General features: G+C 40.1%; 5 protein-coding genes, 1 long non-coding RNA gene, 2 other non-coding genes and 2 pseudogenes across 30 annotated transcripts in view; 6 read left to right on the top strand and 4 right to left on the bottom strand.

Moving 5' to 3' along the window:
* Positions 1–7,564: 7,564 nt before the first annotated feature.
* On the top strand, positions 7,565–7,671 carry LOC119871695. Its single transcript, XR_005358765.1, has one exon. It is a non-coding gene; the product is annotated as a U6 spliceosomal RNA (small nuclear RNA).
* Positions 7,672–23,068: 15,397 nt separating this feature from the next.
* Positions 23,069–117,345, bottom strand: NNT (nicotinamide nucleotide transhydrogenase). Of its 4 annotated transcripts, none has more exons than XM_038535151.1 (22): positions 117,157–117,345; positions 112,565–112,768; positions 107,830–108,059; positions 104,559–104,776; positions 100,906–100,993; positions 95,560–95,648; positions 89,627–89,814; positions 71,949–72,082; positions 71,466–71,657; positions 70,438–70,591; positions 67,029–67,190; positions 65,718–65,828; positions 64,585–64,730; positions 63,180–63,375; positions 60,247–60,480; positions 58,669–58,829; positions 56,153–56,332; positions 48,789–48,948; positions 46,321–46,402; positions 27,573–27,691; positions 26,164–26,279; positions 23,069–24,470 (listed from the first exon to the last, which is right to left on the bottom strand). In XM_038535151.1, the coding sequence occupies exons 2-22, from the start codon at positions 112,719–112,721 to the stop codon at positions 24,321–24,323; spliced, it is 3,267 nt and encodes a 1,088-aa protein (XP_038391079.1). In that variant the 5' UTR covers positions 112,722–112,768; positions 117,157–117,345; the 3' UTR covers positions 23,069–24,320. The 4 variants fall into 4 exon arrangements, with proteins under 4 accessions (XP_038391079.1, XP_038391077.1, XP_038391078.1 ...); XM_038535149.1 differs by lacking the exon at positions 117,157–117,345 and adding an exon at positions 116,752–116,845 and having other exon boundaries at positions 24,321–24,470; XM_038535150.1 differs by lacking the exon at positions 117,157–117,345 and adding an exon at positions 116,524–116,544 and having other exon boundaries at positions 24,321–24,470.
* Positions 105,616–105,745, bottom strand: LOC119871705. The gene has a single exon (XR_005358774.1). It is a non-coding gene; the product is annotated as a small nucleolar RNA SNORA33 (small nucleolar RNA).
* A 743-nt stretch (positions 117,346–118,088) lies between the features above and the next one.
* LOC119876200 lies at positions 118,089–119,306 on the top strand (annotated as a pseudogene).
* Positions 119,307–135,824: 16,518 nt separating this feature from the next.
* On the top strand, positions 135,825–165,614 carry PAIP1 (poly(A) binding protein interacting protein 1). 7 transcript variants are annotated; one of them, XR_005358499.1, is made up of 13 exons: positions 136,497–136,738; positions 137,586–137,755; positions 146,591–146,776; positions 150,103–150,215; positions 152,633–152,744; positions 153,374–153,490; positions 154,515–154,640; positions 156,075–156,181; positions 156,706–156,823; positions 157,795–157,849; positions 161,206–161,387; positions 162,146–162,239; positions 164,458–164,478. XR_005358499.1 is itself a non-coding variant. In XM_038535157.1 (12 exons), exons 2-12 carry the CDS (start codon positions 137,657–137,659, stop codon positions 164,549–164,551), a joined length of 1,221 nt encoding a protein of 406 aa, XP_038391085.1. In that variant the 5' UTR covers positions 135,825–135,952; positions 137,586–137,656; the 3' UTR covers positions 164,552–165,614. The 7 variants fall into 7 exon arrangements, 6 of the variants coding, with proteins under 6 accessions (XP_038391085.1, XP_038391084.1, XP_038391082.1 ...); XM_038535157.1 differs by lacking the exons at positions 136,497–136,738; positions 161,206–161,387 and adding an exon at positions 135,825–135,952 and having other exon boundaries at positions 164,458–165,614; XM_038535156.1 differs by lacking the exons at positions 136,497–136,738; positions 161,206–161,387 and adding an exon at positions 136,141–136,301 and having other exon boundaries at positions 164,458–165,614.
* A 5,343-nt stretch (positions 165,615–170,957) lies between these two features.
* On the top strand, positions 170,958–204,664 carry C4H5orf34 (chromosome 4 C5orf34 homolog). 9 transcript variants are annotated; one of them, XR_005358500.1, is made up of 14 exons: positions 170,958–171,315; positions 175,682–175,900; positions 176,063–176,152; positions 178,723–179,369; positions 182,545–182,643; positions 183,950–184,073; positions 189,431–189,522; positions 190,437–190,506; positions 191,305–191,475; positions 191,875–191,969; positions 193,713–193,811; positions 198,366–198,406; positions 202,446–202,693; positions 204,148–204,664. XR_005358500.1 is itself a non-coding variant. In XM_038535159.1 (13 exons), the coding sequence occupies exons 2-13, from the start codon at positions 175,706–175,708 to the stop codon at positions 202,637–202,639; spliced, it is 1,917 nt and encodes a 638-aa protein (XP_038391087.1). In that variant the 5' UTR covers positions 170,958–171,315; positions 175,682–175,705; the 3' UTR covers positions 202,640–202,831. The 9 variants fall into 9 exon arrangements, 8 of the variants coding, with proteins under 8 accessions (XP_038391087.1, XP_038391088.1, XP_038391089.1 ...); XM_038535159.1 differs by lacking the exon at positions 204,148–204,664 and having other exon boundaries at positions 202,446–202,831; XM_038535160.1 differs by lacking the exon at positions 204,148–204,664 and having other exon boundaries at positions 175,698–175,900; positions 202,446–202,831.
* Positions 204,665–205,080: 416 nt separating this feature from the next.
* On the top strand, positions 205,081–225,417 carry TMEM267 (transmembrane protein 267). Of its 6 annotated transcripts, none has more exons than XM_038535168.1 (4): positions 205,081–205,214; positions 207,530–207,648; positions 219,513–219,900; positions 222,957–225,417. In XM_038535168.1, the coding sequence occupies exons 3-4, from the start codon at positions 219,589–219,591 to the stop codon at positions 223,290–223,292; spliced, it is 648 nt and encodes a 215-aa protein (XP_038391096.1). In that variant the 5' UTR covers positions 205,081–205,214; positions 207,530–207,648; positions 219,513–219,588; the 3' UTR covers positions 223,293–225,417. The 6 variants fall into 6 exon arrangements, 4 of the variants coding, with proteins under 4 accessions (XP_038391096.1, XP_038391095.1, XP_038391097.1 ...); XM_038535167.1 differs by lacking the exon at positions 205,081–205,214 and adding an exon at positions 205,405–205,525; XR_005358503.1 differs by lacking the exons at positions 205,081–205,214; positions 219,513–219,900 and adding an exon at positions 205,405–205,525 and having other exon boundaries at positions 222,957–223,085.
* Positions 225,418–242,024: 16,607 nt separating this feature from the next.
* On the top strand, positions 242,025–272,770 carry CCL28 (C-C motif chemokine ligand 28). Its single transcript, NM_001005257.1, has 3 exons — positions 242,025–242,094; positions 266,235–266,361; positions 272,581–272,770. The coding sequence occupies exons 1-3, from the start codon at positions 242,025–242,027 to the stop codon at positions 272,768–272,770; spliced, it is 387 nt and encodes a 128-aa protein (NP_001005257.1).
* Positions 246,625–247,780, bottom strand: LOC119871544 (annotated as a pseudogene).
* A 7,238-nt stretch (positions 272,771–280,008) lies between the features above and the next one.
* LOC119871545 overlaps positions 280,009–288,358 on the bottom strand; it is a 14,711-nt gene continuing 6,361 nt past the window's right edge. The window contains exons 2-3 of the long non-coding RNA XR_005358504.1: positions 284,154–284,233; positions 280,009–281,271 (exon numbers count right to left, since the gene is read on the bottom strand). This is a non-coding gene — a long non-coding RNA (uncharacterized LOC119871545). The remainder of the gene's footprint in view (positions 281,272–284,153; positions 284,234–288,358) is intronic.

Raw genomic sequence — 288,358 nt, forward strand, 5'->3', positions numbered from 1 at the left:
CTGGAGTACTAAGCCCTCTTCAGTACTCTATCTTTAGTCATCCCTAGGCTAGCTCAAGTGTATAAATTCCATATATGCCTTCATGACCCTCAACCCCAGTCTCTCCCTGCATTCTTGTCTCTTATACATAATATTTCCACTTGGATGATTAAAGGTGTCTCAAATTTAATATATCCAAAGCTGAACTCTTGATTTCTAATCCTAAAATCTACTCCTCTCCAAATAATCCCCATTCCAATGAATTGAAATTCCATCTTTCTTCTTGGTCAGGATAAAAACCTTGGAGCAACCCTTGATTCTTTTCAACCCATAACTATCCATTCTAATAGCAAATCCTGTTGGCACTATCTCAACAATAAATACAGAATGTGATGACTGCTCACCTCCACTTGCTCACATACTAACTAGAACAACTGACATTTTACTTAGAGATTATTAACTTCCCAACTGGTATCCCTGCCTCAACCCTCAACCCTCAACTCAATCTTAATCTGTTCTCAACAGAACAGCAGAGTGACTTTTTAGAAACGTAAGTCATCTTTTCCTCTTTCCTTCCCTTTTCTTTTCATTCCTTACCATTCCTTCTCTAAAAACTGGGTTCTACCACCATTAGGAGAAGCCAAACAAGGCAAGCATCCTCCTGATGGGGGAGTGGTGGTGGCCCAGAGTAGGGCATCATAGCCTTGGGTGGAGTAAGTAGAGTGTCCCCACAGGAGGACTTCCTGTCATAAGGAGTTAGAGCCTGGGGGGGGGGGTGGAGGTAGTAGGGTGAGGAGAGCATCCTTAGAGAACAGTGGCCCAGGATAGGGAGTCACAGCTCAGAGTACAGAGAGGACCAGCACAAAGAGTCCAGCAAGCTATGTCATAGCCCAAACAGGGTAATAAGGAAATCTGTGCAATAGGGTGGTCTGATGTAGGGTGTCCAATGGAGGGGTGTCCTGTGAAAGATGAAGGAGTATACATGGGTATATGGAACCAACAGGTATAAGGCTCAAGAGTTCAAACAGAATGAAGAGGACCTTCACAAGGGAGCATGGCCAGAGAGTATCAGAATCCAAGTGAGGTAAGAAGTATATCCATACTACTAATACTGTCTGGACCCTGGAGTGTGTCTATATGGGTAAAGGGCCAGGTTGCAGAAGTCAAGACCTAAGCAAGATGCAGAAGATGTCCATGTATGGAGGCACCCCAGCAAGGACAAATAAGAATCTGAGAAGAGGTTTCCATACAGAAAGGCAGCTGGATGCGGGTGTCAAAGCCCAAGCAGAACAAGGATCTACACAAGAGGGTCAATGGACATGACATATTGGAGCTCCAGGGTAGTAACAAGAGCATCTACCAGAGAGGGTGCAACAGTAGCATTAGAAATCTGGATACCTCAACAGGGGGGTTGGCCAAATAAGTAAATATATTTAGGGTAATGGGAGCAAATTTTTTTGCTTTTGAGTTATAAATAAAGAAAGAGAAAAAACAGAATCAGAATGGAATTAATAAATATTGGTATGAACTTATGGCTTTCAATATAGATAGAGAAATAAATATAATTATAAATAGATATGTGTGTGGTTGTGTGTATATGTATGTGGGTGTGTAGCTGGATTTTTTAAAAGTTAAATTCGACAATAAACTATTTACAAAGAACAGATCAAAAACATAAGGGTACAGAAAAGCTGAAAGTAAAACTATCAAAAAAGATATGCCATACAAAACTAAACTAACAAAGAAATCAAGAGCCAAATTTCGAAGAACTTTATATGACATACCAAGGACTCCAAATCTAACCACCATCATGGGTTGGGTAATAGATATAATCTGGTTCACAAGCAAGACAGGTTTGTGTGTGAGAAATTCAGTACCAGTGGCAACTGGGTCACCCAAAGAGTGCTAAAATTGAAGTAACTGTAACACTTTAATGAAAGGCAGTATAGGTCATCCAACTGTGAGTTTTGAGTGTGTTTTTTGTCTGAAGGGTCTGAAGGAGGCCAGTAGACTGTTTGTGCAATCTAGCACAAGGTGACATTCACTTGGTAAATGCACCAGACCCAGAATCTGTTTCTCAGAAACATTATTATAACAGTATCCTAGAGTTTATCAGACTCAGGAAAAATTACTCTGACAAAGCTCACAAAAGCACGGTTTATAAAACCAGCATGCTGATTCACTAACATTTAATGAAAAAAAAAAAAAAAAAACACTTATAGGTCACTTATAGGTCAGGCTGGCCAGCCTAGTGTCTTCCTGTATTACAAGCCATACCAGAAGATGATCACATCAGCTTGGAATTTTATGTGGTTTTCCTCTGCTCCTTTCTCTCCATCTTCCTTTTCTGCCCTTCTTTGCCTTGTACCGTGTGCAGAGAGGCTAGCCCCAGTGATCCGCATGTACACCCCTACCCTCCTTGCCAGAGGCTTCAGTTGGGTTCAGCTCCTGAGAGGCACCTGCAGGAAATTAGAGAGTGAGAAAAGAGAAAAGTTGGGATGCTTCTTCCTTAGTCTTTCCTTGCTTGGTTCCACTTCTCTTGGAAGAACCCTCATCCCTCAAGAGCACTGGGAACCTCATCATTTATGCTCCGGCTCCACTGACTGGGCCCTGAGCCTGGAAACACAACCTCTTCCCCTTTGTATCTTCAGCCTCCACATAGGTAACAGTTTCCAGTTGTTGCTAGTCTCTATGGACCACCTCAGGGTCCTCAGTTCATTCCCTCAACCTGTGCACACCCCTATACGTCTCTTCATTAGAATAATCTGGGCTGACTTGCATTTCCTGCAATTTGAATGAGTAATATAGTATTTGTGAAAAACCAAACATTTTCATATTCTACTTTGGGTGACCAACCATCTCAACTTGCACAGGACCGAGGTGGGATTCAGGACTTGCTGTTTTCCTGTTAGGATGAGTTGATAACCCTAATTGGATAGTCAGGTCCACCTGACTTGTACATATCTTCTTACCATACCTATCTGGCTACTTCTTTAATTTTTTCTTGAAATTAGTTCATTGTATTACTTATTATTTTTATTTTTTCAAGATTTTATTTATTTATTCATCAGAGACACCAGAGAGAGGCAGAGACCTAGGCAGAGGGAGAAGCATGCTCCCTGTGGGGACCCTGAGTGTAACTCAATCCCAGGACCCCAGGATCATGCCCTGATCCAAAGGCAGATGCTCAGCCACTGAGCCCTCAAGCATCCCATTACTTTACTTTTAAAAGGAATTTTAGGGCAGCCCCAGTGGCCCAGTGGTTTAGCACCACCTTCAGTCCAGGGTGTGATCCTGGAGACCCGGGATCAAGTCCCACATCGGGCTCCCTGCGTGGAGCCTGCTTCTCCCTCTGCCTATGTCTCTGCCTCTCTCTCTCTCTCTCTCTCTCTCTCTCTCTGTGTGTGTCTCATGAATAAATAAAATATTTAAAAAATGAATTTTAAATCACTACTTATTTTTTTAAGATTTTATTTATTGGGGATCCCTGGGTGGTTCAGTGGTTTAGCACTTGCCTTCCGCCCAGGGCGCGATCCTGGAGTCCTGGGATCGAGTCCCGCGTTGCGCTCCTGCATGGAGCCTGCTTCTGCCTCCTCCTGTGTCTCTGCCTCTGTCTCTCTCTCTCTCTGGGTGTCTATCATGAATAAATAAATAAATCTTTAAAAACAAAACTATCTTCTTTAAAAAAGATTTTATTTATTTATTCATGAAAGACAGAGAGACAAAGGCAGAGACACGGACAGAGGTAGAAGCAGGCTCCATGCAGGAAGCCCGATGTGGAACTCTTGTTTCTTTTGCCTTCGTGGATGTATCTTGCAAGAAGTTACTATGGCCGAGTTCAAAAAGGGTGTTGCCTGTGTTCTTCTCTAGGATTTTGATGGAATCTTGTCTCACATTTAGATCTTTCATCCATTTTGAGTTTATCTTTGTGTATGGTGAAAGAGAGTGGTCTAGTTTCATTCTTCTGCATGTGGATGTCCAATTTTCCCAGCACTCGATCCCAGGATTCTGAGATCACACCCTGAGCCAAAGGCAGACACACTCAACCACTTGAGCCACCCAGGAGTCCCTAAATCACTACTTTAAATAGAAAACTAATATAACTTGCCTTTGATTGATTGAACAGAACATACTATAGAAACCAGAATAAATGGAAATTAAGTAATAATATTAAATTTAACCAGAAATTATTATTTGCTAAGGGACCTGAGCATGAGTCCTGATCTCTCTATGTTTAAAAGGGAGATTGGTATTAAAGACATACTGGTCCCAAAATTTAACTTTTTTGCTTAACATATTAGAATGTCTGTAGAAAATTTTAAGTGGATCACATTTTCACCATATGAGTCTATGTTATTTAAGGACATGCATGTATTACCTACATCATCTTGTCTCTACCCTGTGGTATGTGCTCCATCCTCAGGGAAACATGGGGTAGGAGATGGTCAAACACCTAAGGTCAAAATCAGACTCTACCACTCTGCTGTCCCAATATCCACAGTCAATGTAATCAGCAGACTGACTGGGTGCTTACATTGGCCTAACAGAGCATACTTTCCCCCCCGGACAGTGCTGGGATGGGCAGCATCACCAGATGCTTCTGACTTTATTTCTATGAGTCCAAGTCCTATTCTAATGGGCAAACCATTTCCTTTGGATACAGCAATCCTTTTACCAGGAAATAGCCAAAGTCTTTAAACCAGGGACAGTTGGTCTCGTTAGAATAATCTTGTAAAATCTCTAATCTGATAGAATATGTGTTTATTACACATTTTAAAGCAAAGAATACAACCTTATTTCTTTCCATTTTGTGTTTTTAGAAGGTCACTTAATATTACATCTGTGTTCTACCTGTAAATACAAAATACTCTTGGCAACTTGTTGGAGTAGGTGTGGGTAGGTATACGTGCAGTGACCAGATCTAGTGTCATAGAAGAGATGACATTAGAGCTCAGGCTACAAAGACTAATTTGCTTTCTTTAGATGGAGAGAGAACAAAGTTAATTTAGGCAGAAGGAGCAGCATGTGCAAAGGCACAGAATAATGAGAAAATAAAATATATGCAGGGATTGAAAGTAGTTAAATATGGTCTGAGACACCTAATTCTGGGAAATGAACAAGGGGTAGTGGAAGGGGAGGTGGATGGGGGGTTAGGGTGACTGGGTGATGAGCACTGAGAGGGGCACTTGGTGGGATGAGCACTGGGTGTTATGCTATATGTTGGCAAATCGAACTCCAATTAAAAATTTTTTTTAAAATATGGTCTGGGAATGGATTATCAGAGGATGTAGTTCCTGAATAAATAAAAGAACCCAACATTTATATAATAGTAATTACTATGGCATATAGGTAAAAGACATTAGGATTTAAAGTCAGATTTTTGCTATCATCTCAGCTTCAGAAATTACTTTTTGCATTAACTTCAGCAAATTCTTAACATTATAAGCCTCATTTCCTCACCTGTAAAATAGGAAATAATAATTCTACCTGTTTCATAGAATTATTATGAGGATTAAATTTAATAAAATCCTTAGACCAAATGTTCTCAACTAGGGGCAATTTCATCCCCCTAGACACGTTTAGTAATTTCTGGAAGATATTTTTTATTTACCACACCTAGGAGAAGATGAGAGGCTGCTACTGTCAAGTAGTAGATAAAGATCAGAGATGCTGCTTAATATCCTACAATACACAGGACAGCTCCCCAACAACAAAGGCTTTTTTGGACTAATGTATTAAAGATGCTGAGGTTGAGAAACCCTGGCTTAACCTAATACCTAGCTTGCAGTATGCAGTCAATAAATACGGTACAGAAACAAGAGGAGGAAGAGAAGAAGGGACGATATTGTACAAAGGAGATGAGTTCACTGCGGCTGCCTTCTTGTTAGATAAATGTCAAACTATCATGAGCAGCTGTCATCAAGTATATCCCTAGTCCCAGTCACCAGCTGTCTTTTTTCATGGACAATTGGTAGTAGGATGACTAGATAAGAATTATCGACTGGTGGGCCCTGGTCAATCACCTGACCACAATGAAGTTTTATAAAACAGAGAGTGACCAAACCTCCCTATAAATGAGCCACATGGCCACCATCTCCCGTCCAATGAGCAAGTATCTCAGGCCTGAGAACAACAAATGGCAAGACCTAGTAACCAAGGTCGGCAGTTCATTCTGTCCACTAGCCTTGAAATAGCAAATTATCACAACTCAGTTCTGATGGACCACACATGTATTTAAAAGGGACCTCAGTACACTATTTAAACAGGCCTTGCATATAGAACCTGCGAAGCCAAAAGACTTCTGATGATCCTTCAATCCAGACGATGGAGTGGCAAAGCTAAGAGTGGCTGGGGACCGGAACAGAAGATGCCCTGATGAGTACATAGTCTCAGTGATAGTGAAGCCTTTTTCAAACTGAGCTTCAGCTAACCACACTTTGGCAGAACAAAATACAGAAGCAAGGCTCTGCCAACAGAGTCTCGAGCCACAAACCAGAGAGCAATCTTCATGTATACATGATGTGGAAAGAACTGCTTGTCAGATGTTGGTTTTTCTCAGCCACAGCACACATGCGGTGGTATCATCTTCAAATTAGGAAGGACAATTTGATTCTTTGACTACCCAGGCATGCGGGGAACTAATGAAGGATAATGCCCTATGTTGACAAGTTAATGTCTCAGCAGGGAAGGCCAATTAGGAAATGTGTCAGTTAGGGTGCTGCCTATACTTCCAGAATCAATTCAAACAATGTCTTTGTTTGAACTGACATCTCAGGATAATGGATAAAATACTGAGGCTCCGGAGTTAGATGGAATTGGGTTTGAATACAAACTCTGCCATTCACTGACTATGCAATCTAGGAAAAGCTATTGAACGTCTCCAGATACCCATTTCCTTAATAGTAATAATGGCACTAATGGGGATGGGGGATGATAATACTGGCAACTTTGTGGAGTCGTAGTGAGCCTTAAATGTGACACTTCAGGTGTAATTTCTACCATCACCCCTAGCAGAGTAACTCTTTGGTAAATACCGGCTGTCTTGTGGCCATCGTGATCCATCAAAGAAATCACTTACCTTTTCTTCACATCTCCTGAAATATTTCCTATATTTCAGCAAAAGAACACAGGTCCTGTCAATCATATTACATGATGATAACTGTAAGTTGGGAGACAGGGGTCCACGTACACCACATAGAGAAGCATAAACCAAAACTGTGACCTGTGAATTTGTTCATGATTCTTCCTAGACGTGGACATGGCCTTTCTTCAGTTTTGATGTATCTATTCAAATGTATATCCTTTTCTTTTTCACATTCATATTGCCACCATTTGGGGAAGAATACATACTTCCTTTGAATAATTTCTTCCTCACACTCTTTTCTTTCTTTGCTGTGACCCTTGCCAACCATTGTAGAAACCTTCAGGTACTGGCAGCAACAGAAGTTCCTCTGGGAGAAGTTTGCTGTCACTCACTGCAATCATTCAATCTCAGGAACTCTACTGCGAAAACAAAACCATCTTTTTCTGAAATTCAGAAGAAGCTAAGCTATCTAATCATCACACATTAGAACATAAGTGCCTCGTACTCGCTTTGGCAGCATAAATACTAAAATCGGAATGATACAGAGAAGACTAGCATGGCCCCTGAGTGAGAACATAAGTGCCTCAACTGAACTTTAAAAGACAGTCTTCCCCCTAAACAAATACTTGGTAAATATAAGTAAGTTTCATAGATAAAGGCAGAGTTAGTAATAAGTTAGAATACTGGAATGGAATGAGGGAAAAAAAAGGAAAGAAATCCAAACTTAATTAAATTGACATTTTCCATGATTGTTTTGTGACTTGGGATATATCAATCTTCACTGGTAAGTGAAATGTGATGAGAAATGTCAAGAATGCTAATATTTTTTTGAGGGCTTACTATTTGCAAGGCACCATTTTAATCTTTTATATATATTGTCCCAACAGTCCAATAAGGTGGAAATTATGGCACCCTCATTTTCTAAGATGAGGGAAAGGAAGTTTAGAGAGGTGAAGTCCCAAGATTACACAGCGAAGAAGGGGCAGATCTGGGGTAAACTCAAGCAGTAAGAATCTAGAGGCTTCTCTTTCAACTCCTACTCTTCAATGGCTCTAAATGAAAGAAAAAGAATATTGCCTATCAAACCACTTAAAATCTAGGCAATAACCCATTTCATGAAGTAACACCATGAAATGATTACTCTCATCATGTAACAATTTAAATGGTTTTGCTTCCAACCAAAGATCAATGCTGTATTTTAAGGAGAGGAAAGAGAGTTTTTTAATTCAGTAGGTTTGGACAGTTAGCCCACAAAACATTCAGAATTTGGTGATTATTCTTAATGAGTATTTTTTTTCTTTCAAGAGCTTAATATTTTTACCAAAAAGGAAGATGAAATTTTCTCCAAGTACTCTAACAACTATAAAGGGCTGTCTTAAATTTTTCTAATTTTTCATAGCCTTATTCTATTTAATTCACAAATTTCCCCCTTGCTTTCCCTTCAGTGAATAAACCATGAACCCAATCTTTTCCTAATTGGCTCACAAGCACCATCTAGTGAAGAAGCAGAATAATTACAGAACAGTTCCTGCTGATGATCACGATTTAATCTGTACTAATTAAGCCTAAATGAGCACCATTTTACCACTGTTCTAAAACAGAATGAGATTTGTTAAGTGTAAACATAATAGCTAAGGTTAAAAATAAGCATTTCAAATTTTGTTGTTTTGAATTTTTAGAAATTGAGAATTAGCTTTCTTTCTTTTTTTTTTTTAAGATTTTATTTATTCATGAGAGACTGAGAGACAGAGAGAGACAGAGAGGCAGACAAGGCAGAGAAGCAGGCTCCATGCAGGGAGCCCAATGTGGGACTCTATCAGGGGTTCCCAGGATGAGGCCCTGGGCCAAAGGTGGCGTTAAACCACTGAGCCACTGGGCTGCCCCTTGCTTTCTATTTTCAATTCCCATTAGCCTTCCTACTACCAAAGACTATAGGTCTTCAGCCAGCATTTCACTGTACTGATATCCCAGGAGGTGGTTTTGATATTTCATTTTCTATATTCATGCACTACTTTTTTCCTCCCTGTTTTCATTTATCACACTAAAATGACTTTTTTTTTTTTTTTAATTCATGAGAGACACACAGAGAGGCATAGACATAGGCAGAGGGAGAAGCAGGATCCTCACAGGAAGCCTAATGTGGAACTTGATCCCAGGACCTCAGGATCACAACCTGAGCAAAAGGCAGACACTCAACCACTGAGCTACCCAGAGGCCCCTAAAATGCCTTTTTAAAATATATTCACCTAACCATTATCAAGAACAACCCCTGCCCTCAAGAAGCTTACCATCCAGCAAACAGACTTTAGGGAAATAAGGTATTACAGATGTTATGATAGAGTCTATGAGCACATAGACTATGTTAATTAGGACAGCGGTCTCCTAGAGAAGAGGCATTTTCCATAGTGGCTGGTCAATGGTATCAATTATTACAGAGATGTCCAAGAAAATGAGTTCTGAGATTTACATTGGGTAATCAGGAGATTGCTATTGACTTTTAAGAGAGTGACTTTAGCTAAATAATTAGGGTAGGAGCCAACAACAAAAGTTTCTGAGGAGTGAAGAGGGTGTGGGCACAAGTAAATCACCCATTTGAGAGCTTGGATTGGTAAAGAAAATAGCTTTTAAGTAGAGAAGATAAACGAATGTCATATCAATGTCTTCTTGTTTCATTTTTCTTTTCTTAGTTCTCTTGTTTTAGAAAACCTTGATAACGTTCCACGATTTAGAGCAGATAAACAAAACTATAATTAAAACCCAAGAGCATATTGGTTAGTCTCCTTAGACTATTATAGAGCTTCAGTTATGCTCTGCCTCTAATAATCAATACATTTTTATATTTAATTTTAATTTTACATTTATTATATAAACAAGTATAGAAAGACAAGTTTATGGGTAACATAGAGGAAGTAGAATGTGGTTTAGCAGAATTATTAGGCTAGTAAAAAGAAGAAAGGAGTCTAAACTATGAGAAACTGCAGAATGAAAGACAACTTTCTGCAAAAACTCAATAAGCTCTGCTATAAAGAAGCAACCACTGTAGGGAACATGGACCATCAGAAGACAAGGAAGATCTCAGACAATAGCAAAGAGAGGACCAGAAATAGAGGCAGGATGGAGATTGTGTGTGGATATGAATAGCCACACCATTAAAAAAGAAGAAAGGAAGAAAAAGAAAACTCAGGAGCAGTCCTGCCCTTAAAAGCAAGTAGGCCATGTCCTAGGAGTGAAGCATAGGGTCCTTCTCACGGGACCACACCAAAACAACAGATTCTGTATTTCCAAAAGGTGAAGAAGCTTTCCAGAAAAATCAGAAGGCTAAACACATGCGTGACGTACATTAAACTGTATTTCTTTGCTTCTTTGTTTAGCAGCCCAAGAGTTCACAAATTACCAGTAGTTCCCAAATTATCAAAGTGTTGTTATCTAAAAGCTAGTTGGCAAATCAGTTCTATGACAACATAGTATTGTGGTTCAGAGTAGAGCCAGACTGCCCAGGTCCAAATTCTGACCCTGTCACCTACTTAATTCATTGGACTCTGAGATTCTACATCTGTAAAATGGGGCACCTACTCAAAGGATTGTTCTCTTTTTTTAAGATTTTATTCATTTATTCATGAGAGATGCACAGAGAGAGGCAGAGACACAGGCAGAGGAAGGAGCAGGCTCCCTGCTGGGAGCCTGATGCAGAACTCCATCCGAGGACCCTGGGATGGCAACCTGAACCAAAGGCAGATGCTCAACCACCGAGCCACCCAGGTGCCCCAAGGATTGTCCTGCTGTGATTAATGAATTATCACATTGATAGTTTTTACAGTCATGCCTGGCACATAGTGAGTATTCAACAAAGATTAGTTATTATTATAATTAGCATGCTGATAGGAATAGGAGATAGTAAGTAGTTCCTAAAATAGGAGGATCATAGAGCTGTGATTCTGGAAGAGGCCAGGAGAGAAATATATCACCAGGCATTTGGTAAATATATAGGCATACCTTTCTAAATACTTTAGAGAAGACTTTCCTCTAGGGGTTTAACAGAGCACATTTAAATTCCAAAGAGCACAAGAAGCTAAATAAATAAATAAATAAATAAATGCTGAATTACATTTTTAAATTCAGTGACCAGATAACAGTAGGAAATGCTATATATTACATCCTTTCTTCTTGGAGCTTTACAATGAATGTTGTCAGTCCCTGTAATTAGAAAAATACCATTGAATTCTGTTTAATCCATCACTTTTGTGACCTTTGAAACCATTTTTCTTTTACCTGTCATTAGCACCACATTTTGAGAAATGTTTCTCCAGGTCAATTACTTCCCAGATATTCTAAATTGAAGAATAAGCAGCAATTATCCCTGAGGAAATAAAAGTAGAAGCTTTTGATTTCACAACCCTCAGAGGATTATAAAAACGCTATTCATAAATTGAATATTGGCTAAATCATGATTGCCATTCTTGCTCAACCCATTCAGAGTCAGAATAGCAATGTTAAAATAAAACATAAAGCTCCAACACTTCCTTTTTTCTGCTCATGTTCGTAAACCCACTACAAATGATTTTCTGTTTAAGTTAATTATTACATATTTTAATGAAGATAAATGTGAGAACTGCAAAGCTTATTAAAGCATTATAGTTCTGACTTAACTATGGTGATCATTTTGCTGTGTATACAAATATTAAATCCCTCTGCTGTACACCTGAAAATAATATAATGTTGTATGTCAGTTGTACCTCAATTAAAATAAAGTGTTACAGTTCTTTCTTAATAAAGAAGCTTTTAACTATTATTGCATGGAAAAACAGAAATAATATTTATGACAGGAGCCCAGTGATGTTTTTACAATGCATGCTAGTACTCATGGGAACTCTTATTAGTTTTCTTGCTTCTGAAAAGGTCTTTATCCAGGGGTAAGAATTTAAATGGATGAGGCATTGTGAGGGAGACCACATGCCCTAGTAAGTCTTAGCTTAGCTTCAGCATAGCACTTTTTTTCAAGATTTTATTTATTTATCCATGAGAGACACAGAGAGAGAGGCAGAGACATGGGCAGAGGGAGAAGCAGGCTCCCTGCAAGGAGCCCGATGTGGGACACTATCCCAGTACCCCGGGATCACGACCTGACCCAAAGGCAGACGCTCAACCTCTGATCCACCCAGGCATCCCCAGCATAGCACTTTTAACTTTGATTTCCCCTTTTGAAACATCTCATAGAGCTTTTAGAATGCCATTGGCCTACTTTCTTGCCTGCAATACTAGTAAAACACCCAGTCCAGGGCAAAAATGACTAAAGTAAGAAGGTAAAAGAGAAGGTCACTTGTTCAGAATCCCAGTTCATCCATCCATTCATTCATTTCTTTAACAAAAATGTATTGAACACATTCCACGCACCAGAGTATATTTTGTATAAGTATTGAGAGTATTGAGAGTGCTACTGTGGGCAAAAATAAACAGGATCTCTATCTCCTTGGAGCTAAAATCCCAGGTGATACAAATATAATTACATGGAAAAAAAGTTGAGTTGAAATTGCTCTGAAGAGGGTATTGGGTTCTATGAGCACCTTTCCTAAAATAGACTTACTCAGGGGGTTCCAGGACACTTCCCTAAGAAAGTATTAATGGAGTTGAGAACTGAAGGAAGAGAAGTAGTTAATTGGATGACAAAAGAAGAGGAAAGACTTGCAGACAGATGTGAATGTGTGGGCAAGGCCCTCTGGCAAGCCAGGGCCAGTTCCTCTCAGCCGCTTCCTAGGAGAGCAACTAACAAACTAACCCTGGCTTCATGGTGAATGACGGAGAGTAGTGTCATGTGTCCAGGGACAGTTGCACATTCGCCCTTGGAGACGGAAATTCCTAGCTTAGAAGAAAAAAAATCGTTATTTAAATAATGTTGAAGTTTCAAGTACCAGGACAGACTGAGAAGAAAGACATCCTGGGGTAAACAGGGTTTCTGTCTGCCAACTCACGCCACCTAGAAGAATGACCACCCGTACTTGCACAAGGGGAATAGAAACAATGAAAAGTAAGAAGAAGGAATTTAAGGAAAAGCGGAAAGGAGACATTGTCAGAACTAAGTCAATGCATATTTTTCCTTAAAAAAATAATAATAAAAGAAGAAGAAGGAACAAAGTCTGTTATTAATGCTTTGTCATAGCTGTTTCAATCTTCCATTGCTGTATAACAAACCACCCCCTAACTACAAGCTGTTATTCCACAGAATTCTGTTTATTAGGAATCCTGGCAGGGTTCAGCTGGTGATTCTCCTGTTACATGGATATGGCTCATGCAGCTGCCTTCAGCTGCTAAATTCAAGACAACCCCTAATCCTCCAAGACTCTCTCCAGATTGCCTCTCATGATTCAGCCCAAGTTTCCTTAACACATGACCACAAGTTCCCAAAAAGGAACTTCCCACAAGGCCCAGCCACAATGCACAAGCACTTGTCAAGCCTCTGTCTACATGCCACTTGTTAATGCCCATTGGTCAAAGCAAAGCACATGCAGCGAGAGTCAAAGAAGGATTGATTCACAAGTGCAAAAACAAGAGCTCTTGGAATTTCTAAAAATGGTGTCAATCTTTCTCTGTACATGTGCATATTCTATAACCAAAAAAATCATTAAAATTTGTAGCCTGCTCCTTTTATCACACCTGCACACATTCTCTCCACACACCTCCACCCTATGCCAAAAAAGATGATGGGTTTTCCAAGTGCTTTAATCCCCCATGGCACTAAACTGTGCTCTTTGGAAAAAGCATTAATCTATATGAAAGAATCATTTACCGAATTCATCATTCAAATCATTTGCAAAGTTGGTGAAAAGTGAGTCAACTAATTTTGATATTTGTTGGGAGAAATGGTTGAAATAATTAAATGAGATTTTTAAAAGATTTTATTTATTTATTTATTCATGAGAGACACAGAGAGAGGCAGAGACTTATAGGCAGAGGGAGAAGCAGGCAGTTACATTAGCATCATGACGTGTCATGAGGGAGCTGTATCAGTTAGGTTTTAGTCAGGGAAGCAGAAACACTATGAGTGATAGGAAAGAAGTTTACTACGAATGCACCTTGACACAATTGTGGATGCTGGAGAAAAAGTGAAAGCCTACGAAAGGCCATTGGCTCTGCTTCTGTTCGTGGGCTGAAGTGATCATCAGTGAGCAGGGTTGACAGCCCAACATGAAGTGGGAGAGAGGGAGGACAAACTGGAACCCTACCTGTCTCACACTTAATAACACAGGTGTCTTGCAGAAGCTGGTACTCTTGCCTCAGTCCAAGCACATGGGCTTTGCCCAGAAAGCTAAGAAATTGAAGAAAGGGATACAACAAGAGTGAGAGGAGCTGAGGTCCCAGCTGGTATGCCAAGTCGACAAACAGGCCTAGAATCAGTCACACAGGGTTGCAGCAATACCTGGGAGCCCTGAACAAGCCTCCAGAGTGATATGGCTACTGCTTTGCCTCATCTCCCAAATTTCATGAAATTAATCTTGGGGCCAACCTAGAATCAGACAAGGAAAGAAATTCTAGGAACCGTACTTCCACATTAGCTAAGCTGACACAAAACCACACTGACTGTGGTCACCACCCATCAGAAACAGGCTTGCTTCTTGCCTCATAGACTGACCTTCTGAGATCAACCCAGAAGGCAAAGAAAGCCCCAGACCTTGGAAAAAGATCGAGAAACTAGTACTACTGTGTTACCACTGCCCAGTTTCAAATGATTTCACTATTTTTTTGGAAACGGAGCCTTCCATAATGCAAAGAACAGAGTCCCTCCTTCACTCATGCTCTGACAAAGATGGGTTAAGGAACAGATTGTGAAAAATACTGGCAATGTTATTTTCTTAGTTTACTTTTGAGAGCAGCGTGAGGAAAGCAAGACTCGTCAGTACAAAAATTGACAAATGACTATTGAAAGGCTGTAGAAAAATTTAAAAAATAATAATGATTGTTCTAAGAATCATGACCCCAAGCCTCCTCCCCACAATAACCTGGAAAATGACAGTCCTTTAGCACCAGACTTTTCTCTAGAACATTAATAACTATGAATTAAAAATCTGTGTTGTGTTACATATTTGCGGAGAATTACTTCCTTTGAAATGTCTTATTCAGTTAATTTTCACATGCTATCTCCTCCATTCAAAATGCTGGTTCCTATGTGTCTAATCATATCTTATTTCTCTTCCAAAACACTACTCTGCAAAAGCTCCCCAGAACTCCCTTCTCGTACCAGGCAACAATAATCATTCTCTTCTATAAGCTACCTCCAGAACTTGCAAATCATTTAATTTTTGCACTTCCACCAAAATATAATTTTGCACTCCATACTTCACTGCAAGGGAACATGCCACATGTATCTATCTGCTCGCTAGCACAGCACATGGCGCACAATAAATAATAGTTAGGCTTGTCATTGCCACTTGATCATATATTTTATAGATAGGAAACCCAATCGAGTCAGTGGTGGGGGAACAGAATTCAAAACATTTCAAACATAAGCAATTTCTTATATCACCTTGTAATCTAGAAAATGACATCCGTGCTACCACTAACTTTCTATGGCATCTTCCAGTTTATTTTTTTTAATATTTTATTTGTTTATTCATGAGAGACACAGAGAGAGAGGCAGAGACAAAGGCAGAGGGAGAAGCAGGTTCCCTTCAGGGAACCCCATGGAATCAGGCCCCTGGAATCAGGCCCCAAGCAGAAGGCAGATGTTCAACCACTGAGCCACCCAGGCATCCCAGCATCTTCCATTTTAAATCACAACTCCTTACTCCACACTTCCCTTTCAAAAATCTCAAGCCAATGATCTCTGGTTCTTTCTTTTTACATCCCCTTCCTCCATACTTGGAATCTAAAAGAACTAGCATAGTTTGGGTTTCACTCATCTCATGAATGTTCCCTTGGTCTCTCCTCTCGGGATTTTCTTCCCCATCTTCCCCAGGCTGAGCAGTGGCCATTTCACCCCTCTCACCCTCTGTTCCATCTGGACAAGCCAGACTCTGGTACATTGGGAACACCTAGTATGCTGAGCTCTACCTGAATGCCCCACGTTGTCCCTTACAGTCTATTCTGATTTCATTCTCAAGTGGTGGCATGAAAATATTAAATCATGGCACTTTTGAACATAGTTATTACCTTCTTTGTTCAGTGTTGCTCAACTTCCTTCATTTCTGGCAGGGTGAGAAAAAATTATTCCAGAGGAGCAAAAGGCTTATGCATAAAATGGGATTCATGGTATTTATTGAAATGACCAAGCACTTGTAATTTAAGAAGAAAAATAGTTAATTGGCAGAAGATATAGTTCTTGTTGTTCCATCTGCCACAGGGTAATTAGAGGAACACTGTGATGTTTTGTGCTCCAATTTCCCCAGTGAAAATACAATTAATAACATACACAGAAATCACTATTTTTCAAAAATATTTCATCAGTACAAAAAAAATTAGACAGGCTATAAATGCTAACTTGTGTTCTCAACAAGACAATAATTATCAAAAGGGCTGTTTGTTGACCTTTCTTTGTTTTAGATGTGCTCCAACTCTGAATGAATGATTTAACTTTTTTGGCTATAGGTTTAATAACAAAGTACCACTGATAAACTGATAGATTAGATGACAGAGCACTTTACATTCCTCACAGGGCAGAGGCCCAAATGAAAAACCTTCCCCAGGGGTGCCTAGGTGGTTGAGCTCAGGTCATGATCCCCAGGTCCTGGGATCTAGTCCTGCATCGTACTCCCACAGGGAGCCTCCTCCTCCTTCTGCCTATGTCTCTGCCTCTCTGTTTATCTCATTAATAAAAAAAATAAAATCTTTTTTAAAAAGCTTCTCCAAAACAACTCAATATCTAAATTTTTAAAAATAAAGGTCTCTGAAGCTCATATTCACTTGGTCTCAGGAGAAATAATTAAGTGGCTCTTCAGAACTTCTTTGCTTGAAGCATTTTAATCAATTCGTTGTAAATTATTTAAATACAGCATTTACTACTTTCTTTGTAGAAATAACATTAATATTCTGTTCTCGGGATCCCTGGGTGGCTCAGGGGTATAGCGCCTGCCTTCGGCCCAGGGCGTGATCCTGGAGTCCCGGGATGAAGTCCCACATGGGGCTCCCTGCATGGGGCCTGCTTCTCCCTCTGCCTGTGTCTCTGTCTCTCTCTCTCTCTCTCTTTCATGAATAAATAAATAAAATCTTTTAAAAAAATATTCTCTTCTCATACAAAGGGCTTTAAAAGTTTCACCTCACATATAAATCATGAGAAATTTGCCAAAAATACGTTGAGATTATCATATCCTCCATCTTGTGTATTTCTTCCTTCCCATTGCTATATTGCTTTAAACAATCTTGTAACTTCTTTTATTTCATTTAGGCCAAAGAGATAATCAGAGAATGTCAGTGTACAAAGATATTAGTAACCAAGACTAAGTAAGAGGAATAATACTTCAGAGGATACCAGACTGGACAGATGAAGACCAGGGACCCGACCCACTCCACCCAAACTTTGCTCACTGCTCTCCACCCCAATTTGCCCCTGAATAAAGATGTGCCCCCATGAGTAGGAGACAGAAATATCCTGAATTAAGGTCCAGTTTCCATCAACAGGAAAAATGGGAGCTCAGGAAAGGAATTCAGTTCAGTTATAAAGATTTTATTTATTTGAGAGAGAGAGAGAGTGAGTGCATGAGTGGGGGGGGGGGGGGGCAGCAGAGGGAGAGGAAGAAACAGGACGTTTCCCCTGAGCAGGGAACCCAATGTGGGGCTTGATCCCAGGACCCTGAAATCCTGACCTGAGCAGAAGGCAGATGCTTAACCGACTGAGCCACCGAGGTGCCCCTTTAGTTCAGTTATAAAAAATAAAGTCATATTTTGGTACATCTGAGTTTGTGGCTTGGGAGGTGAAAATTCACAGCAAAAAGCTTTGGCCTGACTAGCTATCAGGTAGAAGCTGTGAGAGGTCAAACAGGCATGGAGATGCAGTAAGTAGAATTCTGGAAAGCAAAACCCACAAAGCGTTTTTGGAAATTTTGCTCCAAAGGATCCTTGATGCTGCTCCTAAGTAAGAAGCAACCCCAGGATTTAAGCTTTCATGTATGAGGCAAATGGCAGCAGCTGCTTGGAGACAGAATGGGTAGAGGGACAAATCATGACCAGATAAGCAGCAACTTTTGTCTCACTGTGTAAAAACGGTTGTCACTTTTTTCTTCTAAGAAATTCACATTTCTTCATGTCATTTTGTAAGTGGTTGGCATCTTCTCGCTGAAATTTCAACTGGGTTTTTAAAAAATATATTTAAATGGTTTAGTATGACATGCTTCCTCCCTTTCATAAGTACCATCCTTCCTTTAGCTATTTGTGCTTGACAAACATCCACAGAGCAGTTAAGTGGACCCCCACTGCCAGCCAGGCCTAGGGTGCCATTTGCTATTGTAGGAGGCATTTAAAACTCACAGGATGTGGACAGGGTGGTGCCTAACACAAAATGAGTACTCATTAACTAGGAGCTACTATTACTATTACTCATTGAGCTACTAAAATGAGTAAGAGCAGAGTCTTTCTATTTGGAATTAAAAAAAAAAAAAAAAAGATTAAGATAAACTTCCAGGCAATGAGTCCTAAAGACGTACACGTGGAACACACACAAAAATGCACTTTCCTCTCTCCCTCCCTTCACACTGCATGGTAATATACTTATTAAAATGCCTTTAGGTTTAATTTAGCAAAAGGTGAAATGCTCCAGAAATGTAAGCATCACCAAAAGTGATTCATTATGTAGAAAACAGTAACGCTTTTCATAGTGATGCCATCATCCACCTACTTGTCCTATATTCATCATTAAAATCCACCCATTCAGGATGCTTATGCAGACAGCATTCTGCATGAGATGCATTACAGCAAGGACCAAAGCAGTCCAAGTACCCTAAAATTCTTACGTGTAGAATAAGATTTTCATAAGATTTTCTGTTATAGCCTTTGAATGTTCTATTTGTTTCATTTGCAGTGATGATTCTAATCTTTATATGCCCATGTTTCCAAGTTACTATAATTATACCCAACACTAATGAAGCAGTTATCCCCAATCAGACACAAGGGTGTGGACCTAAAGTATGTCTAAGCTTTCATGCTTATATATACCCCAATGGGACAAAACCACAGAGTCTGCTATAATTTGCAAGAACAAAATTTTCCATGAATCAGTAAAGCCCTGAAAGCTTTAAAAGGCCTTTTCTAGGGATGCCTGGGTGGCTCAGTGGTTGAGCATCTGCTCTTGGCTCAGGGCATGATCCCAGGGTACTGGGATCAAGTCCTGCATCAGGCTCCCACAGGGAGCCTGCTTCACCTTCTGCCTATGTTTCTGCCTGTCTCTCTGTGTCTCTCATGAATAAATAAATGTTTTAAATCTTAAAAAAAAAAAAAAAAAAAAAACTTTAAAAAAAGCTTTCTAGAAGGAGTGATTTCTGAAGCAGTGTTCCAGGAAACTCAGAGAAGAGTGACAAAACATTCTAAGATAAAGCCATGACACTGTTTCATCCCTCTGCAGAAGTTATCTCCTTCCTGCCATAATATAAGACAGTCAGACTTTCTCTGATTTCTCTAGAGGTTTAGAGGTGCCCTTTCAGTTCAAACCCAGTTGTGTGTGTATAGTAGAAGACTGGAATCACAAGGCCTGGATAGAATTAACCAGGCACAGACCCTGCTACATCACTTTACCTCATGGAAGGTGCACGCCCTAACTGGGAGAAAGGGCAAAAAGCCAGGCTGGCTGTTGATGGCAGTTCACTGGCTTTTGGAAAATCAGGTCCATGGGGCACCTGGGTGGCTCATGGCTCAGTGGCTGAGTGTCTGCCTTCGGCTAGTGCGTGCTCCCAGAGCCAGGATCGAGTCCCACATCAGGTTCCCCACAGGGAACCTGCTTCTCCCTCTGCCTGTGTCTCTGCCTCTCTCTCTCTCTCTGTATCTCTCATGAATAAATAAATAAAATCTTGAAAGAGAAAAAAGAAAAAAAAAGAAAATCAGGTCCTGAAAAGGGCTAATTTAGATAAAAGTTCACTGGCTAAATCTAGTTCTACACCTTACCGGAGAAGTTTCCAAGTTTTGTTTTCCCTGTAGTAAGCCAAATCCAAAGTAGGGTGTTATACTATGTGTTGGCAAATCGAACTTCAATGAAAACAAATTTTAAAAATAAAAAAAAATAAAACCACCTTCAAAAACAAAACAAAAAAAAAAACCAAAGTAGTGGATGGGGGGAAAAATGGCCTCATTGCAATTTCTGAACGGTCCATTTCATGGGTTTTTACTATTCCCTATATATCAACTCACATGGCTGCTGCGTTTTTCATCTTCCCAAAAGCAACAGGAAGGAGGAGGAGAAGGTTCTTAGATCTTCCTATTCTGTCTTTACAATAGAGGAAAAAGGAACCCCTCCAACCCCTTACCCGAAGTTCTCACTTCTTTTTTCACATCTCTCCATTGTTGGGGAAAGGAATTATCCACCATCATCCCATGTGCCACCTGCATACCCCAAATCCACACCATCTCGATTATTCTCAGTCTGTAACCACTTCTACGACCTGCCATTCTATGGCTTCAACACATACTCCCCCCAAACTCACGGTCCCTAGGTGAACTGGATCCCTCTTCCCCCTCTCCATTCCAGTACCTTTGTGTCACTGTTATCCTCAAGGACCCACACAACGCAGCCCAAGCACCCAAATCTCTGAAGGTCTGATTTGGTCTCAGAGTGAAATTTGAAATATCCAGGGGCAAAGTGGACCCTATATCCTTTAGGCTATCTTTTCATTCATATTATTCTTCAGAAATAGGCTTTTGGAAATAATTGGAAAGCAGAGTTCAAAGTTGTGATCTTTGGCCAGAATATGAAGTACAAATATTGTATATAGAATGAGGTAGTCCTATGCTTTCACAATCCACATGACAGAGATGTAGTATCACCCCACTACTTACAGTTCAAGCTTTTAAAGTTCTCCATAATCATAAGCTGCCCTTTCTCTACCTAGCCAATATGGTTTTTCACTCTTCCCCAAAAAAACTATCTAAGACCCAAATATCTTTTTCTACCAGTATCTTAATCATTATACATCAGAGTTTCAAATATTCAACATTCTAATTACTGTCTCATCATCTATATTGCTATTTTATCCAAAAGATTTCCAACCAGAATTACAGTATAACAGGTAAATGTCCATATAACCATGTAAATGGTAAACAGTTTAATTCCTTAGCCCAATATGTAACTACTAAAAGTTTAAGAACAGCAATCTTAAGTGCTTCAAAAATTCAACTGTTAACCATTTCTGCTCCTTTACTAAACTAACCCTTTAAAATTTTCACTTAAAGTTTTTTTTTTTCCTCCTTGTTAATTAAATTAATTCTTCTTTCCTTTGAGAATCTAAAGAGCAGCAGGAATATACAAGTTGCTGACACTGGAGTATAGAGTTTTCGTTGTTTTTTTTCTCTTACCATTCTGACCCAATATTATTTGTTGGCAAACACTCTCAAAAACTGGCAAAAGCTATAAATTAGACATTTGAACTATTCTCCCCTAGCTATCCAAAAGACCTGTCCAACTTTCCAGTACTAAAATGCTTTAATTCACAAGACTTAGGCCTTCAGGGACTTGAAAATTTGCCTCTCAGTCAGATGAACACATGAGTTAAGAGTTATTAATTATACATAATAAGGCTCTGGGATAGGATAAATTGAACTAAACCCTAAAGCTGACTGATACATAAGATATCCCATATTTACGTTGGATGACAAAAGAGCAAAATCTAAAAAGTTAGGGCCATGACTTGGATGGAATCAAAAAAGCCAAGACCCATTATCCAGATTCATTACCAGATACCTAATGGTTACTCTCTGAGTCCATAAATGCCTGAAACGCTCACTGCAGAAAAAGATCAGTCCTCTCTACTCCAATCCCTAGAAAAAATGTAGAGTGAATGATAAAAAGATTTATATGCCAGAAAACTGTCCACAGTTAGACAGAAACATATAATGTACTAAAATCTACACATTTACTTATATACATTTTTTACTTAGATACAGAACTTAAACACAAACTTAAGACAAACTTAAGACAAACAAGAGAAAATAAAGGATTATTGAAAAGGACTAAAAGAGACATCAACATTAGTATTTCACTATCCCCCTGTAATTTTTTTTGGTAACAGCCTGTGGGGTACAATGGATTTTTTTCATTACTTCTATTTTAATAGCAATATATATACTGTGAGCAATACAAGAATACAAAGAAGTCATATCTTCCAGTTTAGCAGAGAAAAAGGCATCTATAAAATGGATAGATGCTTATTTTTGTTGCTATTAGACTCCACTGTAAATAATCCAAGGCCACCAACCTTTAAGAGTATTAGGAAATTATGTATCAAAAAATCAGTTAATATTCTAACCAATAAAGTAAAGTAAAACCAACTGGACCATAAATTTTCAATTCAGTTCTTACAACTGGATGACAAAGGATTAGTGAGCAGCAAAGAATGAGGTCCTAACTTCTGAAAATACAGAAAAATACTATGAATAACAATAAATTCAAGTGTAATTATTTTTAGTTTAAGCTGAATGCAGGAATTATCTCAAAAAAAATCAAATCGCTGCTTTCCAGATATATCTACAACTACTTTGAGAAATGGAAAAGGACATAAATGAATATACTATTTACTTTTTTCTAATAGAGCTTTCATAATATAATTCAGATGAAGTTACTAATACCGGAGATCCATTAGCAAACTGCATTTATCACTTAAAAATTAAAAAGAAGTGTTTTCTGCTTTAAAACACCTGTACACAAAAAAAAAATAAAAAATAAAAAAATAAAACACCTGTACACACACACACACACACACACACACACCCCTTAATCTCAGGCACAGCAAAACCGAAGCTGGTCAACAAACCAATAGGTACTCTGAGTTGTAAACTGAGTAAACATAAGCACTACAGTAAAAAAAAATTTCACACCAGTTATTTCTTTTTCTGATTCAGAGATAGTTTTTATGTGTTTATAATGATTTCAAGAAACTTAGTACCAAATTAGTTATATAGAGAGACAGATATCCCAAGTATCCATCATACATTCACCCGTGTAGAACTTTTGGCACAGTAGCAAAGTCACAAAGAAAATCTACACTTTTATTGCAAAAAGACATGATCTTTACTGGTGCATAAACAAAGAGGTAGCTAAAAAAAAAAAATGCCACCATTTTTCTCAAATGTTATCAATTACAGAAGACCTCAAAACACATTCTGATTTGGAAAAAAAAAAAATTCTTGCCAACAGTTAAGAGATGGACTAATTTCATCGCTTTCATAGTAGCAAGTCTTCCCCAGATATTAGTTAACAAGCAGAACTATTCCCTTTATCCTTTTGTTACCAGAGATAATTGCTACATCTCTATGCAAACATGATGAACTCATTTTATTAGTCAAATAGTTGAATTACATTCAAGTGCACTTAATACAGTAATACACATTATAAATTGATTAAAATCCAAAAAAGATCTCTGATTGGAAATGGGATTTTCAAAAATACAATACTGATTTCAAATTACACGTTTCATTGGTGTCCTGATGAAACATACAAAGCAAATGATTTGTTTCCAGCATCTCTGAAAGATTATCTAGTCTTTTAATGTATTAAAATAGAAGGCAGAAAATATATCCCTGAAACCTAGAATTGAAAGTACAGTTTGAAAAGCTGAAGCCAATTTGATATGGTTAATTCAGACTATGGTTAAATGGTAAGAGGATAGCTCAGGAGTTGACAAAAGTTTCAAATCAGTAACATCTGTTGAAAAAACATAAATGAAGGTAGCTGTAATGTTTACAGGGTCAGATTTTTCAGATCCACATATAGAATTTAAGTCCTAAGATCCTAAAGACTTGATTTCTTAAAACCCAGCTGACTATTGAGGAAGAATTTTTAAAAATCCAAATGGAACATAACTAAAATGAGGCTGTTCTTTCTCCTTTTATAAAATACTTTTAGAATTCATTACACAACAACTATGCACAGAGGGACATGTAGAATTTTCCATCTTTTTTCAAAATTGAGGCATCAATTCTCCTGAAAAATCCCCGTTTGCTTTTTCTTCAGTCTTCCTTTTCTTCCAAGAACTTTGCTACAGATGTCTATCAGCTGTATCTAATGATCCTTTATTTGCCTGTTCCCACAATGGAAAGAGGTGGCTTTGTCAGACCACAGCTTGGTCTTTAAATTTTACTTCTGGTAGGATTCTCTCACTTTCGCCTGCAGTGCGTCACATGTCTTCTTGGCATCACCTAGAAGCATGGCCGTGTTAGGTTTGTAGAAGATTGGATTGTCCACTGCAGCATAGCCAACACCCAAGGACCTCTTCATAACGATGACCTAAGGAGCAAAGATGAAGGGAGTGAGGGTATTTCACAGACCTGACTAGGACATGACAGACATGCCAACACTGCCTTGCCCTAACTTTGAATAAAGCATGTACTACTACTAAGTCCTGAACACAGAGACTTCTAAAATACACGAGGAGTAGTTTTTAAATGTATGTTTACACTATATTAGCTTTAATTTTTTAAATGTGCCCATACTTATATCCACGACAGAAAAATCATGTTAAAAATACTTTATTGGGATCCCTGGGTGGCTCAGCGGTTGAGTGCCAGCCTTCGGCCCAGGGCGTGATCCTGGAGCCCCAGGATCGAGTCCCACGTCGGGCTTCCTGCATGGAGCCTGCTTCTCCCTCTGCCTGTGTGTCTCTGCTTCTCTCTATCTTTCATGAATAAATAAATAAAATCTTAAAAAAAATATTTTATTTATGAATGATTAAGATTCTGAGTGATTTTCTTCATGCTTTTCTCTATAAAGATTGTGTAACATTTTCTAGTCAGAAAAATAAGCATCTCTCTCTGAATGGGCTTAAGAGAACAAACTGCGTGCATAAGCTTCTGCTACAAATCCTAAGATAAATGTAACTGAGTGGGGAAAATGGTATGATTCTTATTCCATCACTTTAAAGTGTATCAGAAGGTTCCAAGACCAAAGCGCAAAGAGCAATCGAGCCCATCACAAGATAGTACTAATAACTGATATTATGCTCCTACAAAGTAAAATGGAAGAATTAAGCCCATCTCACACACCGGTGTATTATACTCACTTGCAATTACATGAATTATGGATGGTGCTAATCAGTTAAATATCAAGTCAGTTCTCAAGGCAATGAAATACCTTTCTATGGTAGTCTAGGACATGCAATCTATCCAAAAATGGAAGCAGTTTAAATTTACTCACACTTCACACAGCCTTAGTACAGTAATACATTCTATAAACTCTCAAATATTGATGACCAATGCAATAGTTTTTCATCTACACATGAACAAGTGCACATCACCCACAACAAATGTCAAGCTCACATATTTATAATAAAAAGAAACAAAATTAAAGGGAAATGTACATAATCATGACTATTAAAATGCAGATCTGACCTGAGAGCAGTAAAGAGACCTGCCCTCTGCTGAGGCAGTGGATGTGTACAAGCCTGAGTTCTCTATAACCCAGCAGTTAACTTCCACAGAGGTGATGTGCATGAGCAGGCCTTGCTTCCTTATGCCATGTTATAGTTTGGATTTCCAAATCACCTTTCTTCTAGACACTCCATAACAACAACAAATTCCCTTTCAAAAAAATTAAATGAAAAAAATGTGCTCCTCTCCATATATGAAGGCGATGATACTGACTCACTGTCCCAGAGGGAAGCCATCTGCTTCACTGGACTCTATCTGGAAGCCAGCCAGACTCATTCCAAAAACTCACAGCTCTTTTTTCAGCTGTGGTTACAGATTTTGTTAATCCACCCAGATAATATCATCTAGTTCTAATGGTGAGCAGGGCATTCTCTTGGGTTCTCTGATGATCACCAAATAGACAGAAGCTGGATAGCGAGAGCACTACCCCTGCTCTAGCTCCTAGTACTCCTAAGAGGCATCAGCATTTCTCACCAAGTGAACCAGGACAATTCTGTGTGCATGTTTTAAGAGATACTTGATTGTTAGAATGAAACACAAGTCTGAAACTTTACCTGCTTTGATTTCCAGACCTCGAGGACTGGCATGCCTGCAATAATAGAGTTGGGGTCTTCCTGAGCTGCTGAATTCACTGTGTCATTAGCTCCAATCACAAGGACCAAATCAGTGTCTACACCATAAAGGAAAAAAAAGAGAGAGAAAATATAAAACTCAAATGGGTCATTTTCATTTTTTCCAGGCAAATTATAGTGATCTGGACTTCTGGACTCTGAAGTAACAGTAACAGAAGCCAATATTTATAGGACACACACTTATGCCAGGCACTGTACAAAGAGCTTGATTATCAGAGAGGCTCAGTAACTTAGCATGCCACACAGCTAAAAAGCAGTAGGTCCTGCATCTGAACCTGAGCACCCTGACTACAGCTTGCATTATTATACTTCCCCTCCCCTGCATCTGAACCTGAGCACCCTGACTACAGCTTGCATTATTATACTTCCCCTCCCCTCAATGGATCTGCCTAATCTAACTTTACAGTTTTTTATTATCTCAAAATGATCTTGCCAGTTATAAGATTTGCATCCCATTTTCATCTTTTAAAATAACCACATAGGATGCTATTTGATGTCTAAAAGAAAATGGTCTAAGCGTCTGTACTGTATTAAAGCTGTGTCCATAATTCCTGGAACTGGCAGGTTTCATACATAATTTAGCAACAGTGAAATCTGAAAGGGGGCATAAAATTAAAATGGCCCAAATTCCCTCTTTAAGGACTACAATATAAATTACCTTAGAACTTTGCCAAAAATGCCATGTGAATGTAGATATACATACAACTTCATTATTTTCCTCTAATAAACAGTATTTTTTTAAGTTTACAGTGGATACTTGCCAGAGGGAACTGGTTTAATTTTAACAAATTGATCTTGAGCCAAATGTCATTAACATTCAACATCTACCCAATGACAGCCAGAACGCACAGCACCTTAACCAGTGAAATCCTAGTACTTTAAGAGAAAACTACTTTATTGATAAGGAATTGGTACAACTGGAAACCAGTAAAATCTCAGATGTCAACAAGAATTAGGCATTAAATTGTCAACAGAAGCAATTTTACAAATGTGGAAACTGAGACTGAGTATCTAGCTCCAAAAGTGAGAGTCAGAACTCAGGTCCCAGGCCAGGTCTCTTCAGAGTCATCCACAACAAGCTCCACTGCCTCCCAAGATTTTTACCACCCTCCCGATCTCCTCATAGGCACAAAACTACCCATGCCGCTTACAAACCAGTTGTACCTTATTCCATTGTCTGTCATTTATTTAACCTCAACTGCACACCTACTAGGAGCAGGTTACTCTTCATCTGACTAGGAGGTCTTCAGTAATCCCACAATCTATGTTCTAAGACTGGCCTCACTTTATTCAGACTAAGAATAAACTTCGCCATCGCCCCCACAACTTACCTGGGAAATCATGGTTGATCTCGTCCATCTCCAACACAATATCATATGGCACCCCAGCCTCCGCCAGCAGCACATTAAGCTGACCAGGCATCCGGCCTGCAACTGGGTGAATTCCAAACCTAGACATGAAACAAATGAACAGCTGTCCTTACATGATGGGCCAAAATGTACAGAGACCCCAACATCACCTCCAAATCTGCACACTTTGTTCTTGGCGCCTCTGCTTTTCCTGGTACTATCTGATCTCTACATGCAGGGCTCAAACTAGTCCGGATATATGATCAATCTACAAATATTGAAGTTGGAGGTTTAATCTCTCAGTATACACAAATGATAACTCCTCTCAAAAAGTAAGTGTAACCTTAGAACCTGACTCTTCATAAGTTTTAAGTACAGTGAATTTCCAACAACATTAATAAATAATATCACCTTACATTTAATAAGCATTATGTTCTCTCATGATACTTTCTGATAAATCTTGCATCTTTAAAAACTTATGTAAGACAGCCTGGAATTAAACACTTGCCATGAAAAATCAACATTATTCCATCAAAAGCTGACTCCACATTCAACTTTAACCTCTACATTCAAAACTGGAGTAAAATATTATCGTGTACAGGAGTTAAAGGCCTGCAATCTTGCAGAGGATGATATGAAGCATTACTCCACTCCCAGGAGAAATGTGATAGCAACATGCTAAAGAGAGAGTAATACACAAATCAGAGTTCCACATTTTTATTAAGGCAAAATAAATCAAAGCATTAAGCAATTTCTTTCAACCACCACCATAATGAGATCTTTGGAGTCATTTCATCCAGGCTCTTGCCCCCCGTATTGATCTGTTTCCTCAGACTAGGCACAGTGCTTGATACATAAGAAAGGCTCAATAGAGAGAGAGAGAGAGAGAGAGAGAGAGAGAGAGAGAGAGAGAGAGAATCCAGCAAAGAAACGCATGTTATAGTGGTTCTTGGCAGGGATCCATCCAACCTCAGCTTAAATACTTTCCATAACCAGAAACTTATTCCTTCCTGAGGTCTATTCCTTTACTAGACAATCCCAATAATTACATAAAACACACACACACACACACACACACACACACACACACTCATATTCAGCCAAAGGGAACCCCATCTTATTGCTTTCCAAGGTCTATAGATTTGCCATCTGGAGCCTTAATGAGTCTATTCCCTCTTTTATATGTGGACTCCTTTGAGCTAGCCTAGGATGCCTACTAAGCAATCATCCTCAATTCTTTCAACTTTTCAATGCTGACAGGGCCTACTGCTGTTCTAGTTGCCTGTTTCTACATTGTCAACATCCAACTCAAACCTCAGTCCTCCAAAGTGAACACAATACACTGGATGTGATCTAGATCCATAAGGCACAGCAAGAAAATCATATCCAGAGATCTTTCGTTGACAATCCCTAAGGCTGCATTAGCATTTACAGCCACCACAACAGATTGCTGGCTCATATAAAAGTTATGGTCCTTTAAGATGCCCTGTTATTTTTCACAGTAACTGCTGCCAAACCAGGCCTCCTCGATTTTAACACAGGTCCTGCTAGAAAGAGATTAAAGCAACACAGGGATTGACCCCTCCCAAAAAGCAGACCTGAAAAGAGCTTTAAAGGGGCCACTTAGGGACACCTGGGTGGCTCAGTGGTTGAGCATCTGCTTTTGGCTCAGGTTGTGATCCCGGGGTCCTGGGATCAAGTCCTGCATCAGGCTCCCTGCAGGAAATCTGCTTCTCCCTCTGTCTCTCTCTCTCTCTCTCTCTCTCTCTCTATATATATATATATATATATATATATATATATATATATATATATATATATAATGAATAAATAAATAAAATATTTTTTTAAAAATGGCCATTTATATTGCCCAAATAGCTAATAAGTGATTTTCTACATCTTTAAAAGTGATAATGAAGAGCCTAAATTAGTGGGGGTCTTACAATTAGAGGAAAAAAGACATCAAGTGACAAATATTGTCTTTTACCAAATTCACTTTTATATCATCTTCCTTCTGGGATCACTGAATGTTCCTAAACAACAATTTATGTTTAAAAAAAATAAAAAACAGAAATCTCATGTTAAAAGGAAACAAAACAGTTACTTCTAAGCAGTTATACAACAGATAATCATTTTATTTCTCCCCTTTTTAAAATATATTTTCCCAATTTTCTAAGAGAATGTATACTTTTGTAGGGGGAATCAAACCATGTCATCAAACTTCCAAGGGATAGGAGGACAATCAGATCAATGTCCTTGGCCCAGCAGGATCCTCCCAGCTTCAAAGGCACCAAAGGGAATAGAATGTACATTTTTTATGGTGGAAAAAAATTAACTTCATTTAAAATGAGTTAACACTTCATGCTGTTATATGGTTTTACATTCTACAAATGGATTTTCATATATTATTTCATTCTACCTTTAATCATCTTTAAAAATCTCCATCAAGGAGGGGACGCCTGGGTGGCTCAGCGGTTAAGCACCTGCCTTCAGCCCAGGGCGTGATCCTGAAGTCCCAGGATCGAGTCCCACATCAGGTTCCCTGCATGGAGCCTGCTTCTCTCCCTGCCTATGTCTCTGCCTCTCTCTGTGTCTCTCATGATTAAAAAAATAAAATCTTTTTTAAAAAAATCTCCATCAAGAATAGAATGTAGACCAAATGACACAAGCCCAGTCCTCAGTTAAATAAACAAGGCTATAGAGCTGTATTCCTGTATCTAACAAAAAGAAGCAAGAATGTAGATAAGAGGGGACTGGCATATATTTCGGCACAATGGCTAATGCTGGCTCTTCATGATATGCTAATGTAGTTTGTCCAACGTTTTTAGCACATAGTTAAGCTGGGATTCAAACTCAGAGGTCTTTCTGCCTCAAGAGTCTGAATTTTTAGCTATTACATAATATAGTAGTAGAGTCAAGCAATTGAGAGGTATTTTTGATTAGTTAACAGCTCTGGTTTACTAGTTATGTCGATGTTGGGCCAACTCTCTCTGTCTCAGTTTTCCCACAGAATAGTAACCCATTATTCCTATAAGCCCACATCCTGCCAAAGGCTAGAGAAAATTCTGCATAGAAGAGGCTTGAGAAATATTTGTTTATCTCTGCTTGAATGAGTGAAATAAAGAGTTTCGAAAATCCAATTCACAGTGTTCTTTGAGAATAATTAAGAGCCCAGAAAGTTTCAACAATGCTATGAGCTATAAAACAAAAAATAAACATTTGCGTGAATAGACATAAAGAGAAAAATAAGTCTCAGTATGCAAAGTATCGACCACAGTGTAACACCCAGTACCTGCTGAATGCTTGGGAAGTTGATTCTGAAAAATTACTAAGGGTGGGAATTAGAGATTACCTGGACAGAATGAACTATTTCATCTCTTTCAACTACTTCATCATCTTTCCCCTCAGTAGGCTAGCTGTAGTTTTATTCTAGTGAAAATAAAATTAAGGGCAGTCATTAGTTCATTCCAGACCATTGTCACCCAAACTCACCACCTTATAAAGGTTTTCAGTCTTCTTTTGTTTCATTTAAGATTTTATTTATTTATCTACTTATGACAGAGAAAGAGAGAATACGCGCGTGTGCACGAAGGGGGAGGTAGGGGTAGAGGGAGAAGCAGACTCCCTGCTGAGCCGGGAGCCCCGTACAGGTCTCCATCCCAGGACCCTGGGACCATGCTGTGAGCCAAAGGCAGACACTAACCAACTGAACCACCCGAGCATCCCAGGGTTTTCAGCCCTTCAACCAAAAACTCTTTCATCATTTTGGAGACTATAACAATTTGACACTTGAGTAAAATTTCAAAATGTTCTCTGAAAACAAGCTTTCTTTTTAAACGAGATATTGTTATCTTAATATCATATTCTATACCAAACCAGGGTTTTCAATCAATCTGAAAAACAAAAGTAATGCAAAATACTGACAACTTATGTTCCCCCTCTCCCTGTGGTAATGCAAGCTGTATTCAGTACTGTGTCTCTTTTCAAATGGCCTCGGAACAAGCATTTCTGCAATGTCAAATGGACTCTTTGGTTGAGGTACCTATTCTAAAATTTTAGTGTTTTTTATATGATTTATATATAAAAAATTCAAAAAAATTCTCCAGGAACCAAAGTATATGCTCAATAAATGGGGCTTGTTATTACTGAACCTCAAATATGAATATAAATATCATTTTACTACTTCAATAATAATATAGTATTTTAGGGTGCCTGGCTGGCTCAGTCAGAAGAGTATGCAACTCTTGATCTTGGGAAATGAGCTCGAGCCCCATGATGGATGTGAAGAGACAGAGAGAGAAGGAAAGAATAATAATATAGTACTTTCAGCATGACTATAAAAAACAGACCTAGAAAGCACATTATATTGAAATAACTAAAATATACTCCTAAGTCTGCTGCTTGCATGACTTCAGAAAAAGACAAGTGGAAGTTTCAAAGGTACTTGATTTTGTGAACAAGCACCAGAGTTTTCGAATCAGGACTTTCAACTTTTTCTTCTATGGTGAGGATGGCTGAATCATCCCTTAGGTTCATGTGTAATAACAGAAGCAGTAAAGAAAAGATAAAGCAGACTTAGAGAAGGTAAATCTCACTTAAGTGTAATAAACCATTCAAATTAAAAAAAAAAAAAGGGAAAGACTGAATTTGTGTAATTGCAAAAAGTAAAAAAAAGGACAGAGCACAAAGCAAGGATATGTGGCTTTTAAGGGACACATGACAGTAAAGTATGTAAGAATAATTCAAACATCAAAATAAATAAGGACAGTAATAAAAATTTTAAAAACAATTTTAAAAATATGGATGGTAATAGATTATAACTCACTGGAGAAAATGGGAATTCATAAGTCAAGACTGATGACAGATTCATAAATTGAAAGGGAGGCGGGGAGGGTAGACAGTCCACTGATAAATGTGGTGGGATTAAAACCACCATTTTGTAACCACCATACTAAAGACTGGCTCAGATAAAAATCATCAGCACATGTTCAAACTAGGGAGTAAAGCCTGATGAGGAACAGGATATTTGCAAGATCTTAGAGAGCTCAAACTAGTTTGCCCTGTTCCCATACCACAACAGGGATACTAAAAAAAAAAATAAAAAAATAAAATATTGGGGGTACCCAGGTGGCTCAGTCAGTTAAGCATCTGCCTTTGGCTTAGGTCATGCTCTCAGGGTCCTGGGATGGAGTCCCACATTGGGCTTTCTGCTCAGTAGGGAGTCTTCAAATGTCTCTGCCCCCTCCCCTCTGTTCATGTTTTCTCTCTCTCTCAAATAAATAAAATCTTTAAAAAAATATTTTTAATTAAAAAAATAAAGACTTCCAAAGAGAAAAAAAAAAAAAAAAAAGACTTTCAGAGAGCTCCTTTACTGAAACCAGCCAATAAGAAGAATGAGTAGTTAGAAATAATTACAGTAGTTAGAAAAATAAGTACATTTTCATCAAGGAGCATTTGATTAAATGGACAGAGTCCATGTTTCTCTTTTCCCAGCTAATAGTTCCTTATAAATACCTAATAAAATGGATTACCAAGATTTACCAAATCTCAGCCAGGAAGAATTTAAATGGAAACCATTATTATGTATTTTAATGCACTGTTTGGTATACACAGGTACTGACGGAGTATTTTAACTCCATGTTCTAAATATGGTATGGAAGACCTAAAGGAGTATGTGCCTCAATAAGGACAGAGATTCCGTAATTAAATTGTGGAGCTGGGATGTGTCATTGTTTAGTAATGACAGAAGAAAATAATTTCAAAAAAAAAAAAAAAAAAACCTTGTCTTGAAATAAAAAATTTTAGTCTGAAAAAGCCATTTTCCTTTACAAAGACTCTTAGTAATATATCTAACATATCAAATTATATTATCAATCACAATTTTCAATCAAAGTGAATACCAATTTATATTCCAATAATGTCAATTTCAAGCCAATGGCAAGATGGTTCTCTCACATTCATGAAAAAGTACTCTTACTTCTATCACTGACTAGACTCTAAGCAACTAGATTTAGTTCTGGCTTAAAAGGATCAGAAGGTAGTCAGCTAAGCTTCAAGAGAAACACAAAATACCTAATGACTTAGTAAATAACATACTCTTAAGTGCAAAAAGATCAACTGGCTTGAAAAAAGGCAAAAGGTAAAATAAAACGGAAGTTGACCAAATGGTCCTCATTTTCATAAAGCAAAAGAAATGGTCTTCAAATGCACAGAAAAGGATTGGAATTTAAAAAAAAAAAAAAAAAAAAAAGGATTTTCTGTTAACTATTTAAAAACAAATGCCCCAGCTGGAGAAAGTTTCTGTCTTCTTTTCTGTGGTCAGAGAGAAGCTCATTAATGTGAGCTGATGGACCAACCACCAGTTCAGTACAAAAAGGATTCAAGAGTATCTCCCATACGAACACAAAGAATGGCTGGCTGGCTGGCAGTGGACATCATCAAGATAGCTACGGCAGCTGAGATAGCCCTTCATTTAGGGCAGGATCTGGGTGGATTGATTAAAAGCAATGGTCTTAACCACTAGTAAGAGAAAGCAATGAAACTCAGGATTTCCAAAACAACTACAAGAACTCTCTACCTCAATCCAGTGGTACTAACTGCCACAAGTTACTCATTTGTGCTCCCCTGAAACGTTAATAACAAATCTTAAATACCAAAAATTTCTCCTTTCTCCCAATCTTACTGATCACCAATGTTTCCTCCTTCCCCCAGGTCCCAACCTCTCCCCAAAACCGGATTCATAAGACTTAAGAAAGACTTAGAGTCACTGCACTACATGATTTTTAAGATCTGTATTAGCTTCCTATTGCTGCTATAACAAATTACCACATATTTAGTAACTTAAAACAACACAAATTGATTATGTTATTGTTCTGGAGATCAGAGCAGAACATCAGTTTTGCTGCACTAAAGTCAAGGTGTTGGCGAGGCTGCACGTCTTCTGGAGGCTCATTCCTTGTCTTTTCCAGCTTTTGGAGGCGGCCCCCTTTCCTCAACTCGTGGCTGCACCCTCTGACTTCTGCTCCATTGTCATTATTGTCTTCCTCCGATTCTTTCTTATGACCTCTTCCAGGACTCCGACTCCTTCCTCTCTCTTCTGAGGACCCTAGTGATTACACAGACCAACCCAAATAATCCAAGATAGTCTCCCCACCTCAAAATCCTCACCTTAGATCTACAAAGCCTTTTGCCATGTGAAGTAACATGTTCACAGGTTTGTAGGATAATAGGTAGAGTGTTCAGTGCCATTATTCAGCCTACCACAAGCTTCCTTTCTAGTCCTAAAATTTCATGAACCAGGGTTTCTATTTTAGCTGAATAAACAATATATACTGTGTAAATTACTTTTGGATTTCAATTCTGTATGCCTCCCTATTCCAATAATTTTTTTTTAATTTTTAAATTCATTTGTTTGTTTTTAACACTGCCCTCACTTATCTTTAATTGATCCATCTGGCTATCATCTTTATGCTTTAACTGACGTGTCTTGAGCCAAATTTGAAATCAAAGACTTCTAAATGTATTTGTTGTTATTGTAATATTTGATTAGCTACAGACTGCATAAAGACATTATTTCTGTTGAGCTAGTTGTGAAGGCTAAATAATCACAAAGCTAACCAATATGGTATGCCAAATATCCCAAAGGACAGATCATTTTATATCTGTTAGCATAATAATTTATTACACTAAACGTTAAGACTCTAAGATTGGAGAAAAACACATGCAAGGCTCTTACAAGAAAATGCCAGTGTTTTGAGAGAAATAACAGAACACATTGAATTTGTAGAAATATGTATGTGCACATTGATAAGTCATTGTGAGTTTAGAACTATTCTGGCCCATCTAACTGGCTAATCTCCAAAGTATGTATTAAAGTTAATTACAGCAGACATTGGTTTGGCCATGACCAACAATTTCCAGGAACTAATGGCCAAAGCTCATCAATGATCCAACATCATATGAAGAATATCCAGAATTTCAAAATGCAAAGCCTACTAGCCTTTTAGTTCTTCCCTTTGAGCCAGGAAAATTATCTTTATTGTACACATGCTTAACAAAGCAGAATCTGCTGTCCCTGTCCATAAGAAGGTTCTACAGAAGGAAAATAAATACTAAAATGAGATTACACAAAGACTTTCCATGCTCCCAGAACCCTTTCTTGCTGTACCTCCTCCTTATGATGCATGGAACTTGTTTACATGACTGTGCTCGCCAAACTGGGAGCAACACTGAGTACAGAAACCATGTCTCCTTTATCAGTTCCTACAGCAACTGGCACTCCTTATGAGGACTCAAAGGGAAGGACGGAAGAAACGTGTTTTAAGGAACACAGTGTGCCCAGTAAGGTATACTCATAAACCTTCTACATCTCTTTTTAGAGGAAGAATTTAAGGAAGTAGTAAAGAATAGCAGTGAAAGCTCTCGAGTGCTACTGACCATATTCAGAGCATTTGGACAGTTGGCTTCTTATGCCTCCCTTTACTCTGTGCCCAATGGGATAGAAAATAAACTTCTTCAAAGGATTATTGTGAGATTTTAGTGAGATACTTCATAGAAAGAGTTTTTTATACAAAATACTTTAGACCAATGCCAAGCGCAATACAACTTTAAAAAGTTAACCTGCAACGGTAATATTCTATTCAAGGACATTTGTGTAATATAAATGCGTGTGTATATTTTTGCAAATAAAGATACATTTTAATGATCATTTACATAAAAATAAATATACATTTTTACATTTAAACAAATGGTTTGATGTCACTGTTTTCTCAGTTGGTTTTCTAATTTTTAACCCTGAAATTCCAGTAAATATCAATGTAGTCCAATAAAAGCCAAAAGTTCTTTGCATTCACAACTACATCAAAAGACTAAATAAATTATATAGTCAGGGACACCCAGGTGGCTCAGTGATTGAGCATCTCCCTTCAGCTCAGGTTGTGATCCTGAAGTCTTGGGATCGAGTCCCACATCAGGCTTCCTGCATGGAGTCTGCTTCTCTCTCTGCCTATGTCCCTGCCTCTCTCTGTGTGTGTGTGTCTCTCATGAATAAATAAATAAAATCTTAAAAAAAAGAAATTATATAGTCAATATAGACTGAGGCCAGCAATTGTGAATACTGGACTCACTGGGAACTTAGTCAGAACTAATATTCAGATATACACTTACTTGATAAAGTCAAATTTCCAAAACCATATTTAACCCTTCCACAGATACTGTTACGCAAAAAAAGTATTGTTTTCTCACCTAACAGATACAACAAAGGTCATCATTAAGATAATCTCTTTGCTTTAGAGCAAGAAAAATTTCAACACTTTTTTTTTTGCTATTTTCCTCTCTCAAATAAGAAAAAGACAGTCTTTTGTGAAACTCTAAAAAACTTTTAGTAATAAAAACTAAGGCCTCAGTGTCTGATTAGAAAATAGACCCAGGCACAGTTCAAAAAAAAGTGGAATAATCTACTCAAATAAAAACAACCCAACCTTCAGAGCCTCTTAAATTAACCAAGAAAGAATAAAAACAAATGAGAGTGTATACACAAGCTGTGTGTAAATATTGTGTGAATTGGATAAAACTCGGTAAAGAAGCAATTCAAAAAAAAACCATACTTTTTAAGCTTCTTTTATAACACAAGGATATAAACCCCACTCTTACACTTTTTCGCAACTTCACATTTCAGACACCACATGTTCTAAAGGGGACACAACAATGTGAATTCCCATGACCGTGGGCCATGGAGACAACATGTCCTAACCAGGGTGCGTTACAGCAGTTGTTCTAGGACATGTGGGACTAGTAAAGAGTATAAAACATTCGCCACATGGATCCTACCACAACTGTTCACATAAACTACATTTTTCTTCTTGCATTATGGAAATATCCAGATTTGGTTCAGCAATAAAACATGAAGAAGAGCCAAGTAACCCAATTCAGCAATAAGCAAAGAAACTGCAGAGTCAACTGGGCCCTTTTCTAGTATTTAGAGTGTTTTCTCCATTTTCCAGCCTCTCACTATTAATAAATACTGCAGAGGATCTGCACATTAAAAAAAAACACAAAATCTTTTTATAACCTTCAACTATTTGGTCCTATGTTTTGCTAGTCACTAAGCAAAATGTGTTTTTATACTCAAGATGTTCAAAGGGTTAATTTCCTTTCTTGTATTGTGTTTTATATTTTCAAATATACATTGACTGCATTTGGGAACTCTGCCTTCCCAATACCATCTTCTCAAAGTTTTCCTAAATATGTTGTTCTAAGCTCCTACGAAGCTGACAAATTAATGAGGAAAAAGACCTAACAAAGGGAAATTTTTTTTAAAGTTTCACTTGTTGAAAGCCTATTTTTTCTTCCCATTTTTAACCATAAACATTTATAAATCAATAAAATCTTAAGAGTCAAAACAGAGGGCTGGGGCATGGGCATGGATGGCTGGCAGCTGCTAGTCAGCCCAAGAACCAGGCGGAGGGATGGCTCTGGGCCTCACTCTGCTGTCCTGGAGCTGCTGCTCCCTCTTGCAGTTACAGACAAGGCACGGTCAAGCTTCTAGACTCAGAACGGGTTTCTGGGAGTCACTTCATTTTTCTCCTTATTCCTCTACTTTAGGATTTCTCAGATTTCTGTCACTTACCAGCCAAAGATCTCCAGTAAAAGAATTTTTTCAAGAGTGATAATAATGATGACATTTCTCAGGGAGAAAGCCATTCAAGTCCTTGAACAGGAATGTCTTAGTCTGTTTGGGCTATAATAGAATATAACAGAATATCATAAACTGGGTGGCTGAACAACAGACATGTCCAGCTCACAGTTCTGGAGGCTGGGAAATCCAAGATCAAGGCCTTAAGAGATTTCTGCCGTGGTCTGGAACTCAATCTGTAATATCTCCAAGCAAGGGAAGCCAGAAGGCAGTGGAATAAAATCTTCAAAGATTGTTAAGAGAATAATTGTCACCATGGAATTGTAAGGTATATAAAAGAGAACCTTTCACTATAGAACTTTTAAAAGATATGGTATTTTTCTCAGACTTATTTCACTTAGCGTAGTATCCTTTAGATCCACCCATGTCATTACAAATGGCAAGATCTAATTCTTTTTGATGGCTGAGTAATATTCCATTGTGCATATACACAAATACACCACATCTTTTTTTTTTTTTTTTTAACACCACATCATCTTTATCCATTCATCAGTCGGTGAATGAGGGCTGCTTTCATAATTTGGCTATTGTTGATAATGCTGCTATGAACATCAGGCTGCACGTATTCCTTTGACTTCGTATTTTTGTGTTCTTTGGGTAACTGCTTAGTGGTGCAATTGTTGGATCGCAGGGTAGTTCTATTTTTAACTCTTTGAGGAGCCTCCATTATGTTCTCCAGAGTAGCTGCACAAGTTTGCAATCCCACCAAAAGTGCAAGAGGGTTCCCCATCCTTTGCATCCTAGCCAACACCTGTTATTCCTTGCATTGTTGATTTTAGGCATTCTGACAGGTATGGGGTGATACCTCATTGTAGTTTTGATTTGCATTTCCCTGACAAACAGTGCTGTTGAGAAGCTTTTCATGTGTCTGTTGGCCATCTGTATGTTTTCTTTGGAAAAGTGTCTATTCACATCTTCTGCCCATTTCTTAACTGGATTGTTTTTTGGGTGTTGAGTTTTAGAAGTTCTTCATGTATTTTAGATACTAACTGAAACAGATTCTTACTTATAGAGAATTGGCGGTTACCAGAGGGGAAGTGGGTGGGAGATGGGTAAAACAGATGATGGGGATTAAGGAGTGCACTTGCTGTGACAAGCACTAGGTGCTGTATGGAAGTGTTGACTTGGGACACCTGAAACTAATATTACACTGTATGTTATCTAACTGGAATTAAAATAAAAACCTAAAAAATTAAAATAATAAAAATTAAAATTAAAAAAGACTTGAAATAGATCCTAAAGATTCTCCAATCCAACTATTTCCTAAGGCAGGACTCTTCTATTTAGAATTACACCAACTATGTGTGCACTGTATCCTGTCACAAAACAGGCAGGGAGCTCCACAGCAGACATGATGAAGAGTCACTCATTTAGGCTACATACACCATAAGAACTCTTGGATTCTATGTTTGCACATGGCAATGCTCCATTCTGAGGAGGGTCCATGAAGGTAATAAAAAGATGTTACTATATTCAATTATTTTTGTAATCTTACCGTCCATATCACCTGTGAAAAATATGGTGGGCTCTAAAAAGGCAGGTTTCTGTGGTTATCACATTCTCATCAGAACTTCTGATTAACAGCTACAAGTCACTAATTAAAAGCACAAGTTTTGTTTTGTTTTTAAGAAATAACTGTAGTAAATGCAGTTTAGAATAAAACCTTATAAAACATGAAACAGAGCAAATGTTACACAAATTATCCTTACTGGCAAAAAGGCTGGGACCAGCTGGGTAAGGTTAGCTTATTCATCTGAAGAGAAACAGTGGGGGAAAAAATCCTCCTGACCAGACAATTGCTGTCCACCAAAACTAATTAATGAGAAACACTGTAGAATTAACTTTCTGGTGAGGCTTCTTGGGCAAAAGGATAGACACCCACCTCTTTGAAATTGTGAAAGTTCTTAGAAGTGGTGGTTCAGAAGAACTCACTTATACAATTCTGAATAAGAAAAAAAAAGTTCATTTAATTTCCTAGAACTTTCCAACAGCCAGAATTAGAGAAACTTTATGTATCTTTCTTTCTTTTTTTGAAGGCAAATAAGGACTGAACTGCTACTCTGATCTGAAATCTGGTGCTCACATCTATGGCCTTCCCTTCTTCAGGAAAAAAATTATGAATGTTAAAGAGCTTACAAAAATGTCTCAGGGGCACAATTTTTCTAATATAGAATAATGGAAATCTGCTCTATGACTGTGAATGAGAAAATGTTTGACAGAGGGCTAGCATCACATTTTCCATTATATGCATGTAGCCTGTGACACTGAGGTCACCCAAAGAATGAGAAGTCATCTAAGGAGGATCAGGTCAGACAGAAGTGCAAACATCAATGCAGCCCTCTGCAGAACCACATTACAACACTACCCAGTCCCCTCTGAGGATGTTTTTATAGATTGTGCCCAACTTTGGTCTTTTTCCATCACTGAACCAAATCCAGCAAACAAGCCCAGAATAGAAGGTGCATGACAACTGACGTGCTTTTTATTTCAAAATAACCAACAAGACTATGAAGAATGATATCACAGGAACAACTTAAATGCTATTTGCCACTCATGTTCTAAAATACTATATTGTGGCATATTACAGAGAAATGGTAAAAATCATACATAATTTCATCTTCCCGTCTGAATAAGCCTAATGACGTTGCTGAATGGCTGCTGAAAGGCAATGGCTGGTGAACACCATAAGATGGAAATTGCATGCAAGATACTGAAGAACTGGAACACAAAATGAGCAAAGGACTTTTATTTATTTATACTCTGCCACACGTACGTGAACCTCATTGAAGAATCTCAGCTCAAAAAAAAAAATTTAAAAATTAAAAAAATTTAAAAATTTAAAAAAAAAGAATCTCAGCTCAGAGTTTATTATACCAGAACAAGAAGCCAAAAAATACGCTGATGGTCAGAGGTGCCAGTTTCATCAGAAGCAAGCCTTGCTCCCTCAGACCACCAGAATGCCTGTGACAAGACAGTGAAAGAAATGAGTCCTGGAATGAATGGTACATCAGAGGCTGTACAAAGCACCTACATCACTCGCTTTCTTTCCACCACACCGATATGCTGTGAGCAGTATACACAGAAAGCCAAAGGTAGTCTGGCCAACAGTCTGAATCTGGGAGGAAGAGGGTTGTTTTCAAAGAGCACAACAGACACCTCTGATCTGAGAAATTACTGGCAATTCTATACAATAGGCTGAACACAGATGTGAGTGGATGTGCATACTTTCTTTTGTTTTCCTCTCTTCCACCAAAAGTTTCATTCATACAACTAATTCCACAAATAACTCCCATTGTAATCACCTTCCTCACACTATGTTTTTCAAAAAGACAGGCTCAGAACAAAGTGCAAAGAAATACATCATATTGTTTCAGAAAACCTGAAGCACTGGCTAATTCATCACCTAATAGTACCAGTGGTAACTCTGAAACTCTGATGCAATAATCTATGCTACAGTTGTCTGTCGTCATTTCAACTAGCATCTGAGCTGGAAACACAATGGGGCTCTAAGTATCTCTGAATCAGAATATCTTAAAGCCTATTAAATAACCTCCCAGGGAAAGTACACTTCACAGGGTCAGGAATTTTCATCTGTGTATTCACAGATGTATTCTCAGGACCTAGAACACTGTCTGGCACAAAACACTGCATAATTATTTGTCCAGTGAATGGTCGTTAACATGAAGAGTCATGTTTAAAAAGAAGGTATCGCAAAGCTGTCATGAAAATGCTTAATAATGTCTTATTTCTTTACTCAAATATGAAATCTTTCATCGGACCAGTATCTACTCTCTTCAGAAGCACATGTGCCTTTATTACTTTAAAAATTTGAATATTCTATCTCTTCCTGAACCCCAATATATAACAAATCTATGAAGGCTAAATTCTGCTTACTTGAATTTAAATTTAATCCATGAACAAAGAAAATCCAGTTAGACTGACAAAATCTATCTTGAAATATCTTCAAGGAATGGATTCCTTAGCAAAACTAATGTATATTTAAACCTGTAGCCATGTCACATGAGACTGAAAAACACTATTAGACCACAAATACCATTGGCAGCTAGATGTATTTAGACAGAAAATGAAAAAAAAAAAGATTAAATGTTTTTAAAAATCTGCCAAAGAAAAAAAAAATGAGTAGCATAAACAGGTTAAAATGTCCCCTGGACAATTAACTGCTCCTCTCCTTTGCATTCTGACCCTCCTTCTACTCTACTTTTCCTAGCACACTATCACATTAAATAGAATGCATTCACGGATTCATTTGTTGATAGGTTTGTTTTCTTGGAAACCACAAACTTTTGAGAGTGGGACTGGGCTTACGCATCCTTTTATCTCAATACCTAGCAATAAATTTCTATCAACAAATTATTAATAGAAAGATATAGTTGAACATTAACAGGAAAGCAATGTGTAACATCAATTAGTCAAATCACAGAAATTGAAAGGTGGTTTCATAAATTCAAAAGACTTGCAATTAATCACTGCTTGATGCTTCAGAAAGGATTCTGAAAAGAAAATCAAGCAGTGATTAATTGCAAAAAGAAAAAAATTTACACATCTTTCCAAGAATTACTCACTGGGAACACCATCTCTGCTTTATAATAAAAAGCACATCCTATCAATCCAACTATTGGGAAATAAAGAGAAAAAAATGCCTGCAATCTTATAGCATAAGATTTTTGTAATAAAATGCTTTTAGAGATCAAGCATAAGTTAGGGAAGTTATAGAGGTGTTCTGGGCCACTGGGAAGCAACAATATACTGGCCACTAAAGAAAGTCTAAGTCCGTGAGCACTCATGAGCCCCTGTCATGAAATGTCATGTGCTTCATTATGTAATCTCAGCTCCCGGTGAGCATGTTATGACTATAGCCAAAGTAAAGGAAAACAAGAGTGTCTCTAAATCAATCATGGGCCATGAAGCCAGACAGACTGTATGACAGATGCAATTTTTCTTGGCACCACTTGGGCATAACTAATTGATGACAATCGTATGTCCACACTGGCACATTTCCATGGGGGATGTGTGCGAATATGTCACCACATCTGGATGCTAGGCATGCTGGGTCCTGAGGCACAAAGATCTACTAGAACCAGAGGCCCAGCAGCTGCGCTCAATGAACACCATGGGAGCTCCACAGGGTGATGAAAGGACTAAATTACTGCAAACTGTAAATACAGATTTATTTCATTAAAACACGAGGTAATGCTGCAGCGATCTCTTGTGCAAACAGACATTCATCTCAAAAAAAAAAAAAGTTAGCATCTATGGATAAACATATTCCTAACTTCATCAAGGAAATCTGCATTTCTCCTAGGAAAAGATAACAATGCACATCAGACAAAAATCAAGAGTTTCTATCACTCCCTTTAAATAAAAAGTCTCCACTCAGAAACTAGAAAGGGAAAATAGAATAATCTACTGTCACTGTGTTAGCAAGAACACTTCTGGAATCTTCCACTTAATACAAACGTGAAATCTGCATAACTTGTTACAAAGCCCATGTTGAAAATGCAACAGATCACAGTAAAAAAACAGTGATATGTTAATATATAATTTCATCTTTATTATGAAATTGATCAATGTCAGCTAACTTTTCCTAACTCACAAATAGAGAAATTAGACTGAACAATTTTACTCTGATCCTACATAATAAATTAATAAGGTTATTACTAAAAAATTATTTGAACTATGACAATTATGTGAAATGACGAACACTCATATAATGTCTCATGTTCTGTGCGCAAAATTACTTCAATAAAACACAAATTATAATTGAGATACTATTCATATATGTTTCATTAATACCTCCCATACAGCTTAAGTAATTATTTTTTCCCACACAAGGTGACAGAAATCATCCTAAAATAGCAATTTATGTTATTATGTCCTCATGATCAAAATGAAATCTTAATCAGGTCAGAAACTGCAATTTCATTTGTCTCATCCCTTTTCCTTTCAGGTCATTTTTGCCATCCCTCTTATTCCTTTCCCCTCACATCCTGCTTCCATCAAGCTACCCCACAGTCATGGTGCTCCCCAACATTGCATCCACCTCACCCTGATCTGATTTTCCAAAATGTTGGGTTAACATGGGCTCATCAGTGGGTAATAAGAGAAGTATGTTAGATTAATCATCCCCTTCTCAAAGGATAACTAGGACAGGAAAGGCATCTTTCTCTACTTCATTAAGATTGCCACTCATGTCCTAAATATTTGTGATAATAGAAGGCATTACTAATACATTAGACTTCTCACATGTGGACTGAATAAAGAAAAACAATTTCTTTTTAGGAAAATCATAAAAGATTATTTAACACATTCTTGTGTAGGTCTGCAAATGCTTCAAGTGGCAAGTGTGTGGTTAAAAGGGCAGGCCCATTTAACACTGGATAAGAAAACAGGAACTAGGGACCGAAATGAGACCTTGTATGTGAAAATCAAAAACCGAAGTTGGTGATTTTTCTCATCTTCTATCTTCAATTTTCTAAGATTACACTAAACATAGAAACACAGAAAAGCTGGTCCTACCACAAAATAGTATTTTGACTCTGTCTTTGAAATGCACTAAGGATAGCAGGAAGGCAGAGTGGGGAAGGAGGGAGAGAAGAAAGGACGGAAGAGAAAAAATGCAGCTGCTACTAAAATAAAATGTTAGACCCACTTGAGGCACGCAGGGTGGGGGTAGGGGGGCATAGTCAGCTAAGCACCAGACTCTTGGTTTTAGTTCAGGTCGTGATCTCAGGGCCCTGACCTCAGCTTCATGAGATCAAGGCTCATCAAGGCTCTGCACTCAGCATGAAGTCAGCTTGAGATTCTCTCTCCCTCTCTCTCTCTGTCCCTTCCATTCGTGTGCTCACTCTCTCTCAAATAAATAAATAAATCTTTAAAATAAAAAAGTAAGATGTTAGAAGCACTTATTTCATCATCGAAGTCTCTTCACCACTCTTAATAGCTGGGACACGCAGGATTCTGCACCCAGTCTTGCACAGACACTCTAATTCTGGGCACATGGTTGAGCTTATTTTCTTATTATCTGCCCCAGAAAAAATGCAAGATAGGTGTCAAAAAGGAATTTTCATTAACAGACACTAACACTTCTGTCAGCATACATTAACATTCTGGTGAACAAACGAATTTTATTTAATAATAGAGTTAGCACGTCTCTCTGACTTGTGGTACCATGTCAACGAAAGTGCTAAAGAACCAGCTTCTCTAGCAAAGAAGCAGCAGGTATCCTCCCAGGGAATAACTCCAGACAGTCCCTTCACTGACTGTGCACAGGTCAGATGCAAAGTACTACAACGGTCTGTCACCACTGACCCCATCTTTACATTCCTCAAATCCTTCATCCAAAGTCATGGGGAATAATCTGGAAATGCAGAGTCCTCAACTTCTCCCCTGAGCTCAAGATCCTCCCAAGAGCACAGTTCTGTGCCCAAATGCCAGGCAGCAGGCACGGCGACTGCCCTAATTCTTATTTCAAAAAGTGTATGGTGTTAGGAAAAGAACATCTGCAACAGTTTTTTTCATGGAAGAATAGGAAAGTGAACCCAGTCAGACACTCACCAGCACACAGGATCACCACTGGGTCTCACTCACCCTTCAAAAGACCTCTCATTTGAGATATTTTTCTTCAATCCGAATGAACACAAGAAACCAAAAAGATATATCTTGATGTGGTTTCTAATGCTTTATTTGACCTCCTCCCCCAAATCCAACCAGAAACAGGACTTTTGTTTGTTCCCATTAGTAAAAATCCTGAGACCCAGTATAATAAAGTTTCTCTTTCTGAGATGAGCCTGTATTTAGGTTCTGTGGTCTGAGAGACAGCAAAACTAGGTCACAGGATTGAAGGTAGAATAGGGTTTTTATGACTCGGTTTACTTGTGATTCCATATGTAAAACTCCATCGTAAGAACGTCATCTAAACGCAAGTCCTCAATTTTCCTTTTCTTAAACACACACACACACACACACACACACACACACACACACACACACTGCAAGCCTCACACCCCCAGCACTGACCTGACTTTCTTGCCCTGTTCGGAGAGCATCTTCACCAAGTCGGCGATGGGGTACTGCGCTTTGGCTGCACAGAGACCATAGCCTGCAAAGAATATTAAGGACACAGAACAATGTGATTCTTTTATTTTGAAATCTTAGGAACAATAATTTCTGCCTTGATCAAAACATCTTTTTATGCCCAAAAAAAGGCAATCTGTTAACAGGACCAGAAATGAAAGCAAACTTCTGAACTTAAAATATTGGCCTAAATTTCATATTCAAATTCATCTTCTAATGGTCCCTTCTCAATCTTCTGCATGGTCTGTTACTGCTCGGCAGCCCCTCCCCACACACACCATACCACACACACAATTGTGTCTGCACACACACTCGGAGTGGGGGGGGGTGGTTGTGGCTCACGTAAATGTTTTCAAACTATCTTCATACTTGGTTTTGATAACACTACAGCTCCCTGGTTCCCCTCCTACCTTTGTTACTATTCTTCTTTCACATCCTTGAATCCATCTCCTTCTGTTTGCCTTAAACAACAAAACTCCCCAGGGCCTTGGTTTTGCCCCTCACACTCTCCTTGGAAAATCTCAGCCAGTCCCCCGGCTTCAACAAGCATCTGATGACTCCCAATCTGTGTCCAATATCAGCCTGTTGTCTGAGCTCCAGGATGGCATGTCCACTCTCCCATTTCCACCTCAAACTTCATGTCTCCAAAAAAAAGAACTTAAAAATCTCCCCCTCTGCCAAAAGAACTAGAAGCACTCCCTATTTCTGCTGTTATTACAGGTATGACCACAAACTTCAGTCCCCTTCCTTCTCCCTTAAACCCTACTTTCCATCCATCCCCCCTGTACAATCAGTCACACCTTCCCCTGCTGTTCTGCCCCCTGCTTTCTAAATGCCAAGTCTCTGCCCAAGCTGTTCCCCCCGCCTTCCTTCACCCCCAACACCATCTATCCTCCAGGCCCAAAACAAACCCTCACTTCCTGACAACCCTTCTTCACTTCCTCATGATTAAAAACAAAGTGTGTCTACACAGTCCAATTTAGCCCTGATCATAACCCACCTTGCATTGTTTATTGATCTGACTTCTTCCCTAGATAGAAAATGCCTAAAGGGAAAAGAGTATATCCTTTACATCTGTCTACCCCTATACTCCAGCCGTGTTTCTCTAAACCACCTCACATGGGGACAGGTTCATGATGCAGGACTATCCCAGGCAATATAACATATTTGGTTTGTCTGCTCCCACACACTAGTGGACACCAGCATGTCTGCCTGTGAGACAAAAACCCAAAACCACATGCTTCAAATGTCTCTAGAAAAAGATACTGCCCCAGTTGAGGAAGCTTGCACTTGAACATTCAATTCCATGGGTGTCAGCTATTTACATCTCAGCATACAGCAACCAGCAAACCACTCACATGTCAAATCAATAGATTTCCTTTATAGAAAACTCCTATGTAGCATGAGAGAGTTAGGATCTTAAACTGAATGCAACGTATTACCTGTAATATCAGAGCATTCTGTGGTATGATTAAAGGAAAACTGATGGCGGGATGAGCACTGGGTGATATGCTATATGTTAGCAAATTGAACTCAAATTAAAAAAATTTTTTTTAATTTGAAAGATAGAGGAAAAAATTAAAAAATAAAGGAAAACTGAGTTAACCCTCAGAGAATCAGGGAATCGAGGCTGGGAGAGTCAATGACTTGGTCACTGTCACGTCAATTGTTAAGAGGCAAAATTCAGAACAAAACTGAGGTGTTGTCACTCCCAGGCCAAATCCTTTCTACTAGGCAGGTTACCTCATCGTATTGGAAACCACATGGCTCTCAATGATTTTTTAAATATTTACTTTTGAAAAGAAACAGATTAAATTTACTATTTACTGAGTGAGTCTAATGAGTGAACTAGATACTTTCATACACTATATCTAATTTAATATTGACAATAATTCCAAAAACTATCAAGGAGAAAAAAAAAGCAAGACTCAAACATGACAAAAACATACATACAGAATCACAGGAAGACATGGCTTGAGCTGGACTACCTTGATTTGTAAGATCTCTATGTAAGTCCCGAAAATATTAACCTAGGCCAAAGATGTTCAACATTTTTTAGTTGGTAATCACAGGGTTGCTTCGATGTTTCCATTATATTTCCAAAACTGAGTAAGCTCCAATTCAACTTTTTCCCTATGATAAAAAACTGTATTAACATAACCAATTCCAGGCAGCCCCAGTGGCTTAGTGGTTTAGCGCCACCTTCAGCCCAGGGTGTGATCCTGGAGACCTGGGATCGAGTCCCACGTCAGGCTCCCTGCATGGAGCCTGCTTCTCCCTCTGCCTGTGTCTCTGCCTCTCTTTCTCTCTCTCTCTGTGTCTCTAATAAATTAATTTAAAAAAAAATAACCAATTCCAACAGCTATTACAGGTTATTTGCTTTTCTTGTTTTTTGTTTTTTTTTTTTTTACCTGGAGTAATAATAATGCTATTAGCTTCTCGAATCATGTCAATTGCATTGTCAAGGTTGATTTCTGTATGTGTGCCAGAAATTTCCATGGGTTTTCCACCAGCTGTTGAAGTGGTGCCATAGCCTCCAAGAATCACATTAGCCAGGGAGCGATTCATTGCCTAGAAAGCAAAATTATTAGCTGTGAGAGTATCCATATAACTTTTTGAAAGTGGTATGAATCCTGTGTATATAAAATTCATAATCATTTTATGAGGTTTACCTGATTATCTAAAAAAAACAAATCACATGGATCACATCTATAAAGTCAACTGTACATGGATATATTTTCAGTAAAAGTTAATTTTTAAAAAAACTTTAAAAAATAATTTAATGGAAAATGACCAATAACATTAAGAAATGAATGAAAAATTCCAATCCATTACTACTGTCTGTGTACTGATTAAGCAAGTTCTACCTCCATAATTACATGTATTTCACCAGAGTAAAAGAGAATGGTATCTATGAGAAATTTTATAAGGTGACTACAGATCCCTCAGGTGAATCTTGCTACCGGCTACAAGCTGTCAAGAGGCAAAGAGAAGGAATTAGAGAGCGATCCACAGCAGAAGTCTGCTGCCCTCTGTCGTCAAGAAAAAGAGAAATGTGAAGTTGATAAGGTCTTATTTTCCAAATCAACTACATACAGCTCCCAGAAGCTGTAACAGAAGCAACTGAGTTCATTATCAGGCTCCTAAAATATTTACTTCCAAAAGGGCAGATGAGTAAGTTGAGACACTGTTTCATTAAAATTCATACCCGTCCTTTTAACTGGAAAAACAATTGGGGGAAAAAAATAAGAATAAGGCATGCTCATTTACAATCATCCAACAATGTGCCACACAAATGCAACAATTGAAAAATGTGACAATAGCCGCACTGGTGTCTAGAACAGTTCATCTGTAGACCTCTGGAGCTGTGGTGGTAAAAGACAAGACAAGAAGCTAGATGGGGGCAGCCCCGGTGGCGCAGCAGTTTAGTGTCGCCTGCAGCCTGGGGCGTGACCCTGGAGACCCTGGATCGAGTCCCACGTCGGGCTCTCTGCATGGAGCCTGCTTCTCCCTCTGCCTGTGTCTCTGCCTCTCATTCTCTCTCTGTGTCTCTATGAATAAATAAAATCTTTAAAAAAAAAAAAAAAGAAGATAGATGGTTTGAGCAATCAAGTGCTTTTAAGAATTCAAATCACTGTACCTAAACAAAGCAGACATTTTTACATGATAATTGGATTTCTCATTTCAGAAAAAAATTTCAAAAAATTATTAAATCCTCTTTTAAGAGCTATAATAAACATATCATTGATCCATTGTTTATACCATGGAAAAGATATGTGTCAATCTATTACTTTAAAAAAAAAAAGACACTGCTTTATTATTAAAGAACAAAAGCACCTGGAGATTTTCAATGATAAGTAACATGTTGGGAGGAAAAAAACTCATGACCATTCATCCAAAGACGGCCAGCCTGCTACCATTATGGAGACATGGACACACACTTGCTGAAGTGGACAGAGGTAGAGGCAGGGAGGAAAAAGAAGCAGAGAAGATGAACGAAGAGCCATACTTGATTAAAGGTAACGTATCAATAACTTAAAGATGATGGATCAAAATGCTGTCAGAATTTTTTAAATTGTTCTTTTGACTTAAACTTATTTCTGACATAGCATTCATATTTTACAGAACCTAAACGCTAGTAAACTTGTCTAAGATTATTACATACAAAATAAGTATCTTTTTTTTTAAGATTTTATTTATTTTTATTCATGAGAGACACAGAGAGAGAGAGAGAGAGAGAGAGAGAGGCAGAGACACAGGCAGAGGGAGAAGCAGGCTCCATGCAGGGAGCCCGACATGGGACTTGATTCCGGGTCTCCAGGATCAGGCCCTGGGCTGAAGGCGGTGCTAAACTGCTGAGCCACCCGGGCTGCCCCAAAATAAGTATCTTTAGAATACCTTTACACATTTATGAACAGATAAGAGGATCAGAGAAAAACAAATAATGCTTTTAATTAGGTACACAGTCCCAATCTGACATGAAGACTTAAATTCTTTTTTTAAAAAAGATTTTATTTATTCATGAGAGACACAGAGAGAGAGAGAGAGAGAGAGAGGCAGAGACACAGGCAGAGGGAGAAGCAGGCTCCATGCAGGGAGCCCGACATGAGACTGGATCCCAGGTCTCCAGGATCAGGCCCTGGGCTGAAGGCAGCACTAAACCACTGAGCCACCCGGGCTGCCCAAGATTTAAATTCTTAACCCAATGTCCTATACTTAAAACCCAAGTCTTACAGAAAATCCAAAGAGCCATACCTGAGACTTCCAAACACTCAATATTTGTTGATTTTGACAAATCCTTTTAGTTTTGAATTAGAGGATTCTGAAATTAAATTACTAGAAATATGTTCTACCAAATGTTTGCCTTAAAAACTAATTAAAAGGACTATTTCAGACAGTGACATATTTCTGTCATAGATAACTTCTTTTAAAAAAGTCAAACAAAGCGGCTACATCACACAGTCCTGCAAAAGGATAGATGACAGAGCAACATGATGTAGAGGGGCAGATATACAAAGATATGACCACTTTATTCCAACTTGGCTTAAAAGGAACCATGCTACACAAAACTAGAGATTCAAAGGGGCACTGGCCCCCTCCAATGTTATAGCAGCATTATTCATAATAGCCAAACTATGGAAAGTGCCCAAATGTTCATCAACAGATGAATGGATAAAGTTATGGTACATATACATAATGGAATACTACTTAACCATCAAAAAGAATGAAATCTTGCCATTTGCAACAACATAGATGGAGCTGGAAAGTATAGTGCTAAAGGAAGTAAGTCAGAGAAAGACAAATACCATATGATTTCACTCATATATGGAATTTAAGAAACAAAACATGAACATAGGGGAAGGGAAGAAAAAAAGAGAACGAGGTGCACACCATAACAGACTCATAACTGTAAAGAACAAACAGGTTTCATGGAGGGAGATGGGCAGGGGATGGACTAGATGGGCGACGGGGATTAAGGAGGGCACTTACAATGAGCACTGGGTTTTGTATATAAGTGATGAATCACTAAACTCTACTCCTGAAACCAATATTACACTGTATGTTAACTAACCAGAATTTAAATAAAAACTTTTAAATAAATAAATAAAAATAAAAGGAACCATTCTTCTCTCCCTGTAAAACTGAATGGAGAAGAAAAGAATTTTTGAGAACATTTAATTAATGTTTACCCACTATCTAATGGCATTTTTGGGAGAAAAAAAGGGAACCACACAGTAGTTTAACAATCAAAGTCAACTTGTTGAACACATATCCACAATTATATCACCATTAAGCTGATTCCATGTGGTCTCTTAAAAATGAAATTATTTTTCATCTCTGAATTTACCATTGCAACATCATATTTTCAACAAATGTTTAGGGTTTATTTAGATCTTTGTTCTGTTCTTCTTCTTCTTCTTTTTTTTTTTTTTTTTTTTTGCTTGCTTAAGTGATTAATGAGACTATCCTGTGACCACTGATCCACAGATTGAGGAGTTCCCAGCTTCTAAGACAAAGTATTCACAACACTGTCCAAGACTGTTCCTTTTAAGTTATTAAGCCCAATAATGAAAATTGTATGCTACATTAAAGAGAGCCTTAATTCATATAATTCCTAGCAAACTCTAAGAAAAAAAATCTGAAAACAAAGGAAAGCTCATAAAATAGACAAAACCAAAGCAATAATAATATATACTCCATTTACTATCATCTCTCATTTCAATGCTTTGTGGGTGCTGAAAAATTGACTGCAAAGCAAAAAAAAATTATTTTTGGTTTGGCTTTGATCCACTTCATTCTGTTCTATTTTCATTTGGAAACAAGTAACAAACTGCAAAAATTTGGTCTGAAAATGCTGTTCCATTTTTGCAAGGCCTCTATTTCCCAGGCAATTTGGACACTATCTCAAGTAAATGGACTGTAAAATCACGAAGAGGTTAATGCCTGTAAGACATGTGGACATAAAGTGAATCATTCATTTGAGTTGGTTGCCTGGACACTATCGACATTTTTTGGTTTAATATTGAATATTGTATAACCAAACATGTGGCTCAGAAGACACCCAAAAGAATTCTTTGTCAGAACAAAAATTCAATTTTAGGGATTACCAATTAGCCACTCAGGGAGCATTCCACTGCCTCTCACATAATAAAACCACTCTGTTCTGGTTTGGATTTGCATGTTTCCTCAATAAGTAATAAAATAACAAAGCTAAACACACTAGTAATAATAACAAGATATTGATATATGGTAGTACATTTGTTACCATAACCCATCCAGAGAGGATTCCAAAATATGAAATGAGCAACCAACAAAATATTCATCTAATGTTCACTTAGCAATTATTATATTCATATGAGTGGGCTAGGTGCTCGGTCAGCCTCCATAAACACAAAGGCAAGTAATCAACGGGATCTTAAAGTATCTTCCTTGACAAATTGAATTTAAGTGAAAAAATAAAAATAAATAAAAACATAACAGAAAAAATACATACCTTCCTGTAAAATGAGAATATTTCCTACTCCCAGAATTAGTGTGGGGTTAAATGAACTAATATTTGTAAAGCGCTGAGCGTTAATGCCTACAGTATGTTCATGCCTACTACTATGCCCAATTACAAGCAGCTGTTTTATTTCTACTATTATTATGAACCACTCTGAGCTGCTAAAACACCAGCCCTGAAGAAACAATTTCTTGTAATAAACAAGCACAAGCCAAGAATCAATGAAGATTAATGTGAAAAGTCAGAAATCAGGACAATTTAGAAGGAAAGAAAATTTCTATCTTCAAAATTGAAAAATACAGTAATCTTGTTTTTGTTGTTCCTTTTTTGTTCTGTAATAAGATGTAGGAACAGAAAATATACAGTAAAACAAGCATCCCACACACCACTGGTGAGAGCCTAGCCTGGAGAGTCCTTTGCAGAATTCAGTTCATCGATACGGACAGCCAACAAAAAGCTCTTAGTCCCTTTGGCCAAGTAATTGTACTTATAAAAATGTTACCTAAAGAAATAATCAAAATGCAAAAGGAGGCACGCTGAAGAAAAAAAAAGTACCAGTGAGATAATTAAGCAACGCAGAATGTATCTGAACATATTCTTATGAAAAAGACCAGAATCAGAATATTAAATTTTAAAAGTTAAGTGGTAATGGCATTACAAATGATTTATCCTTTTCTACTTTGTTCCAAATTTCCCCACATTAAACATCTTTTCTTTTGGTAATTGAATTTTTTTTTTTTGAAAATTAAAGTTTCAACTGTCTTTGAATCTAAATTAATACAGGTTGCTATTATAAACAGAGTGTCTGAACCAGAGTGACCCTTATGGTCACAGGCAGCTATAAAAAGATATTATAGACTATAGGAATACAAAGTATCTGTGGTATGCTGCCAGGAAATGGCATGCCTGAGGTGATGGAAACAGAAAGAAAAAAAATACAGAAAACATATATAAGAAATATGAAAGAAAAAATATGAGAAAGATGATATAGTTACAGAGGTGCACAGAGAAAAAAGTATCTTCAACAAGTGCCTCTTACTACCTTATTCTAATTTCTGTCACAGAACTGCTACTGTAAGTTTCTGTAGTTGCTATAACCAATAATAAAAGAAATAAGATGAAGAAAGGGAGGGAAAGGAAATAAAAAACCCACAAATCTGGAATATACTGCTGACACATTTAAGAACCTAAGTAAAACCATTTAGGAAAAAAACAAAGACAAGAAGGCACCATGATGACACTCTGAGAACTAGACACAGGTCCTCCTCACCTCTCCCCCATATCAGAATGCCACTGGCTTTGGTAAAATTCAAATCCTCCCATTTAATTTTAAAATCCAAGTTCTGACCAACCACAAGTTTAAGTAATAATGAAAATTTGCTGCCCCCTGCTGGTCATTCAAATTCACCATATGAAGCAAAGCCAAACTAAGGGTTAACGGTTCATTTTTAGATGCTAAGTGAAGTCAGTCAGTCAGAAAAAGAGAAATACCGTATGATTCCATTCACATGTGGAATTTAAGTACCAAAACAAACAAAGGAAAAAAAGATGACACAAACCAAGAAAAAGACCCTTAATTACAGAGAACCAACTGATGGTTACCTGAGGGGGAGGTGGGCAAGGAGGTGGGGGAAATAGGTGATGGGCACTTATGATGAGCACTAAGTAATGTACAGAATTTTTGAATCACTATATTATACACCCCAAATAAGTAGAATACTGTATGTCAACCATACTGTAATGAAAACAAAAAAATTGGGACGCCTGGGTGGCTCAGCGATTGAGTGCCTGCTTTTGGCTCAGGGCGTGATCCCAGGGTCTGGGATCAAGTCCCACATCAGCCTTCCTGCAAGGAGCCTGCTTCTCCCTCTGCCTATGTTTCTGCCTCTCTCTGTGTCTCTCATGAATAAATAAATAAAATCTTAAAAAAAAAAAAAAAGAAAAGAAAAAAAGTGGTATCTACCATTTGAAAAAGTTTCCTAGTCAAACCTTTAATTATTTGCAAGATATCTTCTTGCCATCCAGAAGAGAATTAGAAACAAAAAGAAAGCTAGGAAATATTTGTTTTCTTAATTTTCTTTTCTTTTTTAAAAAAGAGCATGCTGACCACAAAACTTCAAGAGAGGGACCCTCACAGATGACCAGTGGGAGTGTAAATTGGAGCAAGTTCTCCGGAAACAACACGGTAATAAGTAGAAAGAGCTGATAAAAATGAGCATACTTCTTTCACTTCAAGGAATCGATCCAAAGACAAAAATCAGAAGTGCCAAAGATGTACTTATGTACAAAGAAAAATTAAAAATTCAAACATCATAAAAAGTATCACATTAGAGAAATATTAAGTACATTTTATATATCCATATGATGGATTCATATGAAGTCCCTTAAAATAGTATTTAAAAAGCATTTTGAACAAGAAAATGACAAGAATATAGTAAGATTAAAAGAATAAAATGTAAAACAATATATAGTATAATCAGACAAGTAAATACACAGATGTGTAATACAGAAAGAAACAGAAAGAAAGAAACCAAAATCTGTAGTGCCTATCTCCAGACGGAGGGAGGCAGGTTTTTTATCCTTGTATTTAACTTTCCTGATTATCTACATTTGGGTACTTAAAAAGCCATCTTGAAAATGTATTCAAATGAAACACTGAGATTTCTACTGAAGAAAAAGTAAGAACTGACATAGTCGTTTTTACTGCAAATAAAATAAACATCCTTCTTTTCAGAACACCATTTCCTCTTTGTTCCAACACCTGTTTCTTACCACACACATGATGTAGGACAGGATGGCACCCGAGGAGCCTATGAGCGCCCCAACGATGGTCAGCAGGTTGTTGTTAAGCAGGAAGCCCTCGGCACACAGAGCCCAGCCTGAGTAACTGTTCAGCACAGTGATGACCACGGGCATGTCGGCACCCCCGATGGCAGCTGTTAAAGTCACACCCTAGGATGAAATCCAAAGCAGAAATCAAAATTAATAAATTAAAAATAAAACTTCTGAAACTAGACATCTTGGATCTTAACCATTCTGGTTTTCCAATTAATATATTTACCTTGAAGCTCCACTGCTGGTAATGATGAAGTGCCTCCTAGCTGATCAAGTCTCCCACAGATATAACAGGTGTAAACACTGAACCACTCCCCCTGCCACCCTCAGAAATGGCCCTAAATCCCTAAGAGGCAGTGATGAAAAGCAGACAGAAACTAGAGAGGGGTCTGTGCTCGAAAAAAAGTAACAGCACTGAGCAAATCTCCCAGTTTTTACAGCGTTAACCTAAGGCAGGCCCCTGGTGCTGCCAAAAGAAACAGCTAAAATAGAAATATAAGTCCATAGCTTTGCTATTTGAAGATCCAAGGGTAGGATTTAGGATTACTACCGCAGTTGGAAAGTGAGAAGAGAAACTGCCGAGGAGCAGGCTATGGAGAAGGAGCCCCAAAATCTATGTATGAATTCTGCCCAAATTTCTGGCTCTTTAACTATGCATATGTGGGCAGACTCCGAGCAATCTTCTTAAGGATAAATAATAGATTTCAGCTGCCCCCACCATAAGGGCACCAGATTTAAAATCTGAATGCAGCCAAGTTAGCTGCCTACAAAAAAAAATAAATAAAAAATAATGTTCAAAATTCTTTGGAGGAATACAACAGAATCGAAAGTCTCTCTAGTGCAACCCCAAATCAATAAACATGGTGCAACCCTAAACACAAACATAGAATGATGGGGAGAAAGACTTTTGCTTTTTATTCCACATACATATTTTGAGTTTAAGATGTGAATGTATTCATGTGCCTCTTAAGTCAAAAGCAGTTAAAATAATCCACAATGTATTTTATCTTACTCATTCTCATATAAGCATAAAGTACCTTTAAATATCAAATTCACCTCTTCTCAAAAATAGTAATTCTTAAAGTTTTACGTTCCTATGCTGTTGGTTTTGAGACTTTTTTTTTAATCTCTTCTGCTTTACTGGATAAAAAAATGCCAAAATCATTTTTTTTTCATTTAAAATAAAAATCAGTGCAATACAAGTCAGAAAAACATTGTACTGTCAGTATTCATAAAAAGAATTTTAAGTTACTTTTCAGACTTCTCTTTTGTTTAAGTAGGCTCCATGCTCAGGATGGAGCCCAACACGAGGCTTGAACTTACAACCCTGAGATCAAGACCTAAGCTGAGATCAAGAATCAGATACTTACCTGACTGAGCCACCCAGGCACCCCTACTTCTCAGTTTTTTAAAGTTTCTCTGTCAAAATCAGGCCTCTCAGGATTACATAAAAATAAGTATTATGTTTAACACTGTAAATCTTGAATCAAGCAGCCATCATGTGTTTGATAAGCAATTACTGTATGTCTAATTTTGTGCTAAGCACTATAAATTATTTTAAAAACCTAAAACATAAACCTTGTCTACAATGTAGACTCCAGACTAGACAAACATGAAGGCATCAGTGAATAACAGAGTTGTTCTGCAAAGGAATAATACACTGATATGATAAAATGCTCCATTGTAGCATATAGACAACTGAGAATACTGTATGTATCAAATTACTAAATGTAAAAATTAGAGAGGGAGAAGAGGACCAAACCTATCATGAAGGGCTTTGCTGAACTCCCCCACTGAATTTTCAGGGTTTATTAACTGCATCTCATTTTATGTAATTCTTTAACTTGGTAACATAGCTTCCAATAAATGTGAGCACAGCTAATGGGCAGGGAGTATCTTACGCTTATTGCATAAAACCCAAAGTACTATTTTGTGGGCCTTGTCACAATAGGTAGGCACCTAGGGACACCTGGGTATCTCAGCGGTTGAGCGTCTGCCTTCAGCTCAGGTTGTGATCCCGGAGTCCTGGGATCAAGTCCCACATCGGGCTCCCTTTGTGGAGCCTGCTTCTCCCTCTGCCTGTTTCTGCCTCTCTCTCTCTCTCTCTGTCTCTCACTAATAAATAAAATCTTTAAAATAAATAAATAAATAGGCACCTAATGAACAGAACTGAAACACTTGGCTTTTTAAAATTCCTATTCACCAACACCAGTGAAAAGACCCAGAGCAAAAAGATGTCACACAACAACTTTGAAAGGAACCATTAAATGGAGAGAAACAGTGATTTTCCTCTTACCCTTTTCTGTATTTTCCAGATCCTAAAAAGAACATGTAACATCATTTCAAAACATGTTTATTTCATCAAGGGTCTTGAAGAGAGAGAAATAAGATTAGACCATAATCTAACAAAATACTGCCAGTGCCTGAGTGCTTTCCACTCCTAACTTTCTTACCATGACAGCAGAGAGAGCTGACACAGAGCCCAGACAGGTAATGCCGGTGGTAAAGCTAGGGTCCATCATGAATGGGATTATTCCACCCACACTAGCAGCCAGCAGGCCTGCATTAAGTGCGTGCCTTCCAGGAAGCAGAAGCGGGGCGGATTTCAGGATACCTAGGACCGTGCACAAGTCAGTCAGAACCTAGCACATGTCATTAAACCATTCTCCCTCCCCCGTTCACATACACATACACATACACACACACACACACACACACACACACACACACTCTTAAGTGCATGTCATTTAATCCTAAAATACCAAACTTTAATATAAGAATTTTTTAAAAAGGTCCTGAAACATAAAAGCAAAGTAGGGCTCTTACATATAACAAATATTAAAAGTAGGAAAAGAATGGCTCAGCTTAACTGTTCTTTACTTTGATCCCACAACAATTTCTTTACTCTTTGTCACAGAATCTTTAAAAATTGTTTTTTTCCTGTATGACCAACACAGAAGTTAAGTGTGGTTTCATTTAAAACTTCAAAAGAGAGTCCTAGTCCATTAGCATTTCTGATTCTATCAACTGAGCCCAAGGGAGAAGAGCCCTGGTTTGCTAGTTGTTCTTAAAAACAAAGCATGAGACAAGAGCATTGTAAGCTTTCAAGCATTGTAAGCTTGAAGTTCTTTGGTGATCCTTAAGTTTCATGGAAGTTCTCTATTTAATCTTAATGGCTTGATTACTGAGAGGCAGGACCAGATTTTTTAATATCACAAGCCAGTTTCTCTACAGACTCACTTACTCATGAAAACACAAGAAATGGCCTCTGTGAGGTCAGGGGTTTTTTTCCCTACTTTTATTTTCATGGCTGACCTTGGCAGTAGCAAGTTTGCCATACTAGAGCCATAAAATGATTATGTTTTCAAACTAAGTACCACAGAGCGATCTCACAAACTGACCCAACAAGCTTCTCTGTATTCTGGAAAACATATAAAGTTCATTTCTGCGAACTCCACACAGGCATCTCTAAGGATTATGAAGACGTAGTTTTGCTCATATGTTACCAAATGTCAACTAGTCCCTCTACATGAATTTCTGTGCACTTATTTCCTCCACTAGCTGCCTGCAGAAGAAATGGCTTCACAGCTCTGTGAGATTCTTAAGCACCAATAAAGGGAAGCAATCTTGACGTGGAGGAGTTATGTATTCCTGAGTGCTACACAAATTCTTCACGTAACAGGTTCTGGAGTGAAGAATTTTTTTTCATCAATGCAAATCTCTGTGAATGTTTCACTCATCTTGAATCTGTTTTACAATAATGAAGCCATAAAGTTTGAATGATGAATGATGCAAAACATTCATTATGAACTATAACTTCTCTATTAAAAGGAAAGCTGGGAGAATGAGAAGCAGGCAATCAGTTGAGGCTCAAAAGGTCTTATTTTATTTGCTTTGCAGTTTTTGCTGTTGCTTTCAAAGAGCACTCAGCACATGTAAGACAGCACAGAAGCCATCTTCTGACATTGAAATGGGCCCGGAAGCCCCCTACACAACAGCTATTTACCTCTCTGTCACGCTGAATCACTTACCCTGCAGCTTTCCATAGGCAACAAGAGAGCCACTGAATGTGACACCACCGATGTAAGTACCGAGGTAGGCCACGATCTTGGTGAGATTTGCTGCTGAGTCCACAGCAAAATGTGGATATTCTACAATGTACTCAGCAATGCAAGTAAGCACAGCTGCCAAGCCCACTAAACTGTGGAAAGCAGCAACTAATTGAGGTAAATCAGAAATCTGGATCCGTTTGGCAATTGTCAATCCTGTTGGGAAATGAAGGTCAAAGAGAAATTAAAACTCAACAGATCTTTGAGAAGCAACTACAATAAAGACTACACCTGAATAGTATATTCATTAATAAAAAAGACGGAAATCTTGCCATTTGTAACAATACTAATGAACCTTAAGGTAACACTAGGTGAAAAAGAGAGAAATACCGTATGATCTCACTTATAGGTGAAATCTAAAAATTAAAAAAAAAAAAAGAAAACGGGGCATGTGGATGGCTCAGGTGATCCTGAGCCAAATCATCAGGTTTCAGCTCAGATCATGATCTTGGGATTGTGGGGGGAAAAAAAAAAAAAAAATATCGATGCTCAGCGGGGAGTCTGCTTCTCCCTTTCCTTCTGCTCCTCCCCCTGCTCACTGGCTTGCTCTAATAAATAAAATCTTTAAAAAAAAAGCTCATAGATACAAAAACCAGACTGGTGGTGGCCAGAAACAGGGGATGGGAGGTGGGCAAAATAGGTGAAGCTCTCAGTTACAAAAGAAGCCATAGGGATATAATGTACAGTAGAGTGACTATAATTAGTAATACTGTATTGCCTATTTAAAGTTGCTAAGAGTCGATCCTAAAAGTTCTCATCATAAGAAAAAAAATTCTACAACTATGTATGGTGACAGATGTTTACTAGGCTTACTGTGATCCTTTTGCAATATATACAAATACAGAATCATTATTTCGTACATCTGAAACTAATATGATATTATGCCAATTATACTTCAATTTTAGTTGTTTATTTTTAGAGAGAGAGAACCCAAGTTTGCGGGAAGGGGAAAAGTGGGGGAGAGAGAATCCCAAGCCAGCTTCACGCTCAGCTCCAACTCAGGGCCTGATCATGACCTGTGCTGAAATCAAGAGCCAGACGCTTAACCAACTGAGCCACCCAGGGACCTCAATTATATCTCAATTAAACAAAAAAAAAAAAAAAAAAAAAAAAAAGACCACGTTTAAGGGTTTCCATCCTTGTCACTAGAAATTATCTGCTTCCTACTATGGGCTAAGTATTCTCTTACAGGGACTACACAGAAGTTTAAGGACACTGGCTATGCATACCCTTTCAAAACAGCAGGTTTTTTTCAACACACCTAAACACGGTCCAACTCCAAAGGTCAAACACTAGCAGATGTTTCTTCTATCACAACCTGCAAATATTCCCCTGACACTTCTTCAGATTACTTGAGGCTCCAATCAAACCCTTACATTCTCCCCACTGTATGAATAACCCAAGCTCTCTTCTCCACAAGCCACCACCTGTTCCCTGAGCACATAAGAAACAGCTGGAATATGAAGAAGGCCTGGGTTTTCAGGTGGGTGGGTGGAAGCCAAGTCCCAAGGCAAAGAAATGCAAATGCCTGGGTAGTAAATGTCCAAATGAGGAGACTGTGAAAGAGCTGCATGGCTCTAAGTAGGTGATATAGGAGGAGTGCGCCTCAGAATATTTCCTAAGATCCTGTCTAAAGGTTTTCCTGCCATGAACCTACAGTACAAACACTCCCCTTCCAGTTTCTGTCCAGGGACTATCAAGAAAGGGCACAAAGCTTCCCTGGGGAAGTATAAAATGAGGCCTAAAGATACTGTCATACTGGTGAATATACAACCACCAGCTCCTCGGGATAAAAACATATGCATAGGGATCCCTGGGTGGCGCAGCGGTTTGGCGCCTGCCTTTGGCCCAGGGCGCGATCCTGGAGACCGGGGATCGAATCCCACATCAGGCTCCCAGTGCATGGAGCCGCCTTCTCCCTCTGCCTATGTCTCTGCCTCTCTCTCTCTCTCTGTGTCCATCATAAATAAATAAAAAATTAACAAAAAAATTAACAAAAACATATGCATGTATAAATATGTATATGAGTTTTTAATGATACAAAGTAGCACATAATTTTCAAATAATAAAATATATGATACTCTTTATTATAAACTCCATGTTGCCAATTGACTTTCACAGAACCGTACTTGTTGACTTTTGCCAAACTCTTGTATCTGTCACGAACCCAGTGTTTGCAACTGATGAAATGAGTGTAGTTCCTACGGGAATGCTGGCTGACATTTTTGCTTGCATTAACAAGACAAAAGTGAAACAAGATAGATGTGAGAACTTCACTCATTGTCAACAATGTGAGCAACAGCTTGAATCTGATAATAGTTTTCAAATATTGGAAGAATATCTGCTCAATATTTTGTAATAGTCACAATGTAATGGCTCCAGACACAGCACACTTTTAAGTTTAAGCTGCATTATTAATATTTTCTCCATCACTTTCTTAGGTCTGGACAATCAACAAAACAAGAAATGAAACCCAGATTTGTAGCATTTGTTGATTTCCATGGTAAAAATGCAACTACCATGGTCAACTTCAAGCTACCAATGTTACGTCATTAAATACAGAGTTGGGAAGACATAGACATAAGCTCACCTTTACACAGTATTTCTAAAAACATAATGTAGGTAATCTCAAAAGCATAGAAAATAGAATCTAACAAATTAAAAAGTTATGAATAATATCATTAGCTGTGTCTAGCATAATTATTTTGGTGAAGAATCAGAGTTGGTAGAGTCCTCATTAAAATACACCCATTTTGAAACATTTAACACTGAGTAACCGTACCAACCATGTCAAAAGAGTGAGCTAAAAAATGGGTATGCGTTCACATGAGAGCAGAATCCCACCAAGTGCTTACCAATGGTCCCGCCCAAAGCCATTGCTCCAGACATCTGAGCTAACAATTCTGGGGATGGTTTTAGGCCTCCAAGGGTGGCTGCCAGGCCTCCAGCCACCCCAATCATGCCCAACGCATTGCCAAGACGAGCTGTTCCCTGGGTGGAAAGGCCGGCCAGGGCACCAACACAGCACAGGCCTGAGCCCAGATACATGATCTTTTTAAATGAAAGAGAAGAGAAAAGAGAGAGAAAGACTATCAAAACTTTTAGTCTATTAGTGAACGGAGGACTTCTCTTGAGAAAACATGATTTCCTAAGAACAATTTTAAATTCGGACTATAATAGAGGGACCAGTATGACTTCTTTGAAAACTTCAATATATTTTCCTATCCATTAGGACTATTAACAAATCAAATATCTTAAATTTGCACTTGCAATTTATGTATATTGGTTTCTTCCAGCTTTGATAGCATGCATAAATGCATATAAAAGCACCTATATTTAAACAGAGTTATCATGGGATCTAGAGCTGACCAAACACTGTAAAGGAGCCACCCCTGATGCTGTAAATGTCAGGGACTGTGCCATATACTTCACTGATGTTATAAGTCAGTCCCAAGAGACCCACAGAGGTTGAAAGAATCATCATGCTCATTTTACAAAAGAGAAAACCAAAGTTTAAAAAGGTTACATAATTCTTCCAAGGCCAAAGATCAGAGAATAGCCAACATGGGATTCAGACATGGGTCTCTATCATCTACCTCTCCAACTCTTCTCAAAAAAGATCTTTAAAAGATTTTTTTCAAAAAAAAAAAAAAGATTTTTTTCATGCAACAAGTAAGAAATGTTGGAAACAGCAGAAACCAGGGGAGACAGGATTCTTCTGCCGTCAGAGCAGTTGCATTCTCGTGATAGTCACTGAAAAGTTCAACTTGATTATTTCCACTTTTCTATATAATATTCATTTTTGCACTGTCTTTTTTAAATGAACTGACACAGTATCTGATTACAAGAGATGATGTACTGAATGTGTGGGGGAAGAAAGTAATAAGTAAGTAGGAAAAGGACTAATAGTATTTAGCAGAAAAATTTCAAATTTTGTTACTGATTATTTCACTGCATGCCTACAACAATCCAGCCAGGTACATAAAGAGGATAGTAATAACCTTCTTGCCCTTTTTACATGTTGAAAAATTGAGAAACCAACAGGTAAACCCATGCTAGCACATTCAGTTAGCAAACAAATGTTTCTAGAATCCAGGGTCCTGATTCTTAGAGGACAGGCATGCTCTATTTGACCAAGACGTTTCTAGAATTATTATTTTATTTGCTTGATAGAGCCTGAATTTTGGTAATGATCATGTTAAATCTAGTTGGAAAGAAAACACAGTGACAAAAATTTAAATTCTCAAAACAGCCTCTTACTTGTTCAATGTTATAACCACTGTAGAGGGCAGCTAAATATCCTCCAACAAAGGTACTAGCAGGGAGCAGATACAGGTAATTGTATTCTGGGGGATCCGTGGGACGCTTGAACATATCCAGCATTCTCTGGGTCACCAGAAAGCCACCTTATCAAAGTAAATATAAAACAGAAAAGAGGTATTTTGATCAGCATGATTCTTAAACAGGTATATTCTATTTTAAGCATATCTTTATCACCTAGGGATAAATATATTAAGTAACAGTTTAGGACCTCAAAATTAAAACTTATTCTATTACTCAAGCCAGTTTCATCGAATGTGAGAACCCTTTATTCAGGAATAAAACTTGCAATCAGAGTCCAAAACCAACGATTTCTGCATGACAAGTAAATCGGCATTCAAACAGCTTGGGAATGCAAAAAATCAAAGGCTAGTATTTTTTTCTAATAGGTTATTCCATTTGTTAAACCTACAGTAAGTGATAAAAGGGAAAAAATGCCGTATCAACAGGCACCAGATTTCTTGGACACATTAAGTAATTTTTAGCTACAAAATAGCATTGACGGAGTTTACATAAGTGATGTGCTAGGCTTTCAGTTTTCAGAAACATGGACTAGGATAAGGCAAAAAGCTAAAATTTTATCTAAAAGCATACTCATTTACAGATGTTATGGTGATAACTACAAGTTAACTTAATTCAAAACTATGCATTCAATAACTTTCCAGTTAACTTGTAGCAAGACAATCATTTTGCTTGTTTATTTTGGGGCATTAGGAAAGAAGGTGTTCTTTTATCAAATAGTTTCTATAAATTACAAATGGGCAAAATAATTTTTCTTCACAGAGAGCATTTATGGTCCAGGTGAAACAATTTTTAAAGGCATGATAAAATTCTCAAAATCCAAATGTCTAAAAAAGTCCGTATGTCTATTCTATATGAACTTATATTTGCTTCTCATGTCTTCATTAAAAATAGCACTCTGGGGGCACCTAACAAGCTCAGTAGGATGGGCATGTGAATTTTGATCTCAGGGTCGTGAATTCGAGCCCTACACTGGGTATAGAGCTTACTTAAATAAATATTTTTTTTTAAAAATAGTACTCTGGGTTCTTTTACCACCATTGCCAGTGTACCTGCAATGTTGACTGAGGAAATAAATGTAGCAAGAGCAGCAAGGCCCTGAGAAGTTGTGGAAGGATACAAATGTCCTCCCATCAGCGCCAGTCCACCAACTGCAGTCAGCCCTAGGAAGAAAGAATCAAGGTGGTGAATAATAGAGATGAGGCCACATTAAATGTCACAGCTATAGGGATCCCTGGGTGGCGCAGCGGTTTGGCGCCTGCCTTTGGCCCAGGGCGTGATCCTGGAGACCCGGGATCGAATCCCACGTCGGGCTCCCGGTGCATGGAGCCTGCTTCTCCCTCTGCCTGTGTCTCTGCCTCTCTCTCTCTCACTGTGTGCCTATCATAAATAAATTTAAAAAAAAAAAAAATGTCACAGCTATAGGATCTCACGTGTATAGACACAAAGGAGAAAGTTCTCAAGCGCTATTGTCACTGAAGTACTATTGTGGTCAAAGAGTTAACAAAATCTTTTCCCCTTTTGCATAAAAATTTGGCCTTCTGCTAACTTTCTAGCCCTGTTTTCCCTGATAAAGATATAAATCAATTATGTTATTAGAGAAGAATTAAAAGGGGACTGCTGGTGGATAAACTGCTTCTGCACTCAAAGGAACTACGCATGAACTCTAAGTATATGATGGTGAAGCCATAACTTGGAGCTTTCCCAAGTACAGTGCCATTGGAATTAGCCATGGTCCCCTCAGAGACCCTGGAAGCTGTGCGAGTGAGGCTTCCAAGCTAGGGCAGGTCCCACACCTGCCTGGTGTGAGTCTCCTGCCTCAGATCTGAGCATTCCTGGGGGCCTAAGAGACTAGCTCCCGAGCAGCTGTGGGGACCGTTGCATGGACCACTATGAAGACTCACGCCAAAAAGAAACACCTGACGCTATGCTACCCTGGCTGTCCAGCTGCGTTTTCCATTCCAAAGGCTTCACAGTGAATCTGATGACAGGTATGGCCTCCTGCAGACTTGCTAGGCTGAATGTTTAGATGAATCTAAGAAGAGCCCCTAAAGGATGCTGCACTTATGATTCTGTGGTATCAGAGGAATCCTTTCTCTAAAGTTAATTACAATTGAAAGAAATAACAATGGCTCGGCACTGCTTGAAATAAGAGCAGCCCAACGGCCTGCCACATGGCTCAGCCCCTCACTTCTAGCCTCACCCCTGCCTCCTCTGGGACCCCAAATCACCACAACCACCACCTCAGATGCCAAGCCATACAACTTGTAAACAAACACTTTTAGAAACCCCATTGAAAGTAGTTGGAAAGCTGAATAAGCCCACGAAAACCTAAGGTGAGGGAAAAAAAGCGAGGAACAAACCTGAGATTGCGTTAGTCACAGACATCAGTGGTGAGTGGAGGGCAGGGGTCACTCCCCAGACAGTGTGGTAGCCCACGATGCCGGCCAAGCCAAACGTGGTCACCATCTGGGAAAAGGCTAAATTGGGCGCCACAAGGCCCAAACCCAGTATCCCAGTGAGACCTACAGAGAGAGAAGAGTGTGAGCTGACATCCAATTATCTCAAGATTAAAAGCACACACACCCACACCACAAACAAACATGTGAAATAGTCAATGCTTTTAAATTCTACACCCAATAATGAGATTTTTTACACATTTCACAATTGGGTTCCAGGCGAAGGTGGGGAGGTTGAAGGTATTACGAACAAAACTCAACTTCCTGACCACGACCTCCCAAAACAAAATGAGCTGTAAGGATCTAGTAAAATTTATGAGTCACCTTAGTAACAATTTCCCCATTGTCCTCTTCCCTGTTTTAACTTTCACTGACAATGCCACATGTGTTTATACAAGTGTTTTCGTTCCAGAATTATAGACCTATACAGGATCTACGAAAGCATTTTCTACTTGGGCAAGACACGACCTTTACAAGACAGGACTTTTTTGAAGCCAATTTCACGTCACTCAGCTTTGGCTGAGGAAGAGGGATTTTAAAAAGAGTAGGAAGGATTTCATTCACTCCAGCACCTCCCCAAAACATATGGCTTCCACCCACCCGGGACAGAAGTTTTGCAATTGCTCCTGAATCTGGACTGGATTGCTGGCCAGGGCAGTCAGCTCCAGCCTCAACACCAAGTCAGCAAACAGGGTTTTACAAAGAAAAGGAAAAAAAATACAAATTAAATTAAGAATGTGCAGAATACAAACAGTCAGCTCCGAACATACATCTTTAATTATTGCCTTTCCTAATAGCAAACATGTGGATGGCTGTTCTGCAACAGAAGGAAGGGTTACCTAGTGGTCAGTAAAAACAGAATGCTAATGGGGGACCAGGGAGATGGAATTCAACTTTCTTAAATAATGTACTTTTTTCCCTTGATGTAAAGTATTTATAAATGGCACACTAGGGGCACCCAGGTGGCTCAGTGCCTGAGCATCTGCCTTTGGCTCAGGTCATGATCCCAGGGTCCTGGGATCGAGTCCCGCATCGGGTTCCCCACAGGAGCCTGCTTCTCCCTCTGCCTGTGTCTCTGCCTCTATGTGTCTCATGAATAAATAAATAAAATCTTAAAAAAAAAAAAAAAGGAATATGTTTTCATAAGCCAGACTGCCTCACTCAAATCGTGGGCCTACTGCTTGCCAGCTATGTGATCTCAGGCAAGTTACTTAACTTCTCTGTGCTATAGGATCATCATCTGTAAAACTATTAACCCTCTCTGTCCTCATCTGGAAAAAGAAAATAATAATATGCCCACCTCACTGAGGTCTTGTAAGGAGTAAACAGGTTAAGGCATATGAAGTCTTTAGCACAATGCCTGGCATTCATGAAATGACCATGTTAATCCAGAAGCACTAAATTATCATAATCTGGAGTCCATTTTTTGTTGGGCATCTAAGAAATCACATATCTGAAGGCTTTTTATCAACTCTTTAATAAACTAATATCTTTTCTATAGCATGTTTAATAATGTCTAATATGCTATTTCTACAGTCTTTATAACAAAGGAAAGAGATAACAGGGTCATCTCCCCACCATCTCTTGTGTGCTCAAACCATGCCTGAACAGTAGACACAGATAGAAAGATTCCAGCCATTTCCTTAAAGGCATGTGTGCTGGCTTCCTATAAGCCACCGTGGAGCCCATTTGTTTTACAATCTTGTCTTCTAAACACACACATACATATTCATGATCTGTATCCTGTGAGCTCAATAATTCATGGCTTACTGACTTAGGTTGATGGATGGAAGTTTTTTTGGGGACTGGAGAAGATGGAAATTTTGAGATGCCGGGAGCAGCCACGTTTGTGAGTCACCCTTTCACTGTGACTCTGTCTGTGGGCTAGGTGGGCTGGGACCCTCTAGGGCCCAGTTGGGCTCCCACTAGCTAGGGATGTTTTTTACTTTTATGCTCAGTAAAACTTGTGACTAAAGGTTAAAAAAAAAAAAAAAGGTAGAGAAAAAAAGGGAAAAGAAAGCAAATCATATTCTTTGAAGAATGCTATTCAAATAGATTCCTAACACACACATAAAAGAAAAATACTGGTTTTTATTATAAAGAAGGAAGTTTAAATATAAGGCCATTCCTTATTCACTAAAATATGCTAATGTCCTATCTATTAAAAAGCAATAAACCTTGACTTAACAAACAAGGGAAAAATCTAGGAGGAAAAAAAACCATCAGATGTGCCTCACTGTATATCCTTACCAAGAGCAAAGAGAAATGGAAATTTACAGTCCTTTCAAGAATCCTCGGCAGGTATAATATAATTATCTGGTTTCTTTTTTTTTTTTTTTTAACAAGTTAAGTGCAAGTAGGGACACTGCCCCATTTATTCACCATGTTCGCAACTAGAGGCTTTTCAGTCATTTTGCTGAGACTTGCTCTTTATTCAGGAGAGTTACATATTTCTTGTTCAAACATCTGGGCTCGCATGGGAATTTGGAGAATGCTGAGGCTACAAGAATTGTGTGCCTGGTGCTGGTCCTTAATGCTTTATAGTTTGCTTTTGTTTTGTGTTTGCTTTGGCTCTAAGTAGATCTAAATACTTTTAATTCATTCTATGAGGAGAAGCCAATTTAAAACCAAATGTCCATATTTCACTCTAACAATTCATAACCAAAATGAATATTTATCACTATTTTACAATGACTGTGTAATGTGTTCATACAGATGAACTAAAAAGCAAAGAATCTGTGTTAAATTGTGAAGAAAGAAATGAAAACTTAAAAACTGAATTTTTTTACCAGGTGAAGAACTTAGGATGTTAGACCATCAGTCAGGGCTATTCCTGTCTCATACCGTTTACTCTTCAATGCAAACATGTGGCCCCCAGTCTTACCCATGTGCAGATGATCACAACTGATTTTTATAACTCGTAAAGATAAATAAATAACCACATTTATAGGCACTTAAACACAATCTGGCACACACTCGATGTATTTGATGTAAGGTAAAACTATTAACAGCCATATTTGAAATGTTTTCTATGAAAGAAAAGCATTAACAGCCTGTATATGCTTTTACACATTCACTCTAGTAACCAGCAAGTGCCAAGTGCCTGTATCTCTGGGGTCAACCATCAATGCAGTCTCCAAAGCTGTGGAGGACAGACTAATAACACATTAACAAAAACTTGTTTCCACCAGGCCCACTTCCTAATGGAATCCAAAGGAGAACAACAGGATTTCATTCACCAATTTTGCCAATTAATGCATTTCTTACAAAATCCAAATAATCAGGACTCAACCCTCATGAATGTGGTCCTCACCTGCTGTATATCCAGAAGCCGTAGACATCGTCTTCCTAAAGGGGGTGACGGTAGCTGCTTTCTCAGCTTCCAGCTCAGCTACCGTCTTCGGTTTTACTGGGGCACCTTGAGGAATATTTTTGGGGGTGGGAGCGGGGAAAATCACTTCACCATCCTAATAGAAATTAGAAAAACAGAATTTTTTCAACAGTCAACCCAGCATTTCAAAAACACAGAAGATAGTGACAGTCCTGGGGGGGGGGGTGTTGCTCTTTTTAAATATAATTTTTTTAGGGTCAGCCCTGGTGGCTCAGCAGTTTAGCACTGCCTTCAGCCCAGGCGTGATCATGGAGACCCGGGATCGAGTCCCATGTTGGGCTCCCTATATGGAGCCCGCTTCTCCCTCTGCCTGTGTCTCTGCCTCTCTCCCTCTCTCTGTGTCTCTCATGAATAAATAAATAAATAAAATCTTTTAAAAATAATTAATTAATTAATTAATTATTTTTTTTAAGATTTATTGTTAAGCAATCTCTATACCCAACATGGGGGTTGAACTTACAACCCCAAGATCAAGAGTCATACGCTCTACTGTCTGAGCCAGCCAGGTGCCCCTTAAATATAATCTTAAATAAATTCATGACATTTATAACTTACTTTATAAAAATACATATGTATATATAAATATTTGTTTGTTGCATGCATAGATATACAATTTCTATGTGCACAGAACATATATGGAAAAATATAGATCAATCCCCTAAAAGATAATAGGTAGCAGAGGGAAAGTTTAATTTTTACTTTATTAAGTTCTGTTTGTTTCTGTTTTTCAAAAGCAGCGCATATTTTCGATCAGCTCATGTGTATCTAAGCCTCTGTGATATTCTTACTGATTTTCTCTGTGAAATTGTTCTGCATTTCTAAACAATTTTCACTGGCATAAACCCAACAAATGAACACATTACTAGATGATACCTCAATTCCAAAATAGGATCCTTTCATAAATAGAAGTCCTAAAACTCAGGAAGGAACAGGTCTCTTTACTTACTTACCTTCATCACTACAGTTCCTCTAATGACATGACCCATTGTACCAAAGTCAAAGTCGTCTTTCACTTCAAAATAAAAATTATCTTTGTCAGGGCTGATGGCCTTCAGGAGCTTGGTGATGTTGTTGGAATACAGGGTACTGGCCTGAGTGGCCATTCGGCTGGGAAGGTCTGTGTAGCCTATGTGAGTAACTCCCTACATGAACAAAAATACAGTCAGAAAGGTCTAGTTCTATCAGTTCACATTCCTTCTAGGATACTTCTCAGTCATAGTCAAGGCTAAATTGTGAAATTATAGATCTTTATAAACATATACACATCTCACAAGTACAGATTTCAAAAAGAGCTTTCTTTAAATATGCCTATTTTTAATTTTAAAAATTTTCAGGCCTCAGTTTCTCTGAATCCTTAAACGAATAAACACTCTCTTACAAAGCACTAAAGACATGGGAGTTACTTTATAGATAGAAGAAGCTGTTTGCTGTACCTTATGAACATAAAGTTCTCCTGGCTTAGTAGTTTCAAAGTTTCCGCCAGCCTCAGCAGCCAAATCCACAACAACTGAACCTTCCTTCATTGACTCAATCATTTCTTTACTAAATAAAACTGGAGCTTTTTTACCTAATAAAATCAAAGAAAACAGTACAAATTATACTATACTTCTTAAAACTCTCCTAATTATTACTGTAGTCTCTGGATACTCAAAAATTTAACATCTGAAATTTTAACTCTTTCAAGATACCCCAAAAGTTCATCACAGAGGTGAAATCGGTCATCCTCCTAGGAGGAACTACAGTAAGTATGAACTCCAAAGTCAATATGCAGGAGGGAGCCATCTAGCCAGCAAGCCAGCCTTGCCGTTTACTTACTCAGCATGGAAATCCCAGCGCTCTTCTTCCATACTGGTTTATATCCAGGACCACTCATGAAGACAAACATTTTGTCTATTGTTTTTTTTTAAATGCATAACAGTAAGCTATTAAAGAAGCTATGCGCACCTAAATTGGACAATTCATAAAGCTCACAGATGTCAAGGGAATATTCAATAGTAATTTATGAATTACAAAATGGAATATTTCCAAATATCATAACAAACTTCACCATATTTTCCTACATGTTATATTAATCTTCATTTAACACAGGATACAGTCAAGGAGAGACAGGGAAATGCCATAAAATGAAGACAACAGGAAATCCCAATTTGGGATTGGGATTGGAAAACACTCATATACTTTTTTTCCCCCTTAACACTATTTATTCGGCTTCTGAGGAGTCAAGCCCTGGTGCTCAGAATATACTGGCAGGTAAACAGAAAAGATCCCTGTTCTTACGGAACAATCTAGTCATGAGATAGTTCACTTTTTAAATTTATTCACTAATTCTTATATAGAAGATAAAGCACCAGGCAGCCTGGGTGGCTCAGTGGTTTAGCGCCACCTTTAGCCCAGGGCGTGATTCTGAAGACCCGAGATTGAGTCCCACATCGGGCTCCCTGCATGGAGCCTGCTTCTCCCTCTGCCTGTGTCTCTGCCTCTCACTCTCTCTCTGTCTCTCATGAATAAATAAAATCTTAAAAAAAAAAAAAAGAAGATGATGATAAAGCACCAAACACAAGGATTTTTTAAGCTAAAGTATATTAGTTATGTTCAACGTGGCCCACACTGTCAGTATATTACCATGTTCATTTCACAGAACGATACATACATCAGCCAAAAGACAAAGGAAATAAACTTGAGACTGACAGTAGGAAAGCAGATAGTTAAGAGCCAAAGTATCTTATCTCCTCTTTTAGAAAGTTTTCAACTCTGTGTTTACAGGATTTTAGTGAAAACATCACCAATTTTATAAATGAAAATTAACATACGATAAAATTTGCACTATAATAATCTGCTTTTCAATCTACTTGTTTGGAATACATGCAATTCAAAAAAGAAAAATAAAGATTTGTAGCACATGTGGGAAAAAACGTTGTAAAGGCACAAATGGGTATTTATATAGTATCTCTCTCTATCTCGATGCAAACTTCATAATTACAAGTTAAAGTCCAAATCCCAAGCCTCCTATTACTGAAGGCCTTCCTCCCTGAGTATAAGCATTCTTTCTCACATTCTCTCTCATTACTACCCCACTGGACCTTCTGCTCCAGCCACAAGGAGCTAGCTGCCACATGGTTTTTTGGATAATCTTTTGGATCACCATGAAATTTCAAGAATGAGAAGATATTTTCCCCAAAGACAACACTCTGAAGTCCTAGTGGTTTCATCACTTCTCAAAATTCTCTGGAACTATTCCTTTCCTCTACTCTCCACACTACAATCCAACAAAGCCATCTTGAACATTTAAATTTCACTCAAACATGAGAATTTGGGGATGCAAACAACATACGTCTGAGGACTCTTCCCCTCTCACCCCTAAAAAGGGCAGGCTGCTTAGCTCCACAACAGTTTAAAGCTAGGACCAATTGGTTGCATCCAGAGAAACTGGCAAATTTAAAGTGCCAATGTGTACTTTCTAGATGTTTACAATCATCTACCTTCCCCTTCTGCAGTCCACAGCCTCTTCTCCATTAACCACCCTCTTGTTTGCTACAGCATCTCCTCACATCTAATTTTTTCCCTCCGGTCTTAGGCTGATATGATTTAAAGCATATTAACCTGTGATTTAGGTCCAGGTCCACCCCCCTTGACTTCTAACTGCACCAACTTTACAGCCATCAACTTTGCAAATCTGTTTTGGCATCTAATCCTCCTGTTCTAAAAATTCTGGATTCCTTCTTCTTTTCTGCCCACCTATAGCTAAGGATCAGTTCCTGGACTGTAATCCTACTGACTTCACAAGACCTCAAGTGCCCAAAACCATTCAGGCTCCCTAGAAAACATTTGATATACTACTTACTTGTCTTCGATTTTACTCACTCAACCTTCACCAAACAATTATGCGGTAGCTGACACAACTTTAAATGCACAGACACACACACATAAACATGCATGCATCTTAACAAAGATAATAAGTGTTCTGTCTGTACTGTCACTCAAGTTCTATCACTTTTAAAAGAATAGGATATTCTTTCACATAAAATAATTTATTTAGTCAAATAACTAGAGGGGGAGTTAAAATGTATTTAAGTCACAAAGGAACATTTAGAATACATGAAACTATTTTCAGTAAAATGCACACAAGGAAATAGTATGGATAGGCTGCTGCCATGAGGTAGAACAATTTTATATATATATGAACGTTTCATATAGATTTATATACATACGTAAAATACTACATATACTATATAGTTTCTAGTAAATTCTACATCATGTAATGTTTAACCATAGCAGGATATCTTTTGGAGTGGTAAGAATATTTTCTTCTTTGTACTTTTTCCTTATCCCCTAAATTTTCTATAAGAGCCAGTTTTAATTCTATAATTAAAAAAAAATCCTTAAAGGCTACAGGGAATATAATGATGACTATAACAGTGCAGCTGGCTTTAAGCATTCACATGTGGATTAATTTTTTGAAAATTCTGAAAAGTACAGAAATGAAAATTGAAAACAGAAGGGAAAAAAAGAGAGCCAAAAGAGGAGCAGGGTAGTACATAAAAGTTCCAAATGAGCAAGTCCTCAAAAGAATAGTTCAAGAAGAGGAAAGACTGAGAAGGCATTTCAAAATACTATCTTACCCTGATGGCCTACTAGGGTAAAAACCTAACATATGATAAATATGGCATCACGAAATGGAAGGAACAAAAAGGAGTAAGATGATCAGTAGGGGGCGGGGGGTAGAATATACCCAAACCTAATATCAGACTTCAAGTTAAACCCTAAACTAGGGACGCCCAGGTGGCTCATCAGTTGGGCACCTGCCTTTGGCACAGGTCATGATCCTGGTATTGGGGATCAAGTCCCACATTGGGCTCCCTGAGAGGAGCCTGCTTCTCCCTCTGCCTATGTCTCTGCCTCTCTCTCTCAGTCTGTGTCTGTCATGAATAAATAAATAAATTTTTAAAAATTGCCCTAAACTCTATAGATCAGAATGAATTATAAAAGAGAATCAACCTCTGGGGCACCTGGCTGGCTCAGTCAGAAGAGAATGTGACTCTTGATTTTAGGGTTGTGAGTTCAAGCCCCATGTTGGGTATAGAGATTACTTAAATAAAACTTTTAAAAAGAGAGAAAGAATCAACCCATAGAAAAAAAGAAAAAAGAAAAACCCTGATGAATATTTCTCTAGTCTTTGAATTAAAAAGTATTTCTTAAGGCAACAGGGAAAATAGGGAAAGCATCAATAGATTTAAATATGAAATATGTATATATTACAGTCCTCAAAAATCAATGACAAGAAATTAATAAAAAGCTCACAGTATTTAAATTTACAAAAATAAAACACTAAGATCCTAATACATGAAAAACAAATTCAAATGGTCAATTCTAAGAGAAATGGCAACAAACTTAAAAAAAAAAAATGTTCACCCTCAGTATGAATCAGAGTTACAAAAAGTGAGATACTTTTTTTTGCCTCTCAAAATGAAAGACTCAAAAAAATCATAATAATGGGGGCATCTGGCTGGCTCACTCAGTAGAGCATGCGACTCATGATCTTGGGTTTATAAATTCAAGCCCAAAACTGAGTGTAGAGATTGCTTAAAAATAAAATCTTTTTAAAAATCATTAATAATGTTGAAATGAAACAATTAGCTGGATGATCTATTTATGAGATTATGAACTGCACAAGTTTCAGGAAAGCCAACATGTTTATCAACATGTATCAACTGGTCAAAAATATTGATATCTACTCATCCAATAATTCTACATCTAAGATTTGATTAATCCAGGGGAAATAAATAAAAATATACTCACACTCTAGAATAACATAGAAAAAAGGGTAGGCCATTTTTAATTGACAAAATGTCAAGTTAAATGAAGAGCCCAACTTTGGGGAAACCATTAAATAAAATACGGTGCATTCTAAAAAGAAAATTCTACAAAACCACTATATTCACAATGATTTCTTAATGACTCATTAAGTTATATGAAGGAGAAAAGTTACAATATACTATTAAATGGGGAAAATAAGAATGAAATTGTATTCTGATTCAACTGATAAAAATGCATGGAAAAAGACTAAAAGGAAATGGTAAAACATTAACAGTATTTCTTCCTGAGTAGAGAGATTACGGCTGAGCTTTACTTTCTACTTTGTACTTTCCTGCATTTCCAAAAGTCACATACTACTTTTATTAAAAAATAATAATAATAGTGGGGCACCGGGGCAGCTCAGTGGTTGAGCGTCTGCCTTTGCCTCAGGTATGATTCTGGGGTCCCAGGATGGAGTCCCACATCAGGCCCCCCACAGGGAGTCTGCCTATCTATCGCTCATGAGTAAGTAAATAAAATCCTTAAAAAATTAAAAAAAAAACAATAGTAAAGTACCCCTGCATAACCACAACCAGTTTCTTCTGTAGGTCGAGTTGTACTAGAAGAGGGGCACCTGAGCGGCTTCATCTGTTGAAGCAGCCAATTCTTGGTTTTGGCTCAGGTCATGATCTCAGGGTTATGGGACTGATCTGGAGTTGGGCTCCACACTCAGCATGGAGTTTGCTTGTCCTTCTCCCTCTATTCTTTTCCCCAACTCACATACTCTCTCTCTCAAATAAATAAATATTTCTTAAAAAAAAGAGTTGCACTAGAATTAAAACAACTTAAAAATGGCACTAGACCAATATAGTTACTTATCAATTGAAAATTGCTACAGCAAATGAAGCCTACCCAGGACAGCCTTTCAAAAAGTACTTCTAAAACACTTCCAGAGTGAGACAGAGACCAAACTACGGATGGATAGGAAACAGGAAGATTTTTACATGATAAAACATGGAGAAGAATATATCCAATGTTTAGTTCAAATCCTTCAAATATAAAGACATGTCCCATATGCCCCAGAGACAGCCTGGTATAGAGTCTAGATAGAAGAATAAAACATAAAATGATCATATCAGATGTTTCAAGACATAACTGTAGAAGTCAGAAGAGTTAATGCGGTGCCTGGGCAGCTCAGTCGGTTGGGAGTCTGCCTTCAGCTTGCGTTGTGGTCCCAGGGTCCTGGGATCCAGCCCTACATTGGGCTCCCTGCTCCATGGAGAGCCTGCTTCTCCCTCTCCCTCTGCCCCTCTCTACCCACCCCCACTTGCTCACGTGTTCTCTCTTTCTCACTCTCTCACTCTACTCAAATAAATAAATAAAATCTAAAAAGAAAAAAAAAGTCGGGGATCCCTGAGTGGCTCAGTAGTTTAGCGCCTGCCTTTGGCCCAGGGCGTGATCCTGGAGTCCCAGGATTGAGTCCCACATCAGGTTCCCTGCTTCTCCCTCTGCCTGTGTCTCTGCCTCTCTCATGAATAGATGAATAAAATCTTTAAGAAAAAATAAATAAATAAAATAAAAATAAAAAGTCAGAAGGGTTAATTAAAAAGGCAGATAAGAGTTATTTTTAAGGGATCCCTGGGTGGCGCAGCGGTTTAGCGCCTGCCTTTGGCCCAGGGCGCGATCCTGGAGATCCGGGATCGAATCCCACGTTGGGCTTCCAGTGCATGGAGCCTGCTTCTCCCTCTGCCTGTGTCTCTGCCTCTCTCTCTGTGTGTGACTATCATAAATAAATAAAAATTTTTTTTAAAAAAGTTATTTTTAAAAAAGCAGGTACAACTGGGCTTTCTCCTTTGACTTCTCATTTCGGTTAATTTTACAATTTTTTCTGCAAAACATAAGATACACAAAAAGACCAAAATTGTTACATTTCCTCAAACTACCTCCCCTCAAAACAATAATGCCAACAAAAAATGTAAAAATAGAGAAACTTTTTTATGTATTTCTTGGTACAATGCAAGCTTGGGTAAAATATCTGGCAGGATATCCAACTTCATGAAATATTTCTTGGTTCCTTCTGGTTCTTGGACATTACATTCCCTGGTAAAATTATTCTGTTCCCTCCCAATTGGGGACATTTATTTCTGTACTTTAGCCAAGAGAATGGCAGGACATCGTGCATTCACAGTCATTGTTCAAACATTCATTCATTCATTCACTCAACTAATAATTTATTGCCTACCATGTGCAGGCTGGGTAGGAAGGAAAATTTCCCTGATAGCTCTGAAGACTAATATTTTAGGACTGCAAGAAGTTGCATTCAAAAGTAGCAGTTTTCTTATCTAAAATAGCTGAGGTATGTAAAGCAGTCATCTAAAAATCTGTAGTTTCCCAACTGGTTGGCCATTATTTAGGTTGAGTAGGGCTGGCACAGATTAGAGTAAGGTATCCCTGAATCTCTGTGTACATCATGAAATAACTGTAGACTGAAAAAATGCCTCACATGTGCATCGTTTCTAGATGTATGCATGTATGGTTGTGATCCATACAAATTCCTTCTTAAATATGATTGAATTTATAAAACTCATTGAATTCTTTTCAAGAAATTCATAGAATTATTTTCATACTCATATTTTCTCATTAAATGAATATTAAGATCAAGTTTAAAAAGTATTAAAATTAAGAAACTTCTAGAGGTGCCTGAGTTGGTTAAGCATCTAACTCTTGATTTCTGCTTGGATCATGATCTCAGGGTTGTGAGAATGAGCCCCATATCCGGCTCCATGTGCAGTGAGGTGTCTAATTGAGATTTTCTCTCATCCTCTCCTTTTGCTACATGACTCCATGCTTGCTCTCTCTCTCCAAAAGTAAATCTTTAAAAAAAAAGAACTTCTAGAAAAATTACTCATTTCTAAAAACAGCTTTAGAGGCACCTGGCCGGCTTACTCAGAAGAGCATGTGACTCTTGATCTCAGGATCACCCACACTGGGTGTAGAGATTACTTCAAAAAAAAAAAAAAAAAAAAAAAAAAAAAAAGGAAGAAAGAAAATAAAAATCACTTTAACAACTATAACTAGATAGCAAAAGAATATTTCATTGGCCTCTCTACAAGACTAAATTCAAAAAGAGTGATTTAGCTTAAACTAAATACCAATGGGTAAAGATATACCAGAAAGTTTTACAATATATTATACCTCACTGAATGAATCAGGCCCAATATGATCATCTGAAATCAGTAAATTCTCAGATTCCATCTTACTGAGAAAAGAATCAAGCCCTCACAGACAAAATAATAACCACACCCAAAAAAAAATTAAGGGGAAACCACTAAAAATATAAAGAACAAGAACACCAAGATGAAATGGTTTTACCACAATTTTTTTTTTTACCACAAAATTTTATAATGATTCCAAAAAGCACTTAGTATTATTTACTGGGATGATTCAAGAGCATGTGATCAGATGAGGAAATTCCTGAATTTCTAGCCTATAAGGCATCAAATTAAGACAAGCTCAAGAAAAACCCTCTGCTGGGATCCCTGGGTAGCTCGGGGGTTTAGCACCTGCCTTTGGCCCAGGACGTGATCCTGAAGTCCCAGGATCAAATCCCACATGGGGCTCCCTGCATGGAGCCTGCTTCTCCCTCTGCCTGTGTCTCTGCCTCTCTCTCTCTCTCTCTCTCTTTGTGTGTGTCTCTCATGAATAAATAAAATCTTAAAAAAAAAAAAAGAAAAACCCTCTGCTTTAACAAGATCATAGTATATTTAACAAGATAGTAGCAAAGAGATTAAAAATACAAATTATAGAATACATTTATCCAAACCAAAACAGAGCACTAAGATGACAAGGTTAATTTTTAAAGTAATGCATATTATGCATTGACTCAATGGAAAATATAGCACATAAAGATATTCTGAACTACAACATTTGCACATAAAGAAATGTCATTATAATCTAACACAATTTTGCACTGAGCACTGCTGTTTACCCAGTGCCCACTTCGTCCTCTTGTCACTACTCTGATTTCCATTTTCTCCACATCAATGAACTTCAGGAGAAATGATCTCAGAAACCATTTCAGAAGCAGGCTTGGCTGGCCTAAGGGTAATCTCACAACCTTATTAGTGACTGGTTCAGAAATTCAGATGTAAGCCAAGGAGCATCTCATTGCCCTGTCTCTGTGAATTGGCTCGGAGATGGGCACTAACCCAATTAAGGCCAGTAAGGACAAGGGAAAGTGGGACACCTGGGTGGCTCAGTGGTTGAGCATCTCCTTTTGGCTCAGGTTGTGATCCTGGGGTCCTGGGATCGAGCTCGGCATCAGGCTCCATGGGGAAGAGCCTGCTTTTTCCCTTTGCATGTTTCTGCCTCTCTGTGTGTCTCTCGTGAATAAATAAATAAAATCTTTAAAAGAGAGAGAGAAAGAGAACAAGGGAAAGTTTGCTAAGGGCTTCTGAAAAAGAAGTCTCCTTGCTCTTCAGGAGGGAACCATCGGAACTGACCTGTCTTGCACTCTGGATTTTGTGTTATACACACCAGAGGTCTCAAACCACGGCTGCCTTATATATCACTGAGGATACGGCCAATTCACAGAGCAGGGCAAGGTCAGAGAACACAGGGAGAGCACAGCTAAAGCCCCCTGATATCAGCACACCTATCCACACTTATGACTGTACTTTCTTCAGAGACATAACCCAAGAAATCTCCTTTCTTGTTATTTAAAGATTTTATTTATTTATTTATTTATTTATTTATTTATTTATTTATTTATTTATTTATTTATTTGAAACAGAAAGACAAGAGTGAGCAAGCATGAGCAGGGGAAGCAGCAGAGAAAGGAGAAGCAAACTCCCCACTGATCAGGGTGCCTAACACAAGGCTCAATCCCACAAACCTGGGATCATGATCTGAGCCGAAGGCAGACGCTTAACCACTGAGCCACCCAGGCACTCCAAGAAATCTCCTTTCTTGTTTAAGGCAGAATGTGTTGGAATTTCTGCTTCTGGCAGCCAAACTTATCCTAACCGATATACACCAAAGGCTCTTTTGGAATTCCAAAACCACAGATGGGGTTAAAGCACTGCATCTTAAGCTATAAAAATGCTACAGAAAAGGACAAATTGGTTTTTTTATGCATATATGTATACCTATGAGAAAAACAGATAATTGATTATGTAATAGACAGGAGGTGGCAAGAAACTGCTGAATATCTGATCCACTGATCCATCATCTACTGGGTCTGTGATTTAGCCAGCCTCACGGTGCACGGAGCAACATACTGACTCAACCTCTCTATCTATGTTATCGCTGGCTAGGCTATAGACAGCTCTGTTCATGAATAGAGATTCTGACCCATGCTTAAAAGAGTCAAGCAGAGTACTTTACATGTGAGTTCTATCCATAAAACTAGAGAAAAATTTTCTCTACACAATTATTTGTATAAGGAACCAGAGAGAAAGTCAGGCCAGCAAAACCTTGGCTTTCACAAATCGAATGCTGTAAGATATTTCTAAATGTAATACTTACGAAATATGATTAGTCAACAGCATATTTCAGCAAATTAGAGAAATCCCTAAAGATTGGTTTGAAGAAAAAAACCTAAAAACAAGCTTTTACCTAATTATTAAAGGACACATTTATAAAAATTAAGGATTATCTTAATAATTTACCTCTCATAGCTGCAAAATTCTGTATAAATAAAAATCAATTAGTCAAGATTTTACCAGGGCTCCATAAGCAATGGGAATTCTTAAAAAACTAAAGCAGCCTACTGCTTAATAGCCTACTTAAATGGTAGCACAGATAGGAAATGTATAATATTCTTATATAAATTGTAATTCTTTGTGTTCCTTCCAACACATGTTTAGATGTACCTTTGCTACCAAAATGCCTCAAAAATTGAAGCAATGAAGATTTATTACATGTTCTAATTTTCCTAGTTTTATACAATAATTAAAAGATTTTTTTAAAGATTTTATTTATTTATTCATGAGAGACACAGAGACAGAGAGAGAGAGAGAGAGGCAGAGACACAGGCAGAGGGAGAAGCAGGCTCCATGCAGGGAGCCCGACGTGGGACTCGATCCCAGATCTCCAGGATCAGGCCCTGGGCTGAAGGTGGCGGCACTAAACCACTGAGCCACCCGGGCTGCCCCATAAAAGATTATTTTTAAAAGTAAAAATAATACTGTTTATTTCCCATGTTATTCAATTTAGGTCAGAATGGGATTAATTGACAAAACAGCCTTAATGAAATGCACATCTTCAGAAAATACAGTTTTTCAGGACCGTCTCAGACATTTCATACAGTCCTTGAGAATGTCTGAGCTTCCTATTTAAAAAGTCAACGGGCACCTGGGTGGCTCAGTCAATGAAGTATCTGAAACTTAATTTTGGCTCAGGTCATGATCTCAGGGGCATGAGATGGAGCCCCAAGTTGGACTTCATGCTCAGCAAGGAGTCAGCTTGAGATTCTCCCTCTCTCTCTCTCTGCCCCTCCCCCAGCTTACACATGAGTGTACACTCTCTCTCTCTCTCTCAAATCTCTTTTAAAAATTTAACTTTCAGTCCCAAGCAGCATCTGCAAGACCAGGCATCCACCAATGGCAGAAAAGAGGATGATGCTCTATATGCCAGGCCCTACACTGGATTTTTTTTTCTTCATCAGGAATCAGAGATTCAGAGAGACACACTAGCTAGCTATTAAGCCATGGAACTAGAATCTGAATCTACTCTATTAGGCCCTAAATCCAAGATCTGATCCCCAGTGACTGGATTAAACATAGACAGACAAAATTACAAAGTGAGAAAAAGGAAAACACTAATAGCTGTTCACCAAAATCCATGTGTGTTTTAGGCTGAACTGTGTCCCCCGAAAATTCATATGTTGAAACCCTAACCCCTAGTACCTTAAAATAGGACTATATTTGGAGATACGGCCCTTAAAGAGGTGATTAAGTTAAAATGAGGCAATTAAACTGGGCCTTAATCCAATCTGACCAATATCCTTAAAATAAGAGAAAATATGGATACAAAGAGACTAAGACCATGTGAGAACACAGCAGGAAGAGAACCATCTACCAGCCAAGGACAGGACTCAGAAGAAACCAAACCTGCCTACATCTTGACCTGGGACCTCCAACCTCTAGACTGTGAGAAAATAAACTTCAGTTGTTTAAGGTGGGATTTTGTTATGGCAGCCTTAGCAAAGCAACACAGCATTCTGTTCTTCCTGGGCACACAGCAAGGCAACAACTCCCAGCTTCCTTCACAGTTAGCTTTGGCCATGTGACTAAGTCTTAGCCAAAGAAATGGAGCAGGAGTGGTATGTGTTATTTCTAGATGTCTAATGCACATTCCTCTACTTCTCTTTCCCTTCAGGCTGGCTGGAGGACAGATAGTGCCTAGAATGCCCTTTAGTGCCTCACAATGATGATGGCAACACTGTCATACCCAAATCCCCATGTGAAGGAGAGTTGCCCACCAATGTGTCCACCACCCATTACTGTTAACTGAGCAAGAAGTAAACTTCTATAATGTCTGAGCTTTTGCACTGCTTTCTTATAGCAGCTAGACCACCCTAACACGGAGGCACAAGAAAGCATAGTGAGAGTAGAAAGAAGGAAATCCTTGTGGTGGGCCACACTAGCTGTTAGCAGTAATTCCATCCGGGGGTTCTTCTCCAGAGACAGCCTCAGCCTCCCAATCCTTTTCAATTCAGGGACTGCCAGAGAGAGGAACACAATGCTTCTAATCTTGCAACATACTTTTGGAGAAATAACAGAACAAACCAGAATATAATTCTGTGCCATAAATTTTCCTAACAGAACATTTGTTAAATTTGGCCCAATAACTCACTAAGTGTGCTCAAACACACTCTAAGAAGTCATGACTGATAAATGGTAATGGAACACTCCCCAATCTTGGCATCTTCCTCTTGATGACAAGTTGCCCTGTCCGTGTTGAAAGCTACCAAGAGGTGTGTAGACAGCCTGTGGTTACCAACCCTTGATGTTGCAACATTTAAGTGTCTTCCTCTGTCCTTCAAAATTCTCAAAACAAATGAAACTTTGTAGAAGTAATATTACAAAATTCCATACAGTCATACAATACGTGTAAGGGAGGGGAGGAAGACAGATGAATTAGATCAGTCAGTAAAAAAACAATAAATAACTCAAAAAAAGTCGGAAACGACTGATCTATAGAGCTCTGTACTACTGTAAGACCATTATGGTTACAGAGAAGGAAAAGACCAATCTGATAAATGAAACTTTATTCTAGGCAAAAACTCTGTAGAGGCATCAAAACAATATTATCTTTGTAGAATTTCATAGATGGAAAGTACATCACTGTATCAATCATTCTCTTGCCTGAAAGAACAAGTTTGAACATTACTGTGGAAAACTATTGTTTTGTACTATATTTCTATTCTTTGGGATAGATAGATTTCAAAAAGACAAGTAATGTCAGATGGAGACCCAATGCTGATTTTCCAGGAGACAGCAAAATCTCTCCAGTTTAGTGTCATACGCGTAAGGCCTTTGCACATTGGGGAAAACAGCTCCTCCCAATTCTCCAGAGTCATATAAAATTATCACAAGCATCCTTTGAGGTATGTATTCTATAGACCTTATCTAATATAGATAAAAACTATTGTTTCTATAATCTGGATTGTGCCTAAAAAGAGATCCATATATTTATGGCCTAAGGTATTACCATTCCTAATCAAGCAATGAATATCTTCCTTCTGAGCTGATAGACACTAACTCCTCGACAGACCTCCTACTACGTCCTAATTCTATCTCCTGAGAGGCCTGCCTAACTACCTCAAATTGCAAACTTGGCAAGTGTCCTAGTTCCGAAAAGTGAAGGAAGGCAGGTTCCCAGTTTTAAGTTAGCGTTTGCAGTGTTTCTATCCACAAGTGAGCCAACAGAGTGTTCTCTCTCTCTCATTCCTTGAATAGCACTAGAAAAATAAGAGTCTATAACCACTAAGACCTAAGAAAGGCACCCAGAATGATGCAAGGCTCTATGGTAAGCACCCTGCATGACAGTAAGAAGCCTGATTCTTGGGATCCCTGGGTGGCGCATCGGTTTGGCGCCTGCCTTTGGCCCAGGGCGCGATCCTGGAGACCCAGGATCGAATCCCACGTCGGGCTCCCGGTGCATGGAGCCTGCTTCTCCCTCTGCCTATGTCTCTGCCTCTCTCTCTCTCTCTCTCTCTCTCTCTCTCTCTCTCTCTCTCTCTGTGTGACTATCATAAATAAATAAATAATTAATTAAAAAAAAAAAAGAAGCCTGATTCTTGTGCTGCATGCCCAGGGAGACGGGGCCTTAACTAAGGGGGATGAGACTGGGAGTCCTGGGATTCCAAGCCTCAGGCAGAGTGCTGTGAATGCAGAAAGAAGAGTGTTTATGGCTGAGTAAGAGACAGCAGAAACTATGGAGGAAGTGGTAACTGGGTTAAGCAGGATTTCGAAGGGCAGGGATAGCATTCCAAAGAGAAGGAAAAATATGTGCAAAGGTCTGAAAGTCCTTGGCCTATTTGAAAAGATCATAGCAGCCAGCACTACTGAAATCAGGCCCAAGAGTGAGAAATTAGTTTAACATGAGGTCCAAAGGCTAAATCAGAACTAGGAACTAGGGGCACCTGGGTGGCTCAGTGGTTGAGCATCTGCCTTTGGCTCAGGTCATGATCCCAGAGTCCTAGGATTGAGCTCTGCATCAGGCTCCCTGTGGGCTATGGTGGTGTGCTTCTCCCTCTGCCTGTGTTTCTGACTCTCTCTGTGTCTCTCATGAATAAATAAATAAAATCTTAAAAAAAAAAAAAAAAACAGAACAAACTAGGAACTAAAAGGCAACAGATACATTACTAAGGAGCATGAACTTTACAGCACAGCGCTCAGGGATTGTGACCCAAGCCTGATCACTTTAGGTGCCTCTATCCAATGACGCTGGGAACACACGCGGTCCAAGTCATTGCCATTTGCTAAACAAAACCCCAGGCTCTCCAGTAGCTATAGTTCACTTGCAAAATAAGGGCAAGACCTGAGAGGGGTGAAGGGGAGAATGGGAATGCTGGAGGAGCCTATGATGCTTACAAGTTTGCAGTGAGGCAGTCATCAGGAAGGTTTTAAATGAAGAAGGTTGTCTGTCAGAGTAAATTTAGCACGTGCACCACAGTACTCCTAATTCTTACTGGAATTTAGGTGAAATGTGCCTAACACAGACACAGCGCTAAACTACTATGATTCCTCCTCACCTTCCCTAAATTACCAATCCCATTTTCAACCTGATTCTGTCTGTTTCATATTAAATATTCCTGGTCTAGGTAAAGTCTCTCTGAAAGGGTTCCTGAACAATAAAGATGCTGAAAAATCTGCTGAGTCTCAAAAAGTTTAGCAGAAAAGATTACGAGCACAACCTGAACATGACCAGAAGGTGGGGCTGCCTTACTTTCTAATAGTAGCCCCAAAGGAAAGTTGGGGGCTTTTCCCGTGTATGCACAGCACTACAAAACAAGACTTATCAGCCCTATCCTGAAGCTACCTATGTCACATGACACTCTAGTCTCTAACTCTTCACTCAACCCAATCTAGGGAGTTCAGACAATGGAACAAGTACGTGATACAAAATACCAGGTGGGTGGCACCTAGGTGGCTCAGTGGTTGAACGTCTGCCTTTGGCTCAGGTGGTGCTCCTAGGGTCAAGTGCTCCTGGGATCCCGTGATCCCATGCTCCTAGGATCAAGTCCCTGCTTCTCCCTCTGTTTATGTCTCTACCTCTTTCTGTATATCTCTCATGAATAAATAAATACAATCTTTTAAAAAAAAATACCAGATGGCTTACTAGCAAGCTACAGAAATCTTTCATCCACATAAAACCTCCATAAATGCAATGTATTGTTCTCTCAAGCCCACAGACTGAGTGCCCCTTGGAGGAACAAAAATTTGCCAAGTCCATAAGGTTGCTACCTGAAGCTAGCTGACTACCCATGCCCCCTCGGTGTTCTTATCCACAACAGATCTTTAGTGTCACCTGCCAAGCACCCGTGTCCAAGCAAAGTCAGCATGACGGTTTCTGACATTTGACTTAATCCCCTTTGGATCCACTCAAGGAAAACTTGAGAACAGCTTCCATTCCAAGAGTCTTTCAGGAGCTCAACACACCATCAGGCGACCCACATAAAAGCTCAGGACATAAACCAGTAAAGGTACAATGCCGAAGACAGTTTTTCAAAGGGCACTTGTGCCTTTATAGAGTATTTTCATCTTTTTGTTTTAAACACTCATGCTTTCAGGTCTTGGTCCCCCAGGAATAGGAAAGATCTTTAGAAAGGTCATCTTCTTCCTTATAATATTCTCATTAACTTTTCATTTTTCTTTTTTTCTTTTTTTTTTTTTTTTTGGTTTTCAAAAAATAGTAACAGAAAGACCAGCCCTCTGAGTACCAGCTCTGGACCAGTCCACTGGTTAAGGACTTTGGCTAACTTGAACATGCTCTGAGGAGATCATGGCTTCAGAAAAGACAGAAAACACTAAAGGCTCAGTGGAACAGATTAGCAAAATGTCTTCAACGAATCCTCTTTAAGACTATTACACAATTTGACCTTTTAGCAAAGTACACTTACTATAAAGTAATTATTAAAAAAATATTATTAGGAAGTGTAGGTCCTAAAAGTCGGTATGCATTTTATATAAGAAGTCTTGAGTCACTTGACCAAAAACATCAAGCATCACTTGACCAAAAACAAGCTTATGGCCACATCATTTACTCCGTGAGGAAATGTTTTAGCACCCTCTACTGGCCACTTGTCTTATCTAGTCAACTCATAACCTCTCCCCAGTGTGCAGCTAACTTCCAAAGGTCAGATGGTGGCTACAGCAAAGGCCACGCCATCCTTCCTTCAAAGCCACCTGTGCAACAGCTGGGCCAGAAGCCAACACCACAAAAGGAAAGGACAAACTCCTTAAATGCTCTCCTGCCACTACTTGTTCACGAGTCCTATCATACTGGCTGATTTCACCACCACCACCCTGAGCCCTTGGCTTGCCTAATCTGCATCCACTTCCAGTAACCCATCCGGCCTCATTTCTACACTCACAGACTCTTCTATGGGCTGAGCCTATACCACTAGCCCATCCCATCTGCTTCATCTAGCCAGCTCTGGTGGAATGCGGGGTCTGGGCTTACCTATCTGGTATCACCCAGGTAAACAGAAGACAGAAAGAAGAGCTTAGGGGAGAGATTTTCCCCTACACACTCATAGATATGATGTCAATCAACTGCCCGCCCTTGCGTGTATACTATTCATCTTGGGGGTTTGGAGGAAGATGCCAGAAGAGAACTTCTCCTCTCCCACAACCTCATGACAAAACACACAGTCCCCTAGAGAAAGCAAGGCTCCTTTAGTAGGATCTAACACAAGTAACCATTAAAGCTGTAAGCTCTCATTATCTGGCCAACTTCCTTTCATAAACAAAAATATCAGAGTCAGCACAGTATTCATCATTCAGTAACAGGAGGAAGAAGAGGAAGGGTGAGACTATAAAAAGTTTTCGGAGCATTTCTTCACTCCCAAGTCTTGCTAGAATAAGCTACTGCTTACTGATTAATAAATTCTTACTGGTTTGGGATCAATCATCTACTGAGTGAAAAATATTCTTTACAAGAGGATGTGGTAAAGGACTGAAAAGTAATTCCTGCCATCAAAGAGCTTGCAATTTGGTTGCAAAGACCAAACATGCCAAAGGAAATAATTAAAAAGTGATAAAGTGTTGTTTCCTTTAGTAAAAAATATATATCGGAAATTCCACAAACACACACACACACACACACAGTCCCCTTCTCTTTCTCTCTCATGTATAAAAAAATGATTAAAATATTAATAATGGTCATCTCTGCAGTAATTTCAGGACTACTTTTTTCTTCATATTTTTCAGTACTGTAGGAACGTCCTACAATAAGAATGTAGTATCTTAAAAAGAGAACAGAAGTTAAAAACCAATTTATCAAAGGTATAAACAAAGGAAACTGCTTACAAATATAATATGGTATACAGAGTATGATCTATGAAGACAGTTACATAAAAGTATATGGAAAAAAGACTGGAAGAAAATAGATCCCACTATTAATGATAGTTTTTCTCTAGGGGCTACAGTGATTTTTGTCCTTTCTGCCTTCCATGCACTTTCTCATTTCCTAGAAAGTAAGTCATTCTTTACTTAAAAGAAATTCAAATGTCAAACAACTTTCACCCTCATTTTAAAATACCATTAGTAAAAGTGCTTTACTGATAACCATGCACTTAACAACATACCTGGAATAAGTGCTGTGCTGATGAGGATATCCACCTCCTTGCACTGTTGAGCAAAGAGTTTCATTTCAGCCTCGATGAACTCTTTGGACATCTCCTTTGCATATCCTCCTTGTCCCTCCCCAGATTCCTTCAAGTCCACCTCCAAGGGCTCAGCACCAAGAGACTTAAATTGCTCCAAAGCTGCAGCTCTGGTGATAATTGAAGTGAAAGCAGTGGTTATTTTAGGCCCTTAAGAAAAGTCAAGATCATCTTTTATATATACATTTTGGGTTTTTTTCAGTTTTTATTTAAATTCCAGTTAGTCAACCTTCAGTATATATTAGTTTCAGGTGTACAATATATAGTGATTCAACACTTCCATACAACACCTGGTGCTCATCACAAGTGCCCTCCTTAATTTCCATCACCTATTTCCCCATCCCCCCATCCATGGTAATCATCAGTTTGTTCTCTATAGTTAAAAGTCTATTATTTGTTTGCCTCTCTTTTTTCCCTTTGCTTGTTTGTTCACATGTGAGTAAAATCATATGGTATTTGTCTTTCTCTGGCTGACTTCTTTCACTTAGCAGAATACACTGTAGCTCCATCTATGTCATTGCAAATGGCAAGATTTCATTCTTTTTTATGGCTATTGTAGATAATAGGCTGCTATAGACATTAGGGTGCATGTATTCCTTTAAATTAGTATTTTTGGAGAAAAAAAGAATTAGTATTTTTGTATTCTCTGGGTAATGACCTAGTAGTGCAATTGCTATTTTTAACCTTTTGAGGAACTTCCATACTGTTTCCCACAGTGGTTGCACCAGCTTGCATTCCCACCAACAGCGCAAGAAGGTTCCTTTTTCCCCCCACATCCTCGCCAACACCTGTTGTTTCTTCTGTTGTTTAACCATTCTGACAGGTGTGAGGTGATACATCATTGTAGTTTTGATCTACAATTCCCTGATGTTCATTGCTGTTGAGCATCTTTTCATGTGTCTGTTAGCCATCTACATATCGTCTTTGGGAAAATATTTATTCATGTCTTCTGCCCATTTTTTAATTGGATTGTTTGGTTTTGGGGTACTGAGTTTTAAGAAGAGCAAACTATATAAGCAAAACTGGAGACTTTCTTTTGATATCTCTGACTGGCCTATTTCAATTATTTCCAAAAGTATGTACCACTTCTATATTTTTTTTCTGGAAAAATAAAAACTATAGGGAATTCCAATTTCTTCTTACTTCAGTTACAAGGGAATTTCACTACTGATAACTTCAACAATCAATTATGTTTCTTGGGCCCCCACTGTCAATGATGATGTAAACTCTGACCTACATTAAGATTTTATTTCATTCAAAACACTCAGGTTGAGGGGTTTTTTTTATTTTTAGGTTGAGGCTTTCATTTGTAAATGTTCTGAATTATGGGAATTCCTCTCTCATGAATGACCCTTATAAGTATTTTAACAAAGTGATTTTTGTCCCTAGTCTTCATTAAATTGTGTTTGAAAAAAACAACCTGTAAACAGTATTTTAAAATGTGACGAGCCAACACATTTAAATTATGTAAAAATACATTCAGTTTAAAAAAATAAACACTAGGGGCACCTGGGTTGCTCATTTAAGCATCTGCCTTCAGTTAGGTCATGATCCCAGGGTCTTGGGATCAAGTCCTACATCAGGCTCCCTGCTCAGCCAGGAGTCTTCTTCTCCCTATCTCTCTGCCTGCTGCTCCACCTACCTGTGCTCACGCCCTCTCTGTGTCAAAATATTAATAAAATATTTTTATAATTAAAAAAACAAAAAAGAAACAGTACCATGAACTGTGTACTGGTCGGATAATCAGCCAACAAAGATCTCATCTCTGTGGTGGACAGTATGATTAACCTGCCAACATCTACCCCACTACAATAAGTACCAAACTGCCCTGATGACAATAACTTCAGGTGCTTGTTAAAACTTTAAATTCACAGGCCCCGTCCAAGACCCAGTGAATTAAAATCTTGAGCAAAAAGGCCAGAAGCTTTATTCTTAGCAAGAGCTACAGGTAATTCTGGCCATCAGGGAAGTTTGGGAAACTGTCATCTGAGTCCCTCAGTCCGGAGCAATTGTCACAGTCAGAGAACAGATACAAAGGGTAGGACACAGTTGAGCAAGAGCTTCTCACCCTTTTCTGCTGGCTTGAACAAGGACGCTTGTAGCCCAGATTGCCTGGGGAGGCCAACATGTGACACAGGGAAATTAGCCAAAGCTGAGGACAACAGAAAGAACAGAAAGAACCTGGTCCTGGATGGCACCAATGAACCGCTGACTCAAGTATGAAAGAGGGAGTCCTTCCCAGGAGTTTTCTTTTAGGAGAGCTAATACAGTTTCTTAGAGCTTAAGCCAGTTTGAGTGTTTTCTATTCCTTACAGCCAAAAGGATACTGCTGTTTACAAAGTTTTAGAAATGGCTACTATTTTTAATGAAATAAGATAAATTTAAAAGGATATCAAAAATAAAATGACATATGTATGTGAGTGATCACAATTTTGTTCAAAAGGTATCTACATAAATATCTGTAAGAAATGATGCCAAAAAATCATTAGCAATTATATCTAGCTGGGAAAATTCTAAAAGGTATCTTTACTTTCTTCTTTATGTGTCTCTATATTTTTCAATAATGAACAAGTATAATCAGAAACATAAATGCTATTTTGGAATCTTTGCCTTCAAATTAATTATCATTAATAACAAGTAACAAATTGTAAGATGTGAGTATTTTGGACCCCAATTTCCATTTCTAGGAATTTATCCTAAGGAAATAATGAAATATCTCCAAATACATATGTTTTTACATATATGTACATGCAGTATTGTTTATATACACCAAAAATATCCATTTATAGAGGACTAATTAAATAAGTCACTGTACTTCCACACAGAGGAATCCTATGCAACCATTAAATATATTTGTGGGTAAGTAAAGATCTTCCCGATCTACTGTTAAGTTAAAAAAAAAAAAAGAAAGAACAGTTAAACAGTACTATTAGTAAATATTTTTAATTAATGTGTAGAAATATGGGACACCTGGGTGGCTCAGTGGTTGAGCATCTGCCTTTGGCTCAGGATGTGAGCCTGGTCCCAGGATCGAGTCCCACACTGGGCTCCTTGCATGGAGCCTGCTTCTTCCTCTGCCTGTGTCTCTACCTCTCTCTCTGTGTCTCTCATGAATAAATAAAATCTTTAAGAAAAAAAAATAATGCGTAGAAAAGGGAACATATCCTAAGATGCTAACAGTTCTTTCCAGGGAATAGGCTATTTTATTTTCACTTTTTGTACTATTTTATATTTTTCTGAATTGGGGGAATAAGCATGTATTATGTTTATGATAAGAAAGGAAATGTTATAAAATTGATTATATCTCCTTATAATATGCAAAATAGGGCTAATTATCCCCACATCATAGAGTTTTGTAAAGAACAAAACAAAACAAAGCATATAGCACAAAGCATATACCTGGAAGATGGTAAGCATTAGTACCCATGTCTAAAAACTACAGCTCCTGACTTGCCAATTATTTCTGTGAATAAAGCTTTATAAGAACACACACACAAAAAGGAGATAAAAAAGTAAAGCTATTATATTTCTAAACTTCTCAATATAGGGATTAGGTAGGATGCTCCCTATTGTTACAAGGGGAATCTCCTAGTTATTGTTTGAAAAAAATTTAAAAATCACAACCCTTTAGTATCACTGGGCAATGAGCGACATGTCCTTGGGTTTTTAAGATGTTTATCTGAAAATATGTATTATGCAATCTTCCAACAAGAATTTATAACTAAGTATGCCTTCTAATACATTTGGATTTTATATTTATATATACCAACCCCTAGTCTCAAAATAGTGATTAAGGAGCTATAATCCTGGGCAGCCCGGGTGGCTCAGTGGTTTAGCACCACCTTCAGCCCAGGGTGTGATCCTGGAGACCCAGGATTGAGTCCCACATCGGGCTCCCTACATGGAGCCTGCCTCTCCCTCTGCCTGTGTCTGTGCCTCCCTCTCTCTCTCTTTCTCTCTCTCTCTCTCTCTCTGTCTCTCATGAATAAATAAATAAAATCTTTAAAAAAAAAAAAAAAGGAGCTATAATCCTTAGAAAAGTATCCTATCAGTTCAGCCACATCTTCGTTGTGTACTTGAGCTATCCTAATAAACGATTAATGGCATTAAGCAATAGCTACCCTCAAGGTATCAGCTCTGTACAAAATCTAAACCAATGACATAAAAATATCTAATAAATTTTCAGTAGCTGACCCAACATCAAGTTTCAAATCAACTCTAAGTCAAATACACACATGTCCACTTTAATTTTATTGTCACTACAATGAAAACTTGCACAACCTCCTCTCTGGGTTTGGGTGTCTTCAAAGACTTCACATCAGCAAACATTAAAAATTAAAAGACAGCACTAATGACAAGTTTGACTCTGGCTATCCCTGGCTTGCATCCTGGTTACTTCAAAAATGCTTTTTCTCATGTCAGCAGGACAGCCTTCTATCCATACATCACTTCTCTAAACTCCAGTTAAGCACTGGAAACCATATTCAATGAAACATTCCTTATTCCAGAAACTCACATTCTTTCCAACTTTGAATAGCTGCAAATTTTTTTGGTCATTCTATATTCAAGATTAGCCAGGGTATAATTCTTCTACTGATCTCAGCTCATATAACTACATGTTTCAACCTCAAAATAGTATTCATACATATAAATGATAGCAATTCTCAATAAGCATTTAATAAAATCAGTATCTAATATCTTCTGAAAGGAAGGACAATTTTAATCAAACTTTTCTTTAAAGAATTCTAGAAAACACTGATATGTCAGTATCATACAATGAACATAATTGAGTACTTTCACCTATGGGCTCTACTCTTGCCTAATCAGCTTTATCTGCTTCCATTCATACAATGCAGAGCATACTCTTCACCTCCCTGCCCCGTCTTCTCCAAAATATCTCCTATGTTGACTTTATTTTTTTAAGATTTTATTTATTCATCTTAGAAAGAGACAGTGAAAGCAGGGGAGGGGCAGACAGAGAAAGAACCTGAAGCAGACTCTGCACTAAGCATGGAGCCCAACGCAGGGTTCAATCCCACAACTGCAAGTCCATGACCTGGCTGGAACCAAGAGTCGGATGTTCAACCAACGGAGCCACCTAATGCCCCTATGCTGACTCTTTTAAAAGTAAACTTTACACCCAATGTGGAGCTCAGACTCACAAGTCCAAGATCAACAGTCGCATGCTCTACAACTGAGTCAGCCAGGTGCCCCCAAAATATCTCCTATACTACTCTCTTTCTTCAAACTCACAGATATGTTGGTTCACATCCTACCTGACTTATAAATGCATTCTGAACAGAAACAGGACACGGTAGCAACATATTACAAACTCAGGACAGGAATAACTCTGGTCTCACTGCTAATCCACATAAAGAAACAAAACTGAACGTGAGTTGTTCATTTTCAATTCCTCTGCTTTTTAAATTATTTCTGCTATATTTAGTCCGGGTCCTTAAATTTTTTTTCCACTCAGTAATATTATTTTTCCACTTTGAGTTAACTTTGGAGGAGAAAGATTTTTTTTAAGATTTTATTTATTTATTCATGAGAGGCACAGAGAGAGAGAGAGAGAGAGAGAGAGAGGCAGAGATACAGGCAGAGGGAGAAGCAGGCTCCATGCAGGAGCCTGACGTGGGACTCAATCCTAAGACTCCAGGATCACACCCAGAGCCAAAGGCAGGCGCTAAACCACTGAGCCACCCAGGGATCCCCTGAGAAACATTTTTTAAATGTGAAGAGCTTATAAAGCAGTTTTCAATGTATAACTTCCATTTATAAATTCTAAAGACAGCATAGCATCCACCTGAAACAAAATCTTTTCCCTTAAAAGCAATCACTAGTAAAGCACTTACCTGGTGTCAAATCCTCGAACAATTGCACCCATCGACTTTGCTGCACCTGCAGAAGCAAGCCCAGCAACACCACCACCAACTATCAGAATCTAGGGGGGAAAAGGCAGAACGGAATGTTTTAATTAAAGTTCGTCATCAACTAATTATGAAAAACCATCAGCTAATAACAATCAGCGAGTGGTACACTGAGTGCTACACGATTAATTCAGTAATACATCAGGTGGTGCTGATAGTGGTGATCAGCCCTCAAATATACTGAGTGGCTAGATAACGCTTTAACTGAACCACCACTATTTTTAAAAATGTATCAAAGGAACAACTGCTGGCAAAGGCCCACAGCCTTCACTCAAAACAGTCAGACAACCAACATCTCCATGTGGAAGCCACATACAGCATGATGAGCAGTACATATAGGTTAAAGATTACCAGGTCTTCTCCAGTGTATAAAAGCTACCTGTACTGAAATAAATTCCCAGTGTAGCATTCTAGCTACCTCTCCCCTCTCAGAGGTTAAGGTTTCTCTATGTTCATAAAATATCAAAATAAGTTTCTTTTTTTTTTTTCAAAATAAGTTTCAAAGATGGGTACAACTTTGCCGAAATATCTACCCTATATTTAGAGTTCAAATGCTTCTGAAAGAATAGCAGGTGACCAACTACGGAATTGTGAACCAACATGAATGAACTGCACCCAAAATCCAAAGCAATCTAACAAATCTCCCTAACCATGGAAGGGTCAGAGCCAAGAAAACCAAAGGATTCCTCAGAAACAAGAGTCTCCCCGCCTTCTAAGAAACACAATAAGGGCAGTGTTGTCTCTAGTCTGGAATGGGCCTTCCAGAGAAAAGTTCTATTATACTTCCCAGTCAATTAAGGCAACTCCTTGTTGCTGTGTAAAAAAAAGAAAAAGCCACCCACAGAAACAGTGAAGCTTATAAATTCCCACCTACCCATCATGCCCACATCTCCTTCTGCCTCTTTAAGAAGCCTAGTCAAACCATGCTCTGGTGGCCCCTAAGCAGTGTTTCAGAGCTCATGTGAATTGACCTTGATGGTGATTGTTTGGGGGCCAAAGGGTGGGGGGAGGAGGGTTACTCCACAGGAAAGGGGACAAGGAGGGACCAAGAGGGCTCTGGGCTCCAACGCACCAACCCCACTCCACGCTATGAGAATGTGAAATAAAAATAAAATAAGTAAAAATCACAGGACTAGACCAAGTTATCCTGAAGCAAGAAATAACAACAAAAACCCATAATTTAAAAGACATAATTGCACAATAATAAAGCCATGTAGATCTTACAACAGGAATTTATTCTTTCTCTGCAGCATGGGAAGAAAAAGAGGGATTAAAGGTCAGTCAAATCTTGACTTGCCTACCAACTAGTTCCGGGTGACCCTGAGCAAGCTGCTTAGGATCTATAATAAAGCAAAGCCTCCCACATGGCAGTTAAATTAAATGTTGGAATCTAAAGCACTGATTGCTAACTGGCACACCAAAGACTTAAGAAACAGGGGAAAGGCATGGGAAAGGAATGACCTTTAGGAATGTTCTTAATCACCAGGGTGCCTGGGTGGCTCAGTTAGTTAAGTGTCCAACTCTTGATTCCCTTAAATGTCATGATCTCAGAGTCATGAGATTGAGCCCTGTGTCAGTCTCTGCACTCAGCAGGGAGTCTGCTTAAAATTTTCTCTTGCCGGGATGCCTGGGTGGCCCAGTGGTTGAGCGTCTGCCTTTGGCTCAGGTTGTGATCCCAGGGTCCCAGGATCAAGTCTCACATTGGGCTCCCCAGCAGGCAACTTGCTTCTCCCTCTGTCTCTGCCCCTCTCTCTGTCTCTCTCATGAATAAACAAAATCTTAAAAAATAAAAAATCTCTCACCCTTTCCCCCTGACCCTTCTCCCACTCACACATATACTCTGTCTCAATCTCTCAATAAATCAATAAATAAAATCTTAGGGGGAAAAAAAAAAGGAATGTTCTTAATTTCCAGTCATTTAATCTATTCCTTGGCTCTGCCTCCCCATCTCAGTTAAGGGCACTAACTGTGCACACAATTGTTCAAGCCAAAACAGAGAGGTCATCTTGAGGCTTCCCTTTGCACACGTTTCCACCTCCAATCCATTAGCAAGTACTCTTGGTGTTAACCCCCAAAGACCTCCCAATCCATCTCCTTCTATACAGCTCTATTGCCACTCCCTTCCCAGGGCACTATTTCCACAATCAATTCCAAATAGATCTTGCTTTCACTCTTCCCCCTACTATCCATTCTCCCACAGAACTTCCAGATGATTTTTTTAAATCTTCATGAGCTACTAGTAAATATGTATATAAATTAGTCTCTGTCCCCTGTTCCTAAGTGAGAAAAGCACTAGGAACATTTTTTATTCTATTATCTGGTCTTTGACCCCAGTTCATGACAAAAAAGTTCCTAAATCCCTTGGAATCTCAAGGATCATAGCAGTATCTTTTGTTCTACTGAGCTGACTCTTGGTGGGCTCCCTGGATGACAGCTGATCCAGAAAATCTAAGGTTAGCAGCTAAGAATTTTTAGCCCCACCTCCCATTCTCCAGAGAGAAGGGAGGGAAAAGTTGTGCCCCTATGATGAAGCCCCTTTGAAAATCCCAAAAGTACAGGGCTTGAAGAGCTTCCAGGTTGGTGAATGCATGGAGGTATGAGGAGAGTGGTATGTCCAAAGAGGGCATGGAAGCTCCACGTCCCTTCCCACATACCCTGCCTCAGGCATTTCTTCCATCTGTATGATCATCTGTATCCTTTATCATATCCTTCTATAACAGACCAGTAAACAGGGAGAAAACTATTTTCCTGAGTTCTGTGAGCAGTTCCAGCAAATTAACTGACCCCAAGGAAGGGGTCCTGAGAATGTCTGAATGATTTATAGTCAATCTGCAGAAGCACAGGTAACAACCTGGACTTGCGATTGGCATGTGAAGGGGCGAGGAGGACAGTCCTGGGACTGAGCCCTTCACCTGTAGATCTGACACAATCTCCAGGTAGACAGTGTTAGAATCGAGTTAAGTTAGAATGTAGGACACCCCACTGGTGTCACAGAATTGCATGGTGTGGAGAAACCCCCACACATTTGATTACCAGAAGTGTCAAAAGTGAAGTGTTCTACATCAAAGTAAAGGAGAGACCTGAGCAAAAATGAGTTTTTCCAAACAATTCTGAATCAGATACTTCCCTCATCTGTAAGAGTATCTGAGCAAGACCTGAAAGAGAAGCCCAACATCATCCAGCCCCAACCTACCTTTCTACCACCAGATTACTCTCTATCTCTTTCACCACACTCCAGACCAATCGCCTTTTTTTATTCTTCTCCTTCTCATCTCAGCACTTCATATGTGCTCTTCCCTTTCCCTGGAATCCTAAATACCTGGTTTCTTTCTTGCCATCCTTTAGGCCTCGGCTCAAATATCAAAGGAGATTTCCCATTGCCACAGTGAAAGCAGCTTGTTCCCAGGACTCACTACCCCATCATCCTGTTCATTTCTTATATTTTTTTTAAAGATTTTATTTATTTATTCATGAGAGACACACACAGAGAGAGGCAGAGACACAGGCAGAGGGAGAAGCAGGCTCCATGCAGGGAGCCCGACATGGGACTCCATCCCGGGTCTCCAGGATCAGGCCCTGGGCTGAAGGCGGCACTAAACTGCTGAGCCACCCGGGCTGCCCTGAAACTTACACTCTTGTAGGGGCCTCAAACAAATAAATATATGAGATTACTTTAAACATAAAAGAAATGAGTGTAAATTTCACATGGCAGGGATCTTGTTTACCTTATTCATTCAATAGCTCTCAGGACAGTACCTGACATATTGCAAGCCATCAAATGACGGACTGGTAGCTCATTCTAGACAAGTAAGAACCCTCCATATTTATAGGAAACCCAAATAAAATATTATTCGATCTACCTTGATAGTTACCATGAAACTATTTCTGACATGTAACCACAGTCCCTTAAGCTGCAATTTAAATGTTCAGTAAAGCCAGTCTCTTTTCGACCTTCTAAAGAATGATTGATTCTCCTTCCTTTAAGCCTCTTGGTTTCTGTTTCACTTTTTAATCTCGTATATATTCAATGTTCCTCTCAGTTTCCGCATACTTGAGGAAAGAGTCTAACCGAAACTGAGTAGCAGATTTGTTCATCAAAGCATTCAGCCAGTTTAAAAACAGCATTCAGTTTCTGGCCATCATGCATGCCAGACCTATCCTTATGAACCTGACAAAGAAGTCAAATGTAATCACTCCAGAGGCACCTGACTGGCTCAGTCGAAGAGCAGGGGGCTCTTGGTCTCCAGGTCATGAGTTCGAGCCCCACATTGGATGTATAGATTACTTGAATAAATAAGTAAATAAACTCAAAAAAATAATAATCACTGCACATAGCACATCTCTGTGCCTCCCGTTGCTAAATGTACTTGCTATATAACCTGGCCTCCACTTAAACCACTTGCCATCTTCCTCACCTGGCCCGTTCTTAAAGCAATATATCACTAGATTCCTCAAAGCTGTCAATATCTTTTTTTTTTTCATTTTTTTTCTAGATTTATTTCATATGAGTTTATATAACAAAGTACTTAAGAACTGGAAGCACTGAGTAAACCTTAAACCTGTACCTACAGACATACTCTTCAGTCTTATTTCCTATCCCCAGACAATGTGCTTATATTATCATTTAATGTATGTAGAGTTGAAGGATTACAATGTAATCTATTTTTTCACCTAGCCACCCCCACCTCTCATGGACTGCTCCTCTCTGCTTTCAATCTTGATTAAAGAAACCACACCCTTTCCCTCTGCCAAGTACCTGAATTATGCCACCCCCCGCCCCCCTCCACTCTTAACCCTTTTTTTTTTTTTTTGAAAGTGAAAAAACTAAGACAGTCTTTTTCTATGAACGAAATGTCACAGTTGGGAAATCAAGAGTTTGCTAAACTAAGACAATCTTTCCTCTGAATCAAGTGTCACAACATTAGAAGTGGAAATCAAGAATTTACTGAATGGTATTTTGAAACTTTTTTAAAAAATTAGTAATAAACACACTAAACAGAATAAGTTACCCAAAACCCCTTTGAAAATTCAAGCTAGTAAGTCAAAATCAAAAACAAAAACCTAGAACTTCCAGAAATGCCCAAATTCCTGTTGTCAAGCAATCATAAGCAGCTCTGAGGCTCCACGAAATATTTGTATGTGCCAGAGGGTTATCAGCGTGAAGTTAACACAGAACAAAACTTCTTAAATAACTGTATTTTAGTACTTACTACACATACCCTCACCTTTAATTAAGTCATACTATGAAGAAACATTAAAAGTCTCACCTACCTTAGCTGGAGGAACTTTTCCAGCAGCTGTGATCTGACCAGTAAAAAACCGCCCAAAATGATTTGCTGCTAGGACAACAGCTTTATAACTGAAAAAGTAAATAAATATTTCCATAAAATGGAAGATTTTAGACTCATATTAAGTCACAAATTAAACTTTCATAGTCAAAAAATAATCGCTAACATTGTATAGTACCTACTACATGTCAAAAACCGTTCTCAGTACCACATGTATACCCGCTCCTTTAACCACCCCAACAATCTCATGGAAAGGTACAGTTATTGCTTCATTTCACAGGTGAGTACACAGAGATGAAGAGACTTGAGAGTCACTTGGCTAGCAAATGACAGAACCCAAAGCCTAACCACAGCATCCTGCCACCAGAGGCACGCTCTCTCACCCATGATGCTCCCTGGCCTCTTCACAGAAAAATACTGCACAAGGTGAGTTGGGGTGAAAAATGCTAACAATGGTTTACATTGGGTGCTGAAACCACAGATATTTCAAACTTTCTGTTTTACTTCATTATACTGTTCAAATTTTCTTTGAGGATTATGCACTGTTCATATAACAGGACAAAACTTCAAAATGAAAAAAAATCAGATTTAGCTATATGCTTGTACCTCATAAAATTCCACCCTCAGAACAAAAAACCCTTCATTTGATCACTAATGGTTGAAAGCATGGGATTCTGAGACAGAGTACCTTCAGTGCAGGTCCCAATTCTAGCTTTGTGACCTTGCATACATTTCTGTAACTGTCTGACCCTTGGTGCCCTCATCTATAAGAGCATCTGTCTATTAGTGTCGTTATGAGGACTACATGAAATAATGCAGGTAAAGAGCTTAGCACAAAGCCTTCAACAGTAACTGCTTGGTAAATATTAGTGTTTTTGGCTAAAGAAACTCTCTGTGCAACAAAAACTAGTAAAATATACAATCTTTCCACAATCAGATATTTTCAACATATTAGACTAATTTCATTTTCAGAACATTTTATACTTAAAAGGCACTTCTGTACACTCTCATGGGATAACATACATAGAATTAAAATCGTAATGCAACTATGTAATAAGATCTACCTGCTAGCTGACAATAAAACATTTCCCTGATTCTATTTTTTATAAAATAATACCTGATACAATAATTGATGCAAAAGCATAAAATGGCAACCACTATTACTTTAAATTAAGTCATATTACAGCAGGTAAACAGTATTATAGAGATCACATTACGTGTTGGTCTTATTTCTGAATCCAAGTGATAGAAATTTTCAGAAAGCAAACATAATAAAGATTCAAAGGCCATGTAAGAAACTGGAATTAATAGTTTAAAAGATTCAGTTACTATACTGAAAAAATAACAAAAATGATACAGATTACACAGGAAATGTACATGAAAATGCTGGTGGTGGGCAAAAGTGTTAACAGTTTGTCCTTTTTTGATAAGAGCAAAAAGGCTCAGAATGAACATCAGCAAACTGAAGGAGTGGTTCTTCACTGTAATATGGCCATGTGTGTGAGTTAGATAATGATTTATCACATATTGTGTGGATAAGTAGCTAGAAGATTCACCTCAAACAGTACTCTACACATCTATCAGCTCAGGATATAAGAGAGTGATTCTTTAAATTGTGCCCCACGGATCCCCAAAGGCTCAAATATCAGCCAACTCTGGAGCCATTCTGGGTCGGCTAGGGGATAAACATGTTTCTGGACACCCCTCCATCCCCCAATTCAAGCAAGGCCACTCTGCTCTTATTAGATTTGTTTATATTGCCTCATAATATTTCATTTCTACAAAAGATTCTACAGTTAGAAGCCACTGATCTAAAGCCACTGGCTTTGACAACCTTTCATACATGTGCATTTCACAAGACAAAATCAACAGCACTATTAAAAGATTACACTGTACACTTTCTATAGAAAATTTTTAAGTCCCACAATACATAATGTAACTTTTCTACAAACTAAATAATATGGCAAAAATTTTGTCCTCTGGTATATACTTTGTATTACAAAAAATATCTGAATCAATCATTTGCCATATTATAATAAGGATAACAAAATATGTTTTTAACCTGTCCATTTTGTTTTCTGCTTTTCTATCAAAAATGAACACTTGAAACCCAAAGTAGAATCTATTTGCTCTATTGGCCTATTTGATATGCTACACCTCAGATAGAAAACCTTCAGTTCACGTGTCAGGTTGTAGAAGACTCTATTCAAATTAGTCTCTCAAACACTGATTATTTAAATTATTTTGATTTGTTGGTGCCTCGTTCATATTAGCAAATTGTCACTACCAATAGCTTTCATGCTTAAAATCTAATTCAACCAGTCTCTTGTAGAAGAGTTGATTTCATAAGCATCATCAATTTCCAGATTTTTCCCACTGGCTAGGCAGTCAGCAATACACTACACTCATAGAGCTATTCCCATCCCTCCCCAGGGCAGGCATGATTCCTTAGCCAGAGCCACATTCCTCGAGCAGAATGCACCTTAGTCTCCTCTCAACACAGGGCTCCAGCCAGTGTACTGGGAATGCACGAGTGGCGGACAAAGATAAGACATATTAGCCCTCAGTTAGCAATATGGGTTTTTTTTTTTTAAGATTTTATTTATTTATTCATGAGAGATACAGAGAGGCAGACACACAGGCAGAGAGAGAAACAGGCTTGCTGCAGGGAGCCCGATATGAGACTTGAACTCCCAGATCCAGAACTCCAGGATCATGCCCTGAGCCAGAGGCAGACGCTCAACCACTGAGCCACCCAGGCGTCCCACAGTATGGGTTTTGACACCTGATGAAACTCCCTCAAGCCCAGACATTTTCCCTATTCATTAAATATCATGAATTCACCTAAGCGTGCTCACTTCGGCAGCACATATACTGAATTTACCTAAGCAACCTAATTAAAATGGTAAATGCTAATATGCATATGCTGGGTTGAACCATATGAAACTGCCAATACCCAACCATCTTTTACTTGTAAAAAAAGAATTTGTGGTAAGTAAACTTACTGTGGTAATCATTTCACAATAAACTAACATATTGAATTAATATGTTTATGTCTTAAACATATAGAATGTTACAAGTCAATCATATCTCAAAAAAACTTGAAAAATAGCCATTCCACCTAATATACCTGTATACACACATATCCACACATATATGCGAGAGTGTATTCCTCAAATAATTTCACAACCATTTGCTCTAATGGAAGGCAATAATGCTTCTACTCATGAAGACTAAAAATGAATGTAGAAGAGACTGCAATATGAAGAATTACTTCCTATAACTAAGAAACAGTAAGATGAGCCTTAAAAAATAAGCACACTCTTGGGGCACATGGGTGGCTCAGTGGTTGGGCATCTGCCTTTCGCTCCGGTCATGATCCCAGGGTTCTGGGATCAAGTCCCACATCAGGCTTCCCACAGGGAGCCTGCTTCTCCCTCTGCCTATGTCTTTGCCTCCTCTCTCTGTCTCATGAATAAATAAAAATCTTAAAAAAAAAAAATAAGCACACTCTCAAAAAGCAGCAATCTCCAACAATTATTACAAGTAAAATCACTGTCAGAAGAGCCACAATGAGCAAATTTCTAGAGTACCATTGTGCTTTTGTTCAACTGAAATGGAAAAGAATCAACATACCCAGCAATGTTGGCCATGGAGCTTAGTGCATCATATCCCTGAGCAATTGTGACTCTTGGAACCTGGTCCATTGCCAAAACTGTAGTTTTTCTTTTAGAAAGTTTATTTAGCAAGTCTGGATTTTGGGCAGGGTAAATAAAGCTAATCAGTGTTCCCGATGTCTTTAAAAGGTCGGCTTCATGAACACCTAATGTTGGATTAACCATGGGGGCTCGCACCTAGAGGAAAAAAAGTCACATTGGTGATTAAAAATATAAATACCTTTATCATATTTTTAAGTAAACAAGGACAATTTAAATAATACGCCATGATGGAAATAACACTCCGGAAGTAATCTTTCAGCAATAAATTTCTGACTAAATTCCTAAACAAGGTAAGCAGCACAAATATCTTTGCCATCTGTCCTCTGACTGATGACCTATGAACTGGTCTGAGCAGAGAGCGTGCTATTATTCTGGTAAGATTAATATATTAGGATAAACATGCAGGGAGTTTTTGTCGTGTGTCCAAAGATTCAATTCTTGCAAATTTTGGCAAGCACCAACATTTGGAGCAGAAAGAAGTTAAGAACATTTTAACCGAGGCACCTGGGTGGCTCAGTAGATGAGTGTCAGCCTTTGGCTCAGGGCATGATCTTGGGGTTCTGGGACCAAGTCCTGCATCCAGCTCCCCACAGAGAGCCTGCTTTTCCCTCTGCCTATGTCTCTGCCTCTCTCTGTGTCTCTCATGAATAAATAAAATCTTTAAAAATAAGAAAATAAAAATAAATTTTTAAAAAGAGTATTTTAACCTAAAATCTCCACTACATACATATATGTCACCTTAAAATTTCAGGCGAATATTTATAGATGAACACAATTCAAACTAGTACCCTTGCTAAATTGAGACTAAGCAAAAAGCTATAATATATTCTGTTACGTGAAAAGTATCAAATAAGCCCATGAACACATACACCATATGTTTGAAAGTTTCGGATGTCCACATCTTGAATCAATTTTCTTTTAATTCCACTTAAAAAGTATTTTAAAATGTGGCTCTTATTTTTTTTTTTTTAATTTCTTATAGCCATTTTCAGGGACCTTAATGACTTCAATGTCTTTAAGGCTCGTAACATGGCTTTACTATCACCAGCTTTTCCTAAGTTCCTACAGGAACACATTCAGGTAAGCAGATTCATTGGCTGGCTTTTAAAATGTGTTTTATAACTAAGTTTAAAAACCAATCTTCAAGGGACACCTGGGTGGCTCAGTGGTTGACCATCTGCCTTCAACTCAGGGCGTGACCCCAGGGTCCTCGGATCAAGTCCCGCATTAGGTTCCCTGAAGGGAGCCTGCTTCTCCCTCTGCCTGTATCTCTGTCTCTCATGAATAAATAAATAAAATCTTTAAAAAAAAAATCAATCTTCAGTTAACATGTATCATTTCCTTAGCTCTCATTTCTCAAAAGTGCTTTTAGGCAAGTAAGCCCAAGAAATTTAACAGCTAAGGGACTTATATTTTAAAAGGAAACAGAAACACAAACACTAGGGCAATACTCTCATTTCACAGCATTTCATCTCAATTTACCTATGAGACACCTTTATTTGTTACTCCCATTTTGGCTGTTGCTCTGGTGATGCATATGATTTTAATTAAGGTTCTGGACTTTAATTAAGACTCTCTGGCAAGGTCTATTTTTCCTCAGTGAGAATCTATAATACAGATTTAATAAAAATTAAAGGACAACTTTGAATTAATTCTACTGGCCCCTATCAAATGGTCAGCTGAGACTGCTGGCATCTAAGTGAGTTAAGTCAATAGAATGTTTCCCTGAATGTGCTTCTTGGATCACTAGTTCCTCAGGATATTAACAGGCTTGACAAAAAATAGGTCACAAGGCCAAATAGTTAATTAATGCAAGCATAAAGTTATGTTTCTATATTACAAGATTTCTCAGCGCTTTTAACATGCTCATGCACACTATGAATCTCTAATAAGAACACAAAGCATTTCCAAAACTTATGTGTGCCCTACCAACCCCTGATTGTGGGACACCTTGTTTTTGACCCTTAGAGCATATACTGGAATGAATTGTACTTATTCTTCTATTTACCCTAAGCTCTTTTGCTATACTAAGTTATCAAATATCTGTACACCTGAACACCCTAAAAGCTTTAGCTGAATTACGACTTACCTACATACCATAAATTTTACTATTAATTTCTGTAGCGAAAAAAAAAAATTTATGTCTTCTGCAAAGATCACTAAGACCCCACCAAGGTATTCGGTAGAGTTTAAAAAAACAAACAAAAAACAATTGTGTGAATTGAATACACACATTAAGAAAAGCTGGTCTTCCCTGAAAAAGTAAGGAGCTTCTTTTAGTCTAATGATCATTCTTTACAATCCCTATTTGCCTCCTTGTCTTGGTTGCAGAAGGCTTAGGGTTTAAGTTAATGCTCACTTCCAGTAATTATCTCTACCAGACTTGTGACACAAACTCTTCCTTTCTGATTGTTTATTTCAGATTTTAAGTCTAAAGTTCTTCACCTAAATTTCTAGCATATCCTAAGACCTTTCAATATAGTAAGTAAGGCTACTCCCCACTCAGCCCCATGCCACTTTCTCCAGGACAGCCCTGCCCTCACTAGAAATTGCATTTATGTCAGTTCCATCACTGTTCCTCCTTCCAGGTACATTCAGTACATTCAGGAATTCCATGCATTTTTTTTTCCTATTCCAGTAGCAGTTAAATACTCACCTGTGGGTATTTTGGATCTATATGAACCATGAAGTGCAAATGCTCCCTAGACAGTAAGAAGGGAATTTCCACATGACAAATGTAAAAACAAAAGTCACTTTCTCCTCTCATAGTTAAACAAAGATCATACTGCCTGATAAAAGTTCTACTGGAATATGAAGAATATTCACAACATGCAACCATTTCTCTGGGAAAAGGCATTGTTTGAAAATATGAAGAAACATAACAATAGAATAATTCAATTTTTCTATGAAATGTTTTTTAAAAATCAGCATGCCAGGGGTGCCTGGGTGGCTAAGTCAGTTAAGCGTCTGCCCTCAGTTCAGGTCATCATCCCAAGGTCCTGGGATTGAGCCTAGTGTCCAGCTCCCTGCTCAGCGGGCAATCTGCTTCGCCCTCTCTCCCTCTTCCCTGCTCCTGCTCTCTCTCACATGTGCTCTCTCCCTCAAATAAATAAATGAAACCTTAAAAAATAAAAAATAAACAAATAAAAGTCAGCATGCCATAAATGATTGGGGAAAGGAATAATTACTTTGACCACCAAATCAGAAGCCATCACTTCCTTCACCCCTTGGATCTGGGCACCTGCTGCTCTGTAGTGATCATCAGAAAACTTGGAAGCTTCACCAGCACCCGATTCCACAACAACACTAAAACCCTGCTTGACCAAGGCCTGAACACCAGCAGGAGACAATGCCACCCGCTTCTCATTTTGGAAAATCTCCTTGGGGACACCAACAGTCAATTGCTTATATGGAATTCCTACAAAGGCAAAAAACAAAACAAAACAAAAAAAAAAAAAAAAAGAAAGAAATTTAGTGAAAAAACAACAACATAAAAACAAAACTGAGCAGTTTGTCCAAAATACACTGCACATACAAGTTACTATTCAAAATAATGTTCGGGCTGCATAATCATAATTTTTTGATACACAGGAAATACTATGCTCACTCTCTTGAAAATTCCAAATTTCATTTAACCAAATGGCTCTCTTCAAAGTACATGACTAAATTAGTTTATTCTTAAAAAAAAGAATAGGTTGTGAGACATCAATCAACATGCTAATTCCACTCTTCAAACTAACGCTCAGGGATTTATGGTCTCCTTGTCCTTACCTTTATGGAAGATAGAAGTAATTTGCTGTTTTGAAGAACCACCCTATACTAAACATTTTGTTGGCCCCCACACTCAAAGCTTCTTTCCTGGCAACCTGGCCACAGGCAATTCCTCATAGATTTCCAAATGTTGTATCCTGAGACCCTACCTTCTTGGCCACAGCTAATTAGACCGGGGATCAACAGCTAGGTCAAAAATAATAGTCTACAGAACTCAAACATACTTAGAAAGGGAACTGCCTGAGGACACTCTATGTTGGCCAGTGACGACCCAATCCATTCAGGTTCTTTCTCGGGGGTCTGAACACGAGACCAACAGAAAAGGACAGAGGGAGTAAATTTGTAAGCTAGGAGCTATAGGAGCTATTTGTAAGCAACCATAAGATAATCAAAAGGAGGCAGACAGCAACAGGAGTAGAAACATCAGTAGTGGAGATACAAATAGGGAAGATGAGACACAACTATGAAATCCAGAATAACATTCCACTTTTCTAAGAAGTAAATGAAAGGTTTCCTGGACTTCTGTACAGGAAAGCACACATACAATAAACCTTCATCACAAAATATAGCCTGATGTGCTCCTCTGTTCCTTGCAACCCAAAAGACCCTGTATGATATACACAGTTAAAGTATTTATATGTGGTTCTGAACAGCTTTAGCTAAAGTACATTAGTTGCTTGCATTGTTTTACTCAACATGTGGGCATAAATAGACTTTTTTAAAATAAAGATCTGCTTCTATATGTTTTACTAAAGCAAGGAAATCTACTCTTACAACCTAAACTCTGAATAAAAAAATCATCTCTACAGAATAACAATAATTATTAAGTGACACCTTAGAGAAATGAAGTCAACCTAAAAAATACCTTCGTTTGAACACAGTCTTAGACCCCATTCTCCATAAGCACTAATAACTGATAGCAAGCCAAAGGAAAACATTTGCTAAATCTTACCCTCTACTTGAAAGACAGGGAGGAAAATAATAGAAGGCTGGAAAATATTTCGGATTGACGTGAAAAGTTAAATCTCATAAACATTTGGAATTTAATCTGACAACCTCAAATTACCTAGCCTTATATACCATAAGTCAAGGAAGCTACCAAAGAAAATGAAGTCTCATCAAACAGATTTAGGAGCCAACCAGAAAGGGCATCCACTTGGCCAAACAGGAAACAATCTGAGCATGAAAGGGAATAATTAATTGCAATGTAAAACACATCTAAATGCATTCGTTAGGATACTCAAAAAATATATATCTTTTTTTTAAGATTTTATTTATTTATTCATGAGAGAGAGAGAGAGAGAGAGGCAAAGACACAGGCAGAGGGAGAAGCAAGCTCCATGCAGGGAGCCTGACATGGGACTCATCCCGGGTCTCCAGGATCACCCGAAGGCAGCGCTAAACTGCTGAGCCACCCGGGCTGCCCTAGATCTTTTTTTTAAAAGCTTCACTGGTCAACTTTAGCAGATGTGTGTAAGCAAAATAAGGGTATCCCAAAGATATCCACATTCTAATCCTCAGCAACTGTGAATATGTTAGGCTATATAGCAAAAGAGAATTAAGGTAGCAGACAGAATTAAAGTTGATAATCAAATGACACTAAAATAAGGAGATTATCCTGGGTTATCCGGGTGGGCCCACTGTATTCACAAAGGTCCTTAACTATGCAAGAAGAAGAGAGAACAGTCAGTGAAACAGTAACTTGAAGGTGCTATGCTGCTGGCTTTGAAGATGGAAGCAGCGGCCACGAGCCAAAGAATACAAGCAGTTTCCAAAAGCTGGACAAGGTAAGGAAAAAGACCTCCTCTAAAGCCTCAGGAAGGAATAGAGCCCTGCCAATACCTTGATATAAACCTAGTAAGAGCCATTCCAGGCTTTGGCCTCCAGGAGTACAAGATAATGAGTTTGTATTATATGAAGCTGGTATATTTGTGATCACTTATGACAGCAAAAATAGAAATTACTTAAGGGAACCAAGACATTATTACCAAAACCAGTAAATAATGGGACAGAATCAAACATTTATCCCACCTCACCACTGCAACCTCAAGGTAACTAAATAACAGAAAGTTTTTCTTTATGGAAAAATTGTAGCTAAAAAATGAAGATTAAATGATAGAGTATCACCATTAAAAAAAAATAAAAAAACATAAAATCATGGATTTAGTTAATGACCATGAAATGGCTATATAGCCTTTCAGTGAAAAACTGATGGGAACTTCTTAATAGATTAATTATCAACAACACTAACCTTACCGGTTAATTTTCTTGATATGATACAAACAATCACACACAGCATCACCTATGAAGTATTCTTGCCCAAAAAAGCAAACCTGAGTCTAATCAAACCCCTAGATCGAAATGGTACAGGAAATACAAGGGACAGAGAAACTGGTTAAATTAGACCGAAGGAATTCAGTCAGCCAAATCCAGTACATGATATTCTGCAGGGCGACAACTACATTGTTCAACAAATAAATTAAAAAGAAAAAAAAAAAAAAGGAAACAGAAATCAAAAGAGACCTAAGACATACAGTAACCAAATACAACATGTGAGCCCTGTTTGGATCATTATTTAGATAAATCAACTAAAAAAAAGAAAGAAAGAATTGAAAAAATATGACTACTAACTAGAATTACTTCTCATGCTTTTCAATGTGGTACTGAAATTGTGGTAATATATTTTTAAAATAGAATCCTTATCTTTTAGGTATAAAAAAGTAATTATCTAGGAAATAGTTAAGAACTAGAAACTGAATAAACACGTCTCCTGCATAGTCAATATAGAGATCTTGATGTCCGTGCCTTTGCTAACGAGGACAATTCTCATGTCCTCAATACAGCTACTTACTTTTATTTTATACACAATTTTATCATGCTTGGATAATCTGGCTTTCCAGAACACCTAAAATAAAAATCTGAAGATAAAGTTGAGAGCTCTTGGTGGCAGGTACTCTGCAACAGTCACTTGCCAACAGTCACAAGAAACGAGGCTGTGAATTCTATGAAAGATAGACATAAGAACTCAAAAAGCATAGCAGTCTAGGGATCCTGAATGCAGAATCCCATAAACTTAAATTAAAAAGAAGGGCATTATTCCATGTGGCAAAGACTTCCTGTGGCCCCCTCTAATATCTAGCCTGTCCTTCCACCTTAGTTACAGAACACCAATTTCAGTGAAGTATGTGGCCATCTAGAACAAAAGCCCTCTTTTATTTCTAAGTGTCCCTTACAACTATATAATGGCCATCTCTCTGAGTTTTGGCCAAAAAGGTATAGACAGAGTTCTAAGAGGGCCTTTATGCAAAATGCATAAAGGCATCTCACTCAGCTTAGGAAGCCTTTGTTGAGCTTCATCCTTTGGGCCTGCAAGCCAGAACAGAAGCAGGTAGGGATCTAGCAGGGAAGGCCTTGTAGGCTACTGAAAGACTTCAGCTCTTACTCTGCACGGGCTAAGACACTAGTGGCAAATTTTGAGTTTAAAAGTGCATGATCTTTCATTTTAAAAAGATGATGCGGTCATGTATAGAACAGACTACAGCAGGGGCAGTGGCAGAAAGCATAGAGTGTGTTTAGAAGACTAGCACAATAGTCTCAGTGACAGAGGATGGTGGTGTGGAACAGGATGATGATAGTGGTGATGGTGAGAACAGACCAGATACAAGGCAGAGCTGACCCATGCCGACTGTGAAGATCTAGGATGATTCCCCAGGTTTCTGACCTGAGTAACTGAGATGAAGTTGCCATTCACTAAATTAAGAAGAATTACTTCAGATTATATAATACTTAGTTGTTAATTCTTGAGCATAGATGAGCCATTTATGGTACAATTCCTCAATACTGACAAGGAAAGAGGAAGAGCTGCTGGGAGAAATGGTTACTATGAGCAACAGTTTCCTGGGCACAACTCAACTGGTTTATCATTTCTCTTTTTCTATTTTCTTTTCTTCTCTATTAGCACTGACAATCAGGAACTTCTATACATGGAAAATATTTTTAAAAAACACTCATTACATTTTTTTAACGCAAAATAATGACTCACAAACACCAGGCTATGAAACTGCATCACTTTTCCTTTTATCAATCATCAGGAGATCTATTAGCTCCTATGACTTGTCAGTTTGATTTATATACATGGAAGTGAGATTTTACCTGGTTTTACAGGGGCTTTACACCACAGTGCCTGATGAGTATGAAATGTTCGTAAAAAATCCTTCTTCCCAGGTATAACCTTACAGGACCCCAAACTGCTACGTAAAGGACACGAACAGCCAGTCACCACGGTTTTCAGTAGATTCGCCATGTTCATATAAGCTCCCAACTTTCCAAATCCCAAATTTCCTTGAGGATAAATCACTAAAAGGAAAGAAAATAAAATATTTATGTGCTAAGAAAAACATACTTTGTGGTTTGAACATCAAAACATTTTTAAAAATACTAATTCCAAAAGCATGGACTATAACAGTTGTATGTGGGCATCTACAATGAATTTATTTGCCGAGTCCTTTGCTTACAGAAGATGCTTCAAAAGTTCATTTCCGATTTAGATATTTAAAACTTGGAATCCATTTTCCCACTTAAATTGTGGTTATAAACTCACTATTCAATTCTAAGCCCCAATCACCTAAGTCTAACTGATCCTTACTGTAGCTGGAAAGCTAAAAAAGAAACTTACTATAGAGTCCAATTACATCTTATATGGAAGTTATCTTCTAAGTCTATATGAACAGCAAGAATTGCATAGTTACCCTTGAATTTCCTTTAAATTGTCTATAATACTAAATCATATAGTAGCAACCTATTTAGCCACCATGTTGTACAGAAAACACTGGCAACCTATTCAGTGCAGCAAGATGCTTATCCTGTAAGACCCCCTGAATTGAGACTGAGTGAACATGAGATACGTGTTTGCCAAGGGCACATCTCAAGAAAATTAAACATGTGTGGGATATGACTCCAATTTTAAATAAGAAAGAAAAACGCCATTATCACGTAAGTTTGCACTCATAGGTATAGGTGTAACAAGGAATTCTTCCATCAGTGGTTCTCACAAGTGGCCACTTTTTACAAGCTCTAACTGGGTGGATGGAGTGTCATTGACCTCTATTATTATTGACCTAAGCTTCAGTGGTTACCTCCACTGCTCTCCATGGGAGATCCCCAGGGGTGCATGGAAGGCACACCTACCATTCACTCAATTCCCAACGTTAGCCCATCCTTCCTTCCTTCCTTCCTTCCCTTCAAAATCAGGAAGAACTCTAACAGTCAAGCTCAGCTAACTCCACCAACTACACCTTTAGTCTCTGCCCCATCAAGTGGGCCCTCATGGGGCCCAACACCCAATCCCAGCAAACCATAAACATTCTTCCAGCATCCAGGGGAAGAAGGGTCTAGCTCACTTAGAACTGCGGCTACAACTCCCTGAAGCAACTTCTTACAAATACCAGAAAGCTACACTGGGAATGGAAATCCTTAATCCAGATGGTGCTTATTCTTAAAATGCCTTTTAATTCAACAAACATGTATAGAGGGCTGAGTCAGAGGCACAGCCGTTAGAAGCATCTGTAGAATCAAACTGGAATAGGTCACACACTTTGAGATAAGAAAAGTCAACAAGTAATAATATTACAAAGCAGAGTAGGGCAAGTCCAAAGTTCTTTGAGGGCTCAGAAAAAGAAAAGAAGCACATTTGAGATGGAGGGAGTAATATGAAAAAAAGCTAAGGAAGAAGTATGCAAGATGGGCTCAGGAATGCAATCAAAAATATATGAATAATGCTTTGTACTTGAATAGGTTTTATATTTTCAGCGTTTCTCCATGTCCTTTCATTTCAACCCCAAGCATTCCTGAGTCCCATAAATATTCTCATTTATTCATGGGTCACTTCTATGGTTAGCCATGGCTAAGAACGGAGAGCAAGGGTTTGAAATCCAACCACATATTCAAAACATTCACTGAATCTATGCCAAGAGCCTAGGGAGATACAAAAATAAGTAAAAGATATATACAAAGATATAAAAAAGATACCAAGATATAAAAAATTCTTGCCCTGAGGGAGATTTGTCCTACCACTACCAATGCCCAACCTTCCTACTTACCCTAGTTTCTCTTCTTGGATCATCCCACCCCACCCCGCAACAACCACCGTTCTCATGGGGCTGAGGAGGTTTACCCAGACCTCAACAGGGAGAGAACAAAGCTAGCTATAATAGAGCCTGTGTATTGTCTAAGTTTACCACTCACTCCTTGTTTGACCTTAAACTCTCTCACCTCAGTCTGCTCATCAATAAAAGTATATAGGAAAACTGGTTGGTAAGACCCCATTAGGCTCTAAAAGTTTTATGATTAGATGACATTTTATAATGCTTTAAAGCTGAAGTCCTATTTTGTGGAATCTAGAAAAACTGCCGTGCCCACTTGGAAAATGGTAATTTGATGCTGAACAGATCCCTGGCATCAGAAATCAGTTAAAGCTAAGGCCCTCAGAGGCTGCTCTTGCCCAAAAATTCCACTTAATTCAAGTTATGACCATACAGGACAGTGATCAGAAAGTAGTTTACTGGCAAGAACAATCCCTACCATTAACCCTAATTCAAATATAAATGACCCCGAAGGATATTCAGAGAATCCCTGAACCATGTTATCACAGACAGGTACTTATTTACATTGAAGACAGAATACTACCTTGATGATCACACCTGTCCCTCTCTTCACTTAAAAAGCTCTTTGCTATTTTATTATCCATATACTTCTATGGCTTTGAAGCAATGGGGGAAAACTTTACAACTCAAAATTGAAAAAAAAAAAATTAGCGTATCATTCATATGGCAGTGTAACGTAAGTTACTTGGGCAACTATCTCCCCTAATAGATTCTAAAATTCTTGAGAGCATTGAAAGCAGAGAGAGGACAGCCTAGAGGCCAACAAGGTGACCGGTGGGTTAAAGCCCCCATTCTGCAATCTATTAGTTGGGTCCTTGGCAAGTGAGTCATGAACTTCTCTGAACCTGATTTCCTCCTGTTTAAAATGAGGATAATAACAGCACCTGCGTTATAGGTTTGTGAGGATTAAAAGGACACAGTATCTTTACTGCTATTACTATTCACTTTGGTATTACCTCCAGCTGGCCAGGTGCCTTGCACAAAACAAGAAAACAGCAAGTATTTTTTTGACTGAATGAATGAATAATTAGACTAGGTAACCTGAAATCTAAGTATCTAGGGAACACAGTCTCCAGTGTTTCAGGAAATTTCCTTTGAAAATGAAATGCTGTGTAGTCTTACGGAAAACTGATTCATTCCATCAGCAAAGGTAAATGGCCTGAGCATGAGCACACTTGCTGATAAGAAAGTAATCCTAAACTGTCCATTTAATACAATCAAAAAAAAAAAAAAACAAAAACAAAAAAACAGCCGGTTTGCAAATAAAAGGGGTGCGATGGAGAAGAGGGGAGCATTTTAAATAAAAGCACGCAAGCCCCATCCGAACGGAGTCTGCCCTACAAGACTCCTTACAAGGAGATCCCTTCAGAGCTGCCCCGAACCACAGGGCGAATAAAGGACGCGGGCAATCGTAAACAAGTCACGCTTTCAAAGCGAAACATACCACCCAAGGACACAATACCCTACAGCAGCTTCCAGCCGCAGCGGCGCGGCGCGGCCTCGCCCAAAGCCCCCGGGACCGCCCCTTCTCCGGCCACTGAGCCGCGGCGCCTGGCACCCTCGCGGGACCGCTATTTATAACCTTCCCTCCAGGCCGCTTGGCCGAGGCCGAGTCATTGTCATTCCGCCCCCGGGCTGGCGGCCGCCCCCGCTGCCTCCGGGGCACCGACCCCGGGCCCACGGTCCCCCGTGTGGGGTGTGGGGTGTGGCGCGCCGCCCGCCGCCCGCCCGGACCTCCGCGCCCGCCGCTGGAGCGCGCCGCCGCCTAGGTCTCCCGCCGGCCGCCGACCCCCCACCCCCAAGGCGCCAGCACACTTCGGGGCGTCCGGCTGCCGCTCCCCTGGGTGCACCCTCTATCAAAAGTCCTCTGTGACCTCCCCCCCACCTCCCATCTCGCGGGCCGAATAACCCCGTGCGACGCCGCTGTCCCCAAAGCTCCAAGATCTGCACCTGCACAGCTGCCCGCGCCCCGACCCCCCCACTCCCGTCCACGTCGCCCCGGCCAGAGCGCGGGAGGAGGGCCCCCGAGGCACCCAAGCCTCCGGCCTGCGGGCGCCCGCGTGCACCCCGCCCCCTTCTGCTCCGGGACGGGTCCCCGCCGGCGGCCCAGCGCCCCCCCCCCCCCCCGCCGCGCCCCGATCGCGCGCCCGGGCTGCGCGGGCTGCGGGCGCCGCTCACCTCGGCGGGGAGGCCGGGCGGCCGTGGGCGCGCCGCGGGGGGACGCCGCGCTGGCGGACCCGGCTCCTGCTCCGGCTCCGGCTCCGGCCCCTCCGCCAGGCGCCTCCAACCCGGAAGAACAGCCCCAAGCCCGCGGCGGCGGCCACGTGACGGCGGCGCACCCCCAGCCCCCGAGCGCCCCCTCCCTCGCCCCGCGACCCCTCCCCTCCAGGCCGGCCCGCAGCTGGGCCGCGGCGCCCGCCGCCCTCTCCCGGCCGGGCCGCGACCTCGCCCGACGCCCCCCGCCGCGGAGCCCGAGGCTCGGTACCCCAGGGCCCTCCCTCCTCGGGGGCACCGAAACCTCTTTGTCTGGGGCTCGACCCGCCGCCCCCGCCCCCGCCCCGCCTCCGTCCTTGTCAATCAAACCTGCAGCCCCGCCGCGGCCGCGGGGCTGTTCGGGGCTCGGCCCCCTCCCGCCGCAGAGCCAGGTCCCCGGCGTGGCTTCCTCTCTCCGGGCCCACCGCGGCAAGGACGAGGGCAGCGTAGGGCTCCTCTTTCGCGGCCTTTCCTCTAGCTCTCTAGGAAAAAATCACAGCTTCTGTAACAGAAGAGGACCCAGCGGGGGGTGGGAGGCGGCCGCGGGCGGTGGAGGGCGGGGCCGAGGGCGTTGTTTGCCCATCCTGCCGGGAGACGTGGAGTTAAATTCCTCGGGAGCCGTGTCAGGGCCCGAAAATTAACACACTTCTACGTGCCGGTCCCCCCACGGCCGGCCCCGAGAAAGCCGTGGGCTGCCGGTGGTAGTGACAGCCGGCGGCGAGAGCGCCCTGGGGGGAGATGAAGAGGCCTGACAAGGCCTGGGTGGATTTCAGCAAAACTACTGAATAGACCCCAGACCTAAGTCCCTGCTTGTCCTCTGCACGCAGTTCTGTTAGTCTGCGAGTGTCTCCTGATTAAAAGTGGGAAGAATCAAACGTAGACTAGAAAACGGTTCACCTACCCAAAGCTGAATCATCATCAAGTGTCAGCATGGTCTCTGCTTTGCACTTTGAGTGAAATATTTAAGGTAGGCAATTCAGATATTTCTTGGAAAGAAGAAAAGAAAGAAAGAAAGAAAAGAAAGAAAGAAAGTCAGAGAAACCCTTCCTTTAAGAACATCTCTTGTGTTTCACCAGCATAAAAGGTCATTCAACTAATGAATTCCCACTGACATCCAAAGGATGTGAAGGGAAAACTGCCCTTCTCCTAAAAAAGTTCACAGACAAGGAAGGGCACAAGCCCCATATTTTTAAAAATATAGTGGGGCTCTCTGCTCCTTCCCGTTCGACAGACAGCCGCATCTTCTGGTGCAGGGCCAGCCGCGTCCCCGAGACACGATGGTGAAGGTCAGAGTGAACGGATTTGGCCGTATTGGGCGCCTGGTCACCAGGGCTGCTTTTAACTCTGCCAAAGTGGATACTGTCGCCATCAATGACCCCTTCATTGATCTCAACTACATGGTGTACATGCTCCAGTATGATTCTACCCACAGCAAATTCCATGGCACAGTCAAGGCTGAGAACGGGAGACTTGGCATCAACAGGAAGTCCATCTTCATCTTCCAGGAGCGAGATCCCACCAACATCAAATGGGGTGATGCTGGTGCTGAGTATGTTGTGGAGTCCATTGGGGTCTTCGCCACCATGGAGAAGGCTGGGGCTCACTTGACAGGCAGGGCCAAGAGGGTCATCATCTCTGCTCCTTCTGCTGATGCCCCCATGTTTGTGATGGGCAGGAGCCACGAGAAGTAGGACAACCCCCTCAAGATTGTCAGCAATGCCTCCTACACCACCAACTGCTTGGCTCCTCTAGCCAAAGTAATCCATGACCCCTTCGGCATCGTGGAGGGCCTCATGACCACCGTCCAGGCCATCACTGCCACCCAGAAGATCGTGCATGGCCCCTCTGGGAAGCTGTGGCATGACTGCTGAGGGGCTGCCCAGAACATCATCCCTGCTTCCACTGGCGCCACCAAGACTGTGGACAAGGTCATCCCTGAGCTGAATGGGAAGCTCACTGGCATGGCCTTCCGTGTCCCCACCCCTAATGTGTCAGTTGTGGATCTGACCTGCTGCCTGGAGAAAGCTGCCGAATAGACGACATCAAGAAGGTAGTGAAGCAGGCATCGGAGGGCCCCCTCAAGGGCATCCTGGGCTACAGTGAGGACCAGGTTGTCTCCTGCAACTTCAACACTGACACCCACTTTTCCACCTTCGACGCCAGGGCTGGCTTTGCCCTCAATGACCACTTCGTCAAGCTCATTTCCTGGTATGACAATGAATTCGGCTACAGCAACCGGGTGGTGGACCACATGGTCCACATGGCCTCCAAGAAGGAAGAGCCTCCTGGACCACCAGCCCCAGCAAGAACAAGAGGAAGAGAGAGGCCCTCAGCTGCTGGGGAGTCCCTGCCCCAACTTAATCCCCCAACACACTGAGAATCTCCTGACCTCCAATTTACATCCCAGACCCCAAGGAAGGGGAGGCGCTTGGGGAGCCCTACCTTGTCATGTACCATCAATAAAGTATACTGTACCCAGCCAAAAAAAAAAAAAAGGAAAAAAATATATATATAATGGGAGGAAGGGGGCACCTCCAGGGTTCAGTCAGTTAAGCACAGGACTCTTGATTTGGGCTCAGGTCATGACCTCATGGTTTGTGAAACTGAATCCAGCATCTGCTCCCAGCTAAGGGAGGAGTCTGCTTGAGATTCTCTCTCTCCCTCTGCCCCTGACCCCACTCATGTGCTCTCTCTTTCTCTCTCTCTCTCAATAAATTTTTTTAAAAATAAAATCTTTGGGGCACCTGAGTGCCTCAGTGGGTTAAGCCTCTGACTCTTGGTTTCGGCTCAGGTCATGATCTCAAGGTCATGATATCATGGAGTCACACTCCACGCTGACTATGGGGTCTGCTTGGGTTTCTCTATCCTTCTCTTCTCCTCCATGCACAGGATCTCTTTTTCTCTCAAACAAATAAATAATTTTTTAAAAAATAATAAAAACTATAATGAACTATGATAAATGTAACCATAGATTACATTTCAAGATATGGCGGTTTCAATGAAGCAGAAGTAATTAATAAGGATTAAAACTAAGCCCCTGGGATCCCTGGGTGGCACAGCGGTTTGGCGCCTGCCTTTGGCCCAGGGATCGAATCCCATGTCGGGCTCCCGGTGCATGGAGCCTGCTTCTCCCTCTGCCTATGTCTCTGCCTCTCTCTCTCTCTCTCTCTCTCTGTGACTATCATAAATAAAAAAAACATTTAAAAAAAATAAAATTAAAATAAAGCTAAGCCCCTTTCATGATATATGTAAGTCAAATCATTATGCTGTACACCTTATACACATACAGTGCTACATGTTAATTATATCTCAATAAAACTAGGGAAAACAGGGCAGCCCTGGTGGCTCAGTGGTTTAGTGCCACCTTCAGCCCAGGGCATGATCCTGGAGACCCCAGATCAAGTCCCACGTCAGGCTCCCTGCATGGAGCCTGCTTCTCCCTCTGCCTATGTCTCTCTCTGCCTCTCTCTCTCTCTCTCTCTCTCTCTATTTCTCATGAGTAAATAAACAAAATCTTAAAAAAAAAAAAAAAAAAGACTAGGGAAAACAAATACTTGTTTTAAAACACTGGGGGTAAGGGTTTGCTGCTTTTCTCTTTCAAGGCTTAAAAATCAGTGGTTTCCAACTGAGGACAATTTTGTCCAACAGTGTCTGGAGACATTTTGGTCATCACACTGCAAAGAGGAGGCATCTAAGGGGTAGAGACTACGGATGGTGCTAACTACTCTACATTATACAGCTCCTTACAACAAAGACTTATCTGGGCCCAAACATCAACAGTGCTAAAGCTGAGAAACCTAGGTGTAAATGAATGCTCAGTGGGTTATTTAATTTCACCTTATGATTATATTACATCAGAACAAATCCAAAGATGACATACCATTTTTCACTTTTTCTGTTAAACAGTAAGTATATGGTAATTTTTTAAATTCATTCTTCTCGTTTGTCCAACATAACTTGGTGCCTTTGCTCCAATTGAAAACATTTGTCATTTGGAAGGTTCTGTTTTAGGCCCTAATTTCCTCCGTAGTAATTACAAAATATTCACAGGAGTCCCCCAAGAAAATTGTATTAAGTTCCAAAAGTTAGTAAGTTAGTTGCTTTTGAATCTTAGAAAATACCTTGTATGGGCAGCCCAGTGGCTCAGTAGTTTGAGCGCCTGCCTTCAGCCCAGGGTGTGATCCTGGAGTCCTAGGATCGGGCCCCACGTTGGGCTCCCTGCGTGGAGCCTGCTTCTTCCTCTGCCTGTGTCTCTGCCTCTCTCTCTCTGTGTGTCTATCATGAATAAATAAATAAAATCTTAAAAAAAAAAAGACCTTGTATAAAATTTTTGCAAAAATCTTACACCCCCTCTTAGGTTTTGTCCACATTGATATCCACTTCTTCTTCCTTAGCTTTCTCCAACCCCAGTCCCCATTTAGAAAAATACCTCTCCTCTCGGGATGCCTGGTGGTTCAGTCCATTAAGTTGCCAACTCTTGATTTTGGCTCAGGTCATGATCTCCGAGTCTTGGGATGGAGCCCCATGTTAGGCTTCCTGCTCAGAGGGAGTCTGCTTCTCTCCCTCTATATTTGCCTCTCTGCCCGCTTGTGTGATATTCAGCATTAATTAGAAGAGGATCAAGGAAAACAGACATTAAATAGCACAAAGCTAAGTAATTGGCAGTTTGTTTAAATAAAACCAGTTTGAGGGGTGCCTGCATGGCTCAGTCGCTTAAGCATCTGCCTTCAGCTCAGGTCATGATCCCAGAGTCCCAGGATCAAGCGGAGCATAAGGCTCCCTGCTCAGCAGGAAGTCTGTTTTTCCCTCTCCCACTGTCCCTCCCCCCACTCATTTCCTCCCTCTCAAATAAATAAAATCTTAAAAAATAATAAAAAAATTTAAAAACCCAGTTTGCATTTAGAATTGTTTAGAACTCAGCATACCTTTGTGGATATTGTTCTTTGCACATAGTAAGTGACAATAATAAAAAGAAAAATCTAGAGTTTTTGTTTTGTTTTAGAACATAAAAAATAATTTATCTAATGATACCTTTGGGGACCTGGGAAGCTGGGGAGATGGGGGGGGTCTATTAGTATCTTAGGAATGCTAAAACAAATTGCTACAAACTAGGTGGCTTAAAACAACAGAAATGCATTCCTTCAGAGTTCTGGAGGCCAGAAGTCTGATATCTAGGTGTCAGCAGACTTGATTCCTCTGGGAGTTCTGAGTGAGAAACCAACCTACACCCTTCTATCTTGTGAAGAAGCTACTAGTTGTCAGCAATCTCTTGGTGTTCCTTGACTTATAGACACAAGACTCCCAATCTCTGCCTCCTTACCACGTTGCCACTCTGTGCCCAAATCTCCACGTCCTTTCTCTTTTAAAGACACCAGCCAGGGCAGCCCTGGTGGCGCAGTGGTTTAGAGCCGCCTGCAGCCTGGGGTGTGATCCTGGAGACCCAGGATGGAGTCCCATGTCAGGCTCCTTGCATGGAGCCTGCTTCTCCCTCAGCCTGTGTCTCTGTTCCCCTCTCTCTCTGAATAAATAAATAAATAAATATTTTAAAAAAATAAAAATAAAGACACCAGCCAGTGGCATTAAGGTCCACCCTAAATCCAAGGTGATTTTATCTCAAGATCCTCAACTAATTACAACTACAAAGGCTGTATTTCTAAATAACGATGATGATGAGTTTGGAGGGGATGATATTTAACCCACTGCAGGGGCTTTCTGTGTTTGTGAGGGTACTAACTACAATGTAAAGAGGAGTAGTTGTTTGCTTTTAAAAAACATACATAGATTTACCAGTTCTTGAGTTTAAAGTGAAAATCCAATTTGGGGGAAATTCAGGTGAAAGACATTTTGTATTAATAATTAGAAGAATGGGGATGCCTGGGTGGTTCAGCAGTTAAGCATCTGCTTTCAGCTCAGGGCGTGATCCTGGAGTCCTAGGATGGAGTCCCACATCCATCCCACATCGGGCTCCCTGCATGGAGCTTGCTTCTCCCTCTACCTATGTCTCTCTCTCTCTCTCTCTCTCTCTCATGAATAAATAAATAAATAAAATCTTTAAAAAATAATTAGAATGTCCTAATATATTTGTTTTGCTTTTTTTTTAAGTTTAAAAAAGATTTTTTAGTACTCTCTACACCCAACATGGGGCTCAAACTTATAACAAGATTAAGAGTCATACGCTCCTCTGATTGAGCCAACCAGGCGCCCCTTGTTTTGTTTTCTTAATAAAGACTTGACCTGGGGCACCTGGGTAGTCCAGTTAAGCATCTGCCTTCAGCTTGGGTCATGGTCTTTGGGTCCAGGATTGAGCTCCGCATGGGGCTCTCGGCTTGGTGAGGAGTCTACATCTCTCTCTCACTCTCCCTCTGTGCTCTAGCCACTTCTCTCTCTCAAATAAATAAATAAATAAAACCTTAAAAAATGAAAAGAAAAACTCTCCATTTCCCCAGCCCTTCGGGGAGAGACAGTCTTGGCTGGGTCGCCTCTCATTAAACCCTTAAAATAAAGTCTCTATCAAATGGCATTTTTCCTTCAATTTTTAAACATATATAACTATATATTACATAGTTACCACTCTCAAACTACTTCATTATAAAACTAATAGCGGTTAACATGTTCATATTTAATTTTAAATATTGCATTTTGATAAAAACTCTAGTTCAGATAGTTTTTTTAATAGGCTTGTGAAACAATCTCTTTGTAGGGTTTTTTTTTTTATGCTAGATGTACTCAACACAAAAGCAAACACCAAAATTTCTAACCTTTGCTGATTGTGGACATTCCTCTCTAGTTTAACCTCCTACTTCTTTAACCATTCATTCTCAGTTCTTTTGCCAAGTAAACATGCAAATGTTTCAAATGTTCCCCTGGCTTTCTTTCCCTTTAACTCGAGTATTTTTTTTTCCTGGCAGCCCAATGTCAACTGTGCCATGACAACTTCCAGAGCTTAGTGTCCAGCCCAAACCTCTCTCTTGAGACCCATGTAGCCAATTGCCTGCTGGTCATTTCCACTGAGATACCCAGAGATATTTTAAACAGGAGAAAATTCTCTCTTATTCCTCTCCTTTTAGCTATAATAAAATACTTACTGCTTTCTAAATGTACATAGCTGTTCTACACTCCCTAGCCATTTTATATGTTTTTTTCTTCAGTCTGGAGTGCTCTCCTCGTTTTCCCTATTCTTTCCAGACTTGTGTCTCAGGCTTGTCTCTTATTTCTCTGAACTAGCACAGTGCTTGGCACAGAATAGATGCTAAATAACTGTTTTGCAGGTTGTCATAAAGAGGGAAAAAAAACTAGTGTAAGAAGATGTGTCCCAGGGTCTGGCATATAATAGATCCTCAGAAGTGTGTCCAATTTAATTTTGGCAAAGATGCAAGAGCAATTCAGTGGAGGAAAAGCAGCCTTTTCGAGAAATGGTGTTGAAGTGACTGGACATCCTTAGGCAACAAACACTCCACCCAATCCTAAGTCTCACAGTTTATACAGTAATTATAAATCAGAATGGAATACAGTCTTTTTTTAAAAGATTTTATTTATTTATTCATAGAGACACAGACAGAGAGAGAGAGGCAGAGACACAGGCAGAGGGAGAAGCAGGCTCCATGCAAGGAGCCCGACGTGGGACTCGATCCAGGGTGTCCAGGATCACGCCCTGGGCTGCAGGCGGCGCTAAACCGCTGTGCCACCGGGGCTGCCCTGGAATACAGTCTTAAAGTTAAAATTGTTACCAGCTAGACCCCAAGACTTGGCCTTTACTGCCCACTCACTCTTACCCACTAACATCTGTCTTACATTTTCCCCTCAGCTCTTCTTTCAGGCTTTCCTCTAGATTCAGGCAAATGAAACCAGAAACCACCCCCCAGGTGATGGTAACTGCCCTAACACAATCTCCCTGCCGGCCAGCCCACCAAGATCATCTAAGCTAAACCTGACTCGCACGCACCTGTGTAGATGGACCAGGGTCCTGACCTAGGGAATGACCTATAATTACCTTCACTTCATTATAATACTAAAATCTCTGCCCAAGGAAGAGCCTCAGCCTCATTCACATAACATACAATGTATGTATAGTCATGTTTCCTTAAGGAGCATGTATTACCTAATGCCCTCCTGTACACAGGATAACAAGGCTTCTCTATGTAAATATTCATCTTAACCCTAAACAAAAGGAACTCATTCACCCTCTCACCTTTGGAATCCATTCCCTATGATCTCATTCGCTACAAATTGAAAGGTTTCTCTGCACAACACTCAACCTGGTGCAATTTCTGACTCACCAAAGAGCAAACTCACTTTGGTTTTGTTACAAAACCATAAAACCTTTTTAAAAAATAAGAGAAAAATCTTCAGGATCTAGGGAACAGCTTGACACCAATTGCATGATTTATAAAAGGAAAAATTGACAAATTGCATTTCATCAAAATGAGAAAACCTGCTAAAGACCAGGTTAGGAGAATAAAAAGACAAGTTACTAAATGGGAGAAAATACTTGCAAAACACTATCTACAAAGGGTGTATATGTAGAATATATAAAGAACTCTTAAAACTCAACAATTTTTTAAAATTCCAAATAGAAAGTGGGCAGGGGTTCCTGGCTCGCTCAGTTGGAGGAGGATGGAACTTTTTTTTTTTTTCGGACAGAAAGCAAGAGAGAGAGTATTAAGGGGGGTGCAGAGAGAGACGAAAACTCCCCACTGAGCAGGGAACCCAATATGGGACTCGATCCCAGATCCCAGATCCCAAGACCCCGGGGATCATGACCTGAGCCAAAGACAGACACTTAACTGACTCACCCAGGTGTCCAGGAGGATGCATCTCTTGATCTCAGGGTTATGAATCTGTCTGGCTTCATTAGACAGTCAACACATATTTGTTAAGAGGAAGAAAAGTGTAGTGAGGGCCCTATAAGAGTTGAAACATAAAGAAGATTCAGTTGACCCTTGAAAAATGTAGAGGTTAGGAGCACTGATCCTCTCTCATCCCCTATAATTGAAAATCTATAATTGAAAATCCCCTATAATTGAAAATATAACTTTTGACTCCCACAAAGCTTAACTAAGAGCCAACAGTTGATCAGAAACCTTACCAATAACATAAACAGTCAATTAACATGTTTTGTATACGTATTGTATACTTTATTCTTACAATAAACTAGAGAAAAGGAAATGTTAAGAAAATCATAACAAAGAGAAAATACATTTATAGTACCATATGATATTTATTGAAAAAAATCTGCATATAAGTGGGCCTGTATAGTTCAAAGCCATGTTATTCAAAGATCAACTGTACTGGCTTTGACCTTGTGCCAATAAAAAGAGCAGTATGTAGACTGTGCCAGAGAGATAGGGAAATAGAACACATCAGGAGAGCAAAGGACCTCTTACTTGATATTTATACATTAAACATTGATGTTCCTAATTGTCTTTTGAATGCCCAATTTGGACTCTGAAAATAGCATTTCTAGTTATTACATTACCTTGTTGTTAGCCAGCAAGCACTTCAGTTCAATTAGATGAACTGTGCAATTAGTAGAATGTTGCCTATTGTAATGATTCACCTAGAACTTCCCCTAAAATTTTCAACTCAGATCTCATGTTCTGACCACCACTTTCTTTCCAACTCCCTCTTTCATACTCTTGATTCCTTTTTCCTTACAATCTATCATTTATCTTTCATTTTCAATCCTTTCTCTATCTAGCTTAAGCCATGAGCAGCCCCTCAGCCCCTTCTGACTTTACTCTTCTGCCTTAACTGCATAATGATATTTCACTCCCACTAACAGGCTTCTCAAATCCTACATCAGGTTGTCAAGAGTTACTAGAGGAAAAAACATCACAAAATTGTTCGGAGCGTTACCCCTGCAAATCCCCAGTCTTCAATCTCAGCTGGACTTTTTGCAGCACCCAGCAGTTCTGTGGACTGGCCCCATTCCTAAGCAGTTTCCTCTCCCAGAGCAGCATTTGCAACCATTGCCACTTTCCTCAAACTCCCTCTCTATATGTCTCCCACCCTCACAGTAAAGACATTTCCTCCCTTTTCACTGAGAACATGGAGATCATCTTAAGTTTCCAGCACCCTCCCTCTCCTGCAATTTCTCTGCACCTGCTTCCATTTCTTAGAGAAATATTTTCCCCCCATTCAAAGTTTTTTCTGCTACTTATACTCTGAATTTGTGGCCTGCCTCCTCCTCTGGTCCTTTATTCCCTCAGTTTCCCTTTTTCCCCCTGATATTTTCCTTTTCCTCCTCATTGTCTTTAGCTAACAAATGCATCTTTCTCCCATCTTAAAAAAAAAAAAAAAAAAACTATAATGGCGACAAAGCATCTTTAACACACTTGTTTTACAAACTTCCCATATCTCTCCCATGTATTTTACTATCAGGTTTAGAACTGTCAATATTTCCTAATACTGACAATTGCTTGTACCCAAATCACTCGCAAATCTATATTATTCCATTTGCAAATATCATGAGAATACCCATTTATTAATTTACAGTGAGAAATATAACTCAGATAGGTTGCCTGCATCTCTGTGGCCCATTTATTCTGGAGATAAAGTGTAATATTGTTTCAGTCTGTGAACTCTGGACTTAACAGAACTGGGTTGCCCACTATTTATGTGATCTTAGGCAAGTTAATTAAGTTCTCCAAATCTCAGTGTTTTCATCTATCACATGAGATAAGTAATAGTACCTACCTCATGGGATTGTTTAGAAGATTAAATGAGGTAATTAAATGGGATAACCCATATAAAGTGTTTACTTAGAACACAGTATGTGCTAAATATTAGCTATTATTGTTGTTCTTTTCAAAAAGCAAATTTAGATAGATAATTGGAGGTCACTTGGTATAGCTGGTTCCCAGAGGCAGTTGTTCAGCTGTTTAGTGGCCTCAGGAAGTAAGTACTTGCCAAGGTAAGTAGAGTGCTCAAGCTCAGAGAAGGTGCACTTTAACAGATTCTTCATAATCCTAAATTTTATTGGGCCTCTTTATAATATACAACACTCATGGTCTCCCCCTTTCTTATATTCTGTTCTCCACTGCCTTCTCTCAGTTTTAGTCCTATGTAAACAGAATAAACAGATTCCTCTTATCCAACCCAGCCATTAAATTTATGCTTCTCTTTCCTCTTCTGCTTCTATCTGCTTTCCCGAAATCAACTCATTTCTCCTGTGGCTTTCAGCTATCAAATATCTAACTCTAGGCAATATCTCTCCGAACTCTAAGTCCATAATTTACGTGTCCCTTGAACAGCTCCACTTGGATGCTCCAGATGCCAAATGAAATGTCTGAAATGGAGCTAGTGAGAGTCCCCTCTTTCACTGAACCTGCTCCCCTCCGGTATACCCACTTTTGGAGACTGAAGTATCAAGGTCAGAATCCTAGGAGTCATCCTTATTTCTGGCTTCTCAGTAAGCCTCACATACACTTGTCAATTTCTTCAGCAACGTTTCTTGAATTTAGCCCTTTTCTCCAACCTCACTATCACTATCTTAGTCACCATCATCATTTGCCTCTGGAATTTCTGCTATAACCATCACAGGTCTTCCTGCTTCTAAGTCTCAGACAACTTACAGCTACTAATCTCACACCCTTCCTTAGCCTCAGCACTAGAACAGTGTCTGGCACAAAGTAGACATGCAATAAACATTTACTGAATGAGGGGTTCTTGGGTGGCTCAGCCAGTTAAGCAACTGACTCTTGATCTCAGCTCAAGTCTCGATCTCAGGGTCACGAGTTCAAGCCCTGTGTTGGGCTCCACACTGAGTAAGGAGTCTACTTAAAAAATTTTTTTCTTTTTACTGAATGAGTAAGTGAATAAATGAACCTCTGTCCTCATGGAATTATAGTTTAGCTAAGAGATCAACATTAAACAAGTAAGCATAACAGATGTTGGAGAGATCCCAAACAGCATTCCTGGCTACCTCAGACTCAAAGAGGATTGGAGCCTTGATCCAGATAGGAGTCAAGTGCTGACTGGCTTGGACTACATTTCATAGCAGGCCCAAGAGACTAGGAGTAGAAGATAATTTACAGAAATGAGGCCCAAGAGAACAAACATGTCAGCTAATTCCTCTCTCTCTCTTAATGATGCCCCCACTAATTTATGATATATATGTTGCCATGATAATTTGGGCAGGGAGGAGTGAACTGAACTAGCTAGGAGTATGTACAGAGTAATGGAATAAGATGGAACATCTTATTTATATGAGTTCAGCTTTAAAAGCCTTTAAAAAACCTTTAGAGATAATTTAGATTTACAAGCAGTTATAAAAAATAATATGGAGAGAGCCACACGGGTGAAACATTGGTTAAGCATCTGACTCTTGGTTTCAGCTCAGGTCATGATCTCAGGGTCTGAGATCAAGCCTCACATTGGGCTCCACATGGAGTCTGCCTAAGATTCACTCTCCCTCTCCCTCTGTCTCTGCCACTTTCACTCACTCTCTCTCTCTTAAATAAATGAATAAATCTTTTTTTTTAAAGAAAAATATGAAGAGCTCTTATTCATTCTTCACTCAGTTTCCCCCAATGGTAATATCTTACATAACTATGTATACCTCTAATACAATATCACATCCAGGAAATTGGCAGTGTGTTTAGCTTAGTTATATATGCACTCATTTGTGTATGTGTATACACACATACATGTATTAAGTTCTTTTTTTTTTTTTAAGAGACACAGAGAGAGAGAGACAGAGACATAGGCAGAAGGAGAAGCAGGCTTCCAGTGGGGAGCCTGATGCGGAACCCCATCCCAGGACCTTGGGATCAAAACCTGAGCCAAAGGCAGATGCTCAACCACTGAGCCACCCAGGTGCCCCTACCTGTATTTAGTTCTATACAATTTTATCATATGTGTAGATTCATGTGAGCACCACCACAGTTGAAAACAAAAGAATTCCATTACAAAGATTCCTCATAGCACCCACCCTTTTAACAGCCACACTACTTCCCTCTGAACCCCAGCCGCTCCGTAATCCCTGGCAACCACTAAGCTATTTTCCATCTTTATAATTTTGTCATATCAAGGTTGGATAAACCGAATCACACAATAGCCTTTTGAGATTGGCTTTTTTTCCCATTCAGTAGAATTCTTATGAGAGCCATCAAAGTTGCTGTGTATCTCAGTAGTTGTCCTTTTTCTTGCTGAGTAGTATTCTATGCACCACAGTTTAACCATTCATCATTAAAAAACATGTAGGTTGTTTCCAGTTTGGGAACAGTAGAAATGAAGCTGTAATTAAAATTTGGGTACAGGGTTTTGCATGAACATAAGTCTTCCATTTCTTTGGGATAAATGCTTAGTTTGAGCTGCTTTGACAAAATACCACAGACTGGGTGGATTAGAGAACAAATTTATTTCTCACATTTTGGGAGGCTGGGAAGTCTAAGATCAGGTGCCAGCATGATCAGGTGTTGGTAAGAGCCCTCTTCCTCAAAGAGTTAAAAATAGTTCTGCCCTACACCCAGCAATTGCACTGCTGGGATTTACCCCAAAGATACAGATGCATGAAACGCCAGGACACCTGCACCCCGATGTTTCTTTTCTTTTTTTAATTTTTATTTATTATTTATGATAGTCACAGAGAGAGAGAGAGAGAGAGAGAGAGGCAGAAACACAGGCAGAGGGAGAAGCAGGCTCCATGCACCGGGAGCCCGACGTGGGATTCGATCCCGGGTCTCCAGGATCGCGCCCTGGGCCAAAGGCAGGCGCCAAACCGCTGCGCCACCCAGGGATCCCCACCCCAATGTTTCTAGCAGCATTGTCCACAATAGCCAAACTGTGGAAAGAGCCTCGGTGTCCATCGAAAGATGAATGAATAAAGAAGCTGTGGTCTATGTATACAATGGAATATTCCTCAGCCATTAGAAACGACAAATACCCACCATTTGCTTCGAGGTGGATGGAACTGGAGGGTATTATGCTGAGTGAAGTAAGTCAGTCGGAGAAGGACAAATATTATATGGTCTCATTCATTTGGGGAATATAAATAATAGTGAAAGGGAATAGAGGGGAAGGGAGAAGAAATGGGTAGGAAATATCAGAAAGGGAGACAGAACATGGAAGACTCCTAACTCTGGGAAACCAACTAGGGGTGGTGGAAGGGGAGGAGGGCGGGGAGTGGGGAGGACTGGTTGGCGGGCACTGAGGGGGGCACTTGATGGGATGAGCACTGGGTGTTATTCTGTATGTTGGCAAATTGAACACCAATAAAAAATAAATTTATTATTTAAAAAAAAAAGAGCCCTCTTCCTGGTTTGCAGATGACCATCTTTTTGCTGTCCTCACATGGTGCAAAAGGAGAGGTCTCTGGTATCTTTCTTTTCTTATAAGAGGCCCATTATGGAGGCTCTATCCTCAAGACCTCATCTGAACCTAATTACCTCCAAATATCATAATGGGGATTACAGATTCCACACATGAATTTGGAGGAGACACAAACATTCATAGCATTCTGCCCTTCTTTAAAAACTCAGGCCCTTCTGACATGCAAGTTATATTCATTCCATCCATGGAGCCCAAAAAGTCTTTAGCTCATTCCAGCACCACACCAAAAATCTAAAGTCCAAAATCTCATGTAAATATTATCTAGGGGCCCCCAGGTAACCCAGTTGGTTGAGTGTCCAACTCTTGATCTCCGCTCAGGTCTCTATCTCACGGTCACAAGTTTGAGCCTTACACTGGGCTCCACACCTGGGGGTGGAGCCTACTAAATAAATAAATAAATATCATTAAGTTAGATATGGATGAGATTCAAGGTACTATTCATTCCGAGGTCAGATTCCCATCCAGCTGTGAAGCTATGAAACCAGTTGTGTGCTTCCAAAATACAATGATGGGACAGGCATAGGACAGACATTCCCATTCCAAAAGGGAAATAGAAAAGGAGGGGTGACAGATCCTAAGCAAATCTGAAACCTACTAGCAAATTCCATGGTATCTTAATATTCAAAACCAATCCTCAGATTTGTCTCCCATGATTATGAAGGCTGAAAAGACCCATGATTTGCTGTTTGCAAACTGGGGACCGAGGAAAGCTAGTGGTATAGTGCCAGTCCACATCTGAAGGCCTGAAAACCAGAGCACAAATGGTTTAAGTTTCAGTCCGAGGCCAGAAGACCAATGTCCTAGCCCAAGCAATCAGATAGGGTGATGTCATTCTCCCTTCCTTTTCCTTGTTGCTCTCTTTAGGCCCTCACTGGATAAGAGGACACTTTGGTCCATGGGATGCCCAGATATCTGGCCAAATATATCTGGGCATGTCTGGGAGAGATTAGCATTCAGATCAGTAGACTGAGTAAATCAGATGGCTCTCCCCAAAATGCAATTTCTGGGTTGTATAGTCATATAGTTTTAAAGGAAACTACCAGAAACTAGTTTCTAGAATAATTATACCATTTTATAGTCCCACCAGCAATGTACGAGTGACTCTCTTTCTAGTTTCTCTAGCATTTGGTGTTGTCACTATTTTCTACTTTAGCCATTGTGATAAATAGATAGTGAAATCTCATTTGGGTTTTAATTTTCATTTACCTGATAGCTAATGATGTTGAACATTTTTCCCCCATGGGCTTAAATGCCATCTGTACTTTCTCTTCAGTGAAATGTCTGTTCATGTATTTTGCCCATTTCCTAACTGGATTATTCTTTCACAGTTGGGGTTTGAGAGTTCTTCATATATTCTAGATACAAGTCTTTTTTAAAAAAATATTTATTTATTTATTTATTTATTTATTTATTTATTTATTTATTTATTTATTAAAGAGAGAGAGTGCATAGGCAAGGTGGAGGGAAGGACTAGCAGGGGGAAAAGCAGGCTCCCCACTGAGCAGAGAGTCTGGCAAGAAGCTCAATTGCAGAACCCTGAGACCATGACCTGAGCTGAAGGCGGACACCCAACCAACTGAGCCACCAGGTACCCCTTGTGTCTGGTGTTGGGAGAGGTCAGTGTGAATGAAGTCTTTTGTCAGTATGTGGCTTACACATATTTTCCCCCCATATTTATGAAAACTTTCTTCTATTAGCTGGACTTGAAAGGCTGCACTTTCTACTTTCATATGGCCCAATGATGATCTTGAAGCCATTAAGTTATGGTAGGTTTATGAAAATCAATCTTCTTTTTTTTTTTAAATTTCATCTCTTAATTTAAATCTTTCAAAAAGTAAAAAATAAAACCAGTCTTCTTCTTTTTTTTTTAAATATTCATCTCTTAATTTAAATCTTTCAAAAAGTGTAAGAGAAAACCAGTCTTTTTTTTTTTTATCATCACTATTCTGGTGACCCAATAAAAAGCTGTATTGCAGGTGATTCCTATCACTGTTAAAAGCCTATTAGGTACCAAGTACTCGGCTAAGATCTAAGGCTGTAGAAATGAAAAAGGGCCCTGCGGGTGGAGTACCTGACTGGATCAGTTGGTAGAGCATTCAACTCTTTTTTTTTTTTTTTTTTTATTTATTTATGATAGTCACAGAGAGAGAGAGAGGCAGAGACACAGGCAGAGGGAGAAGCAGGCTCCATGCACCGGGAGCCCGATGTGGGATTCGATCCCGGGTCTCCAGGATCGCGCCCTGGGCCAAAGGCAGGCGCCAAACCGCTGCGCCACCCAGGGATCCCGAGCATTCAACTCTTGATCATGGGGATGTAAGTTTAAGACCCACAATGGATGTACAGCTTACTTTAAAAAAAGGTGTCCTCTGGGATCCCTGGGTGGCACAGCGGTTTGGCGCCTGCCTTTGGCCCAGGGTGCAATCCTGGAGACCCGGGATTGAATCCCACATCGGGCTCCCGGTGCATGGAGCCTGCCTCTCTCTCTCTCTCTCTCTCTCTCTGTGACTATCATAAATAAATAAAAATTTAAAAAAAAGGGTGTCCTCTGACTTCAGAAATAGCTTAACGAAGAGGATAAAGGATAGAACAAATATTAACAATCCAGCATACTAAATGCCAAGACACAGTTTTTCCAAGATATAACTATCATAAGGGAGGCATCGAAGATTAGACAGCTTGGAGAAGTCTTCCTGGAAAACACCTTTCAAACCCAGTTTAAGGAAACAAATCCTTTCCATGGTTTACAGCAAGTCCTTTTTGCATATTATAAGACATTTTCCAATGACCCAAGTTTATCCCTACCCTCATAAATCAATAAGAAACGTGTAAATGTAGAGAAACAGCTTTTTGGATAGTTCTTTCCAGAGTCCTATATGGTACTCATGTTGGTGTGTGACTGACCTTCTGGCATTTTTAAAGTAATCTCTGTCCCCAATGTGGGGCTTGAATTTACAAGCCCAAGATCAAGAGTTGCACGCTCTACTGAGGCGCCTAGGTGGCTCAAGCCTGCTTAAGATTTTTTCTCTCCCTCTCCTCCTCCTCTCTGCCTTTCTCTCTCTCTCTCCCTCTCCATATATACATATATATATATATATACACAGATTTTATATATGTATAAAAGGAGTTGCATGTTCTACTGAGCCAGACAGGTGCCCCTGCCATCTTGGTATTTTGCAATACCTACGCACCTGCCACTTAGCCCTATAACAGTCCCCAGGTGGATATAGGCCTTGCAATATCTTGGCCCTTTTCTGTAAAAATGGGGCTAACTGGAATGCCTATCTCCTAGGATGTGAGGACTAAATAAAAAGACAGAAGTAAAGCTCTTGAAACAGTGGCTGGCACATACTACATATTATAGTGTTGTTATAACAAAGCTAAATCCATTCATATTATCTCTCAAGGCCACCTTCCACATCTGATAAGAATAGGGCCTAAAATTACGTAACAGTAAATTGGGAGAAGGCAAAGGATAATATCTCAATTAACTACCTTATCTAATAAAAGGAAGCTATAAAGATACTCCGATGTCACCATAGATGCAGAGTAGATTTATTCTCAAATAAGAATGTCTCAGGCATAAAAACAAAGTGCTAGCCATCATCAAAGTTCTAAGGAGAACAAAAAGAAGATGAATGCAAACAAAAGCCTGGGACAGTGTCAGGGTGTCTACTTCAGTGGAACATCAGGATAACTCTCACTGTTTCTGAGTATACAATTTATGTTTCCGATTGAACAGTCCTGGGGAAGAAGGGACTGACCACTACATAAAAGAATGGGATTTTATCCTCATCCAGTTTTTACAATGTAATCTTGTCTTTGTAACATATGGCTCAGTGCTACAACATAGAATTTGAAAGATGAGGAAAATGAGGCTCAGAGAAGCTAAATCCCTAGCTTACCCAGGATCACAAAGGCATTATGGGTCAAGGCCAGGATCTAAACCAAACTCTGGCTCACTTTGAACCCGACATTCTTTCTCTACACCAAGGAACCATACTTTTTGTTGGCTTCCTGCCCTGATTTCATTCTTTTGGCCAGTAATCAACAGCACTAATCATTTATTTATGATTGCCGTCAGTAAAGCCACCTTTCTCACTCATTGAGGTAGAAATGTTAATGTTTATTGGGACAAAGAAAATGGCTAACGAGAGTTTTGATCCTAATTGGAATGATTCTCAAGATGAGGAGACTAGAAAACATGAAGTCAGGTTCAAAGGGTCACAGTCGAAGTTTATGAGGATGTTTCAATATAATCGTAAATATAAGGATTCTTTTCTTTTCATTACTTATATTCATCCTTCATTTGGCTTTATCACCTTCAGTCCTGACCAAAAAACAAAAACACAGTAATTTACACGTAACATCTAGAACTTTGTTGCCCAATGCGGTAGCCACTAGCCAAGCACGTGTACCTACTGAGCACTCGAAATGTGCCCAACTCCGAGACATGCTCAAAGCGTGAAACACACAGTGGATTTTGATTAGTACCCAAAAAGGGGAGGACGTCTCATTAATATTTCCGTATTAGTTGTATGTTGAAATGATACCGTTGGGGGTAAGTAAAATAGATCATGAAAAACAATCGCACCTGTTTCTTTTTTAACTCGTTAATGTGGCTTCTAGAAGATTTGTAATTACGTAAGTAGCTTGCATTTGGGCTCGCACTATTATTTTTTATTGGACAGGACTAGTAGACGACGAAAAAGGGGGGTAATTTCATTGAGAGGCAGTGCATTTTCCGGGCACTCCTGGACGGGAAGAGAAAAGGGAGAAGACTGGAGCCCGGGCGCCGGTAGGTAGGACCTCTCCGGGCGAATAATACCTGCTGCGAGCTGCGGGCCCGGGGCCCGGGGCGGGGGCGCATCAGTGCCCGCGTCCCTCCTTCCCCGGCCGCGGCCAACGAGGCCGCTGGCGGAGCCTGCGCGGAGCCTACCCGGAGCCTGCCCCGAGCCCGCCCCGAGCCCGCCCAGGCCTCGGCCGGCGCCGGGTCACCGAGCACACCTGCGCGCCCACGGAGGTGCGCGTCCGCGACCCCCGGCGCTGCCTCCACGCCCCCTCCCCCCGTATTTTTATTTTCCGGGCTCAACCGCCGGCCGCGTACTCGTCTCCTGAGAGCCAGCGCGCTGGGCGGGCCCGGCCGGGTAAGGGCCCCTCTCCGCCCCCGCGCGGCCCCCGCGGCGGCCAGCGCCGTCGGCCGCCCGCGCCACGTTCTCCGGGCGGGCCTGCTGGGCCGCGGCGGGCGCGCCCGGGGCCTCCGGGCCGCGGGGGGCCGCTGTGACCCGCCGCCGCCCCCGCCGCCGCGCCGGAGGCGGGGGAGCCGGGTTTTGGGGAGAATCGGCGAGCGGCGGGCAGCCGCGGGGGGCGGGCGCTCTGGAGCGGCGGGTTCGGCGGGGGCTGCGGCTGCCGTGCGCTCCGCCCGCAGCGCCGAGGAGCCAGCCGAGCGCGGCCCGCCGCCCTCCTCCTCCATGAGGCCCGAGTGAGCGCGGCGCCTCCCCCCGCGTCCCTCCCGAGCGCAGCGGCAGCGGCCCCCGGCGGCGGCGGCGGAGGAGCATGTCGGACGGTTTCGATCGGGCCCCAGGTGCTGGTCGGGGCCGGAGCCGGGGCCTGGGCCGCGGAGGGGGCGGGCCCGAGGGCGGCGGTTTCCCGAACGGAGCGGGGCCTGCGGAGCGGCCGCCGCCGCAGCCCAAAGCCCCGGGCTTCCTGCAGCCGCCGCCGCTGCGCCAGCCCAGGACGGCCCCGCCGCCCGGGGCCCAGTGCGAGGTCCCCGCCGGCCCCCAGAGGCCTCCCCGGCCCGGGGCGCTCCCAGGTACGGAGCCGCTCTCGGGGACCCCGGCCTCCCGGGCCAACGCTCCCCCACGGCCCCGCGCGCGCCGAGGCCGCCGCGCCGCCCCCGCCCCCGCCCCCGCGTCCCCCGCAAGCATCCCCCGAGGGGCCCGGGGGTTGCGGGGGGCGGGCCCGCAGCGGGCTCCAGACGGCGGCTGCAGGAATCCTTTGTGCGCCCCGGCTGGGGAGGGGGAGGGGCCCCTGCGCCGCCGCGGAGTTGGGCCGTCCGGGGAGGAAGTGAAAATCCGCCCCCCCCCCCCCCCCCCCCCCCCCCCCCCCCCCGGCCCTGGGAAGGGAGACCTTAGGCGAGCAACCGCCTCTTTTTTAACCGACTCCTTCACAAAAGAGGAAAAAAGGACAGGAGGAACCCTCGAGCATTAATTCATTTAGGAGGCAGGTATGACCGTAAAGAAGCTAGAGCCAGTCCTATTGTTCCTCCCGGCAGGCTCTCCTGGCTCTTTCTCCTGGCTTTCACCTTAAGATTCGTGACGGTGCTCGTTGGACTCTTAAAAAACCAGCCCTTCTCCTTTGGTTCTTCCGCAGATAGTAAGTTGGTGTACAAAGGACGGAATGCATCTAACCCCTCGTTTCTCCTTTCTCAGAACCAACGAGGCCCCAGAGAGCTCCGCCTAGTTCACAGGATAATATCCCGCCGCAGAACTCGGAGTCGGCAATGGCCAAACCCCAGGTGGTTGTAGCTCCTGTATTGATGTCTAAGCTGTCTGCGAACGCTCCTGAATTTTATCCATCAGGTTACTCTTCTAATTATACAGTAAGTAGACCTTCTTTCTGCAATCGTGAATCAATACCACCGGAATAATGTGGTTATGACTCTATTTCATTAATCAGCTTGCGGGTGCTGTCTGCTACACATAAAAACATTTTCTTCGTTGCACTGATGAGGAAACAAAACTGACCCAGGAATAGATTTTGTGGTTATGATGTTCTAAACATCAGAATCCAAATGGACAGTAGATCTTGACTCCTTTCACTGCTGTATTTCCAGTACCTGTTGAGTATTTCTGCGCTAATACAGGATATAGTGAAGGGCACTATCGATATACAAAACTAAAACTTGTGTTCAGACTTCATGGACAGTCTATAGAAGAGTGGCCTGGCAAAGCGGATTTTAAATTTGATTTCACCGGGATAGCTGAACATGCATCAGTAGTTTTAGGGTCTATTAAACCATCGTTTTGCTGCAGCTAATTTGAGGAAGGCTTTTGAATGTTACACACCTGGGCTCTGTTAAAACAGAAGTGTTCCTGGTTCTATTATGAAGAAACGCAAGGGTTTTTTTTTTTTGTTTTTTTTTTTTTTTAAACGCAAGGGGTTTTGATAAAATGTTTACACAGGTCAGAAGAACTTTTAAACCTTCAGATTCACCTTTGTCAATAATGTAAGAACTTAAAAAACTGATGACACTTAAGTGGGAGAAAACACAAAGCACAGTTGGGATATATAGAAAGGAATACGTGCTGGGTAAACGCATAGCAATTAATTGCATATACGTGGCGCACGAACCATTAGAGGGTTAAAGAAATACTTTAGCAGAAGTCTTTTCTAAAATCCTAGTTTTGTTGACATTTAACACAGAATCGTGTACATAAAGGTTAGCTAAGTTTTACAAAGTGAACGCTAAAGCAACCAGCATCCATATCAAGAAAAGGAACATTATCAACCTTTCTAGAATTTCTTCTGTCATTACTATTCTCCTATGTTAATTACTATTTTGGCTTAAGACGTTTTGCATATTTTCAAAGTTTGTATAAATGGAGGTCATAGAGTAATATCTTTTTGTGTCTCACTGTTTTTCAGCATCTAAATCGATGTAGCTCATAGTTAAGGTGACTTATTCTAGCATTCCATTGTGTGGATATATCACAGTCCTATTTGTCTTTTTTTTTTTCCTTTTTTGTCTCTTAATAAACATTTGAGTAGTGTCCATTTTGGGGCTATTTTGAATTGGGCTGCAAGTCTTTCCATGTCTTGGTGGATATATGCCCTTTTTTCTGTTGGGTACATACCTAGGAGTAGAATTATGCGGACAAGGGGTAGCCAACTCCTCCCCTATACCTAATATGAGCCTAAAGTCAACCCCAAGATTGTTATGCTCTACCAACTGAACCAGCCAGCTTTAATAAAGTTGGCTACCAGAGACTGCCAGATAGTTTTCCAAAGAGACTATTCCAGTGTACACTCTGTATTTTCTAATTGCTCTGCTTCCCTGTCAGCATTTGGAATTTTCTGTTAAGTTTAGCTATTCTGGGTGTGTGGTATTTACTTCTAGTTTTAGTTTGTATTTACCAATACAGTGGTACACCTGTTTTGTTTCTTCTTGGGGCTGGGGGGCAATGCTTTATTTATTTATTTCAGCGATAGAAAAGGTACAGGAAGTCTGTATTCCATGTTTCAGAAACTCCGTGCATCTTAGACTGCTGTAGGAAAAAGCTTTGGGGCTGGGAAGGGGGAAAGTATGAGCATTCAGGAAGAGCAGTTGACTTGGGGTGAAAGGGGTTGTCAGTCATGTAAAGTAGAAGTGAGAACAGCTTGGGTTTTTGCCAGAAAGTTGTATTTGGCTCAGGAAAGGAATGCTTAGAGAGCTGCGAGTAGTTGAATGAACTATTAAAGAGTACTTACTTTCAAACAGCCATAAAACTTTTCTGTTTGTCTCCCTATTCATTTGGGCCATTTTATGATAGGGATACAGTTTTTTTCAGAGTTCTGTACCAACTAATTTACATAGTTCTGCATAGTTCGACTCCTGGGCTGCAGAGCAGTGAATTGAGCCATGTTCCCTAACTTAGAGTCACTGTCCCCTGTTAGGCATTCCTGGATATCCTCTATTAGATCAGCCGCTTCTGCATTCATTCTGCCAGAACAGATTGCAAACTGGAAGCCCATGGCTCGTGTGTGGCCTGCAGGTGTGTCTTCTTTGGCCCTGGTGGTTTGATTTTTGGGGGGCAAAGGAGTGTTTTTTAATAAGCTACCAACACTTAAACTAGATGTTACAAATCTGAATTTTCTGGTTTCTCTTGAAATCCTAATATGTGGTTGTACCAGACTGTTACTTAGAACGGGAGCCCCAGCTGGGGTTGGGGGCCCAGGAAGAAGGAGAGCGCATCTCAAGCTGACCCTGAGCTGAGCATGGAGCCCAAGGCAATGCTCCTGGATCTCGCGACCCTGAGATCATGACCTGAGTTGAGATCGAGTCAGATGCTTAACCTACTGAGCCACCTAGGCACCCCAGACTGTTACTTTGATGGAGCAAAAATGGTTGAAGCTGAGTAGAGGCAACCCCTTTAGATGGAACGCGTGAACTCTAATTGCTCACTGGCTTGCCTCATCTGTTTGTAATCCACCTTGATTCTGTAATCCTTCAAGCTTGCTACCCCTGCTCTAGTGCATTCTCTAGTCTACTCATTTACCCTTTACCTTGTCAGTGGTAAGCATTTTTCTGTCTGGTCCCAGAATAGCAGCATCCTTGCTTGTTCCTTGACTCTTAGGAGTAGGTCTTGTTGCGAGGGAAACTTTTCTTCTGTATAGTAGCCAGAATCCAAAGTTCGCTGTATCCACTCACTCGTTCAACAGATAGTTGGATATTTATCGTGAGTCAGCACGGGATACAGCAGTGAACAAAATGGACAAAAATGCCATAGGTCTGCTTTTATACGTGAGAAAAATCTGGGTGTTTTTGAGCTGGGTCTGTTCTCAAGAGTTCATGCTTTGCTTCCCTACAGCCCCCGCCAAGGATTTATTTAAGAGTGTGAGAGTGAGTGCAGGGTAGAGAGGCAGAAGGAGAAAATCCCAAGCTGACTCTTCACTGAGCAGAGCCCAACACAGGGCTCAGTCCCCCCACCTAGAGCTCAGGACCCGAGCTGAAACCAAGAGCTGGCTGCTTAATCGACTGCACCACCCAGGCGCCCCAGAGTTCATGCTTTTTTTCTAAAAAGCCTTTATGATAGTCTTTTGTTGTGCTTTCTTAACCCTTTCAGAATTCTGAACCCTCTTATCTTGGAGTCCTTCTTTTAATCCCACTGCTAGAATTTGCTTCCAGTGCCTACATAGCAAGTTGTTGCTGTATCTACTACTCCTGGCTGTTGCTTCTCTGATAAACCATTACATCGTGAATATTTAATCACAGCTCACTTACAAGAACCAAAAATTCTACAGAGGATTTCATAAAGCATTTATTAAGAGGCAGAAATCCCCCCGACACACAGAGTCCCAGCTTTTTCCCAAGAACATTCCCCTGAAGTTACTGCCTGTTTGTCTTCACCTTTCAATAGTGATGTTCTCCAGCATGTATTCTGTTAGTAGTATTTTACTTCTCACTGTTCAGACCTCTGCTGGCTGATTCCACCCCCCCCAATTGAAATACTATTTTTGTGGCCTTTACTGGTGCTCTTTGGGTCTGAAAATCTATTGTCCTTTTAACTGTCATCCTAGTAGATTTTAACGACAGTATGATCTCTACAATTTAACAAGTCCCAGTGTGTCAGGTCCTGTGCTAGGGACCAGGGGAACTTTTTCAGCCTTTTAGCAGTTTCTCTTATTTTTATAAGAACTGAATATTTAAGATACTCCTCTTAATTTTCCTCTCTGTGCATAGTTTTTCACTCCCAGGACTGCAACCATTGTTCTTTCTGATTTCACCATGTAAAATTATTCTGTAGCGTTTGCTTCTATGAGTACCTCTTTACTTGTTCCTTTGGGGATTGTGGCAGTACCTCATCCTTCCAACTTGTAGATCATTCCTTCTTCCCTGAGACTGTCGTCCTAAGGTTTCTCTTTTTTCCATTTTATTACCTTAGTGATCCTACCAATTGCCTAGAATTTGACCGTTGCCTACCTATCTGCTGATATCTGAAATTTAATTCTTCCTCTGAACTCCTGGCTTGTGTTTCCATTTGTTTCGACTTATTCATGAGGATCTCACGTTGAAACTGAAGTATAAAAAAGAATTTATTTTCTGCAAACCTCTTATTTTATTCTAAGGAGCTGTTTGGGCTAAAAATGGTATATCAACTCCCATTTCTTTCACACCCTTGCACCTTCAATCCAGTTAACTAAGGTAGTCTTGACTATTCCACCATTTAATTGTCTGATCAGTTTCCTTTTTTCCTGCTGCTTTGGATTAGGGTTTTATCTCTAGCAATACATTGAGAATCTTCTTTGAAAAAGTGCATTTTCTAATTGATGCCCCTCTTAATGTCCTGTCAGAATTTTGAAGAAAAATACCTAAAATTTTAAATATTCCTCAGCTTGCGAGCCATCAAACTCAACTTTGAAGACTGATGAAATTTGTACTTTAAAAAAATCTGTACTAGAGAAATAATGCAAACATGTTCATCTGTCCACAATATGCTGTGCTTCCTTTTTTGCTGGAAACAACAGGCTCTGATCAGTCCCCTGTAGTAGTTTATTTTTGGCAATCTCTACACCCAACATGGGGCTTGAACTCAGAACCCTGAGATCCAGTTACCTGCTGTACCTACTGAGCCAGCTACACACCTCCTTGATTAATCCCCTGTAATGCTTATAATCAGAGCAGTTCTACTTTCCTTTTTTACTTTCAGACTTTAATTTTTTTTTCTTACATTTATTTTAGTGAGTGCATGTGTGCATGTGCACGTGGGGCGGGGGGGGCGGGGCGCAGGGGGTGGTCCAGAGGAGGGAGAGAAGGAGAAAGAGAATCTTGGGTAGATTCCAACATGGAGCTCTGTCTCATAACCCTGAGATCATGACCGGAGCCAAAATCAAAGAGTAATGCTTAACCAGCTGAGCCACCCAGGTGCCCCCAAGACTTCAAATTTTCTTAAGAGTGTTAATTTTTTTTTTAAAAGAGTTATTTATTTATTTATTCGTGATAGAGGGGCAGGGGGCAGAGACACAGGAGGAGGGAGAAGCAGGCTCTATGCCTGGAGCCCGACGTGGGACTCAATCCTGGGACTCCAGGATCGTGCCCTGGGCCAAAGGCAGGCGCCAAACCGCTGAGCCACCCAGGGATCCCCTTAAGATTGTTAATTTTATTGAGAAGATTGGAAATCAGTATTCCAACCTATTTTTGCCATGGTGAATGACATTCGATAGAAATCAAAATTAATACCTTCAGCTGCAACCTGTAGTGTTCCTTCCTCTTTACCATTAATAGGATACTATAAGCCTGTAATACTCTAGATATCAAAAACTGGTTTTTAAAACTTACATTACGTGGCTAATATTGAAGTGTATGTAATGTATGCATTTATAATGCTAAACTGGCTTTACAATTTTATTAAAAAACGGTCAATATTCATAATGAGCATTTATTTACTCCACAGCTAACTACTGTTCCTTGTCTATCTTTCCAGAGATTTTTGTTGTCTCTAAATCTCTTAAAATTAAACTGTACTAAAATATGATTCTATGTTCTTTTAACATATTGGTGATTTCTTTTTTTTTTTTTTTTTTTTTTTTTTTCATATTGGTGATTTCTGTATTGATGTAAATATATCTTCTTAGGTGGCTATATGATGCATTACATGGGTATGAGGTAGTATATTTAACCCATTCTTTGTTGATAGATGGATTTTTGGCACTGAATATTCTTGTACCTATGTCAAGGTTGGGTTATGATCCTTTGTCACTTAGGAGTATAGCATAGAGGTTAGAAGTGCAGGGTTCTGTGCTCACTTCTTCTGTGTGAGTGCACAAATTAAGTTGGTACACGGTCCTTCCTTGTTCAAACCCTACCTGCTGTGCCTTTGCCTGATGGTTTTTCCACTGGCTTTCAAGCCAATCTCCCTATAGTCCCCAAGACCCTACCTTACCATTTCCCCGTCTGGCTCCTTGATCTTGTTAGCTATTGCCCCATCCTCAGTTTCTCCTTCTGGTTTTTCCTTCTCAAAGGTGTCAGGTAAGCTCTTCTTTTTGGGGCCTACATACTGACTGAACCTACTACATAGACTATCTCTCCTCAGATATTTGTATGGCTGGGTTTTTTTTTTGTTTTCTTTCTGTCTCAGACATTAACCGTACTGGAATTAAAAAAAAAAAAAAAAAAAAAAAAGACAACCAGAAAACAATAAGAATTCTGAAGTTAACATATCGTGTTGCATTAGTTTAGCGCCCCCCCCCCCCTTTTTTTTTTTCGTAGTATATCCTAACTTCTAAATGATGTCTTCTGTGATGGATGATAAGCTACACTGGAGGAAGACTTTGTCTCCTTTATTCATGCCAAGACTGTACCCCCAGTACCTAGAACAGTATTTGGTACTTAATAGGCACTCAACAGATGGTTTTGAATGAGTAACCAAAGTGACTTCTCTGTGCTCATTTCTTAGTTTGTGCAAGGGGAATAGCAATGCTTACCTCAAAGTTTTTTGGAGTTGAGACAGCCTTGCAGAGCTCTTAAGTGTCTTTCACCTATTTTATGTGCAACTGATGGCTATTAGCCATGTAGGGTTATCCTCCTACATACCAAGAAGTACGGTTTTTTAATCATTCTGTTCTTTAGATACTTTTAGATATAATCCTTTAGGTATAAGAACATGGCCGTGGGCAGCCTGGGTGGCTCAGAGGTTTAGCATCTCCTTCAGCCCAGGGCATGATCCTGGAGACCCAGGATCGAGTCCCGCGTCAGGCTTCCACATGGAGCCTGCTTCTCCCTCTGCCTGTGTCTCTGCCTCTTTCTCTCTGTATCTCTCATGAATAAATAAATAAAATCTTAAAAAAAAAAAAAAAAAGAGAGAGAGAGAGAACATGGCCATGGCACTTGGAATACGTTTTAGTATTTTCCCAGAAATGTAAAAATTTGCTTACTTAATGCCTTACTATGTGCTGGTCGCAGGGCCAGAGGCATTTACTTATTAACTTATTTAATCCTCATCATACAGCTGTAATGTTCATAATGAATAAGTTTGAATTTCATCAATGTTAATTTATTTTAGAGTCATTTTTGAATTATTTTCAAGTAATTTCTGTAGTTAGTGTGGGGCTTAAACCCATGACCCTGAGATTGAGTCACTTGCTCTACCAACTGAGCCAGCCAGGCACCCCTAGAGTGAAGTCATTTAATTTGGATTTAGTTTTGAGCTCCAGCATTTCATCTATCTGTATACCTGTTCTGCTCCACAAATACTGTGAGCATAATATGGGCCTGTGAATCTGCTATTCCTAAAGTTACTCTTATTTCCTTAGCACCTCTGATAGCACATGCTGCCAGTCATGTTAAGTAGTATCACTTTAATATCTGGAGATACATTTAAAGATATGTAACATGGTCTCTAAGTTGTGGTCAGCTGAAAAAATGGTGGTCAATACCAACGGTAGAGGACCAACTGGCTTTATTAGTTGTTTTACTAAGACTATATGTTCACCTTCAACATGGAGCTTTCCAAAGGAGAGTTTGGACTGGGTGTGATTATTTTTTCTTTATGCAGTCACTGGCTTTAGAACTTATTAGCCCCTTCATAAAATGGTCATATGTTATAACTATATATATTGTCATAATTCTTTCATGTAGTTTCTTATTTGACTCCTTTTGGAAAAGGGTAAATTTAATCAGCAATATAATTATAATTATTATATTGGGGGGGGGATCCTATAAATCATAGCTGTTAAGTAAATTTCAGAATGCTTTGGTTAGTATTCCAGACATTGCAAGTCTAGGAGTTGATAACCTGATATATCTTTTGCAGTATTCCCTCTGTTCAGCCTCTAGCCAATAATTAAAAGATTGGGAACTACCAAAGGTAATAGTGGTAGAACATGAGTTGGAAACTTACTACAATCAAGGCTGGCTAGATTGCCATGGATATGGCAGCCAAAGTGTGCCACAGCATATTATTGTGAAGTTTTCTAGTCATTTAACTATATATATTTTCCTGTCCTTGGGGATTAACAGATGATAAACCTTACTAGCTTCACCCCTCCAATAAATTTTTAAATTATCAAAAAACTGTAAGAGTATGAAGAAGGGTATAATGAATCCTCATGGCCTCAACAGTTGCTACCTATGGCCATTCTTTTTTCTGTTATCCCTAGCTCCTTCTTCCTTACCACTTTGAAGCAAATCTCTGATCCTGTATCCATAAATCAAAATCTTAATTTTGATGTTGGTATTACAGTGAAATATCAGTGTAAATTTTCTCAGTTGTCTGGTTTATCTGCCAGGATGAGAAGATAATATCCTACCCAGTTAGATGGAGTCCTGCTATAATGTAACACTATGGCTGTTGGCTAACAAAGAATGATTCATTGGGCTTAATTTTTTTTGAGGAAAACAAATTTTCTCATGTAAAGGATCATTTGTGCTAGAGACTTCTCAACTTAAAGCTGCCTTAGGGCACCTGGGTGGCTCAGTCAGTAAAGGTCTGCCTTCAGCTTAGTGATCCCAGAGTCCTGGATTGAGCCCTGCATTGGGCTCCCTGCTCTTTGGGGGAGGCTGCTTCTCCCTCTTGTTCTGCTGCTTGCCCTGCTTGTGCTCTCTTGCTCTGGCAAATAAAATCTTTAAAAATATAAAAATAAAAATAAAACTGCCTTAATAAGGTTTATTTAGCCAGTTGCATGGATTAAAACACTTTTTAAACTTTTTTTTTTCTTTTTAAACTTTTGATCTATATAGGATTCCTATGAAGATGGTTGTGAGGATTATCCCACTCTACCAGAGTATGTTCAGGATTTTTTGAATCATCTTACAGAGCAGCCTGGCAGTTTTGAAACCGAAATTGAACAGTTTGCAGAGACCCTGAATGGCTGGGTTACAACAGATGATGCTTTGCAAGAACTTGTAGAACTCATCTATCAACAGGTAGGTTGGCTGATGGGACAAGTGATCATCCAGTAGCTCCCTTGAAGCCCAAGGGTGGTGGTGGCTCCTTCAGGGAGGCCAGATTCACATTCACTGGCCTCCATGCTCCTTAACTCTTTATGGTTCATGGGAGCTTTCACATCTGTTGTATGGAGAGCCAGGACTCGAGCCAGATTGGAGATTCAAAGCTCTTCACGGGTAGTTGGAAGGGGTGTTGGGCATTTATGAGGAAGGCTAGGTAAGTATCATACCTTTTTTCCATCTCCCTCTGTTTTTACAGGATCTAAAGTTAACAGAATATAGAAAAAGAGTGCAATTCTTTTCTCCTAGGTATCAAGTTATATAGCACTTTTGGAATATGAGAGAAAAAAATCCTGGGAGAATTCTCTTCCCTCATAAAGGAGTCGGGGGGGGAAAAAAAAAAAAAAAAAAAAAGACCACAAAACACTGTCTGGAGTCTTATTTATGCTTATGTTTATTTTAAATTTCCAAGGTTTTACATCTTAATTCTGTTAAGTCTAACGTCTGTCTAGATTGTTCACAAAAAGTTTAGGTTTGATCCTAGCTTATTGGTCTATGACACTTTAATGCTATTTTCGGGCGGGGGGGAGGGCGGAATAAACAACACTGGATTTTGAAGACAAGTTTAAGGGCACTGTTTGACCAAAAACAGTAGGAAATAACTAGAAATATAAAGTGTTCGTGAAGGTATTGCTGAAAGAGCAGCTCAAACTTAGATTATGTGGAAGGGTATTTATGATGGCAGTAATTTTCATCCTACCACGTGTTTCATTTGACTACTATGACAGCTTGTTCTGGGTAGTTATTGGACCCCTCAATGTTACCTGGCCAACTCTTGGGTTTCTGGACATGCTTGAGATTTTAGGAGGCGAGAATTGTTCCATTTGTCCTGATACCTACTTTTGGCCTCTAAATTGATTGCAAAGGAATAGGAGAAGAAAGTGGAGAAATTCTGCTTCTTCATGCTTTTCTGATTTCTGTTCAGTTTCAGCTCGTACAGGCTGTGCCTGGTTCTAGTTCCTCAGGGCTGTAATATGACAAACTACAATTTCTGTGATTATCTCAAAGCCAGTTCTTCATAGATGTATCCCTATTTGGCTTTCAGTATTCTGTGTCCATAATACAGATATGTGATTATCTCAAAGCCAGTTCTTCATATATGTATTCCTATTTGGCTTTCAGTATTCTGTGTCCATAATACAGATTCACCAATAGTTTTTAAATTTCATTGAGGGAATTTATTCATGGGAACAAACAAAAGATCTAATATTAAATTAAATATACACGTTCAACTTTGATTCCTTCCCAAATACTGCTACAATCATGGGATTTTAAGAAGCCAGAAGCCTATAGGGTCCAAGATGAGAAAAGAAGATAAAAGTACCATTTTTTGGAGATTAGAAAGCAGGTGGGCAGATCTTAAAATTGAATTCCAAGCCAGTGGGGAAAGCTGAAAATCACCCTGATTTACTTTGTCCTAGAGCCTTTCAGAGATTCTACAAGGATGGAATGAGACTAAAAAGATCACCTGAAAATCTCAAAAACAAACTAGACTCTGTACATCTTTTTGCACTGAGTAGCCAGTTTGTAACCCTTCTTGAGAGGTTACTGAAGGGAGGTACTTCACTAAAAAGAGAAATTGAGCTACAGATGAAGATTAGAAACTAGAAAACAGACTTTTATAGGAATGGCTAAATGATTAGATGTTGGTGGGAAGGAGATCCCAAGACAATAGCCAGGCTTCACTGGAATAGGGCCAGGTGAGCATAGTTGCTGGGTTGACGGTATTAAGAAAATTGGAGAACTTATAAGTTTAAGGGTCAATGAGATGTAAGTAAAGAAAGAGAAAATTAAGTCTGGAACAAAGTTTCCAGTGCAAACAAGGCGCAACCTATATATTACATGGCCCAGTTGTAAGTGGAAACACAAAACTAATCAAATCAGGTTATGGCCATATTGGTAGGCAGAAAGATTAGGAAATAGTGGAGAGGAATGGGGGTGTAACCAAGGTGAAAGCTGGATATTCCTTGTCTATGGTGGGAAACTAGTAAGAAATAATGTCTAAACTGAAATCACAGAGCATGGGAATACAGAGAATGGAAACTTTTCAGCTGAAAGAATTAAAAATGGTTGTCTATGGAAGTGAAGTTGAAGTGTAGTGGGGAAGTATGAAATTTTAATAACAAGCCTTATAGAACTTCCTGTCTTTAATCTTGTGTGATTTATTTTAAGAGTAAACTAAAGGAAAACGAGCAATGCCTATAACAGGGAAAAAGATGATTTTTGAATTTCAAGTCTTCTGTGGTAACAGATACACATCCATGAATGATCTCAGGAGAAACCAATCTGTTTTTCCAAGCAAGGAAATAATTAGAAATAAAAAGACTAATAATTACAAAGTACTTACTACATAATAGGTAATGCTAAACACTTGACATGTAATTAACTAGTTTAATCCTCCATGGTTGAAGGTATTACTCTTACCCTTTATTTTATACATAATCTTAACAGGGGTTAAGTGACATGTCTAAGGTTACCACAGCTAGTAAGTAGACGCAACATAGGGTCAGAGAGGCAACAGACCATTTGTAATATCTAGACTTTATGGTTAGCTACTACCTTTGTAACCTTGGTCGGGTCTCTTAACCTTTTAACGTGCTACCCAATATTAGGTAGTGAACTGTGTTCTCTGTTCTTTAAAAACTGCAATTAAAGTTCATGTAGTGTATATTCACAGTCTTAGATTTTGAAATAGCTTATCTTTATTTCTTCTTCACCCCAGGTGTGTTTGGAGTATTCTTTTAAGTATTAATCTCTTGTACCAGGTACTATTTATCACCTCTTTTAGGAATCCAACAGAGGGGAGGTTGAATGATGTCCAAGGTCTCAGTGCAGGCCTGAGAATCTTGTTCTGGACTCTTTGATGCCAAAGTCTGCGCCAACCTATCCCTGAAAAACACCACAGAACAATTATTTGGCAAATACTCCTATTTATAATTAGCACTAGCCAATTGGGTACATGCACGTCTTGTACAAAAATTGGTTAATATAAAGCGGTCCTGTCTGTTTGCTTTCTAGTGATCTCAGGTAAATGATGGGGAGAATTTGCCTTAAACATTTTCCTTTGTTCTTGGTATAAAGTTGGGAGGAGACTTAATTTCCTTATGCCTAACAACTAAGACTTATTCATTTGTGTAGCATGTTCAGTTCTAGAGGTGGAAAGGTTTTCTTTGGAATGTTGTTGTTAAGTATTTGTATTGATAACAATGTATTTGTGTCCTAAATTTTTTTTTTCTTTTTGAAAGGCCACATCTATCCCAAATTTCTCTTACATGGGAGCTCGCCTCTGTAATTACCTGTCCCATCATCTGACAATTAGCCCACAGAGTGGCAACTTTCGCCAGTTGCTGCTTCAGAGGTCAGTGTGAATATAAGAAATTAAAGGAAAACTACTTTTTGACATACTAGAATTTGATCCTTCCTCTTTTCTAAAGACTGTACGTTATAGAAGGTTGCAGGGGAAGGTGGGGTGGACCATTCTTATTTCTATTCTGGTATTGTACATTGTACATACTATTAAAAAGTTACAGTCCTACATAGCAGTCTTTTTCTTTCTTTCTTTTTTTTTTTTTTTTTTTTTTTTTAAGATTTATTTATTTATTCATTCAGAGAGAGCGAAGAGAGAGGCAGAGACACAGGCAGAGGGAGAAGCAGGCTCCATGCAGGGAGCCCCATGCGGGACTCGATCCTGGGTCTCCAGGATCACACCCCGGGCTGCAGGCGGCGCTAAACTGCTGCACCAACAGGGCTGCCCTCTTTTTTTCTATAATGATCTCTGCCTTTGGTTTTGTGCCTAGAAGTCCTTTCATTTCCCAAGAGCTTTTTTTTTTTTTTTTTTTTTTTTTTAAATTTATGATAGTCACAGAGAGAGAGAGGCAGAGACAGGCAGAGGGAGAAGCAGGCTCCGTGCACCGGGAGCCCGATGTGGGATTCGATCCTGGGTCTCCAGGATCGCGCCCTGGGCCAAAGGCAGGCGCCAAACCGCTGTGCCACCCAGGGATCCCCATTTCCCAAGATCTTAAAAATGATCACTTATATAGTTCATAGATCATTTGTTCATTTGTACTTTTGGTTTGAGTAGGTTCTAATTTATTGCCACATGTTGAACTAGTTTTTCCCATACCACTTTTTAGAATGATCTAATTCCATTCTATTTATCACTTAAAAAAGGTTTAGAGGTGTAAGTTCTTTTCATCTAGATAATCAGTGATATAGAGGGGTAGGGATTTACATTTGCACTTGTGTTAATATATCTTAATGTATAATAGTCATTGCACTTATAAAACAGGCGTTTCATCAAAACTACCTACCTACAAAGTTATAAAAGGAGAGTAGCCAATAAGGTGCTTGGATAACTAAACTGGCATTAATTAACTCAACCTTTTCATTATTAGCCAGAGTGTTTCATTTACAGATATCTCAACATTTTTGGTGAAAAATTAATGTTTAGACAGTAACAAATATCTTACTATATCTGACTCAAATGAAATGTTGATTTAGTATAGCTTGTTATAAACTATAGGCCACATAGTATAAATTGGATTTATGGTTGAGTCACAGATTGACCCAAGTTAAATTCTTGGTAAGCAGTGACTACTTTTTTCCATTAATTAATTAATTATATTTATTTATTTATTTTGCAAAGCCAAGCTAAACTGGTCCCTCCTACATGGAAGCCAGATAATCTCCATGACCCTCCACCCCCTTTTATCTTTCACAGAATTGTCAAAAATCAGCTTTACAAAACACATGACGTGATAGCTTAAGGTTTTTTTACCACCTTAATAAAGATAAAAAAATATATATTGACAAATTGATAAACATTTAAAGTACATCTAAAAAATCATTTTTATTTTAACTATTTATTTATTTGTTTGTTTATTTATTTATTTATGAGAAACACAGAGGAGAGAGAAGCAGAGACACAGGCAGAGGGAGAAGCAGGCTCCAAATAGGGAGCCCGACGTGGGACTCTATCCCGGGTCTCCAGGATCACGCCCTGGGCTGAAGGCAGACTAAACCCCTGAGCCACCCGGGTTGCCCTAAAAAAAATCATTTTTAATAACAGCTGATAATAAAATTCACTGACATGGGCAATGACAGGTTTATGGTGATTTTTTAGATACTTTGTGAAATGGCAGATGGGCCAAGCAAGTCAAGAAAATAAATCAGGGGAAACTAAGTTATTTGACCCCTTTGGTCTCTGGGATATTGAGACCAAACTAATTGCTTTGTTTCTATGTGAGTTTGAGTTGGAGACTTTTCCTTTCTCTGATTTGTAAAATGGAAATTACAAGGATAATGTACTTTAATAAGAATACATTTTATTTTCAGCTTAGTTGGAGACCATTTATATATTTTCTAAAAATGTGTTTGAAAGTTCATATATTCAGAGTGGAACATTTATAGTGATAATTTGAGTAAAACAGTGCTTCCTTGAAAAACCTGTAGGACAAAAGCAAGGCATTTCCTTTTTGGTGCCAGTATGCAATGAACCTCATGAAACTTCTGTTGCTTCAACAGGTTACAAACTTGATCTGATAAGAATAGTTGAAAATAAACTCATTAGTTTCTTAAAACTAGGAATCTTAGTATGAAAAGATGATGCATGTTCTGGTCTCTACAAAAGACAGGAACATCCTTTACTCTGGAGAGTCAGGGCACTAGTGCATCATACTTGTCTCTGTATTGCTTGCGGACAGCGAACCCGACAGCTGGTCTTGTTTGTTCAAAAAACAAATCACTGTCGGATTATAAAAGGTATATCTTCATTAGATGTCGAACTGAATATGAAGTTAAAGATCAAGCTGCAAAAGGGGACGAAGTGACTCGGAAACGATTCCACGCGTTTGTCCTCTTCCTGGGAGAACTTTACCTTAACCTGGAGGTGAGGAGAAATTCTCTTAAGCACTAACAGCCTGGGAACATAAACTGATTTTTTAATACGGAATTTGTATTTACATTATCCTTGGACAACAGTAAAGTGAAACAAAAGGTGGATGAAAGAGAAATAACACCTCAGTGGCTGCTCACTCTAATGCCTGCCTGCATTCTAATGGAACCATCTGTAATGTTTGTTTCTCCTGTTTGTACGGAGGCTGTTGGGAAGTAGTTACTGAGAATTTTTAAATCTGTATTTTTGGAAAGCTATGGTTTCCGTGCAAGTTTAAGCTCTTGAAATACAGTTAATCATACCTTTTAAATTCACACATTTTGTATGTTGACTTTCAGATGGTGGCTCAAAAGCAACTTACTCTGCAGAACACAAAGCTTTGAGCTAAAAGGTTGGGGGGAGGGACACTAGAATACTAGAGTTCTTTCCACCCCAATTCACCCAGGACTGTTCTTCTTGGTCCCATTTTATGTAGTAATCATCCACATAAAATACATTTGTTTGAAGTCTATAGCTAAACAGGTATGTAAATTGGTAATATACTTGGATATATGTTAGTAGGCAACTAAGTGCTAAATATTACTTTGTAATGGATTTGCCTGATTTTTTTTTTCTTTGACTAGTTAATCCCAGAGACAGATTATACCTCCTTTAACTTTGAAGATTTAATTGTAAGCACCACTGAAAATACCCACGAATCCACCATCAAATGTACATCTTGCTGTCAGTGCATCTGCAAGGTCTCTGTCCAGTCTAGTGCCTAATTTACTATCCCTCTTTACCCACAGATGGACTTAATTTTTTTTTTTGGCATTGAATTTTTCTTTGAAGTAGGCACCATGCCCAGCATGAAGCTTGAACTCACAATCCTGAGATGGAGTTACATGCTTTGCCAGCTGAGCCAGCCAGGTGCCTCTGGATGGACTTCATTTTTAAAAAAACATTTCTCCATTAATCTTTTCCAGTTTAACTTTTATATAAGCCAAAATAAAAGCATTCATCTAAAATATGCTGAAAATTAAGAATCACGTTAAAAATGCAGTTGAGTGTTTATTTGGACCTAATGATGCCATGTCTGTGGGGATTATAAAGATGAGGTTATGGGTCCTAAGCCTACAGCTCTTCTGGTTCTCCAGCCAGTCTAAGCTATAGTATTAGACCATTCTGATGCAAAACAGTATTTTTAAATGTATAAAAGGAGTAATAGTGCTGCACGTTCCCAAAAAGGTGATAACTTAATAGACCAGAGAATGCTTTATGAAGCAGTAATTTATAAAAGATGCTTAGATTATCCTGACTAGATGTTATTTGTAATAAATGGAAAATTTTACCTGTGGCTTAGTAATTGTAGTAGAGGTCTTATAAATGTGTAAAATAAGTCTAACTTATTTTATTTTACACTTGAAGATAACAAAGCATTTCTTTTTTTTTTTTTAATTACGATAGTCACACACACACACACACACACACACACACACAGAGAGAGAGAGAGAGAGAGAGAGCGAGAGGGGCAGAGACATAGGCAGAGGGAGAAGCAGGCTCCTTGCACTGGGAGCCCGACGTGGAATTCGATCCCGGGTCTCCAGGATCGCGCCCTGGGCCAAAGGCAGGCGCCAAACTGCTGCGCCACCCAGGGATCCCAAAACAAAGCATTTCTGATTTTTGTTTTAACTTAGAACACTTATTTTTGCCAACATGTTAGACCACTTATTTATCTGTTGCAATATTTTGCCATAGTTATTTTTCATTTTTTTTCCCCAAAAGATCAAGGGAACAAATGGACAGGTTACAAGAGCAGATATTCTTCAGGTTGGTCTTCGGGAGTTGCTGAATGCCCTCTTTTCTAATCCTATGGATGACAACTTAATTTGTGCGGTAAAATTACTGAAGGTAGGTTTTACTTAGGTTTTCCTTAAAATTAACTTTTCTACCCATTCATATATGATTTAGAGGAAGGAAAGTATATATAGTATGCAGTGAATTCAAGATTGTTTAAGTTAAATATTGACATTTTGCTTTGCTCTTGAATTTAAATGTTGGAAAAACAGTATGTATCTTATTTTTTTGAGAATGCAGGAGCAGGATGGAGGGTTGGGCGGGGGCAGAGGGAGAGGGAAAAATAGACTCCAAGATGAGCACAGAGCCCAATGTGGGCTCAGTCTCACAACCCTGAGATCATGACCTGAGCCAAAAATCCAAGATTCAGATGCTTAACCAACTGAGCTACGCATGCCTGTACTGGTTGGTTAGTTTTTTTCATGTGAGAATCCAAATTTAGAAGCAAAAAATGGAAATCTTTCACCTCCATCTCCTAAATTTCCTTTCTTTCCCATGTCAGTATGTGTGCCCTCATAAAATCTCATTCTTTGTGACTTTTTTTTATCTAATGAAGATCCTCGATTTTTGCATGACACAAAAGATTTACCTGTTTCTTCAGTAACTTTGTTTCTATATGTGCAGTTGTTTATGTAAGTTTAATTCCTACACATAGATTTGGTAGGTCAATGAGCATAGTATACTTTAATTTGAGAAGCAATGTCAAATTTTCCCTTCTAGATGCCAAACCAAAGTGTATTCCTACCAACAGTGAATGAGTACACCACTTTCCCCATATATTCTTATCAGTGATGGATATAATCAGTCCTGGTTTGTTTTGTCATGGATGATGAGTAAAAACGATAATCTCATTTTGCATTTTCCTGATCATTCGCCAATTTAAGCATTTCTTCATGTTTCTTAGTCTTTGTTTCTATGAATTACTGGTTTATGTCCTTAACGCTTTTTCCTGAGGTTTGTATCTCTTTCTAATTCAGAGCTTCTGTACTTAATGCATATTTCAAGAAGTGAATTTTTTTTAAGATTTTATTTATTCATGAGATACACAGAGAGGGAGAGAGAGGCAGAGACACAGGCAGAGGGAAAAGCAGGCTCCATGCAGGGAGCCCGATGTGGGACTCGATCCCAGGTCTCTAGGATCACACCCTGGGCCGAAGGCAGGCACTATACCGCTGAGCCACCTAGGGATCCCCAAGAAGTGAAATGTTGATTAAAATTTTATAGCCAAACTTAGTCACAAAGGGAATATACCTTATAGTCATTGACACACAAAACCTATGATTCAGGTTCTGCTTTAGTTCTCTCAGTCAAAAAGAACAGAGGGTGTAGAAATTTCCTGAGAAAATCTCATGAGAGGGTGGAGAATAATTGGGAATATTTAACTTACCGAATTCATTTTGTTCAAAGAATGTTGGAACTGCTACCAATACTTTTTAGAATTTTTGTACTTTATTGAATTCCTTATTTTACTGATACCTGCTTTTTTAGTTGACAGGGTCAGTTTTGGAAGATGCCTGGAAGGAGAAAGGAAAGAATGATATGGAAGAAATTATTCAGAGAATTGAAAATGTTGTCCTAGATGCAAATTGCAGCAGGTGGGTAGCTAAGCAGTGGATCTCACTTTCTTTTTCTCTGGGGGTTGTTTTTTAATGTGTTATATATGCTACCATCAGAAGAATTGAAATCTTCCAAATTGACAGAAATATTTTCTTTAAAGGTATATTACATATGGCTTCTGCACACCTGGCCTTTTTTGTTCAGTTGTGTTTATAAATTGAAAAAGTTAAGATTTTCCTGTGTTAAGATAGGGAGTCTATTGGAAAGTAAAATGATTCCAGCTTTAAATAGTTCCATAAATTCTTGGGTAAAATACTGTAATTCCAGTAGGAGGTCTAAAAATGCTGGATAGGTACTGCCTTTATGAACCATATAGTCACAGTTAGATGGAACAAATTTCAAGACTGCTTTAAAAAAAAATCAGTATAGGAAATGTCTAAAAAATCAAAGCACTTAGATGTATATGTTAAATTTATGAAACAAAGTTTTAGGAGTCTGGTATTCTAGAATCTGACAACACTTTGGTAGATAAACTTAACTCCTTTTCAATTTCTGTCTGCAGAGATGTGAAACAGATGCTCTTGAAGCTTGTAGAACTCCGGTCAAGTAACTGGGGTAGAGTCCATGCAACTTCAACATACAGAGAAGCAACACCAGAAAATGATCCTAACTATTTTATGGTATGCCAGCGTTTACATTTTAAGTTTTGTTTATTGCTTGGATCCAGTTTTGGAAATTTCTAGATGAGGTACATAAAGATATTCTCAAAAAAAGCATTCTCAGAGTTTAATGCTAATAACTGTTTCAACTGGCTTAGGGTTACATGGTAGCCAGCAGGCCAGGTAAATAGAAGAAATATGGAATCCTCTAAGGAAAGGGTGGACTAGAGAAAGATCCATCTGGTGGCGGGGGAAATTGATAAGGCTTGGACTCAGTTGAGTGTAGGGATTATGGGAAGAAGTTCTTGCAGAGAATTTATTTTTTTATTTTTTTAAATATTTTATTTACTCATGAGAGACACAGACACACAGAGAGATTGGCAAAGACACAGGCAGAGGGAGAAGCAGGCTCCATGCAGGGAGCCCGACATGGGACTCGATCCCGGGTCTCCAGGATCAGGCCCTGGGCTGAAGGCGACGCTAAACCTCTGCGCCACCCAGGCTGCCCTTGCAGAGAATTTATAACCAGAGGCCTATATCTCAAACTTTTACTTTGCATGTTGTAGTAAATTAAGAAAAGTGATCACCAGGCCAATGATGCCTTAATGCTCCTGACATGACCAAACACAGCACAATAGTGGAGAAATGCTCCTATAACCCCAGCCATGGAAATTCTTTTAAAAAATGATGGGGAGAGGAGAACACAAGTGAAAATCAGCTGACACAATGCTAAATCACAGTGCACAACAAAACAATTCATCACGAGTGTGACCGAGAATAGACAGCAGGGTTATAGCCATGGGAACTTGAGAGAATAGAATAGAAATCTGAAAACCATAGACTTTCCCAGTGAAATGAAAATAGCTATTAGAAGGCTAGTTTTTTGCTTGTTCTTGCATAATCAGATGCAGATGAGTGACCTTCATTAATTAATGTGCTTTTAAAACAATTCTGAAATGATTACATATTTGTATCACTTTGATTCATCCTAGAATGAACCAACATTTTATACCTCTGATGGTGTTCCTTTCACCGCGGCTGATCCAGGTAGGTTGGTTTCACGGTGCTTTACCCTGTTTCTTGGTCAGCTAGTAAATTCTAGAGAACCATATGCTCGCCAGTATGAGGTTGTAGCTTTTTGAGGTGGGCACGTTGTTCTAAGGTACAGGCTAAATGTTTATTTCATATAGAATATTCTTCACAGGGACCACCACTTTGAACCACTTCAAATGGAAAGTCCGACTCCATGTATATTATCTTGTCACCCTGACAGTGCGTTGGAAGAATCCCGCAATTAAATGCAATCATTTTTATGTTTACTCTAGTATTCCACTTTTATACTGTAAGCTTAAAATAGAAGGGAAAGATGGTTCTAGCTCACTGCATAGTGTACAACATTTGTTCCTGTAGATCCTTGCAGATACTGAGAATTAATGGGTTTCATTAAATGTCAGTAGGTCAGAGTTAATTAAAATCTAAATCTCCACACACTTCCCCTTCCAGAAAAGGGCCATTTGTAGAAAGATTGCTTTAATTGTGATAAATGAGACTGCGGGATGAACAAGAGGAAATTTTCCCATTTGATAACGATTAAAACCAGCTTATTGTTGGGATCTTCCCACTTTTTTCCTCTGGATCGCAGGTACTGACTATCCTGTGAGGTGGAAAGGACTGCTTATCTTACAACCTAAAATTATGAAACACTCAAAAAATATAAAAACCACATGGGGTACTTGGGTGGCTTAGTCTTCCTTTTGGCTCAGCTCATGATCTCTTGTGGGATTGAGCCCTGGCTCCCTTGGAGGGAGATCTTCAAAAATCTTAAAAATATATATATATACCACAGAAAATGGATCTTTTGATTCACTGTCAAGGTTAAACCAATGTCATTTTGCTATATTAATATACACTTCAGGTGTTCTTAAATAGGACTCTACAGATAACTAATAAACTACTCTGTCCTGGGACTCATTGCTCAGCCCCAATGCCAGTCCTTCCATTACTTCCCTTCCAGAGGTAATGGTAATTCATCCGGAAGTTGGGGTCAGTGTGATGTCTTTTTACTTTCTATATGTCTGTATACAGTGTATCATACATAGTATTAACCTAAATGGTACCTTACTGTGCACATCTCTTGCAACTTATTTTTTATTCAGTGTTTTTGCTATTTATCTACATTGATGTGAGTATATATAGCTTTGGTTCATTTTATTTTATTAAGATTTATTTACTCATGAGAGACATAGAAAGAGAGGCAGAGACATACAGGCAGAGGGAGGAGAAGCAGGCTCCATGCAAGGAGCCTGATGCGGGACTCGATCCCAGATTTCTGGGATCAGGCCTGAGCCACCCAGGCATCCCGCTTTGGTTCATTTTAAATTCCAAGTAACCCTGTACTCAGAGTAAACCGCAGGTTCTAGGTCCCAGGTCCCGATTTCAGGGTAGTTGGGTGGTTCACACTCGGTACTGTAGACAGTGCTATACAGTCCCTAAGTCGTCCTTGTGCACATGCAGGAGTTTCTTCAGGGTGAAGAAATACAGTTGCTACATGATGTGTTATGTGCATCTTCTATTTCACGAGGTGTTGCCTACCTGCTTTCCTGCTTTTTATATATAGATATAATCTGCCCCCAGCAGAATGTGAGGGTTCCTGTTATTCATCCTTGGCAACACTTACTACCAGACTTAATTGTTGTCAGTTAGCTTGTACAAAATTGCAAACTTTCATTTCCTTGCTAGTCACAATGAATTTCTTCTCCTGTTTCCATTGACATTTGTTTTCTTCCTTTGAAGAATTGCCTGTTTGTGTTCTCTGCCCATACTTCTCTTGGATCATTTGTCTCTTAATGGATTTGTAATTCCTTACATAACCTGAAAAGTGACTCTGTGCTTCTCCCAGTATATGCTCTCTTTCCATTCTGTTTGTCTTGTCCTATAGAAGCTTTGAGTTTTCATGTAAATCTGTTTTGTTCCTGGAGCTCTCTGTGGCTAAGAAAGTTTTCTTATTACTGTCAAATTCCATTTACTTCTAAAGGTCTTCTTTGCTTTTTATATTTAGGTCTTTATCCATCTGGCTAATTTTTATGAAGGATGTAGTAGGAATTAAGTGTTTCTTCCATGTCCTCTTTTCTCAGCAACAGGTGTTGTTATCCATCCTCTCTCCTAAGTAAAATGTCCCTCTGATGTGTATGGTGTCCCTCCTCTATAAACTTGTATCTTATCCTTGTGTCTGTGCATGTGGATCTTTTGTCTGTCTGAATACCAACTCTGAGGTCTTAATTACTGCTTTACTTTAAATCTTGCCATGTCTGGTAAGACAGATTTTCTTATTTTTCAAAGTTACCCTATATCATTTTGGTTCTTTGTTCTTCATCTGTGTCTTATTTGTTTGACCTATTGGTCTTTCTAGTGATACTTTTGTTTATAGAAATTTAATTTTTAAATTTCGTTCCTGCGTTTTGTTCAAAGTATCTTGATCTTTAAAATTTTAAGTCCTTTTTTTTCCCCTCATTCTAAACATGCTTATTTTTGTTTCACATTTTTGTCCTATCCTTTAATTCTAACCCTGCTTTTACTTTTGATTATCACATAAAATTTACTTTTACTGCAATCTGATATTTAATGGTCTTAAAATGTTTTTTGGGGGGAAAGATTTCAAACTTACAGAAAAGTTACAAAAGTAAAAATTGTACAAAGAACACTCATTATTCAGATGTACCTGTTAACGTTTATTCTATTTGATCACTTGTTCTGTCCATACTTTTTTCTAAACCATTTGAAATTATATTATGGCCCTTTATGACTGTTCTCCTGTTTTAACTGTTTTTGTTTTTTTCATGAAGAGTCCTTATGGCTTGGTTTGTAGTAACAACATCTATACCTCCAAGGAGTCACAGGGGTAAAGCTGATTTTGGAACAAGTTTTTATATGTGGGGAGTAGAAATCTGAGGAGCAGGCCCATTGTTACAAATTCTCTGAGGATCCAGTTTCTTCAGAGTACTTCTGTTTCCACTCCAAATCCAGAAGAGACCAACAAGCTTCTTTGCTGTCTCTCTTTGCCACCAGAGTATTTTCCTTTTTTTTTTTTTTTTTTCCTGGTCCATCTTTTGCTTGAGATATCCACCCTTTGAAGGTCCTGGGTTTGTAGGGAGAAATGGGCTTGGGCCTGAATTCCATCTCCATTTCACATGGGGTCAAGACCTTGCTTTCTGATCTGTGGGTTTTTAAATCCAAGTCCCTTGGTTACTAAGTCATGTGGTCTGCCAGCCTCCTGGCTATAGTAGGTACATATGGTTTTTAGTGCCCTTATTAGTCATGAGGTAACTTGGCTTTCTTCTTTGTGAACTCATCTATGCATTTAAAAGAATGTTTCTTTTGTCTGTTACCTCATGTATTTGTTGCAGGAAGGTTCTATGGTTAATACTGTCTCCAAATTGCCAAAATTGGATGTCAGAATATCACCAACCCCTTAACCTGGAATTAGTTTAATAGAGACTGGCAATCCTGGGGAAAATATGGTTTAATGTAATTACATTATCTTACTGAAATCTGAGGTAGCTGTTGTTCACAAGAATCCTATTTTAAGGTAACTACTTTTAATGCACATGATCTATTTTATTAATCAGAGATAAGTACTCTGTACAGACATGCTAATCTTAAAAGATACTCAGTAACTCTGCCTAAGACAGCTGGCAGATGGATAGCTATAATATTACCTGTATTGCCTTGGAAGAACCCAACCAAGGGAAAGTTCGTATAGCTGAAACATTTATCAGGTAGCTACTTTCCAGCTGTCTCTGAGGAAAGAGAAAATCCCCTGTGTTCAGAACCTTTGCTGGGTTAGCTAATATAATTGAGAAGCATGGGCCAGTGGCTCTTAGCTGCTAGCTCACTTTACTTCCTCAGGAAAGAGTAAGGGGAGCTAGAGGCCAGACTATTTGATTAAAATCCTTCCTTGTGGAAGGAAGAACAGGAATATGGAAGAACATGTTCTTTGCCAACAAGTTATATAACCAATATTTTGTCTTACGGAAAGAAGCAGCAGAGAGAATAAGCAGCATATACATTGGCTGTGACATGTACTCTGGCATATTAACAGTGGCTTTATTTACAACATATAATCAGAAGAATATTACAGTGAAGATTTATGAGCATGCAGGTGGCAAAAGCAAGCCCGTTGGAATATAAGTTTTGTAAATGTTATTAAATATGCAACTGGAAGCTTAGTGCTATTTAAACAATGCTTCTACTTAAATGAAAACTAATATCACAGAATTTTTATGACTTTTTTAATGTCCATTTTATGACTTTTGTCGGCATTTAATTATTAAAACTTTTTTATAGATTACCAAGAGAAATATCAAGAGTTACTTGAAAGAGAAGACTTTTTTCCAGATTATGAAGAAAATGGGACAGATTTATCAGGGGCTGGTGATCCGTAAGTTCTTTTTAGCTATTAACTTTGTGATATTTCTGTGGCCATAGTTTGTAGATGGAGTTTATATTAGAAAAGGGTAGATGAAGAATGCATATTTTTGAGGGTGTTACAACGTTATATATGTAATACTTCCCAAATATTTTCAGGAAATTATATTAGAAAACACAAACTATGATTCTGAAAATGTACATGTTTGAAGGGGAAAAACTAAAGTAGTAGTATACTCAAGCATAGTTTTGTAAAATAGATTCAATTCAACTCTAATATTGGAAGATCTAAAGCAAATTCTATGCCTGTTTTTTCATCTGGAAAATTAGAAATAGTAGACCCTTCCTTAAGTTCTTTTTAAGAACTAAAGGAGAAAAAAAAGAACTAAATGAGAATACATCTATACTTAGAACCATCTCCTGGCACAGAGTAAAAGACTCAGATCTTAGCTATTGAAAGGATGAATTAAGATTAAAGAAAACGTAACTTAATAATAACTCGGTAACTCGGTAAGTGTTTGGAATGATGGGAATGTGTAAGCTATAGTCCTCTTCACATAGCTCAATCCCTACCTGCCATTCTTTGTAATAAAATCTTTGTTACTCCCTTATCATATTACTTTGGCTTACAGAAGAACCAAGAACCCATGAGGTTTAGTTCCAGCTCTTAGTAGTTTATATGAATTTGGGCCAGTTATTCAGGTTCTCCTCTTCTTTAGTGGAGGAGGGAATAAATTAAATCTGACTTAATTTTTATGTCTCATCTCCTGTATGTTGTAAGTTAAAAAAGTGAACCACTTTTATTATATCCTCCATCTAGTGATATTTATAAGTCTGTTTGAGATCCTCTGATGTTACGATATTTTTACATACTAGTTTAATTTAAAAAAAAAATACAGGGATGTAAGAACTCAAACACAATTAAGAAAAAGGTTCAACCCTGGTGGGTATACCACTGGAAGTTCAGACTGTTTTTGACCTTGAATTTCAGGTTGTCCTCTAAAGTTTTGCTTGGTAAGTATTACATGCTCTTGCCCTGATAGACTTGTGGCCATTTCAACATATGGCCTTGTACGCGAAATGGAGAGAGAACAACAAAAAGACCATCAGCAGTTGATAGGATTGGCAAGATTTGTTTAGTCACACATGTAGGTGGAAAGGATTGTTGTGGGGTAAAGAGACATACACAGCATGTTGTTGTAGAGGAAAAGTGTAGAAAAGGGAAAAGATTTGGAATCAGATTCTGGCTATGCCACATACTTAACCCAAATCTTACAGTATTTAGCATCCTCCCAGAATCTTTTATCTCTAAAATGGAGATGATAGGAGTACCTGGCTGGCACAGTAAGTAAAGCATGTGACTTTTGATCTCAGAGTTGTGAGTTGAGCCCCATTTTGGGCATAGAGATTACTTGAAAAGAATGGACATGATAGTAGTACCCCTACTTTTTAAGTACCCCTTAAAAAGTACCCCTTTTTAAGATGGCTATGAGTAGTCAGAAGATGTTAAATCCTTAATGAATGCTTTAAATTTTTACACCCATATTTAACTGTGGAAGGCTTTGTTTTTCATCATTTTACACTACCCAATAGTTGAAAAATTCTGAGATAGATGATTTTCAAGGTAGCTGCCTGTTACGAAAGTTATTCCAAATAAATGGGAATGTGACTAAATGGTCATTTCAGGAATGCCATTTCTGATCTTAAGTAAACATAAAATATTGCATCAGTAGAGGTAAATGCCATATCTGAAATTATGTTCTAGTTATAGAGTGATTAAGGTAAATTGATGAAAATAATACCTTGAGCTCCCAAATTTATGTCAGGAATTTGAATTAACTTTTAGGGTAGGTTAAGAATTTTAACATATTTCGGGGCACCTGACTGCTCAGTCCAGAAGAGCTTGTGACTCTTGATCTTGGGGTTGTGGGTGAGCCTCACGTAACTTAAATGAACTTAAGAGATAACTTAAATAAAACTTAAAATTTAACATGCCTAAAAGTATAACAGAAGCTTAACTTCGAACTTCAGACTTGGAATCCAGTGTAAAATGTGACTCCTCAGATTGGTTGGTTGTCTGAGTACTGACATGTATGTAATTCCGAAAAGTGCTTGTATTCTGTAACACCCTAAGAAAGTTATATCACCATATTTTTGTGTGTGTGGCTTAGCATCTTAGATATTTCTGAATTGAAAAACATTAAAATTGTGACTGTTCATTTCTTTCATAGATACTTGGATGATATTGATGATGAGATGGACCCAGAGATAGAAGAAGCTTATGAAAAGTTTTGTTTGGAATCAGAGCGTAAGCGAAAACAGTAAAGCTAAATTTCAACGTATCAGTTTTATAAAGCAGTTTAGGTTATGGTGATTTAGCAGAACACAGGAAAACAGGAAAATGTCACACTTATACCAAATTAAGGATGTTGAGTTATGTTACTAATGTATGCAACTTTAATTTTGTTTAACACTATCTGCCAAAATAAACTTTATTCCCTATAACTTAAAATGTGTATATATATATAATAGTTTATTATGTACAGTTAATTCCACTGTTTTGGCTGCAATAAAATCGATTTTGAAATAAATGAAATGTTGAAAGTAAATTTTGCTAGTTGGTTAGAAGCTTAACCTTTAAATTCTACTTTTCTTGAAGGAAAAAGTCTTAGCCTGGAAATACATCTTATTGCAAAATGTAGCATCCTTTTTTAGATGAGTATATAGCTTTCATTTAGTTTTACATTGTCTTAATAAATTGGGTTTCACATATGGATCACAATCATGAAAATCTTTAGCACTAAAGTCTTAGAATATATTAACTGATTTACATATCCAGATGCTATTTGATAACCAAGGGCTTTTAAAATGTCATTTAAAAAAAAAAAAAAAACCTAAAACTCCCAACTAAACCAGATTTTTCACTTAGGATTTATTGCAATTCTAGTATTGTTCTTCCCTCCTCCCCTCAACTTCATTACCCTAAAGCCTAGAACATTATTTTGCTTTATTTATATGGCTTTCATTTTTATTTTGTAGCATGAGTTACATTGACTTTTTTACTAGAGAATTTTACTAGATCTTTGTCACTCAAGTTTTCACCTGCTTTATAATTGATACATCCCGAGGATCACTTTTCTAATATTTTACTATAATGTAGTACCACCTCAGCCCTATTTAAAAATATTTGTACCTAATGTCAAAAGCCTTTTTCCAACTAACTAAAAGTAAAACTTATGTACAAAAGGATTGCTTGTAAATATGCATGTAAATAGTTCTGTTAATAACCCACTGTTTTACATTTGGTACATCTGTGTCTGCTAATACAGTTAGCTTTCTCACTTTTCTGCTTGTTTGTTCAGTCTGGATTAAAATTAGACTTTGAAAATAAAATTTAAATAGTTTTGATTCCTTTAAGTTTTTGGAGTGGTATCCTGATATTTTCAAGAATTTCTGTGGAACTTATATGCGATGTCATAAAGTGTTTGAAATCAAACTGCTAGGATAGAGATCCTATTCAATATGTTGAGGAAGAATTCAGTAACAAGTCTACTTGGAAAAATTAACATATAAAACATTAACCTTTAGATTCCTTATTGTAAAAGGGGAACAACATATATAATTGGGGTTTTGAAAACTTGTAGTAGGATTCTTTTTTTTTTTTTCCCCCTCCCATAACAGCTCCTGTAATGTGGATAATTATCTTAATCTGCAGTTCTCCAAAGACTGCTCATTGTAATCTTGGGAATGAGGCGGGGAAGGGGTGTAGGGAAGAGGCAGTACATTAGGCCAGGGGCCAAGTACATAATAACTGAATATGCTTTAAGCTTCTAGTGGTTGCTTTGTGAATAACCTTCCAGCTTTGTCCACTAGCTCATTGTCACCAACCACTGCTATACTTGCCAGCTACCAACAGGATCATTATATGTTCCACTTACTAGTACTGCTTAAATAACCACCCAGATTTAGTGTCTTCAAACAATAAGCATTTTATTCTCCTGGGTTCTGTGGTTTAGGGATTTGAGCCAGGCACAGGTTTTTTCCATTCTGCAGTATTGGCCTCAGCTGGGAAAACTAAGAACTGGAGGTAGTTCAAATGGCTGCTAGCTGTAATCATCTGGAGTCTTCACTCAATGGCTTCTGACTGGGCCCAGATGACTTGAAGCTATCACTTGGCCAGACCCACATACACATGGCCTGTCTGTGTGGCCTGGACTTTGAGAAGGGAGCATTGTAGAAGACTCAGGAAGAAGCTGCATACAGCATTAACTTCTGTTACAGTCTTGGCTCTAAGTGAGTCATTAAAGCCATATCAAATAGGAAGCCATCAAGAAATGTGTGGTTAGGTTTTAAAACTGAAAGGAAGAGCTGACCCTGTGCTACAACAATTGGCCGTATAGTCAACAGAAACATGGGTCCTAAGTCTCCTGTAAGGATTAATAGTACAAGTCTCCAGTGAGCAAGAACTAAAGGTGCTAGTGCAGGTCATGGGCTTGTGTTCTGGTAACAAAGTACAAATACTGGTTTGTATAAAATCTGGCACATGTCATCAACTCTGACCTGTCTTTACGTTATCAGTGTCCTTCTAGCCAAAGACTACCATGTGTACCTAAACAGGCTGGACTTAGTACTTTTGCACTAAAGTAGAATACACATATGGGGAACTGTGGACTGTGTCAGTAAGATGGTATTAGAACCTATTATAGGATTTGGGTTTTGGATAATTAGAGGGTCTAAGAAAATGGAGGCTCACTCTAAATTGGAATGACAATCCTATGATTAGGTATTTTATTAAATCTTATCTATAGAACAGATGGATCTGGAGGAAATTCTCATTTAAGAAATTTGTCAATGTTTAGCAAGAGAAGACTTACTATGAAAGTAAAAACTGTTCAGGACTGAAAATCAGCTCTCAATGGAAAAAAAAAAAAAGTACCCTTGCTGTTAATCTGTTTGGGAGGACACACACAGGTAAAGCTAATTGCAAAGTTAACAGGTCCCATTTTTCCCAAAGTCATGCAATTTATAAACTGCCATCATGACCCCTTTGTATGTCCACAGCTTCGTTGTCTTCAGACCTGCTTTACTAACACATCCATCTATTGCTGGAGGTACCCAATTCCTAAACTGCCCTCACCTCCTAACAGCACCTAGTCCCCAGTTCCTAGTTCATTCCTGCTTCAGAAGCACATCCAACTCAGAACAGGTATCTGTATCCCTTTCCTTAGAATCTCTTCAGAATCCTTCAGAAATCCAAATTTTACCAAGGTTGATGCCCGCCTCCCCCTTGTGTAGCATGCAGCATGCTACTAATGTTTCCTCTGGAGTTTGCTCCATTGCTTACAAGTCAATAAATTTGATTTTGCCAGACTGCAAGCTTTAGCCTGGTGGTGTGTGGCTGACTAGACTTTAGTAGGTATAAATAATTTTGGGTCGTGTATACTGGTCATGTATTGTGTCCGCCTGGCAAAACACCAATCCTGGATGGACCCAACACTGGTGCTTCATCCAGGCGGCTGGAGGTCGTGTTTCTGGTGAGTTTGTACCAGTGTAAATTCATAATTGCCACCTAAGCTATCAGCACTGCCAATAACCTTCCTGTTTATTTCCTTGTTTCAGACTCTCCACTCTATTTGTTCGTCATCCCCTAATGACTTGTTTCACAGAAGAAATCAGGCAAATGTGCGCAAATGCATCTGCATTCATTTCATCCACCCCTCTTGTACAGGAAGTATCCCTCCTGTTAAAAGCCAATCATTCCATATGTGCTTGAATCCCATGCCGTCTCTCTTTCTCATGAGCTCTGTTGGTAACTTGGTCTGTATTTTTTTTTTTTTTTTAATCTTTCCATTGGCCCTTTGCACGAGCTGTTGAACATGTCATTCCTCTCATCAGGAGAAATCTTCTCCCATTTCTCTCCAACTACAGTTCTAGCTATGCTTCCTAGCCAGATTTTTCAAATATCCCATTTTTGTTTTCCATTTCCTTCCTATTTGCTCTTCAGACCTATAGCTTCTGCTGCCACTATATACAACAGCCCTTGTTGTAGAGCCACCAATGACATTTATGCCACTAAATCCAATAGACTTGATTCTTTAGCTTGTCAGTATCTGATACTATCAAGGGATACCAAAATTGAAAATTTCTAGGCATCTGGAATAGAATAGTCTTTCTAGCTTTACCCTATTCCTTATAGTTTGTAGGATTCTCTTAGCTAATCTGTAAGTATTGGTGTTCCTCCAAGCTCAGTCAATATTTTCTTTTCATGTCACTATATCCTTGGGCTATTTAATCCTCTCCTAAAGCTTCAGTTAGCACCTGTGGACACTGACCTCCAGATTTGTTTCTAATCTGTTTCCCTTTGCTAACTTGTTTCTGTTAGGATGACTCATAAAATTGAAGTCATGCTGTTACTCAAATTTTCTTGGGTCTGTGTTATAGCATTGCCACCTGTCCACTTGCTCCAACCAGAACTCATGGAACTATTTTCAACTCCTGTTCAGTCATCTCCAAGACTTGATCTAAATATTTCTTGGAGCTGTGCCATCCATCCTCATTGTCTAATCTTGAGTCTGAAATCCCATCTCGTTGCTTTTTCAAGACTTCTGGGCTCCCCACATCTGTTCTTGCATCCTACAATCCATTCTTCACTCATCCGTTTGAGGGATCTTTGTAAAGTACAAATAGCATCACAAAACCCCTTTGTAGTAGTTTACAGATAGGTTCTTAGTCATTAGGAAAAAGGTGAGAACAGGATAGGATCTAAGTTAGCACTGTGTAATACAAATTGATGTTACTGATCAACAAAAATGGCATCTGAGGGTGCCTTTATTACATTTTACATAAGATGAGGTCAGTTTATTAGACTTTCAAAAATGGAGATGAATTTAATGAGTTAGGTTTCTTCCCATTCCTTGATGCTGCCACCGTTGCTTAAAAAGCCCCTGATTATCGGGACGCCTGGGTGGCTCAGTGGTTGAGTGTCTGCCTTTGGCTCAGGGTGTGATCCCGGGGTCCTGGGATCGAGCTTCCTGCTTAGAGGCTGCTTCTCCCTCTGCCTTTCTCTGTGTGTCTCTCATGAATAAATAATATCTTAAAGCCCCGATTATCAACAATAGCCAAACTATGGAGAGAGCCCAAATGTCCATTGACTGATGAATGGATAAAGAAATGTGTGTATATACAATGGAATGTTACTCAACCATCAAAAAGAATGAAATAAAAAAAATTAAATCTTGCTATTTGCAATGATGTGGATGGAGCTAGAGTGTATTATGCTAAGTAAAATTAGAGAAAGAAATTACCATATATCACTTGTGGAATTTAAAACAGAAAACATGAACATCGGGGAAGTGGGAATAGGAAAAAAGGGGAGGAGGAGAGCGGGAAACAAGCCCTAAGAGACTCTTAAGGATAGAGAACAAACTGAGGGGTAATGGAGGGTGGTGGGCAGGGAATGGGCTAGATGGGTGACAGGTATTCAGGAGGGCACTTGTGATGAGCGCTGGGTCTTGTATATAAGTGATGAATCACTGAATTCTACTCCAGAACCAGTATTGCACTGTATGTTAACAAAAAAAAAAAAATTTTAAGCCCTTGTAATAGTTTACCATTGCTTTTATTTTAAGATTTTATTTATTTATTCATGAGAGACATAGAGAGGCAGAGACACAGGCAGAGGGAGAAGCAGGCCCCATGCAGGGAGCCCGACGTGGGACTGGATCCCGGTTCCCCAGGATCAGGCCCTGGGCTGAAGGCGGCGCTAAACCGCTGAGCCACCCGGGCTGCCCCAAACTGGCCTTTTTAAGGAGCTTTGGGGCTCAAGGCCTTAACACGGGCTATTACCTCTGCTTGAAACACTTTTCTCACATTGTACCTGGCTAATACTTCTTTACCCTTTGGATTTCGGCGGAGATACTTCCTCAGCTTCGGGTGTGTCGGCTCCATGCTCTCACAGGCCTCTGTATTTCAGTTTAGGAGCACTCAATCACTACTGTGTGGGACGCCTGGGTGGCGCGGGGGATGAACCTCTGCCTTCCGCTCAGGGCGTGATGCCAGGTCCTGGGATCGAGTCCCACGTCGGGCTCCCTGCAGGGAGCCTGCTTCTCCTGTCTGCCTCTCTGTGTGTGTCTCTCATGAATAAATAAATTAAAAATATAAAAATAAAACACTACTGTAATCAAATTATTGTCCACTTCCCTTCCGGTTAAGCTCCAGCCCCCATCCCCGACCCTGGGTCTCACTCCCGCTTTATCCCCAGGGTGCCCAGCACACAGTAAGTTCCCCATAAATACTTAATGACAATAAATCTAGCAGACACGCTAGTTGCTATTTTAGGAAAAAAAGGAGGGGGGCAGATACATAGTTGATACCAAATTAGGAAGACTGCTTTATCTTTGGCCAAGTTTTTGTTTGGTTGGGGTTTTTCTACAGCTCTATTAGGGTATAATTGTCTAGATTATTTAAATAAGCATCACTCTCCTACAATCCACTCATGCGGTTAGCTCTCGGCTGAGCCGCCGGATGCCGGTGCTGCCGGGACGAATCACAACCAGGTCGGACAGGTCCCAACTCGAGCATCGGAAGTAAAATTTGCCAAATAGGAAGGAACCACATTCAGGACTGGGACCGCCCTCCGCCCGTACTTCCGGCCCCGCCCCTCGCTGGGAGCGCGACGGAGATTGGCTCCCGGAGCGGAGGCCGCGGACTGGGCGGGACTTCCGGTCTTTCTCCGGGGAGGGAAGACGCTTCCCCGGGGCGCGGGAAGGTTTGAACCGCCGTCGGTTTCCTGCGCTTTCTCTGCGGGCTCGTAGCCGGCGCCGCCGCTCTCTCCCGCTGCCCTGACACGACCGACGTCTCGGCCAAGACGCTCTCTCTGTGGCCTTATTCCTCTGCGGTGGTGATTGTTTTCTCCCGTCAAGAAACATCACTTTTTGGTAATTTGTCAAATTCTAGAAACCTCCCTGGAGAAGCAGTCGTGGGCAGGCTTCAAGCGTTTTGGCAAATTAAAGGGGCCGTTGATTGGCCTCGTCTCCACGACTTTCCTCCCCGGACTGCCGTGTGAGCCCAGGACGTTGCTGGTTGTTTTGGTGAGGCTTTTTCTGTAACTAGATACTGCCCTTTTGAAAAATGAATTCCCACTGATGTCAAGTACAGACCTGTGGCTTTCGATCGTTAAACACCGACGTAATGGACGGGGTGGCGAAACAGACAGGAATAAAACGGATGAAGCTCAAGTGTGGGATAGAATCAGGTTATGTTTTTGTGTGTGTGTGACATGCCAGGGACTCTAGCTATTCCACTGTTTCTCGTGTCTGCCTGTTATTTAAATAAATGACAATTATATCTCAGTAACTTTTTTTTTTTTATTAAAAACTTGACCAAACATAGAAACCTTTTCCCAGTTGGCAATCAGAAAATACAAGTTTTCCAACCTGTTTTTCCTGAAATAGCAAGTAGACAGCTGAGATTTATATATGTATGTGTGTATGCAATATAAATTTATTTATTGCCATACTTATTGCTTGTGAAATGAACAAAACACATAAACAAGTGATGTAAAGTGGAAGGTTGCCAATAGCAGCAATACTATTTGTTTGAAGATTTTATTTGATTTCAGAGAGAGAGAGAGAGAGAGGGAAGCTGCGTTCTCCCTGCTGAGCAGGGAACCTGATCCCTGGATGCTGGGATCAGGACCTGAGAGAAAGGCAAACAACTGAGCCACCCAGGCGCCCCCTCCTGTAACAGCAATGGAAATGGAGAGGGAAGAAACTGGAAGGTCCCAGATAGTTGCAGAAATGGAGGGGATAGTTGATGGACTGAAATGGAAAAGGAGCCAGGTTCCTAAGAGAAACCTATGAAATCAACAAGACACCTTACAGGAGTGTGGAGGAAAACAGAGTGAAAAGTCAAGTATTACTAACTGAAATGCCATTAACTCAAATTGCAAATTGAGGAGAAGCAGGAATTTTGAAATCCACTTACTTATTCTTTCATCATTAAATATTTATTGCACTCTTATTATTTGCTAAGTATTGTTTTTGAATGCCAGGGATACTACTGTAAATAAGACAGATGAGGTCTCTGGTGCGATTGAGTGTATGTCTTACTGGAAAAAGACAAGCAAGGAAATAAATAGAATTAGTTTTGATAGTGATGGATGCCGTGAGTAAAAAAGATGAAATGGATGAAAAGTGATTGGTAAGTGGCGGGGAAGAACTTTAATTGAGATGATCAAGTCGGGCCTTTGAGGAAATGATATTTAAGCTTAAAACACTCAGCCTTGTGATAAACAAGAGAAAGAACATGCTAGGCAGAAAGAACAGCACAAAGGTTCTGAGATAGGAAACAGCTTGTTTTAAAGACATTAAAAAGGCAAGTGTAGCTAAAGTGTCCTGAACAAGGAAAAGAGTGATGGCATTTGGATAGGAAGATGAGACCAGATTGTGTGGCTGTTATAGGTCATGGTTAGGAATTTTATTTAAGCGCAAAATGATAGATTGTGAATCAGGATGCAATAGATCTCTTTTTTTCTTAAATATTTTATTTATTTATTCATCAGAGACACAGGCAGAGGGAGAAGCAGGCTCTCTGCAGGGAGTCCAATGTAGGACTCGATGCCAGGACCCCAGGATCATGACCTGAGCCGAAGGCAGATGCTCAACCACTGAGCCACCCAGGTGCTCCTATCTCATTTTATTTTAAAAGATCCCTCTGGCTACTGTTGTGTAGACTGGACTTGAGGGAAACAAGAGTGAAAGTGAAATTAGGAGATGTTACAGAAGTCTGCTTTGGTGAGAGTGATGATGTTCCATTTTAGTCATGTTGATTGAGTTTGATTTATCTGTGGGACAAGGACATAAAGAGAGGTCTAGCAGGCTTCTTAAAGTTCTGGGGAGAAGTCAGGTGGATTTGGAAGCTTTCTAGAGAGGGGAAATAATAAAATTGTGTGAATCTCCTTAGGAGAAACCATATGGTTTAATGTTTACTTATATTCTGATATATTGTATAGGCCAGTCATATGTAGTTGATTACATACATTGAAAGGGGGTAAGGGGACACCTGGCTGGCTCAGCGGTTGAGCGTCTGCCTTCAGCTCAGGGCATGATCCTGGAGTCTCGGGATCGAGTCTGACATCGAGCTCCCTGTGAGGAGCCTGCTTCTCCCTCTACCTGTGTCTCTGCCCCTCTCTCTCTGTCTCTCATGAATCAACCAATCAATCAATCAATCTTTAAGTTCAGGTCTTAAATCTTTGATTTAAGAGAATGGTGAAAAAGAATGATCACGCTAAACACAGAGGTGGGAGCACCTAGCTGGCTCAGTCAGTAAAGCATGTGATTCCTGATCTCAGGATCATGAGTTCAAGCCCCACATTGGGTGTGGAGTCTTAATAAAAGGCAGAGGAAAAGAGAGTTTAGTGCAGAGGAAGGTATACAACACTATCACAGAGTGAGTAGTTTAGTAGGATGAAGACTGAAGCTACTGGGTGTAGGAAGACATTGGTGACTGTGGTGAAACAATTTCAGTAGAAATGTAGAGGAAAGGGACACGTGGGTGGCTCAGTGGTTTAGCATCTGCCTTTGGCTCTGGGCGTGATCCTGGAGTCCTGGGATTGAATCTCCCATCGGGCTCTGCGAGGAGCCTGCTTCTCCCTCTGCCTATGTCTCTGCTTCTCTCTGTGTCTGTCTCCCATTAATAAATAAATAAAATCTTAAAAAAAAAAAAAAAAAGAAATGTAGAGGAAAGCCTGGATTGCAATGGGTTGAAGACAGATGGGAGAGAAAGTAGACAATGAGTGGAAACTATATCTGAGAAAGTTTTTGGTAGGCAAGAAGGGTAAACTGGAGAAGTTACTTTTTTTCTGTCAGGTGAAAGTTATCACCTGAGTAGTAGGAGATAATGTCCTAGAAGGGGATGGGTTGGTGTTTAGAAAGGAAAGTCTTAGAAAGGATGACGTCCTAGGAGCACCTGAGTGGCTCAATTGGTTGAGCATTCAACTCTTGGTTTCAGCTAATGTTGTGATCTCAGGTTGTGAGATGGAGCCCGACATTGGGCTCCACACTCAGTGGGGAGTCTGCTTGAAGATTTTCTCTGCCCCTCCACTCACCCTCTTTCTTTCTCTCTAATAATCTTTTTTTTTTTTTTAAAGGATGATGTTCTAGTTGGAGATGGATAAGTGTCAGAGGATGGTGTCGGTGTTAGAAAAGAATCATAAGGGGATCCCTGGGTGGCTCAGAGGTTTAGCACCTGCCTTTGGCCCAGGGCGCGATTCTGGGGTCCCGGGATCGAGTCCCACGTCGGGCTCCCGGCATGGAGCCTGCCTCTCCCTCTGCTTGTGTCTCTTCCTCTCTCTATATATCTATCTATCATGAATAAATAAAATCTTAAAAAAAAAAGAAAGAAAGGAATCATAAGATTTATTGAGTGCTTACAAAGCAACATTGCAATACTGGTACTGGCATGTGTGTTGTCTGGTTCAATCTTTGCAACAATTCTGTTACTATGCCCCATTTTACAAATAAAGAAACAAACAACCTGAGGCATTTAGCTAATAAGTAGTGGGAGTATGAATGGAACTCAACCCTCTGATTCCCCTTCAGTCATCCCTAAATGGAAAGCATAGGTGATAACAGTTTAGAGGTGTGGAAGAAGAAACTGAAATCATTGAAATACGAATGAATCTAAGACACTAGACTAGAAGATTAATTAACTTGCTCAGTCATGATATAGAACTACTTCCTTAATGTCAGACTAGGGACAAAAATCCAGGTATTGGGATTTCATTTTCAGTGTTCTTTTTTCTCAGTCCTAATAGTTACTTTTGGCCTGCCTTTTGCATGTATTACAAACAATTCTGTATTCTTATCACAAAAGACGGAATTTGCTTGTTGTATGAAATGATTTAACTGAGTATATAATTTACAAAAATTAAACTTCAGGAGAATTACAGCTATTAAATTATAAAGGCAGTTAAAATTTGGTGGGCTTTCTTCTTCCTCTAGGTTATCTTCCCACATTGGAGTAAAGCCCTGGGGGTTAATCAAAGTATTCTGTTAAGGTTGTTAATTTCAGATCATTTAAAAGTATGTAGTAAAATAATCACTTAAATTTTTTTTTTTTTTAATTTTAGAGAGAACATGGGAGGAGCAGAGGAGGAGGAAAAGGGAGGGGGGTAGAGTCTCAAGTAGGCTCTTAGCTGAGCGAGGAGCCCAATGTGGGGCTTGATTTTGACCCTGAGATCACAACCTGAGCCAAAACCAAGAGTCAGATGCTTAACCAACTGAGCCACCCAGGTACCCCAATAATCACTTTTCCTCAAACAAAAATAAGTGCAAGGGGAATATGTCTTGCTTATGTTCTTAGAAAATGCATTCATTTTTTATGATAGAACTTTTGTACACAAGAACTATTTGTGCTATGCTATTTCCTATTCCCTTCGGTCTTTACCTTGTGAAGGACGTCTTATCCGTAGACCCAGTCATGGCAGCTGAAGTACGAATGGTACTTTATGAAGATGATTCAGTGCAAGTGCAATATGTTGATGGTTCCAGACTGCAGCTTTCTCCATGTGGCTCTGAATTTTTATTTGAAAAGGCACCTCCTGTTTCAGCACATCCTTTGGAACAACCAGAAAGAATTCGTCAAAGGACACACTTTGTTATTAGCACTTACCGAGTAAGTAAAGGTGACACAAAAACAATTCTTTCTGATACCAGAATATTGTTGAGGTAGTCTGATTATGGAGAGTAATTAATATTCCAGATTACTGTCAATTTAAATTGATTTCTCACATTATTTTACATATTTTGAGGTTATGTTTTGTATCTCTTTTTGTAGGAGCAACTACAGCGAGCCCTAGATTTTCGAAATTCTTTTGCTGTTTGCCCTTTTTTATCTGAAAGCATCATACCTTCTGAAAGGAAAAAGGTAATTTTTTAAAAGCTTTTTTTATAAGTAATATTTTGAGGACAAGTAATTAGAAACAGAGTTTCATATGTAATCTTTTTCTTCATGACACTTGGGAATACACATGTTGCTGTAGAATGCATAGGCTTATATTTTTTTCACCAGACTAGGGTGTTCTGGTCCAGTATATATTGATTGAGACTCAGGAGGTACATAGTTCATCTTTCTACCATTTTCTTTGTAGCCAAAGCACCTACTCAGAATTTTTCAGATTGGTGACTTGATTCTCAGGGGTATCAGAATCAAGAAATTATGTGGCCATTTTCAGTAATTGATGTGCAGTTCATGTGCAGTAGAGATGCGTAATTCCTTACAGGTATATACTTTTTTATTTTTTTGCTTATGTTCTATTTTGAACTTTTATGAATAATAATAATGATAGCTATCATTTATTGAGGATTTATTATGTGCCAATAACTAGGAATGATATTAAAAATATTTAATAACACCAGTCAGAATGTCTGTCCAGCCAGTCAGAACAGGTATATTGGTTAGATATCAGGCCCTTTTTACAGATAAGGGAACTAAATCTCAGAGAGTTTACTTAACTTTCTTCATGGATGTTTTCTAAATGGTAGTCAGGATTTGAACCCAGTCTAGCTGACTCTGAAGACTATGTCTTTTAACCACTTTCCGCTACCATCATGATGGGAAAGAAGCCAAGAAAAATTGTAAGCTGTAACTTAGTCTATAGGGATAGTTTATCACTATCTTTCGAGAAACTTTATTCATTGAAACTGCATAGTTTGCTGCTGATGCTGTCGAATGATTATTAGATAATCCAACTGTGGAATGGAGAACTTTCTTAACTGACCATCCTTACAAGCCAGATTTGCCATCAGTGAACACTCTACTAACATCTGTATACATAAATGGCACTTTAAGTTTAAGAGGCTTTCTTGACACTAGTTTTTGTAAATTTAAGATTTTATATAAATATAAGTAGAAATGTTTACCTATTGGCAAGATCAATGGATTAAAAGACTGTTAAAAAAAAAAAAAAGACTGTTACATGATACCTACTGTTTTTATCTTCCATGAAGAGATGCAACAAGCACTGGCACCTGTTACAAGTCTATTTGCAATTGGTCAAGATCAGTTTACCTTTGAGTAATTCAGTTTGGTTTGTTTTTTAGGTTTATTTATTTATGAGTGAGCATGCTGCACAAGCGAGGGAGGGGCAGAGGGAGAGAGTCTCAAGCAGACTCCCCACTAAGCGCAGAGCCCAACACAGGGCTCACCACCCTGAGATCATGACCTGAGCAGACACCAAGAGTCTGTTGCTCAACTGACTGAGCCACCCAGGCACCCCTAGTAATTCAGTTTTTTAAAATATTGCCCTTTAAGCTACCTGGAATTTATTTAGTGTATTAGGTATGCCAAGTGCTACCTAGGATAGGTACTTTATACATGTTGTCTTATGTTAGTCTATTTGATAGCCCTTTGAGATAGCGTTTCCCACATGCTATTCAGTAATTCCAGTACCATTTCTTGTCATTCTCCCATTCCCTCCTTGTTTTGAAAAACTTATGTTATCACATGTAATGTCTTAAGATATGGTTGATTCTGTTTCCTTATTATCTGAAATGCTCTGTCAATGATTTTTATGCTAGTTCCATACAATTGAGGTTATGATTGCTTTTAATAGAATACATTGTGGTTGTTTGTAGTGTTGTTTGTACACTGTAGTGCTGGCTTTCCCTCATTTTTTCTTTTTCAAGGTAATCTTTTGGGCAGGGCTAAAAAATCTATCTCTGATTCATTGTACTTTTTTTTTGTGGGCAATAAAGCAAAGTTTATTGGTCATTATACATTTGTTTTTTGTGTTTTTTTGGGGGGGGTTTAAAAAGACTATTTATTTACTCATGAGAGAACAGAGAGAGAGAAAGAGGCAGAAACACAGTCAGAGAGAGAAGCAAGTCCCATGCATGGAGCTCGATGTGGGACCCATCCTGGGACTCCAGGATCACACTCTGGGCTGAAGGCAGGGGCTAAATTGCTGAGCCACTCAGACGTCCCGGTCATTGTACATTTGAAACAAAAATATATCTAACACTAAATATAGTCAGGATCATTTTTTTTCTTCTTTCTCATTCTTTATTTTTTTAAGATTTTATTTATTTATTCATGAGAGTCACACAGAGAGAGAGAAGCAGAGACATAGGCAGAGGGAAAAGCAGGCTTCATGCAGGGAGCCCAATGTGGGACTCAATCCCAGGACTCCAGGATCACATCCTGAGCTGAAGGCAGATGCTCAGCTGCTGAGCTTTATCTGTATGTGCGCGCGTGTATGTGTGTGTGTGTGTGTGTATTTTATATCTCTCTCTCTCTAAGTGAGATAATCTTAACAGTATCAAATCTTCTGTGGAAAAATATATATAGGCCAACACCTTGCTCTCTATTTTTCATTCTCTTTAGGTAGTAAAACACAAAACTTAAGGAGTTTTCTTACACAATTTGTAAGCATCAAATGTACAGAAACATTGGACTACTAACAAAATACTCCCCATCTCTTTCTCCCTTCAACTCAGCGTATTTTCATTGACTTCTCAGAAGTGAGATGGCCCAGTGGCGACACTGATGATGGCATAATATGTATGCAGAGTGGCACCGTGAAGATATCATCATTAGATGGGCACGCATACCTTTGCCTGCCCAAATTGCAGCATGAATTTATAGTACATTTTTTGTGTAAAGTAAGCCAGAAGCCAGACTCGTCTGTAGTATTGTCAGAAAAGAAGAATCAAGCCAGAAAGGATAAACTAGTTGAAAAAGCAGGCAAAATTTGTACATATGGAAGTTTATCGAGACAGAGACTGAAGAATAAAGAAAATGAGCTCTATTGTCAGATCACGAAATCCAAGGAACCTTTACAGAAGAAGAGCTGTGTAAATGGAGCCGAAGGGAAGGAGGATGCACCTCTTCCTAGTACAAAACACACATGTGTATACACGTGGGTGAAGCAGTGCTGGCCTGTGGCCTCCTGTCCAGAGGAGTGGAGATATCCTTTGTCTCTAGCACTTCGTTTTCATAATAAAATCAGCAGCATGTCTGGAATTGATGCAGATATCACCCAGAGTAGAACTTTAACTTCTGATATTTCAGAGGAAAGAGGAAAAGAGGTTTCTGTTCTTCCCAGGGCCCTGTTACTCAGCTGTCCTGTCCCCCACCTACACAGGTAATGGAAGAATGGCTTTTTTTCTCTTTTCTTTTTTTTTTTTTTTTGTCATAAAGCTCTTCTTTCTCAGTCATCTGCTACCATTCAGGTTTTTTTTTTTTTTTTTTTAAGATTTTATTTATTTATTCATGAGAGACAGACAAAGAGATGGGGCAGAGACACAGGCAGAGGGAGAAAGCAGGCTCCATGCAGGGAGCCTGACGTGGGACTCGATCCCGGGGTTCCAGGATCAGACCCTGGACTGAAGGCGGCACTAAACCGCTGAGCCACCTGGGCTGCCCATCTGCTATCATTCATCAGTGATCCAAAACTCTGCTAATAACCGATAGTAAATAATTTCCCTAGCCAATGTGTCGCTTATGTTTCTTACTCTGTGCCCAAGTGTTGAGTGTTGATGGGAGGGTGACTGGACACTACATACTTTGTAAAACACAGAGGCTCTAGGGATGACAGAGACACAGTCCCTGCTCTCTAGGCGCTTAGACTCCACAAAGGGCACTGTCACTGAATAGATTATTGAAGTTGGTAAGTAATGGCACAGGGCGCCGGTGGTGAGCACAGAGGAGCATCAGCTGCCGCTCTGTGGAGTCCGTTACATTGGTTGCTGGAGCATGGATCTGACTAGTTTATGATCATGGGTTCTTTTCTTTCATACCTAGCCTGAGGCCACTACTGTCTTTGGTTTGCTGACTCTAAATCTAATCACTGAATTTTTTTTTCTTTTTTTTGGAAACTAAATGTTACAATTTATTCTGTCTACATGATTACAGACATTGCAGGGCAGGGTGGGTACACAAGGCAAATAAAACAAACTCTTGTCCCATTTAACCAGATGCGGCATTTTGGCAGTTTTATGATAATATAGGTAGACCTAATTAATTGACTTGGGCTGAAAGCTGGGAACAGCAAATCTCTGCAGTTTAGGATCTTCCATTTTTACTCCAAGGATCTTAATTCCTAAACTATACTATGAGCTCTGAAATGGTGTGTACTGCAACATTCTTCAAGCTTTCATACCTTAATCAGAAATCTGACACCTTTTCTTAAGGCTAGGAACTCTTAAGGCTGTCTTCCTCTTGGCTAACCCAGTCCACCAGCAATCTTAAAAGTTGTTATATAAAAATAAAACCGTCCCCCAAGCATTGATTGAAATCGTTGTGCTGGAATCCCTTTTCAGAGCCTTAGCTCCCTGAGAGAAGAGAAATCCTAAGCAGTTGCTTCCATGAATAATAATAACCCTAGTACAATGTACTTAATGTCCTTTGAAGCAAACTCAAGAGGTCAGGCAACCCTGGTCATCCTGACAAGTTTATCAGTATTTACACACAAGGGATATTTAAAGCTGATCCTAGACCAAGTATTGCACCCATAATCCCAAGAAATCATTCAGTTTTAGCAGGTGAGATTCCTGCAAGATGCCATAGCACAAGTGAGAAATCATCTCAGAGCAAAGAGTGATGGTTCATCATCTTTTACAAGTGAGAGGAAATCAAGGAGAAAAGAAAACTCCCTCCTAAACTCATCAATTGATGGCTATTTTCATGGCCTTAATTGATGAAATCCAGTGTCCTCAATTTCCTGATTGGAGGAGTCTATTTTCAAGGTGACTGTCAAGTTCAAGAAGAGTTCAGGCTTTTCTTTGCCATGGCCCATGAATTCCAGTCCTTCAATGGGAATCTCCTTCTCCTTTATTGCTTTCTGAACACACTGCTGATAGTGCTTGAAGAGGTCGGTGCACGGGTCTCCGGAGCCATCCCCCTTAAGACACTTCTCGGCAAACCAGCGATTGAAGCTCTGGTCGTACTCGCGCTTCATGTCAGTGCAGGCCTCCCCTACACTATTCCTAATCACTGAAAATTTTTGAAAAAAGTGGTAAACATGGAGAGGTTTCTGGAGGCCAGCTAGAAGCCTTTTCCCTCTACTAAGAGGTGAATGATTCCATTCACCTTAATGGTTCCATGAACTTCTATAAGTAGTACGATAGTAATGGTAAGAGCTGCCACAGAGTGTTTATGTGCCAGGCACCTCAGTACTTCACCTACTAGATTATCATAGAAATTCCATGAGGTAAGTAACTGTTATTGCCCCACTTGGTAGAAGAAGGTTAAATAACCTGAGCAGAGTCACATAACGAGTACTTGTAGAATTGGGCTTTGATCCCAGGTAGTCTCTGAGTATATATTTATTATTTAAAGCAAAACCAGAGAGTGATTTTCAGGCTTGTCATGATTATCTAGTTAAAATCGGAAGTTCCAGTAATAGTAAGTACACATTGAAAGAGATTTAAGCTTCTAAATGAACAGTTTTCAATAATTTACCACTAACTGTAGATTAAAATCCCTTATCTTTAAACATGGCTAAGCAGGCCTTCCATTTTCTGATCTCTTCTTACATTGGTAGTCCTCAGCACTCTTGCCCTTGCTTTTTATACTTTTGCTCAACTGGACTTTTTACAGTCTCTAGAATGCCTGTCCAAGCTCTGTTTCACCACCGCACCTGCTCTTTCCTCTGCCAGGAGCACTGCTGTATCTCAGCTCACTAACGTGTGCCCATTTCCAGGTTTCGGAGTAAGCTTTTCCTACTTGGAGTGGTTATCCTCAAGTCCCCAGACAGGATTAGGTTCTTCTACAATCCCACAGCATCCAATAACTCTCCTCTCTTTGTGTTCAGTGTCTTCTATTTCACATCCCTGCTTGATAGGAATTTTCACTGACAGCAGTGACCTTGTCTTCTTTTTTCGGTGTTATATCCCCAGTGTGTGTGGCATAAATATTGCAGTGAATATTTGTCATTTGAATCCTAAATTTTGAAGATTAGTAAAACTAAAATGAATGAATAAATAAATAAAGATTAGTAAAACTGTTAATTTGTATGATTGTGCTGAGATGGAATGGTGAGATTGTTAAACTGAGAAAATTCCATGGAAAAATAAGATTAGTGTTCAATTTCCTTACACATTTATATTAATTTTTACTTTTCATTTGCAATTTTTTAAAATTCCATGGAAAAATAACATTAATGTTCATTTCCTTCTTACACATTTATATTTTTACTTTTCTTTGATCTAACAAGTAAGAAATAAATATTTTTCCAGTAGCCAGTATTTTATGGACTTCTCAAGGTAATAATTATGTCAAACAACCAGAAATAATAGCTTGTATTTTGTCCTCCACAGATGGGATTTTTGCGATTCACTTTCACAGAGACCGTTTGATGAAGAATATTCCTATCCTGAATTAGTAAAAGTGGTCTGGTACAAAGGTGTAACTTATCGGTAAGGCACTTGTGTTGGAGTTGGAGCTCTTTAGTCATGTCAGAGGGGAGGGGACTAGCCTTGCAGACAGACTCCCACAAAAGGACACAGTTTGGCCAGGGCCCTTGTTCTTCTATATAGTTCTAAATTTTATAGGTTTCAAAACTTACTTTTATTAGTACAATAGGGGTCTTGTGATTAATTCACAATAACCATATTCACAAGATTTTTGTGACAACTCCAGAGCCAATAAGGATTAGTTTTGCTAGTGAATGAAATACTCATGTCAGTTATTTATAGGATACCCCTTCCAAGCATCAAGGGATCTAGTTGTCTGAATTAGTCACATCAAAATGTTGCCTGTTGAGCATGGACTTAGAGAAGATTAGAGGCTCATCTGTGTCTGCACTATTCCATTGAATTATCCCTACACCACCACAAAGTATACCTCTCTGGTGACTAGAATACTAATAGTGGCTAGATTCAGGGTTTCACTATTATAGATAATGCTGGGAGAGCACTGCAACATTTTGTTCTTTAGGCTCTCCTTACATGAAAGCACATGCCCTCCTGACAATATTATATATGACAATATTATGACAATATTATATATATATATTTTTATATATATATATATTTTAAAGATTTTATTTATATTCATGAGAGACGCAGAGACAGACGGAGAAGCAGACTCCTCGCAGGGAGCCCGATGTGGGACTCGATCCCCGGACCTGGATCATGCCCTGAGCCAAAGGCAGGCGCTAAACTGCTAAGCCACTCAAGCGTCTCTCTTCATATATTTTTCAAAAAAAAAAACTGACATGGCTGGAGTTTTTATACATTATATACCTAATACCTTGATTGTTCTTGGCTGCTTCAGGTATGATCAAGTCACCTTTTCTCCAGGATGGCTTCTTTTACACATGGCTAATCTCATTCATCAGCTATTGATTCTACTGGTTTCATTATTAAAGAATAAACTTATTTTCAGGTTCTGGAGTTTATTTAACTCCTTTGCAATGGGCATTTCTTTGGTTGGTGACTAGTATGTGCCAGCTACCATGATTGGCAGTGGGGATACCAGGATGACAAGATGCCTGACTTCCAGAAACTAGGCTTCGTTGTCAAAATAGCTACATTAGTCAATTCTATGTGTTCTTTTTTTATTTTTAATTTAGGTGATTGGGTAGAAATTATCCATTTTTGCTGGATGGGCAAAATCCCATACTACTTTGCTTTTGCTTTTTTTTTTTTTTTGATTGCTCTCATTTATGTTTTAGTCTCAATTAGAAAAAAATGTTTTTTAATGATTATTTTTCTTCCTTAGACTAACCCATAAAAATGTGAACTCAATAGAGATTTATCCTGGAGATGGATCTGTTTTCAAATCAGAGGGAGCTTATCTTGGGAAGTATTTTACATATTATTCCATTCAAGAAGGATCAGAAGAGGTAAGCTGACAATGATATCTCGGCTCAAGTAGATTTTTGTATACAGCTGTTTCTTTTTCTTTTTTAAAGATTTTATTTGAGAGGATGAGCAGGGGGGAGAGGCAGAGGGAGATGGAGAAGCAGACTCTGCACGAGCAGGGAACCCAACTCTGGGCTCGATCCCAGGACCCTCAGAATCTTGACCTGAGCTGAAGGCAGACAATTAACCAACTGGGTCACCCAGGCACCCCTGTATATAGCTGTTTCGAAATAATTCTCAATATATATAGGAAATTCAATTTTTACCTAATATTGCTTGCTTACTACTATGCAGTCTGGAGAATTAATATAACCCTTTGCCAGCGTCGTCCCAGTGATACTAACCACCTTATTCTTACTGCATCCTCCTCCACTCTTCTGCCAGTTATTTGCCTAAGTAATCTGTGATTTTAATCACAAATTAATAAGTTTTAAGATTTTATTTTTAAGTGAGCTCCACACCCAAGGTGGAGCTCAAACTTACAACCCTGAGATCTAGAGTCACACACTCTACTGACTGAGCCAGCCAGGCACCCCAATTTGTGTTTAAATCAGAAGTTAAATTTAAACTTCTTATGTCATAGAATTGATCAATAAGGAAACATTAAAACCAGCAGCATTACTTTGAATCAGTATACCTATTTGAATTAATATATGCACATTAAAAGCACATTTCTTTTTTTCCCCTACCACGTAACTGTTTGCATATTTAAAATACCTCTTAACTCCTAAATCTTTATATATAACTAGAAAGTTGAACAAGGTGCACCTGGCTGGTACAATCGGTTAGGCGTCTGACTCTTGGTTTTGGCTTGGGCTGTGATCTCAGGGTCATGCAATTGAACCCCATGTTGGGCTCCACCCTGAGCATGGAGTCTGCTTGGGAATACCTTTCCCCATGCCCCTCCCCACCCTCTGAAATAAATAAATATATTTTTTTAATAAAAGAAAAAATTGAACAAGATTGTTCTCTGTTTTGAAAACAGTGAAATATAACATGATATCATGATATATTTAACATTTCAGACCAAAATGTAATCATATGGCTATATTGTTAATGGTCTAAATTTGCTTGTTCCCAGTCTGACATTTGACATCCACCCTTAAGTAAGGATCACCATAGTGATCTGGCTTTGCTTTGCAGGCTGACACATTCCATATTACAGAGTGGAACTTTGAGTGATAAATTGTTTATCACTTGTTCTATCTATATTTCCCAGTGCCCTCTCTACGCCTTATTTATATTTTAAGTAAATCTCAAATATGTTTCCATTCATTACTGTTTTATTTTTATTTTTATTTTTTTTTTAAGATTTTATTTATTTATTCATGAGAGACACAGAAAGAGAAAGAGTGAGTCAGAGACACAGGCAGAGGGAGAAGCAGGCTCCATGCAGAGAGCCCGATGTGGGACTTGATCCCTGGACTCCAGGACCATGCCCTGGGCTGAAGGCACGCACCAAACCGCTGAGCCACCCAGGGATCCCCTCATTACTGTTTTAGTGCCTATATATATATATTCCCCACTGGGTCTATTTGTAGAAAAGTATTCATTTATTCAATACATATTAATTGAACACTCCTAGGCAGAGTATCAGATACTCTGTCAAACACTGGGTAAGGTTGAAGGGCGCCTGCCTTTAAGGGTTCACAGCCTAGTAGTCAGATAGGCAAAGGAGCAAATGAAATAAGTGTGACCTACATTGTGTGTGTGTGTGTGTGTGTGTGTGTGTGTGTGTAGTGTATGAGACAGTTAAGTAAACAAATAGAGCGAGTATGCATACTTCTGCTGCTGACTGCTATGTATTGGGAGTTTGAAAATGTACAAGATAAATATAAGACATCTTCCTGGAGCTTCAGTTTTACTCAAAAGTGTCAGGAAGAAGAATGATAATTTTTTTCATAAAGATTTATTTTATTTATCTGAGGGAGAGAGAAAGAAAGCACAAGTGGGAGGGAGGGGAAAGGGAGAGAAAGAATAGACTCCCCCCTGAGCAGGGAACCCAAAATGGAGCTCAATCCCAAGACCTTAAGATCATGACCTAAGCCAAAGGTAGATGCATAACCAACTGAGCCACTCGGGTGCCCCCGGAATTATAATTTTTATACCGAAGCAAACATATCATGGAGGGAAAACATGAGCTTTGGGAGTAAAACAAAATGTCCAGACCAATTGTGCCTTTGTGGTCGACTGCTTTGGTCTTCACTCAGACCTCTGTGAGCAACACTCCACCTCTGTCCACTTGAGTGAAGAGATTTAGAAAAAAGTGGCTGTCTTTTCAGGATAAAATTGTTCTTACTTTAGCCCATACTTTAAAAATAAATTCCAGATGGATGAAAGGACTAAGTGTAAGAAACCAAACTTTCTTTTTTTTTTTAATAATAAATTTATTTTTTATTGGTGTTCAAGAAACCAAACTTTCTTATTGTAAGTTTTCAAACATGTTAAATGTTAAATATTTAACTTCTCTTAAATTAGATAAAACCAAAAAGATAAGCAAAAGCCTGCAAGAAAATATTCTACACTATAAATTAGAATAGAAAGACAAAAAAAAAAATAAAACCCACCCAAAAACCTCTCATAGAAAAATGAGTAAAAAGTAACAGTGGTCAAGCCATAGATAATATAAATATATTTATGTATTTATAAATATATAACATTTATATTATATAAATATAAATAACTCCTAATATTTGGAAACATGTCTAACCTTACTGCTTGCATCAAGAAATTGATTAAAATAACATTTTTCATTCATTAAGTTATTGAAAGGTCGATAGTGTCTGCCATGGGCAAGGGTGTGGTGGAAAGGATGCCTTCACAGGCACAGGCTGGCTGGAGTATAAATTGATTCAGCGTTCATGAAGGACAATTTGATAATATCAAGTTAAATTGGCTAGAACTTCTGCTTCTAGGTATCTATCCTAGCAGAATGTTAGCACATATATACAAAGAAATATGTCCAAGGGTGTGGAATGTGGGACTGTTTGTAGTAGCAAAAAACTGGAGGCCATCTAAATGCTCATCAGTAGAGAAATGGTGAAATGAAATGTGTTGTCAGATTATAGGGACATTGTGCAGCAGTTTAAAGGAATGAGGAAGATATTGATACATAGATTAAAAGATCTTCAAACACCATGAAAAAGGAAAGTTGCAGAAGAACATGTACAGTGGTATCCTTTGTGTAAAGAACAAAAACAAACCCCAAACCCAGATATATTACTGTATATAATAAACATACAAATGCACAGGGGAATATCTGGGCAAATAAAAACCGAACTTAAGGGGCTCAATCAGCTTAAGTGTCTGACTCTTGATATTGGTTCAGGCAATGATCTCAGGGTTGTGAGATTGAGCCAGGGGTTGGGCACCACTCTCAGCGGGGAGTCTGCTTAAGATTCTCCCTCTCCTTCTGCCTCTCCCACTCATTCTCTCTCTCTCTCTAATAAATAAATAAATCTATAAGAAAAAAACAAAATAAAAAATTGAACTGAAGTGGTTACTTCTGGGGAGGAGTGTGGGATTTTATGGAGGAGGAAAAGTAGGGAAAGATTTTTTAATCTTGTTTTTTTTAACTCCCCCCCCCCCCAAAAAAAATGTAGTGATGTATTGCTACTTATATACTTAAAATTTTAAATAGGAAAGATTGACAAGGACTCAAGATGTGCGTGCTTCTGTAGAGATAAGAACTTGGTGCTTTGGAATCACATAAGGAGGGGCACCTGACCCAGTTTGGGGGGAAAGTCTTCTGAAGGATAACATGGCTGAGCTAGGATCTATAATTTTATTTTATTAGTAAGTAATCTCTACACCCAACATGGGGCTCAAATTCACAACCCAAAGGCCAAGAGTTAGATGCTCTGGCTGGCGACTGAGCCAGGCAGGTGTCCCTAGACCTATAATTTTAAAGAAGGAATTATACAAAAGAAGGATAGATGTTGGAGGAGTATAGAGTTGAGGGATCATTACTACTTGCTCAACTCTTTGCATGTCTGGCTTCTTGTTAAAAATGGTTTGGGCTGGGGCCGTGGTCTCCTCTCCTGGTTGTGAGATTGAGCCGGCCTGGGGCTCTTGCTTACTGCAGAGTCTGCCTCAGACTCTTTCTCCCTCTCCTTCCCCCGCTGCCCACCCCTGCCAGTCCCTACTGCGTGCTCGCATACTCTCTCTTTCTAAAATAAATAAATAAATCTTTAAAAAAAAAACAAAAGGTTGCATAAACCTGCCCATCATTAATTAGTAAGAGGCACACCTGTGATTTGAATCCGCGTTGTCTTAACTTCAAAGCCCATCTTCTCTGATTGACGGTAAAGTACATATGGGCTGTATTCTCTTGTGGTTCAAATTAGATCTGTGCTACTTCTTAGCCCTCAAGCTTCGGTTTCCTCATCCTAAAAAAAATAGGCATTTATAGTTCTTATCTCAAAGTTGTTTTGAGGAGAGCACCTAAGTGGCTCAGTGGTTGAGCATCTGCCTTGGCTCAGTTCATAATCCCAGGGTCCTGGGATGGAGTCCCACATCAAGCTCCCCGCAGGGAGCCTACTTCTCCTTCTGCCTGTGTCTCTGCCTCTCTCTCTGTGTCTCTCATGAATAAATAAATAAATCTTAAAAAAAAAAAAAAAAACATTAAGAAAAAAAGAATTGTTTTGAGGAGTAAATGAAATAAACCATGTAAATTACACAGCATTGCACCTAGCATATAGTATCTGTTCAATACATGTTAGCTGTTGATATTATATTTATTATGAACACAACTTTGAACCCTGCTAGCATTACCAGGGAAGAAATCAGGAAATCAAAAAATAAGGCTGAAGACAAAGTTTGGGGAAACACAAGTATTAAAGAGTCTGAGAAAGAGGGAATTCAGAAGGGATGACAATTTTTTTTTAATTCAAGAAGCTGAGCTTATAAATAATATTGTCTTCCACAAACTATAGCAGTAGTTCTTCCGTTAATAAATATAATAAAATTATATATTTGTTCAATTAAAATAGCTTTTTTTTGGTCTAAAGGGGAAAGGTGGCTTATATGATAAGTTTTCTGCTAATGTGTAGGAAAATTAATTTGGTTGCCATATTAAGTATAGCCAAAACTTAAAGTGGGCAGTAAGTTATAGGGTATTAGCATGCAAGTTTTATAACTATCCAGGAGGAAAGCTAGACTTAAAAAAAAAATTGGGAAAAAGAAAAAGCATAAAATACCTTTAAAAATATACCTTTTATGGGCTTTTAAGTTAAAATAACTGTTTGCCTTGTCACAATGTAAATATAAAATCAAAAATAGTTAAGTAATAATGGCCAAGATTTATTATTGAGATATTTTATTCTAAATTAATTTTCAGAGAGAAGAGAAAACTTATTCAGTAAATAACCTTCCTCCTGATAGACCAGGAAGTCTGTTCTCTGTGTATTCCCTAATTAAACAGGCAACCGGGTAAGTTCTTCACATTCAACTGACTCAAGTTTTGCGTGTCTGAGAATCCTGATACGTTTTCTGGTGGTTAGGGTAAGAGTAAGTACAGTGGAAATATCTGTTTTGGGTAAAATCTATCAATTTTTCTTGTCTCTTCATTTATAAAATAAGGTAATCACATCCTTATAAGAGTACTTATAAGTACTTATTAAGTACTGGCTTTGAAGTTTAAAGCTAAATATGGAGAAACATCCATGTATGGCAAGCAAGCACTGGTAGGAAATTAGTGCCTTTTCTCTGGGTTAGTGCATCATTATTGTGCCTTGGAATCAAACTGAGGATTTGATGATACATTTAAAATTTTCATCCTTTTATTATCCTCAGAATAATAGAGATTCTGAGAGTATATAGGAAACGAAGTGTAGTTTGGTACTTTGGTTCATATGTTTTTTAAATCTCCTAAGTAATCTGTTAGCAGTCAGAACCATGAAAGTGTATTGTTGGATTAAATTATTTATTTTTACAAATTTATGTCTAAGCAACTTCCAAAGTAGGTTTGAAGGAGCAGAATTGTTAATTTGATTTCCCACAGACAGTTGATTAACCTTCCCCAGCACTCTTAAACCATATAGAACCTTTCATGTGCTGTGAATCCATCACCTCTTACAAAAGAGCAACTGAAAATTCTCTCCATTTTGAGTCATTTCATTGCTAAAAAATTAGAGGAATAACCTTAACTATGTGAAATTAACACAAAGGAAAGCAACCCCCTTCCAGGGGATAAAGGATTTAAGAAAGACAGAAAAGTATTCTGAACATATTTTAGTGGAAATGAGTTACTTGCCTAACATGGTGTATAGCAGTGAGAATGCATTGCTAGAATAGGAAAATGCCATTTTATGCAACTGTTTAAGTACTGTTTTTCATGTTCACAGAATTCTTCAACACTGTGCCAAGACAAGGCTTTCCTTAAGCCATAACTATCGTATATGCTGCTGGAAGATGGTATCTTAAAATTATTATTATTTTCAAGATTTCTATTTTTAAGTAAACTCTATACCCAACTTTGGGCTTGAACTCACAACTCTGAGATCAAGAGTCACATGTACCACTGACTGAGCCAGCCATTTAAATTTAATAATTTTAAAATTATTTTAAAAGCAAGATTTTAAAAATTGTTTTATTGTTTGCATACATACCTCCAGGTTCAAATTACTTTCATCAAAGTCATGTGAAAAATTCTCTTTAACATTAATAGTGGTTTATTCAGAAAAATCTCCACTTACTAGATAAACACTGCAAAATCCAGCTTTTATGTTATACTTTGTCTATAATTTGTTTTTGTTTCTTTTTTCTTAGCGGAGGGGGCAGGGCGGAGGAATTGATTGGATTTGAAGTGGAAATGTAGTTATTTTAAACTATGATATTACAGTATTCTATTCTATTTCCATAACTGTAAAAGTAAATTCTTTAACATTGACTTAGAGGAAGTAATTTTCAGACTTTCATTTCTATATCTGTACTAATTTAGTTAGAAACCTATATGTTGCTGTAGTTCCTAATGTTTTTCTATGTTCTATGGAAAACAGTAACTTTCCAAAAAGAACAGTAACTTTCCAAATATATTAGAACTTAATCTGCTCATAATAGACTAATATGGGTATCTACTTCTGGAAAAACTAAAACATATGTAAGGATTCTACAATATTCAACTTCTGAATAAAGTTGCCTCAGAGTTTATTGATCATTTAAGTCAATAATGGATAACTCTCTTTCCTGCTATTTTTATTAACTTGGTTTTAGGTGCCTGGGATAAATGATAGCAATATATTGCCTGTGCTTTTGAGAGAATCGGTCATACCCAGCGTGGGAAGATTTCTTGCATACTCTGATGACAAAGTACATGCTCTCTTTCTAGATGGCATCACTCTAACCTTAAACTGGAATTTCAGCTCTTTGACTGAAAAGAGACAGGTGATTATATTTCAGACTGAAATTTATTTCTTATTGTTTTTTATCTGTGGAAATAGAACAAAGAAAATAAAATACCACACTATCTCAATTTATTTTTTGAAATATAAAATCTGTCACGAAGCTTTATTAATCTCATTGGATTTCCTAGCAAAAATCAGAAAAGATGACAAAAAAAATCATTTTTATAAAGATAGCTATATAGAGAAAGACTGATAGAGTGGTGGTTCAATAATGCCCATAATTCATGTAAAAGATAACTTTTAAATTAGTCAAAATAAAGTTTTAATGATTCACCTACTTATTTTTTAAACTGATAACATAGAAGAGGCTTTTGTTGTGTTTTATGTTTTGTTTCAGTTTCATAATGATAAAACTTACCTTTCCTCCTTGCTTCTTAAGGTAAATCAAGGTCTCAATTTAGGTTGGTGTAAATTAACTTTTCCTGATGGACAAGATCAGTTAATTCAGATTGAACACCCTGGACCATATGAAAGGTACTGAAAAGCAGTTTTAAAAATTATTTTCAGGGGCACCTGGGTGGCTCAGTGGTTGAACATCTGCTTTTGGCTCAGGTCATGATCCGGGGTCCTGGGATCGAGTCCTGCATCAGGCTCCCCACAGAGAGCCCACTTCTCCCTCTGCCTATGTCTCTGCCTCTCTCTCTTTTTCTCTCAGGAATAAATAAAATCTTTTTAAAAAATTATTTTCATAATAGTTAAGTAACTTTTACTTTTAGAGGGGAAGCGTATAATTTTTTTTCTTTTTTGAGTGTTAGTAAAGCAAAATTTATTGAGTGATAGTACAAAGCTCCCCAAAGAGGGCGGGTATCCAAGTGGGTTGCCCCAAACATTATTTAGATGTTACATATAAAAAATAATAGTAATAAAAATAATAATAAATGTTATATATATTTTTAGGTTTTCCAGGTAGATAATGTACATGATATCATTTCAATAGGTTTCAGAATTTGCAGTAATATTGGCATCTAGCATAACTAAATAAATCAAGTCAGCTTTAATCATTTCCATTTGTATTCAAGTGGTTTGTCAAAATAAATGTTTTCAGTATAACTGGCTTGCTGTGGAAGTTCAAATGTGGACAGCTATGTTTCTTAATTAACTAATTCCTTAACCAGTTTGAAATAAAGTTTGCAAAAATTGCCAAACTTATGTATACTTCTGTAAAATGGAATAAAATTAATTCACTGATGCTTAAAATGGAGAAGATTCTTGAAATCAGCTTTTATGAATATGCCTTTTCTGTTTTTGATTAATGTAATTTGTTATAATCAGTCAACTTGCAATGTTTTCAACATATTAGTGATTTTTACTTGAGAATGTTCACAGAAGAATTGCTTTTTTACTTCATGAATTTATTTTTCTTTTAGAATTTATTGCATTTTGGTCTAAATGCTTCAACATTCATTGCTAGTTTGAATAATTTGCATCTAAAATACAGCGTCGTGGGGGCCTTGGGTGGTTCAGTGAAGTGTCAGACACTTGATTTTCGCTCAGTCATGATCTCAAGGTTATGGGAATAAGCCTCAGTCTACCTGAGATTCTGTCCCTCTCTCTCAACCCCTCCCTCTGCACGCACGCACACACATACACATATGCGCTCTCTCTCTCTCTAAAAAAAAATAATTAAAAAAAAAATACATTATTTGGCGAACATTACTATTTGTTTTAGCCCATCACTTCAGACCATTCATTTTATTGAACTTGATACTTGTTTTGTATATTGAATGAGTTATATATAATTACACATTTATGTATATGTGTAGGGGAGAATTAGTGTGTTTTGGTTTAATTTTATTTTTTTATTTTTGGTGGGTTTTTTGTGTGTTTTTTTTAATTTTAGAAAGTAAATGCTCAGTCTTAATGTGTAAAGATATTTTCATTATAAAACATAATTAAACTCATTTAACTTTGTAAAACTAAAAGACTAGATATTTGAATTTGAATTTTGAATGAAATCCAAATATTTTGTTCGATTCTGAAATCTCATCTTTATTATCATGGCCATGAGCATTTTATTCTTGATAAATAATGAGAAAAATTTGCCTTTTCCATTCCCTTTTAAAAAAGATTCAAAAAATTGCCCAATAAATGCCTCACTTGGGAATTTCTTTATCCTTTTTCCCCCAAGTTGCCTTAATAATTTTTCCTTTTTAAAAAATGCTTTTCTAAATATACAAGTTCATTTTTCAGATATTTCTTTTAATATTTTCATTCTAGATATGTGACAGCAGTTATATCATGGTGCAGAAGACTGACCCAGACTAGTCAGAGAGAGATGTCCACACATCCTTCATCTTCTGTTCTTGAAGAAAATTGGTATTTATATTTCTTGCAAACTTCATCTGTGTAGAAGAGACACAAAAATTTAAAATGTCAAATGGTAAACTCTAAGACTTTTTCTGATAGCTTAAGGTTGAAAATAATTTACCTTTAATCAAATATCTAATTTATTACATTTCATCATTTTATTTTATCTGAAGGTCAAAAACTGCACTGAAAACTTTATATCAAAATGGGTAACTCTTTTAATGTGATAAATTCATCCTGAAAACTTTACGGAAAAACTTAAAGGAGATTTTTTTTTCATTTTAGTAATATTAAAAGAAATAAAATGTTGACTAACATAATAAACTTTCAGAAAAAGTTGATTTTGAAATCATTTCTATCATAGTAATTACCTCTCCCAAATTAACTGACAAATCAACAAATAAAGTATTTTGGTCCTTCCTGTGTGCCTTTCAGAATGCAGGGGACTGAAACTGGGCCTCAAAGGAATATTGAGAAAAATTAAAACATGTTATGGAAGGAGTAAGGACAGAGGTAAAAAGTATATTTTGTCTTGTGGAGAAAGTGAGAAAATAGTTTTGTGGAGCAGATGCTATCTGTTAGGCAGAGTGTGAGTAGTAGTGTGAGTTTCGATAGGAATGGATCTTGTGATCAGTAAAGGAGCTCAGACTTGATGGAATTACAAGTTCCTAAGTAGAAAAAAGAGCAGAAAGGAGAGTCATCAGGAATGTTAGGATCTCTGAGCAGAATCTGAATATGCAGGTATCCCCCACTTTTCGAAAGTTTACATTACATGACTTTGCTTTTACGAAAGACCTACATTAGTATGTACCCATTTTTCTACAGCCATACCACCCTCAACATGCCTGATCTTCTCTGATCTCAGAAGCTAAGCAGGGTCAGGCCTGGTTAGTACTTGGATGGGAGTATATACCTGTTTTCGCCAACCAAAAGAAATCCAAAAAGGATTTTTCACTTTTAAGAGAAAAGGCAAAAAGGGAAAATAGCATTCAGCTTTTGTTTTGCAATGAGCTCTTAAAGAGGCAGCTTGCACCCCAATGAGACAGAGTGGGCCTTCCCACCTCCTTGTCTGGAAACTACACTCAGCATCTTAGCTTTAAGCCACCATAGTTTTGAACGTGTCTGTAAACCTCTGTGCTTTATCTCAATTTATTTTGTGTGTCCATTAGCAAGTTGTATCCTCAGGTGACAGAAAAAGCCTAAGAGAAGTTATTTTTAGGGTGTGGGAATGATCAAAAAATTTCCATAAAAATTAATGGTAGTCGTTTTTTAGCTTTATGCCATTTCAGTTTATGAAATTTTTCATAGGAATGCTCTACTTTTGGATAGTGGAGGAAACCTATATGGGAAAAGTGGAATGCCAGGAATAATGTAGGAAGCTTTAAGCTGGTTTGTAAGGTATCTTAGCATAGCATGGTGAAAAAAATACAGATATTAATTTGGATTCTTACCACCTTTTCCTAAATTAGTGAGAGAAAGAGCTACAAATCAAATCAGTAGATGTTATTTGAATATCTTAGGTGTCCTAAGGAATTCAGCTTTCCAGATCCTCCATTCTTCAGCTACCGCCTGTTTGGGAGCAGAAAAGTTGCCCAAGTAGCTCGCAAAAAGTAGTTGGGATAAAAGGGCAATTGTACATAACTTTAAGATTGGTCACTCCATCATCGCTCAGCTGACAAGGCTTGTAAGATGCTAGCCTTTTCATATGAAGGCTTTGAAGAGGGTAACTGTCACTCCAATGTGAGGGTGTGAGAGAGATGCATATTGGTGATAGCAGCTGGGGGTGGGGTGGGGGTGGTGGGGTGGTGGTGGACAACAAGGAGTGGCAGAGACAAAGCAATTGAGGAAGAGTAGGGAGAGAAAGCCAGTCCCTGACAATAGCTCCATTTCCCTTGCAAAGCCTAAGATATCCACTGTGATTTGTTTTCTTGTCAAAGGTATGTTGAAGGAAGAGAAGTGATTACACAGTGAACAGCTACCTGAATTTATTTCAGTATTTTTTTCCAGTTCACCTTCTATTATTTTTTTAAAAGATTTATTTATATTTATTCATGATAGACATAGAGAGAGAGAGAGAGGCAGAGACACAGGCAGAGGGAAAAGCAGGCTCCGTGCAGGGAGCCCCACGTGGGACTCCATCCCGGGACTCCAGGATCGTGCCCTGGGCCAAAGGCAGGCGCCAAACAGCTGAGCCACCCAGGGATCCCCCTCACCTTCTATTATTAACTTACTGATTCAACTTTTTAATAGGGATGCTAGTAAAAAAATAGTACAGTAGATAGTTCACAAGAAGTTGGTTCATCATATGAGCAGCAACATTAAAGGTAGTTTGTATTGTTTGCTTATGACCAGAAAAGTATGAAGAATCAGCAGGCTTTGGACTAAAATGTTGAAAGATCTCTTTCATTCTCCATCCATAGGCTAGCGTACAAGGAAAGAGTGCAAGTTGACAAGGGGGTGCATGTGTTTCACTGTAGTAAAGCAGACAAGTTCTGTACCGCTTTGTGAACTATGAAGACTTCTCTAGTCACTGGAATAGAGAGATACTTTAGATATTAAAGTCCTCATTAATTTTGCAGAGAGCTAGTTGAGTTACACTATTTTCTAGCTGTGTGCCACTGCTCATATTTCATTCTAGCTTAAAGGAAAAAGAGGGAACACATGTAAGAGATTCTGCTGGAGTTGTACACATTTAGCCCTCTACCCCATACCAATTGCTCCAATGTCTGTTTCTGTGGAACATGGTAAGAGCTAATGTTCATAATGTTAACCCTTCCAATCAAGGAGAAGAGAATGTTTAGTATACAGTGTTTACAAAAACAATAGATAAATAAATTTAATAGAAAATACTTATTATGTTTGGGGTACCTGGGTGGCTCAGTCACTTAAGCGTCCGACTCTTGATTTTGGCTCAGGTTATAATCTGAAAGCTGTGAGATCAAGCCCCACATGGGACTCCGTGCTAAGCATGGAGCCTGCTTAAGATTCTTTCTCTCTCTCTGCCCTTGGCCCTCTCCCTCTCAAGGAAGGAAGGAAGGGAGGGAGGGAGGGAGGAAGGACTATGTTTTGACATCTAATTCAATTGTGTAAAAACTTGGCTCTCTAAAACTGTTGCCTAAGAGTTCTATATAAATGAGGTCTTATTATATATGCAAAGTACAGAAGAAAAAGTAAAATATCCTTTCTCTTGAAAAAGACAATCTAGGTATGAAGATCAGAAAATTAAAGAGTTCAAGAGAAGATATTACAGATAAGCATATGATTAATTAACGTAATGCTATAGGAATTCAAGGAAGGAGAGAGCACTCCTTTCATAAAAGTGATAGGATTTTAGTAGGTTTTTAAAGTCTTAACTAAATGTTAAGGAGGAAAGCAGAGGGTGTGCCAGGTTAGTATTAAAAAGTTATAGCAGTGACACCTGGGTGGCTTAGTCATTCAAGCATCTGCCTTCAGCTCAGGTCATGATCCCAGGGTCCTGGGATCGAGTGCCACATTGGGCTCCCTGCTTCTCTCTCTCTGCCGCTCCCCTTGCTTGACCCCCGCCCCCTCTCTCTCTCTGGCAAATAAATATATAAAATCAAAAAAAAAAAAAAGGTTGTAGCAGGCGGGTCCTGGACAGGGTCCTAGAGGAGTGGGAGGGAGAGGAGTATGACGACCCAAACAGAAAACCCTTAGTTTAGATGTGATATCTAGGTTTTCATTCCAGTTTGTTTTCGTCTTGTCTTTGTTTAGATACCAGTCTTTTAAATTCTTGCATTTTAGGGAGAAAGCTACCTTTTTATGAATGCTAGCAGTTTATTGACCTATAATATTTGCGAGTGGTCTGTTTGGGCAGGTAAAATTAGGTAATAAAGTGTTTCACACAGGGGAATTTTTTTCAGCTGTATAATGTCCCTCAAGTTATGGCAGTGTACCTTACGCCACCAAATTTCCAAAGTGTACCAATTTTTTTTTTTACCGTGCTTCAAACAAATAGAAAAAAATGCTTATTAAAAAAAAAATGCCTTCAAACATCAGTACTTGATTCAAAAGTCCTTGAGGTAGAAACTTTTATTCATTTATCTTATTCATTAAAAGTGCTCAGTAAGTATCAGTTGAGTCAAGTTGATGTGTTGCTAACGTAAAGAAAATTCTTTTTTTTAAGATTTTATTTTTAAGTAATCTCAGGTTAACTTACAACCCCGAGATCAAGAGTCACATGCTCCCCTGACTGAGCCAGCTAGGCTCAGAGAATTCTTAACTTCTGGGCTCTTCTTTCTAAATTCTAAACTTTAGGGAGACAAACCATGAGAGACTCCTAACTCTGGGAAGCAAACAAAGGGTTGCGGAAGGGGAGGTGGGTGGGGGGATGGGGTAACTGGGTGATGGGGCACTAAGGAGGGCACTTGATGGGATGAGCACTGGGTGTTATACTATATGTTGGCAATTGAACTGAATTTAAATTTTAAAAATGTAAAAAAAATTCTAAACTTTATGAAAAAATATCAAGCACACTTACTTGAAATATTTTGGTTATAAAACAATCAGACAGCTATCATGAACTTTCTTTTTCTTTTTACACAGGTCTGTGGCCTCTGAACTTGAAAAGATAAAGAAGTTTAACTGTATCCTTTAAACTTAATGTATTGTCCTGCATAATTATTTCCTTTTCATTCTAGGCTTAATGCATGACTCTGTACCTTATATTAATCCATACTTAAATATTATGGAGCTTTACTGAATAAAATTTAAGATTGTAATTTAAGATATATCTTATCTATAGAAGGTACATCATGTCAATATTTGTACTTTTGAGTGGGTTTAAATAGGGCAAAGGACAGTGAACTAGGGATAAGGTCTCCTATGGAGACGTTTTCTCTTTAATAACTATATTCTAAATTAGACCTAGGTCTGACTTTTTATTTCTTTTTTTAGGATATTTATTATTAAATTTTTCATTTTTAATTTCAGCTTTATTGAGGTATAGTTGACAAAAATTGTAAGGTATTTAAAGATACTGGGCAGCCCGGGTGGCTTAGCGGTTTAGCGCCGCCTTCGGCCCAGGGCGTGATCCTGGGGACCTGGGATCGAGTCCCACGTTGGGCTCCCTGCCTGGGGCCTGCTTCTCCTTCTGCCTGTGTCTCCGCCTTTCTCTCTCTCTGTGTCTCTCATGAATAAATAAATAAAATCTTTTTTAAAAAAATAAAATAAAGATATTAACAAAATTGTAAGCTATTTAAAGTGTACATCATGGTGACTTGACACACATATATATTGTGAAAGGATTGCCCTGTCTTGTTAATTAACACCTACGTCACCTCACATATCCATCCCTTTCCTCCCTGCTCTTTTTTTTGGTAAGAACATCTGAGTTCCATCCTCCCAGCAAACCTCAACCATACGACACAATGTTATCTACTGTAGTCACCATGTTATATATTAGATCCTCAGACTTTATACATTTTAGAGCTTAAAGTTTATATCCTTTTACCAGTCTCTATTTTATCCACCTCCCAACCCCTGGAAACCATCATTTTTACACTGTTTGTCAGTTTGACTTTTTTTAAAAAGTTCCATTCCACACATAAGTGGTGTGTGCAGTATTTGCCTTTCTCTGTCTGGCATATTTCATTTATTGTAATGCCCTCACGATCCAGCTGTGTTGTTGTAAATGGCAGGATTTCCTTATTTCTCATTACTGAATAGTATTCCATTGTATATATGTACCATATCTTTTTTATCCATTCAGTTATTAATGGACATTTTAGTTGTTTCCATGTCTTGGCTATTGTGAATAATGCTGCAGTGAACATGGGAGTGCAGATTCCTTTGAGATCCTGATGTGGTTTCCTTTGATTATATATCCAGAATTGGGATTGCTGGATGGTACGGTAGTTCTTCTTTAAATTTTTGTGGAGCTTCCATACTGTTTACCACAGTGGCTACACCAGTTTACATTTATATTAAAGTACACAAGGGTTTTCTTTTCTCCTCATCCTCATCAACACTTTACTATTGTCTTTTGGATGATAGCCATTCTGATAGGTATGAGGGAATACCTCATTGTGGTTTTGATTTGCATTTCCCTAATGATTAGTAATTATTGAGCACCCTTCTGTATACCTGGTGTCCATTTGTAGGTCTTTGGAAAAATGTCTATTTCGTTCCTCTGCCCATTTCTAATCAGATTTTTGTTTTGCTATCTAGTTGTATGAGCTCTTTATGTATTTTGGATATTAACCTCTTACCAGATATATGATTTCTAATATATTCTGATTCCATAAGTTGTCTTTCCATTTTGTTGTTTGTGTCCTTTGTTGTACAGAAGCTTTTTAGTTTGATGTAGTTCCATTTGCTTTTGTTGCCTTTGCTTCAGGTATCAGATCTAAACAATCACTGCCAAGACTGATGAAGTTTACCCCGTTTTCTTCTAGGCGTTTTATGGTTTTAGGTCTTATGTTCAATTCTTCAATTCATTTTGAGTTGATTTTTGTGTATGGTATAAGAGAGGTGTCCAGTTTCCCAACACCATTTATTGAAGAGACCATCTTTTCCCATTGTATATTCTTGGCTCCTTTGTTGGAAATTGATTGGCCATGTATGCATTGTATGGGTTCCTTTCTTTTTTTTTTCTTTTTGAGATTTTATTTATTTGAGAGACAGAGAGAGTGCACACACATGGGAGTGGGGAGGAGCAGAGGGAGAGGGATAAGCAGATTCCATGTTGAGCACAGAGGCCAATGCTGGGCTCAATCTCATGACCCAGAGATCATGACCCAAGCTAAAATCAAGAATCAGATGCTCAACTGACTGAGCCACCCAGGTGTCCTGCGTGGGTTTATTTCTAGGCTCTCTATTCTGTTCCATTGATCTATGTGTCTGTTTTTATGCCCATGCCATACTGTTTTGATTATTGTAACTTTGTAAGATAGTTTGATATCAGGAAGCATGATGCCTCCAGCTTTGTTTTTCTTAAGATTGTTCTGGCTGTTTCGGTTCTTTAGTAGTTCCATACAAATTTTAGGATTGTTTTTCTAAGGACACCTGGGTGGCTCAGTCAGTTAAGCATCTACCATCAGCTCAGGTCATGATCTTTGGGTCCTGGGATTAAACCCTCCATTGGGCTCCCTGCTCAAGGGAGTCTACTTGTCCCTCTCCCTCTGCTTTTCTCCCTACTCATGCTCTCTCTCTCTGCTCTCTCTCAAATAAAATATTTACCAAAAAAAGGATTGCTTGTTCTATTTCTTTGTAAAATGCTATTGGAATTTGATAGAGACTGCATTGAGTTTGTAGGTTGCTTTGGGTGGCATGGATATTTTAACAATATTAATTCTTTCAATTCATGAGTACAAAATATCTTCATTTATTTGTGTCTTCTTCAGTTTCCATCATGAATGTTTCACCTCCTTAAATGTATTCCTAGACATTTTATTCCTAAAATAATAGGGATTGTTTTCTTAATTTCTGATAGTTTAATAGTGTATAGAAATATAATTGATTTTTGCATATTGATTTTATATCCTGAAACTTTACTAAATTTATCCTTTTTTAATTTCGTTTTAGAGAGAGAGGAGGAGGAGGGGCAGAGGAAGAGAGAGGATCTTAAGCAAGCTCCATACCTAGCTTGGAGTCCATCACAGGGCTGTCTTACAACCCTGAGATCATGACCTGAGCTGAAATCAAGAGTTGGACGCTTAACTGACTGAGCTACCCAAACACCCCTGAATTTATTAGTTCTAACAATTTTGGGGGAAGTTGTTAGGATCTTCTATATATAATTTAATGGCATTTACAAAGTATGATGTTAGCTGTGGGCTAGTCAGTCATACATGGCCTATATTATCATGAAGTAAATTCCCTGTATACCTCGTTTATTGAGAATTTTTCTGTGTCTACTGAGATAATCAGATAATTTTTATCCATTTTGTTAATGTGATGTATCACATTGATTGAATTTCATATGCTAAACCATCCTTGCATTCCTGGAATAAATCTCAATTGATCATGGCATACAATCATTTTAAGGTATTGTTGCAGTCCATATGCTAATATTTTGTTGAAGATTTTTGCCTATATATTCATCAGAGATATTGGCCTGTCATTTTTTCTTTCTTTAAAAAAAAAAAAATATATATATATATATATATTTTTTTTTTTTTTTTTTAAAGTAATCTCTACACCCAACGTGGGGCTTGAATCCATGACCCCAGGATCAAGAATATACACTCCTCCAACTGAGCCAGCCAGGTACTGCTGTAATTTTTTTCTTGTAGTGTTTTTGTCAGGTTTTTGTCTTCAGGGTAATCCTGGACTTATAAAATGAGTTTGGACATATTTCCTTCTCTTCTGTTTTTTAGAAGACTTTGAGAATTTTTTTTAAATGTTTGGTGGAATTCACTAGTGAAACCAACTGGTCCTAGGCTCTTGTTTGTTGGGAGATTTTGGATTACTGATTCAATCTCCTTCTTAGTGATTGGTCTATACAGATTTTCTGTTCTAAGATTCAGTCTTGATACGTTGTGTGTCTAGGAAGTACTAAATCTATTATAAATCCAAGAGATGGTCCTAACAGAAATATTTTAATATGAAGACCAGGCTTTCTGAAATTAAATGTACCTATATAATGAAAAATTTGGAGAAAAACTCCTTAACTAAGCAACTTAGTGTTATTGGAAAATAGTGGTATCCTAAACCAGATTTCTAACAAAAAAAATGAACAGTCATCTGACCATTGTGAACCAAAATCTTCAGAGACCTTGCTGGAAGAAGTTAATGAAAAGAGAGTATCAGTGGCATTGAAAAAAACCTCTGAAATCCTTCAGGATATTGACTATCTTCTATCAAATTCTAAAAAGTGAAAAATGGAATTATAAACCTTAAGGATATTTCAAGTGACTAGTATAAAATTACTAGTAAGCCAAGAAATTATATATATTACTTCTGTGCAATGATTGTATGAAAAATGACATTTAACTTTGGAGGGTACCTATCTTGTAAACCTTAAAATATATATTTATAATGTGCATTCTTAATAAAGAACTATTTTAAAATTTTCTTATTTCAGATTCATGAGAAAATATAAAATTATAGTTGTTGCTGTTTTATGTTGTGAAGCATTCACTATTAAACCTCAAGGTTTTTTTTTTTTTCCTTTTTAAATATGCAGAATTGTGTGCATTTGGTCATTTGGTATTTGGTCTCTCCAAGTATTTTTCAACAGAACTACCAGAAGAGAATTAGATCTTTATTTTTTTTAAAGATTTTATTTATTTGAGAGAGAGAGACAAAGATAGCAACAGAGAGCATGAGTGGGGAGGGGAAGGAAAAGCATCAGGGAGCCGGACATGGGGCTCAATCCCAGAACCCTGGGATCATTTCCTAAGCCAAAGGCACCTAACTGAACCACCCAGGCGCCCTGAGAATTAGATCTTTAGAGACAGAGATAGGCAATATTGTTTCAAGCTAAGAATTGAGTGCTTCAGCAAACACCAAATTTCACCTGAATTGTTTCATTAATTACTTTCATTCTTTTGAAGATCTGAAAAAAAAGTTAGGCTACTCAAGTATGTGAAACTAAAATAGCTCATCCGAAGTGGTTTACTAGTGCTGTTTATTGAGAAAGCACAAAACCATACATCTAAAGGGACTTAAAGATTAGACCAATATAGCAGAAATGTTCTAATTAACTTCTGATTTCTAGAAAAGACTAGCTTCTTGACATTAAAACAAAACAAAACAAAACAAAAAAAACAGGAAACAACCAGAAAAATAATGAAGCAAGCAGAGCATAGACCAGGAGTGAGAACATCAATGATTTGAATGAGCATAGTGTTCTCTTGTTAGCTCTTCTCACTTGGCTCCTTGCTACCTTCAGGCTTCAGCACAAATTATCACTTCTTCAGAAGGGCCTCCCCCACTTAGTCTCTATGATATCACCCTGTTTATTTCCTTTACAGCACATACTACAGCCATCCAACTTTTCTTTGTGGTCTAGATCCTCCACTAGCACCTGAGTTCCATAAAGTCATCCTGTAACCCGTTACCAAGCACTAAGCTTGGCACACAGATCATTCAGTATGTGTTGTACAGATGAATCAGTGCCGTGGGACTGTAGGATGACTACAGAGAAAACAATTGTAACAATTTTGTTGTTTTGGTTGCAGGAAGCCATCCATGTTGTTCTTCAATAGCTCTAGAAAGCCTACAGTGCTATACAGCCAGGGCTGCTATAAGGGCAATGTGAAATTGTTACTGCATTCAAACTGTCCTTAATAGGATTAAAAGCACCCCGTGTTGTGGTTAATGTATTCTTTTTAATTAGCTCTTACACTGTGTGGGTTAAAATGTGTATCATTTTCCCTTCCAGTGGAGTCTTTGTCACCGGCTAAAAATCAAGAGTGTGACAATCAACGAACGGTCCAATCGCTGAGACACGGAGCCACACTTTAGGGTTCTGCGAGAGGGAGAGACCGAGCGCGACCGAGTTATTAGCCCTTGAGATTGAAGACCTCACTTTTTACCACAGAAACTTACAACTAAAATTAATATCGTGCCACTACTGCCTTTGCTTCCCATCTGCCCCTTGTTTTGAGAAACTGTAAGTAGGGAAAAAGGAGACAATGCCCCCCTTTTGAGCCCATTCTTTTGCACCCGTGCTTCCTAGAGCCAATGCCAAGCTAGACATCCTGGTGCCCACTCAGGCAGGAAGACAGCCTGGGACCTGGCCATTGTCTCATTGAACAGCTGCCTCTTAGGTCGCCCGGGTGGCTCAACGGTGGAGCGTGCGCCTTCCGCCCAGGGTGTGATCCTGGAGACCCGGGATCGAGTCCCGCGTCGGGCTCCCTGCGTGGAGCCTGCTCCTCCTCCCTCTGCCTGTGTCTCTGCCTGTGTCTCTGAATAAATAAATAAAATCTTAAAAAAAAAAAAAAAAGCTGCATCTTGAGTCCGGCTAATTAGGGTCAAGCCCGGGTAACTTATGCAGGTCCCCCCCGCCCCCCGCCAGCTCCCGTGCGTCTAGCAGTCGTGATTAGATGACCCCGCCGTGTCCCTGCGGCCACGAGGACGTGTGGCCCCCACCACGCCCACTAAGCCGCGAAGAGTAATTATCAACAGGTCCCGAAGGGGGCGCCGGAGCGCCGCGGAGGGGAGGCGGCCCCCGCAGCCTGAACGCCTCCGGAGCCCACCCAAAGACCGAGCACAGAAGCCGGATATCGGCCCGGCCCGGACGGCCCGCGGCTCTCGGCGTCCGCGCGCAGGCCCGTGCACCCCGCACCCCGCACCCCGCACGCCCCTGCGGCGTCCCCAGCTTCCCGGCCGCCAGCAGCGGTGCGTCGCGGGTCTGTCGGCGGCCGAGGCTGGGACACGGCGCCGCCAACGTCAGGTTCGACGGAGGAGGCCGACGAGGCACTTGCCTTCCCACCCCGCTTCCTAAAGGTCTCCTAACGGGGCACGGCGGGGAAGGCTCAGGAGAGCACCGGCGCCACCAAACACCGAGCTACCCGCGCTCGTCGGCCAGGAGGGGGGCCACTATCCCGGCGTCCTCTGCGCCGACCTTCCGGGCTGGAGCCCCTCTGGCCGGCGGCCCGCGTCTCTGTGGTGCCGGCCGCGGGGGGGCGGGGCGGAGGGGCGGGGCCGCCGAGCGCGCCGCGGGCTTCAGCCGGGAGAGCCGGACGCGGGCGCGGCTGAGCTCGGCGAGCGGCCGGGCGGCGGGGGGCCGAGCGGACGCCCCGGAGCTGCGCCCCGAGGTGGGAAGCCGGGCTGGCTCCAGGTCCCAGTGGGGAGGGCGTGAGGGGCGGCGAGCGCGCGGGCCCCGAGAGCCAGCGGGGTGTGCTCGGCGGGCGGTCCCGGGCCGCCGGTGGGCTCCTCGGCTCGGCTCGGCCCGGCCCGGCCCGGGGCGGCGGGGGTCGCGCCCTGGCCCCTTGCCGCCTTGCCCCGGCGCCCCGGACCCCGCGGGCGGGAGAGCGCGCAGGTGCGCCGGGTCCCTACGCCGCTGGCGAGGGCTGGGTTCCTAACGCGAGGCCCGCCCGCCCGGCGTGTTGCATCACACCAGCCTTCGGAAGGGATGATTCGGGGAATTTGCTGAGCCCCCGATAGATGTCTAAATTCGGAACCGCATGTTTTATTCCTAGTGGTGTAGGAACTAAACATCTCCTATTCAGACTATATAAAGTTTCTGTGCAAGTGAGCAGGGTTTGTGCTTCTCTCCTTGGCACATTAGCCGCATTAAGATCTAGCATCTAAAAAAAAAAAAAAAAAAAGATCTAGCATCTGCTTTAGGTATTCTAGCATTAAAAAATTAAATAGATTAGGGGCACCTGGCCGGCTCAGGCGGCGGAGTCTGTTCCAGCCTCAGCCCCATCTTCGGTGTTGAGATTACTTTTAAAAATTAAAATCAAGCTTCCTACCTGCTTGAGAAACCGCCTCTTTGGAGATTAAATGTATTTGAAACAGTAAAAAAAAAAAAAAAAAAAAAAAAAAAATTAATTTAAAAAATAAATTAACTTTCACAGCACTGACATTGAAGAAGACTTGTTTGTAAAGTCTGTACTGAAGGTAGTTACCAGATTATGGGCTGCCTTTACCTCAGGTCTTTGTAAATATTTGTGTGAAGGGAGAGTGAAGCAGATGCTATTTACGTTGAGAATTTGTTCGTTGTTTTGGCAGAAAGATTTGTCTGAGATTAGTAACAAACTGCACAGTAGTGTGTAATTAAAGTAACTGGCTAATTATGTTTGTGGAATTAAGGAAAGCAAATATTACTGCTCTGTGTACTTTAAAGATCCCATAGTTGATGGCATTTTACTGAAACGGGATGGGGTGTGACAATTTGGCCATCGTAGAAAGTGGCTGCGAGTCATAAGGACTTGTTATGGGCGTTAGGAGACGAGAAGTCATCCTCCAGATATTTTTAGTTCATAGGCTGAGAGATGCTTACCTGCTTACCCTTTGTACTTGCATAATGAAACATTTATTATTAGATGCCTTCACACTAGATTTTATGCATGGCAAGGTTAAAAGAAAATTGTAATTACTATTAAGGAAACTTCCCAACAAAAGTAAGCATGTAGAATAAAGTTATTTTGTAGTTTTTGAGGTTCCAGAGTCCATTCTGTTTGTAGGGGAGGGGTAGGAAGTGGAAAAAGGAAGAAAAAGGTATGAAGAAAAATGGGTACACTTGGACGTCCTCATCAGAGACAATAAATAAAAGGCGGTATACTTAGTAAAGTTCTTTCTCAAAAAGTGTTTTGTTTTTTTTTTCTTATCCTCATACTCAGAATCTAAGCCAGCGATGTTAAATATCTGCACTAATACAGTTGGAGTGGAATAGATGTCAGAATTGTGTTTCTGGGACCATAATTACACCATTGTAAAAATGGAAATAGTGTTGTGTTAGATATGTATTACTGTATGACAAATTACCCCGAAACTTAGAGGCTTAAACACTTAACAAGTATTATCTTACTATGTCTGTGGGCCTAGGACTTTGGAAGAGGCTTAGCTGAGTGATTCTGGCTCAGCGGCCCATGCCGTTGTAGTCCAGATGTTTGCAGGGCTGCGGGCATCTAAAAACTTGATGGGGGCTGAGGGATCTACTTCCACATTCACTCATTAGCTTTTTGCTCCCCTCTTATCCAGCAAGCTGTTTTATACCTCTCACTTGTAAAGTGCATTTTGTCCTATCCCATTATATGTATTTGTTCCTATTCATAAACCATAATATAGTTGAACAATAAGGTTTTCTTTTTCAGGTCACTAAATTTGGATCATCATTTAAGTACTTGAAGTGATCTTTTGATGTTTCACTTTGCTTGTAACACGTCTTTAGCCACCCCATCTTTTTAGAATCTGAACTTATGTAAAACACAAGGTTAGTAACATTTAAATATATTTTGGGGTGGTAAAAATTGTTTCAAGAGTAAAAGAGGATGGATGTAATGCAGTGGCTTTATAGTGGCATCATGCAGTTTGCAATTAAGTGAATAATGACTTTTTATTTTTGTTCCCTTTCTGGGATAAGATCTGAAAATGAGTTTGTAATAAATATATGAGCATAGTTTGAGTGGCAGGAGAGCTTTTCTGTTGAGCTTCTATGTGTGTCCAGCCTACATTCTTACACTCTTCAACCTAAGCGGCCTTTTTTCTTTAGGCTGATTTGCACGCCACAGCTTACTGAAGGAGGGAGATATTGCTGCTTAGTGTAGCACCTCTCTGGCTTGGTCATTAATTGAAATTTATGTGTCCCAGTTCCCCTCCAGCTAAGTGAATACTGGCATCTGTCCTTGGTTCAAAGGGATATTTCATGTACTTTAAAATTATATGCACTGAACCTTTAAACATGTTAACTTCTTTATCCATGCCAGTGTCAAGAGTTTATTTTGTAAAGTAGAAACAAATGATTGAAAATCCTGAGGTGTATAGAAAGGATTCATGACCCTGGGGATATCTTTTGCATTTTTTTAGATTTTGGTTATAACTCCTGCTTGAAAGTGTGTGGAATCCTAGAAGAGTCCGTAGACTTTAACCCAATCTTAGTGATTTTCAGAACAATTTCATTATTGCAAATGACCGAGAATTTGAGGTTTGTTGTAGATCCCATTATCATTAACAAAACAGTTCTATGCAAAGCAAGTCTTCCTCACAATATGAAAGAATTAAAGGAATCTATATAACTTTATTTCACCTGGAAATATATAAATCTTTTGTACAGACTTTGGGCCAACTAATACATAAATGTGAATAAATTATTTTTATGTTATTAATTTGACTTACAGAGTTTTATTAATGTTTATTGATATAAATTTTAATATTTTTATTAGTACATATTTATAAAGTTTTAAGTATGTTTCTACTTTTCAAAAATGCTTTTAAAAGACTGACTGTAGCATCATGGTCTGAGCTGTTTAATGCTTCTGACTAACTTCAGAGTAGCTTTATTTGTCTTATGGCCATAATAGTAAGACATTGAAAATGTTTAGGAAATTATGGGTGGCTGGGTGATAAGTCCGTTAAGCGTCCAACTCTTGATTTTGGCTCAGGTCATGATCTCAGGGTTATGAGATCAGCCCTGTGTGTAGCCCCATGTCGGGCTCCACATTGAGCATGGATGGAGTCTGCTTAAGATTTTCTTTCTCCCTCTCCATCTGCTGCCCTCACCCCTGCCTGCATGCTCTGTCTCTCTCTCTCTCTCTCTCTCTCTAAAAAACAACAAAAAAGAAAAGAAAATGTTTAGGGAACCAAAGAAAGGGGAAGAAAGTACTGATCATATTTAAGCCCATGAGTGAAATGCAAGCCAAGTGAACAGTTAGTTTCTTATATTTTTAAATATGCAGCGTATGTATGTATTTTTAACCAAAATTAAAATTTTACATATTTTATAGGCTACATTTAAAATTTTAATATGTTGAGCATCTTTTCATGTCAATAAAGATGAGAATAGTTTTTTGTTTGTTTGTTTGTTTGTTTTAATGGCTCCATAGTTGTGTGGCATTTATTTCACTGGTCTTATATTTGGGACATAGAGTTTCTAATTTTTCCTTATAAACTATGCTAATGCTGAATATCCATATGTAATTCTTTGTATTTAAATCTACTTATTTTCTTTGGATAAATTCCTATAATTGAAAATGCAGAGTCAAAAATATTTGCTCATTTTTGGGGCACCTGAGTGACTCAGTTAAGCGTCTGCATTCAGCTCACATCATGATCTCAGGGTCCTAGAGTTGAGCCCCATGTAGGCCTCCCTGCTCAATGGGGAGTCTGCTTCTCCGTCTCCCTTTATCCCTCTCCCTGCTTGTGTGCTCTCTCTAAAATAAATAAAGCCTTTTTAAAAATATTTGTTCATTTTTAAAGGATTTTTGATTCATATTATCAAATTATCCACTAGAAAATTATACCAATTTATAATCCTGCTAATACACAACGTGAAGGGTCATTTCCCTACCACTACTAACAGCATTAGCAATCTTTTATCAATTTACATTGAAATCTCATTGTTTTAATTTAAATTCAATTGATTGCTAATAAAATTGAAACCTGTAATTTTTTTTATCATTTGTATTTCTTCCCTTTCCAGATTGCCTTTTCATAGACATTGCCCACTTTATTATTGGGATACTTACTTTTCCTTCTTAATTTTAAGATCCCTTAATAAAGTAAAATTTGAATCTTTCCCCATCATAAAGGTTCTAAATTTCCTCCATTTGTCTTTAACTTTGCCATATATAAGTTTTACATTCTTAGGTAGTCCTGTGTTTCAACATTTTATTTATTTGTATGTTTGTATGTTTGTTTTAAAGATTTTATTTATTTATTCATGAGAGACAGAGAGAGAGGCAGAGACACAGGCAGAGGGAGAAGCAGGCTCCATGCAGGGAGCCCAACGTGGGACTCAACCCCAGGTCTCCAGGATCAGGCCCTGGGCTGAAGGTGGCACTAAACCGCTGAGCTGAGCACACCCCCCCCCCCCCCCCCCCCCCCCCCCGTTCAGGCTGCCCTGTTTCAACATTTAAAAAATAATTTTGAGCTCTTCTCTAAAAGTCAAGCTAGCTGAACTATGTAGAAGTCAGTTTACAAAGTCATGTAAATATCCCAAATTTGATAACCAAACTGATTACAAAAGCTGTTTAATCAAAGAAGTTTTCCAGGGAGCTAGTCAATGAAACTGATTCCCTTTCTTAATTTAACCGGGGAAACATCCTATTATATTGTAAAACTCTAGTCTATGTGAATGTGACATTTTAAAACCTAGAGTTGTTTGATTAAACAGCTTTACCATATTAAACTATGCATTGCACAGATTGAAAGCAGATGACCCAATTTCAGGTTTCATCTGATGATTGACTCTCTCCAGTATTACTTGGCAATTAAAACCTAACTGACTACTAGTGTGGACTCCTCACTTCCTATCCAGCATAGTATATTTGTGAGCATGCTGTTCTAATGCAAGTGGAAGAAACAAAGAGCCCACTTTCTACAATATAGGCTGAAAAGGCCAAATTCTATCTTTTCCAACCTCCCTTGCAGCTAGTCATGTGATATAAGCCCAGCCAATCAGACACATACCCTGCCCCACTCCAAAATTTGTATTGGGATCAAATAAATGTACTGCCAAGAGTCTTCCATGGTGGCAGCAGATAGTGCAGCTGTGGCACAAAGCCAGTGGTAATATCTAGTGACAAGTGTTAGGCAGTGTAAGGTGGTCTCAGTAGTAGGGAGGTCTTCACCAGACCAGTTTGTCTGGTGTCATTTTCACTGAGGTGCTTGAGGCATAACTTTGAGGCCTCATTTTTACAACCTGGCAAATCTGTGATTTCCCAATACCCTTTTAATAAATTCTTTTTTTTGCATTTACTGCCAAAGTGTTTTCTTTTCCATGCACTTAAGAACCCTAACAAAAAAAAAAAAAAAGAACCCTAACTGATATAGGATCTGAGTTTAATAATTGTTCCTCTACCAATTTAGAGTTATATATATATTCCCCATTCACACACTTAATCGATTTCTGGACTTTGCATTCACTTTTCAGTACTCATATTACTCTGCTTTTCTTTCTCTTTTTTTAAAGATTTTATTTGAGAGAGTGTGAGAGAGAGCACAGAGGGAGAGGAAGAGGGAGAAGCAGACTCTCTGCCAAGGAGGAGCCCGATGTGGGGCTTGATCCGAGGGCCCTGAAATCATGACCTAAGCCAGGGGGCATACACCCAAAAAAGTGAGCCACTCAGGCACCCATTACTCCGCTTTTTCAAGTTTATTGGCATTTACTCTTTTAAGTGAAATTTAGAAATGTTTTGTGAGGTGCCTACAAGAAAATCCCTTCATGATTTTAATTAGAATGATACTAAATTTATAGGTTCCATTTGAGAATAATAATACCATCAGTGTTTTCTTCTTACTCAATAAAATGCTCTGGCTCTTGTATAGTTAAGCTCCATCAAAGAAGCAGAACTACTTTGCCTCCTAAAGAATGCAAGATTTATGCAGGGGTTAGACCTGTAATTGTGGGGGCTGGCAAAGCAGTCTGGTCAGACTCCTGCCCCTGAGTCTGTTGTTAAGCCTGAAGTGGTTACAGATCAACTAGACAGACATTGAAGAAGGAAATGCGGATGTGGAGGAGAGCAAGGACAGGATGGAATCTGCACTGGCTTCTCATCAACTCCAGTTTTGATGCTGTGGGTGATCGGCAGGAGAGGCTAGCACTCTTGACGCTGGGGTTGCACATGCAGACCTGGCATTTGGAGAAGCCGAAGGAGCTGCAGGCCAGCCCGTTTGCCCACGCCAACAAGGAGAGCTAACAGATCATGGGCAAGCTCTACAGTGTGTCTGGCACTGGACTTGCAAGTGTGGCTTACTGCCAAATGTGGCTGCTGCTTCACTTCTGCTTCCCTGGTCTCATGCACGGTGCCTCCTACAGTCATCACTACGATGCAAGGAAGAACTATATAAGAACTTCACAAGGAAGGGAATTCTGAAAAATGTGCTTCCAGCTAAGCTGAATCAATATAGTATGAAGCCACCAGAGCTCTAAAGAACTGATTGATCTTTTGTGTTCTTTAATACAACTTTGTTGTTTTCTTCATAAATATTTCCTGTTTAGATTATTCCTTGGTGTTTGGGTTTTTATTGCTGTTGTGAACATTCTTTTTCCCATTTTTTTCTTATGATGATTGCTTGTATATTATAAAGATTAGTATTTATCTTGAATTAGCCATCATTTACAACTTAAATTCTTTTTTTAAAAGGTTTTATTTATTCATTTGAGACAGTGAGAGAGAGCGATCGCATGAACAGCGGGGAGAGGCTGAGAGAGGGAGAAGCAGACTCCCCACTGGGCAGGGAGCCTGACTCCAGGCTGGATCCCAAGGGCGCTGAGATCACGACTGAAGCTGAAAGATGCTTAACCATCTGAGTCACTCAGGCACCCTGTGCAATTTAAATTCTAATGCTTTTCAGTGGATTCTCTTTAATAGGCTGTGGGTTTACTTGCAAACTGATGCAATTACCTTTTTCTTCCTGGTGAAGTAATGATACATTTTCTTTCCCCACTCCCTCCCTGCCCCTCCCTTCCCTCATTACTTAGAGTGAAACTGCCAGAACAATATTCTAATAGCTATACTGTTTCTAACTTTTAAGGTAATGTTTCTTGGTTTTCATCATTTTTGTTTCTGATAAACTAGTGTTTCTCACAATGCTTAGTGAATATAAGAATTACCTGGTATTCATACTCGCTAAAAATGCAGATCCCAGGAATGGATGTTACATTTTACTAAATGCCATTAAAGTATTTAATTTGCAATACCTTCTGGATAACAGATACAGTGAATGAAGAATTTTCATGACTTCATTCAACACTTATTGAGCACTTAGTATGTGTGAAAGGTATAATAATAAACAGAGTCCTTGCTCTCTGAACTTTTGTTTTCCTTCCTGAAATGTGCACAGAGCGTAGATACTTCAAAACAAGTCTCCTGGCTCTAAAGGTATTATTTGCACCACCATTTAAGCTTAGTTTCTTTGAGCTAACTAGGCCACTCTATTTTTTTTTTTTTAACAATTTAGAAATGAATTGTATTGCAATGTGGTCAGAGAATTCGGCCTGAACATTTCCAGTTTTTAGATTTTGTGGACGTTTTTCTTATGGATGAGCAAATGGGTAGTTAACTTTTGTAAATGTTTCATGGACATTTAGAGAGAATGTGTTTTCCATGTAAAATTTGTAATTTTAGACCTGCGTATGAAATCAAATTTATATTATTCAGATTATCTACACCTATTTTTGGCTACTTGATTTAATTTGCATATCTTACTGTTTTGCTGTTTGTCACGTATGCATCTTTTTTTTTAAGATTTTATTTATTTTTAGAGAGCACAGGAGTGCGAGAGAGAGAGCGAGAGAGCGAGCATGGGGGGTGGGAAGGCACTGAGGGAGAGGAGAAAGATTTGCAAGCAGACTTCACTCTGAGTATGGAGCCTGACTTTTGGGCTCAATCCTACGACCCTGGGATCATGATCTGAGCTGAAATCAAGAGTCGGACGCTTAACCAGCTGAGCCACCCAGTGCCCTGTAAGCATTTTCTCATATAACTTTACTATGACTTGAATATTTTATCCCTTTTAGCCCCACTGAGTCCTTTGCCATGAATCTATATTTGATATTAGTATTACGATGGCTGCTTTATTTGGCTTGTATATTTTCTTATTTCTTTATTTTATATATTGCTGAAACTGTTTGAAATATTTTTTTATGAACAATAATTTGGATGTTTCCTTTTGTCCCAATCTATTTCTTTATAGATAAATTTGATACATCCACATTTATTGTGGTATTTGTGTTTGATGATTGGTCTCTTTTACTCTTTAGGGGGTCAGAGTGACAGTAAAGTTCTCTTTTTTTTTTTCCCCATTTTCTGTTTTGCTGTACTGATCAAGGTTTCTTTATTCCTCTTCTCTCTCCCTAGAGATTTAGAAGTCCTGTTCTTCCATTCTTTTTCCCCCAGAAATCATATATAGCTGTTATAAATTCTTTTTTTCTCTTAAAGATTTTTTGAGGGGCACCTGGGTGGCTCAGTGGTTGAGAATCTGCCTTTGGCTCAGGTTGTGATCCCCGGGTCCTAGGATTTAGTCCTCCATTGGTTTCCCCTCAGGGAACTGCCTCTCGCTCTGCCTCTCTCTCTCTGTGTCTCTCATGAATAAATAAATAAAATCTTTTTTTAAAAAGTCTTTTTTATTCATGAGAGACACAGAGAGAGAGAGAGGCAGAGACACAGGCAGAGGGAGAAGTAGGCTCCTCGCAGGGAGCCTGATGCAGGACTTGATCCTGAATCCCAGGATCACGCCCTGAGCCAAAGGCAGACACTCAACTGCTGAGCCACCTAGGGACCCCCCCCCCGCCAAAAAAAAGAGAGGTTTTTTAAAGATTTTACTTATTTATTTGAAAGAGAGCATGAGCAGGGGGAGGGGCAGAGGAGAGGGAGAAGCAGACTCCTGGCTGAGCAGGGAGCCAGATGCCCAGGACCCTGTGATCATGATCTGAGCTGAAGGCAGATGCTTAACTGACTGAACCACCCTGGCACCTCGCTATTATAATTTCTAAGGCAAAACTATTGAAATTCATGATTGTTACAGAGGTGCCATAATAGAGTTCATGTAGAATCCTACGGTCATGATCCTTTTTCTCTCAGAGCTTTATAAATGTTGCTTCACAATATTTTGGCATTTATTATTGATATAAATTACATTCTCCTTTTGCAGATAACTTTTTTTTGGTGGGGGACAGGATTTGGAAACTCTAAGGGAATTTATCTTTTTTTTTTTCTTTCAGTGTTCAACTCTCATTTTTTTTTTCCCATCAAGCTTTTGGAAAACGTTCTTACTTACTGTGTTTTTTGAAGCATTCATTTTACTGTGCATGGTTCCTGTTGAGCTTTTATTTGGGCAATCAGGCTTTTCATCTCCATATCCTCTTGTTTTTTAGAGGGCTCCTTTTGCATGAAAGCCTGCTGTTGTTATTGACAATATAGTATATTTTCCTAACTTTTTAACATCTTTGTTGGGGCATAACTGACACATAATAAACTGTACATATTTAAAATGTATATTTTGATACATTTTGATGTATATATGAAACTATAAACCATGAAACTATCACCACAATCAAGATAATGAACACATCTGTTCTGACAGTTTCCTTATGCCCCTTTTTTAATCCCTCTGGCCTCTCCTATCCCAGTCTGCTCTCTGTCACTTAAATTGGTTTCCATTTTTTAGAATTTTATATAAATGGAATCATGTTAAATATTCTTTTAAAAACATTTATAAATGAAAATTTCAAACATGTAGGAAACTAGAAGATAGTATAATGAACAATAGTATATCTATTACCTATACTAAACAATTATAACATTTCTCATGCTTGCTTCATTTATTTACTTTTTAAAAATTAAGACTTTTCTTTTTTATAGCAGTTTTAGGTTTACAGAAAAATTGAGCAGATAGTACAGAGTATTCCCATATGTTACTTCTTCCTCTACACACATTCCTCCCTTTTACTAATGTTTTGCATTAGTGTGTTACACTTGTCACAATTAATAAACCAACATTGGTATATTGAAGTCCACAGTTTACATTAGGCTTCATTCTTTGTGTTGTATAGTTCCATGGGTTTTGACTATGTACTCTCTCTTCTTTTTGGTTTGCCTTATTTCACTATTATTTTGAGGTTCGTCAATTTTTTTTAGGTATCACTTTTTTGTTTCTTTTTATTCTATATTTTGTTTATCCAGTTGAGTTGTTTCCGGGTCAAAGCTAATGTAGATAAAGTTGCTATTAACAATCATGTACAAGTCTTCGTGTAGATGTAAGCTCACATTTACTCAGGTAAATACCTAGAAGTAGAATGACTGAATCTATGATAGAAGTATATTTAACTTTATGAGAAACTGAAAAGTGGTTTATTTTACATTTCCACCAGTAATGTATGAGAGTTCTGGTTGCTCCACATCTTTTGTACATTTGAGAAAAGTCTTTAATTTTAGGCATTCTAATAGGTATGTCTTGTATCTCATTGTGGTTTTAATGTGCATTTCCCTAATGATTAATGATGTTGAGCATATTTCATGTGCTTATTGATCACCTGTATATCCTCTTTGTAAAGTATCTTTTCAGACCTTTTGCCCATTTTTGTATTAGTTTTATTTCTCTTTTTTAATATATTTTACCAGTCTGTGGCTTATCTTTTCATTCTTTTAACATTGTCTTTCAAAGAACAGTAGTTCTTAATTTTGATGAAGTTCAATTTATCAGTTTTTACAAAACAGATCGACCTTTTTGATGTTGCTTCTTTTTTTTTTTTTTTTTTTTTTTTTTTTATTTTTTTAACTTTTATTTATTTATGATAGTCATACAGAGAGAGAGACAGAGACAGAGACAGAGGCAGAGGGAGAAGCAGGCTCCATGCACCGGGAGCCCGACGTGGGATTCGATCCCGGGTCTCCAGGATCGCGCCCTGGGCCAAAGGCAGGCGCTAAACCGCTGCGCCACCCAGGGATCCCTTTGATGTTGCTTCTAAGAACTCTTTGCATAACCCAAGGACACAAAAATATTGTTTTCTTCCAGAATTTTTGTAGTTTTATGTCTTTTTTATTTTTATTTTTTTTTAAGATTTTATTTTATTTTATTTTATTTTATTTTATTTTATTTTTTTTTTGCTGATTTTATTTATTTATTCATGAGAGACACAGAGAGAGAGGCAGAGACACAGGCAGAGGGAGAAGCAGGCTCCATGCCGAGAGCCTGATGTGGGACTCGATCCCAGGTCTTCAGGATCAGGCCCGGGGTTGAAGGTGGCGCTAAACCACTGAGCCACCCGGGCTGCCCCTATTTTATGTTTTAAGTCTGATCATTTTGACTTAAATTTTGTATATGGAGTCAAATATGGATTGAAGTTCATTATTTTTGCAGTCGATGCGGTTGTTCTAGCACCATTTGGTGAAAGGACTGTCTTTTCTCTATTTACTTGCTTTTGCATGTTTGTCAAAAATCAATTGACAGTGTATACATGGATCTGTTTCTTTTTAATTTATTTTTTCTCTTCTTTTCTTTTAAGTAGGCTCCACACTGAGTGTGGAGTCCAACATGCGTCTTGAACTCACAAACCTGAGCTCAAGACCTGAGCTAAGTCGTATCTGGGTGGCTCAGTGGTTGAGCATCTGCCTTTGGCTGAGGTCCTGATCCTTGGGTCCTGGGATCAAGTCCTGCATCAGGCTCCCTGTAGGGAGTCCACTTCTCCCTCTGTCTGCATCTCTGCCTCTTTCTGTGTGTCTCTCATGAATAAATAAATAAAATATTTAAAAATAAAATACCTGAGCTGAGATCAAGAGTCAGGTGCTCAACTGACTGAGCCACCCAGACACTCCTATGTGGATCTATTTCTGGTCCCACTTTTTTTCTGTTTCATTGCTCTGTCTATCTTTATACCGATACCACACTGTCTTAATTACGGCAGCTTTGTAAGACTTGAAGTCAGACAGTGTGTTAAGTCCTTCAGCTTAGCTCATCTTTTTCCAAATTATTTTCCCATTCTAGATCTTTTGTGTTTCCCTGTAAATTTTAGAATATATTTAATGAGCTATGAATAGTTTTTATTACAGAATAGAAGTTGAATTATTCTTAATACATCATTTAGTTATTCTTTTTTTTTTTTAAGATTTTATTTATTTATTCATGATAGTCACACACAGAGAGAGAGAGGCAGAGACACAGGCAGAGGGAGAAGCAGGCTCCATGCAGGGAGCCCGACGTGGGATTCGATCCTGGGTCTCCAGGATCGTGCCCCAGGCCAAAGGCAGGCGCCAAACCACTGTGCCACCCAGGGATCCCCATTTAGTTATTCTTTAGTCTCAAAATTAAAATAATGCAAATCAAAAACTTCAGGTATCACATAATATTGATAACTGTAACTGAATAACTGATTTAGTATTCTATGCCAGGTAAGCACTCAGCACAGAATTATGATTGCCATTTTTATATCAGTTAAAGTTCTGTGATTAGAGGCAACAGAAAAAAAAAGAGGATTTGTTGGAAGAATGTGGGGGTAGCTCATAGAAGTAAAGGGTAAGCTGCTTGAACTAGGGCAGCTCTGAGAAACTTAAAGATTGGACCTGAGTTGTGGATGTCTTTATGGTTCTTTTTCTTTCTTTCTTTCTTTCTTTCTTTCTTTCTTTCTTTCTTTCTTTCTTTCTTTCTTTCTTTCTTTCTTTCTTTCTTTCTTCTTTCTTTTCTTTTCTTTTCTTTCTTTCTTTCTTTCTTTCTTTCTTTCTTTCTTTCTTTCTTTCTTTCTTTCTTTCTTTCTTTTCTTTCTTTTCTTTCTTTCTTCTTTTTTATGGTTCTTTTTTCTTAGGCTGTTCCATGTAGTGGAGCCCAGGTCTGTAAGAAGGAAAGGAGCTATCCCCTACCAGCTCCACTTAGGAAAGTTCTAGAAGGAAGTCTGATTGGCCTAGCCTGGGTCACCTTAATCACTAGGTTATTCACCCTAGTCTAATCACTACTGGAAAATGATGACTAATTAGTAATTACTAAGTAATTACTACTACTGATAAGAGAGGGAATTCTAATTGATCAGCACCAGAGTTTGGGTATTGTGATTAACAATTTTCCTAAAGGAAAGGAGATGCTGTTTTCAGAAGTATGGAGATAGTTGATGGATACAGAGACGCAATGGATGCCCACTACCATGTGGCACACACTGCTGAGAGAACTATTTGATGACTTCAAAGTAATAGATTACAGTTGGTAGGCTTTCTTAAATTCGCCTGGATACATACTATCATGTAATCTGTTGTTCCTGCAATAAAGCTAACCTGTTCTCTTTGGGCTGCGTGGCATATTGTACACAACATATAAGAAGTACAATTTTTTTATATTTATGATTTACTAAGAGAGTAGTCTTAACGTTCTCTCCACATGCACAAAAAGGTAACTGTCTGAGGTGACAGAGATTAACCTTATTTGGTAATCCGTTTGCAGTATGTCTATATGAAATCATCACAGTGTAAGCTTAAACTTAGAAAGTGTTATATATCAATTATATCTCAATGAAGTTGGGAAAAATAAAACTGACGACAGTTTAAAAAAGATACCAATTTTTACAGCTGGGTTTTGTATTTATGAAATTATTGCTAATACTGTTTTGTTTAAATGTTATATGGCATTAATATTTTCCCCTGCTTTCTATTTTAGGGTGTCTGGGAATGTACACAAGAATAAGTGGTTTGTTTCCTCATGGCTTTTAGTATATACTGATGTATTGTCTGTGATGGCATCTGAGGCTGAGAAGACCCATGCTTTACTCCAGTCTTGTAGCACTGAGTCTCTTATCTCTAGCCTTGGTCTGGGGATATTTTGCCTGGTAGCCGACAGACTTCTTCAGTTTTCAATAATTCAGCAAAATGACTGGCTTCGAGCTCTCTCAGATAACGCAGTACATTGCGTGATTGGCATGTGGTTGTGGGCGATTGTCATTGGAGTCAAGAAGACAACTGACTTTGGAGAAATCATTTTAGCTGGATTTTTAGCCTCTGTTATTGATGTAGACCACTTTTTTCTAGCTGGATCTTTATCTTTAAAGGTAAGAAGCATATATGTTTAATTTTTCTGGTCTTTAATTTTTCTTTACCACCATTATATTGATCTAGAGATCATTTTAGAGCTAGAGAAGACTATCCTTATTTTAAAATAAGAAAGCCCATTCATCCAGTTTTTTTCATCACTTAGTACTTCCCTGAAGGTGAACAAACATATTGCTAATCAAGTTATTTGGCATCACAAAGTGCCAAAGATGCATACATTTTTTTTTTTTTTTAATTTACAATAGTCACACAGAGAGAGAAAGAGAGGCAGAGACACAGGCAGAGGGAGAAGCAGGCTCCATGCACCGGGAGCCCGACGTGGGATTCGATCCCTGGTCTCCAGGATCACACCCTGGGCCAAAGGCAGGCTCCAAACCGCTGCACCACCCAGGGATCCCAGATGCATACATCTTTAGTATCTATTAAAATAAGTAGACTTCATAAATGATGGTGTAGAGTCCGTTTCCCTTCGGACATCTAGAGTATAACTGCTAATCACGTCAACTTCAGACGCTTGCTATCTTCCGAGTAGGGATTTCCTCAGGCTTTCTTGTCCCGCCCTGCTGTTGAGGAGCATGATACAGTGCGGAGACAAGGGTGGAATAACAATACAGGAACGTGATGTGTTCTGGCCAAGTGGAAAATAAAAAGCTGAGATCCTTGAGTGGCTCAGCGGTTTGGTGCCTGCTTTTGGCTCAGGGCATGATCCTGGAGACCCAGGATCAAGTCCCACATCAGGCTCCCTGCATGGAGCCTGCTTCTCCCTCTGCCTGTGTCTCTGCCTCTCTCTCTGTCTCTCATGAATAAATAAATAAAATATTTTTTAAAAAAAGAAATAAAACAGCTAAAAATATGGAGGAGGGAGAAGGAAGAAGAATGTAGCATAAACTCTGATGATCAGTCTGTAGGTGGGAGCTAAAGACACTGGTTTAAGGATCCTGTGACTTCACACAGTGGCAAGGCACAATCTCTTTAAGGGATGCCTTGTATTTTAATGTGGTGAGAAGGTTGTGCCTTCTAATTTTTTTACAGGTTCCTAATTTTCTTTTTTTTACTTTTCCTTTTCCTCTTTACCACCCATTGTCCAAATGGTTCCAGTCCCTTCCATTCTGCCATCTTCTCCCCCAGAACCAGTGCTTTTTAAAGCTTTGACTCATGCACATATTTAAGTCCTTGCTTTGTAGCCAGTGCTCTGATCAACCAGGACCCTTTTCATTGTTTCTCTTTCCAGTGGTAATTGTAGATCCATCTTAGGTCCCCTCACCTTTCCTGGTTTATGGTGGGAGAGAAAGCACACTGATGTGTGTATTTTAATACGTTAGGATTTGCGGCACTCTCTGACTTCTGTCTATGCTGAGTGGGGTTTGGTATAGTTTTATTTGCCCTGTCTATAATGTGTGGGGAGATTCGGGTTTAGGCAGTCTTCACTGCCCTCAACTTCCATGTTATTTAGAAATTATCTAATTGAAAATTAGCCTTTAGAGTATGTGAGAACAAAACCTTCCTTACTCAAGAGGTGCCTGGGTGGCTCAGTTGGTTAAGCGTCTGCCTTTGGCTCAGGTCGTGATCCCTGGGTCCTGGAATCAAGCCCCGCATTGGGCTCCCTGCTCTGGGGGGAGCCTGCTTCTCTCTCCCTCTGCCTACTTCTGCCCCTGCTTGCTTGTTCACTCTCTGTCAAATAAATAAAATTTAAAAAACAAAAACAAAAAAAACTTCCTTACTCAAGAATCAGTCAGGGGGATCCCTGGGTGGCGCAGCGGTTTGGCACCTGCCTTTGGCCCAGGGCACGATCCTGGAGACCCGGGATCGAATCCCACATCGGGCTCCGGGTGCATGGAACCTGCTTCTCCCTCTGCCTGTGTCTCTGCCTCTCTCTCTCTCTCTCTGTGACTATCATAAATAAAATTAAAAAAAAAAAAAAAAGAGTCAGGGGTTAAGTCTTAAATTTTTATTTGTTTAGTTAGTGAATACATTTTTTGTAATGGTTTAAAATTTTTACTGGAGTTTAACCCAACTTTATAATACTTATTTAAAATAATATCTTTCTGGGACCCCTGGGTGGGTCAATGGTTTAGCACCTGCCTTCCGCCCAGGGCGTGATCCTGGAGTCCTGGGATCGAGTCCCACATTAGGCCCCCTGCATGAAGTCTGCTTCTCCCTCTGCTGTGTCTCTGCCTCTGTGTGTGTGTGTCTCTCATGAATAAATAAATATAATCTTTTAAAAATAATATCTTCCTAAATGTTAAGTGCATTTTGAAAATATTCAAGGCTAATATGAAGTGTTGATAACAAAAATATTTCCCCTTTGTGCCTTTATTAGTAGAAGGATATTTTATTTGGTTGTAGTTTTTTTTCAATGCTTAGAGGCCCAGCTAATTCTCTAAAACTCCAAATTTACATAAACCATACATTTGGAATATAAATTACATTTGTATTGTGACTTTTCTAAGCAAATACCAGGAAACTTTAAAAAATTAATCGCTATGTTCTCGAGATCTTGATTTAATTGTTAATGCAAAGAATGTCCTACTCATATCTTATTTGCTTTCTATGAAATGGATGTAATGTGTCCAGAGGTGACATAGAAAATGTTTCCATTGTATATTTCTTTTTCTTTTTAAGATTTTATTTATTTATTCATAGAGACACAGAGAGAGAGAGAAGCAGAGACACAGGCAGAGGAGAAGCAGGCTCCATGCAGGGAGCCTGACGTGGGACTCCACGCCCTGGACTGAAGGCGGCACTAATCCATTGTATTTCTAATAGACTCCTAGAAAATATTTTAGAATATTAAGAAGCATCTATAAAATGTTGTTTGCCAGGGATCCCTGGGTGGCTCAGCGATTTTGCACCTGCCTTCTGCCCAGGGCATAATCCTGGATTCCCGGGATCAAATCCCGCATGGGGCTCCCGGCACGGAGCCTGCTTCTCCCTCTGCATGTGTCTCTGCCTCCCTCTCTCTCTGTGCCTGTCATGAATAAATAAATAAAAGATTCTTTTTTAAAATGTTGTTTGCCAAGAAGGAAATGATACTAGCTACTGCTTTCCCCGGCAGGCTGCTTTGACTCTTCCACGAAGACCTTTTCTTCACTGCTCTACTGTGATACCAGTTGTGGCCCTGACCCTGAAGTTTACTATGCACCTTTTCAAGCTCAAAGACTCATGGTGCTTTCTTCCCTGGATGCTGTTTATATCCTGGACCTCACATCATATCCGAGATGGAGTTCGTCATGGCTTGTGGATATGCCCATTTGGAAAAACTTCTCCACTGCCATTCTGGCTTTATGTCATAATCACCTCCTCTTTACCTCACATCTGTTCATTCATTATGTATTTAACAGGGACCAGACAAATGATGTCTTCAAAACATGGAATTCATATTGATGTATGAGGTAACTGTATGTCAGTCTTAGAGAAGCAAATGGTTCAGACAATGATAATTAAGGGTAGCTGACACTATCAAATGAATTTTCAACAACATATTATATTATTATAATTCCTGAATCCTCTTGCTCAGGAGGCATGTACACTTTTTTCTAAAAGATTTTACTTATTTATTTGACAGAGCCAGAGAGCACATGCAGGAGGAATAGCAGGGGGAGAGGGAGAAGCAGACTCCCCACTGAGTAGGGAGCCTGATGCAGGGCTCAATCCCAGGACCTGATCAGGACCTGAGCTGAAGGCAGACGTTTAACTGACAGAGCCACCCAGGTGCCCCAGCATGTACACTTAAAAAACCATATCTTGTCATAATTCTCTCTTCTCTAACACTGTAGTACAATATTAGAGTTTCATTTATTCCATGATACATTTTTTTTTTTTTGATGATGTTTCTTCTGTTTACCTGGCTTTACTAATAGCTTTAATAGATTGACATCCAGTTAAGTTTTCTGGAGGTATTTGTTTAAGGCAGGCCACTTCAGGAGGAAAAACAGATCAAATCCTAGGGCAACTAGTTTGTAAAGTCAGCATTTGTATCAGCATTTTCCTGAGATACCAAAATAGTGAAACAGCCAAAATAAATTAGATCATGAATAAGATGTATAGTGAACACTCCCATTTCTTTATTTCATGTATGTTGATCCTGAATGAAGTTTGATCAGCCAAGTACTTTAGTGAGTCGTGATTACTGGCAGAGTCTGTTTTGGTGCCCTTGTGAGAAATTATAATTTTCATAAAAGATAATAATTATAATACTCATAAAAGATACTAACAGTAGATCTAGATTATTGTTTCAGGAATCACTTTAGGAAATAATTATTGTAATTTAATGGCTGTAGTAACATCCTACTCAAGTATTATTTTTCAGTATCCTTGCCCAAAACTCTCATGTGTTAAGGTTTTAACTGTTCTGAAAAACATAACTAAATTTAGCAAAGTATTTGTTAAAAATTAACAAAATATTGATACTTGGCTTATAACCATGCAATTGGATTTGGCACTAAAAAAGACTTACCAGTAATGTTGTTTCAAATGTAAACTCCTGAATGTGCCATTAAAGTTGTTTAAGTTGCTATCAATTTATTTGCTCACTTATTTTAAAATATATTGTTAAGTAATTTTAAAAATGTCTGCCTGATACTGAGAGACGAAACATGTTTTTGAAAATGAAGGGGTTTTAGGAAATTTGCTTTTTCTTTGTTCTTTCAGGTTGATCTGTTAAAAATGATTGACCTTTATTAGAGAAGGAAAATTTAGTTGCTGTGAAATTTTACATTTTCATAGTTTAATGTTACTTTGTTATAAAAGTCAGTGCCCTGAAGGCACTTGATTTTTTTTTTTAAGTATCGTAGGTACCATTTGCTGTCGAGATTTTCTTACACATTTGTGATTTGTAATGCTAGTGATTGTGTGCCTTATTCTCTGAGAAATGCTGAAGCAATGCCTTATCCAAAGCATATTTTTCTTATTTAAGTTAAAAAAAAAAAGAGCTCTGTAAATTGTTGTAAAAGTTCATGTTCTTTAGTTTTTCTTTTTGTTGTTAACCAATTGGCTGCAATGTATTAGATGTTATAACCTGTTCTTTCGGGAGCAATGATTGTGTCAGTTTGGTTGTCATAATATTAAATAGCAGGGGTAAATTTGAACAAGGTAGAGTTTTTTTAAATCTATAATTTCAGAAATCCATGGGAATAAAGCATATATCTTATATCACTTTTTCTGACTGAATTATAAAACTCTACTTTTTTTCTTTCTCAATATTAAAGGAATGCCATTAAAATATACAGCCTTATTTAATAATGTCACACTGGCATTTTGGGGGCTGTCCTAACTTTTTGTATTAGAATGGAAATTCACCTTGACCATGACTCCTTGCTTGAACAATAGCTGCAGATTTTAAGTGTGGGTTTATCTTTATTTCTGCTTCTCCCATCAGAAATGTTCCTTGTCCTCTACATGGTCTGTAACAGCTGTGGTTGTAACCTGTGGAAATATAACAGCCAACTTCCCATGCCACCATTTTTTTTTTATCTTGTCGAAAGAGTTTGTGTCAATACATTATATTGAAAATTGGATTATATCTTGTTTGCATGTATTTGTTTTATCCATCCACTAGATGTCCTTCATTCACTTAATGGAGGCTGGTCCACTGATGTGACCTTCCAGTCTACTGTTTTCTTGGGCCATGTTAGTTATGCTAGCCACTCAGAAGAACTTCCGCCATTTAACTGTTTTCTACTCATCCTCAAGCTTAGTTTCCTTTAAGTGGTGGGCTAAATTAAAACTCCCATGTATCCTCACCTCCTTTCTTCAGCTTAGGCAGTCACCATCACTACCTCCAAATCAGGTGGACACTCTCTGGCTCCTTTTTCTTTTGGCTAATGGAACAATTACTTAGTTCCCATTTTTTTTTAAGATTTTATTTTTTTATCCATGAGAGAGACACAAAGGGAGGCAGAGACACAGGCAGAGGGAGAAGCAGGCTCCCTGCTGGGAGCTTGATGCAGGGACTTGATCCCCGGATCCCAGGATCCCGACCTGAATCGAAGGCAGACACTCAATCACTGAGCCACCCAGGCGTCCCAGTTTTTCCCATTTTCCCAACTAAAGAGGAGAGGAAATAGGGGCTATTCTGGTCCTTGCTCACTGTTGTCATGGCTAAACCTTTTATTCATCATAGTTCTGTTTCTTTCATTTGATATCTCAACATTACTCATCCTCAATCTTCACCCTCACATGCTACCCTCTAAAACTCACTTTCACTTTCTTTGATGATATGAGCACCTGGATCTCTTTTTTCCTTTTATTCCAACCCTTGATTTTACCCTCAATCATCAGATGACTCACCTGAATATTCCCTTCTTCTAACCACTGACTCATCACATCACATCAGCCATGCACCAGCATAAGAGTTCTCTGTACCTCTTTTTTAGAGGATATTGCTCTCTGCTGAGATCTCAAACATTTATTTTTTCTAGACCCCTGGCTCTCAAACTCTAACATACATTAGAATCACCTGTAAGACTTGTTAGAGCAGGAATTGTTTAAGACCTAACTCCAGAGTTTTGACTCTGTAGGTCCCAAGAATTTGAATTTCCAACAAGTTCCCAGTTGATATTGTGAAAGGTGAAATGAAATGAGGTAACATGTCAAGAAGTATAAAAGTGGATGCAGGCTTTTTGCATATCCTCACTGGTGGAAACTTGAACTTTTGAACTGGAGCAAACCAAAAATATTCTAAGGACTGGACCTGAACACCTGCATCTTGCTACAGTAGGAGACTTTGCTTAGCAATAGCCTTGGCAACCAATTCTATTGGGTCAGGGTAGCTTTCTGGGGACGCCTGGGCAGCTCAGCAGTTGAGCATCTGTCTTCAGCTCAGGTTGTGATCCCGGGGTCCTGGGATCAAGTCCCCATCAGCTCTCTGCAGGGAGCCTGCTTCTCCCTCTGCCTATGTCTTGCCTCTCTCTGTGTGTCTCTCATGAATAAATAAATAAATAAATAAAATCTAAAAAAAAAAAAAAACTTTCTGCCCTCAACACCAATAAAAAAATTCTTTGTATACAGCCTATACAAACTTTCCTTTTTCCTTTAAACACCTCTGACTTTGCTCTCTAATGGCACACTATTTGCATTACTACCCAAATTTGTGTACCCTGAACTGCAATTCTTTGATCCCAAATAAACATTCTTGATTATTGCCTCGTGGCAATTTTAGGTTGACAGTAGGACGCTGCTGTTCAGGAACCACACTTGAAGAACCATGCCTGGAAACCCATCCTGTTTCTTTAACTGCATTCTCTCTCCTCCTCCTCCTTGAGCCAACTCTTTGCCTTATTGATATCTAGAATTTTCCTCAACCTTCCTTTGCCATCAGGTCCTGCAGTCCTCCACTAGGTACATTTAACTCAGTCCTTATCCAACCTCTGCAGTGCTATGGGTTACTGCTTACCACTTCAACACTCTAATGCCCAATTGGCCTTGTGTACTATCCAATTAGCCAATCCAGAATAATCCACATAGTCTGCTTTTCCCCAGATCTACTTCAGGCCACACATTTTAAAGTTGTTATGAAACCCCACCGACTTGGCCTGCTATCTAGCTTCATCTGGGTATTTAATAATACTTTGCTCACCACTGAATTTTTTTTTTCAAACATCATACTGGACAAACCAAGCCTCAAAACATCTGCCCATATTAGATCCAGCCCCAAGCCAGGAAGCTCACAGCACTCCACTGATCTGAGAAACTCGTATTGACACTCAATCTCCACAGTTACTTTGCATTTCGCGTAAACCCAAGGCATTACCACACGTATCCCCTTGGCATTTCTTTACTTCCCTGGAATAATGATAATTAAAGTGTTTCTGAGGCATTTTACCCCTTGCCTGACTTGCAAGGAGTTGTTTGGCTTACATACCCCGCGGCACTAAGTAATGTTGCTTCTGTATCTGGCAACTAGAGGGGAATGTCAGATTCAGGCTCTAGCACCCATTCTGATCCCCCTCAGCACTCTGTGTGAGCTTTCAAAGAACACCCATCTGAATTCACACACCCCTTCTCATTCAATATTCATTTGACTTAATTTAAGCACCACTCAGGTTCCCAGGCCACGCACCTAAAGTGGAAGGCAGAGAGAAAATTTTCCCTAGATATCCAGGTGAGGCTAAATAAAGTATGAAACGTGGGATGGTGGTTCCAGAACAGACCACATGCAGGTGTAACGCATCTAAATGACACTGGTCCTACCTCACTACCCTCAGCTTTTGCATGCACTCCGAGGGAATGGTTGGAGCTTTTTGGAGTATTCGTGAGAGACCCTGTTACAAGGACCCCATTGTGTGCTCTAGAGGCCCTGCACTTCATGGAGAACCATGTGTAAATACCACCCTTCCCGCTTCCTGGACTGCCACGGCTGTTTGCCAGGGTCTGTAACAATAGTCCCTCAGTGCTGGGCCTGGTCTCCTGGCCAGCAGAGACTCTAGGGATTCTCTAGATTCTAAACAGATTGGCACGGGACTGCTCTCTGTCAGTCCGGCTTCATGTAGGGTGGCACGGGGCCCAGGCCAATCCTCCTGCTGAAAAGGGCCCTGCTGTTCCTCAGGTGTGAGGCCCAGAGCCAATCACTCTGCAAGCCCCCTGTTCCCATCTCTACTGGTCAATCCAAGTGAAATTGAATTAAAATAAAACTCAGGGGATCTTTGAAAGGGTAAAAGTACTACGAAAGAGTGAGAAGAAAGAATAGAAGAGAGCTGGGATGCCTGTCTACTTGGCCTGCTTAGGGGTATGCAGGGTACGTGCCTGCGTGTGTCCAGTATTACTCTTCTTTGCCGCTATAACAAATTACCATGAATTCAATGATTTAAAACCAGTGTTATCTTACAGCTCTGTATGTCGGAAGCCCAAAATGGGTCTCAGCAAGACACCTCCCACATACCTAAGACCCCTCTCGAATCCTGTGCATTGGACCAGAATCTAGCCCTGGTGTCTTTGGACAAGTCACAAGCCCTTTTTTGAGCCAATGAGGAATAGGTCAAATGCCTTCCAAGACTCTCTTCCTGCTCTAACTCTCTATAATGCCAGCTCCTTGTCCCAGTGATGGTGGCGCTCCCCAAGTTCTACAGAGATAACCTCCAGCGTGCCTTCCCAGAGTTGTTTGTTCTTGGGAAAATAATGTCCTTTTTTCCTTTGCTTGACATTGTGGTTCTATTTGTCCTCTATTTTCTCCATGTGGAGCTATTGAATCTTTATATGAACTCTTTATTCTCCATGGGGAAAAAAACGGGATTTAAATTCATAAAAGCCTAGGCCAATTAAACGTCCATAGTTCGTTTGGGTGAAAATGAATACGATGTTTCCCTCGTGCAGCATTGGTTCAGTTGGCCACTCAACAAGCGTTTCAGGTGTTCCTACTCTGCAGCAGGCCTTGCATTAAGAAGTAGTGCTCTAATGGTGAACCACACAGTCTCGATCTTAGAAGAACCTTGAGGCTAGTTGGGGAGACATACAGGAGACAGGCCGTTGCACTGTAGCATAAGTGGGGCAATAAGAGGCCTCTCAAGTCCCATGGGGCTCTGAACTCCCTGAAAGCTGACAGAAAAGCAGGGGGCTCCAGTGAAGGGGAGAGGGAAGTTGATGGGAAGAGGGTGGGAAGTCCCTGAAGACAGAGGGAAGAGCAGCTACCAGAGCCCCGAGTGACAGCACGCAGGTAGGACTGCAGGGAATTCAGCTTGGCCGGGTCAGGGTGTCTGAGGCGGGACAGAGGTGAAGCCTGAGGGCCGCGGTCCTCTGATCAGGGTGAGGCCTGGAACAGCTCCTCTACTCGGTTAAGAGTTGCTCAGCGGTTGAGCATCTGCCTTCGGCTCCGGGCGTGACCCGGGGGTCCTGGGATCGAGCCCCGCCCCGGGCTCCCCACCGGGAGCCTGCTTCTCCCTCTGCCTGCGTCTCTGCCTCTCTGTTTGTGTCTCTCATGGGTGCTGTGGGAGCATTGAAAGGTCTCAGCCAGAGGTTGGCTCGACGCTGTTGGCCTTTCTTCCTGGAGGCTGTAGGAGAGCTCAGCTCCCGCACTCTCTTTGAGGTGGTGCAGCCACGTGGCCTCCCACCGGGTGCTGAAGAGGAGAGGCTCGGCCGCCTGCGCGCTCAGGGCCCCAGACTCCTGAACTTGGCCTGCTTACGACCTAAGATTAACACACTAGACGTGGTATCTAAGCAAAATCACCTCTACCTTATGCAAACCAGGGATGCGGCCTCTGGCCTTGGCTGGTAGCCTCTGCGGGGAGCTCTGGCCTGCCGCCTACTCCCTCTGGCTGCAGGGCTTTCCCTTCCCCACCTAGGTGTCCATACAGCTCCTACTCGTCCCTGCGGACCCACCTCAAGTGCACCCTGCCTGCAGATCATTTTAACCCTCTCAGTGTAGCCTCCCAGGTAGGGCGAGGCTCCACCTCAATCCTCTGTGCCCTTCTCTTTGGTGGTTATCACAATGTGTCGTGGTGGCAAAGGCCAAATGCTTTTCCTGTCCTGGTCTTCAGCTTCTTCAGCATCTACACCCTCACAAGGGTCAGGGGAGAAGCCTTGAAATTAGGACACATTTGGGGGCACCTAGGTGGTTCAGTTGGTTAAGTATCTGACTCCAGATTTCAGCTCAGGGCATGATCTCAGGGTGGTGACATCAAGTCCCGCACTGGGCTCCACGCTCAGCAGGGAGTCTGCTTGGGGTTCTCTCCCTCCCTCTCTCTCTGCCCCTCCTCCTACACCATTCTCTCTCTCTCTCTGTCTCTCTAAAATAAATAAATAAATTTTTAAAAAGACAAATCAGGACATATTTGGGCATTTATCACTTACCATTCACATAGAATGCTCAGTTGAGGCAAATGACACCTTAGGGTAGTGGCCCCAGGATATTAGTTAACAAGCAACCAGTGCAAAGATATGTTCATGAAAGGGATGGACTTTCTCATCTTTTTTTTTTTTTTTTTTTAGATTTTATTTATTCATTCATGAGAGGCAGAGAGAGAGAGAGAGAGAGAGAGGCAGAGACACAGGCAGAGGGAGAAGCAGGCTCCATGCAGGGAGCCCCACGTGGGACTCCATCCCGGCCTGCCTGAGCCGAAGGCAGATGCCAAACTGCTGAGCCACCCAGGGATCCCCATGGACTTTCTCATCTTACCAGCAGTTCAAATGGGAGTCAATCTTGGGGTGCTAACCCGACCATGGCCCTTATCTTTCTTCCCCACCCTTACTGTTTGCTGAGTAACCACACCTGGGCAGGGGAGGCAAGGACAGGGATGCACATCTGCAAGTCACCACGAGGCACCTGTGAGGATCGAGACCTGATTATTCCCACAGAGAGGTGCCAGAGCAGAGCGTGGGGTGAAGGCAAGCTGTGGGGAGGAGGCTACAGAAGGAGAGGCAGACGTGGGAAGAGATGAGAAGTGATGCCTGCCTGAGGGTCCCTCCGAAGGCCCAGGGAGAAGTCCCTGCAGGACGCCCAGGTGATAAGGCCTTGTCCTGGAGAAAGAACAGCTCAAATAGTGTGTGTCCACTTTGAAGAAAAATGCGAATAAGTACTGGGAAAATTGAGAGATGAGGTATTCTAGAAATTACCAAACTTTCTTGGCTGAGAGTTGGTGTTCTTAATGTCAGTGATTTTTTTCACCATACCATTAGGCCAAAAGAAATATCAAAGATCTCCAGTTGTTTAGTTAGATCCAAATGACTTAGTAGTAGTAGTTGGGTGAGGTCCAACAGACGCCTGTTGTTTCCCTCAATAACTTAGAACATCCCACGACACCCCCTATGAGTTCATCTCAGCACCCCAGGGTGCTCTGGCACACAGTTTAGGAACTTCCTTACTAACTTGAATGCAATGGCAGCCTTCTTTCTGAGGACTTGGGTTCTGGGAAGCATCAGTCCCAGACAAGACAAAGACCCAGCTGAAGACCCGTAAGGGTGGTTGTCTTGATTGTGCGCTTGAGGGAATAACAAAGGACTCACCTTGAGGAACAGAAAAGAATGGACCCTACCATAGGAATTAATCTTGAAATTGTTGTTCTTTTTCTCTCTTCTTCCACTAGCATGGATTTTTTTGGTGGGTTTTTTTTTTTAAAGATTTTATTTATTTATTCATGAGAGACACAGAGAGGGAGGCAGAGACACAGGCAGAGGGAGAAGCAGACTCTCTGCAGGGAGCCCAACGCAGAACTCAATTCCAGGACCCCGGGATCACAACCCAAGCCAAAGGCAGACACTCAACCACTGAGCCACCCACCTGCCCCCAGCATGGGTTTTTTGAGGACTGAGTCATTGCATCTTTTACTCTTTTCCCTAGGGCTGTGCTTAATGCAAGATGGAAGTTCATTCTGTTGAATAAAAGAATGACTGGTGGTTATAATTACTTCATCTTTCCCTATTTTCTTAGAAAATAAAAACTGACATGTTCTAGATAGTCATACCTCAGGAATCTTCCCTGAAATGTCAGCCAAAAGAAAGAAAATAGTATTCAGAATCAAAGCTAGCAGTGAAGACCTGGGAGGAGCTTAAAATTTCATTTGTTCTCTACCTTAAGGGAGATGATCTAGGAGTATAAAAACAGGAAAAAGAAAGACATTAATTTTTATCATTTAAGATTGTGGGGCTTTTTTCTTGATGCTTCTGAAAAGAAGCATCTGAAAGCTAAATTGTTGGGGTGGTTTGAGTGCAGGCTAGCTTTAAGATAGAGGAATAAATTCATCGATCTTTTGTGGAAGATTGACAGCAATATTTAAGGTCCTCATGTCCTTCTAGAACCTTGCCACTCACAACTAAGAAATGAAATCTATTCCTTGCCCTGCAACCTGGGTAGGACTTTTTGACTATCCTGATTAATTAATCGAATGCAATAGAAGGGAACCTGTATAAATTCCTGTCATAAAGGGCAATACAGTTTCTCCCTGGCTTGCTCTCTCACTCATGGGGTGCTTGCCTTTGGGAACCCACCACCATGCTGTGAGGAAGGTGAACTAATCACACAGAGAGGCCTGCATAAGTACAGCTAAGATTCTCAGCTAATAGCCAGCATCAACTGCAGGAGTGGGCCCCTCCAGGTGACTCCAGGTTGCAGTCTCAAACCACTCCGGGTGATGCTGAGTGGAGCAGATGTGAGCTATCCCCTGCCTGAAAAGCAGACTCAGTAGCAAACCAAATGCTGTGGTGGTTTAAGCTACAAGTGTTGGCATATTTGTTATGTAGCCTCAGGTATCGGAACATTGAATCCTTTTTTGCCACTGTGCGTACTTGCCAAATGTACACAGAGTGTAGCAAGGAACACAGTACTGGGAACATAGACTGCCTGAGGTGCATCGCTAGCTCCATCACTTATAAGCCCTATGACCTTGGGCAAACTATTTAAACTGGTGCCTCTGTTTCCTTATTGTAAAAGGAAGAGCTCTGCTTCATAGGATTGCCCTGGCCATGGAGTGACCTCATATATGCAAAATGTTTGAAATAGTGCCCACTACGAAAGAAGCTCTTCTGAAGTGTTAGATATTGGTGTGGTGGTGATGGTGGTTTTATAGTTGGTCATATCGGTGCGGTAGGTAGAACTGGTTTTCTAGAACCTGGTGACTCGTGCTTCCTGGTAACCATGCCATTGTACAATACCCTTGTCTTGGGTGCAGACAGGACCTGTGATTTGCTTCTAACCAACAGAATGTGGCAATGAGGAAGGAATTTTGCAGATGTAGTTAAAGTCCCTAAAATTGACTTGAAGTGAATCAAAGATGCCATAATCCTGGGTGGGTCTGATCTAATCAGGTGAGCTCTTTATTTATTTATTTTATATTTTTTAAAGATTTATTTTTATTTATTTATGATAGAGAGAGAGAGAGGCAGAGACACAGGCAGAGGGAGAAGCAGGCTCCATGCCAGGAGCCCAACGCGGGACTCGATCCCGGGTCTCCAGGATCGCGCCCTGGGCCAAAGGCAGATGCAAAACCACTGAGCCACCCAGGGATCCCCTCAGGTGAGCTCTTTAAAAGACAATCTGGAGATCAGAGATTCTCCCGCTGACCATGAAGAAGAAACCACCATGAGTTCAACAACTGTGAGGAAGTGAATGCCAGCTACCACATGAGCTGGGAAAGGACCCTGGGAGCCTCACATGAAACTGTGGCCCCAGCTGACACTTGGATTGCAGCCTAGTGAGATCCTTGTGGTTAGGTCACACTCAACTCCTGACCCATGGGAACTGTGAGCTAATAAATAAATAAATAAATAAAAAACAGATGTTGTTTGAAGTCACTAGTTCTGTGCTAATTTGTTATTCAGCAATAGAAAACTAATAAATTAGTAAAAATTCAAACCATAAAAAATGTACATAAAATGAAAGAGATTTGTCTACCACCCCAGATCTTTATCCTTCGCAGAGGCAACCACTAATAAGAACTTGTGCCTCATTGTTCCAGAAATCTTCTACATATATAAGCATGTGCATGCCTCTGTGTGTGGTGTGTATGTATGTAGTGAAAGTCTTCAGTCAAAGGATATCTTCATTTTAAATTGACAGATATTGCCAAATTAATGTCCTAGGACTTTGTACCAATTTACACCTCTACCACCTACATATAAGTAAATACTTGCTAACACTATGTAATATGAAACACTTTGGTCTTTGCCAGTCTGGCAGGTGAAAAATGTGTTTCATTTTGTTGTTTTTATTTTTGTTTAAATAATTTTGAATTATGTCAAGCATTGAGAAAATATAAGAAATTTTGAATAATGTCAAGCATTAAGAAAATATAAGCCTTTTGATTTCTGTGAACTACATGTTCAAAGCCACAACCCATTTTCCCATTAAGTCACTGGTCTCTTCCTTATTGATACACAAGATTTCTTTATGTAACAGCCCTGTCTGTTGTCTATTGTCTTACAAATGTCCTCTTGCCCACACATGACTTTTTTTTAAGATTTTAATTTATTTATTCATTTAAGTAATCTTTACACCCAACGTAGGGCTTAAACTCATGACTCTGGGGTCAAGAGTTACCTACTCTGACAGAGCCAGCCAGGCAACCCCCTCACACACAACGTTTTGTCATTTGTCTTTTATTGAGTTTCATTTTTCCATGATGGAATTTCACTTTTTTTTTGTATGGTCAAATTTTTCGTTCTTTTCTTTTTGGCTTCTGAGTCTTGTTTCATGCTTATAAAGTCTTTCCCTGCCCCAAAACTTAGCAACAAAAAAAGTCTTCTGTATTTCCATTGGATACTTCTATATTTTCATTCTTCAGGTTAGATATTAAATACATCTGAAATTTAAGGTTTCAACTTAACTTTTTTCCATATGGTTAACCAGTTGTTTCAAAACATTCATTGACTAATCCACAGTTTTCCCTGATGTAAACTGCTAGCTTTATTATATATTAAATTCTCACAGGTGTTCTAGCTTTTGGGTTTTTTGTTTTTTGTTTTTGAAGAATGGCTGTTTATTTTTTAAGATTTATTTATTCATGAGAGAGAGAGAGAGAGAGGCAGAGACACAGGCAGAGGGAGAAGCAGGCTCCATGCAGGGAGCCTGATGCGGGACTCAATCCCGGGCCTCCAGGATCACACTCTGGGCTGAAGGCGGTGCCAAGCCACCTGGGCTGCCCCATTGCTCTCCTTTTAAAGATTTTCTGGGGGCATTTTTTTGTTTTGTTTTTATTAGACTGAGATAGTATTCTGCTCTAGGATTCCCAATTACTGACTAATCTAGTCAAGTCACCTAAATTCTGTGCCTCAGTATACTCAGAATAAAACTGATAACAATATTAGAATGAATTTGGATTATTCATATATCTGGAAACCATGGATGCTAAAAAATAAAAGTTATACATTTAAGTCTGAAAAGGAAACTAAACTGTTAACCAGGAATAAGAAATTCAGGACGAGGGAAATTCCCTACTTTGGCTCTAGGTTCAAACTCTGTTCCCACTGATTAGTCCTGCATTTTTTCTTCCCTGTTTACTTTGGCATATCTGATGCCCAACCCTATCACACATTTAATTAACTACAGAGTGTAAATCATGAAACCACAGCCTGGCTTGGCTCTCCTAGAAGCCACCTCAGCTAGAAGATGTTTTATCTTGTTTCTAAAGAACACAGATTTCTTTTTTCTTTTTTTTTTTAAGATTTTATTTATTTATTCGTGAGAGACAGAGAGAGACAGAGACACAGGCGAGGGAGAAGCAGGCTCCCTGAAGGAAGCCTGACGCAGGACTTGATCCCAGGACCCCGGGATCATGACCTGAGCTGAATGAAGTCAGACACTCAACCATTGAGCCACCCAGGTGCCCCAAGAATACAGATTTCTGAAATATCACACATACACACACACACACACACACACACACACTCACTGCCCTTGGTCCTGGTTTAAAGCCTGTAAATCCCGATGATATATATTTTTATAACTAATCATTCTTATGCATTAAGGAAAACTCTATGTATATATTTTTTTGTTTTCTATATGGTATAGAAAACAATTCTTCTGAGAAATAAACATTTAAAATATTATTACCAATTAGGTTATAGATACTCAGAAAAGAACAAGAGGACCAATTGTAGACTTCTGTGGCCACATTGACAAGATTTTGCCCATGTAGTGAAGGCTTACTTATTTGAATAATCCAGTTCATTGTGCATTCGACAAATTGAGTATTTGCTGAGCACTGAGCCAGGCACTGAGATAGAATGATGAATAAAATACAAGCCCTGCCCTCACTAAGCCCTACTCTCCCGGAGGATAGAGGCACACGCATAGGTGTTTAGAACAGTTTGAGATAACTTGGCAATGTATATTAAAAAGTGATTTAAATGGAGATACCTTTGAGAAATTCAATTTCTGTTCTTTTTTTAAAGATTTTATTCATTTATTCATGAGAGACAGAAAGAGAGGCAGAGACATAGCCAGAGGGAGAAGCAGGCTCCCTGCAGGAAGCCCCAGGTGTGACTCCATTCCAGGGCTCCAGGATCACACCCTGAGCCATAGGCAGACACTCAACCACTGAGCCACCCAGGCATCACAAGAAGTTCCATTTCTAAATATTTATTTAAGAAGACACTGAGATCAGGATGCCTGGGTGGGTGTCTCCACCATTGTAAAGCACATTATTTGCTTTATATAATTATTTTTTAAAATATTTTATTTATTTATTTATGAGAGACACACAGAGAGAGAGGCAGAGGCAAGGAAGAGGGAGAAACAGGCTCCATGCAGGAAGCCCGATGCGGGACTCAATCCCTGGACCCTGGGATCACACCCTGACCCAAAGGCAGATGCTCAACCACGGAGCCACCCAGGCATCCCTGCTTTATATAATTAGAGCTATCATTGCAGGACACTGGAAAATTGTACTGGAGAAATGTACTTTCTCCAGAGTATTGGAGAAAAACATACATAAAATTTTCAGCTTAGTCTGAGTATGTACCAAAGCCTTTCCAATAACTGTGGCCTTTATTATTTTTTTATTATTTATTCATGAAAGACACACACAGAGAGAGAGAGAGAGAGAGAGAGAGGCAGAGACACAGGCAGAGGGAGAAGCAGGCTCCCTGCAGGGAGCCCGACGTGGGACTCAAACCCGGGTCTCCAGGATCACACCCAAAGGCAGGCACTAAACCACTGAGCCACCCAAGGATCCCCTAACTGTGGCCTTTAACTATGCATTTCTGCTTTTCAAAATTTATTCTGAAGAATGAGTATAAAGGTTTGAATTATAGAAGTGGTCCAATGAAGAATTATTTATGATAATGAAAAAAAAATCCACGTCTAAAAGTGCAGTATTAAGAGATGAGTACAATAAATTGTAGGTATTGTATAAAATACAATACCTCTGTATTATGAAATACTAAACTATGCAACAGTTAAAAAGCCTGGGTGGCTCAGTCAGTTGACTGTCAGATTTTTGATCTCAGCTCAAGTCTTAATCTCAGGGTCATGAGTTCAAGCCCCATGTTGGGCTCCATGCTGGGCATGGAGCCTACTCAAAAAAAAAAAAAAAAAAAAAAAAAGCCTCTTTTTGAGCCGGTTCATTTCCAGACTGGGTGAAACGTCCCTGCTCTGAGTGCCATAAGCCTTGTACTTGTCCGTATTGGCACTTCACAGAATATTGTTATGGCTTGCTTAATAGCCTGGTCCTCCCTGCACTAGGGACTATGGCCCCTTTGCTTGCCATCTGTTTAACACAACATCTTGCACATAAGAGAGCCCCAGTCAAGGTTTATTCAATGTATGAATGACTGTATCTTCATAGAAGACTGGAAGGATATATACCACAGGTTAATAAAGCTGATTTCTGGATATTTATTTATTTTTTAATTTATTTATGATAGTCACCCAGAGAGAGAGAGAGAGAGGCAGAGACACAGGCAGAGGGAGAAGCAGGCTCCATGCAGCAAGCCTGACGTGGGATTCGACCCCGGGTCTCCAGGATCGCGCCCTGGGCCAAAGGCAGGCGCCAAACCGCTGCGCCACCAGGGATCCCTGATTTCTGGATATTTAAACAGTTTTCTTCTTTATACTTTTTTGCACACTCCAAATTTTCTACAACGGACCTAATACAGTTTTGTAGTTAGAAAAGATAGACTATAATTACTAGACATCATAACTCAGAGCCTGCCTTAAAGTACTTGGAGCCCAGTTTTTAAGATGAGATTCCTGTTTGGCTCTGCCTTGTTCCATCAAAGCCATTTTCTACAAATCAAAACTCAAATATCACACATATTAAAAGGTAATTAGTCTCAACACCAGATGATTCATGGAAGGGATCCATTAAATTGTAAATTCTCCTAAGACCTATACGTGTTGACATCATTTTCAGAATAGTCCATCCACTTATTTTGAAGACAAACCTTCAAGGGAAGTTCACTGGTATTTTATTTTGTGGAAGCTACCATTCAGAAATCTTGTTCATCTTCCTAATCCACTGGTCATTTTCCCTAGAGCATGGATGGTACCAAGCATTTTTATGAAAGTCTGAGGTTTATACTTTTCTTTGAGGTGAAATGATTTGCTTTTTTCCCAATATAATTAAGAGAAAAAAAAATTTTTTTAAGTTTGCATCCGGGCAGCCCCGGTGGCCCAGTGGTTTAGCGCCGCCTTCAGCCCAGGGCCTGATCCTGGAGCCCCCGGGGTCGAGTCCCACATCGGCTCCCTGCATGGAGCCTGCTTCTCCCTCTGCCTATGTCTCTGCCTCTCTGTCTGTGTCTCTCATGAATAAATAAATAAAATCTTTAAAATAAATAAATAAAGTTTGCATCCTGGATCTTTAGCCAGGGATGTTTCACAATGGAAAACACAAAACTATACATAGTTTTAGGTTGTCCTCAAATTGTTTCCTTCTATGGCTCTACCCTCCAACTATCCGCCAGGTCCTCAAGGCACACATTTCCCAGGCTCCTCCTCATTTGATTTTGTAGAAGCTCCAAGCCCAGATAAAAATATTTGAATAATCAGTTGTTCTGATCTCACTCTTTTGAGACTCCTTCCCAGTTAATTCTGGCCCATGTCTGCTAGTGAACACCCTGTCACACACAGACGCACAAGCCCCATAACTGTAGCTTGCACCATGTTCTCCCCAGGCAATAATTCCATCTTCCCATTTGCCCTCGCTCTAGACAAACGGCTCTGCCCAGCATGCCTCTCATTCTAGTTACATAACAACACAGCACCGGGTTTTCCTGCAGCCTTCCTTTCACCAGCACGCTGACCTGACAGCCTTGCCCCAGGTAATTGAGTGATTTCAGGTGGTAAATGCAGTAGTGCTGCCTGTTATAACACCATCTCAACACAGTGGCCCCCAGAAAGAAGTGAGAAGGAGAAGGAAAATGCTAACCACCCGAGACAACTTAGGAAGAAGCCCCAGTGGTGTGTCCAAGTGTTTGCATTCTGTCCCCAGGCCTTCGTCCTGGCAGGCCCCTGGTGACATTCCCTACCAGAACAGGCACCCGGTGCAACAAAGGCAGGCCCATCAAATAGACAAGCATATAAGAGCCGAAGAGTAAGTACACAGGCTCTAATGCCAGGCTCATCAAAATTGAGTCCAGCCTTCCTATTTTGTTTTGTTTTTAAAGATTTTATTTATTTATTTGAGAGAGAGAGAGAGAGAGAGAGAGAGCAAGAGATAGGGTATAAGCAGGTGGAGGGAGAAGGAGTCGCAGACTCCCCACTGAGGCAGGAGCCCCATGCAGGGCTTGATCCCATGACCCCAGGATCATGACCTGAGCCGAAGGCAGACGCTTAACCAACTGAGCCACCCAGACGCCCCTGCTTCTCTTTCTTTTTAAAAGTTTTTTTTTTTTAATTTTTTTTTAATTTTTATTTATGATAGTCACAGAGAGAGAGAGGGGGGCGCAGAGACACAGGCAGAGGGAGAAGCAGGCTCCATGCACTGGGAGCCCGACGTGGGATTCGATTCCGGGTCTCCAGGATCGCGCCCTGGGCCAAAGGCAGGCGCCAAACCGCTGCGCCACCCAGGGATCCCAGTTTTTGTTTTTTTTAAACTGAAGTATAACGAACAGTCTGTGCTATTAGTCTCAGGTGTACAGACTGTTTCAAGACTTCTGCACACTAGTCGGTGCTCCTCATGATAAGCATGCTCTTTGTCCTCATCACCCCATCACCTATATCACCCATCTCTTCACCCGCCTCCCCTCTGGCGACCACCAGTTCGTTCTATGCATTTAAGAGTCTGCTTTTTCGTCTTTTTTTTCTTTGTTTGCTTCATTTCTTAAATTCTACACGTGAGTGAAACCATATGGTATTTATCTTTCCCTGACTTATGTCTTTTTAGCCTTATACCCTCTAGATCCATTCATGTTGTTGCAAATGGCAAGATTTCATTCTTTTTTATGGCTATTCTGGATGGTGACATTGGGGCTTGGTTAAGTACCACATCTTGACAGCTGGGGGACAATTCTGACCTCGAGCTCTTGACCTTACAAAGCAACTGCCCAAAGCAGGTATCATGTAAGCTTACATATGTAACTTAAAATTTTCTGAGTAGGCATATGAAAAAAAGTGAAAAAGAAACAAGTGAAATTAATTTGGATAGTATTTTATTCAACTCAATATATCCAAATGCATTCATATCCAGTTACATTTCAGCATGTAATCAATATGAAAATATTAATGAGATATTTTAGATTTTTTTGTACTAAGTCTTTGAAATCTAGTGTGTATTTTGTGCTCGTAGCACACCTGAATTTGGACTAACACATTTCAAATGGTCAAGGACCACATATGGACAAAGGCTACTGCATGAAACAGAGCAATTATAGAGGAAGTATGCAGGTTTTTGGAGACTGTCCAGTCTGACTCTTATTTACAGAAAAGTTAAGTACATATTCTGAAGTTATGCAACCAGTTAATAGAAAAGGCGGGATTAGAATCCAATTTCCTCATCTACCCTATGGTCTTATTCTCAAAGCTAATTAGCTGTAAACCTGGGCTAGAATCCCCACCTCCTTAGTCCTGGTCACACCTGCTCTAGGCCTCTCTTTTCCAGGAGGCATAGCCTGGAGGGAAGAGGCCTTTCTACCTATCTTACTTTCCTCCTAAATAAACTACAGCTCCACTGGAAACAATTTGGCTGTAAACCAAGACCAGAGTGGGGTCGAATTTTTCCATATCTTTTCACCAGATAATGTTTCTTTTTTTTTTTTTTATGACTTGTCACCCTTGTCCCCGAAACCAGAAACTCTTAGTTTCACCAAGCTACTTAAAAACTCTGATTCCTTTATGAGATGGTTTTCAATAGAAGTGTTCATCAGAATCACCTATGGAGCTTCCAAAGATTTTAGATTGCTGGTCCCCTGCTTCAAATCCTGATTTATAGGATTTGAAGCAGCAGCCCCCTTGTGGAGGAATGTGAGTAGATCACTATGTTTCAGTGGTTCCCAAGTGATTCTGTTGCACACCCCCAACTCACAATGACCTCACCAACTGCCAGCTCACCGCTGGCATTGCCAGACTGGACAGGTGTGGTCTTCAGAAAGAGCCTGTTTCAAGGAAAGAAACATGAGAAATAGGTACCCCAGCACCTTCGGGGGCGGGGCTCCCTGGCTTCATTTTCCTCCACACTCTGGGCACCCAAGGCCACCTTCAGCCTCATTTCCTGATCGTCCAGCCTCACCTGCAGAGCAGCCTGGGCTGGTGAGGGAGACAGGAATGCAGCAGACAGGACTCACTCTCGCTCTCGTGGCCTTGGCTGTCTGTGTGGCCCTTCCCTCCTCAGAAGGTGAGTGGGGGTGCTGGCTCTGTAAGCCTCCAGCAGAAAGAGGAGGCACTGCCTCCCAAGATGGAGCTGGAAGGAATGAGGTGCTGGTGGTATTTTGGGGCAGGAAGGTTGATCTCTGCATTCAGGTAGGAATTTCCATTTACCTATGAGCGAGTGGCATGGGTTTAAGTCCCTGATCTTCAAGGATGGAACCTCCTTTGAACAGGAATATTAATAATTTGCCACACGGAGGATGAGAGCCTTCCATCCTGGAGCTTTGAGCTGTGTTTCCTCTTCTGACAACAGTTATCTTAGAGAATCCCCGGGTAGAGGTTGGAGGAAAGCCCCTATTACTCATCTGTCTCCTCCTTCACCTAACCTGCTCCACTGGATACAAATGTGCATGTTCCTGGAAGAAAGACAGACTTGATCTTCTGGGTTAGGGGTTTGGTAAGCAACAAAGTCAGCCCCATGAATGCTAAAAACCACAACTTCAAACCGACAATGAAAAAAGGATTCAGGCCAGGGACACTTGGGTGATTGAGTCAGTTAAGCCTCTGACTCGATTTTGGCTCAGGTCATGTGGTCTTGGGGTGTCAGGGTGGTGGGATTGAGCGCCACTTGGGGCTCACGCTCAGTGGGAAGTTTGCTTCTCTCCCTCTCCCTCTGCCCCTTCCCTCACTCTCTTTCAAATAAATAAGTAGGCCTTTCAAAAAAAGGGGGGATGCAGGATAAGGGAGATTGAACCATACAAATTATATCAAAAGGAGAACTTCAATTGTGGATTGCTAGCATAATACAGAGATTATAACTGCATTTGGACTCGGAGGCAATGTTTCCTACTGTATTTAGGAAAACCTAAACATAAGTACTTAATACTTGACTGATTTGACTCTTTTCCCCAGTCTTCTTTTCTGAAACTTCATTCTGAATAGATTCTCTAAACCCAGAACAGAGGTGAAATAAAAGTTCTGTTTGGTCCTCTTTTGAAAACATTAAGCCAACATGTAAAAACTGGCAGATTTAATACACACATTCTCATACATACACACACACAAACTGGGATTGTAAAGTCTCTCTTGAAAAATCACAGCTGGCAACAGTGGTTCCATGTCCCCTGGCAAGAACTGGCTAGAGCAGACTAGCCCTCTGTCCTTCACCGAAGTTGGCTACATTCTATGAAGCGCCTGGTTCCTGTAGGCATTTGTTTAGGAGCCAGTGTCGTGCACCAAAGTACTGGGTTTATATTACTGAGCACAGAAAAAAAAAAAAAAAAATCTGGATAATCTCTTATTTATTTCTATCCATCTATCTTATCAAGACAAAAACACAAGTGTGACATTTTATAGGTTTCTGTAAAATTACTTTCAGAAAAATTCACCATTGAAACTGTAGGATTCAGTTTCACGGTTTCTCAAAGGTTTACCAGCTAAGCCTTTATACCTGATTTTGGCAATGCAAATTTTTTTTTACATAAAGCTTTGGAATCAAAGTGCAGGTTTCCCCTTTCAGCTTCCTGACCTGTTTTCAATTGTCCCCGCAGCAAGAGCAGCACCTCTCTTGCAGGAGAGGAGGGAAAGAAGGGCAGGTGGGGGGCAGGGGGTGGGTGACGAGGGATGCCCCTGCCAGACACCCAGGGCTGAGCCTCGCAGGGGGCCCAGTCTTGGCAGAGTGGGTGAGACAGCAAAACACAGAGGTGTTTGAAAAAGGAACAGTTGGTGACGGGTAAGAAAGAAAGAACTGAGGAGACCCCACAGTGGCCTTCTGGGTTATTCCCAGGGCTTTTCCTCAGGCAGTTTGGGCCACCAGAAAATCACAATGTCTGAGAAGCGCCAACCCTCTGCCATTTAAAAATAAGCGACGTCAGGTTAAAATACACAAAAGCAGGCCTGAGAGCAATCGTGGAACTGAGAAGGGCAACCAGCTGCTCTCTTCAAAAGACTTCCATTGGGTATCTCTGTGTCCCACGTGCCCCATGGGAGGGCAGGGGCAGGAGGGGAGGGAGGCGGGAAGCTGGAATACTGAGGAATAGGTGGCTTTGGCAATTGCCACAGGCTGGGGTTGGGGCTGGGGAAGTGGTCTGTGCCAGTTTGGGACGTTGAGAAATAGGATTTGTTCTTACAGGCATCAACTGTTGCATTGTCTTAATGGTGCCATAATTGGCCACTTTAATGTTATGGCTCAGTAATTGGCATTCCCAAAGTGTTATGCATACATCAGGAAGCAGTTGACTTACCTGCAATTAAAAGGCTTGGATCCTACCCAAAGTTAGGAGGGCAAGCTCTATACCTGCTGACGTGGCTGCTGGCTCCCAGAACTCAGTAATGAGTCTATAAAAAGGTCTCTCCTCCACTCTCAGTGCCCTGACCAGATTACTTAAAGCCACAATCTCGGGCTTTGTGGGCCTGGCTGTTTTCACTATATACATTTAGAGTAAGGCTCTGCTTGTGTCCAACAGATGCAAGGTGGGGGGTTTTGCTTCAGAGTCCCAAACTGACTTCCTTCGGGCAACCTGTTTTTCTCAAAATATGGCTCCTTCTTACACAGATACTTGCTAGGGACTTGCTGCTTGCATCCTAAAAGAAAATTTTATTTTCTGGGTTTTTTTTTTGTTTTTTTTTTTTTAAGATTTTATTTGTTTGAGAGAGACAGGCAGCATGGGTGGGGGCAGAGGGAGAAGGAGAAATAGACTCCCTGCCAACTGTGGAGCCTGACAGTGGATTGACGTGGGGCTCCATCCCAGGACCCTGAAATCATGACCTGAGCTAATATCAGACCCTTAACTAACTGAGCCACCCAGGTGCCCTGTATTTTCTATTTTAATCATAGGAGACTCAGTAGGGAGGGTTACCAAGAATATACATTTGTGCTTGAAGTTGTTCTGAACAGTTGGGACTTTCCATTTCACCAGGAGTGGTCCCTGTAGGGCCTGACATGATGTGCCCAATAACCTGTCCTTCAATTTCTCCCCTGTTGTACCTTTTCATTAAAACACATGCCGGGGATCCCTGGGTGGCGCAGTGGTTTGGCACCTGCTTTTGGCCCAGGGCGCGATCCTGGAGACCGGGGATCGAGTCCCACGTCGGGCTCCCGGTGCATGGAGCCTGCTTCTCCCTCTGCCTATGTCTCTGCTTCTCTCTCTCTCTCTGTGACTATCATAAATTAAAAACAAACAAACAAAAAAAAAAAACCTCACACCCTGCATTCCCTGAATTCAATACCATTGTTAGATTAAGCGTCTAGATTTTTTTTAAAGATTTATTTATTTATTCATGATAGAGAGAGAGAGGCAGAGACATAGGCAGAGGGAGAAGCAGGCTCCATGCAGGGAGCCCGACGTGGGACTCGATCCCGGGACTCCAGGATCACGCCCTGGGCCAAAGGCAGACGCTAAACCGCTGAGCCACCCAGGGATCCCCTCGTATCTAGATTGGTTCAGAAACTCGGTCATATCTATAATGTAGTTCAGGGTTTTAAATTTTTTTTAATGTTTAAAAAAGATTTTATTTATTTAGGGAGAGGGGCAGAAAGAGAGAGAGAGAGAGAGAGAATCTCATGCAGACTCCCTACTGAGCATGGAGCCCGAGGCAGGCTCCATCCCATTACCCAGAGATGAAGACCTGTGCCCAGCCAAGAGTCTTGCCACTCAACTGACTGAGCCAGGCGCCCTCAGGGGTTTTTAAAAACCCTTTTCTATGTCTGGAGAAGCAGTATGATATACCAACGATCTTCTCAAATCTGAGTCATACATGGGTCACTTTTAATCTCAGTGATGACCTTTAAATTATTATCCTATGTTATTTGATATATAAACATTAAACCAGTTACAAACCCCAAAATAAATTTAAAATTTAAATAAAAACACAACCAGGAAGCCAAGAATATTTCAACATAATAGTATTAATTTAAATTAATAGTTAACGTTTGGCCAAAACTAACATTATCCTTCCAAACATGAATATAGCACCGATTAAGATGCAGATTTTGAGCTTTATGTGCATATACTACCATGTTCAGAATGAGAAGCGATTTTTCCCTCATCACTTTTTTTCTGTTTGAACCACAGTGATATAATGGAGTCCTCCCTTAGCATGAATGCAGTATGAGATTCCAGTCTGTTCTTTTCTGACTGACCTGGGACCATTTTTAAGGTGGGGTCTGACTTTGATAACAACACTAGCATAAACATAAGTACAATTTGAATGTCCTGAAAATGCTCTTTTAAGATGGTCTTCCAGAAGATCCAGAACATTTCTATTTAAAGATTATGATTGAGATGACATACCAAAAGTTAGGAATTGTCTGGAGAGTTCATGAACTCTGAAAGCACACCCATAGGCCCCCTCCTAGGAAACCCAGCTTGAGAAATACTGGCAAGACTGGGAAGAGTCACTTTGGACTCTGTGCATTTACATATATGAACCCCCACACATTCACACAGATTTTTTTAAAAGATTTTATTTATTTATTCATGAGAGACAGAGAGAGAGAGGCAGAGACACAGGCAGAGGGAGAAGCAGGTTCCATGCAGGGAGCCTGACGTAGGACTGGATCCCAGGTCTCCAGGATCAGGCCCTGGGCCGAAGGCGGCGCTAAACCGCTGAGCCACCCGGGCAACCCTCACACAGATTTTTAAAAGCATAAAAAGAACCACTGTCTACACATTACTTACTATTTTCTTATTTATATTTTAATTTGGAATTTTAATTATGTACATAAATAGCAACATGAGAATAAGGAGTTCTCATTATGCTGGACATTATCTCTAGGTGAAAGGACTTCCAATTAGTCCACTTGCAGTATGGCATCACCCAAGAAAACAAAGAAGCCTAGTATAGTTTTTCCTGAAGAAGAAAGCCAATTTACTATACAAGTCAGTATTGACTTCTCTGCCATTTTTCAATAGAAATATTTGTTTACTGCATGGAGTTTCCAATGTTTACCTATAACATTTGAAAGTTCTCCTTCCACAAATCTTCTACAACTATGTATCTTTGTAAACCCCAGTCATACAATTTCTCCCCACTGACCTGGACAAATACGATGGCTTGTTGTGGATAATAAAGAGAGGCAGCTACTCCCAGGAACTCAGGCGGACGGATATACCAGCTTCTTTGTTTTTGAATCTTTAGCCAAAAGAAGTCCAACAATGCCAGCAAAGCCAATAACACCAAGTCTTGGAAAAAATCCAGGAGGTGCATTTTGGAGATATTCATAGCTAACCCCCATTGAACCTTGGTTTGTGAGTACATTTCCTGACACCAACTTGTATATAGCTTGCAATAATATTGGGAGATGTGAAATGCTTTCTTCAAGTTGGGTCCTTGGCTCCTACACATATTTAGATTAACCCCCAGGAACCGAGTAGAGTGAAAGCTCATTAACCTTCCACAGAAGTTTTGTGAGGTGAGTCCCTTTTAGGTGATGCATAGACTTTGAAGGTGAGCAGACTCAGGCTGGCTGGCCCCACAGACCTCCAAATTACCTTGAACATGTTGCTGGCAGAGGTGGCTCCAGCAGGGTCCTACTATTTTCTTATTTAATTAATCATATATAAGAGTATAGCTTTTTAATACACATAGTCATTTCTTTAAAGTTTATAGACAACGTACAAACTTCCGGGAATAATTTGGAACGTTGAAGTTCCGCTGACTCATTCATTATCTGTCAGAGTCCTATTAGGACACAGAAACCAGACAAAAATTTGGACAGGGAAAGTTTAATATATCAAATTACTAACTGTAACAAGATATAGGCTAGAAAGAGGTAAAAGAACTCTAAAGAGTACAGGGATAGGTAGGGCTGATAATGTAGGACTAATATGGGTAGGCCTGAAGCGGGGTTCTCAAGGGAAGGGACCCTGTACCCCTTCCCAGCCCAGCTGAGATTCAGACCTCGTTGGAGAAGACACAGCCTTGGCTCACCAAATGGCAAAAAAAAAATCACTTGGTGTGCCCTCCAGTTTGCAGAGGCAGGTTCTTCAAGGGAGGTGTCTTGCTGGAGGCACTCAGCCACACAGCTGCCTGAGGGGGTGCTGCCGCTGTCCTGCGCGCCCGCTCCCAGAGCCTGGTGCTAGAGGAGCTGCAGCACGGCAGGAGTGGGGCCTGCGTGAGCCAGCTGAGGAGGAGTGCCCCGGAGCCTGGAGGGAAAACCCCTTCTCACTGCAAGGCCTTTCCAGGGTCCCCTACTGACAAAGTTTGACATCATGGCAGCTGGTGAAGGAAAAATATTTAAAGGGCTCATCTTAATCTTATAGAATTGACAATTAAGGATGAAGTTGAAGCTGAGGGGAGTAAACGGACAATGGGCACACTTCACAAACACTTCATATTGACACCTGGATACTTACTATGGGGCAGGCAATGTGGTTTTGTTTCTAATTATTGTCAGCTAGTTGTTACTTTGTCCTCAGCACTTAAGTATATAAACTCATGCAATCCTCATAACACCTCCATGAGGTAGGTGCTATCACCATCCCCATATTACAGATAAAAATGAGACAGAGAATTAACTCATCCAATGTAAGCTAGAAAGTGGTAAAGGCAGGGATTGAATCTGGTTGCTTGTCTCCATATGCTTAAGTAATGTACAGTAATGCCTTCCGGTGTGTCCCTCTGGCACAATGTCATTCCTATCCCCTTCAGGACTATCCCCCGAGCCCTCCAAGTGTCCATGCTGTGAGAAGTACTAGTGACCAAATGTCTTCCTATTAAGGTAAAGAAAAAACCTGATTCACTCTCTATTACCTAAATATGATGCCAAGGTTCTGAAAAGTATCCAGGAGGATGTTACTTGGGCAGAGCAATTCCATGTGCCGTTGCTTGGTGAGCCCTTCCTGCCTCCTCGGTGTCATCGACGGACACCTTCATTTGTCGGCATCCAGTGTGATGTGGCTCCATTAAGATGTGAAGTCCACTAGACTAGGGAACTGTATCCTTAACCAAACACATTCAAAACATTGTTTATTTACATGTTGGCCTTCTTAAATGGCACTCAAACTCGAGATACTGTCAGCAGGCAAGTGAATCTTTCTAATTATTTTTATCTTTAGCCTGGGAATCCTTTCCACAATAGTATAGCACAAGCCTTTGCTCTGTTTCTATTTTACTGTGTTCTGTAAAGTGTTCTTTATATCAGTGTTTTTCGAACTACATTTTTAAAAAAGATTTTATTTGTTTATTCATGAGAGACATGCAGAGAGAGAGGCAGAGACATAGGCAAAGGGAGAAGCAGGCTCCCTGTGGAGAGCCTGATGTGGGACTCGATCCCAGGCCCCAGGATCACAACCTGAGCCGAAGGCAGACAATCACTAAGCCACCCAGGTGCCCTTCAAACTGCATTTCTAAAAAGTCCCCAAGTGATGCAATTGCTGCAGCTCTGGGAACCACACTTTGAGTGGCAGGAGACTATACAATACATGTAAGTAAGAGAGGAAGCTCGTTAACCTCTCTATAGTAAAGAATCATATCCTTAAAGCCCGAAATCTAATTTTTATATCACAGACTGGATGTGTAGTGCTTTAGTATTCATTTTGACAGATCTTGAGCGGGAAATCTTTAAAGCCTTGATCCAAAATTGGGTCACAGATGGAACCAAATCAGGGACAGAAATTCATGGCAAATCACCCACCCAAATCTCTGACACTTAATACTGGAAATGCTGTTAACAACAAAACCCCAAACCAACAGAAACAATAGCAATAACACTTTCATTAATAAGACAAACTAATGCTTTAATGAGATACTAATCTCTTTAAATTATTAAATATAATGGGCAAATGATTTATCATATTGAATTGACCCCTAATTACTTGAGTGAGGGTGGAGGGATAATGTTTCTGAAAAGCATTGTGTAATTTAAGGACATTTGAGATTTAAGACATTGACCAAATATAGGTAACCTTATTTCCTAAAAAAAAAAAAAAAAAGGAAAATTTTAATTTTTATTATTTTTAATTTTTTTAGATTTTATTTCTTTATTCATGAGACACACACACACACAGAGGCAGAGACACAGGCAGAGGGAGAAGCAGGCTCCATGCAGGGAGCCTGATGTGGGACTGGATCCCAGGTCTCCAGGATCACACCCTGGGCTGAAGGTGGCGCTAAACTGCTGAGCCACCCAGGCTACCCCAAAATTAATTTTTATAGCATTAAAAGCCTTAAAACAAAATACAATGATATATAAGACAAAAGAGCTTAGTTCAGCTCGAGGCATTTATTTAGCACTAATAACAGGTATTGTGCTGCATGTATACAAACATATACTGAGGGAGCTCACAGTCAAAAGACAGTCATATAAACTCTTAATTTTTTATATATGATAAAGATAGCAAAGCATAGGATGCTCTGGGACCACAGATTCACATGAGACAAAAACAAGACTGGGAAAAAGGAAACAATTAGTGACATCTTGAACTCAGGAATAAAGGAATGAAAAGGAGGGAGACAGTTCTGAGAAACAGAGTAAAACACACAGGAGTTTGGCCATGGGGAATGCAGGATGGAATGACATGGGTTTCTGGCTTGGGTAGCAGTAAATGAGTGTTAAACGAGATGAGAAAAGGAACAAGATTTTCAGTGGTAAGAAATAATGCCTTCAGTTAGGGATTTATTAAGTTAGGGGAGCCTGTGGAATATTCAAGTGTATGTTCAATAGCAGTTGAATACATGTCAGGATTATTGGGGTAGAGGCTAAAGTAGACAGATTATTTTAAAGCTACTGATAGAGATAATAACTCAAAGCATCAGAAGACGTGAGCTGAAAGAAGAGTGGAAGGTCAAGGACTGAACTTTGAGGAATGCCAACTATTGAGGAGAAGGCAAAGGAGAAATTCAGAGCAGAGAATGTAATTTCTCAGTATTAGGACAATTAGGAGGGATTAAGGTCTTGTCAACCAGGGATATGGAGAGTGTCCACGAAGGAATGGGTACCAATGTCAAACGCAGTAAGGAGGTCCTGAAAGAACGTTAGACAAACATCTGCTATTGGAGGCATCCTGAGGGCAGGGACTAGGACTTCCTAATTTTTGTATATTTGGTGCCTAGAACAATGAAAGACACCAAGTAGGTGCTCCACAAACGCTGATGGAATTTTACTGACCTGGCAATCACTTTCATTAGTAAAATAATAAATTTGCTGGAATGATTCAAACTCAAAAAATGTGTGTGAGCCAGTGTTGATATTTTCCCAAGGGGGTTTTTCCTTGACCTAATCCAGGTTAAATTTTCAATAAAAAATAAAATGAAGGAAATGTAGAAAACTGATCAATCCAACCAAGGAAAGGAGGGAAAAAAGGATGATAAGAAGAAAACACAAAATAAGGTGGGTAAGTAATTAATCAAAAGATTTAGTGTCACAATATTGGTATCAGAAAAGTAGAACATAGGCAAAAACTTGGAATAGGACTAGAGGAATTTCACAGGAGGATAAAAAGTATCAGTTCCCCAAGAAGGTACACCTAAGACTGCCTTAAGAGTGCAGGGTCAAATTTTGTTTTTATTTAAAATTGTAGTAAGGGGCAGCCCGGGTAGCTCAGCGGTTTAGTGCCTGCCTTCGCCCAGGGCCTGACCCTGGAGACCTAGGATCGAGTCCCACATCAGGCTCCCTGCATGGAGCCTGCTTCTCCCTCTGCCTGTGTCTCTGCCTCTCTCTGTCTGTCTCTCATGAATAAATAAATAAAATCTTTTTAAAAATAATAAAATTGTAGTAAGGTTGATCCTTGAACATCCCAGGGGTAGGGGATGTCCAAACCCCCAAAATCCCTTTTGACTTCCCCAAAAATTAACTACTAAGTTAATTAAGCTTTAGTAACCTACCATTGGCCAGAAGCTTACCAATAACAGCTAATAAATACGTACTTTGCATGTTTACATGTATTATATACTATGTCCTTAAAATACAGTAAGCTAAAGAAAATGTTAAAATCGTGAGGAAAATACATCTAGGGCACTGCATTTATCAACAAGAAATCCTCAGAGGTGGACCCACACCCTTTAAACCCACGTTGTTCAACGGTCAACTGTATTTTATTCGTCATACACTTTTTTTTGGTATGAACTTTTATTTTTAAAAATATTGCCTAAAATATTATTTAATCTCAACTACTGAATTTTTTGGAGCACCCATGTCAAATTTTTCCCCTGGGGGACGCCTGGAGGGGGGCTCAGTGGGTTAACCGGCTTCCCGTTCGGGTCATGACCGTGGCATCCCGGCATCCAGGGGACGCCCCCACGGGGGAGCCTGCTTCACCCAATCCCTCTGGCCCTCCCCCCGCTCATGCTCTCTCTCAAATAAATAAAATCTTAAAAAAAAAAAAAAAAATCGGGACGCCCAGGTGGCTCAGTGGTTGAGCATCTGCCTTCGGCCCAGGGCGTGACCCCGTCGTCCCGGGATCGAGTCCCGCGTCGGGCTCCCTGCACGGCGCCTGCTTCTCCCTCTGCCTGTGTCTCTGCCTCTCTCTCTCTGTAAAATAAGCAAATAAATATAAATAAGTCTCTAAAAATAAATAAATAAAATCTTAAAAAAAAAGAAAACTGCCCCTGAGGCTAGCGCCCTACTCCAATCCCCGCTGAGGATAGAAGGGCCCTTGCGTGCGTCTGAAATATAAGCCCAGCGGACACGTACTGCCAAACCATAAGAAAAAAATCCGACCTAATCTCGACAATAGTGAGATTTTTTTTTAACATACCCGCATCAGAAACTGACAGATCATTCAAAAAACTAAAATTAAAAAAAATTTTTCAAAAAAAAAAAAAAAACCCTAAAATTTTCCCGCAGCTCCTTGAAGGGCAGGCGTCGGCAGGCGGTGCAGGCCGGGCTTCCCAGCGGCTCCCGAGGGCCCAGGCCGCGCCGCGCAGGCGCACGCACTTCCGGCCGCCCTCCCGGAAGAGGCTGGCGCGAGGGGCCGGCCGTGGCCCCGCCCCTGGGCGTATCCCTCGTTGGACGCGGGCCGCTGCTTCCGGAACGTCCTCTCCCCGCGCCGCGCGCGCCACCGCGGGCTAGCTGAAAAGCCACCGGCGCCGTGCCCGTTGCGCACGCGCAGAGGCCGGAGGAGCGGCGGGATGTGGCCTCAGTATGCCTCGAGGAACACCACCCGCTTCTCCTTGCGTCCGCCCTTCCTTCTCCTCCTCTTTGGGCTCCGGCTTGGGCTCCGGCTCCAGCACCAAGTGTCCCGCTCCCGGCCTCTCCTCCCACACGGCCATGACCGCAGACACGTGAGCGCGACGGCCGTAAAGCGCCGCGACGTCGCGCTTTTGTCTTTTCCCATCTTTGGTTTGGGTTCAGGGTCCTCTTGATTTTTCTCTTGTAGGTTTTTGGGTTGAACGCTTAATTGTTTTTTCGTGCGTGTGTTTTAAATAAATGCACTTAGGCTATGCCACCTGTTATAATAAGTAGTACTTCCACTTTTCAGAGTACTGTGATCTTTTTTCTTTAATCTGGATCAAATGGTTTTTAGCTTCAAAACATGATATTTGTAAGTTTATAAATATGTCGTGTATTACTTAGATCCAAGCTTTAAACGGTTACTTTGCACGAGAACCTCCTCTTCAAACCCTATTAAGAATGGGGAAAAAAAAACCAACAAACCCGAACTGCAAAAAAATGCAATGCAACTTTGTAATGTAGGGGAGGGAAAAAAAAAAACCCTTACCAGGATCTCTTGACGGGTGGTTTCTGTAACAAAAGACATTAAAAAGGGAAAAGCATACAAATCTATGTAAGTTTTAATTGACATAGCAGCTTTCATAAGGAAATGAAGACCCAAAGAAGTTTGAATCAACGCTTATAAAGTTGGACAGAGTGGTAAATTGTGGAAAAGTGACCAAAGGGACTTGGGCGAGGTGACCAGGAAGATAGATAAGGGTTCGCTTAACAGAGTTGGTTTGTACAGATTTCTCTCGGCCTCGACTTCCCCTGGAGTAGAGGAGCACCAGCTGACTCAAAGGGATGAAGTGCCGCCCTCTGGTGATAAAAATGCCTTCCTCCAAGTGCAGGGAGAGCATCTTTTACTTGGGAGTTTTATCTCCCCAGGGATTTTAGGAAAGTTAGGATGGCCTTTGTGCATTGCAATTTTTTTTTTTTAAGTGACTTTAACTTAAAATAATGAGGTGGCGTTTTCCGAATGCCTTCAGTGAAAATAAATTAGAAATTGTAGATGAAAGGGACAATGTCTTAGAAAACTAAGATACCGGGATTGAGCAGAGAAGACCTAGAAAACCCCCCAAAACAAATAACTATTAAAGAAATTAAATCAGAGTTGAACACATTTCCTTCAAATAGACACCAAGCCTAGATGGTTTCAGAGATTTTACCAACCACTGGAGGAACAGACCATCCTCATCTTATAAAATCTCTTCAAATAATAGAATGGCAGAGAAAACTACCCAGTGCATTGTTGAGATTAATATAACCTTAATATCCAAAACTTTCAAGATTGATATTAGGGGATAAAAGAATGGACAAATCTTGTTTATGAAAATAAATGTAAAAATCTAAATAAATAGCAGATCAAACTCAGAATCGTATAACGATTAATACATTATGACCAAGTATGGTTTATCTCCAGAGGGCAAGGAAGAAAATAGATTAATCCATCATAGTAATTTAAATTTTGTGTATTGAGTTTACGGTGGGGTAAGCACTGTTCTAGGCATTTAGCAAGGTAATAAAGGAGAAAAGCCTTGAGGTGCCTGGCTGGCTCAGTCTGTAGAGCACCTGAGTCTTGACTTGGACTAGTGAGTTTGAGTCCCACATTGGGTGTAGAGATTACTTTAAAGATTTTTTTTAAATAAAGGAGAAAAGCCTTTCATTGCTATACAGGATTTGAGAAGGAAGAGATTAAAAAAAAAAAGTATGTTTACCTAGAAAACCAAAGAATATCAACTCCAAACTATTACAACTAAAAAAAAAGTACAGCAAAGTTGTTGGCTACAAGATCAACATAATCAACAGCATTTTTACACATCAAAAAAAAAATTAGAAAAGGTAATTTTTCTTTGTTTTTAAAGATTTTATTTGTTTATTCATGAGAGACACACACAGAGAGAGGCAGAGACACAGGCAGAGGGAGATGCAGGCTCCATGCAGGGAGCCTGATGTGGGACTCGATCCCAGGTCTCCAGGATCACACCCTGGGCTGAAGGCGGCAGCGCTAAACCCCTGAGCCACCCAGGCTGCCCTAGAAAAGGTAATCTTTCAAAGACCATTCACAATAGCACAAAACTTATAAGGATATATAACAATATTTTATTATTTTTTCATAAAGGTCTTAAAGGACATCAAAGAAACCCTGAATAACTAGAGAGATAATTGCATATTTATGGATGGGAAAGCAGTATTTTTTTCAGATGTCTGCTCTCCCAAAATTTAGTTGTAAATTCAGTGCAATTCCAGCCAAAGCTCCAAAGATTTTTGAAGAACTTAAGCAGATTCTAAAATGTATAGGAATGGTAAAGAGCCAAGAACAGTCAAGACAATTTTGAAGAATCAGTTGGATAAGTAAACTTAATTGTGTTAGGTATTAGGATTGATTAAAAAGTCACCTTAATTGAGACAGTATGGAACAGATGCCAAGATAGGTAAATAGAGCAATGAAACAAGAGAAAGCCCAGAAACAGACCTATGTGTATGTGGGAGCATGAAGACTTAAGGGGTGTTTGTGCATCAGTGAGACTGGGCAGTTCCACTGTGGAAAGGAAGCAATCCTGCCAACAAAAGATCCCTCTGTCCTAAAAGAGAAAAGAGAACAGAATATATTATTGAATGAGCGTTAGCAGATTTACAAGCCTGAAAGTGATTCTGAAGTTAGAACAGAATTGCACATATTTTATGCAAGAAAAAAGAAGAAAGAATAACTTCTTATCTCCTCAAAAAATGGGGGTTTACCTCGTGTGGCAGTCCGTGTGCATCTTGGAAGAGACCCTGAGCTAATTCCAGAGGTACATTTTTACATACCTAGAGGTTCTTTGGCAGTTACCTTAGATATATAGTTATAGTATGACAACTGGAGACTGGGTTTAATCCTTAGAGAAATTTGCCTCTTGCAAAGCTTAGGGTAAGAACTCAGGTTCACTATGTCTCTAATGAAACACTCTTAAGAAAGAAGGGAAGGGGGGAATGGTCTCTTTGTCCTTTATAAATGGAGAAAATTTTTATTTACCTTTATGATTCTGAGCTATTGGTTATCCTAATGCAAATGATTCCTTTTCTGGCTCACAACATACATAAAACAAATTCTAGGTGTAAAAAGTAAAACTTTTTTTTTTCATTAGATAATATTTATTAGGGGCACCTAGGTGGCTCAGTCAGTTAAGCGTCTGCCTTAGGCCCAGATCATGATCTTGAGGTCCTGGGATAGAGCCCCACATCAGGCCCCCTGCTCAGCGAGGAGCCTGCTTCTCCCTCTACCTCTGCCACTCCCCATCACTTGTGTGCTCTCTCACTCACCTCTCTCAAATAAATAAAACTTGAAAGAAAATTTTATTTTTTTAAGATTTTATTTATTCATGAGAGACACAGAGAGGCAGAGACACAGGCAGAGGGAGAAGCAGGCCCCATGCAGGGAGCCCGACGCGGGACTCGATCCCAGGTCTCCAGGATCACACCCTGGGCCAAAGGCGGCGCTAAACCAATGAGCCGCCCGGGCTGCCCAAGAAAGAAAATTTTAAAAAGAAAATATTTATTGAGCACTAATTATGTCCTGGACACCAAGGATATGAAAATGGATAAAGTACTGTCCTTTCTTCTTATTTTTTTTTTTAGTACTGTCCTTTCTATCAAGGAGTATAGATTCTAGCAAAGAGAATAGACATAAACCAAAAAATGAAGATAAACTACAAACACTCTAAAAGAAAGTATAGGGTACCTGGGGGAAACCTGTTGAGAGTTGATGATGGGATCTGATGCCAGGTGACAAGTCCTCAGCTGGTCACCCTAAACTATGCTTGTGGGGGAAATTGTCCAGGAGGCTGGTTTAGTTAAGGCAGGACTCACACTGGCTGGAACTTTAGCCTCAAGCCCCAACATGGAACCTGAGACCTGGTGAGCTGGTGTCTGTGGCTGAGAACTGGCAGGCTTGATTGCTAAAAAGTGAAGCTTTTAAAACAATGTTATTTTTATGATTTCTGGCTGAATAAGACATAATAGCAAACCATAAGGAAAAACTCTAAACATAGTTAAAAAATAAGCTACCAGGTGGGAGAAATCACCTTTCCAAAGAGATTCCCAGATAGGGCTCTTGGACTGAAACACTCTGGAATGTCCTTTCCAAAGCAAAGGGACATGTCTGGGGCAGTTAGGAAAGGATGTGGGGTGGAGCAGAATAAGCCTCACAATAAGCCAGAGACCATTGCTCACCCACACCTCTGGGTCCTGCACTTTTATTAAGCCCGCTATGAAGATTTCTTTTTTACTTGCAATAATTTTCTTCCCACATTTCCTTCTGGGAACCCCTACTCCATCAGACAGGCCTGTGTTTGTGTAAACTCCAGCTTTGGAACAAAAGCAGGTTCTTTCCCATGGGATTCCTTGCTTTATGCAGTGGAGGACCAGGGTGCTCTGGGGAAGGCTTAGCTCTTACCAGCTTGCTTTCCGAACTAGGTAACTGTATCAATTGAATTAAAACCATGTAAATGCAGAAGAACCATCACCTAATCCCTTTTTTTCAACCTTATTGCCCCCTCTAAATCTTTCCTATCTGGAAGTTCTGGACCATCATCAGTATAGAGGAAGTTGCGGACCATTCTTTGAAATGGAATTATTCTGACAAGAGGCTCAATGAAAAAACCTGTAGGGGGCGATGTTCTCCAAAAGAATCTTAACATTGCCCAGGGAGCCTGATGTGGGACTCAATCCGGGAACTCCAGGATCATGCCCTGAGCCAAAGGCAGGTGCTCAACCACTGAGCCACCCAGGAGTCCCCCCTCCTTTTTTTTTTTTTTTTTTTTAAGATTTATTTATTTTAGAGAGAGAGAGCAAATGGGGGAGGGGCAGAGAGAGAACCCTCAAATAGACTCCCCACTGCACAGGGAGTCAGATGAAAGCCTGGATCCCAGGACCCCAGGATCATGACCTGAGCCAGAGTTGGCCGCTTAACCAACTGAGAGCCACCCAGCTGCCTCAAGTTTGTTCCTTTTTATTGCTGAGAAATATTCCATAGTATAGATGTGCCACAGTTTATCTAACCATTCGGCCACATCTGGACTGAATCCAGTGTTTTGGGGAAAGCTAGAATTACAAATAAAGCTGCTGCAAACATTCATGTGCAGATTTTTGTGTGAACACATGCTTTTTATTTCTCTGGTCAACCAGTGTCTTTTTATTTTTTATTTTTTTAAAGATTTGTTTATTTATATATTCATTCATTCATAGAGGCAGAGACACAGAGGAAGAAGCAGGCTCCATGCAGGGAGCTTGACGTGGGATTCGATCCCGGGTCTCCAGGATCACACCCCAGGCTGCAGGAGGCGCTGAACTGCTGCGCCACGGGAGCTGCCCAACCAGTGTCTTTTTAAACAACTCTAATTAAAGCAGATCCTTGAGGTTTGTGAGGGATCCATTTGGAAAGCCACCTGTGTCCTCACATTCTCAATATTAGAAATATTTATACAGGCTCCCAGCTTGGTTCTAAATCACACGCAACTCATGTCTGTCTAGGAGCACCATTTCTTGTGCGTAACCTCATACCCCAACTTGGCTACCTTCTTTATATATATTTATTTAATTTTGTTTAATCAGGTAATAACGCTGTAAAGAAATAGGAAACATTAAGACAGTTGTAAGGAACAAACTGAAGAATTAGATCCTAGAATAACCTTGGTGAATAAATACTTCATACTTTTTTTTTTTTTTTTACCTTTTTCAGACTTTCACCCCTTTTCTTTGGGGGGGTTTTAAATTTTAGACTTTGACCCCTTTGGTCTTTGTTCAGAGCCAAAGATTTTCCTTTCTGGGGGCATTTCAAAACACCCCAAAATGTTTTTCTTCCAGAAATGTCTTTGTGCAAGGAGTTCAGGCCTTGGAGTCAGGCAACCAGTATTCCAACAGGCTTTACCACTTACACTGCTGTGGGATGTTGGGCAAGTGTACTAACCTCTCTGAATCTCGTTTTTCTCCTGTAGCATGAGGATAATACTAGTATCTGATTCATAGGGTACAGTGAGACGATCAATGAGAAATGCTAAATGCTCTATACATTTTAGCAGAAACTCCTCTCCAAGTCAAGTTAAAATAATGCAGGGTTCACCGAAGGTTGTTTGAAGGAGACTAGGAGGGGAGAATTCTATCAGATTTCCCAGAGAAAATGCCAGCGCTGAGGCCTCTCCCTCAAAATCCAGCCCAGGCCAATCCTCCCAAGGTCAGCCAGGCAGGCCAGCTCAGTGTCCCTCATGTCCGCAGGGGCTCCTTTCTTCCTCAGTTCTGTGTGTCTCACCCTGGGCTTTGACAATTCCGCCAATCGTGCTGGCACTGACCACCCCGCCAAGGAATGAAGACTGTGAGCTCTTAGGCTACGCTTTGTTTTCCTTTTTGTTTTGGTTCTTACCCTTCTTTTTTTTTTTTTTTTGTAAGATTTTATTTTTTTTATTTATGGTAGACAGAGAGAGGCAGAGACACAGGAGGAGGGAGAAGCAGGCTCCATGCCAGGAGCCCGACGTAGGACTTGATCCTGGGACTCCAGGATCGCGCCCTGGGCCAAAGGCAGGCGCTAAACCGCAGAGCCACCCAGGGATCCCCCAGTTTTGGTTCTTATCCTGCTTGCTGTTCGAGGGGCTCACGTTTCCACAGTGGGGACACAGATGCATTTTCTTGCTGTCTGGCTGGTCATCCAGGGTCATCCGTGAGCTCCATGAACAACTTCATGGTCCTTCCTAGCATCGAGCCAGAACTGTGATCCCAGCTCACCAGTGACAGAAGCCACTTCACCACCTCTGTGATGACAACTTCTTCTTTCCTTCTCCTTTGTCTTTAACCCTGGCAGTCAGCAGGAATGCTGCTCTGACCCGCTGTGTTGGTTTGGACAAACATTTGCCTTCTTAGTAGCTTATTTATCAGTAAGATGAAGAGATGTCCAGTAGGCACGTTTCCCCCTAGAGAGGAAGATTGGCCTACATGGCTGCTGAGTCTTCAGGGAGCTTGGTTGCCTAACTTTTTGAGCACTCTTCAAAGGATTCCATCTCTCTTGGTCTTTTATATTTCCAGCTGCCTCAGAAGGGCACCGGTCACTTCTGTCAACATATAATAAATCTGGCCTGCTTCTTGCCTTTTGATAGTTAATCCGATTTAGATTCAATGATCTCCAGCCACGTGTGTGCATCCTACCTTAATATATGAGAAATGTAATCCAGTTTACTAAGTAGATAGAGGTGCTGGGTGCTTTTCTGGTATAAAACTATTCTTTGAATTGATGTCAGCTCTCAGATAACTGAAATTCCTAACCACACAGGTTTGCCTATGATTCTTAATACCCTCAATGCTTCTGAAAGTCCATTTCATATTTTATAGCTGCTTGGGTTGAAACTTATAGAAGCGCTCTTGAGTATTAGCTCTCTGAAGATAGTAATTCTTCATGTCTCTACTCCCAAGGTCTAACGTAGTGATTCACTATATATAAGAATATATATATATATATATATATATATATAGAGAGAGAGAGAGAGAGAGAGAGAGATCACTTACATAGTAAGGTGGTGAATGAATGGATGGATACATGAATAAACCCAAAACTTTGAGATATTAAAATAGTTTGACTTGGAGAGTAGGCAGCACAGTGTAGCTGAAGAAGCAATGAGTTTTAGGAAATGAATGCATTGATTAATGTAAGGACAACCAGTATTCTGTTCTCCTATAGCACTTAACAAATGGAAATATAATTCACATACCATAAAATTCACCATTTTAAAATGTACAATTCAGGGCACCTGGGTGGCTCAATCAGTTGAGCGTCTGCCTTCAGCACCGGTCATGATTCTGGAGTCCTGGGATTAAGCCCCACATCAGGCTACCTTTTCAGTGGAGACCCTGCTTCTCCCTCTCCCCCTGCTCATGCTCTTGCTTTCTCTCACTCTCTCTCTCTCAAATAAATACAATCTTAAAAAAATAAAGTGTACAATTTAGTGGTTTCTTAGTATATTCACATATTTGTACAACTATCACTACTATCCAGTTCCAACATGTTTCATTAACCCCAAGAGAGACCATGCACCTGTTAGCAGTCACTCACCATTCTCACCAACCCTGACCCCTGGCAACAACTAATCTACTCTCTCTATATATAGATTTGCCTGTCCCAGACATTTCATATAAATGGAACCATACAATATGTGGCCTTTTGAATCTGCTTTTTTCACTTGTAACCCCAGTCTGCTTTGAACATCAATCTGTTAACATTTGTTTTGCTGTATTGTGATTATTTACCTCTCTGCCTCCCACTGGACTATTAAATATCACAATGGCAGAAACTGTGCCTTATTTATCTCAACATTTCCAATGCAGAGTTCAGGACTTGGCACAGAGTGGACACTCAGTAAATGTTTGCTTTTCTTATTCCAGTGAATCTGATTGGTTGGTGCTTGGGTATTCCTCTCTGCACACTCCTTATATGCATAACAAAATGAAAACCCCCTTACTGGGTCTAGGTTGAGAGGAAAGAGGTAGATTCTTATGGCATGACGTAGCTTCCACTGGGAAAGGTAAACACTTTCCTTGTTTGGGCTGCTGCAGACTTGCATGACAGCTAAATTAAAACAGAAGTGAGGCTGAGCACAACCATTAACACTCTATATCACTTATGTGGATATATTTCAACTACAGTAATTCAAATTAGTGGTTTAAAAGTTATTGAGAGCTGTCTGAGTGGCTCAGTTGGTTGAGTATCAGACACTTGGTTTCAGTTCAGGTCATGATTTCAGGGTCCTGGGATCAAGCCCCAAGTCAGGCTCCGTGCTCAGTGTGGAATCTGCTTTGCTCTTTTTCCCTCTGCCTCTCCTGCTTAGACGTGTCTGTGTGTGTGTGTGTGCGCGCACACACGCACTCTCTCAAATAAATTAATCTTTAAAATTTTTTAAAAATAAAGGTTATTGAAGACACTCATTTTTGCAAATGGATTTATGTAAATATTATACATACACATATGGGAATTGTATGTATAATATAATTTTCCAAGAATTAAAAATATATGTATTGGGCTGATGGTAAGTTGTTACTGATCTGTATCTCAAGCTGAGATTCTATTCTAAATATGGCAGCATTGGACTATTCAGGACAGGTGGGACAGGAGAAGAAGGTAAAAGTCACTCTTTCTGGAGAGAAAGAGCGCCAGCTAGTTTTATACAGATCCTTCATGAGGTTCTGAAACTAGGGGCAAGGCATTTTCCCAAGGCTCTGGAGATGACTGGAAGTCAGCACAGAGGTTCTTTCATCATTGTTGACAGGAGTATACTGGTCTAGGACTTGGACTCTGTGAGATGTACAACCAAGAAAAGCATACTCTTCTCCCCATATTCTGGAGACAGTTCCTTCTACGGGAGTGTTCCACTCCCTCTCTCAATCAGGTGAGGTTTAAAAAAATAGAAATATCGATGCTTGTTGAAAATTTGCCCCCTCTCTAGAAGTAGTCTTTACTTATAAATTTGGGCATATTTATTTCTATAATTTTCCCTCTGTATATGTGTCACATTCTTTTTATAAAAATGGGATCATCCTTGTACTGAAACTTGCTTTTCTCACTTAATGATCAGTTATGGACATTCATCTGTCTTAGGGTACATATACAGATATACTTCATCCTTTATTCCATTTGGATGTACTGTTACTTAACTATTGGTAGACATTTAGGTGAGCTGGAATGTTCTGCTGTTGTGACCAGCTGTGCACCTGTCGTTATGACTTGTGGGAGCCTTTTGGAAGGATGGAATTCCAGAAGCACAATGTAGGAGGTCACAAGGGTTATAGCCTCAGCATTGAGTTCCAGATGTGCCTCCTCTACTGTAGCCTCTTGAGGACAGGGACATACTGTTCTATGGACTTGTGTATCCCCCCTGCATTGTGCCTAGAACATTTTTTTTTTAAGATTTTATTTATTTATTTATGAGAGACACACAGAGAGGGAGAGGCAGAGACACAAGGAGAGGGAGAAGCAGGCTCTATGCAGGGAACCTGACGTGGGACTCGATCCTGCGTCTCCAGGATCACACCCTGGGCTGAAGGCGGTGCCAAACCGCGGAGCCACCCGGGCTGCCCTAGAACATTTTAAATGCTCAATAAATGTTGTTAAACAATTGAATGTATGAGTGAATAAATGAATAATATTGGAAAGTTTTGATCCTCCAAGAGTGAGACACATTAACATCCTTTTTTTTTTTTTGAGTGACATAAATATTCTTAGTTTCATATTCAGTTTCTCCACTACTCCATAGTTGTGAGTGAGCTGATGTGTCCATGTGGACAAAGCATGGATAGAGATCTTCCCCTGTCCTAAGAGCAGGTGCCTCTATTGCTTAGAACTGACATGATAGAGGGATCTAAACATTTCTTTCTTTCTTTCTTTTTTTTTTTTTTGATCTAAACATTTCTTTGAGCACCTCATTCAGTGGCTAACTTTTGTTATTATGAGGCTGCCACCTACACCCACTATTGACTGTAATTTCTAAAAAATATTTTTAAAATTTGCTACCCACTTGGTGGAATGGGAAGCATAAGAGAATATTGTGGGCATGAGGCACAGAGGAGTCTGCAGATACATGTTTTAGTAGGGGGTTGGATTTCCTTTCATATTTGTATTGCCTTCCTTACATCTGGGGAACCTAAGTTTCTCCTAGCTTGACCTACTTCTCCAGGCACTCCCCAGCTTAATGCATTTTGCTTATCATTGCAAGATGGATTTTCCTAAAACGCTTCTCCTTTCCCAAATCTTTAATGGTCCCTGCTTCATAAAAGCTAAACCTTAGATTTACATTTAGGGCCTCAGTGGTGTTGACCTTAGCCTATCTTTTGAACCATATTTCCCACCACTCACCTTCCTAACTACTCAGTTCAGACAAAGTGGTCGATTTTTCTCCATACCCTCAATGCATCTTGGGCTTTCCTGTCTCAGAATTTTTAAAAAAGATTTTATTTATTTATTTGAGAGAGAGAGAGAGAGAGAGAGAGAGCATGAGGAGCTGGGAGTGAGCAGCAGAGGGAGAGGGAGAAGCAGACTCCCCACTGAGCAGAGAGCCTGATGTGGGGCTCGATCCCAGGACTGAGTCAGCCGGGCACCCTACTGTCTTAGAATTCTTATCCATCCACTTCCTTTAGTCTCAACAAGTTGTCTTCAATTTTTTACACCCCTCAAAATCCTCAAAGATTCATCCAAATCCTTCCCTGCTCCAGGGGCCCATGTGGTCCTCTTCTAAACTATGTGTGACACTCTGTCAATCTCACTACTTTCATCTCTAATCAAGTCAATCTTCAATCCACTAGCATCGTTGTCTGGAGCTGTTTTTCATCTCTTCAGTGGTGTTGTGTTTTTGCCTTAATGTTTTATCTTCCCCCAATACAGTGTAAGGTTCTGGAAGGGAGAGACATGTCCTGTCCCAGGTCTGCATTCACAAACCCTCTGCAAGTGTTTGCCCCTTGCTTCAGTAGATTGGCATTCTGTTTCTCTGGAATCTGAGAGCCAGACATAATGTAATGAGCACTGGTTGTTTAAATGATGAATCACTGAACTCTGCTTCTGAAACTAATAATAAACTATATGTTAATTAATTGAATTTAAATAAAATAAAAAAAAGAAGAAAGCCAGGGCATTATTTGTTTGTTTTTGTTTTAAAATTCTAGCATAGTTAACATACAATGTTACATTAGTTTCAGGTGTACAGTATAGTGACTCAGCAGTTCCATATATCACTCTGTGCTCATTAGGACAAGTGCCCTCCTTCATCCCCATCATCTGTTTCACCCATCCCCCCCCACCTGGTAACCATCAATTTGTTCTTTAGAGTCAAGAATCTATCAGCTTAAAAAAAAAAAAAGAATCTATCGGTTTGTTTCTCTCCCTTTCTCGCTTTTCTCTCTCTCTTTCTTTCTTTCTTTCTTTCTTTCTTTCTTTCTTTCTTTCTTTCTTTCTTTCTTTCTTTTCTTTCTTTCTTTCTTTTCTTTCTTTCTTTCTTTCTTTCTTTTCTTTCTTTCTTTTTTTCTTTCTTCTCTATCTTTGCTTATTTGTTTTGTTTCTTAAATTCCACATATGAGTGAAATCATATGGTATTTTTTTTCTCTGACTTATTTCACCTAGCATCATACTCTCTGGCTCTATCCATGTTGCAAGTGGCAAGATTTCTTTCTTTTTGATGACTGAGTAATATTCCACTATATATATATATACATATATATATGAGATAGATCTATATATCTATATATATAGTGGAATATATATATTAGATAGATAGATAGATAGATAGATAGATATGATGGACACTTAGGATGCTTCAATAATTTGGCTATTATAAATAATGCTGTTATAAACATAGGGGTGCATGATGTATCCCTTTGAATTAGTGTTTTTGTATTTTGGGGATAAATACCCACTAATGTGATTACTGGATTATAAGGTAGTTCTGTTTATGGAGGAACCTCCATACTGTTCTCCACAGTGGCTGCACCAGTTTGCATTTGCACCAACAGTGCAGAAGGGGTCCTTTTTCTCCACGTTCTCACCAACCCTTGTTGTTTCTTGTGTTTTTGATTTTAGCCATTCTGACAGGCGTGAGGTGATATCTCATTGTAGTTTTGATTTGCATTTCCCTGATTATGGGTGATGATGAGCATCTTTTCATATGTCTGTTGGCCATCTGGATGTCTTCTCTGGAGAAATGTCTGTTCATGTTTTCGGCTCATTTTTTAATTGGATTATTGGGTTTTTTAAAAAAGATTTTATTAATTTATTTGAGAAAGAGAGAGAACATAAGCGACATAGGGGGTAGAGGAAGAGGGAGAAGTAGACTCCCACTGAACAGGGATCCCCATGTGGGGCTCAATCCCAGGACTCTGAGACCATAACCTGAGTGGAAGGCAGGTGCTTAACCGACTGAGCCACCCAGGTGCCCTGGATTATTTCTATTTTTAGTTTCTAGGCCATTGTTCTATGAATTGTAAGATGTAACATTTTATTTCTTTTCTTCTTTTAGCTATACTTCCCATTGCCTCTAGCTGTTGCACTGAGGTTTCACATCATATCTCCAGAAGGCTTCTGGAGAGAGTGAATATATGTCGCATCCAGAGAGCTGATGGGGATTGTGACTTGGCTGCTGTCATGTGAGTGCTCTTCAGCAGGGAGGTCTCAACTCGTCCAGTGATCATTTCTTGGCCTGTGAGCAATAGATTGGGAAGTCTTTGCCTCATATGCAGCATACAAATAATCAGTCAAACAAGGGAGGGGAGAGCAAATATTCCACCTTTCTGGCCCCAGGCTCCTTGGAGTAAGCACACAGTCTCTCAGGACTGGCATGTGCAGAGCCCCACGCTAGCCTCTGCCACCCTGCACAGCAGTGCTGTGATTCAGGATAAATACCTTCAGTCTATTGGACAATGTGTATGACTTTCCTAAGCAAAAGTAGGGGCATTCTGAGTGAAAAACAAAACAAAAATAAAAACAGGTGTCTCTGTTCTGTTTTGTGGCTTTAACTATAGCTTTTTCCAGGCAAGTTTATGGGTTGCTGTCATTTTTTACTCTCTGAATTCATCAGGACTGTATACAAGGTTCAAACAGAAGTATAGAGATGTCTGTACCTGTCACATGCAATCAAGCACAAATGCCCATCTTTGCTCTTGATTCTGGGCTGTTGGCTCGTGGTGAACCCTTCCACGCTTACCTCTGGCTCACTTATTAAAATCTTCAGATTTCTATGTTCTTCATGTCCCCATGGAAACTAACTTCTGAAATGCATTGGTATTTAGCAAATCTGGATTCTGACAACAATGCTGTGAGGAAGGCATAAATTATCTCCATGTCACACAAGGTAAAGCTGTGCCTGAGGCATACAGAGTTAACCTGGTGACATGTAGCTAGAGAATGGCAGAGATGGGATGTGAACAAGGTCTCTTTGTTCAGAACACCATATACTGTATATACTTCAGAGTTCTCTCAAAAGTGATGATGGGACCAACCATAAAGTATTCTTCCCAAACTTCATGTGTCTGGCACATTCAAGTCATAAGGACACTGTATTAGGCATCTCCCTGGTGGACTGGTTTTAACACCACTTATGGTCCCAGGGGATGCTAATGAGCCATTTGGTATCCCCTTCTCTGGGCTGCAGATAAGCCCATTGCTTATGCCTGAGTTCCTGAGTCACTGAGAAGCCTCTTTATTTATTCAATGAATTCAACAAATAGTTATTGATTAATGTTTATGTACCAAGTGCCATTCTATCCTCAGCTTGTGTTGGGGATGCAGCAGCAACAAAATAGACTGCCCTCCTAGACTCTCCAGGCAACTCTATTCAGCTGGGTCCTGCAGACCATTCTCTGAGATTTAAGATACACTTTTTCCTCTTTCAAAGGGATTGATCTATTACCCAACTCTGAACCACACTGCTCCAAGACAAGATTCTTACAAGTTCAGAGGAAGAGTTTGTAAGACAACCATTGACAGATTTCCTTCAGGTCAGGGGGCTGTTTTTCCTGAAATTTGTGGGTCTGAATGTATGAGCATTTTTTGGAGCAAAGGTTCATAGATTTTGTAAGCTCCAAAAGGATCTTAGATATGATATAGTTTAAAAATCACACTGAGGAGGGAAGTACCTGGATGGCTCAGTTGGTTAAGCGTCTGACTCTAGATTTTGACTCAGGTCATAATCTCAGAGTCATGAGATCAAGCCCCACATCAGGGTGGAGCCTGCTTGAGATTCTCTCTCCCTCCCTCTCTGCTCCCTGATCCCCTGCCCGTGCTCTCTCTCTCTTTTAAAAAATAATCACACTTGAGGTTAGATGTGCAGAGAAAGATAATTCTGGCTCGAACTTCTAATGAGCATGAGTGTCTATGTGGCAGGAGGGTAAGGATTGAGGACTCTCAGCTTCTCCTCAGATCCTGGCACCACACTAGATCCATTCCCTTCCATGGTTTAGTCACTGGGAACCAGTGTTTCCTAAAGCAATCCAGGGAAAACTTTCTAGTGAGGTACCTAATGAGGGGTGTTCCAAGTTCCCAACTTCTTTCAAAAACTCCTTTAGTACATGGCCAAGATTCTAACAGACTTTTATTTAATCTGAATAAATTGTGCTGGTAATAGTTGGAGAGTGAAAAATCCGTAGGCAGTTCATGGATAGATAGTACTCTGGAAAATTGAAAACATTTCAGTATTTGAGTCAGATCTACCCACTTGCCTTTCTGGCTACTCTCAGAAATACCAAATTCTCAACCGTCACTTCTGCCTCATTGACATACGTCACCTCAGAATATGGAAGCCTCCGTAAGGAATCCCATGGGACTCCCTGGAAGGCATGGGGAAAGAAGCAGAAGAAATTTCTTTCTGTATATAAGAGTAAGAGTAGTTCATGGGAATTAGTAGGAGATGCCATTGGTAACAGGATTTTCAGGAAAAAAAATTTGGAGATAAGAAAGTATGAGAGATCTAAAAAGATATAAAAACAGAAGTGATGTAAGTTCTCATTTGATAAGGGAAAATATGATTTAAAAAACATGACTTTTCATTTTAAAAAGCATTTGATTTTAATTCAAGAGAAGTACAGGGATCCCTGGGTGGTGCAGCGCTTTAGCGCCTGCCTTTGGCCCAGGGCGCGATCCTGGAGACCCGGGATTGAATCCCACATCGGGCTCCTGGTGCATGGAGCCTGCTTCTCCCTCCGCCTGTGTCTCTGCCTCTCTCTCTCTCTCTCTCTCTCTCTCTCTCTGTGACTATCATAAATAAATAAAAATTTTAAAAAAATAAAAAAAATAAAGAGAAGTACAGGTTTGTAAATTGGCCTGCTGTGCTATAAGACAGCTGAAAAATAGACTAGTTATGACCTCATCTCAAGTAAGGTGAAATTTGACCAGGTAGTATTTTTTTTTTTAAAGATTTTATTCATTTATTCATGAGAGACACAGAGAGAGAGAGAGAGAGAGAGAGAGAGGCAGGGACACAGGCAGAGGGAGAAGCAGGCTCCACACAGGGAGCCCGACATGGGACTCGATCCCGGGACTCCAGGATCACACCCTGGGCTGAAGGCAGGTGCCAAACCACTGAGCCACCCAGGGATCCCTGACCAGGTAGTATGTTTTTTTATCATAAATTGCAGACGTTCTTTGTTGTTTTTTTCTAACATTCAACATAAATAGATAAAGGTTCTCTCATTTTCAAATTGTTTTAGTACAGATCATGTCTTTACTCCTGTAAAATGTGGTTCCTTAACTTTGAGTACGTAAGTTTGAGACATATTTTATTTTACTTTTTAAATTTTATTTATTCATGAGAGACACACACAGAGAAAGGCAGAGACACAGGCCAAGGGAGAAGCAGGCTCCATGCAGGGAGCCTGACGTGGGACTTGATCCCGGGTCTCCAGGATCACATCCTGGGCCGAAAGCGGCGCTAAACCACTGAGCCACCCGGGCTGCCCGAGACAAATATTTTAAATGCAGAAAACACTGCAAGTGTTGGCAATATATCTCCCCAAAGCATGTGTTATGAATCACAAGTAACAAATATAAGTGAGTTTCTAGTGAACTCACTAGATTTCTTTCCTTTTCCTTTCCTGCCTAGAACAGGTCTGTTGTTTCACGCCCTGTAGATGATCATTGTAACTTTCCTCCGAGAGGAGGGTTTGCTTGTTAAAACCCATCCACAGCAGCTTCATTAAAGAGCTTCTGGCTGTTTCTTGGCATAAACACAGTACAAAGTTGTTTATCTTGGGCAGAGGGCTGAGGTTTTGGAAGCACACAGATATCTGTTGGGAAGAAAACTTGGAGTTATTAAATAAAGTTATCTGGGAAGCTTAAGCATTTTTTCAAAAGTGATTGTTGTGGGACTGTTGTGCTTAGGGGAAGCGGCAATGAAATCAGGTAAAGGGAAGAGTTACAGGTGGCAGGGCCACCCCTGTAGGTCTGTCAGACCCTCTCTAGCTTCTTTCTTTTGGGCAAAAGAATCAGGATCAACCTTATGGTTCTTAGAGCCTGAACTCTCCACCAAGAAATACACAACGGGCTGAGTCAGGGCCCTGCAGAATAGGAGGGAGGAGGGGGGAGGGGGGGAAGAGAGAGTGTGGAATAGGCTACCCCTTGTCTAACATTATCTCATCTCATCTCTCTCTCTTTTTAAGACTTTATTTATTTATTTATTTGGGAGAGAGAGAGTGCAGGAGCAGGGGAGAGGGAGAGGAGAAGCAGGTTCCCTGTTGAGCAGGGAGCCTGACACAGATGCAGGACTCGATCCCAGGACCCTGCAATCATGACCTGATCCCAAGGCAGACGCTTAACTGATTGAGCCACCCAGGCACCCACCTCATCTCCTTTTATTATGATGAGAGAATGCACAGGGGTTGCCAGTGCAGGCTTAAGTAGTCTTTAAACTTTAAGATTTTAAAACATCAGGCGGCCTGGGTGGCTTAGGGGTTTAGCGCTGCCTTCAGCCCAGGGTGTGATCCTGGAGACTCGGGATCAAGTCCCACGCCGGGCTCCTTGCATGGAGCCTGCTTCTCCCTCTGCCTGTGTCTCTGCTTCTCTCTATGTGTCTCTCATGAATAAATAAATAAAAATCTTAAAAAAAAAGATTTTAAAACATCACAGCATCTTGGATTTGGAGGCTGTGTTCTGGTAGCTGATATTTTCCCCTTGTATTACATTGAGAAGTCAAGGCCCCACTAGACTGCATCCCTAGGGCTGTGCACCTCCCGGGTCCTCTGTCCGCCCTGCCCCACTGGGGGCTCACCTTCAGCTCCTGCACCAGTGCCCTCCCTGAAGCTCCCCACTCACTCCTCACAGAACGAGAGTTGAGGGCTAGTTCCCTCCTGTGAGCCTTGTGGGCCTACCTGGATGTCAGTGGAGTCTTTGCCACTGGTGTCTGCTTGGATGCCTGCTGACACCACAGGGAAAGGAGAGAGTTTGAGTCCTTTGGGAAGGAGAGGAGCTTCAACTCTTTTCTGTTTCTTCCCCTTCTGAGTCCTACAGCAGGTTCTCTCCTGTACTGGCCAAAGCAAACCAACTGGCCACAGTGACAGGGAGCTTTCCTTTAGAAGACCTCTGGGTGTAATACAGGCTGAGAACGGATTGTCCTCCTATCACGAAGCCTCACTGCTTTCAAATTAATATTCCACATGCTGGCTTTATGATGCTTACGACACAGGCCTTTGCCAGCTTTTGCTCTCATTGCAGGAGTCCCCACGCTGGCTGCTATTCCTCTTGGCTCACCTGGAGAAACCAGCAACCTGCTCTCTGTCCCTCCGGAAGGGGGCCAGGGGGCTCATTTTCCCCACACACAGAACTGTTGTCTACGCGGAGCCTGCAGGATCCCTGAGATTTAAGAAGAGCTAGATGGCACCTGAGTGCAAATTAAAAGTCACAATATTTTTGGTAAAAAAGCTCTTTCAGTTACTAGAAATCGTGAATGCTGCTTTATGGTTCTCCTACCCCGAGGTCAAAATTTAAAACATGGAAACATTGGAGATGGGGTATGAACCTGTAGTATGTTGCAATGTTATCAAACACCTAGAATATTTTAGTTGTTTCATTTTTTAAAAAGCCAGACTTTCTTTTTCTTTTTTTTTTTTTTTAAGATTTTCTTTCTTTTTTTTTTTTAAGATTTTACCCAGGTGCCCCAAGATTTTATCTTTCTTTATTTGAGATAGAAAGTACGAGGAGGGGGGCAGGGGGCAAAGAGAGAGGGAGAAAGTCCAGTGCGGGGCTGGATCCCAGGACCTCGGACCACCACTCAAGCCGAAGGCAGGTGCTCCACCACCTGAGCCACCCAGGTGCCCCCAGACTGTTTCTATTTTGAACAATCTTCACTTCATATCTGTAACTCATTACTGAATTCCTACAGCAAGCCAGGCCTTTTCAGGACAATTCCAGACTATCCCTCCCTCAAGGGGCATAGCATCACAGGACAAGGAGAAATTTTGAATGAAAATTCATACAAAAGACAGCATAAGCTACGAACCAAAAGAGAGGGAATGCTGGCAGACTGCAAGGGAAAGCAGGGCATTTAGCTGAGGGAATCTAGAAAAACTTTAGAGGAGACCTTCCAGGTGGGCCATGAGGCGTGAACTGCTTTTGTGGATGAAGCTCCTGGTCAGGAAGGACTGTTGTATTCACTTGGCTTCTCTCCTTTCCCTCACTCTTTGCTTCCTCCTCCTCCTCCTTTCCCTCATCCCCCCCACCCAAGCTGCCATCCCAGGAGCTGTGGGGGAGCGAAGACTCCAGTTGGTGGTCCACGGCTGTAGGAGGCGGTCTTGAAACTAAACGTGGCAACTGCCTGAGTCACGGAGTTTTTCCTTGGATTTTCTGGCACTGATTTGTCCATCTTCCCTCCCCCACAGCCTTCACGTCAGGCGCAGAAGACTCTGTGTCAGCCCGCACAGTCATGTTATTAAGCAGTGGATGAAAGAACAAGCGGCCAAGAAAAACACCAAAGGCAACATTTGCCACAAGAAACAGGCTGGCAAGAGGAAAAGTAAAGGGGCACATCAGGAGAAACCAGAAATCCACAGCCATAAAAGTCCTTATTAACATGCTTACAAAGGAATCTACACAGACAGTTCCTCAAGTTAAACTTGGCCATGGTTCCTTATAAAGTTATCCTGTGAATGCTCCTTATTGGGAGTCAACAGGGCAAAACAAAATAGATGTTCTAAAGGAACGGTTATACAGGATGCAAATGTAGCCAATAATATGCTCATCTGAAAATGAAATGCGAAGACAACACTTATCTTCATATCATATTTTAAGAGCAGCATACAGATACCATTTCTCCAACATTTTAGTATGAAGGGTTGCAAACCGACAGAGAAGTTGAAAGATTGGTACAATGAACACTTGTATACCTTTCACCTAGATTAATAATTGTTAATATCTTGCCACATTTGTTTTCTCTCTTCTCTCTTTGTGGGAGGTGCGTGTGAATAAAACATTTTATATATAAATACATAATTTTTTTGCTAAACTGACAATAAATTGCAAATGTAACAATACTTCACTTCTCATTCTATTTCTTAGTGTTATAACTTGACATCCCCAAGAATAAAGACCTTTGATATATAATCACATTATCAGGCTTATACCTAAAAATGAACAGTTGTGTCTCATATATTTTATGTGATACATACATATATATATATATATATATCATTTCCAAAATAATCTCTTGTTATGCAGGGAGTACAGTTCTTTCCATTCATACATTAGCTCAGTAGTTGCTTCCTTAACTGCAAAGGCAATCACATTAGTTCAGTAGCACCTGAGAACAGCTTTGAGTTAGGGTATGTGTGTTATACCCCACATAAGAGTGCTGTGTGAGGCTGTTCAACACAAAACAAAACAAAACAAAACAAAACAACACAGCCTTTGTCCACAGTGTATTTTTGTGAATGAGAGTTGGCATGTCAAATGCATCCTCTAGAAAAATAATTAGTGTAATAGTCTTAAGATTTGTTTTCTGAAGTTGATAATGTGGGTTATTTTTGTGAACAGCCTGATGTTTGGGATAAGTCCCAAACAAGTCCTTATTAAACCAGGATTCTGAAGGCAAAAATTATATATGGGATGAATTGTTAAATTGCACATAATTGCATATAATTATATGCATATAATTGTTTAAATTTTCCCCAACTATTTTCAGAGCGTAATTTCATATAGTTCTTTTAATCAATCAAAGTTCACATATTACAATTAATTGCTATATTTCTTTCTTTTTTAAAATTTCTTTAGTATCTTTTACTTAAGAAAGTCCCTTGGCTTTTTTCCTCTTCTTTCTTCCCGTGGCACAGACTTCTTAAAAAAGGGTCTAGAGCAGAATCTGTTCCACATTCTGGGTTTGCCTGTTTCCTTATGACCACATTCAGGTTTAACAGTTTTGATTAAGAATGCTTTCTAGGTGAATGTGTATATTCCTATTGCATTATTTAGAGTTTGTAAACATTGGAGTTCATTTTCTACAAAGAAAAGTTTGAGCTGAGTATCACCTTAATATCACATCCAATTTGAGTAACTACTGTCATTTGGATTGATCAGCTCTGATGCTGAAAAAACAAAAGTCTGCGTTGCTCAGGAAGCCATCTGCCTCCCACAGTGAGTGCACTAGGGAGGGATCCAGAGCTGGATCCCATGTGGGGTGATTTTAGGCTCTCCTAGAAAGGAGCCTACATCTTAACTCCTGGCCCATCTTTTCCACACCTTGTGGGTGGATCCTGTTGCATGGCTTGTCTTTTGGGGTCCTCGTGGTCCACAGAAGCTTCCAGATGCAGAGTAAGACCTAGTTTTCTTTCTTTCTTTCTTTTTTAAAAAGATCTTATTTATTTATTCTCGAGAGACAGAGAGAGAGGGGCAGAGACATAGGCAGAGAGAGAAGCAGGCTCCATGCAGGGAGCCTGATGTGGGACTCGATCCCAGGATTCCAGGATCATGCCCTGGGGCTGAAGGCAGCCGCTCAACCACTGAGCCACCGGGCGTCCCTAGACCTAGTTTTCGTAAGCAGCCATCAGATGGCAGGAACACAGTGTCCAAGTTGCCAGGTGTCAGATGTCTTGTGCTTCCCTGCTGGCCAATTCCAAGCAGTGATGTTGCCAGGCTGACTTGGAGGTAATAATAGGCAGCAATGGAAGTGCTGAGCTTGATGTAGGTTCAAATATCATCAAATGGCCTAATTCCCTTCATTGACACTAACTTGTATGTGATCGATTTATTCTCACCAACAATCCTTTGAGCTTTTTATTAAAATTTCTGCTTTATGGATAAGGATATCTGAAGCTCGGAGAGGTAAAATTACTTGCCCAGGGTCCCACAGGAAGTGGCAGGGACAAGCTTTGTATCCAGGTCTCCAGACCCTCCCCAGTTCTGGCATCCCCAGCAGTGGACTCTAAAAGATGTAGATGGGGAGGTGGGGTGGAGGGAGAGGAATTCAGGTAAAGATCTGTGCACCTGGTGCTTTACAAAGGGTTAGAGGATGCCAGCGGTTGGTTTTACTTGGAAGTCTAGTATTAAAACATGCTGCTGCTTGCATTGCTGGTGATAGTGACAATAACCACCTTCACAGATTAAAACAGGCCCCAACCTGATTTTATTGAGTTTCACATTCTTAGGCAGTGGAGGAAATTGCACACTATTTGTAACTTTTGTTTTGCAAAATCTCCCTCACAGGAGGTTTTCTTTTCAACTTAAAGACAGATTTTGTAAACAAAACAAAACAACACAGCATTTTCCCACTCTGTTGTGCCCAACATTGCGAATCCAAGAAACCACCAAGGAGCCAAAACCGATGCAAGTACTCGAGGGTTTATTTACAAGCTCGAGCTTGGGTCCAAGTATACTCCATACAGCAGAGCAGGGGCTTGGACCCCGAAGTGGGTTACAGCTGGGTTTTTTATGGGCTGGTCTAGGGGATTTTCAGAAGGTGGAGGAATTTTTTCCATTCCAATATGGGGGAAAGGGTGGGGGAGTTTCTTAAGATCTGATGTGGGATTCCCTGCCTAGGACATTCTGCAGTTTTTCCTGTAAAGTTCAGCTCTTATTCCCAGGGGCCTAAGATGGCTGTACTTGTGCTAATGGCTAAACTTGAGGTGGGATGACCTTAATTTTTCTTGGCCTCCACATTTCCCCTTCTCAGAGGAACCTAAGGAAGGACCCAATTATGGGTCCAGGTTGGTCTCAGAGTGAGCAAGTGGGAATGATTAAGCCATGATTCAAACCAACCTTGTTGCTGTTCTCACTCCTGTTTACGTCTAGCCAAACCTTTTCTGACTTTTGCCATAGATTCCTGGACTATTCCTGAGTGGTCAGTAAAGAAGCAACACTCCTCATTTGGGGCAGCACATAGCCCCCCTTGCTTGCAAAAGCCTCTCTATAGTTAAGGTGCTCCCATCTTTTTAGACCTTAAAAGACTTTAAAAGCAAGGCTGAATTGGGTGCACATTTTTAAATGGTTAATGGGGATTGGTTCTGGCACAAAGAGGACAGAGCATAAGCAACATTAGTGGGGTAAGTGAGAACGGCACAGTCTTAGCTTTAGGGGATTGTCCTTGTCTGGATGGCCTTTCCATTCTGGAACAAAGTCCTTGAGAAGGGCGTGTGGGTCGGCTGGCCGGATGTGGGTGTAGTGGACCCAGGGAGTAATCCCATCGACCTTGAGAGCGGTGGGAGTGGTCAGGATCACGATGTAGGGTCCCTTCCAGCGAGGTTGAAGTGTCTGGTGTTGGTATGTCCACACGTACACCCAGTCAACTGGCCAGTATCGATGGGGGCCCGGGGGTGGCCCAGGCTCATAGAGGCCTCAGCTTAGGCCACACCTGCTCATGGGTTCTTTGTAACATTTGGAGGGAGAAAAGGAGTTAGTGATCATCAAATTCAGCAAGCACCTCAGGTTTTAAATTGGGGATACTAGGTGGAGGAAGACCGAACATGATCTCGTAGGGGGTCAGTCCCAACTTATATGGGAGTTCCTCACCCTATATAGGGTGAAGGGGAGGAGAATCACCCAGTCCCGCCAGTCTCCAGAGCTAATTTAGTTAAGGTCTCCTTTAATGTTCTGTTCATCCTCTCTACCTGCCCTGAGCTCTGGGGCCTATATGCACAATGTAATTTCCAATCTGCCCCAAGTACTAGTGCCACTCCCCGTGTTACCTTAGAGACGAATCCCGGGCTATTGTCTGATCCAATTCTAACAGGAAAACCATACCTCGGTAAGATGTCTTCCAGCAGTTTCTTGGTCACGGTCTGTGCCGTTTCATGTTTGGTGGGAAATGCCTCTGTCCATCCTGAAAAAGTATCTACAGACACTAGTAAATACTTGTACCCGTATCATCCAGGTTTTACCTCAGTGAACTCCACTTCCCAGTAGGCTCCTGGGCGGTCCCCTCGGAGCCAGGTGCCCGTGTTAGATCCATGGGCGGTGGCATTAGTTAACTGGCATGCGTGGCAGCTCTTTGCTCGAGAGTCTTTCATAGTGATCTTTGCATGTCGTATGAGGTCTTCCATCTTCCTTGTCCCCATGTGAGTGCTCCGATGCGTTCTGGATAGGACTCGCCGTCCCAGTTCCTCTGGCAGGGTGATGCTGGAGTCTGCGGCCCTCCACCAGCCACGCAAGCACTGGGTCACAGGCAAGCGTTTGATCCAGTGTAAGCCAGCATCAGTACAGTTGGGGGTGCCAGGCAGGGTTGGTGCCCCCGGATCAGGTAGTGTGGTTGCTAAGACCTGGGTCACCGTAAGGGCCACCTCCTTAGCTTCTGAGTCTGCTCGCCGGGTTCCCCTGGCTACTGGTGTGTCTGCTCTCTGGTGCCCCGGACAGTGGGTGATGGCCTGGGCCTCGGGCAGCCAGAGGGCCCTCAGGGCTTCAAGAATCTCCGTTCTGTTTTTAACAGTCTTTCCCTCTGCTGTCAGGAGCCCTCTCTCTCTGTAAGGGGCTCCGCGGAGGTGAGCGGTGGAGAAGGCGGACCTGCTGTCGGGGTGGATGTTGATTCGTTCACCTTCCCCCATGGTCAGCGCTTGGCCAGGGCGATCAGTTCTGCCCGTTGAGCCGACGTTCCGGCTGCCAGTGGCTCTGCCCAGACGGTCTCCGTCTCCGTGGTTACAGCTGCCCCCGCATCTCTGACTCCTTCTTGGACAAAACTGCTGCTCTTATCAAGAGCAGACCAACAAATCAAGGAAACTTTTGAACAGAAAGTAGACTTTTAATCTTACACTCTTGTACTTTAAAATCCATTTACTTCAATCTTAGTCTGTCCTGACCACATCTAAAATTCCTTTCCAAGGATTTCCCTTCACGAAACTTTTACACCTTTCTCTGCATTCAGAATTTTCCAGTCAGTCTCATTTGGGACAAAATTACTTTCTTTTACCTTGAACAAAAATTATTCCCGTTCCTTCCATTTTTCTTACGTATCTCCTTTTCTACATACAGAGTTGCTTTCTTTATCAGTCATCAGTCTTATTTTAGCAGAGTTTTTCCATTCTTAGGAACCTTGGTCTCCAGTGAAAACTAAGGAGTAACCAATTTTTGAACACCAGAACTCTTTTTTTTTTTTTTTTGAACACCAGAACTCTTTATTTTTTTTTTAATTTTTTTAAATTTTTATTTATTTATGATAGTCACACACAGAGAGAGAGAGAGAGAGAGGCAGAGCCACAGGCAGAGGGAGAAGCAGGCTCCATGCACCGGGAGCCCGACGTGGGATTCGATCCCGGGTCTCCAGGATCAGGCCCTGGGCCAAAGGCAGGCGCCAAACCGCTGCGCCACCCAGGGATCCCACCAGAACTCTTTAGACAGCAAATTTATGAAACAGTTAAGTACAAAGCATGTTCACCAACAGATTCAAATCAACATTTCAGCACTTTTTCTGTTTGGAAAAGACCTAGATGTCCGATGAATTTAATTCCATTTATCATCAAAGTGTAACTAAGGTTTCAGGTTACCAAGGACTTTGAAAGGTATCTTAACAATTACTTATGAGAACTTGGAAACAGACAACCATCATTTTAGCCATTTTTTTTTTACTAACAAATTGCAAAAAGATAACATAGCTTATGTGACCTTCAGTAAACCTCAATAGAATAAAAGTTTCAGGTTTAGTAGTGATAATTTTCAAGACCTATTTACTATGTCCCATCTGGATCCATTTAAAGTCAATCAATTTGCTCCCCATCCTCAATTTTTATCTGAGACACTGGTGGGGGAATCTGGAGGGGGCAGTGTTAAGTAATTGGTGGTATTCTTGCTATTTGTCTTCTTTTTTTTTTTTTTTTTTTAAGATTTTACTTATTTATTCATGAGAGACACAGAGACAGAGAGAAAGGCAGAGACACAGGCAGAGGGAGAAGCAGGCACCATGCAGGGAGCCCAACGTGGGACTCGATCCCCGGTCTCCAGGATCATGCCCTGGGCTGCAGGCGGTGCTAAACCACTGCGCCACCGGGGCTGCCCTCTTCTTGCTATTTGTCTTCTAAACTCAGGACAAGCACCTGAATTGGGTGCCCCTCCTTGTTTAGGATTTTTGCTCCTTCGGGGTGGAAGCGAATTTGTGCCCCCATCTAGGTGAGCAAATCCCGACCTAACAACGGGTAGGGACGCTCAGGGATGACCATGAAGGAGTGGGATACCCGGCCTATGCCGAGATCCGCAGTTCTTCGGGTAGTCCATGAGTACTGTTCGGTGCCCGTGGCCCCTTGCATCCATGAAGTCTTGCTTGCCAATTTCCCTTGGGGTTGTAATAAAACCAAGTGTTGTGCCCCAGTGTCCACTAGGAATTCAACGGGTTGCCCCTATACTCTGAGAGTTACCCTGGGCTCAGGGAGGGGTCCCAAACCCCGACTCCCCTAGTTGTCCAGGTCCTCCAACTCCAAGATCTTGGCAGGGGCCTTAGGTCTTTTGTTAAGACAGTCTTTCACCCAGTGGCCCCCTTCCTTGCAATGGGCACATTGATTTTTTTTTTTTTTTAAAGATTTATTTATTCAGAGAGAGCGCGAGAGAGGCAGAGACACAGGCAGAGGGAGAAGCAGGCATCATACAGAGAGCCTAATGTGGGACTTGATCCAGGGTCCCCAGGATCACACCCCGGGCTGCAGGCGGCGCTAAACCGCTGCGCCACCAGGGCTGCCAGGGCACGTTGGTTTTCGTTCAGTTTAGGGCACTCCCGATGGGGACCAGGGCCATCCTCCTTACCTGTCCCTAAAGCCAGCTTCTTGAGGTGCCTCCGTCTTTCTCGTGGGTCATCCATGGTTGTGGCCAGCAGGATCTTGGCCAGGTTTCGGGTCTGTCGGTCACTTAGTTTGGTTTGCTGCTCTTCCAGACTTTCTCTATTATTATAGACTCTTTCTGCTACTATTACTAAGTCCTGCAAGCTCTTCTATCCTAGTGTCTCTACTCTTTGCAATTTCTTTTTAATGTTCAGAGCAGCCTGGTTAACAAAGGCCATGATAATTGCGGCCTTGGTTTCCGGGGCTTCTGGGTTCATTGGTGTGCACTGCCTAAAAGCCTCTATGACTCTCTCTAAGAAGGCTGCTGGACTCTCATCCTTGCCCTGTCTTACATCATAGACCTTGGCCAGATTGGTGGGCTTGCGCGCAGCAGCCTGGAGACCTGCGCCTAGAGTCTGGCGGTGGACCCGGAGTCTCTCCTTACCTACAGCCGAGTTGTGGTCCCAGGTGGGGCGGGATAAGGGGAAGGCAGCATTCATGAGGAGTGGGTTTTGAGTCGGCTGTCTGTCCTCTCCCAGGACAGACTTCCAGGCTTCCACCTGAATTCGTTCCCTCTCTTCGGTGGTGCAGAGAACCTGCAGAGCTGTCGCTGTCCTCCCAAGTAGGCTGGTGGGTAAAGAGAACAGTATCTAAAAGCCCGATTAGATCTCTCGGATTATCAGAGAACTTTGCATTTTGGGTTTTCCGATTATATAAAGCACTGGTGGAGAATGGCCAGTCCAACATTAGCTGTCCGCCAGTCTTGTTGGGGGGTCCCACGGCGGAGAGCAAAGGCGGTGGAGTCAGCCGCCCGCGATCCGGGGTGGGGCCGCCCCGTGGGTCCCTCCGCGCATCCGCGCTGTTGGCCCGCGCACAGGGACTCCGTCGTCAGGGTGGGGGGCGCCCCTTCTGCAGACCCCGGTGCCTCTGATGGGGGGTCGAAGGGCGAGGGGGTGCCCAGTAGGTCGGGCAGGAGGATCAGGTCCTCTGGAGAGAAATCCTGTAAAACTGGATAAAGAGGCACTTTTGTCTTAGGGTCCGTCTCCTTCTCGGCCTTTCCGCGGGGCTAGAATCTTGGTAGGTCCTGCGTTGGGGGGTAAAAATAGTTTTATCCAAGGAGGGGGATTCTCGATCATGTCCTGCCAGGCCAGGATGTAGGGCACCTGGTCAGGGTGGCCGTCCAGTTTGTCCCTGAAGATCACGGCCTTCAGATAAGATAAGATAATAGGTAGGTGCAAAGTTCCTTCTTGGGGCCATCCCACGTCAAAGGCTGGCCATTCTATATGCAGTAAATCTGAAATTTCTCTTTCCGTATGTCTGTGCTCAGATTATGAGCCCTTTTCTTCACATCTGAGAAGTGTGAGAGCATAAGGGACAGGGGTGTGGTTTGCATCTGTCCCATTATGTCCCCCGTCCACACCAAGGCACAGATAGTTATGACAGTTAACAAATAACACAGTCAAACGCACAAACAGTTAACAATGGACACAGTAACACCGACCAGTGCACAAAACAGGTAACAAGAACCCGGTAACGCAAACGTTCCAGTGCGGCCGCGGAGACAAAACAGAAAGTTACCTGAAGGGCTGGCGGCCGGCCCTCCTCACAGAGAGGACCCCATCCGCCTTACAGATGAGGACCCCGTCCCCCTTACAGATGAGGACCTCCATCCCCCTCACAGATGAGGACCTCCGTCCCCCTCACAGATGAGGACCCCGTCCCCCTTACAGATGAGGACCCCCGTCCTCCTTACAGATGAGGACCCCGTCTCCCTTACAGATGAGGACCTCCATCCCCCTCACAGATGAGGACCTCCATCCCCCTCACAGATGAGGACCCCCGTCCTCCTTACAGATGAGGACCTCGTCCCCCTCACAGATGAGGGCTTCCGTCCTCCTTACAGACGAGGACCCTGTCCTCTAGGTGGGGACAAGGGACGTCTCCCAAGACCCCGGTCGGTGGCCCACCAGCGCATCTGCCTAAGCCAATGTAGACCCAATACAGATTGGAATTCCTACAGGTAAAAGTACAGTTTAGAGCTCTCAGAGAATATGCGCACAAAAGGTGGAAAAAGCTGAGTGCACTCACCACGCGTGAAACCCTCCAGATGGAGGTCCTGGAGGTCTCTCGGATCCCAGACGAGCCCCCAAATTTGTGCCCAAGATTGTGAATCCGAGAAACCACCAAGGAGCTGACGCCGATGCAAGCGCACGAGGGTTTATTTGCAAGCTCGAGCTTGGGTCCAAGTATACCCAACACAGCGGAGCAGGGACTTGGACCCCGAAGTGGGTTACAGCTGGGTTTTTTATGGGCTGGTCTAGGGGATTTTCAGAAGGGGTGGAGGAATTTTTTCCATTCCAATATGGGGGAAAGGGTGGGAGAGTTTCTTAAGATCTGATATGGGATTCCCTGCCTAGGACATTCTGCAGTTTTTCCTGTAAAGTTCAGCTCTTATTCCCAGAGGCCTAAGATGGCTGTACTTGTGCTAATGCTAAACTTGAGGTGGAATGGCCTTAATTTTTCTCGACCTCCACACATTCAAACCCATCATGCTTTTTAAATATAATATAGGTGATCCTAAGGGGCATGGTTCCTAAATGTGTTACCCTGTTCAGTCTGCTATAAGAAAATGCCAGAGACTGGGGAGCTTGTAAACAACGAACATTTGTTTCTCATGGTTCCTGAGTCTGGGAAGTCCTGGATCATCGGCAGATTTGGTGTCTGGTGAGAGCCCGCTTTGCAGGTTGTAGACTGCTGACTTTTCCCTGTGTCCTAACAAGGTGGAAAGGACCAGGAAACTCTCTGGAACTTCCTTTATTTTGCATGAGTCCCATTCATAAGGGTTCAAGTATCATGACCTAAGCACCCCCTAAAGGCCCCACTCAGGAATACCATACACTTCAGGGGTTTAGATTTCAACACATGGGCTGTAGGGGGACATGAACATTCAGACTATAGCAATAAATACTCCTTTTTAATCTTGTAGTAATACCACCCAGTGTCATCAAATTACAGGTTTTTAAAATTGGAGAAAGCATCAAATACAAAGTAATTTAAGAGTAACTTGAAAATCAATCACAAGTTTTTAAATTAATCATAATAATAAACATTACTGAAAAGATAAAATAAAAACATTGGTTAAGAGGTAAAATTTCCAGTTATAAAATAAAGAAGTTGTGAAGATGAAAAGTACAACATAGGGAATATAGTCAACAAAAATTTCTTCAAAATTCATCTCTAAGACTCAACCAACAACTTGAACTATTTTAAATTTTGTTCTCTTTCCAGCACAGGTCCATAATTCTACACAATTTGGGGGGCAGCCGTAATGACAGTAGGTTAATATACTGTATTTTTTAAAATACAATTAAAAAAATAATAATAAAATAAAATTTTACTACAATGCGAGTAAGTGAAATTTTGTATGAGGACCATGTACCTGGGAGAGCAGCTTCTTAAATTCTATTTCATGGGATATCACACTTACTAAAACATTATTGTGTCACCAATACTGTTACCTTTCCCAAATGAATAGATCACCTGGGTTAACCCCCTAAGTTTTTTAAGGTTATATTTTTATAAAGTAATGCAAGTAGGTAGTAAAAAAAATCAAAACTACAGCAGAATTTATAATTAAAAACATTCTCTCACTGTATCATCCCTATTCCCAGACCTACTTCTTTGATGCAACCTCTTTTAACCTCTTCAAAAGTTTTAGTTCTGGTGTTACACAGGAAGAGAAGTTTTTCTCAATCCTCTTAGGGTCCCTAAATGGGTCTGAAAATTAAGCTGACAAAGGCATTAACAGAAGAAAAACATACACAGTTATTTAAGTGTTCGTCTCCTAACTGTTTTATGACCTGTTTCAAAGAGAAAGATGGAAGGTCAGAGTGACCTTCTTGCTTGTCCCGTTTTCTAAAAGTCCTTCAGCTTAAAATATTCAGTATGTCAACCTGACACATTTTAGGGTAACCCATCAGTGGTTACCTCTATAATTTTAAATGAAATGCTGAAAATATTATTTTTGTTTATCAGTTTTAAGCTATGTCTATTGTCTCCTTCCTACTCCCAATTCCCCTTCCCTTCTCCCTCTCCATCTTGAGTTTTATTACTATTATTTATCTTTGTAACTTTGATTAATATATCCATGACATACCATCCATTAGCCTATGGAGTGTAGAATTTAAGTTTCCTCTGAATGGGAGATATAGGTAACACTCTAGACTCTTTACCTTCTATCTTCTTTATCTTCCATCTGTGTCACATCAGCTATACTTTTAGATTTACATGGCAGAGGGTGATAACGATGATTCTGTAGAATAAGAGGAATAAGAATTTTCTTTCATGCTTTCATTAAAGTGCGGTTTCTCCACCCTGGCACTACTGACTACTTGGGCTGGATAATTATTCTGGGGACTCTCTCTACAATGGGGACATTGTAGGTGGATTAGCAGTGTCTCTGGCCTCTCCTCACAAGATCATATCCTAAAAAGGACTCCAGATGTTACCAAATGTTCCTTAAGGGAGGGGTGCAAAATCACCCCTACTCCAGTTGAGAATCACTGATCTAGAATCTAAGGTAGACTCAAAAATTGAAAACCAGCATAGTTGGAAAAATTCTAAAGGACCCCCCCCCCCCATACACACACACACACACACACACACACACACCAATTTCCTGCCTTCTCTCAAACACTAATTGAGGTGTTGTAGTCAAGGTATTTTTCAGATGTAGTTAAGGTCACACAAATCAATTGACCTTAAGATAGGGAGATTACCTGCATGGGTGTGACGTAATCACAGGAGCTCTTTGAGTCTGGGTCTAGGGATGCCTGGGTGGCTCAGTGGTTGAGTGGCTTTGGCTCAGGTCATGATCCCAGAGTCCTGGGATTGAGTACCGCATTGGGATCCTTGCAGGGAGCCTGCTTTTGCCTCTGCCTATGTCTTTGCCTCTCTCTGTGTGTCTCTAATGAATAAATAAATAAAATCTTAAAAAAAAAAAAGTCTGGGTCTAGAAGTCACAGACCAGGTAGTCAAGAGAGATTCAAACCTAAGGATTCATACTTGCTTTGGTAACACATATACAAAACATAAGGATTCAACATGCCATTGCTGACTTTGGGGCAAGTGAAGGGTTTCAGGACAGCACCCTCTGCCACCAATGTGCCACTTTGGAATGTGAATTATTTTGACCTGAAGGCGCTTGAGACCCTGAGGGCTCAAGAGAAATTTTTGCCCCTACCTTAACTACATAGAAGAATCTAAATTGGGTTAGAATAAGTGTTATTAACAGAGAGAAATTCTACCTGAGTGACCCATCTGTATGGTAGGGCAAATATCTAATTCCCAGACCTTGCTCTTCTTATCACCCTGTGAAATGCATTCCTTTCTTTTGAAATCCCAGACACCTAACCCCTTCTCCTTAGTTCAGAAGGCCATATAGACCTCATTTTGCCTGACCAACTTTGGAATTCCCATGTCTATGTAGATTCCCTTACATATGCTTATTAAATTTGATATTTTCTTGCTAATATGTCTCATGCCAATTTGATTCTTCATCCAGCTAGAAGGACCTTCGAGAGGACATGAATTCTTGCTCCCCAATACAAGTCAGCTGAGGGCAGCTTCCAATTGAGTTACCAAGGAAACAAGGACCTTAGTCCTACAACCAGAAGGAACTGAATTTAGCCAGGAACAAGAATGAGCTTGGAGCAGATTCTATCATGGAGCCTCCAGAGGGAATATGGCCCAGCCAATATCTTGATTTCAGCCTTATGAAACCCTAAGCAGAGAACCCAGTCATGACATGTCTAGGCTTCTGACTTAAGGACAGTAAGCTAACAAAGAGGTATTGTTTTAAGCTAAGTATATGGTACTTTGTTATGTAGCAATCAAAAATTAGCACAATCAATAAACAGCATGTGAACCATCCTGACTATGTAAGTTTTTTTCTCTGCTGGGCCAAGTAGTGTGTTAGAGTGTATGTAATACCCTTCTCTAACAATGAACTATGCATATAACTCACTCTTCAGGCAACTGGAATCTGATGAAATACAACTACTTTGTATAGTATTCATATGGCATCACTATTTTACTTCTTCCCCAGGTGTAGCCAGGCATCCAGATTGTCTCTGCTCTTCTCATTTTTGTCAGTCCCTCGCTGAAGATATCAGGGTTCCTCCTCCTAGTTGCAGAGAATTCTACGTTTGTGCATTTGAAGCTGCTCAAAATTCTAAGTTTTTCAAATAATAGGGTTCTTTTCCTTTTTTTTTTTTTTTTTTTGCTGGAGAGAGTTGTGTCCTTTAATATGCAAAGCGTCTGCAATGTCTCTGTCTCCAAATACCTAAAATTTGGCAAAGGCCTTTCTATCAGCATAGACAATAGCTTTCTCTTTGCTGCCTCTGTGTTCTGGTCACTCTGAGGGGGTGGGTAAGTTTTTTATTTACCCCTTTTGATGGGAAGACTACTGCAGCTTTCAGTCTAATCTAAGTTGAAGAGGATCTTCCATTTTATAGAAATATGAACATTTAATATGAACCATTAAACATCCACCAAGTATTCCAGTCCAAATTGGGTTGGCTAGAAGATAATCTAGAATGCTTCCACTCATCATACCAAGAAACTTGACTAGCAAATGTGGGAAGGCGGGTAAAGGTGACCTGGCATTAGTACACCTTGTAAGATCTGGATTTTTATGTTATTACAGAACAAATAGAACTATGGCATATGTTTTCACAATTTATATAACCAATTTGATGCTCTTTTGACAACCGCAGCACTTTTTCTTTTCAAAGATTTTATTTTATTTTAGTAATCTCTACACCCAACATGGGGCTCAAACTTATAACCCTGAGAACAAGAGTCGTGTGCTCTACCAGCTGAGACAGCCAGGTGTCCCGATAAAGCATTTTAAAAAACACATGTTTTCCCTCTGGTAAACTTTTAGAGAACTCCAAATTCATTACAACATACCCTAAATGCTGTGATTATACTCTTTCTCATAAATCACTGACAGATAATTTGATTAATTGGCATATTGTAGCTTTTCTATCTTGTTGTCATTCTATCTCTGCATTAATCACTGAACAAGTAAATAACCCCTTTCTTCATTCCAGGGTTTAGCGCCTAGTAGGCACTCAGTAAATATTTACCGATAAAATTTATATAGGCAAGTGACCTCTCATTTGGCCAATTACAATGAAAATAAGACACCACAGAATGGTCATGCCCTCCTCTAACCACCCTCTACTGAAGAGTGAGAGGGTACCAAGGGTTAAATTTTACCAAGACCTGGCCTGGGAGAGTACACTAAATAAACCCAGTGGGACTGGGCTCTAATGTTCTCAAGATTTTCTTTTCTTTTCTTTTTTAAGATTTATTTATTTATTGAGAGAAGGAGATTGCACGAGCATGCACGTGGGAGAGGGAAAGGGAGAGAATCTCAAGCAGACTCCTAGCTAAGCACAGACCCAGACATGGGGCTCTATCACACAACCTTGAGATCACGACCTGAGCCAAAATCAAGAGTTGGATGCTTAACTGACTAAGCCACCCAGACACCCCTCAAGCTTTTCTTATTCATATTCTTTAACTCTTCCCTATAGCTCTGACACCTTCCTATCCTTAAAATGGACTTGATCTCCATTTTTATTCATCTTTCTCCCAGAGCATAATGATCTGTGTCAGTGAGTTAAAGAACCTTCTTTGTAGAGGAGGGAGGGCAGAAGAAAGAGTTTCTGATGGATTGATTTTGCTAAACTCAGATCACAGTGTAGGCAGATTGTACGATCTGCAAGAAAATCTAGGTTTGGGAAGAGAATGGGATGATGGAGGCCTTGGGAATTATAAAGGGTGAAGAAAACAGCTGAGTCCCTGTTTGATTCTCTACGTTCAGAGTTGTTCTGGACCTACCAGAATGGCTAAATTAAAAAGATGAAAGTACCAAGTGTTGACAAGGATGCGGAGCCATCAAAACTCTTCTGTGTGCTCAAGGGGGTGAAAATCAATAAAATCATTTTGGAAAACTGTCTGGAAGTATCTACTAACTATATACCTATACTATGCCCCCAAATCCTACACTTAAGTGATATCCAGTTAAGTGAATATATTCATCGAAACACACGTAAAAAATGCTCACAGCAGCCGGAAAATGGGAAACTACCTAAGTGCCCATCAACAGTAGGATGGAAAGATTTAGAATGTAACATTCATAAAATGAAATACTATCCATCAATGAGAAAGGACAACCTATAATTCATGCAATAATATGGACACATCTCACAAGCATATTGATGAAGGAACAGGATTCAATGCAAAGGAATCAGTATCACAGACACTGGTGAGCAGCAAGCTGACAGGCTTAGCTTTTTGCCTAACTTCAATTCACTTCATTGTCAGTTTTGGTTAGTGACTTGAACATTTGTGTGAGAGACGTCAG

Source organism: Canis lupus, chromosome 4 (genome assembly GCF_011100685.1).
Source record: "Canis lupus familiaris isolate Mischka breed German Shepherd chromosome 4, alternate assembly UU_Cfam_GSD_1.0, whole genome shotgun sequence".
Taxonomy (NCBI): Eukaryota; Metazoa; Chordata; class Mammalia; order Carnivora; family Canidae; genus Canis; species Canis lupus.

Coding starts and splice junctions, on each gene's coding strand:
- NNT (XM_038535151.1), bottom strand. CDS start 112,721: ATGAACATGGCGAATCTACTGAAAACCGTGGTGACTGGCTGTTCGTGT. Junction 65,829..67,028: donor TGTGACTAACGCAATCTCAG/GTTTGTTCCTCG, acceptor CTTTCTTCCTAG/GGCTGACTGCAGTTGGTGGA. Junction 27,692..46,320: donor GAACAGGGCAAGAAAGTCAG/GTCAGTGCTGGG, acceptor TTTCATGTCTAG/GTTTGGAATTCACCCAGTTG.
- PAIP1 (XM_038535153.1), top strand. CDS start 136,711: ATGTCGGACGGTTTCGATCGGGCCCCAGGTGCTGGTCGGGGCCGGAGC. Junction 154,641..156,074: donor GTGCGGTAAAATTACTGAAG/GTAGGTTTTACT, acceptor CTGCTTTTTTAG/TTGACAGGGTCAGTTTTGGA. Junction 156,824..157,794: donor ATGATCCTAACTATTTTATG/GTATGCCAGCGT, acceptor GATTCATCCTAG/AATGAACCAACATTTTATAC.
- C4H5orf34 (XM_038535159.1), top strand. CDS start 175,706: ATGGCAGCTGAAGTACGAATGGTACTTTATGAAGATGATTCAGTGCAA. Junction 175,901..176,062: donor TTGTTATTAGCACTTACCGA/GTAAGTAAAGGT, acceptor CTCTTTTTGTAG/GAGCAACTACAGCGAGCCCT. Junction 182,644..183,949: donor TACAAAGGTGTAACTTATCG/GTAAGGCACTTG, acceptor TTTCTTCCTTAG/ACTAACCCATAAAAATGTGA.
- TMEM267 (XM_038535168.1), top strand. CDS start 219,589: ATGGCATCTGAGGCTGAGAAGACCCATGCTTTACTCCAGTCTTGTAGC. Junction 219,901..222,956: donor CTGGATCTTTATCTTTAAAG/GTAAGAAGCATA, acceptor TTTCCCCGGCAG/GCTGCTTTGACTCTTCCACG.
- CCL28 (NM_001005257.1), top strand. CDS start 242,025: ATGCAGCAGACAGGACTCACTCTCGCTCTCGTGGCCTTGGCTGTCTGT. Junction 242,095..266,234: donor GGCCCTTCCCTCCTCAGAAG/GTGAGTGGGGGT, acceptor TTCTTCTTTTAG/CTATACTTCCCATTGCCTCT. Junction 266,362..272,580: donor TGTGACTTGGCTGCTGTCAT/GTGAGTGCTCTT, acceptor CCTCCCCCACAG/CCTTCACGTCAGGCGCAGAA.